We start from the raw sequence: 288,358 nt of genomic DNA on the forward strand, positions 1-288,358 counted from the left end.
AGAGGGGAAAGCGAAAGAGAGAGGACCTCTGGGATTACGCCTTTATTAAGACCCGTGGACATCATCCCTTAGGGTTTCCCGTGGGGTTGCGGATTGGCTAATTTAAAAAAACGCTGTTGGGCACAGTGACTCATGCCTCTAATCCCAGCACTTTGCGAGACAGAGGCTCGTGGATCACTTGAGGTCAGGAGTTTGAGATCAGCCTGGCTAAGAAAGCGAAACCCCGTCTCTACTAAAACTAAAAAAAAAAAAAAAAAAAAGCAGTGCCTGGTGGTGCACGCCTGTTATCCCAGCTACTTGGGAGGCTGAGGCAGGTGAATTGCTTGAACCTGGGAGGCGGAAGTTGCAGTGAGTCGAGATTGCAGCACTGCACTCCAGCCTGGGTGACAGAGCGAGACTCAAAAAACAAACAAATTAATTAATTAAATTTAAAAATGTGCAAAAGGGGGAACTTACATAACTTTGGTGTTGATCATTAGGTTTTATTGTGGTCAGCAGCTGTGGGGTGAAGAGCAGGCAGGCTGTATCACAAACAACCACACAGGGAGGGAACATTTTAACTAGACCAAAGGTGACAGGGTGCGACTGGGTTTCAATAACTTACGGCGGGCCCAAAATGGATGCCAAAGCAGCAACTACACTAGATAAATGTATGCTGCCCTGTTTTATTTTGTTTTTAACACTGGGCACTGCCTAATCTTATAATCCTGTATGTAGATCTTGTACTTATTTATTTATTGTACACTAACTGTCTCCCTCACTAGACTGTAAACCCCATGGGAACAAGGGCATTCTCTGGAACATTCCCACTGCTGGGAACATTTTTTGGCACATAGTAGGTACTCACTGTTGAATGAAATGAAAGTTTAGTTCACAGCCTGTGAGCAATGAAGAGACCCATCCTAGTTCTTAAAGAGGATTAGAACTTTGTGGTTTTTCTCCTATAAAATGTCTCAAATCTGTATTGTGAATATTAAAATAAAGTTAATAAGCTTTCTCTTCAAAAACAATTTTTATAATTGTTTTATGAACCTAGTTATAGTCTACATTAATTATCCCCAGGTGTACATTCTTAATCCCTTTCATTCCTGGACTTGTATTTTAAGATCTCTGTTGAATGCAGCATTCAACTTTATATGTTATCTAACCCCAAAGATCGTTTTCCTTCCCGTAACACTAGAAAACATAATCACAGGAAATTCCGAAGAATTTCAGTTCCTAAAGTGGGAGATTGTAAGAGCTGAAAGGAAAATGAGCTATAATAAGCCACAGAAGGTGAGAATCTATGGAAGTTTGGGTTGTCAGTTGATCTCTTCAGCATATGAAGCTCTTCTTCGTGTCATCATTTAATATACTTGGTGCTAAAATGACTCTCGTGGAGTAATGAAATCAAATCTGTATTTAATACAAGAAAACTTTCCAACTTCCCCTGCCATTCTCATGTTTAAGAACCATTTATCTTAATTTTTTTTTTCTTTTTTGAGACAATGTCTGTCTCCGTCACTTAGGCTGGAGTGCAGTGGTGCGATCTTGGCTCACTGCATCCTCCGCCTCCCAGGCTTAAGTGATTCTCCTGCCTCAGTCTCCCGAGTAGCTGGGATTACAGGCGCCTGCCACCATGCCCAGCTAATTTTTGTATTTTTAATAGAGACAGGGTTGCGCCATGTTGGCCAGGGTGGTCTCGAATTCTGCCCACCTTGGCCTCCCAAAGTGCTGGGATTACAGGCATGAGCCACCATGCTCAACTCATTTTTCTTATATTGAATATTGACAATGAAACAAAAAACAACCACTTTTCCTCTCATGGCCCTACTTGCAGGGCTGGAATCTGTGACACTACTGTGCGTCCCTTATTAACGTCCTAGTGGCAAGTACACTGAGGTGTGGCCTGATGGCCCATTCTGTGTAACTATCTCTGCTGTCTCCAGGAACTGAGCCATACCCATATACATGAGAGATCCAATACCAGATGTCAAAAAGTCAATGTTTATTTAGGAAAGGAAATATGTCGTTGAGTGATTAACTCCTAAAAGCAATAGCTAAACTTTTGAATCACTGGAATTTATTTTAAAGCACCATGTTTCTTCTTTGCTTTGTAGTCGGGATTATTTACTGGACACTTGGGTTTTCAATAAGAAAACCACATGGGCACTGTGAACATCAAGAGCTTCCTTTCTGTGACTAGTCTGCAAAATTAGCCTGGGAAATTAAGGAGTTAATAACTTCCTGCTCTGAGAGGAGCTTTTGAGCCTTTCCCGGGACCTACGGGGTGGATTCCACTCAGGTGTGAACTCCTGAAGGCAGGAGAAGCCTGTGCACATGGAAGGATGCTAAAATCTACAACTACGTGGTGGTGAATGGTGTAGGCTGCTTATAAGGAATGTTTCACTCAAGGAACATATGGTCCCCAAAACCATTCTCATTTAAAAAGGAGAAGCCAAGCGTGGTGGTTCATGCCTGTAATCCTAGCACTTTGAGACAGGTGGATCATCTAAGGTCAGGAGTTCAAGACCAGCCTGACCAATGTGGCGAAACCCCATCTCTACTAAAAATACAAAAATTAGCCGGGCATGGTGGCGGACGCCTGTAATCCCAGCTACTCAGGAGGGTGAGGCAGGAGAATCGCTTGAATCCGGGGGGCAGAGGTGGCAGTGAGCTGAGATCGCGCCATTGCACTCCAGCCTGGGTGACAGAGCAAAACTCCATCTCAAAAAAAAAAAAAAAAAAAAAATTAAAAAGATAAAAAGGAGAGTAAAAGGTGGCCCCATCCTTCTATTGTGGGCAAGTTGCAGGATATCTCATTGACCTGACACATAGTAGTCCTCAGTCACTGAGGCTGACGGGCACTGCTGAGCTTGCTTGGCTGGTTCAGTTGGTTACAGACTAAGGATACCCTGTCTGGTTCCTTTCAGGTCAGTTCTCGTGGTTCAGGGGAAACACTCTAACCCATGGTCACAAGCATTACCTTTGGCCAATTCACCCAAACCCAAAGCACTTAAACTTCTATTATACAATTATATTCTTGGTTCCATAGAAGAAGACAATGGTAAACAGCCCGTAGAAGCCACTTTCTAAACACTATCCTTTCCTCCCCCTCCAGGCTTATTGAGATATGATTGAAAAATAGAAGATGAAAGTGTAAAACATGATGTTTTGATGTAGCATGTCTTATGTAATGATTGCCACAAACAAGCATAGTTAACATACCCATCATCTGACATAGTTATTCTTTGTGTGTGTGGTGAAAACACTTTAGGTCAATCCCTTAGTGAATTTCAAGTACACAGTGCAGTATTACTGAGTGCAGTCACCATGCTGCACACTAGAGCTCTAGGACTTACTCATAACTGAAAGTTCGTACGCTTCCATCAACTTCTCCCCATTTACTCTGCCCTCCCCCAGCCCCTGGAAATGACCTTTCTCGGTTTTCCTAAGTTTGACTTTTTTTTAGATTCCACATAAAAGTGATATCTTGCAATATTTGTCTTTCTGTGTCTGGCTTATTTCACTTGGTATATCATCCTCCAAGTTTAGCCACGTTATTATAAATGGCAGGATTCTTTCCTTTTTTAAGGCTGAATAATATTCCATTATACAGTCTATCCTCTTGGTTTGTCCAAGTTACATGTTTTTTTTTTTTTTTTTTCTAGAGAGAAGTGTTTCTTAATGTAGATGAGGGTATTTTAATTGTAACGTAGTAGGAAAGTTAGATTGTCTGAAACGTATTTAAGGCTTTGTTAACATATTCATTTGATCAATATAGAGTATTTGTTTGGGACCAAGTTCTGAGAATATAAAAGCCAATAAGAAATAATTCTAGCCCTCAAAAAATTTGCAATGTGATTAATATGCAGTTTAGTTTGTTCAGAAGATACAGACTTTTTTGAGAGGAAAACAGTAATCTGATGCCACATGAAATTCAAATATTCTCACACAATTCTACAAGTAAGTTTTTTATTTTTTCCTTCTTAAAAATATCAAACTTATTTCAAACTTATTTATCTTGCCTTTGCAAGATAAACAGTAAATATCTATTCTGAAACTCTATTTCTAATAAACATTATAATTTATATATATTATATATCACTGTGTGAATATATGTGTACACACACACACACACACACACAGATATATATATAAATTATATCCAAGTACTTTTTTTTTTTTTTTGAGATGGAGTCTCTCTCTGTCACCCAGGCTGGAGTGCTGTGGCGTGATCTCGGCTCACTGCAACCTCCATCTACCTTGGGCTCAAGCGATTCTCCTGCTTCAGCCTCCTAAGTAGCTGGGACTAAAGGTGTGTGCCACCACACCCGGCTAATTTTTTGTATTTTTAGTAGAGACGGGGTTTCACCATGTTGTCCAGGCTGGTCTCGAATTCCTGACCTCAGGTGATCTGCCCACCTCGGCCTCCCAACGTGCTGGGATTACAGGCGTGAACCACCGTGCCCAGCCTCCAAGATTATTTTCATAGGATCAATGATTAGAAAGAGTTCTGATCACCAGGACTTGGGCAATTTTTAGTCTACTAATAGATATTGCAAGAGATATTCTTCTTGCATTCAGTGTTTATATGTCCACAAGAAAATGGATTTAATGATTATCTGGTATTTTTCAGTAGTGTAAACAATCAGTTAATTTAGTACACAGAGTGAATGACATCACTCATGGGCTGCCTCTGCAGCAGCCACAGATTCTGAGTTGCTGGGAACTCATCTGACTGGCAAAATTGTGGAACGCTTTATTGGGCTCATGATACCTACTTAAAACACTCGGGGAGGCTATGCGGTTGCCTTTTTTTCAGCTCAAAGGAATAATTCTATTAAGTTTTTATAGGCTTAAATGCCTAATGAACGTTTTTATAGTTTAAAACCCACACCGCAACATTTTTCTACATAGGCCCCTTCCTTCACCATAACCTCCAAGCTCTGAGACACGTGGCTAAGGAATCATCAAGAAAGATTAGGAGGAGAAGTAAGTCTAGCTGGCAGTGTGGGGGTATCTGAATGTGGAGTTCACATCTTGGGACCTTATGCCTCTGTGGGCTGTGGGCATCTTGAGACACACAGTATCCACTACCATCTCTGGAAAAGTCCCCAGAAGGTTCTGGATACTCTCAACATTGGCACCAAAGAGAGTGTGTAGATCCTCTATGTGTCCTTGCTGTCCAGCAACAATGGGTAAAATACCAAGATCACATGCAGTGTTCATATCAAGCAGTGAGGACATTAAAGAGGTTAATTCTAGGGCCAGGCATGGTGACTTATGCCTGTAATCCCAACACTTTGGGAGGTTGAGACACAGGATTGCATGAGCCCAGGAGTTTGAGGTTACAGTAAGCTATGATCACACCAATCCACTCCAATCTGGATGATGCAGCAAGACCCCATCTCTTTAAAAAAAAAAAAAAAAGTAAAATAAAAAACGAAAGAGGTCAACTCTAATATTCCCTTAACTCAAAAGAAGTTCATCTTTTAAGACCAAGGAAAATGAGTCTTGGGTAAATATGGAAGAAATGTAAAAATTCCATTTAGAGAGACAAAAGAAAGAATAGGAAGAATACTGGTCCAGGCAGATTTGACCTCAAGCCTCTGTATGACTCACGATTTCCAGTTCTCTCATAATGTGGATTGATTGATTGATTGGTTGGTTGATTTAGACAGGGGCTTGCTTTATCACCCAGGCTGGAGGACAGTGGCACCATCACGGTCTCAACTGCCTGGGCTCAAATAATCCTCCTAGCTCAGCCTCCCAAGCAGCTAGGACCACAAATGTGCGCCACCATGCCCAGCTAATTTTTTTATTATTTGTAGAGATGAGATCTCGCCATGTTGCCCAGGCTGGTCTCGAACTCCTGGGCTCAAAGGATCCTCCCGCCTCAGCCTCCCAAAGTGCTGGGATTACAGGTGCGAGCCGTAGCACCTGGTCTCATGATTTGGATTTTATTCTGAAATATGCTACCATATTTATGACTTTGTTTTGTCCCTTTGAGAAAATGATATAGTGTAATTGGAAACTTTAAAAGATTGCTTTCACAAAAATACCAAGAACGCAGGTTAAAAAAAAAAAACCTAACTAATTATAACTAAGTATTTGAGTGTCTTTCCTTAGCTTTTTAACAAACAATTAGACTCATTTATGGGTTCTTCGAAAAAGGAATTAACTGGTAGATGACTAGTAACAGTAGTTACTTTTTCTTTACAGAATCAAGCTGTAATAAAAAAAGATAAATATTATCTGCACATTGGCGAACTTATCTAAATTGAAATAATCATATTACCTCTGTTAGTTAAGAAGGTGGGAAAGGAGTTGCGTATTTACTTTGGTCTGCCTTGAATGCTAGCTGAGAGTCTCATTTTGTTCCACATCGTATTACTCACGAGTCATTTATAATGGGCTTCCTGAATTCATACTGGTACCTACACATTTAAAAAAAGCAATTAGAGTCGGCCAGGAATATTTTCTTAGGTAACAATCTTTTTAAGGCTTAAAAAACTAGTGCCATCAATGTATGGCATTCAATAAATGTCCTTTGACTGTGGTTTAAAAGCCTGTGGCTTAAAAATGATTTTTTTTTTTTTGCCTTGAGGTATAAATAAAATTGTGAATTTAATTTGAAGTAGGACACTTTTCCAGCTTCTGTAGATTTAGCTGGGCCCAGGGGAATATAATTCTTTGTAAAATATTTTAACTCTCAGTATTGTACATTGAGTTATAAATATTGATGTGGCTTTTCAAATAAGTTTTTCATTAAAAATGTAACTTTTCCCAATTTGTCTACTTCTTTACTATGATTTGTACTTCCCTAATTGTATGATATATTGGAATATACCTATAATTTTATAAAGAAAGTTAGTTATTGATGATAAAATAAGCATAAGCTTATTTTCTCACTAACTTTAAAAAAAAAAAGTGCTATTCCATTAAATGAACTATGACCTGGGTGGTGTGAACTATCAACATGTAATATAGATTAAGTGATTATATTTAATATTTAATAATATTTAGTAGTCCTAAACTTATTCTTACTGTTGTTTATAGCATATATATACCCCTCTATATAATACTGAAAACAATATTTTATTTATATATATTCAGCAAGAACATTTGTCAATCATGTGTCAAACACTTACTATATGCTACAAGTCCTTACAAAGAATTTTTTTCTGTTAAAGGATGATAGTAACTGGGAAAAAAGTCTTCCTTGTGCTCTTTTCAGTGGCAATCAAGCATTCAACTTTAAAACGGCAGTTCAAGTTGCTTTAGTTATTTATAATGCTTCCATGTTTAAAGCCATCTTTACTAGGCAGAGCGCGGTGACTCACGCCGGTAATCCGAGCACTTCAGGAGGCTGAAGTGGGAGGATCGCTTGAGTCCAAGAGTTCCAGACCAGCCATGGGCAACATGGCAAAACCCCATCTCTACAAAAAATTATAAAATCAGCCCAGTGTAGTGGCACATGCCTGGAGTCCCAGCTACTTGGGAGGCTGAGGTGGGAGGATTGATCGAGCCTGAGAGTTGGAGGTTGCAGTGAGCCACTATTGCGCCACTGCACTCCATTCTGGGAGACCCTGTCTCAAAAAAAAAAATCTTTATTAACAGTTTTCAAGATACACGGAAAAGGTAGATACAGGTTTCCCAAATTCTTATCATTTTTTACTAATATTTTTGGTGTTTGCCTTTCTTTCAGTTCCTTTAGGTTCCTATTGGGTGGCTGGAGGGTAGGAAATGTTATGCCTCCGAATATACCCAGTGCTGCTGCAAAGTGCCCCTGCCCGACAATTCTCCAGTCTCTGACGGATTTCGTTTCAGGGTCTCTCCCTAAAATATACCCATACTTGACTATATTATAACTAAGAGTTCCAGGAAACATTTGGGTAATTGAAAGAAGATAGAATTTTTAAATGGGAGTGGGTGAGCAGCTTCCTGAAACCTGGCTCTCCCTTGTGCATAGCCCTCCTTTGTGGCACATTCAGGTCCCATGTAAGGGCAGACGGGGTGGGCCACCTGCCTGCCCCTCACTGCTGTTTTTTAACAAGGAATAGGACAAGTAGTAAACTAGAAGCAGCTTTTCCACCCTCATGCAAGAGCCTTTTTCCCCTTGAAATGGAAGCAATGCCACCTCTGTCTTTAATTCACAAATCTTTATGGAGAGTGGCAGAATTGTGTTAGCCTTGGGGAAACAAAAATGAAAGGCCCGATGTGGTGGTTCATGCCTGTAATCCCAGAGCTTTGGGAGGCTGAGGCGGGAGGACCTCTTGAGCCCAGGAGTTCAAGACTAGCCTGGGCAACATCACTATGTGAGACCCCTGTCTCTACAAAAAATTTAAAAAATGGAGAAAACATAATCTATGCTATTTCTGAGCTTCCGCTGTCAGGAGGGAGATAGACAATCAACAGGTGACAATGAAATAAATAGTCTCCCAGTGGTGTGAAGAGGTAGCAAAAAAGCGTCTGCCCGACAGTGAGGCCAGAAGATCAAGGACCATTCCTGGAGGAAGTAAACAACTGAGTCCCACGGAAGGAGCTGGCCATACCAGAAAGGGGTATTGTAGACAGACAGCAGCCTGCAAAAAGAACTGGAAATGAGAGAAAACCCGTCCCGGCTCAGAGAACCTGGAGGACTTCATTATCTTGGGAGTGACAATGTATGGCTGGGAGTGGGAAGAGCCAAAAGAGGCAGAGGTTGGAGATTGGGAATTTGGGTTTTATTCTGGAGCAGTTGGGCCTTGATCAATTTTTAGCAATGCTGTGATGGTATGAAATTGGAATCGGAATTTAAAGGATTGGCAGTAGATAAGACTGAATGGTGGGAAATCAGTTAGGGGAAGGATGTAGCTGGAAAGTCAGGCAAGGGAAGCTGAAGGCCCCCAACCAAGGCCACGGATGCAGAGGATGGAGAGGAGAGAAGGAGCTCTGAGAATTAGTGAGGAGTTGGATGGATGGGCTCAGAGCTGACTGGACAAAACATTGCACCCTTCAGCTGTGGAACTAGGGACTCTCCAAGTCAGAGCGTCCACTCTCAGCTCCATCACTCAAGCCTCCCACACAACTTTCCTCTATCCTTTCGCTTCTCACTTGCCTTTTTCCTTTTCCCTCTTTCCCATCTTCCTGAGTAAAGCTAAGTTATTTATTCAAAGTGGCTTTCAATCTAGAAACTTCAGAATACTGCTTAGCCCCTTCCTTTCCCTCAACCTCACCTGGTCACTGTCATTTATTGATGTCACTTGGGAGTTTCCCAAATCTGGCTCCTTTCTGTCAAACCACCCCTGCTGTTCTGACCAGGCCTCAGTTTACCTCTTCAGACTTCCCTTCTTTCTACCATCTGCCATTTAAATCGTGGTTAGCCCTGCTTAGTGCCAAGAATGATCAGAGATAGCAGAAAGTGAAACCCATTCCTGTTTAAAGATGGGACTTAAGCAAAGAACTAACAATGCTTGGGAATATGTAAAAAAAAAATTTTCCCCATCATTTCTAGTTGAATAAGAGTTGGTCTAGTAATAGAATTATTACAATGTTTTCTAGAACACACCAAATTATATACAGTAGTGCTTTCTTCTAAAATTCCCAATGAGGCTGGGCATGGTGGCTCATACCTGTAATCCCAGCACTTTGGGAGTCCGAGGTGGGTGGATCACCTGAGGTCAGGAGTTTGAGAGCAGCCTGGCCAACATGGCGAAACCCTGTCTCCACTAAAAATACAAAAATTAGCCAGGCATGGTGCTGTGTACCTGTGATCCCAGCTACGAGGGGACTGGGGCAGGAGGATCGCTTGAACCTGGGAGGTAGAGATTGCAGTGAGCCGAGCTCGCACCACTGCACTCCAGCCTGGCAACAGAGCGAGACTCTGTCTCAAAACAAAATAAATAAATAAAATAAAATTGCCAGTGAAAAAGCTACTTGTCCTTTTCTATCCTTATCTCCCCCAAGAAAAAGCTAAAATATTTTAATGAGGAATAAAAGATTTTTTAAAAGTCACCCCTATTGTATAAGAAAGTGATTATCCATTCTAAAAAAAAGCAAAATGATTGCAAGGGGTTACTTTTGATGATGGCAAATAGCTTATTCAAATACTCTACACCATTGCACTTATTCTAAAATATAGATCATTAAAATGAGAAACCACTTCCTAAGAACACTATGGCTAATACTACTCTTTCTTTGCTTTTGTGTAGGTAGGACAAGTTCTTTAAGAGCTCTTGCCAAATAATGTGTTCTATTTAGGGCAGCCACTGATACCAGATTCACTTAATAAGTACTAATCTCTTTTTAACAGACTGTATGTGGTACCGGATTAATAAAATAAGCTCTCATCTCTCCTGATTACCCTTTGTTCCTGGGAACTTTCTCTACTTGCCTCAAGGATGTTATATTTGAAGACGTTTATGCTTCAGAATGTTTAGAAAACTTCTTTCCTGAATGGGAAAGGCCTTTCTATATTGCCAAGCAGATGTGTTTCTGGAATGGGAAAGCACAGACTATAAGCCATGGAAGCTTATGTAGCTTATCCGTAGCAGAAGAATAAGAGTGCCTCCTCCTTCTTCTTAGAATTCAGTTTAAAGACAGACAATATGTGAAAGTATCTGCCTTCTTTGTTGAAAGTCATAATACAAATATGATCCTGAGAAAGGTGATTTTGGAGAACCAAAATTGGTGAACGTCACACATTTGTGAGAATGCAAAGGCGACTTTAGCACTAACGGACTGTCCAGTTAAGGGGTGACTGTGGAATAGGATGGGATATTATTGAAATCTGGCAAATCTCTGTTGGTGAAGTGTTTCAGAACTCCCAGGAAATTGTGAAGCTGCCAGGCTAAATTGGGAAAGGGGTGGGGGAAGCAGGGAGGTCCCTAGCACACCTGTATAACTTGACCTACGTTGATCTGAGGAGACCCCCTTTGTATTAGCCTGTTTTTATGTGCTGATAAAGACATACCTGAGACTGGACAATTTACAAAAGAAAGAGGTTTAATTGGACTCACAGTTCCACGTGGCTGGGGAGGCCTCACAATCATGGTGGAAGGTGAGGAGGAGCGAAGTCACATCTTACGTGGATGGCAGCAGGCAAAGAGCGAGCTTGTGCAGAGAAACTCCTGTTTTTAAAACCATCAGATCTCATGAGACCCGTTCACTATCACGAGAACAGCGTAGGAAAAACCCACCCCTATGTTTCAATCATCTCCTACCGGGTCCCTCCCACAACATGTGGGAATTATGGGAGCTACAGGATGAGATTTGGGCAGGGACACAGAGCCAAACCATATCATCCTTCTAGATGAGAAGTTGTTTATACACCAGTGACCCCTGGCTATAGACATGGTATTGGGAATACACATAATAGCAGAATTTGGGTTGTGATGACAGAAAATGTAAAGAATGCTAAAGGTCAGAATATTTGGAAATAGAATATTTGGAAACAGAATATTTGGAAAAGTTCCTTCTTTTCCACTTGTTGGCACTATCACAGGAAGCAAGAATCTTGATGTGCTTAACTCTGATTTTTCTCATCTCTCAACACGGAGAATAATACAGCTTCCCTTATAGACCTCCAAGGAATGCAGTGAGAAGAGGTCATGGGGGGAAGATGGAGGTGAGGGTGCTTTGCAAGGGGACTTTAGAAAGACAAGGTGTTGCTCTGTGCCTTGGTGAGTGCCTGTGGAGCAACCAGGAGGCCAAGGGATTCCTGTGGAAAGAAAACTGAGGTGAAAAGGGGGGCCATCTAAGAGGACTTTGCTTTATCTCCATTGGTGGAATTTTAAGTAACGAGCATGTTTTAATAGATTACTTGTAATTTTAAAATGAAAGTGTACAGAAATAAAATAGGATTTTTTAAAAGGAATATTAAATCAGTTATAGAAGTTTAATGTAAAAGAAGTAACTCATTTTTTCTTCAACTGTAGTTCCACAATCCTTCATTATTCTGAATCCAAAAAGCTTTGAAAGCAAAGATTTTTTTTCATATGTTTTCAGCAAGCTTATTTGATCATAAAACATAATTTTCGCTACTGTGAGGCTAGTTTTTATTTCTGTACTTACACTTTTTGTAAATGTACACAGTGTTAACATGCTATGTAATATACAGGAACTAACTTTTGAAAAGCTGAAAATTCTGATATATCAGATTTTATATAAGGAATGGTGCCTACCTGAATATGTATATTAAGTTTATGAATAAAACACATGCTCTAGTAGTTTCATTCAGGGTAAATTTATGAGCCAGTAGATTTATTCAGGCTAAATCTATGAGCCTCAGATCCGGTAACATTTTTGAGAGCATAATTCAGTACAACAAACATTTACTGAGCACGTTCTGCTATGGTTTGCACGTTTGTCTCCTCTGTTGAGATTACGTTGAAACTTAATCTCTAAGGTGGCAGTGTTGAGAGGTGGGGCCTTTGAGAAGTGATTGGGTCATGAGGGCTCTGCCCTCATGAATGGATTAATCAATCAATGGGTTAATGGACTAATTGGGTTGTCATGGGAGCAGTACTGATGGCTTTATAAGAGGAAGAGAGATGTAAGCTAGCACACTCAGCCCCCTGACCACATGATGACTTGTGTTGCCTCGGGATTCTGCAGAGAGTCCCCACCAGCAAGAAGGCCCTCACCAGATGCAGCCCCTTGATCTTAGACCTCTTAGCTTTTATAACTGTAAGAAATAAATTCCTTTTCTCTATAAATTACCCAGTTTCAGGTATTCTGTTGTAAGCAACAGAAAATGGACTATGTTTCTTTGTATGGCAATATAAAGACTAGCAAGTGGTGATTGCTGCTCCCAAGGAATTTGCATTATAGTGGGGAAAACACTTCTTTTAAAATTTAACACAAGGTACATTGAGCTCACTGCTGTAACAGGATGATAATCAGATCACAAAGATGAGAGAGAGCCCAGGGCCGGGCCAGGAAGGTGACGGAATCCAGTCTGCAAGCAGCAAGGAGGGAGAGAAGATTGTTTAAAGGCTCAGTATTTTCAGTCCTTTTTCTTTCTAAGTAGTACGTTGTGTTGTTGACATGCTTGTGTTGTTGACACCCTTTCTGTGAGCACTAAGGGGTCCTATGGATTCAGCATTCCCCAAATGTTCCCCAGGGTGATGAGACACACTGAAGGTGTAAAGATTAGGGGAACGGCACTCAGTCATTCCAAACTATGGCGAGTAGTAGTCGATAGTCTTCCTTACCAAAGGTGGCGCTGTGGCAGAGAAGACAGTGCAGGGGTTCAGAAATGCCAGTTGCCCCTAAAAGGGTAATGGTAAAGCCCCATTTTGCGGGGGTGGTTGATATTGAAATACATTGGTCTTAAAGCCACCAGTAGAGTTGTGGATAGTGAAGACAGACACTGATGATTAAAATGTTATTAAAACCAGTTTTTCCACTAACCCTATATTGGCCAGACCAAGTGCTGAGATTTAATAAATGAGGGACCAGAGAATTCTTTTTTTTTTTTAAATCTCTTGGTGCCTTATTTATATCCAGGGTGGCTTATGGCTTTGGTGCTTCTATTATTGCCCCTTTTTCCTTATTTCCTTCTTTCCTTCCTTCCTTCCTTCCTTCCTTCTTTCCTTCCTTCCTTCCTTTCTTCCTTCCTTCCTTCCTTCTTTTCTTCCTTCCTTCTTTCTTTCATTCTTTCTCTCTCTTCCTTTCTTCTCTCTCCTTTTCTTTCTCTCTCTCTTTCTTCTTTCTTTTTTTCTTTTTGTTTTCTGTGGAATCTACCTCTTTTTCTTTTATTTCCACTTTTATGATTACTAGAAAGTCATAGCTCCATAATATGGATATAATAGCATATCTGGAATGACTGTGACTCCAGAGTTGCAGGTAGAAGCAGCTCCAGGTCATGTAAAGAAGCTGTGTGTCCTTTAATGGAAGATAATTTGAGCATTAAAAAAATATATATTTTCAGCCTTCCATCAAACACAGGAGAGCAGTTGCAGAATTAGCAGGCAGGAAACACTGTCTTTATGATCCATGACAACTTCAGTAGCTGTTTGACATGCATGAGCTCTGGTGGCCTAACTGAAAAGCCCTGGTGATTAGCAGTACAGCAGAGAAAAATTGCAAAGGACTAACAGCACAATAGCATAGGCACTGGTTTAAATCTTAGCCTCTAGAGTCCCAAGTTGTGAAAGCTCTAATGGGAAAGGGCTCCAAACTCACATCATTCCACGCAGAGGGAGCTGTGGCTCGTGGCTCTGGAGAAAGCTAATGGCTCCTTGTCATGACCATAATTTCATTGTAGTGTCAGTTGCCAAACCCGAAGAGAAAATGGAGAGGAGAATAACTTTTATGAAACGATTTCCTCTCAAACACACAAAACTTGTCCACTTAGTTGGAGCTGCACTCCTCCTAGGGGATGCCATCTTCTGGGCTGTCAAACCCATAACATTTGTGGGTGGCAAGATGATGTCATCCGTGTTCAGCAGCTTGCAGCAATTTCCACTGTGCGCCCTGCGCAGAAGTTGAGATGATTGCCATAAATGGGATCTAAGCTTACAGATGACAGCCTCACTTTTCGTTTCCATTGAGTTCACAATACTCTTTAGCAGGATGACAATTGTGCTGTCGTCAACGTTACATCATGCTATCTCCCTCGAAATGGCATCATTCAAGCGTGTGAGCACAGCTGTGAAAACAAAACAGATTTTGCTGTGAGCTTAGTACATCCTCAAGGCACATTCTAATTGGTTTGCTTGTTTCAAAATAATATCAAAAGTATAATGTAAAAAGTGTTGCTGTTGCAAGTGAGTCAGAGAGAAGTTCAGGAGCTCTGGAGGCCTCGAGAGATCAGGCGTGGGTGGCGCGGCTGGGCCCTGTCAGTAGAGCCCTTGTCATGAGTCTTGTTCCTGCATGGCGGCCCAGCGTGAGCTTGGGTAGAAGTGCTCCTGAACAGCCTATGGAGAAACCGCCGGCCCGCCATGCAAATTCCCCTTAGTCAACAAGGCTGGGGGGCACTTACATCACAGCTGATAACCATGGGGGACCAAGTGAGTATTTCCCAATCTGAAGACAACATTTCCTATAACCACTATCAAGATCTGCAAGGCTGAGCACCTTTGACAATGAATAATTCCACATCTGGAGAAACATCCCAACAAATAAATGTAACAACTGTATATGATAAGCAGATACTGTCAGCTCACAGTGCAATGCGGAAGAAGCTTCCTGATGTTGGAATAAGTGTCAGCTGACAAGATGTTTCCTAGATGAATAGGAAAGGCTGACATGACTGACTGTGGATTAAAATGTGAACCAAAGGAAGGTTTACTTCCTTTATTCTACAAATGGCAAAAACTGCCTAACTCACAGAAGATGCCTATTTTGTGGCTATCAGAAATGGCTTTACTATACTTTGTGTAAAAAGTGTGTCACTTGGACCCCTGGGACACACACTGGAGAGTCACCGGCAGAGAGTTCTGAGCAGTTTGGGACTTCAGGTTGTTGCCCGTCTGGACAGCGGGACAGTGCTGGAGCTCTCTTAGCTGCTCAGTCTTGTCTTGTGTTATATTTAAAAAGTGCAGAGAGGGAAAGAAAAAAAGGAAGTTCACCAGGACAGCAGAAAAAAGGTGCCTCCGTGCCACTGCACTCCAGCCTGGGGGACAGAGTGAGACTCCGTCTCAAACAAACAAACAAAATGGTGCCTCCCTCAAAGAGCTGTGTATCCCTAGGCAGAAGCCATCTAGTGGGAGCCAGCGATGATTCATTCCTGGGATTCACGTCTCCTTCCAAAATGGAAGGATATTCGGAGGCTCAGTATTGCCAAGCGGGGGAAGACTTAGAGGTAGTTTACGTTGCTGGGGCTGCCATAACAAAGTACCCCAGACTGGGTGGTTCAAACACCAGGGTTGGTTTCTCCTGAGGCCTCTCTCCTTGGCTTGTAGGTGACATCTTCTCCCCATGTCCCCAGGTGGTCTTCCCCGTGTGATTCTGTGTCCTAATCCCCTGCTTGTAAGGACACCAGTCACACTGGCTGAGGACCCACCTAACAGCCTCCCTTTAACTGAATTATCTCTGTGGAAAACCTGAGGTCCTGGGGGTTAGGACTTCTATGTTTGAATTTGGGAGGAGCACAACGTGGCCCATAGCAGAGAGCATCTTCAGAGTCCGTGTCTCCCGCAGCTAAAGTGAGCACGCTCTCGGCCTCACTGCACAGGACTGCCGTGGTGTGACTGGGAAGGACCACTAGAGAATCTCGGGCTGGGTGTGTGGCTCAGGCCTGTAATCCGGCAACTTTGGGAGGCTGAGACCAGCGGATGATTTGAGGTCAGGAGTTCGAGACCAGCCTGACCAACATGTTGAAACTCCGTCTCTACTAAAAATACAAAAATTAGCCCAGTGTGGTGGTGCGCACCTGTAGTTCCAGCTACTCTGGAAGCTGAGGCAGAAGAATCTCTTGAACCTGGGAGGCGGAGGTTGCAGTGAGCCGGGATTGTGCCACTGCACTCCAGCCTGGGCGACAGAGTGAGACTCTGTCTCAAAAAAAAAAAAAAAAAAAAAAAAGAGAGAATATCAAGGATGACACCATTTGGGTTTGTCTTTATAGCTCTACTGTAAAATTCCATCACTAGCCTTATTTGCATTTAAAAACCGCTTATCGTCCTACACAAGGGACAAAGTTTAGAACTGCTATGGAAAAATTTTTTTCCTAGGGGAAGAGTTAATTTCTCCCTTCACTTCTGCCAACAGAAGTTTCCAGGGTGGAGGGCACTCCTTAAAGTCCTTATGAGGCCCTCATTATTGTGTCTGTTTTGCAGACAAAAAACTTTGCCAGCAAGTCTTTGGCAGAGACAGCCCTGTAACTCAGAAATTCCAGACTCCTCCAGCCTCAGTGACACAGATGTGAGCTGCTACCACTGCCGACAAGTAGCTCTTTCTGGTGGGGTATCGTGGAGCTGCTCGGCTGCACATAGCAACACAACACACCTCAGAACCCCACCACTCTTCCTTTGATACAAAAGGGCGGTTGCCACTGTGGGTGTCAGGGTTTGGCTGGAGCAACAAACATCACATTTGTGTTTATGAAAAAATGCAGAGTTTTTTTAATTGAGCAGAAAAATTATACTTACATCACTAGGGTTTGTCCATCATTAAATGCATGTGGTGTATTTTATATTATGTCTGACCCATGTGTGTGAGGCTGTAGGTTCTTCTCTGTTTAAACACTGAGTGAGGAGGCACAACTGAGTAAATACTAGGTATCTAAGACCTAATTTTTATGTTGGCCAAAAAGTTCTTGGCTTCACAGTTCTCCCATTATTAATAAGTCTGAAGACTTAAGATACTACATTGATTTTGTTACCTGAATGCAATCAGTTCTTCAAATTTCTTAACCTTTTATGTTTACACATATGGACTGAAAAGAGAGGATAAAGAAGACAATGACATAGCCACAGGAGATGAAATATGGAATAAAGGCTGGGCGCAGTGGCTCACACCTATAATCCTAGGACTTTGGGAGACCGGTGGCGGATCATCTGAGGTCGGGAGTTCGAGACCAGCCTGGCCAACATGGTGGAACTCTGTCTCTACTAAAAATACAAAAATTAGCCAGGCGTGGTGGCATGCACCTGGAATCCCAGCTACTTGGGAAACTGAGGCAGGAGAATCGCTTGAACCCAGGAGACAGAGGTTGCAGTGAGCCAAGATTGTGCCATTGCACTCTAGCCTGGGCAACAAGAGAGAAACTCTGTCTCAAAAAAAAAAAAAAAAAAGAAAGAAAGAAAGAAAGAAAGAAAAGAAAAGAAATATGAACTAAAATTCTCTAAAATTTTTTTTTTATTTCTATGGAGTTATAACTTCACTAAATAGCAAAGAGAGAAGAAGAAAACTGTACTTGTTTTTAAAAATATTTTTCTAAGCTTTTCATAAGGGGTTCTGTTTATAAGTAACTTTGAAATTAATTTTATTGTCTTTGGTACCAGAAATTTTGACTCAAACAGAGAAAGTCTGGGTATGTGCATTCAGTGAAATAGATGTATTGAGTGATGCAGTATCCTTCGGAAGTTAAAAGGAATAAACATGCATCTTTAGACCATTGAATATCAAGCACTGAGAAACTTCTTTTTCAGAGACAGGTGGTAATTTACTCTGAATTAGTGTACACGTAATAAGTGGTAGGATATTTCTAAATCAGCTATTTATTAAATAAAATACAATGGGGACTGAGGAGTCTTTCATTGGTTAGTGAAGGTATTAAAGTTTGCTGAAACGTCTTAATTTAAAGCAAATAAATTTACAGATAGATTAATTGTGAAGGCAGTGTCCAATTTACAGTCCATACACTCTACAATGCAAAAAGTACAAAAAATCTAAATTTTCAGGTTTAGAATGTGCAATTTGGAAGGATCATATAGTTTAAGAGAAAAGGAAGGGAAAACAAAAACTGTTGTAATCACTACACCTAAGATAATTGTGCTTTTTTATATTCTATTTATTATTTTTTCATTTTGAGACAGAGTCTCGCTGTGTCACCCAGGCTGGAGTGCAGTGGCACAATCTTGGCTCACTGCAACCTCCACCCCTCTGGCTCAAGCAATTCCCCTGCCCCAGCCTCCCAAGTAGCTGGGATTACAGGTGCATGCCACCACGCCCAGCTAATTGTTTTGTATTTTTAGTAGAGATGGGGTTTCACCGTGTTGGCCAGACTGGTCTTGAACTCCTGACCTCAGGCAATCCACCTGCCTCGGCCTCCCAAAGTGCTGGGATTATAGGCGTCAGCCACTGCACCCGGTCTGTTCTTTCATTTGAAAAAGATGTTCTGGGTCTCTCAGGTAAAGGTGTCTGGGTTGGGGACACAATTTATTTCTAAACACTAATTCCCCACTCAATTCTACATAAATAACCTAAAAAATGTAAATTTAACAAAAGCCTGTACTTATACAGAAACCTAAGGAAGAAAGTCGTTAAAACGGCAGAAGTAAGTCCCACCTTGAGGGATGACACAGCCTCCTGGGAAGTGATGGGCAAAGTTCTGTTCCCTGTGAATCTCTAGGCTTAGAGGGTAGAGTTCTGGAGGAAAGAGTGGGCTGCGAGACTTACCTGGGGCTGTGGTGTGAATGTTTGTGTCCCTACCAAATTCAGATGTTGAAACCTAATCACCAATGTGCTGGTGTTTGGAGGTGAGCCTTTGAGAGGTGGTGAGGTCACGAGGGTGGAGTGCTTGTGAATGGCATTAGTGCCCTTATAATAGAGACCAGAGAGCTGCCTTCCCCTTTTCACTATGTGAGGATGCAGTAAGAAGGCACCATCTGTGAAACAGCAAGAAGCTCTCCCTAGAAACGGAATCTACCAGCACCTTGACCTTGGACTTCCCAGCGTCCAAACCTGTGAGCAGTAACTTTCTGTTGTTTCTAAGCCCCCCAGTCTGGTGGTATTGTTACAGCAGCCCGAATGAACTAAGATACCTGGAAAGCTCCAGGTGAAGGCAGTCTAGGTATCCTGCCAGGATCCGTGTTTTGGGAGGTCAATGCAGGAACTCAGAGGTCCAGATGACTGCAATTAGTGAAGAACTGTGGTTCTGTGCCTCTGGGGAGAGGATCTTATGCTTTTCCCAGTGTAAAGATGATCCTAATTGTGGTGATGAACAGTCTGGTAAAATTGCACTGGAGGCTGCAGAGCGAGGACCCCCAAGCCGAAACAAGAAGTTGCTGGTCCTGGTGGGAGCAGCATCCCTGGATGGGGGCTCACAGAAAGGCCAGTCTTTGTTGGCACAGTGAAAGCTATATAGAAAAACGAGACTGAACAGGTAGATACACGTGTGCCAGATTGGAGGCCTGGTCACAGCAAGCCTGCTATCAGTCAGAGTGGCTTCTCAGGCAGAGTGGCTTCTCTGTGAACAGAGGCGCAATGACACAGAGACAGAGTTCCCTGTGCAGCATAGCCTGTGGCTCACATGATGTCCTCTGTCCTCAAACAGATCGATGGATTAACGATAATCAGTAAGCAAGAACAAAATTAACATGGTGTCTAGGAAAAGATTCTTTATCATGACATCCCACCAGTAAGATTCAGAGATTCCAGACTCCTGGAATATTTTTGAAATATTTTTGAAATCTATTTTTAAAAAATATTGTTGGCAAAAAATAAATTTCAGACAGCATCTGCTTTTTACTCTCAATGGCATTCAAGAAATATGATCTCCCTAAAGTAAGATGAACCGTGAGAGGACATGTCAACAGAAGACTCAGCTGAGACGTAAGCAGAGCCATAAAGGGAAGTAAGGGGGCACTGAGGAAGTGTTTCAGAGCTGTACAGATAACATTAAAGTTTCAAAATGCATCAGAACCAGTAGAGCAGAATCAACCCTGCCAAGAACTATTTCAGTCATACAGAAGAGAGCCCAGAAAAAAAAATATATCTGCCATAATGCAAAAAACTAATGCCAAAAAAAGGAGAAAAGAATATGGGGGATTTCATGGCCATATGATGGAGATAAAACATGTGGATAATTGGTATTTATGAAGAAAACACCAGAACAAATGGAATGAAAAATTAATATTTAAAGACATATAAAAAGTCCTAGAAACCTAAATATTTCCATTAAAATAGCTCACTGGGCACTGGACAAAATGAAGAGAGTCAAACACTGAACATATCGTGGTGAAACTTGAAATTTACATATAAATAAAGAACATCTTGAAAAAGGTCATACACCAAATAAAGAGAGAGAGAGATTGGAAAGGGAAATATAGATTGGTCTCAAAATTATAATATAGATGCTAAAATCAGTGAAGCAACCAACATTTGTAGAGTTTTGAGGGAGAAACTTTGTGATCCAAAATTCCTTACATAACCAAGCTGGTTTTCACCTGTCAGGAATGGAAAGATTCAAGGGCTCATGAATAAACAATCCATGTATTCTTCATGGAGGGAAGAGCTCTCAGAGAAGTAGCCTCTTGCTGCTCAAACTATGGGCCATAGCCCAACAGCATCTCATCACCCGGGACCTTGTTAGAAAACCAGAAACTCAGGCTTCACACCAGACCAATGAATCAGAACCTGCAAGCTATCAAGATCTCCATGTGATTTATATGCATATTAAAGTTCAAGAAGGACTGCTGTATTAAACCAAGTAATTAATCAAACTGTAAAACCCTCAAAACAGTGAAGTCATAGTTGAGGACTGTAGTGAACATTTAAATAACCATAGACTCAAATATTAATAAATGTATATTGAAAGTCTACATATACGTTTATATAATTTCAGGGCAATTCTTCTGGTGGCTTACGATTAACCCAACCTTCTTCACTTTTTGCTTATGGTTCTCAAGAATAACTGTAGAATGTGCTGAGAATGAAGTACTCTGAGATGGAGGGAACTGCCTGAATCAGCGTGGGCCTTGCTCCTGTCCCGCCTAAGGACTGTAACACCTTGAGTTATGGAGGAACTGCCCAGGCTTTGTTCCTCTCTCCCTAGAAGCTGGATGTCTTGCAAAGCTTTAGCCTAGTGTGACACATTGCCCCTGAGATATATAATCCAGGGAGGGCTGCCTTTCAGGGTCCCTCAGCTGTGGTGCAAGTACAGCATGTACCTTCAAGACTCCATCTCTCCAAGCAGCTTTCTGAGCCTTGGGGGACCAGCTCATAAGGGAGTCCAGGCTTATGTTGCCTCTTGCTGCCTATCTGCATATAATAAACTCACTTCATGTAACTTGTTGCATGTGAGCATGTTCTGTCTCACTGGACTCAGGCAAGTTGGCAACCAGTACACAGTGAACCTACTTCACAATAACATAAAATAATAACTTGAAAATAAATGTTGTCCGAAATCTAACATAAACAGAGTGGAAGAAGGGGTAGGTGACAGGAAATAAAATGTGCCTATTGTGTCGTCTAGTTCAAACATATTCAATAGAAGTCTTAATCTTGAGATGTTGTATTCTTGGAATGGGTAGACATATATTCTTCTGAGCTATCATTATACACAAAGAATCATTGTAAACGTTCTGATGATCATCTTTCCAAAACAGACCAATTAGTTTTTACAAATGACACCATACTATTCATACATTTTTAAAACCTACCCATTGAATATGATGTGCCTAGGTATGTATTTTTTTGTTGTTGTTATGTGTGTGTGTGTGTGTGTTTACTTTACCATAAGCCTTTTTTCTTTTTAATGCTTTAAGTTCTAGGGTACATGTGCACAACGTGCAGGTTTGATACATAGGTATACATGTGCTATGTTGGTTTGCTGCACCCATCAACTCATCATTTACATTAGGTATTTCTCCCAGTGCTGTCCCTCCCCGCTCCCCCCTCCCTACAATAGGACCCGGTGTGTGATGTTCCCCTTCCTGTGTCCAAGTGATCTCATCATTCAGTTCCCACCTATGAGTGAGAACATGTGGTATTTGGTTTTCTGTTCTTGCAATAGTTTGCTGAGAATGATGGTTTCCAGCTGCATCCATGTCCCTACAAAGGATACAAACTCATCCTTTTTTATGGCTGCATAGTATTCCATTGTGTATATGTGCCACATTTTCTTAATGCAATCTGTCATTGATGGAAATTTGGGTTGATTCCAAGTCTTTGCTATGTGAATAGTGCTGCAATAAACATACGTGTGCATGTGTCTTTATAGCAGCATAATTTATAATCCTTTGGGTAATATCCCCAGTAATGGGATGGCTGAGTCAAATGGTATTTCTAGTTCTAGATCCTTGAGGAATCGCCACACTGTTTTCCACAATGGTTGAATTAGTTTACAGTCCCACCAACAGTGTAATAGTGTTCCTAATTCTCCACATCTTCTCCAGCACCTGTTGTTTCCTGATTTTTTAATGATTGCCATTCTAACTGGTGTGAGATGGTATCTCATTGTGGTTTTGATTTGCATTTCTCTGATGGTGAATGATGATGAGCATTTTTTCATGTGTCTGTTGGTTGTATGAATGTCTTCTTTTGAGAAGTATCTGTTCATATCCTTTGCCCACTTTTTCATAGGGTTGTTTGCTTTTTTCTTGTAAATTTGTTTGAGTTCTTTGTAGGTTCTGGATATTAGCCCTTTGTCAGATGAGTAGATTGCAAAAATTTTCTCCCATTCTGTAGGTTGCCTGTTCACTCTGATGGTAGTTTCTTTTGCTGTGCAGAAGCTCTTTAGTTTAATTAGGTCCCATTTGTCAATTTTGGCTTTTGTTGCCATTGCTTTGGTGTTTTAGACATGAAGTCCTTGCCCATGCCTATGTCCTGAATGGTATTACCAAAGTTTTCTTCTAGGGTTTTTATGGTTTTAGGTCTAACATTTAAGTCTCTAATCCATCTTGAATTAATTTTTGTATGAGGAGTAAGGAAAGGATCCAGTTTCAGCTTTCTACTTATGGCTAGCCAGTTTTCCCAGCACCATTTATTAAATAGGGAATCTTTTCCCCATTTCTTGTTTTTGTCAGGTTTGTCAAAGATTGGATGGCTGTAGATGTGTGGTATTATTTCTGAGCGCTCTGTTCTGTTCCATTGGTCTATATCTCTGTTTTGGTACCAGTACCATGCTGTTTTGGTTACTGTAGCCTCATAGTATAGTTTGAAGTCAGGTAGTGTGATGCCTCCAGCTTTGTTCTTTTGGCTTAGGATTGTCTTGGCAATGCGGGCTCTTTTTTGGTTCCATATGAACTTTAAAGCATTTTTTTCCAATTCTGTGAAGAAAGTCATTGGTAGCTTAATGGGGATGGCATTGAATCTACAAATTACCTTGGGCAGTATGGCCATTTTCACGATATTGATTCTTCCTATCCATGAGCATGGTATGTTCTTCCATTTGTTTGTGTCCTCTTTTATTTCACTGAGCAGTGATTTGTAGTTCTCCTTGAAGAGGTCCTTTACATCCCTTGTAAGTTGGATTCCTAGATATTTTATTCTCTTTGAAGCTATTGTGAATGGGAGTTTATTCATGATTTGGCTCTCTGTCTGTTACTGGTGTATAAGAATGCTTGTGATTTTTGCACATTGATTTTGTATCCTGAGACTCTGCTGAAGTTGCTTATCAGCTTAAGGAGATTTTGGGCTGAGACAATGGGGTTTTCTAAATATACAATCATGTCATCTGCACACAGGGACAATTTGATTTCTTCTTTTCCTAACTGAATACCCTTTATTTCTTTCCCTTGCCTGATTGCCCTAGCCAGAACTTCCAACACTATGTTGAATAGGAGTGGTGAGAGAGGGCATCCCTGTCTTGTGCCAGTTTTCAAAGGGAATGCTTCCAGTTTTTGCCCATTGAGTATGATATTGGCTGTGGGTTTATCATAAATAGCTCTTATTATTTTGAGATACGTTCCATCAATACCGAATTTATTGAGAGTTTTTAGCATGAAGGCTGTTGAATTTTGTCAAAGGCCTTTTCTGCATCTATTGAGATAATCATGTGGTTTTTGTCTTTGGTTCTGTTTATATGCTGGATTACGTTTATTGATTTGCGTATGTTGAACCAGCCTTGCATCCCAGGGATGAAGCCCATTTAATCATGGTAGATAAACTTTTTGATGTGCTGCTGGATTCAGTTTGCCAGTATTTTATTGAGGATTTTTGCATCGATGTTCATCCGGGATATTGGTCTAAAATTCTCTTTTTTTGTTGTATCTCTGTCAGGCTTTGGTATCAGGATGATGTTGGCCTCGTAAAATGAGTTAGGGAGGATTCCCTCTTTTTCTATTGATTGGAATAGTTTCAGAAGGAATGGTACCAACTCCTCCTTGTACCTCTGGTAGAGTTTGGCTGTGAATCCGTCTGGTCCTGGACTTTTTTTGGTTGGTAGGTTATTAATGATTCCCTCAATTTCAGAGCCTGCTATTGGTCTATTCAGGGATTCAACTTCTTCCTGGTTTAGTCTTGGAACAGTGTAAGTGTCCAGGAAATTATCCATTTCTTCTAGGTTTTCTAGTTTATTTATGTAGAGATGTTTATAGTATTTACTCTGATGGTAGTTTGTATTTCTGTGGGATCAGTGGTGATATCCCCTTTATCATTTTTTATTGTGTCTATTTGATTCTTCTCTCTTTTCATCTTTATTAGTCTTGCTAACACTCTATCAATTTTGTTGATCTTTTTAAAAAACCGGCTCCTGGATTCATTGATTTTTTTTTTTTTTTTTTTTTTGGAGTGTTTTTTGTGTCTCTATCTCTTTCAGTTCTGCTCTAATCTTAGTTATTTCTTGTCTTCTGCTAGCTTTTGAATTTGTTTGTTCTTGCTTCTCTAGTTCTTTTAATTGTGATGTTAGGGGGTTGATTTTAGATCTGTCCTGCTTTCTGTTGTGAGCATTTAGTGCTATAAATTTCCCTCTACACACTGCTTTAAATGTGTCCCAGAGATTCTGGTATGTTGTGTCTTTGTTCTCATTGGTTTCAAAGAACATCTTTATTTCTGCCTTTATTTTGTTATTTACCCAGTAATCATTAAGGAGCAAGTTGTTCAGTTTCCATGCAGTTGTGCGGTTTTGAGTGAGTTTCTTAGTCCTGAGTTCTAATTTGATTGCACTATGGTCTGAGAGACAGTTTGTTGTGATTTCTGTTGTTTTACATTTACTGAGGAGTGCTTTACTTCCAATTATGTGGTCAGTTTTAGAGTAAGTGTGATGTGGTGCTGAGAAGAATGTATATTCTGTTTATTTGGGGTGGATAGTTCTGTAGTTGTCTATTAGGACTATTTGTTGCAGAGCTGAGTTCAGGTCCTAGATATCCGTGTTAACCTTCTGTCTCATTGATCTGTCTAATATTGACAGTGGGGTGTTAAAGTCTCCTATTATTGTGTGGGAGTCTAAGGCTCTTTGTAGGTCTCTAAGGACTAGCTTTATGAATCTGGGTGCTCCTGTATGGGGTGCATATATATTTAGGATAGTCAGGTCTTCTTGTTGAATTGGTCCCTTTACCATTATGTAATGGCCTTCTTTGTCTCTTTTGAACTTTGTTGGTTTAAAGTCTGTTTTGTCAGAGACTAGGATTGCAACCCCTGCTTTTTTTTTTTGCTTTCCATTGGCTTGGTAGATCTTCCTTCATCCCTTTATTTTGAGTCTATGTGCGTGTTTGCACGTGAGATGGGTCTCCTGAATACAGCACAGTGATAGGTCTTAACTCTATCCAATTTGCCAGTCTGTGTCTTTTAACTGGGGTATTTAGCCCATTTACATTTAAGGTTAATATTGCTTTTTTTTTTTCATCTACAGGTTTTTTTTATTAGAAAAGAAATTAAGTGTTGTCACTAAAGACTGAAGAAGGAAATTAACAATCTTACAATTCTAGAACAGGCAAACTTCATAAGGGATTCTTAAGTTTTCAAAGTGTGGGGGCTCTTTCACAGATACACTCTTGGTGTAGGGGGCTGTAAGTTTTCTCAGATGTTTTACACTTCGTGCTTTAATCGTTGCTGGTAGTCTAAATCAAACAAATACACAGTGTTCAGGATTATCTGGATAGCCATCTTAAATAACAGAGTGTTCCGCATGACCACAGCCTCTGTCTGCACTTGTGCCTCTGATCCATGTGACGCCAAGACCAACTATGCTTTTCATATGATTTCTCCAATTGGGTCCTGTGACCTTTCACAGAATTGTTGAACATTTCCTATGAGATCTATGGAGGACAAGGTGGAGAACACTGGTTCGGAGCAGTGATTTTCAAGGTGGGATGGGATAGGGTGGGGTCGAGTGGAGAGATGCATGTAGTTTGAAAGAACACATCTCAAAAAACAAAACGAAACAAAACAAAAAAACCAAAATACCCACTGATTTCATAATACAAACTCCATAAAGTCAAGCAGCAAAATGATTTCAGCTAATGGACAGTAGCAGATAACCAACTATGGATTCATCATTGTGGAGAAGGAGTCTGGATAAACATAGTTGAAAAACACTGGCTTAGAGGTAGAGACATGCCGACACGTGGAGAACAGTAAGAAACGTGTGCCAAAGAGAACAGTTGAGCGTCAGTGAGGGAATCCTGGGCCAGAACTTGTCACAGTCTTCTGAAAACCAAAGAGCACATCCAGAAGAAAACCAAGATGGCCCGTCAACCTTCTTGGCCCTGTGGTTACTGCAGAGCTCCAATCTGCTTTAGCCGTGTCAGCAATTCCCCACTCTGTTGCGTAGGGACTAGATCACTGCATCTGCCTATACAATCTTTACCGATAAAGACTCGAGGAACCGTTCTTGCTCCCGTGAGCTATTGCAAATAATCTTGAATCTCGTTAGTGTGGTTGGTAGCTGTGATATCGACAAATTCCAGAAGCCCTTGTTTGATGGGCAATTGACTGAGGATCTCTTGGGCCCTCCTGCAGTATGGGCAGGTGGGCTTGATGAACACAACCACCTTCTCAGGCTGGATTTTGCTGTTCACAAATTCTTGAGCCATGCCAATGGGCTGCGGTCTCCCCAGGAAGAATCCTCAGTTGCAGGTATTGCTTGGGGTATTGAGCCTAATATTGTTATGTGTGAAGTTGATCCTGTCATTATGATGTTCGCTGGTTATTTTGCCCGTTAATTGATGCAGTTTCTTCATAGCATTGATGATCTTTACAATTTGGCATGTTTTTGCAGTGGCTGGTACCAGTTGTTTCTTTCCATGTTTAGTGCTTCCTTCAGGAGCTCTTGTAAGGCAGGCCTGGTGGTGACAAAAATCTCTCAGCATTTGCTTGTCTGTAAAGGATTTTATTTCTTCTTCACTTATGAAGCTTAGTTTGGCTAGATATGAAATTTTGGGTTGAAAATTCTTTTCTTTAAGAATGTTGAATACTGGCCCCCACTCTCTTCTGGCTTGTAGGGTTTCTGCTGAGAGATCCACTGTTAGTCTGATGGGCTTCCCTTTGTGGGTAACTCGACCTTTCTGGCTGCCCTTGACACTTTTTCCTTCATTTCAACCTTGGTGAATCTGACGATTATGTGTCTTGGGGTTGCTCTTGTCGAGGAGTATCTTTGTGGTGTTCTCTGTATTTCCTGAATTTGAATGTTGGCCTGCCTTGCTCAGTTGGGTAAGTTCTCCTGGATAATATACTGAAGAGTGTTTTCTAACTTGGTTCTATTCTCCCCGTCACTTTCAGGTACACCAATCAAACATAGATTTGGCCTTTTCACATAGTACCATATTTCTTGGAGGCTTTGTTTGTTTCTTTTTACTCTTTTTTCTCTAACCTTGTCTTCTCACTTTATTTCATTAATTTTATCTTCAATCACTGATACCCTTTTTTCCACTTGATCAAATCGGCTATTGAATCTTGTGCATGCGTCACGACATTCTCGTGCCATGGTTTTCAGCTTCAGGTCATTTAAGGTCTTCTCTGTACTGTTTATTCCAGTTAGCCATTCATCTAATCTTTTTTCAAGGTTTTTAGCTTCCTTGCGATGGGTTCGAACATCCTTCTTTAGCTCAGAGGAGTTTGTTATTACCGACCTTCTGAAGCCTACTTCTGTCAACTCGTCAAAGTCATTCTCCATCCAGCTTTGTTCCGTTGCTGGTGAGGAGCTGCAATCCTTTGGAGGAGAAGAGGTGATCTGATTTTTAGAATTTTCAGCTTTTCTGTTCTGGTTTCTCCCTATCTTTGTGGTTTTATCTACCTTTAGTCTTTGATGTTGGTGACCTACAGATGGGATTTTGGTGTAGATGACCTTTTTGTTGATTTTGATGCTATTCCTTTCTGTTTGTTAGTTTTCCTTCTAACAGTCAGGTCCCTCAGCTGCAGGTCTGTTGGAGTTTGTTGGAGCTCCACTCCAGACCCTGTTTGCCTGGGTATCACCAGTGAAGGTTGCAGAACAGCAAATATTGCTGCCTGATCCTTTCTCTGGAAGCTTTGTCCCAGAGGCTTAGCCACGTATATGAGGTATCTGTCGGCTCTTACTGGGAGGTATCTCCCAGTTAGGCTACACAGGTGTCAGGGACCCACTTGAGGAGGCAGTCTGTCTGTTCTCAGAACTCAAACGCCATGCTGGGAGAACCACTGCTCTCTTCAGAGCTGTCAGACAGGGACGTTTAAGTCTGCAGAAGTTGTCTGCTGCCTTTTGTTCAGCTATGCCCTGCCCACAGGAGTCTAGAGGCAGTAGGCCTTGTTGAGCTACGGTGGTCTCTGCCCAGTTCAAGCTTCCTGGCTGCTTTTCATTTGACTTTTTCTTACCTACTTTAGCCTCAGCAATGGTGGATGCCCCTCCCCCAGCCAGGCTACTGCCTCACAGTTCAATCTCAGACTGCTGCGCTAGCAGTGAGCAAGGCTCCACGGGCGTGGGGCCCAGCGAGCCAGGTGCAGGATATAATCTCCTGGTGTGCCGTTTGCTAAGACCATTGGAAAAGCGCAGTATTTGGGTAGGAGTGTCCCGTTTTTCCAGGTAGTCTGTCACAGCTTCCCTTGGCTAGGAAAGGGAAATCCCCTGACCCCTTGCACTTCCCAGGTGAGGCGACACCCTGCCCTGCTTCAGCTCACCCTCCTTGGGCTGCACCCACTGTCCAACCAGTCCCAGTGAGATGAACCAGGTACTTCAGTTGGAATTGCAGAAATCACCCGTCTTCTGCGTTGATCACACTGGGAGCTGCAGACTGGAGCTGTTCCTATCGGCCATCTTGCTGTTGTTGTTATTTGTTTGTTATTTTTATGCTTGGGATTTTCTGAGCTCCTTGGATCTGTGGTTTGATGTATTTTGTTAATTTTGAAAAATTCCTTGTAAATATTTCTCTGAACAATTATATCTCTCTTCTGGGATTGTAACCACTCATTGTTAGATCATTTGATATTGTTCCACAGCTCTTCAATGTTCTCTCTCTCTCTCTCTGTGTGTGTGTGTGTGGTGTGTTTTAACTCTTTTTCTCTTTGTGTTTTGGTTGGGTGATTTCTAATATCCTATCTCCAAGTTTATTGATTCTTTTCTTGGTTCTCTCAAGTCTACTGAAGAGTCAGCTAAGTCACAATGGTTTTCTTTCCCCTGGTATTTTCCTTTTTAAAAAAGTGTTTTTAATATATTTTTTAAATCCCCTAGTATTTTCATTTGACTTTTTCTTACCGTTTCCATCTTTTTGCTGAAAATGTTCATCTCTTAATGCATGCTGACACTTTCCCCCTAGAGCATCTAATATATGAATTATAATTATTTTAAATTCCTCATCTGGTAGCTTTAATGTCTGGGTTCTTCCTGAGTCTGGGTGTGTTGATTGCATTGTCTCTTGACTTTGGTTGTTTTTATCTTGTTTTCCATGTGTGTCTTCTAATTTTTGATTGAATATTGGGCATCAGGTACAGAATAACCAACACTATGGTAAATAGTATTTATTCCTGCAAGTGGGCATGCCTCCTGTGCTAGGCCATTAGTGTTGGCAATGCTATATTATGAGATATTACATTCTCCTGAGTAAATCTACTTAGGAGTTGAGGTGGGTTTGAGTTTTGTTGTTGCTATGGTGACCTTCAGTACATCACTGGCTTCAATTTTTCTAGCATTACCTTGTGCTTAGGGTGGAGGCTGGGGTTCCAGGAGTTTTGTTCTCAGAGCTCCTGCTTCACCCTCAATTTTCAGTCTTACCTGTTTGTGACAAAGATGGGGAGGCCTATCTCCATGCTCTTGCCCTCTCCACGGAAACAGATTGCTGTTGCTCATTACTTGTTGCTTGCTTGCTGGTGGAGAGAGGGAAGGGAGGTTCTCTCTTGTCCAGATCCAGCTTCAGTCTTAGGCAAGTCTGTCTGCCTAGGTCTTAGGAATGGGACTTTCTCAGTGATCCTGCTCTTCTTCCCAGTGACTCCCAAACTGCCTCATATCTGTGCTGGGTCTTGAATAGGACAGTTCCTCGCCCCTCCCCCACATGTTGCAGACCCCTATTCATATTGTCATATATATGACCCTGGACCCAGAACTCTTTCCTGTGCCTTCTACAGGGGTAGAGCATGTTACTTTTTTTCTTTTTACCCTTTTCCCAGCTCCCCCAAATTTGCCAGTGCCCTGGAAACCTAAAATATAATTACAGGAGAGGAGAGTCCTGTCAGGATTTTGTGACTTTCCTACAACAGCAACCACTCCCATTCTTCAGGTCTGCACCACCAAAGAAGGTTCCCTTGGTCTCATTGCTCTGCTTCCAGACTTTCTCATGAGCATCTAGTGGAGGCCCAGTAGAAGGTCCTGCATGTGAGTGCAAACTCCCTTTGTGTCTGGAGCTCTCAGGGGTGCTGTACTCTTGTGCCAGCCCACACTTGACCTTTGCTCTTAATCATAAAGTTTAGCCAGATTCTTCTTACCCACTTGTACAGTCCCAGCATCTCTTCCTCCTGGTCTCTGCTACAGAGAAATCAGTGAGGGTGCTCCATCTTTCCTTGGAGAAGCCTGACTTTCCTTGGATTTAAGGATATTTGGTTGCCCTCTGCCCTCAGCTCTTTGATGAGTTCATGAAAAGTTATCATGTTGTAGCAGATATGGTCTTTTTTGTTTTGTTTTGTTTTGTTTGTAGTTTATTTTTCTGTTATTAGGGTAGGGGAAAAATTTTTCCTGCTTTCTATACTCTAAGTGGAACCAGACATGGTTTCAAATAGTTGATCTCTTCTTTACAAAAAAAAAATCTCTGAAGTCTCTAACAGATGAAGAAATTTAAGCACAGAACATTTTAATCACCTGAAGTTATACAGCCAGGAGTAGTGCTGATATTCAAGCCTCTCAGTAGTCTGATGGCAGAGGCTGCACCACGAACCACTAAAATACACCACTGTGCACATCGCACATGGTCTAAATATGCCATTTTTAATTTACTCAATACTTTCCTGAAGGGTAGCAGTTTGCTTCCCATCGTTTGCTATTATAAACAATGCTGCAATGAAATTGTGAAGTTATCTCCCAAGGATAAGGTCCTGGACCTATTGCTGGGTCAAAAGGTATTCTTATCTAAATTTAAAATACCTACTGCCCAATATCAACTAGGAAGAGTCCTTTAAAAACTACATTGAAACTCTTTTCAATGACAAAATTACAGAAGTGGTATGAAGACAAACTTACTGCAGAAATTCAAATGCAAATGTTAGTTATATGCACATAACCTAGAAATACTTAACAATTAAGAAAAAACTAGGTATGTCATGATTACATAAAATATATGTAGATTCTATTTTATCATTTCTACCATAAAATATGCACAAAACTATTATAAAAAGTTAAAATGTATCAAAACTCATGCATGTAAACACTTACAGACCATACATGGCACCATTCTCAGTCAAGAGACATATAAACAAACATAAAGATGCAGTATTAAATCATAACTGCATTAAATTAACTGTAGCATGTACTGTACTACTATAATAATTTTGCAGCCACCTCCTATAGCTATTGCAGTGAGCTCAAGTGTTGTATCAGCTTCAAATGCTGTGTGATGTTTATCATCTCCCTTCAAGCAGTTCGTCTCTTTGGTAAATTGCGTATCACAGTAAAAAGTGATCTTGTGGTTCTCATGTATTTTTCATTGTGTTTGCTGCAATACCATAAACCTGGAATAACACCAGGGGACCCGTACAAAGCAGCACTAGGGATGCCGGAAGGGTTCCCAGGAAGCAGAGAAAAGTCATGACATTACAAGAAAAAAGTTGAATTGTTTGATATGCACTGAGGTCTGCAGCTGTGGTTGCCGCCATTTCAGACAGGTGAGGCATCTTGTAAACAGATGACATAAACTTACGGTATTGATAAATACAGCACAGTGGTGCAAATGTATTTTCCCTTCTGTATGATTTTCTCAATAATATTTTCTTTTCTCTGGCTTACTTTATTGGAGGAATACAGTATATAACACATATAACCTACAAAATGTGTGTTGTTTGTTTATGTTAACTGTAAGGCTTCTGATCAACAGTAGGCTATTAGTAGTTAAGTTTTGGGGAGTCAAAAGTTACACATGGATTTTCGACTGTGTGCGGGTCAGTGCCCCTAACTCCCACATTGTTCAGGAGTCAATGTGTGTGTATATATACATATATATATAAAATATATATAAACACACTGTGTGTGTACATATATACACACACACACACAGTGTATATATTATATATATATGTGTCTCTGTGTGTCTTTACTCCTGGCCCACTCCAGTCCTACCTCTCTTCCTGCACCAACCACTATTGCTGTCTGCCACGTATAGTGGATAGGATTTTGAAAGCAGAGAGGAGAGCATTTCAAGCAGAAAGCACAGCACGAGCAAACGAAGAGAGTTGGAAATGACACACATCTGGCAGGAACAATAGGAAAGCAAGCCTGTCTGAAGCAGAGTTATGCAATGTCAGAGACAAGTTTGCATAAGTAGAGGGAGCTACAGAAGCCAGGCAGAGGACTTGTGGTATGATATCATTGGAAATACAGAGCTATTCTTTATTTTGGGACAGAGCAGTGAGATGATAAAGCTGTTGTCTCAAGATGATCCTGGCCCAAACAATTGTACATTGTTTGGATGTTTGGATGGGAGCACATGGAATCAGGAGTCATGGCCAAGACACTGTGGAGATAATCCATGAAGGAGGTGGCAAAGGCCTGAGCCGCATGGTCATATTAGATATAGAGAGGAAGGCATAGAATATTACTTCTCAATAAATTAACTGACACGTGACCCACTGGAAGTTATCAACATGTCAAAGAGGTAACGAGCTTGTTTACTGTGTGTATACAAGGCTGAGTATTACAACTTCTTAAGATAAAGGTTTTATTAATTTTCCCTGCTTAAATTCCATAGTCAAGTATTATCATTTCTCCCCTACATACACTCTCCCTCTGTTGCCGCCCTCTGCCTTTGTTTCCTCACTTAGCTAAATCATAAGCCTGACTAAACCCAGCTGCCTGTTGTGTGACTGAACCACACAGCAGAACATACCTGGAGAAAATCCGGGTATGTCACACTGACATCAAGTGGAGCCTCAAGGCCACCAGGCATTAATACCAAACTGCCTGTTTCCTTCCCTCTCCCATTCTCACCGTGACCTCTATTTCAGACCTTTGCTGCCCTCCCCAAACCTCCAGCACTTCCCCTGTCTTCAGTGTCAGCTCATGATACTGCTTTCTACTACAGTGGAAAACAGAAGCCACTGGAGGGGACAGGTGCCAGCTCCTACCATTAGCCACCTGGACCCACCTCTCTGGATGTGTGCCCACCCACTGTACCTGCCCTCCTCTTATCACAGACAACCACTGGGGCTCCTTGGAAAGCCAACCTCTGCCACTACTCACTGGTGACATCCTCCTGCACTCCCTCAGGGCACTGCTCCAGAAATTCTCCCGTCTGTCTCCTGTGGAAGCCAATGTTTTCTTCATTTCTGGGTCATCTAACAATCAAACATGTTGACTCTTCTTTCATGTTAAAAAACAAAAACAAAAACACAAAACCCTCTGGGCCCCCTCTCTGCTTTAGTTACTATTGTATTCTTTTCCATTGCTTTATGAGAGAAGTTCTCCCAAAGAGTTATATTCATTGTTTCTAATTCCTTTCTTCTCCCTCTGGAAGCCACTCCAGTTGGATTTTTACTACCACCTGTCCACCAAAACTACTATTACCAAGGTCTCCACATCCAAAGGTGAGTGCTTAGAGCTCGTTACACGTGAACTGTCCGCAGGATGCCCTGTCAATGTACTATCCAAACTGGGACATGTGGGAGGGGGAATGGCTGGGAGTAACGACTAGACCATGTCAGTAGGTGTAAACCGGGATTGTCTGGGGGCAAACCAAGATGTATCAGCAGATTCGAAACAGCCTTTCCTTCCCTCTTTTGAAACATTTCTACTCTGGGCTTATGGACAACAGTAATCAGGTTTTCTTCCTGCCTTCCTGACTACTCCATGCCGGTCTCTATTTCCCATTCCTCCTAATCTCCTGGTCTTCAAAACAGTGAGGTGCCCCAGGACTCAGCCCTTGAACCTCTTCCCTCCTCTGTACTCACTCCCACAGGGATCTCCTCCTGTCTCAGTGCTTTAAATACCATCAAATGCTAATGACTCTCAAATTTATATCTGGCCCGCATCTCTGCCCTAGACTTGAATAGCCATCTGCCCACTCTGTGTATCTGCAGACTTCCCCAGTGTAATATGTTCAACATTGAGCAACTCTTTCCCAAAACCTGTTTCCCATCTCAGATTATAACAACTCAGTGCTCCTAGCTGCTCTGGCTGAACGCCTCAGTGTCATCCTTAACTCCTCTCTTTCTCTCACAACCCTCAGCCCACATCTGCTCAGTCAGCAAATCCTGTTGGCATGTACATCAAAAGAGACCCGGAACCTGCTTCTCATCACCCGCCTACCTCCGCCTTAGTATGAGTCACCAGTATCTTGTGCTGGGATGGTTGTAATTGCTCCCTGAGTGGTAGCCTCACTTCTGCCCTTGCCCCCTTCGCATTCCTCACTACAGCTCTCAGAGCCATGCTGTAGAAATAACTGGAAGCCAGATCCTCTCGTGTTTCTTCTGAAAACCCTCTGAGGACTTCCCTTCTCATTTGTAAAAACCATTGTTCTCATTCTGGACTGCCTTCTTATTCATTCGCTCTGTAAGTCCTTTATAGTTGCTGATCCCTCAGCTGGAACCAGCTATTCACATGTGTTACTCCCTCATATCTTTACTTGAAAGCCATGTCCCCAATAAGCCTATCCAAACCCTGCCATCCCATCTGAACCTTGACACGTCACACCTCCTTCCTTGCCTTGTTTTCTTCTGGGCACCTGCCACTGGCTAACATAGTATTTATCTTCTATATCTTATGTATTGGCTGTTTCCCTACCTACAATGGAAGTTCCATTAGGGCTAGGGTTTTTGTCTATTTCAGTTGTTGCTGATCCTCAGCACCTAAAATGGTGCCTGACACGGACTAGATCCAATAAATATTCGTTGAGTGAATTCTCTTGCAATTAAATGCACACAATGGAAGAGGAGATGTTGCAGCTATAATAAGCAAAGGAAACCAGACATTGATCATTCCATGTGAAATATGACTCAAACTTCTATATCTAACACTTCACAGAGTGTTTTACAGAGGATTATCAACACAAGAGACACCACAAATAAAAAGGAGTCCACAATCAAATAAGTTAAGAAACACTGCATAGGACACTTTTAGGGATTCAGATGGTGCCATCACAAATAAAAATGTCTGATAAATCATTTAGGAAATAAATTTGTATCTTTTTCTTTCTTCCTCCATTAGCACTTCATCCAACCAATTCTTAAGTAGTCTTCAAGACACGACACAGTGTATTGGCCAGGCGTGGTGGCTCATGTCTATAATCTCAGCACTTTGGGAGGCTGAGGTGGGCAGACCACCGGAGGCCAAGAGTTGGAGACCAGCCTGGCCAACATGGTGAAATCCTGTCTCTACTAAAAATACAAAAGTTAGCTTGGTGTGGTGGTGTGCGCCTATAATCCCAGCTACTCCAATGACAGGGGCACGAAAATCGCTTGGATCCAGGAGACAGAAGTTGCAGTGAGTCAGGGTTGCAGCACTGCACTCCAGCCAGAGAAACAGAGTGAAACTCTGTCTCAAAAAAAAAAAAAAAAAAGGAACTCAGTGTATCAACAGTTGACATTCTTTCAGGCTGGCCAGCTTCACTGGACACCTTTCCTGTGTTTGTGGAGCCTCTGACCTAACCCCCACAAGGATAGAGCATAGACCATTGAGCCCTACTGCAGTGAGGTTTCCATTGGAAGCTAGTTTTGCGAAGAAGCAGGAGTCATGCAAACTCCATCCTGCAGGATAGTGGTTGCAGAGGTTCCCGTGGTCACATATAGTGTCCTGTACCAGAGGTGGGACAGGAGGAATCTGCATGTCGAGGTGGTAGCAGTGGTGACAGTATTGTGATCCAATTTGAGCAGTATTGCAGTCTAATTTGGGCATTGTTCCTGGCTTCTCTATCTCCTAACCCTAACCCTAACCCTAACCCTAACCCTAACCCTAACCCTAACCCTAACCAAGTGTTCCTCAAACATGTCTCAGCCAGAGCTCTTCTCTTAAGAAAACACCTATTAACTTCCAGCAAACATGAGCATTCCTTTGGTGGTCTGCTCCACATCTGTGCTCTCAGAGCCCTGCTACAGTCCTCCACAGGAGCACCAGGGACTGAGATCCTGGCTGTGTCTCCTCCAATCCCCGTGCTTCTCAGCCCTAGGAAGTAGGACAGAGCCATCAGTATCGCTTTCAACACCTAGATGATTACAATATGCAGCCAGAATGGAGAACCCCCAGTAGGATAAACATTGTCCTGGATTCTGAACTTGGAATAGTGTTCTGGAATTCAGGCAGCTATGAAGAGCTGGCCCCTAAGTGCTGTGAGAGGCATATCCCCATGCCCGAGTGCAATGCCACAGACCCACGGCCAAGGCCATCACTGCAGGCCAGCACAGCTGAGAGAGGAGTGGAACGACTCAGTGAGCAACCTGCATCCTCAAGGAGAAGTCTTCTCTCCTGTTATTAAATCCAGGTGCTGGTGAGCACCAGCTTCTGGATCAGCCTATTGGCCCTGCACCTGGGGACTTTGGGAGAAAGAAGAACTCCTGTAATAGCATCTAGCAGACAAAGAGCTGGGAGAATGACAGGGGCGTGAAGGAGAAGAGCCAGCACTTGCACAGACTGAATGAGCTCATGGGAGCTGGAGCGAGTGTTCTGTGCACTTTGAGAAACAGCACAGATCATTCAGCTTAGTGGTCATGATCCAGTCAACAAAGAAACTCTCTTTATTCTCCACCGCCCCTCACCCCCTGCCCCCGAGACCTCACAGATCCCATGTGGATTTTAAAAGCTTTTATCTGCCAAATACCTGAATCTATTATGTTATAATGTAATGTGGGTTTTTGGTGCTTATTAATTGTTTAGTAGGCTGTGTTGCCCAAGGAACTTGTGAGTAGTGAGTAAATATGAACTTTCCATTAACCATTTCAATACACTGAAAATAGCTCTACTCCCTGGGTCACTCCAGCCTGAGAATTTGCTTTGGTCTTTTTCTTTAGATTTTCTCTGATGAGAGCAATCCTCTAGCTTTTTCCCTGCTTCTCAACAATCACATTTGAATGGTCACATGAGCTTATCAAGAAAACACAGCTTTTCTTCTTCTTTAGAGGCACCTACCAGGGTGTTCTGACCAAATTAGAACAACAGGATGCAAATGCTTCAGTACCTGCCTAAAAGCAGTACTTTTAGCCCAATAATAACTCAGGATGCACCTGTTAAAGTGGTTCAAATGGTGGCATTTCAGTTTCTGAATGGCCTGGGGTTGTCTTGACAACGTTACATCACATTTGGGTCTTGTGTTATCCTCTGGAGGTGGAAAACAAAAGCTGTATTTTTCCCATTCAGTAGCCATTCCTCCCATGTCAGTTTTCATGTGCTCCCTGGGATGAGGACACCTTCCAACGAGAGGCTTTGCCAAGGCCTGTAGGGCCGCTGTGGGGAGGGAGTGCAGCTCCTCGAAGGCTGTAGATTTGCAATAAGAAGGCAGTGTAGGCTTGGTGTGGTGGCTCACGCCTGTAATCCCAGCACTTTGGGAGGCCGAGGCGAGTGGATCATGAGGTTAGGAGATTGAGACCAGCCTGGCCAACATAGTGAAACCCCGTCTCTACTAAAAATAAAAAAATTAGCCGGGTGTGGTGGCCGTGCCTGTAGTCCCAGCTACTCGGGAGGCTGAGGCAGGAGAATCACTTGAACCCAGGATGCAGAGGTTGCAGTAAGCCGAGACTATGCCATTGCACTCCAAGCTGGGTGACAGAGTAAGACTCTTATCTCAAAAAAAGAAAGCAGTGTAGCAATACTATTTTGCTAGAAGTAGTACTAACTTCTAACAATACAGACCGACATACCTATTGCCTCTTCTGCTTGGGAAAGGACATGATTTTGAGGGGGGACTCTCTCAAGCAAGCCATCCTCTGAGGGTAGACAGATGTGACTTTTCATCCATTCCTTCATGCATTCATTCAACAAACAGGTATTAGTCTGTTTTTGTGCTGCTGATAAAGACATACCTGAGATTTGGCAGTTTACAAAAGAAAGAGGTTTATTGGACTTACAGTTCCAGGTGGCCGGGGAGGCATCACAATCATGGCAGAAGGTGAAAGGCACGTCTCACATGGCAGCAGACAAGAGAAGAGAGCTTGTGCAGGAAAACTCCCCTTTTTAAAACCATCGGATCTCATGAGACTCATTCACTATCATGAGAACAGCACAGGAAAGATCTTGTCCCCATGATTCAATCACCTCCCACTGGGTTCCTCCCACAACACATGGGAATTGTGGGAGTTACAATTCAAGATGAAATTTGGGTGGGGACACAGCCAAACCGTATCAGGTATTAAATGCCTGCTGTGTACCAGACATCATGTTAACACCTCTCAGGCCATGGGGCTTACAGTTTAGAGGGAAAGTCCGAGGCTCAACAAAAAATTACACAACCAAATAATTACCCTTCTGTGAAGGGGTATGGGGAGAAAGGACAAGACATTAGTGCAGGAAGCCTAACCCCAGCTGGAGGTCAGGGAATTTTTCACTGAGAACATTGTATTACTTCATTGCTGTACAAATTCAGTTGTATCTTCACTTTTAGGCTTTCTGAGCTGGAAGCCAAGCTGCTCGGCGATGGGAATCTAAGCAGGACCATGTGTGGCTGCTACCATATGAAGCAGCATGTCAGTCCTTTGGGAGGGCTGGGAGTTCAGAGGAAGATGACGCTGAGCAGCTTGTGTGGAGTGGTGGTCGGGTCATGCAGGAAAGGCCGCATGTGAGAGAAGGTGCCAGGCACTGTTTGTTTTAGTGGAGTCTGGGAAAGAGATATGGTTAGAAAGAGGGGTTCCCTCATCCAACACTTGTTAAGCCTCGACTGTATCCAGGCATTTGGGTGCTAGGGAGAGAGCAGTGAATGTAGCCCCTGGCCTTCGGGGAGCTTACTGATGGAGAAGACGGCCACCTTAACTAGCTAAGTCTGCAACAAAATGGCATCAAATGATAAAAAGTGTTATATGCAAAAATTAAACTGTGGCACTGGCGAGAGCTCAGTGGGCAGAGGAAGGCTGCTGCAGAGAGGGGCTTGGAAAAGGCATCGCCAGGCACTGAGGAGGTGGCGTGGGGGCAGGAGACCTGAGCATGCAGGGAGTCCAGTCACAGAAAACAGGAAGGGAACAAGCACGGGGCACCACACACAAGGACCTGAGAAGGGGAATGCTGGGAGGGTATTTAGAATCATCCCAAATGGCTAGAATCTAGGCGAGCAGAGGGCAGAGTGGTATGGGATGAGATTGCATCTTTCCTGAAGGCCCCTGCAAGCCAAGGCAAAGAGCTGGAATTTCACTCTATGTGAAGGGAAGCCCCTGAAGGAAGTTAAGCAAAGGAGTGACATGATTCAATTCTAGCTGCTGGATGAAGGATGGATTGGAAGGACTTAAGGGTGGAAACAACATTCAGGAGGCTACTGTAGCAGACAGGAAGAGAAGGATATGGCAGCATTGGAGAGGAATCAGTCAGTGGGAGCTGTGGCTCAGAGATGGCAATGATTGGACTTGCTGATGGGGAGATGGAGTAGGAGGCGGGGATCAAGGCACTGCAATAAGGAAAAAGGGGAACAAAGTTTACAACTCAGAGGCCAGGTACGGTGGCTCACATCTGTAATCCTAGCACTCTGGGAGGCAGATCACTTGAGGCCAGGAGTTTGAGACAAAGTTTGCAACTCAGTTTTCTGGTTAGTGCAATAGCGAGGAAGCACCATTTACTGAGGAGGGGAAATCGGAGGACAAGCAGATTGCTTCGGGGAAGCACAAGGTCAGCTTCAGCACACCTGCAGGACAAACAAGAGGAGGTGTCCTGTAGACAGTGAGAGCTCAGAGAGAGGCCTCGACTGCAAATGTACACTTTGGCATCACCATATAGATGGTATTAAAGCCATGGCTATGGATGAGATCACCTAGGGAGTGAGTGTAGAGAGACAAAAGTGGGTTGGAGGCTAAGCGCTGAAAACTGACATCAAAGGTTGGGTTGAGGAGCCTGAGGAATGACGTGGGGATGGCAGGAGGTAGATCAGAGAAGCAGAAAGGATGGTGGATTCAGATGGGGCCAATGGCAATTTTACCAATGTGCTGAGAAGCCCAGGAAGATGAGGAACATAAAGTGTTCATTTGACTTGTCAATGTGGACATCTTCAGTGACTTTGAGAAGACTTGGTATGTGGCAGGTTTGAGAGTCAGAGTGGCATGAGCTGAAGGATGAATGGAAAGTGAAATACACATAATTCTTTTTTATTTTTATTTATTTATTTTTTTTAGATGGAGTCACACTCTGTTGCCTATGCTGGAGTGCAATGGCATGATCATGACTTACCGCAGCCTCTAACACTTGGGCTCAAATGATCCTCTTGCCTCAGCCTCTTGAGTAGCTCAGACTATAGGCATGTGCCACTGAGCCCTGCTAATTTTTAAAGATTTTTTTGTAGAGACAGGGTCTTGTTATTAATACATTGCTCAGGCTGGTCTCAAACTCCGCCCTCAAGCCATCCTCCAATCTTGGCCTCCCAAAGTGCTGCGATTACAGGCGTGAGCTACTGTGCCCAGCCTTCTAATTCTTTAAAGAAGTTTTGCTGTGAAGGAAAGTTAGGGAACTGGGATAGTAACTGGGGGTATGTGAGGACAAGGGAGTAAAAATTTTTAAATGTTTAAGTTGGGAGACACTAAAGCTTTCTTATACACTGATGAAAATGGTCCAGTAGGAAGGTGTGATGAGTAACTTGTGCAGGAGAGAAAGAGAGGAGCTGAAGAACAAAGCCTTTGAGCAGGGAGCAGGGAGGGCATATGAGATTTCTAGGGCTGCCATAACACCACACACTTGGTGGCATAAAACCACATACATTTATTCTCTTACAGTTTTGGAGGTCAGAAGTTCAAAACCAGTTGCACTGGACTATAAATTGTCCACAGGACTGCAGGTCCCTCCAGAGGCTCGTCGGGGAGTCTATTTCCTTGCTTTTTCCAGCATCTAGAGCTGCTTTTCCTGGCTCTTGGCCCCTTCATCTTCCGAGTCAGCAGTGTAACATCTTCAAATCTCTTTCTGCTTTTGTTACGTCGCCTCCTGCTGTGTAGTCAAATTTCCTTCTGCCCCTCTGTTATGAGGACACTTGTGATCACATTTAGGACCCACCGAGATAATCCAGGGTAATCTCTCCAGTTCACAACCCTTAATTTAATCACACCCGCAAAGTCGCTTCTGCCGTATAAAGAAACAATCAGATGTTTCAGGAACTAGGACCTGGATGTCTGTGAGGGGCATTATTCCGGAGGACTGGGCTTTGCCAGGCAGGGGTATACTGACTTGCTCCTTTGTAGCCAGAGAGACAGGCGCCTGTGCAGGGGTGTGTAGTTTTGGCGGGGGAGGAATAAGGGAGCTCGTGGTTTTGGCTTCATTTTTCTTAGAAACGTGAGATAAAGCTGGCAGCTGAGAGGATGGCGACTGACAGGGTGGGGTGGGGAGAGGAGAGGAGGGGCGGTGTCAGTGGAAATATGGAAGCATCTCAGAAAGGGGGGCAGCACACTGCCTAGGGAGATGTAGTCGGTTTTAGGGCAGGGGTGAGGAGGAATTTAAGGCTTATTTTTACAAATGTGAAGGAGTCGTGCTGCCTGACTGTGCGATTTTTCTCCAGCAGAGTTTGGCTACCTGGTTGAAGGCACAGGGAACCCAAAGAGACAAAGCTCACCAGCATCTGTGGGGAGAATGTGGCAGGACAGGAAGTGAAGGGTGAGACTCCATGGGCTGTAACTTGGCCAAAAGGCAAGGGAAGACATAGCAGTCTGTTGGGCTGCGAGGGGATTGTAGAAGATGGTGGGGTGGGTAGCTCAGAGGTCGTGATGAGGAAGAAGCATTGCAGAAATGGGTTTCTTGAGCAAGCAGATTGCCAGTTGAGGAGGTGCTGGGCAGAATGGATGCCTTCAGATTTTGGAGATGGCGCAGATGCTGGTGATGACAAGTGCTAGGGTCTCCCTTTTGGGTGGGAGTTACTGAGGGAAAGGTAGATGGAGCATCCACCTGGATGCTGAAGCTGCCAGGAATGAAAGACAGGAAAGGGGTAGCCAGAAACACTGTGAGCCAGGAACCAAAGTCTTCACTGAACCAGGAAGAGTGATGTGAAAGAACGACAGGAACTGGCAGGGCAGAGGGTGCCATGCCCAGTAGCATCCATTTAAGGAGAGCTGAGGGTTTTGTAGGATTTGGAAGGAGCGATGGGGAACCAGGAAGGCTTTACTTCCTGGCGCTGAGGGACTCCAGGTGTGAAAGAATGAGGAGCCAACACTTGAGGGAGCTCCTAGAACTGTGTTTCAGTTAAAAACGAAAGACGTTGATGCTGTAAGAGTGTATGGCGATGCTTGTGGGAAGGGTTTGGGAGGTATGAGGTGTTGGAGAACACAGGGATTAGAATTTGGCAATAACAATTATTGGAGAGAATCCCTGGATTTCTAGTGTTGAGTGAGTTTCACAGGGACACAAAGTATGATGCAACCACATCACGGAAGGCCTTGAATGGCTGCCCCAGGAATCAGTATTTCATCCCATAGGCCAAGGCCATGGGGACATTGGTGGTGTGTTGGTCCAAGTTTAAGCAGCAAACTGTCTTGGTCAAAGGCAGGCTTTAGGAAGATTAATTTTCCAGCCGTGTGAATGAAAGAGACTCTTAGAAAGCTATTGCAATAGGCCAGGCTTCAGATCTGTTCAGGGTATGAACACTGAGAATGCTGAAAGGAAGTCATGGTTACAAGAATTGCGGTTGGTTTGAATTTTGAGACACAGGGAAAAGAGCGAGCAATGCAAGATGCCTCCCATGTTTCAAGCTTAAGTGGCTGGGAGAACAGACTTAGGAGGGAGATTGATGGTTTTGGTGTTTGCCAACCCATGGTTAAAGGTTCACAAGTGGCTGGGCTTAAGGCAGGAGCAGAATGACGACAGGTGAGACAGCGGGCGTGTCCCATTGCCAAGCCAGGAGTTAACTACCTGGGGCTTCCTGGATTGAGGATAATCAAAGAGCAGGCAGGATCCCGGAGAGCAACCTGGTGATTCTCCCTAATTTAGCCTCAGATCCCCTGGGTAGGGCTGGAACTTTCGATTACCATCTGCTATAAGGTGTGTGTGCAGGTGCGAGTTACGAGGCGCCGGGCAGGGATGCCTTCCGGCCATTCCACAAGGCTGAGTTCAGCCAGAGCAGGCGTACTGTCATTCATTTTAGTAACCTGGATAAATTAGGGCACAGTAGGACCCCAGCCAGTCCTGTTGGGTGCCTTCTTGTCTAGAAGAGGCCGCTTTGACGTTCTTTCCTCTTCATCCCCGAGTTAAGGCCGGGCAGGGGTAACCAGCAAGGGGTTCACTTGGTAAGCGGGTTTCATCACCCCTCTGAGCCCAGGTCTAGAATCACAGTTGAGCGCTGGCCAAGAATCTGACTCATTCAGGTGCAAACCGCACCGTCTTTTGCCCGATTTCCTACATTCTGCTGCTGACAGCAGCTCTGTCCTTCCTTTGGCCTGAAATCCCGGAGCGCTTGTGTGAGCTGTGATTAGCCGAGGCTGACCGGCCCCTCTGTGGCTTCCCGCTGGCCTCATCGTTACTTTTGTGTGTTCACCGCCGCTCTGAGCGGAGCGGGCCACGGGGAAAGGGGTGAGGGCCTGGGTTGCGGAGGCGCAGGAGCCTCGCGGGATTGGGGCGAGCCGTCCCGTGGTGGGAAGCGCAGGAGGCCGGACTCGGAGGGCCCTCCCAGACTCGGTCCCTCGTTCCAGCCCTTCCCTCCCGGCGCGCGGACCCGGGCCTCGGGCGGGTAGCGAGCGCGCGCCGGCGCGGGCGGGCGGGCGGGGAGAGGAAGGGGCGCGGCCTCTCCGGGGCGGGGCGCAGGGCGGGCGCTGCGAGGGGACCGGCGGCCGCGGCGAGAGCGCGCCCAGCCCCGCCGCGATGCCCGCGCGCCCAGGACGCCTCCTCCCGCTGCTGGCCCGGCCGTCGGCCTTGACCGCGCTGCTGCTGCTGCTGCTGGGCCATGGCGGCGGCGGGGGCTGGGGCGCCCGGGCCCAGGAGGCGGCGGCGGCGGCGGACGGGTCCCCCGCGGCAGACGGCGGGGACGGGCAGGACCCGCACAGCAAGCACCTGTACACGGCCGACATGTTCACGCACGGGATCCAGAGCGCCGCGCACTTCGTCATGTTCTTCGCGCCCTGGTAACGCCGCGCAGGCCGGCGCCCTGCCCCGCACTTGCCGCTTCGGGGGGCGTGGGGCGCTTATGCCCGCGGGCGGGGGTTCCCGGGCCGGGGGCCACGTGGGCGCCGACGGCTCCGGTCAGCGGCGTGTGCGCTACGGGCGCGGGGCTCGGGGTTCAGGGCTGCGGGACGTGGGCACTGGGGGCGCGGGGACCCTGCGGGCTCGGGGCTCCGGCTGGGAGGTGTGGGGCGCGGGCGCCGCGGCTCGGGGCCGGGAGCCGGAGACTGCAGGGGACCGAGGGCTTGGGGCTCCGGGTTGGGGGGCGTGAGCGCAGCGGGCCGGGCGCTCGCGGCTGACGTGGCGCTTGGCGGCCGGGGCGGTGCGGGAGGAGGGGGCGGTCCCCGAGGGGACAGCCGGGAAAAGCCCGCCCTGTGTCGCGCTCCTGAATTCAACCCCCTCTTGGACCTCGGCACCGAGGGGAGGGGAATGTGGGGTCGTCGCCCTTTCGGGCAGCCGGGAGTCCAAATGTCACCCCGCGGTCCCTGCCCAGAGCCCCAAACTTCCTGTGCCGGCCGGACGCGCGGCCTGCCCGTGGGCCACGTGCGCTCACCGGAGCGGCCTTGCTGCTGCCGCGGCCACCGGGGTGGGCTGGGACACTTAGACGGCGGGCACGTCCCCTTCCAGAGGCTTTAATTGAAAAATAGAACTCAGGAAAGTGTCGCTTCCCACTTTGTGCGTGTTTTATGGGATAGGAAGGAGTGGTCCAGGCAGAGGAGGGTTGCCGAGCTACCCCGGAAAGACCAAGGTAGTGCGAATTCTGGACCCGCCCCCCCCCCCCCCCCCCCCCACCTCTCCGCAGCTCAGGGTGGGTGTGCTCTCTGACCGGAGCCCACTGGTCCTCAACTCCAGGCTGTCCTGTCATCTCCCCCCTGCTCTCTCGGGGCTAGGTCACTTGTTATGTGTAAGATCCGGAGAAGCCCCTCAGTTGAGCAGATGGTCCCTCCTGTTTTGCTTCTCTGGGCGGCGCTTTGGTGTGGGCCTCGCTGCTGACCTGAGAGACCCCTACCCTGGCACTCATCCCACGGAAGGGCTTCCTGTCATTCACACAAGCATGTGCACAGCTTTCCTGCCAGCGCTAGGATGCCCCGAGGAAGGGAAGTGATCACAGGCCAGGGCAGAAAAGCCATAATTTTAGGACACAAGACCTTTGAGAGGCTGGAATAGCCTACAGGTGCTTGTTGCAGAACTTGGTATTCTTCACCAGAGGTAAGCAGAGGCTCACTTGGGAAAGGGATGTAGGAAGGCATAGAGACAAGGTACCCTAAGAAAAATGGCCAGTTCAGAAATTGTACATTTCAAACTTGGAGAAACGTTTTTCTCTTAACCCTGTATTCAGGCTGTTACTGTGTTTCAGTCCATTTGGAGTTAAATCAACTTTTTGGACCGGTGTGGGTTTATTAACAATGTACCTATGAAGTACATTGTGTTTCGAATTCCCAAGAACCAACTGACTCGAATTTTTAGAACTACCAGTGGTACAGAAATTACTTTGTAACATAAAACAATCAGGCAATATTAACAGTTTCTCTCTGTACAGGAGTATTCTCAGCAACTATTGCAATTAAATATACTACTTAATTGGAGCCCATTTCAGTGGAATAAATCTGTCCATGGGTTTTCTTTTTTCTTTCTTCATTATTTGTTTATTTTAGAGATGGGATCTTGCTCTGTTACCCAGTCTGAAACACGGTGGTATGCAGTCACAGCTCACTGTAGCCTCTAACTCCTGGGCTCAAGTGATTCTCCTGCCTTAGCCTCTGGAGTAGCTGTGACTACAGGCACAGGTCACCACACCCAGCTTATGTTTTTGTTATTGTAGTTGGTAGGAACAGGGTCTCACTATGTTGCCCGGGCTGGTCTCAAACTCCTAGCCTCAATCAGTCCTTCTGCCCTAACCTCCCAAAGTACTGAGATTACAGGCATGAGTCATCACACCTCGTTCTTTCCTTTTTTTTTTTTTTTTTTTTTTAAGAAAAACTGACATGTAGATGTAATAAGTCCCTGCAGTGCCAAAGGAATTTTAAGTTAGAATCTCTGCAGTAAATACCAGCTAGTCCTGGGCTGAGTGAGAGAGAAAACTGGCACGTCTGGACACTTGGTATTAAGTAAATTCCTTTTCCATTATATGTGGCTTCTAGACATTTAGGTGGATGCTTCCCAAAAAATTAACTGTTTATGTTGTTATTTGTTGGCTTTTTTTTTTTTTTGAGGTGGAGTCTTGCTCTGTTGCCAGGCTGGAATAGTGCAAGTTCCGCTCACTGCAACCTCCATCTCCTGGGTTCAAGCAATTCTTCTGCCTCAGCCTCCTGAGTAGCTGGGACTACAAGGTGTGCGCCACCACACCCAGCTAATTTTTGTATTTTTAGTAGAGATGGGGTTTCACCATGTTGGCCAAGATGGTCTTGATCTCTTGACCTTGCGATCCACCTGCCTTGGTCTCCCAAAGTGCTGGGATTACAGGTGTGAGCCACTGCGCGCAGTCTATTTGTTGACTTCTTGATAGTCTACTACAAATATTTAAATAGAGACATGTGGGTTTCTATGACGGTGTTTAAGTTGGACTTTCAAGAGGGCCCTTTCAGAAAACTGCAGATGACTGCAGTAGGGCTCAGGAATAGGCTGCCAGGAAAGGAGGCAGAGTGGACAGAGAGGTCAAATGGGAGGTCAGGGGGGCCAGATCAAGTAGGACCAACAATACCTGGAACAACAGCTTAATAAGTGTAATGCTGAGAACAAGGTGGTGACTCTGGAGGGGCCTTTGCAGGGGAGGGAAGGAGGTCCTGGAGTGGTCAGCTGAGCCTTTAGACCTCAGATAGAATACTCAGTGGACTCCCCCTCAACACACATACCTTTTTCCAGTTTCTGCTGCCGTCAAATGGTGAAAGCCCACGTGTGATTAAGGGGCTGGAGCCCCTGTAACAAAAACATTGATCTGTGTATTTTTGCCCTGAGCTTGGCAGCTGCAGGGTTGTCCTACTGCTGTAGATTTTGTGCCAACATCCGGTCACAGCTTCTGTATGGCTAGTTTGTGAGTCACCCCGAACCTGGTGACAGTGAGGTCAAGATTTGGACCAGGTAGCTTTGCTCTACTTCTTGGCCACAGGCTTCTTTGTGAATGCAGCTGTCTGTCTCAGAGCTGGGTGCTGTAGCCACAGGGCCAACTAGATAGCACCTGTGGCCCCATCACCGCCAGGAGCAAGGGCACATCCAACTTGGTGATGGCCCAGAAAGGTCAGTTTTGATTTAGTGTAGCACAAACTTACTTATTGTTTATTCTCATTCTTAATCTAATCTTGTGTTTTCACACACACAAAAAAAACAAAAAACAAAACAAAACAAAACACGGTAACACAACAAAACCTCGTCAAGATTGCAGAGGAGTTCTAAAGTTCCAGAATGAGCATAACTGATCAAAGTCCCCTAGGGTCAGAACTGCCCTTGACAGTCCCTTAGGAAGGTACCTTGTTGGACACCGCCCCAGTCAGTCAGTAAGTCCTCACTGCCAGCGTTTCCTCCAGCATTAGAACTATCATGGCTGCTTGGTTAAACACCGATGGACTAGTTCTCAAACCTGTCTTTAGACGGCAGGTCACGCTTAATATAGTCAGAGAAATGCTTATGCCATGAGAAGCACGCAGGAACCAAGACCAGCTGAGGAACAAAAACCTCACATCTCCCAGCTTGCACACACGTTAGGGTTCTGTGGGAATTGCCTTTTTTTCTTGTTTCCTTCTCTCTGCCACACAAACTCACTTTGTTGAATCTACAGAAGTTAAATCTGTATGTATAGTTTCACTGTGCTTTTTTTTTTTTTTTTGTATCTGAGTGTCTCATAAAGCAGGGATTCTCTTAGTTGGCCAAGAAAGTGCTGTTTAGGGAAGAAACATTATCTTGAGGCAGACTTTTTCAGTGCTACTTTTAAATCCTTTTTTTTCTTTTCTTTTGTTTTTTTTTGAGACGGGAGTCTTGCTGTGTTGCCCAGGCTAGAGTGCAATGGCATGATCTCAGCTCACTGCAAACTTCCACCTCCCAGGTTCAAGCGATTCTTCTCCTGCCTCAGCTTCTTGAGTAGCTGGGATTATAGGTGCGTGCCACCACGCCCAGCTAATTTTTGTATTTTTAGTAGAGATGGGGTTTCACCATATTGGTCAGGCTAGTCTCAAACTCCTGACCTCGTGATCCACCAGCTTTGGCTTCCCAGAGTGCTGGGATTACAGGTGTGAGCCACCGCGCCTGGCTTGAATCCTTTTCTTCTTAAGAGACAAAATCTCACTCTGTCACCCAGGCTGGAGTGCAGTGGTGTGATCATAGCTCACTGCAGCCTCAAACTCCTGGCCTCAAGTGATCCTTCTGCCTCAGCCTCCCAAGTAGCTAGGACTGCAGGTGTGTGCCACCACACCAGGCTAATTTTTAAAAACTTTTTGTAGATGGGGGGGGTCTTGCTGTGTTGTCCAGGCCAGTCTTGAACCCCTGGGCTCAAGCAGTTCTCCTGTCTTAGCCTCCCAAAGTGCTGAGATTACAGGCATGAGCCACTGGATCCAACTTAAATGCTTATTTTTGAGGTAATCTGTCAGAAAATAAAAAAGATTTAACAGAGATTATTAAATTATTTTGAGGAAGAAGTCACAATTCTAAGCGTTGGGTGTTCTTATAAGCAAGTGTTTTTATTTAAAAAAAAAAAAAGCATTTAAAAAAGCGATACAGCAAAGTGGTTATATTGTAGGCATCAGTGTATACCTACCATATTAAATAACAAATCCATGTGTCATCATGCTATGGGATTGTAGTTGAAACTTGGGATAAAGTTTCTAGGGTTGTCTCATTAAAAATTCAGGTATGGCACTGTGGACATACTGTCCTGAGAATGCGGGAAGAGCTGTGGTCAGCTGTAGGACTCAAGATCTAGTGTTGGGAAAGATGCTGATATCCTCATGAAATGTGAAGCACGGAAGAAGCCTAATTAATATACTCTTTTAAATGATAGGTGATTTAAAACTATTTGTACATAACTGAATTCATACAATAAATACTATAGACGTTTGCTTACTTCAACCCTAGAAGTTTAGGTGGCCACAAATTTTTTTTTCCTCCTCATTGGAGAAAATTGCAATTGAGTAAATTTTGAGATTGCCTTGTATTTGTCACTGTTTGGTTTGTGAGTAAAAGTAGCAGATACGGCAGGAGGTGCTAAGCTACTGTCAAGGGAGGAGTAGAGGGGCTTTCCAGAAGGGCAGGAGAAGAGAACGGGCACTGAATGGCCCAGGGAGTCAGGGCAGACTTGCTGGAGGAGGTGACACCCAATCTACCTGAAGGGCGGGTAGATTTAGTTAGGTGGAGTTTACAGAGGAAGTGTCAGAGAACGTGTCCCAGGGCCAAACCAAGCAATAGCCCTTTGGGAACACTGCAGATGCTGCAGTAGGGCTCAGGACTAGGCCGCAAGGGAAGGAGGGTGGACTCTGGAATAGAAGTCAAGTGGGAAGTCAGCAGGGCCAGAACAAGTAGGATCCAGAACAACACTCTGCTAGGTTTAATGCTGGCACAAGGCCGAGGTTTCATGCTGAGAACAGGGCAGCGACTCTGGAGGGGAGGGAGCAGGGGAGAGAGGTCCTGGAGTACTGGTCCTGGAGCTGCCATCTGCAGTGGTGTAAAGAAAGGACTGAGAGCCCCATTGCCTCCTGGACAGGGCTGAAATTGTGGGCCAGCTGCCCTGTGAGCTGGTACTCAGTGCACTTGTGCTCTTGCTTTGTTCCAGGTGTGGACACTGCCAGCGGCTGCAGCCAACTTGGAATGACCTGGGAGACAAATATAACAGCATGGAAGATGCCAAAGTCTATGTGGCTAAAGTGGACTGCACGGCCCACTCCGATGTGTGCTCCGCCCAGGGAGTGCGAGGATACCCCACGTAAGTCGGAAGAAAGGGGGCACACTTCCCAGGTGGTTCCTGGTTACAAAGAAGGTCCTAAACTTTTGGTAAAGGAGTGAAGAGATACTAAATTTAAGGAGGCAGTCCCTGTCATTAGGGAGAAATTGCATTTAACGCTGTGTCTATTTCAGATGCCTTTCGTACTCTGGATAACCTTTAATTCATCAGTGTTGGGTTTTCGTGTTTATAAGAGAATGTGTTTGCAAGACGAAAATGGTGGCCCCGCCATGCTAGATGTTCACTGGTACATTTTACACAGTGTGCGTAGACTGTCATCAATTTTGGCTTGCTTTTTCTAGTGACTCTTATTCGCAAACACCCTTCCTGTAGTTCCTTCCCGTGTGACTCCCACAGGGCTGTTTCTGTTGGAAAGAAGTATAGAGTCTGACAGACGATGATACTTACTTCCTTGACAGTGAAGAATTTTTTTGGTTATAGGAAATAGAAATTGAAACGTTCTCAATTCTAGAAATATAATTGTTCTCTTATTAAACAGAAAGAAAGGACTATTTAAAAGGCTGTGGAGGAACCTCTGAGACCCAGCTTCAGGGGTCGGGGGTCTGTTTCTGCTGCGCCTCCCTTGAGATGATGGCTCTCCAGGCCTGTATCTGTTTGCACAGAAGGGCTCACCACTCACTGGCCCTGCTTGGCTGGAGTGTTCGTTCCAGGAATAGTCACTGTGGCCAGGGAAATAGGAGCTTATAGCAAGACACATGCCCATTCACACCATGTGCCAAGTGTTGGAGGGAAAAGCAGTTCTTCAAAAGAGAGAAGAAGCTGTTTCTGAAGGAGGTGGAGGGATTGCCACGGTCACTTCCTTGCTGTTTGTTTCAATTGAGGAATGAAGTCAATTCTATACAATTTATTGCTTAATTGGGTATTATAGGGGGCCATCAATAAAGCATAAAATTGGAGCTTATATTCAAACCTGGGAGGCAGAAAAGTGGAGGGAGCTCTAGGCATGAACCTAGAAGTCATAGTCAAATCCCAGCTCTCCCATTTACTTACCACCCAGCTCTGGCCTCATCATTTAACCCGTAAGTAAGGTGATCCCCCAAACATTGTTATGGGACTTACGTGGAATGTGTGCAGACACCAATTTGAGCACACCCGATACATGGTAGGGTTTACCCTCCCGTCTGGAAATGTGGGCATTTCCACAAAGGACTCTGGAATTCTTGGTCTTTGGTGACTACTTGCTAATGTAAGTGCCATAATTTGGGTTTACTTTAAATCAGATCAATGGAGATAAAATTGCCTACTATCTGTATCTACATAAAAGCATTAACTCGGCCGGGCGTGGTGGCTCAAGCCTGTAATCCCAGCACTTTGGGAGGCCGAGACAGGTGGATCACGAGGTCAGGAGATCGAGACCATCCTGGCTAACACGGTGAAACCCCATCTCTACTAAAAAATACAAAAAACTAGCCGGGCGAGGTGGCGGGCGCCTGTAGTCCCAGCTACTCGGGAGGCTGAGGCAGGAGAATGGCGCGAACCCGGGAGGCGGAGCTTGCAGTGAGCCGAGATCACGCCACTGCACTCCAGTCTGGGCGACAGAGCGAGACTCAGTCTCAAAAAAAAAAAAAAAAAAAAAAGCATTAACTCTTCTGTGCTTTATAGTATTGCTTTTAAAGTATGGATCAAGAGCCTCCCAAAGCAGCAGGTAGTGAGCAGAGATGAGGGCGAGGAGGTGAATGCTTACCTGTGGAGAGCCTGCTGCTGTCAAAGTTCAGGGGCAGCCGGGGTGGGCTGGCTGTGGTGTCTTTCCTCTTAACCTGCTGACCATCTGTGGCCTGAGACTGTGTGCACCACACACCATGCCACAGGGAAGGTGGCACAGGACCTGTAATGGAGCTGAGAGTGGTATGTGTTAATGGGGCGTCAGAGAAGGAAGCGAAGGCTTCCGCCTAAGCCTGGCCATAACAGCTATCAGCTGCAATATCAGCTACTCCATAGTTGGTATTCACCAACAACCATCACAAATTTAAAAAGTCACAAATTTAAAAAGGCCCATATTGGATCATGTGTTTAGATTTTTAATGAGAAGATCTGGTCTCCCCAAGTAAACCATGGGCTGGTTTGTGTTATTAAAAAGAACAAAAACAAGCTTATATCACACTGAACACAGTTTGGGAAGGAACCTCTGTGACCATCACCGCCCTGCAGAAGCTCCCGAGAATGCAGAAGGTGGAATGTGCTGTATGAAATGTGGCTGTGTAGGGGCATCTGTAGATGGACTTGAGTGAGCTTTTACTCCTCCAAGAAAGTACCCATCCCATAGGGTGGTTGTGAGGCCTGAAGCAGATGTTGTACCTGCCTGAGTCCAGGCATGTGTCAGGACATGAGCTTTCATGTCATTCTTCCCTGGCAAGTGTAACTGGAGTAAAGGATTGGAGGGGCAGGGAGTTTGGGCTCCCATGCCCGCTAGAGATGGCTGGCTGTGCTCAGGAAAATGTTTTGAGGTCTTCCTGTTGGGCCAGTCGTGAATCATTACAGCAGGGCAGGACTGACGGGGGAAACCACCTGTGTTAGTTTCCTAGGCTGTGCATAACAAAATTCCACAAACTGGGTGGCCAGAAACAATAGAAATGTATTCTCCACGGTGCTGGAGGCCAGAGGTCCTAAATCAAGGCAGCAGCAGGGCCATGCTGCCTCTGAAACCTGTAGGGCTTCCTTGCCTCGTCCTGGCTCCTCTTGGTTTCCTGGTCATCTTTGGCATTCCTTGGCTTGTAGATGCATCACTGCCATCCTCTGTCCTCATGTGCCCTTCTCCCTGTGTGTGTGTGTGTCTCTCTCTCTCTGTGTCCAAATTAACCCTTCTTACAAGGACACCGGTCATGCTAGATTCGGGCCCATCCTAATGACCTCATTTTAACTTGAGTATCTCTGTAAAGACCTTATTCTAAATAAGGTCACCTTCTGAGATTGATGGTTATGACTTACACAGATCTGTTTTGCAGGACACAGTTCAACTCATAACACTCTCTACAGTAATAGAACTTTCATCATGCTGTTTGCCAAGGCAATACCTACATGGGGATTTTCTCCCTGCTGTCTCCTTGAAAGAGGAGACTCAGATGCCGGTGTGGAGGCGTGGTAATAGCAGAAATCTGGGGCAATACTTTGTTTGGGCTTGTACCCTGTGGCCCAGTCTCCATCGCCTTCCTCACCACCCTCGACAGTGAGAATTGAAGTCAGATGCCCCAAACTGACTGGAGGGTCTGGACCAGAAGTGCCCACTCTATCCCTGGGCTCTGTGAACTTACTGAGGAAGAATCTCAGACTTCTTGGGCAGGTTAGAACGATTTTCAGTCCAACAACAAGAAGAGATTTTTTTTTTTTAAATTTTTTGTTTTGCTCAAATGAATAGCAAATTACAAAAATCATAGGCTAGGTCTTACTGTATTTTACTTTTAGCAAAGACACAAGGAATGAGTGTGACAGTCCCTGTTCCTTTCTGATGTCTTGAGGATCCACCCATTTCCCTTCCTGAAGAGCGCTGGTGGGAGGCAGAGCCGTGCAGGAAGCAGTTTCTGTTTCCAGGTGTGGAACACACCTTGTGGGAGCCTGGGGAGGCGCCAGGCTAGGTGAGGGCAATCATCTTTGTCACCGCAGATGTTGCAGTTGCTTATCATGTTGAACTTCGTGAAGTAGCCAGTGTACTGGCCAAATCTAGTTAAGTTTTGGCTGTTTTTTTGTGATTATGAGACTGAGCTGCTGAGGAAGCTGGGTGTATGTTTTGCATTGGAGACACATTAGGGACCTTACCTATGCCCCATGGTACCATCTTAGGTTCTGGGTAAGGCCAGTATGCCTGTTTTCATTTCAAAGCCTAATCTAGCCATGTGACTTCATTTTAAGGAGAATTAGCCATTTTTTATGGACTGAATGTTGGTGTCCCCCAGCATTCATAAGTGAAACCCTGATCCCCAAGGCTGGCAATAGGAGGTGGGCCCTTAGAGAGGAGTAGGTCATTGGGGTGGAGCCCTCATGAATGGGGTTACATACCTCATGAAAGAGGCCCCGGAGAGTTCTGTTCCCCTTTTGCCCTGGGAGGACACAGCAAGAAGACGCCATCTGTGAACCAGAAAGCCCTCTCCAGACACTGGCTCTGCTGGCACCTCGATCTCAGACTTCCCAGTCTCTAGAACTAGGCGAAACAGATCCTGTTGTTTCTAAGACACCCAGTCTGTGGTCTTCTGTTATAGCTGTTGTTGAACTAAGACACTATTCAAACCTTCATGTCCGATTTTTACATATGTTGCCATCTTACAATTCTGATACTGTACGTTGGACATCTACTCACAAAATCCACATACGTGCTGTAGAAGTGGCAGGAGTGTTTTAGATGAGCAGGCTTGCCAACAAATGGTACTCGGTATTTTTTTTTTTCTATTAGTAGTCTGTGAGTTTTTATCTAGTGCATTAGAGCATGTTTCCCCATGACTGCTGGAGGGATGCAGGAACTGGGAGTGTTAATTTCATCCTCTGGTGATGGCTTTCGCTTATGGTTAAAGAGCCTGCTCCCATATCCTCTCTGCAGATTCCTTCAGAGGCCAACATTTGTAGGAAAAAGAAAAGATTCCTTCTCTATGGGGAGGTGAATGGACTGCATCAGTCAATGTCACGGATGTTCTTATAGCTGGAAACTTGAATTCTCACGGTAACTGGATATTCATGCTTTGCAAGAGTTGAATACCTGCCAGGGTGGCCTGGAAGAATACCTTGATTGCGAAACAACACTGTATCTACTCCGGTCCTAATTTGAACACATACACAACTGCTGAAGCCGGGAAAGCGTAACAGTAGCTTGCGGGGAAGGCCCGAGGCTGCTGCAGAGGAGCACTGAATACTTGCAGCTTTTAAGGCTTCACTCACAGCATTAGGCTGGAAGTTTTCACCTCATTTTAGTTTTCCTTGAATAAAATCAGAAACTTCTAAAAGTTTAGGATTAACTAAATGTATTACCTCCTGGAACATTAGTTTTGTTTCCTTTTTATCAGAGAAGAGCGGATGTGTGCCTGGCTTCAGCCCCTTGCCAGCCCATTTTCTAATTGTCTCACTAAATGAGTTTGCTCTCTGGTAACACAACTTTCTTTTTGCTCTGCCTAATCCTTTGCTATTCTTTCAGCTTAAAGCTTTTCAAGCCAGGCCAAGAAGCTGTGAAGTACCAGGGTCCTCGGGATTTCCAGACACTGGAAAACTGGATGCTGCAGACACTGAGCGAGGAGCCAGCGGTGAGTGCCTACCTGCTTCCCTCCCTCCCTTTCTCCCTGCCTGCGTCTTTGGGGTAATATGTAACGGGGCAGAGGCCAGTTGCAGTTAATGATTCAGGCTGCCATTTTAAAGCAACTCTACTTTTTTTTAGAGCTCATTGATATTATAGGTACAGATGAACTTTTACAAACATTTTTTTGGTATGGAAATACCGAAATGTGCACAAAAGTCAAGAGAAGACTAAACCCTCAGCTTCAACAGTTACCGCCATCTTGGTGTTTGTCTCTCCCGCCACCTGCACCTTGTTTGGCTGTAGTCAGTCTTCAGGGAAGTCACTTGTGTGGTCTCACGGATAAGCACTTACTCCTTGTTAACACTGCCAGCCTGCCACCGTCACAGGTAATACAGTTCACAACTGTTCCCCAGCATCTGAGACTAACTCTGGACCACCTGGGGTCAGGGCCGGGCCCAGCCTAGAATCTCCTATCCAAGCCAGCACTGGAGCCTCCTCCCATCCCCCCGACCTTTGCCCTCTACCACCTGCAGTCCTCTGGCTCAGGCCTAGCCCGCCAGCTGTACCCGTAGGGTGGATCCTTCCTTTTCTTCTCGGTGCTCAGTCCCTGAGTCCCTAATGGGCTTTGCTTATAACATCATTTTGTACCGTTAATACTCTGCGTCTTAATGCACTTCCCATACTAAGGCTAATATCAGGAGATTGTAGACTCTTAGAATATTACGTACTAAAAAGAATTTATAATCCTCCCCCTTCCCAGTTGATGTTGGAAGTCTTCACTTTGTTATAAATCATCATGATCATAAACCACTGGTTAAGTGTCCCTTTGTGGGTGGTTTCTTCTGATTAATGCCGAGCGCTCAGGCCCCGGGAGTCCGGGTAGACCTGGTGGGTCATGCTGGTGTGTTGGAGAGGGACTGGAAGAAGACCCGTGTTCCTACACTGTAGGATCCTGATGAGCTAGGAAGAGCATCTGAAGTCTTTGTACTTTCAATTTCAACAAAGACCTAGGACTACCTTCTTGAACCAGCTAGGCGCCCACTGATTTGAAGGTGGTCTGTGGTGGTCCTCTTGGAGCTTTGCCGCTTACTGATGCCATTTTCCAGTGTGTCTGTGCGGCTCTTCCGCTCTGCCCCATCTTCTCTCATGATCTAATCAGAAACTTGGCTGCTGATTCAGTACTTCCATCCCTCACCTGTAAAGACTCTGTCAACTCGGCTGGGCGCGGTGGCTCACGCCTGTAATCCTAGCACTTTGGGAGGCTGAGGTGGGTGGATCACCCAAGGTCAAGAGTTCAAGACCAGCCTGGCCAATGTGGTGAAACCTCATCTCTGCTAAAAAAGACAAAAATTAGTGAGGTATGGTGGTGGGCACCTGTAATCCCAGCTACTTGGGAGGCTGAGGCAGGAGAATCACTTGAACCCAGGAGGTTGCAGTGAGCCGAGATCACGCCACTGCACTCCAGCCTGTGCAACAGAGCAAAAACTCCGTCGCAAAAAAAAAAAAAGACTCTCTGAACTGTGTGGTGGAGACTGTTGGTGTGTGATGTATGTCACTGAACCAGAGACTTACCTAACTTTAGCTAAAAGGGAGAACCACAGACCTCTCAGGAAATTTGCGTCTTTGTCCTGGCAAGAAAGCTGAATAAGCAGGTGTGACTTTCATACAGATTTAAATTTGACATTGTTTCCTTTATGAAAATATTGTCTTTGTGGGGACACGTATATTGGATGGTAGGAAGCCAATTTGAAGGAGGAGTTAATAGCCTCAAATAAATTTCACCAAAAAAGCCAGTCTTCTGTGATGGCTTTATTCAAGAAACCGCCAGGCAGTATCAGGATGGCAGAAAGACCTCATCTCACAGCCCATTTCCCTTAGTGGAGGTGGTGGCCTCACCTGCAGTTTGGGAAGGGCTGAGAGGCCGAGTCCAGGCTCTGCAAGGGACTTTCTGTCTCCTCAGTGTGGGAGCAGGATGGCTGTGTGGAATCCCCCCATGCCACCCCAGAACCACAGTCACCTAACTTGCCATATTGTAGTGTCTCCCAGCAATAGGAGGTCCCAGATAATTGCTAGAAACAATGACCATATGCCTTATTGTGGAAAAGGTTAAGTGTGCGTACTTTATACTGCAAACCAGAATTCTCTTAGCTTTTTAAGTGAAAACTTTAAAGAAAGTTCTTTATCTGTATACCTAAGTAACTTAGTACCTACATTTTTAATATTCATGTGGGATAAATTTAGATTTTTTTAAAGTGTTGTGGCAATATTCAAGAAACTCAGAAGACAATTTGTCACTTTGTACATTCTACTGCAATTTTTATATTTCCATGTTTGCTTCTGTATTTTTTCTTGAACAGTTATAATCATACAAACATGTTTCATCTCATTAATGATTTTATATATTTATGTGGTCTTTATATTGACCATGTCTTACATTATTTTATCATGTGGATTTGCCATAATTCAACTCTGATTCTGTCTGGATATTTAGGTTATGTATACTTTTTCCATCATCAGTAATGCTGTAGGGAACAAGTTTATCGTTGTAAAGGACATTTCCCCCCTCTTCTTTTGAGTGATATTTTTAGAATATAGTCTTCCCAGACATAAAATTGTAAGGCCAAGAATAAAAAACAAGATCATTTTTATGGCTCTTGATGAATAGTGCCAGGTTGCTTTCTTAAGAACCATATCAGCGTATGCTGCCACTGCAAGGTGAGACGCCACCTGTTTCTGGGATGCACTGTGGTGTTCCCGGGCCGGGGGACTGCTCTGCAGTCTGCCAGGAACCCAGGAAGCAACTAGGGGCGCCCTGCACGTGCCATAAATGAACACTTCGTACTGAAAGGCCCTTGAACATCTCATGGAGAGTGGCACACAGTGTTTTATTTCACCTTATGTGAACTCACTGACTGTTCACGTAGCCATCCTTCCCTCGGGCATTCTTTCGTGTGGGTATTTAGCACTTTGAAAGTCTTGACACGCTCGCAGCAGAAGGGAAACTTTACGGTTCTTTATGATTCCAGCCCTGCACAGCTTTGAACTGTCAGCACTTTTAAAGCCTTTAACAACTTAGCTTGGATATTCTTTTTAACAGGGATATGAACCCCCAGATAAAAGCTGAGTAATACATACTCGTGTGTCTGCAGCAGAACAGTGATTCCATTATCTTTCCCTCATTTCTGGTTACTTTAGTTGGAAGCCACAGCTGTACCTGGTCTGAAAAGTCGAGAAGTGTAGGATTGTGACTAGACAGCTGCACGCATCGCTGTCTGCTTGGGTCCTGTCAGAAGCGTCTTTTGAAAAGCCCCTTTCCCCCTCTTTCTGTACAAGACTTAGTCACGTGAATCACCTTCTTTCTTGAAGGTGCAGCTTATGTTCATGCCATGGTTTTCTCTCTGTCGCCTTTCATTCACCTGCATTTTCCTTCTCATCACCTCCTTTTCTCTTTATCTGTCTTCCACAGTTGTGTCTTCCTCACAATTTTCCGTGTCATTTGTGTGAAGGAAGGATAACCCAGGCCCTCCTGGTCCCTGAGTTTCTCATTCTCAGCTTTGTCCATTTTGCTACGTTGGTATCTGTGGTTCTTTTGAGACAGAGTCTCACTCTGTTGTCCAGGCAGGAGTGCAGTGGCGCTTTCTCAGCTCACTGCAGCCTCCAGCCCTGGGATCAAGTGATCCTCCCACCTCAGCCTCCCGGGTAGCTGGGACTACAGGTGCACATCACCATGCTCAGGTAATTTAAAATTGTTTTTGTAGTGATGGGGTCTCACTCTGTTGCCTAGGCTGGTCTTGAACTGCTGGGCTCAAGCAGTCCTCTTGCCTCAGCCTCCCAAAATGCTAGGGTTATAGGCGTGAGCCACTGTGCTGGGCACCCTCGTGTCTGCAAGTGCTGTCCCCTTCAGAATATGTCCATCAGGCATTGTATTTTGTATTCTTTGTGAAGTATCCAAGCACGTTTCAAAGAAGAGGACAGGGTGTAGGGTAAGACTATCGTTTACGTTGTCTGCTTTGTTTGGTTGGGTTTTGGGATAGGGACAGCTATCACTTGGCTGCCCTGGAGCCTGAGACCTAGAGCTTTCACTGAGGGTGAGGCTGGTGGGAGGCTCTTTGCTGAAGCTTCCGGAGGGCTTGATGAGATCAGTTCCTGACTGCCCTTACTCAGCACAGCAGCATCATACAAAGGTTCCAGGTTGCTGAGTGAGGGAGGCCTCTGCAGGCGGTTCCCCACAGACACAGTCACCTCCTGGATGGTTTCCCTGTGTCTCCACTGACATACCCATGACTGTTTTATTTCCTCTTGTTAGACACCAGAGCCAGAAGTGGAACCGCCCAGAGCCCCTGAGCTCAAGCAGGGGCTGTATGAGCTCTCAGCGAGCAACTTTGAGCTGCACGTCGCACAAGGTAAGGGGGAGGTCCTGGTGCCAGCTTCAGAGAACCACTGACTATTACTCCTTGGCGTGCTGGGCTTTTCCTTCCTGCCACTCAAGGGCTCTTAGCAGCATCAGTGGCACTGACAAAGGGTCACTCTTGAGGAGCTGTTGGGACCGTTGTTCAGTGCACCTCCTCTTAAACATGAGTTCTCCTTTTGTCTGTGCCCTTATGGAAATGCCAAGTCTAATGCTAAGCACTCATTACCCACATGCTAGCTGGACAGTGCATCCTTGGCTAAGAGTGTTTATTGACAGGCTCGCCTCGCTTGATTGCTCTTTACTTTATTGCACTTTGGAGATACTGCATTTTTTACGGATTGAGGATTTTGGCAGCCCGGCATCTGGCAGGTCTAGCCATTTTTCCAGCAGCTTGTGCTTGCTTTGTATCCCTCTGTCAGCATCTTTTTAGCAATAAAATATTTTTTGATTAAGGTACATTGTTTTTAAAGAAATAATGCTGTTGCACATTTCATAGACTATGGTGTAAACATAACTTTGATATCCACTAGGGAACCCAAAAATTTGTGTGACTTGTTTTATTGTGATACTATCTTTATTGCAGTGGTCTGGAACCAAACCTACAGTATCTCGGAGGTATGCCTGTGTGTTAATGGTAATCATATGCTTAATGACCTCAGGCAGAAACAAAAGCTTCTCCCTATCTAAACGGAATTGAGATTGAGCATAGTGGCTCATGCCTGTAATCCCAGCACTTGGGGAAAACAAGGTGGAATGATTGCTTGAGCCCAGGAGTTCGAGATCGGCCTAAGCAAGACCTTGTCTCTACAGAAGATTTAAAAAAAAAAAAGCTGGGTATGGTGGCGTGTGCCTGTAGTCCCAGGCACTCCTGGAGCAGAGGTGGGAAGATCGCTTGAGCCTGGAAGGTCAAGGCTACAGTGAGCTGTGATCCCACCACTGTACTCCGGCCTTGGTGACAGAGCGAGACCCTATCTCAGAAAACAACCAAACAAAACCCAGAATTTAATGACACCATTATAACATGAATCAAATTAGTTACTCTTTCCACTTAAAAGATCTTTCTATACCACATCCCATTTTTTGAAAATGGTCTCCTAATATCAGAATGATCCCCATTAAATTTCCAATGTGAATATGTAAGCGTCCTTTATTCACCCGTAGATGTGTTTCAGAAAACTTGGCCCAACGCCGAATGACTTGAAAGCAAATTTGGCTTCCTGGCTGACTCCCATTACCAAATGCTACCATGGAGAGAAATCCCCTTAGAAGACTGGCTTGGAAACGTGAGAAAGGGCTTGGATTGCCTCTGGCCTTGTGACTTGTGCCTGCTGGGAGTCAGCAGCCCTCCCCCACCACACTTACTGTCCACAGTAACTGATCATAAGGCCTTCAGCCGTTTCCCATTTTGTTAAAAGTTGTTATTGCATCTGTACCGGTGCCCTGACAGTGGAACTTCAGCTGTTTTGCTACGGGAGTGCATTTGCAGCTGGAATTGGCTTGGGCTCTGAGCAGGATGTGTTTCCCGAATCACCTGTTACAGACCGGCTCTGGCAGGCCTGTAACAGGCCTCCTTTTATGGTTTCATCACTGAAGTGCGCATTCCTGAGCACTGTAGTTTCGTGTGTGTGTATATATCTTCTAAGGCTCTTTTAACCTGCGTGTTCTCCAGACATCTCTTTCTCTTTCTTGCTGAAGACATAGGTGGTTTCACCTGTAGAGCTCCCTGTGGTCCATACTTTGCTAATTGTGTCCCCGTAGTGTGGTCTACATGTTTCCCTGATTTCTCTGTTTCCTGTAAATTAGTAGTTGGGTCTGGGGACAGAATCAGTTTCAGTGTGATATTTTTTGGGGGCACAGGAAGACCTCATAGCTGGTGGGGGCACAGAGTGTCCAGTTGTCTCTCTTTGGGATGTGGGCGACCATGACAGGCAGGGCGTGGGTCCATTCATTCCTTAGGGGTGGCCAAGTGCCACTCGCCAGCGCCTCCCTGAGTGGGTCACTGCGACAGAGCTGTGTCGTGTAGGCACCATGGTGCCTTCCTGGCCTTGCTGGCTTCCCATCAGTACTCTGATTAGGTTCCCAGAGAGCCTGTCTCCATCTTACAGTGCAGGATCTACCGTGCACCTGCACACGGTTTCAGCCTTGCACATTTTTAAATGGAAGTTGTTAACTTTTAAAGGAAGTTTTGCACCATTTTCTTCAGGTGCATCGTTGCTGTGCTGATGAGGCAGTAGCTGTTAGCCTTAGCGTGGCACAGTCCTGCTCAGAGGCCAGGCCACATGCCACTGGTTCGTTCTCTCCCTGACCACAGCCTGATTTCAGTTTGGTATCAGCCCGATGTCAGGGTAGAACAGCTAAACACCTCCTGTGTCCAAAGAATGATGCTGTGAGGGCTTGTTTTTTCTGTGTGTGTGTGTGTCCCCTAGCCAAGGGGGTGATGTTTTACTTTTTAAACTTTTTGTTATGATAAAATGTAATACAGATCGAGAGAACAAATGTTGTAGGGCTTAATGAATTTTTATAGAGTGGTCACACTAACTACTGTCCGGTTCAAGAAATAAAACTGCCAGCCTCCCGTGTCCCATCCAGGGCTCAGCCCGCCCTCCCTTCTCCAAGAAGGCGCTTTCCTGACATTTGTGGAAACCACTTGTATTAGTCCGTTTTCAAACTGCCGAGGAAGATACACCCGAGACTGGGTAATTTACAAAGGAAAGAGGTTTAATGAAGAACTCACAGTTCCACGTGGCCAGGGGAGCCTCACAATCATGGTGGAAGGCAAGGAGGAGCAAGTCACATCTTACGTGGATATTGGCAGGCAAAAAGAGCTTGTGTAGGGAAACTCCCATTTTTAAAACCATCAGATCTCGTGAGACGTACTCACCATCACGAGAGCAGCACGGGAAAGACCTGTCCCCGTGACTCAGTTACCTCCTACCTGGTCCCTCCCACAATATGTGGGAGTTCAAGATGAGATTTGGGTGGGGACACAGACAAACCATATCACGACTCCTTTTATGGTTTCATCACTGAAGTGCGCATTCCTGAGCACTGTAGTTTCGTGTGTGTGTGTGTATATATCTTCTAAGGCTCTTTTAACCTGCGTGTTCTCCAGACATCTCTCTTTCTTGCTGAAGACATAGGTGGTTTCACCTGTAGAGCTCCCCGTGGTCCAGACTTTGCTAATTGTGTCCCCGTAGTGTGGTCTACATGTTTCCCTGATTTCTCTGTTTCCTGTAAATTGGTAGTTGGGTCTGGGGACAGAATCAGTTTCAGTGTGATATTTTTTGGGGGCACAGGAAGACCTCATAGCTGGTGGGGGCACAGAGTGTCCAGTTGTCTCTCTTTGGGATGTGGGCGACCATCACGGGCAGGGCCTGGGTCCATTCATTCCTTAGGGCTGCGAAGTGCCGAGACTCATTCAAGCGTCCCTTCATTTTTTAACCAAGAGAAACTCGCCCTCATTTATCACCTGGTTATTCAGTGGTGCAGTGCATATGGGAGAGGTGGGAGAAATGCCTCATTCTCTCCCTTTATTACAGTTTTCCAAATAATGAGTTGTTGCTGATTGTCCATCAAAGATGACAAATTTGGTTTTGAGTATTGTTATGAACTCATGAATAGAAACACATTTGATGGAGTCCCTTTGTACCAATTAAAGTGCTCATGCTGAACTGAGATTTGCTAAGCAGGACAAAGATCTGATTCTTCAATTAACTCTCTAGTGAGGTCTGACATAAATTACAGTTCTTCTTTCCCCCGTCTCTGCCTTGGCTCTCCACTCCAGGCGACCACTTTATCAAGTTCTTCGCTCCGTGGTGTGGTCACTGCAAAGCTCTGGCTCCAACCTGGGAGCAGCTGGCTCTGGGCCTTGAACATTCCGAAACTGTCAAGATTGGCAAGGTGAGTGAAAGCCCTTATTAAACTGGAAATGGACTGCTTTGGGCTGGATTAATTAGCAGAGTGGCCCATTATTCATTCTGTGTGCAAAGTCGCAAACTTGATTTATTAATTCCATTTAGTGTGCCACTTGATAATTCATTTCACCTTCACAGATGGCAGCCTGATTTTGAGTTTTGCTGACTTTTCCACAGCCCAGAGATAAATTATGGCCTCGGCTGCTTTGTTTATTTTGAAGAGATGGCCAAATCTGAATTGGCAGCCCCAGAGCCCGTTCTGCAAAGATACGGGGTCGAGCCTTGTAGAATGTTCACTGGACGAACTTGGAGACCATCCACGTTCGACCTCACCCAAGAGCCCTCTCTAAAAGGACCCTGGCCCTGTGCTCACCCAGGCACGTAGAAGACCCTCCCTCAGTTTGCACTGTGCCTGGGATTCTTTCCAGGGTTTCCCACTTTATACAGAGAAGCCAAGAGTGATGTCTGACAACTTCTGTGTAACTGGATTTTCTGGAAATATCCAGTGTAGCTCCAGGGATATCACTTTTATTCTTGTCCACTTTCCAGCACCCACCAGACACCATGCATAGATTTCCTTTTTTAAAAATCTTGTTTTTCTACCTTGCCACGGGGCTGATTTGTATACAAAAGTAACGCTGCGTGTCTAGGACTGGATGATGGTTAACAGGATGATCTACTTGGGATGGTGAGATGGTCAAAAGCGTAAACCTGGGGATTGGGTGGACCTGGCTGGCTGACCTTGGGCAAAACCTCTCCACGCCTGGTCTCCCCCTTTGCAAAACTGAGCTAAGATCTACTGTGTGGTGTCTGGGCAGGTGAAAGTACACTGCTTAGTGTGATGCTCAGCACGGGGCGGATGCTTAGTAAGTTGCAATCACTTTTGTTGTCAGTTAAATGGATTTTTCACTGTTGCCTCTTAAACGCTTATGATAATATATACTAATTATACATGTTATGATTATCAGTTTATATTTATTGAACATTGCGGGGAAGTAATTATAAAATAATCTTGTCTACTGTCTTACCCCATTCCTTGTATCCTTACTTAATGATTGTATGAAATTTTATGGGAGATTCTTTTGGTTTATGTCCATAGAGGATCCCAGCAGACACAAGCCTAGGTGACCATGCTGAAGCTCTTCATCCCTAGCACGTGTGGCTGGCTTCACCGGACCCTTAAAATGTTTGTCCTCTGCCGACCTTGGGCTGAGGCCTGCTCTTCATCCCTGGCACGTGTGGCTGGCTTACACCGGGCCCTTAAAATGTTTGCCCTCTGCCGACCTTGGGCTGAGGCCTGCTGTGCTTCAGTTCTGCACCTCAGCTGCTGTCTGATGGGTCTTAGGTGTCGAAATAGTACTTTTACCCCCGTTTGCTGACATAGTGAAAAACAACTTAGTCCTGCCGATTTTCGTGCTGGTAGAAAAGAAAAAAGAAAGCAATGACTTAGAACAAGATGTTTCATGAAAATGTTGGGCAAGCGGAATCTTTTTGAGATTGAAATGAAATAAAAAGCTTGAAGAGCTGTGCTTGTTGGTAAATTCAGTTTATAGAATTAAGGACGGATTATAATCTTGACATCTTTTCAGTCTTACCTTTATTATATACCAACTACTCCTGTTTAAAATTCACTTCTTGCTCCCTCTTGATTTTAAGACCCTCTAAGCCCGAGCATGAGAGGAAATTCTAAGCTGGCATGTGAACTGGTCTGGGTCCCAGACACCGACAGCCAGGCTAACCCCTCCCACCAGCACCACCACCAGCAAATGTCAAGCTAGGACCCTGACTCCAGCTCCCAGGTGCTGACTTGACTTGCTTGAGTTGAAGTGTTGCTTCCTAAAAATTGGCATGTTTAACTGAGCTATTAATACAATACATCTTACCTCTAAAGTAAATCTTTCCCTTACTCCCTTTAGCTCAGGTATGTTTTAGCGTAGCTTTTAGGAACATTCTCTTCAAAAACTGCACCTTGCTGGCAGAGTTGCTACAGAATCTGGATTTTGAAAAGAATATTTGTAAAGTACAAAGCATCCAGTAGTCCCATTAGCAAGAAGGTCCATGAAGAAACTGACTGGGAAGTTGATCTGCCTTTATTCTCAGGTTGATTGTACACAGCACTATGAACTCTGCTCCGGAAACCAGGTTCGTGGCTACCCCACTCTTCTCTGGTTCCGAGATGGGAAAAAGGTACGTCTGCCCTTCTAGGTGTTGAGAGTTCTTCATCTCTTAACCCCATCAGGCTGAGCTACTGAGTGGTTTAATGGGTACAGTGAATTGCCAGTCTTGATTGTTAGGGCACTGGTTTGGAGAAATATGTATAATGGAACAAATGTCTTTCTCTTAATTGATAAGATTCGGGTTGTGGAGATAAATTCATTTGTTACACTACCTTGAAACATTTCAGTGGCCCAAGTTATCACTAGAATAACCCAGATCTTACAGTCATAGGGTTAACTGTGCTCTGGTCATGAACACAAACCTTCAGGCCTTTGAACAGAGCTAAGGCTTGCACTTGGTCCGGTTCTGCCTCTCTCCCTCCTTCCCTGGCCGATGGTCAGCAGCTCAGAGTTCCCCATCAGCACAATAGCTCGCTGGCAGGCCTCCGCCCCAGACTTCCGTGATGTATAACCCCACGGAGGGAAGAGGGGCCTGTATAGTTCTCTCACCAAAGCCGAAGCGTTCAGTTATCCTCTCTACATTCACCGTCTAAATACGAACATGCAGACTTAGGACCACAGCTAAGACATCTGGGAGATCCGACCTGGGCAGGCAGGGGTTGGAGGAAGGCTTAAGTGATTGAGAACACCTAAGTGGACTCACTCAGCAGTGTGCCCGTGTCTTGGACAGGTGGATCAGTACAAGGGAAAGCGGGATTTGGAGTCACTGAGGGAGTACGTGGAGTTGCAGCTGCAGCGCACAGAGACCGGAGCCACGGAGACCGTCAAGCCCTCAGAGGCCCCGGTGCTGGCAGCCGGGCCCGAGGCTGACAAGGTGGGTGCCTACTGGGGTCGGGATCCATGCAGGCCCATGGCCCCCGGCCCCAACCACCCACCCTCAGAGGGCCTTCTCAAATGCTTTGGACAAAATGACAGTTTGGGGACAGAGTCATTCTGACGGTTGGCTATAGCTGCGTTTTCAACACGTATTTTGCGTCCACTTTTGCATGCTTTCAGGGGTAAATGTAAACAAAAGCTTCCCTTTTAAAAACATGAAATGGATGTGAGACAAATCCCAAGACAATATCTGGTGTCAAAAATCTCTAGAGAATCCTTCCTTTCCTCTTCATTTTAAAGGATGACTATGCTCGGCAGGTTTCTGCTGTGAAATCTTGGCTGCTGGCCCTGGGGCCCCAATTCTATTCCTTACCTTGTCCCGGGCATTTCCTTTCACCTCTGCTGTAAAGGCCCTAGAAGACCTGTAAGCAAGAGGGCATCCACAGGGATCAGGCTAGTGACTGTAGATGTAACCTGCTTAGGCCGTCCTGACACACTGAGGGGTTTCCTTCCTCCCCTCCGATAGCAGGAGGTTTTAGATTCGTTTGTTCTGCTTTATCAAGCCCTTGTTGTATCACAGGCACTATTCTAGGCCACCAGGAAATCAAAATAAGACCGGTTTCCTGCCTCTGAAGCATACAGGTCTCTGAGGCAAATGGTGAGAAGACACAGAAGCCAATGGCAGGGGGCTGGGGCAGAAATGTGTGCGGGGCTGGTTGCTAGAGTGAAGTGGGGGCAAATGGGCAAGAAGTGTTCCTGAGGAGCTGACTGATGGGATCTGTGCTGGACAGATAGGCTGGGCAGGGCTGCCGCTGAGGCGCCGCACCAGCAGAGATCAGCCGGCGTGTCCGCAGGGCCAGAGCTGGGGCTGGGGGAAGACAGTGGGAGACAGGTCGGGGTGTGGTGTAGGATCCCTGAGAGTGAGAGAGACGACCTGGAGTTGAGAGGATGTGGGCAGCTGGCCAAGGATTACGACCTGTATCCCATATTCACAGGCAGCCCACGGAAGTTCTGTGCAGAGTGGAGTTGTAGGATAGTGACTGGCATGCACACGTGCTGGGGGTGGGAAGCTGCTCTATTAGGCCATTAAAGATGATGCGTCTCATGGTGCGGCTGTGACTGTGGGATGGTGAGGAGGAGAAAGCCAGCATAAGGAGTCCGGCCTGCTGTGCAGCGGGGAGGAGAAGGAGGGAGAGTCCGAGACGAGTCTCCTTCCTGCATATCTGGTGGAGGACGGTACCTAGCACAGGGGCAGGGCCAGAGCTAGAGCTCGAGGAAAAGGGATGAGCTTGGTTTTCAAGGTGTTGATCTTCACGGCTGTCGGCTGCGTAGGTGGCAGTGTTCAATGGCAGTTCCATCCATGAGCCTGGGGCTACGGCAGGAGGTCTGCACTGGACGAGAGTGCCCGTGTCATCCTCTTCAGGTAGAAGCCACGCCTGAAGGCCAGGAGATGGGATTTGGAAAAACCAGTGGAGCCACCAACCCCCTTCTCACTGGGTGGGGCCATACAGGGCCTCCTCACCCCCACGGCCCCATCCCTAGTTGGACTCTTGTAGGTCAGGGATGGCCTGAGTGTTGTTTCAAAGTTGATGTTTTGGTTGAAGAAGCAAGCAGCTGGTTTTGTAGTTGTTAGGACCACATATGTTAGAGGAGTATGTGTGTCATGGTGGTTACAAAGGTCATCCCAAATTGAGTATAATTATATACCATGGATGTTTTCATCACAGCACCGTTTCTATTTATAATACAGTTTTCCACCATGAAGTGGGTCTTTTCAGTGCGTGCGGCGTCATGTTTCTGGACATAAAGATGGTAGTGTTCCACAATGGCCCCGCTTGGCCTCCGTCACTGACATGTTACTCGATGCCAGCTCAAATGGAGCAGCCCTGGTACACTTAGCCACATGATAAATCATCCCATTCCTGCTCTCAGGAGAGAATCGCAGGTCCATTTTTGGAGAAACACATAGACGTCATTCTGTAAAGAACTGTCAAGGGAGAATGGCTTTAAAGCAGACTGCCATGTAGCACCTTTCCCTTACATTCTCCAGCCAGAGCTTCCATCAACATTGTTTGCATTGACTTAGAACAGGCTGCTTTCCATTTTTATGTTCAATATAAACCACGTACCATTGCCTGTGCTATTGTAACTCAGTTCTTTCTGTTGCATAGAGAGGATGTCAAAAGGGTGCTAGGAGAACAGGGTGGCCAGTGAGAAAAGCAGCTGAGGATCAGACTTCAGTGGGTGTCCTAGAGACTCCAAGCCTAGAGGTGCAGACTCAAGCGTCGGACACCCAGGGCTGCCTGGTCCACACCACAGAGCCCTGGAGCATTGTCAGAACAATGGCCTGGGAGTTTTCAACCTGCCTCATCCCCAAAAGACAGCCCCTGCCCCCACCACCCCCGTACAGTGTCCAGCCACCTCCTCACCGCATCTCCCAGGCTTGGGACCCAGGGACTTGTACTGATCTCTCTGCCCTTCAGAGGCTGCCAGCCTCCCTTTGTACATAGCCTATGAAATGCAGGTTGTGTAGGTATTTCTTTGTGACTTTGGAGCCTGCATAACAGCATTTTTAAAAAATTACTGATTCGTGTATCTGCAATCCCAAAGCATGGCCCTGCTCAACTTTAAGGGATGTACTTGAACTGTGGCTTTTCCCTCCCTTGAAGGGCACTGTGTTGGCACTCACTGAAAATAACTTCGATGACACCATTGCAGAAGGAATAACCTTCATCAAGTTTTATGCTCCATGGTAAGTGGCTGTTTAATTAGAAACTACTTTGTTCATGTGTACTAAGTCACATCATGTTTTCCAGCTCATCTGCCACCCCTCCAGACTCAATGTTGGGCACATGTTGCATTTACATGTAGGTCATGTTGTAGGAAATAAGGAACCATTATCATTATTCAAATATGTTAAACTTCAGTGGCCTTAATTATATATGGAGAATGAGGCTAATGTAAAGTTCTATCAACTTGGGAGAAAACATAAAAATTGAGGCAAATTATGATGGCCATATTCAGTGTTGTGGTATCTGCACTTCTCCAAATAGATGGCTTTTTTTTTTTTTTTTTTTTTTTTGGTGAAACAATGAGTCTCATGATGTAGTTTTGCTCCTCGGTTCTTTTAAGTAGTCAGATTTCTTTTGTAGAGAAATCCAGTAGAGTCTGTTAGAGCCATTCAGTGTGCTACGCAGTTTCCTGGACCTGCGTGCCATACGGTCTTGGAGACCAGAGCAGAAATGAATTGCAGATAGTGTGAGATCCAGACAACCTTGGTTCTAAGACTTACCGTGAATGTCCTTTAATTCCTTTGAACCCCAGTTCCTTCAGCTGAAAAATAGGAGTAACTTTTTGTCTTCACAAATAAAACAATCCATTTGGAAAAGCAGAGTGTTTAGGACATTAAATTCTTTATCTAAACATGATAAAAAGGTGCCAGTTTTCTTTTTGTTATGCTCCACATATTCCTGAGAAACTAACTGTAGGGGTAAAAAGTTAATAAGCACAGGACTCAAACGAACCGTAGCGATGCCTTTCAAATCATTTTCAACTTTTAAAAACCTAAAGCTCCATAGATCAAGTATCAAGAAAGAGGATTCCCTTTGGCTGAAGGGGAGCCATCCATACGGCAGGAGGGGGTCAGAAGAGACAAGGGAACAGAGTCGGGTAGAAGGGAGGGTTTGAACCAAACTTCGTCATGGCCTTGATGCTCACCCCAAATCGCTGAAGTACCAAGGAGGCCTTAAAATGGTTTTGAACTTCTGAGACCCTAAGCGATCAAATCTAAAATGTCTTTGGCATTCAAGTGACTTTTTAAGAAATTGTGTGGCATCTGCTGTCTTCCCTGTTCCTCTGCTCCTGGTGCTTTCATAAACCAGTTAGTGCAGTTCACCATGGCATGGGAATGGTCTCAGAATCTCAACTTGTTTTCAGACTGGCTTGCTTCTGTCACGTTGTCTGAAAGTCTACCTTAGATCAACGTTTGGGTTCTTCATTTGGGATGGGAGGAGGAGGAAGAGTTAATGTGCACCCAGTGGGAGAATTTGGTATTTTACAAATTTCTAGGCACGTGTTTGTCCCATACAGAAGCAGCAGGGCTTGTCTTGGCAGCAAAGTGTAGGTGAATGATCTCAACCCAAGATTTCAACCAGCTGTCCTTTTTCTCTTCCTAGGTGCGGTCATTGTAAGAATCTGGCTCCTACTTGGGAGGAACTCTCTAGAAAGGAATTCCCTGGCCTGGCAGGCGTCAAGATCGCTGAAGTAGACTGCACTGCGGAACGGAGTATTTGCAGCAAGTACTCGGTGGGTGCTTGGATGGCTGCTTATGGGAGCAGATCCCGAGGGAACTGTGCCTTAACCACGATCACTCGCTCTGCCCTCATCTTCTCAACAATGTGGCTTTTATGTCCCCTTTGAGTTGTTTTGAGAAGCAAAAGAGATCCTCTCTCAAAGGAAAGGCATTCTTTTCCGCCCACTTTTTAGTTAGTATCCATGTTTCAGTGCAGGTTTTCAGGCCTTGCTGTCTGAGTATAAGGCCATGAAGTAACAGACCCCACACCATAGACTGGGGGGCTTCCCACACCGCTACTCTTGATTGACCAGTGATCTGTAGCCTTCGCCATAAATACCCGAGTCGCTCATTTTCCACACATAAGCCAGCATTCTAAAATGCAGGGGCTGAATCTCAGAATCATTTCAACATAACCTCCTTTCTGAAAGGGCCATGCCAGCAAGTCGGTCCTGTGCTTGGGTTAACTACTGCCTTCATTCCAAGCTGTTAGCACAATCTGATGGCCTGGAAGATTTGTCATTTTTATTTCTCCTTTTGTGTTATTCAAACACTTTTGGAGCCTTTTAGATGGAGAATAGACATAACCCAGACATAGTTTCCTTATCATTAAAAGATACCAGTTGTTTCTTGTGCCCTAAAATTCTTAGAAACGAGTTGCAACTGAAAAATGTATCCTCAAGAGGATCTTGCTCTCATGGTCTGGTCTGCGGACCACCAGGGCATTGCAAGGGAGGTCGTTGGAAATGCAGACTCCCAGGCCTGCTGAATCCAAATCTGCATCTTCACCAGATCCGCAGGTGATCGTGGGCACAGTAAAGACTGAAAGGGTCTACTTTAGGGTAAAATCGTTCCTTTGATGCTGATCTTTAATGATGTCATTTTGAATTCAGAAGTGCCCCACGGCTTTGCTTTCTAAATAGTCTGCTCCTTTTTTAATGGAATATATACCTTTAAAAATTAGCCACAGAATTTTCCAGCCACGACAGTAGGGGTGTATCTGGTTTTATTTAGGAAGCAATTTGTATGTGATCTGGACCGCTGGTTTGCAAACTTTTTTCTTTTTTGGTTTAAGGTACGAGGCTACCCCACATTGTTGCTTTTCCGAGGAGGGAAGAAAGTCAGCGAGCACAGTGGAGGCAGAGACCTTGACTCGTTACACCGCTTTGTCCTGGGCCAAGCGAAAGACGAACTCTAGAAACACAGTTGGAAGTCACCTCTCCTGCCCGGCTCCTGCACCCCGCATTTAGGAGTTCAGTCCCACAGAGGCCACTGGGTTCCCGGTGGTGGCTGTTCAGAAAGCAGAACATACTAAGCGTGTGGTATCTTCTTTGTGTGTGTGTGTGTTCCAAGCCAACACACTCTACAGATTCTTTATTAAGTTTCTCCAAGTAAATGTGTAACTCATGGTCACTGTGTAAACTAAGTATTTTCAGTGGCGATATATCCCCTTTGACCGTCTCTTGATGAAATTTAAATGGTTTCCTTTGAGACTGAAATAGAGTTGAGGGAAATCAAATTGCTGGACTATTTTTGGTTCCTGAGTTGAGTGATTTTGGTGAAAGAAAGCACATCCAAAGCATAGTTTAACTGCCTACGAATTCTGGAAAGGTGGCCTTGTGACAGTATTGCCGTTCCTCTGATCTTAAGGTCACAATTGACTCAGTACTGTGGTTGGTCTGTAGCATGGAGCAGATTTAAATGCAAAACCCCACACCTCTGGAAGATACCTTCACGGCCACTGCTGGAGCTTCTGTTTCTGTGAATACGTCTCTCAATGTGAGAGGTTAGCCATAATGAAAGCAGCGTTACTTCTGACTGTGCCTGAGTAAGACAATGCTGATGCCATAACTTTACGTGTCCATACTTGTCAAATTAGTTACTGTTCAGGGATCCTTCTTGTTTCTCATGGGGTGAAACGTTTCTTTAGTTCATCATGTAAACACGAAGCCAGTCTATGTGAACTTTAAGATTGGATGTCTTCCTTAGAAAGGGTAGGCATGGAAAATTCCACAAGGAGTTGTATTTGTCACCTGGGGCGACAAGACCAGACAGGCTTTCTCAGGCCTGGGTCCAGGGAGGCTCTGCAGCCCTGCTGGAGGGCCCTAACTAGAGTTCCAGATTCTGTTCCTCAGTAGTCCTTTTAGATGCTTGCTATACTTGGTCTGCTTCAAGGAGGTCGACCTTCTAATGTATGAAGAATGGGATGCATTTGAGCTCAAGACCAAAGACAGATGTCAGCGGGACTGCTCTGGCCCTGGTGTGCACGGCTGTGGCAGCTGTTGATGCCAGTGTCCTGTAACTCATGCTATCCTTGTGATTAAACACTTTTACTATCTCCTTCGGGAATAAGCACTTATAGGACTAAGCTCTAAGGTGTTTGTTCTTTTACCATCGAGCTATTTCCCGTAATAACCACTTTGCGTCCAACACCCTTCACCCACCTCCCACGCGCAAGGGGATGTGGATAACTTGGCCCAAAGTAACTGGTGGTAGCAATCTTACAAACAAGACCACTTATACTGTCTGAGGCAGAAGATAACAGCAGCATCTCAACCAACCTCTGCCTTAAAGGAAATCTTTATTAATCATGTGTGGTTCACAGATAATTCTTTTTTTAAAAAACCCAACCTCCTAGAGAAGCACAACTGTCAAGCGTGGCTTCAGCTTTGCATCACGAGTCTTGTATTCCAAGAAAATCAAAGTGGTACAATTTGTTTGTTTACACTATGATACTTTCTAAATAAACTCTTTTTTTAAAAAAAAGTCTGGTCTTTCCTTCAATGTTACAGCAAAACATATAAAATAGACAATAAATTATAGTTTATATTTACAAAAAAAGCTGTAAGTGCAAACGGTTGTAGATTATAAATGTATTATTTAATCAGTTTAGTATGAAATTGCCTTCCCAGTACATGATTGTGAAAAAGACATTTAGAAAATATTCTAAAATTTGATCTGAGCCTCACTTTCTACAAAGGAAATAATGATTTCAGTTCATAAACAGCACGCTTATCCCCCTATCGCTATTATAAGCTGGGCACCCTCATTTTATCTTCTTTGTTGGTTCTAACCTTGTGGCATGGTATGCTGTATAGTAAACAGGCAGAGAACTGCTTTACTGAAATAGATATTAGAGCTGGCAGTCCAGAAGTTAATGTGCTGGTCAAAGAACCGTTCTGATAAAGGAGAGGCGCAGCATTGCCTTCACCTTGCAGCCTCACCTCGGAGTGTACTCAGTCTACTTTTGGTACTAGCAAAGAGTACAGCAAATGGAGGACTGAGGTGTAGAAATGGTATTTTTGGCAGAAATAAGTATATATTCACACCAACAAAACTCCAGCATGAACATATAACAGCAATGACTGAGACAAAGGCGCCCCATGGAGCCCTGGCTGTGGCCTGGGCTGTGGGTCATGTATGAAATTGAACTTCCTGGGAATGAAATCTGAACAGAGGCGTTCCCCCAACTTCCCCAATTTTCTGTTCTCTGTAAAATCTACCTTTGATAGACAGTACTGAACAGGCTGATACTTTAACCAAGAATACATTTAACTCCTTTGAGATTATTTTCCCTACTTACTAACACCCCAAATAGCTTGATCTACAGCTAAAACTAATTTTGGCGGGTTTTTGGGGGAGGAGGGGGGGAAGAGCTTCACGGTGCTTTCTGCAGTTACCGGACCTGGCACTACAGACATCCAAACTCAGCTTGCTACAGACCAACAACTACTCACGTCATTTACCAAGTGAGCAAATTATTAATGAGGTCCTTTAAAATCTTCTTGGGTAATAAGGCACTGGCATGAGATAGTTTCCAAGTCTCATCGTCCCACCTCCAACTGTGCTTCTGTGTTTTTTAAGGCAGATGTAATCTAGGAATCCAAGGCAGAATGTGTGTCCCCAGCATCTGGTTTCGAGTTAGTGGCATCCACAAGCTCTTACAACCATATTCCTGTATTTTTTCAGAATGACATTGGAATTGTCATCAAAGTAAAGAACTGAGATGGCATTTAGTTTAGTTGGCGCACAGCACGGTTTGGGAACATACTCAGGGTTCATAAGGTGAACCTGTTACAAAACAGAAGGGGAGAAAGGTACCTTAGAAATGACACCTGGTCTCAGCTTACTCCCACTTAGAAAACAGAGTCTCCGAAAGCTCACCAAGGTCTGCACGATCGCGTGGTTGGTTGCATTCATGTGTGCGTTGAGTGGGAAGGAGCATTCCCCATCACAGTAATTGGCAGCGTAGCCCTTGGGTGCAATGATCCAGTCCTTGATTTAATGCAAAGGAAGCAAGAAAAGATTAGCATGCACTTCTCACACGATTTGTGCTTTTCAGGAATGCTGTGAAAAGGTATTTTTCACATTGGACAGGCAAGGAGACAGATGCAGGAAGGCTTAGGAATTTGATTGGCAATGCTGGGAAGTGAACCTGGTCGATCTGACCCCAGAACCCTCGCTCCTTGCAGAGGCCCACAGGGCCTCAGCTGCTACCTGGAAGCATGTAGGTTGCCAGCAATATGTGCTTGGACCCAAGAGAGCCCCTCCAGGAGCCCACGGTGCTCCTGTGGAAGTAGTGCCACCTGCATATGGAAGCTATCTTTTACTGCTCACCACCTATGATGAAATTTGCTGCCTTCCTTACAAACTAGTGATGGCTCTCAGGTATGGGGCAAACGTGTGTGCTTCTGCATCGTGTGGGTGAGCCAGTTTGTAGCCATTGGAGAAGTTAACCATCAGTTAATTTTTTTTCCAACCCTGTCTCAATTAAAATTCGTTTAAATGCCCAAATAAATATATGTCTTATGGGCTGTGAAAGGATGAGGTAAGAGTATTGGGAAATGTGGCTACTGATTTTTGAGGGATCACAGAGCTCAGGCACCCTAGGAAGGTGTTGGAGCACTTGGTCCCCACAGACTAAGCTTCCTCTGCCTCACTCCAGGAGCCTGAGCGTTGGGGAGGGCTCCTCAGGACTTCCATGGAAGGAAGCAGCTCAGCCTTCAAGCTCTGGGTGTTTGGTGATGGCTGCCACCATTCAGATGAGAGTAAACTGCTGAGAAAGGACCTTTGTCCTCCATGTCTGGAGAACTCACCTGCCATCCCAGGTCTTGGAAACTCACATACAGCTCATGCTTCCTGCAAGCTGTTTTTAATTCACTGCTGTTGTAATCTGTTGGAGGAGATCAAAAGACGCACCCATCAACTCATTAATTCCTTCACAGAGAGTCTGCCACATGCCAGGCGCCATACTGGGCTCAGGACAGCCTCCTAGACACAAGTGTGGCCACCCAACAGCTATATCAGGTTCCTGACTGTTGGCTTGAATGTCTTATGGAGTCTGTTTTGTCTCCCCTGGGGTCAGTACTGGGCACAGGGTGACTTGGACACCTTTGAGCAACAGAGGTATGTTGTGAGCCCTGCTGCATGCAAGGCCTATGGAAGACTGGGCCAACTTGCCCGGTACACCCCGGAGGCACCTGACTGGGAAGGCGTCACATTCACATGATCAGACAATGGTACTAGGCAGGATCTGCTGCCGTCCAAACAGGGACCATTTTGAAGCTGCACAGGGACTTTAAAGACAGCTGCCAGGCCAGGAGGGTATCCTGAAGGAAGAGTAATGATGGAGTGGGGCCTAACCAGGAGAAGAGGGAGAGGGAGATACCGTGCAGGGGCAATGCTCTCTCTGGCTGTACTCCCACCTGACTGCCAGGGTTGAGCCCTTGTGTGCTAATGCAATAATACTGAGCCAGTGGTTCCTCATGAGACTCTGCCGACGTGCACATGCCCACCCTGTGCAGCACAGGAACCGCTAGCCTGGCTTCACTCATTCACCAGCAAGAGCACTGGGAGGGCCCCGATTCACTGAGACCCACTGGAGCGATTCTTCTGTGACATGCCTTCTGCCTGGCACCACGGCAAATAGAAGGTAAGTCAGACATGGCTTCCCTCCTCCAAGAACTTAGTGAACAAAGGGGTGGTGTGAAACAGACACCAAATAACTCCAGTACAAACCAGAACAGGGATGCTACGGGCAAAGGCCATCGGCAAATATCACATAGGCAAGGGCCACAGGTAAATGTCCCTTCAGAGAAGGGACAGTTCAGAGTGGGAGTGAGAGGAAGAGAGAGGAGTTCTGCTGGAATGGATTTAAGGATGTGTCAAGCAGGGTCAGATGAGATAAAGCTGGAGAAATGAATGGCCTAGGCTGCCAACCACAATGCTTCGGACTTCCCACCAGCGGCTCAAAGTGAGCCTTTGCAGGCTTTTGAGCTGGAGAGCAACATTTCAAGCTGTGGTTCTAAAGGATTAATCAATCTGGAGTTGTGTTTGGGAGTTCTAGAGAGGATGGAAGGATAAAAGGCAAGGAGAAGGCTTTTAGAGAAAGGTCATCTAATGTGAGATGTCAGTGGGTATAAGAGCCTAGGTCATTTGCAGGCTATCCCTTCCCTTTTCAACTACATAAGCCAATAAGTCACCTAATTGTTGAAAGCCTGTTTGAACTTGATTTTCTAACTTCTAACTCCCAGTCTTCCTGGCTCTGAAGCAGGAGAGAACATGCAAATTTTTTTTTTTTTGGAAACAGAGTCTTGCTCTGTCACCTAGACTGAAGTGCAAGGGCACGATCTCGGCTCACTGCAACCTCTGCCTCTCTGACTCAAGCAATTCTCCTACCTCAGTCTCCTGAGTAGCTGGGACTACAGGTGTGAGCCACCATGCCCAGCTAATTTTTTGTATTTTTAGTAGAGATGGGGTTTCAACACCTTGGCCAGGCTGGTCTCGAACTACTGACCTTAAGTGATCGGCTCATCTCAGCCTCCCAAAGTGCTGAGATTACAGGTGTGAGCCACTGTGCCCCACCAGATTTCATGATTTTTTTAAGGAAAAGGGACAAACAGTAACTCAGGCCAGTGGCCTATACGGGGAGAAGAGATGGGCAACATTTTTAGGTGGTTTATAATTCCAAATTTATTCATCCTCTCCACCTGCCTATGTTACCCAATAGAACCACCCTGCCTGTAACTTCAAGGATCCCAGAGAAGCCCTGGAGGGAAATTTTCACAATGCAGGACAAGGACTCTCAGTAAAACACAATCAACCACTTATTACCATGAGACAGAAACTTCCTACTGAAAAGAACCCCTGAACAAAAATGAATCAACCACACAAAGTCTCGCAAGAGTATGGCTGGAATGCAAGGGAGGACCCAGAGGACCCCAGAGACTGTGGATAAGAGTCGTCTGAACTAAGCTCTAAAGGAAGAATACCAAAACAATAACAAAACTAAAAACCAACAAAAACTGGAGAAAAAAAGGAAGAATACCTAAAATAATGGAAGGAAGAAAAGAAGGATTAGAAACCTAAAGCAAAATTATAGGGAAAAAACATGAAAAAAGAACAGGTAGATGTAAAAGGAGTTAAATAGAGCTTTATAAAAACCATAATCATTGAAAATAACAATGAAATCAGATTAGATATAACTGAAAATCAGATTAAACAGGTTAAACATTAGTTGTCTAATTAACAGATTAAACAGATTACTTAACAGATTAGCTATACATTAAACAGATGAGCATCAAATTACACACAACTGAAGACAGAATTAAATAATCCCACAGTATATTTGAAGAAATCTCTTCAAATCTCTTCAAATATACCGCAGAGTCAAATAGCCAAAATATATGACTCTCTCTCTGTAAAGAGACATGGAAGAGAGAATGAAAAGTCCAACATATTTCTAATAGGAATTTCTGAAGACAGTAATAGGGGAGTAGTAGTATTTGAAGACATAATGACTGGGAATTTTCTAGAACTAAAGAAAGGCAAACATCTTTAAGTTGAAAAGGCCCTGTGAGTTCCAAGTAGATCAGATACATTCTTATCTAGCCATATCTAGTGAAACTATATCAAACACGTAAAATCTTAAAAGCAACCCAGAGATAAAAATTATTTACAAATAAACACAAATTGGATAGCAAACTTAACAAAAATACACATTAAAAAATAATATGAAAATGATGCCATCAATCTAGAATTCCATACCCAGCTGTAGTGGATATTTACTGCTTTTGCTACCCAGCTTTCAGGAACACTTCCCACGTGGGGGAATACCTAGATAGGAGGGGTTCAGAGCCCCATTTCCCATGACAGATGGCTCCCCTCTTTGTCCCCTAGCATCTGAAGTATGGACTCATGACTTCATCAAAGCCAATCAAATGTCTCCACCCTGCAGTATATAACCTGAGTGAGTGACTCAAAGGTGAAATCAAGAATGGGCAGAATGGCAGCCAGTATCTAGGGTGATGACCCCATTGGTGGGATCCAAAGCACATTGTCCCATGACTAGATCTGAGCCTTGATTTCCTGAATTTAAGTCTCCAGCCTTTTTGTTGATTGGTAAGTTCTCTGGTATCCTTGAGTTATTTTTCTCTTTCATTAGAGTCTGCTTCTACTGCGTGCAATCTAGAGCACTGTGATAGCTAATTTTGTATCAACTTGACTGGACTATGGAAAGACCACGTAGCTGATAAAACATCTTTTTCTGCAATAGGGTTTGCTAGGTCACCCAAGCTGGAGCACAGTGGCACCATCACGGCTCACTGCAGACTTGATCTCCTGGGCTCAAGTGATCCGCCCACTCAGCCTCCCAAGCAGCTGGGACTACAGGAACGGGTCACCATAACAAGCTAATTTGTCACGTAGAGATGGGGACTCACTATGTTGCCAAGGCTGGTCTCAAACTCCGGCCTCGGCCTCCCAAAGTGCTGAGATTACAGGTTTAAGCTACTGAGCATGGCAACTGGTAAGACATTATTTTTGGGTGTGTCTGTGAAGCTACTTTTGGAAGAAATAAGTATTTGAGTCAGTAGACTAAGTAGACCTGCCCTCACCAACACGGGTAGGTGTCATCTCCTCTGTTGAGGGCCCAGAGAGAACAAAAAGACAGAGGAAGGGCAAATTCTCTTTTACTGAGCTGGGTCATTGTCTTCTCTTGCCCTGGGACATCAGAGCTCCCAGTTCCCAGGGCTTTGGACTTCAGGACTTACACCAGCAGCCCTCCCCAGTACTCAGGGCTTTGACTTCCAACTAGGACTTACACCATTGGCTTGCCTGGTTCTCAAGCCTTTGGACTCAGATTGAATTACACCACCCACTTTCCTCATTCTCCAGCTTGCAGACAACAGCTCATGTGACTTCTTGGCCTCCATAATTGCCTGAGTCAATTCCCATAATAAATATCCTCCTATATATATCTCTCTATATATCCTATTGATTGTTTCTCTGGAAAATTCTGACTAGTAAAAACCCCAACTAGCTAAGTTATTACTCAATAGTTAGGGCATAGAGAGTGCAGAGTGGCAGTGTGCTATCTCACGTAGTGTTGACAAGTTTGTCTGGATTTTTTTTGTTTTTGTGGGTTTTAAACTTTTTGAGACAGGGTATCACTGTGTTGCCCAGGCTGGAGTGCAGTGGTGTGATCATGGCTCACTGCAGCCTCCACCTCCCGGGCTCAAGTGATGCTCCCACCTCAGCCTTCCGAGTAGCTGGGTGTACATCACACCCGGCCAATTCTTTAAATACTTTGTATAGATGGTGTTTCTCTATGTTGCCTAGGCTGGTCCTGAACTCCTGGGCTCAAGTGATCTTCCTGCTTTAGCCTCCCAAAGCGCTGGGATTAGAGGTGTAAGTCACTTCACCTGGCCTTGTCTTTCTGTTAAGGTATCTTCTAAGCAAAGGAGCAGCCTCGGAGTGAGGCACGAGGCCATCTGGGGTGAGAGAATTTCCTAGAGTGTGAATGACAATGTGGAGGCCCCGAGGAAGCAGCCGGCTTCACATATTCCAGGAACAACCATGTGGCAGCTGCGACGTGTTTATTGGCAACCCACATCCTCTATCAACCTCCTGAGCACACAGCCAGACGACATTTCCCACTGCAGTTAGGTGTGGCCATGTGCCTGGATTCTGCCCATGAATGTGGGGAAGAAGGCATGTGTGGTACTGCCAGGCCTGGCCCTCCTAACTACCCGCCCCCTCCTCCATCAGTCTTCCATTCACTCTTTCCTTTCCCGCCAGATGGGTGCAGCAGGGGGGTCTCCTGAAGACCCCAAGGTCCTAACATCCTGTGCTCTTAAAGGTGTCCTGGGTTAGATGATAAACTACATGACCACACTATTGACCATCTGAGTCTGGAATTTTCCCCATCCCACCTCATTCTGCTGGTGAAGTAAGCTTCCTCCAAAACAGCCTCTCTGTGCTAGGGACCAAAGTCTCCACGAAGCCCATCTTGGCACCATCTGGTCATGTAAAAAGCAAAGATTTCTACCAACAACTTTCTTTCCAAGGTCCAGCAGACATGGGCAGTGTGAAAATAATAAATATATCTGGTCTTTGTCCCCAGTTCCTGGCACCAAGCTTTGACAACCCTTGGACTTTCTTGAGTGTCTCTGTTATGCTCCTGAGGCTCTAGATTGCACACGGTGAGCCCCACACTCTCTCTAGGGCCTCACTGGCTTCAGGATGGGGGCTAGTTACCAAAAAAACCAAGCACAAGATTAGGGGGTTGGAACTTTGGCTTAGCCTGGCCTCTGGGGGGCTTGAGATAGAGTTCAATCATGTGGCCAATGATTCAGTTGTGCAGAGCAATTAACCCCACATAAAAACTCTAGACAGTGAGGCTCAGTGGAGCTTCCAGGTTGGTGAACATACTGATGTTTCAAGAGGACAGTGTACCCAAAAGGGTGTGGAAGCTCCACCTACCCATGCCTATCCCCTTGACCTTGCCTAAGAGTCTCTTCATTTGGCTGGTCCTGAGTCATACCCCTTATAATAAAACTATGAGAGTAAGTATAGCACTTTCTTGAGTTCTGTGAATTGTTCCAGCAAATTATCAAACGTGAAGGGCGGTCATATGAACTCCCAAATTTGTAGGCAAGACAGAAGCATGGCTGCCCTGTGGACCTCACTTGTGCCTGGTGTCTGAAATGAAAGCAGTCTTCTTGGGGACCTTGCTCTTTAACTTGGGTCTGTGGCTAAACTAACTCCAGGTGGCTATCATCAGAAGTAAACTGAGGCCAGATGTGGTGGCTCATCCCTGTAATCCCAGCACTATTGGAGGCTAAAGCAGGAAGATCGTTTGAACCCAGGAGTTTGAGATCAGCCTGGGCAATATAGACCCTGTCTCTACAAAATATAAAATTAGCTGGGCATGGTGGTGTGTGCCTGTGGTCCTGGCTCTTTGGGAGGCTAAGATGGGAGGACTGTTTGAGCTCTGGAGGTTGAAGCTGCAATGAGCCCTGATTATGCCATCATACTCCAGCCTGGGTGAGAGAGCAAGACCCTGTCTCCAAAAAAAAAAAAAAAAAAAAAAGAATTGGATTGAATTGTAGGACACTTAATCGGTGTTGAAGAATTGCTGGCAGAACACACGCAGAGACCACTTTATGTCTGGATTTCCAGTTTCTTTCTCTGCTGGATGGAACCAAGATGACATAGTCAAAGGGCTTTGCTTCTAACTTCACCAGCAGTTCTGGGTTTCTGTGAACCTGCTGTTGATCTGACTCTCTCAATGCTCAACAAAGAGAACCTTCTCTGTAAGAACAGCTATTTCTTTTAGAGCCAGACACTGGCATTGTTGTTGTTAAGTAAGGATCAGGGCCAGAGAGAGGAAAGGGAGGAATTCAACTCTCCTGTTTTTCTTCCTACAGATACTCTCAGGCCATGCTTAAATTTCCTTATAATTCCACGTTAAGTGCTGGCAAAGAACGTATAAATATTTGTGAAGGTTGACGCTCCTCGGAAGACTTGTGTCTGCAATTCAGGGTCGGTACCCTGGGTTCTGCATGGAATTACACTGACACACTTTTTTTTTTTTTTTTTTAACAGATTGACAGATTACAGAAAAATCTTTCCCCTCACTCCCACTGCCCTTGGTATTGGTTTTGATGAATGGGCTGAAGAGGGCCAGTGGAAATGTATGTGGTGACAATTCAACAGGAACATGGTCACTCCAGTGGGACAAAGGGAGGTAACACAGCTTTGCCCCAATGGGTTCACCAGTCAAGGGCAGGGCAGAGAAAGAAAGTGAGAGAGCTAGAGAGAGGCAACAAACCAAAAATCAGAGAAGCAGACCCAAGACACAGGAGCCTCCCCCGCTGCCAGGACAGGAGCTCTCAGTGTGTGACTTGTGGGTGGCCTATGCCGAATACTGGCGATCATCAGGGAGCTTCTCTAAAGTGCAGAGTTCTCAGCCCAATCCCAGACCCATGAGTCAAAGTCACCGAGATCAGGCCCCTGGCTGTCCACGTGCACCTGTGACACCAGAACTGGAACGGCTGCCCTCCAGACAAGAGGCTCACACACAGGTAGTGCTATTGCCCTGCTGAGACACCAAGTCTGTCTCGGGACAGCAAGGCTCTCCAGCAGCCCCAGACACAGCTGCAGTCAAGGCCCAGTATTGGTTCTGAGAGACATTTTCAAGGGATCTGGCTTTTTCAAAGTTGAACGCACAATGAAATTTGGTCCCCCTCGAGGGCAGGGGCACCAGCTGCCCAGAGGCGATTTTCCCCCTCAAGACAAGGCCCCAGGTGCTTATCCAGGGCAACTTGGACACGCAGGGCCCAGCCATAGGTGGGTTTGGGCAAAAAACTGTTGAGTGATCAGGTGACACAGATGACAAAATCCAACAATCATAAAAGCCCCCCAGGACGATTCCTTCCATAAGCAGAAGGTAACTCCCTGGCCTGCTCCTACGCAGGGAGCAGCACTCCCCTGGCCCAAGACTTTTGAGCTTTGAATATATCAGATGTTAATTGCCTTTAGCAGCACAGGTTTCTGTCCCTTTTAATAAACTGCTTCCATAGGGAAACCTTCAGGTACAATTAGTATTAAAAAGCCCAAATCCTTCCTCTCTTCTCCAAATGAACATTACAGATATTTGAACACGGGTTTTAAGTGGAAGTTTTTTTTCTTTTTCTAGCGCCAGAGTTGACTTTTAATTTGTCCTAAAGCCACTGAAGCAAAAACCATGATAAAACATTCTGCTTTCCTTTATAACCCCTCAACACACACACACACACACAAAGTATTTGTAGAAAAAAAAATGGCTTTGGACATGAGATTTAAATGAGTTTCATCTCACAGTGTGGGACAGGTAAGTGGGGCTCATCATACAGGAAGCTTCTAAAACTCCCTTCGGGGATGGAGATGAACTCCAAAGATCCAAGACAGGCCGAGCGTGGTGGCTCATGCCTGTAATCCCAGCACTTTGGGAGGCCGAGGCAGGTGGATCATTTGAGGTCAGGAGTTTGAGACCAGCCTGACCAACATGATGAAACCCTGTTTCTACTAAAAATACAAAAAATTAGATGGTCATGGTGGCACGTGCCTGTAGTCCCAGCTACTCGGGAGGCTGAGGTAGGAGAATCGCTTGAACCTGGGAGGCAGAGGTTGCAGTGAGCTGAGATCGTGCCACTGCACTCCAGCCTGGCAACAGAGCAAGACCTGTTTTGTTTTTTTGTTTTTTTGTTTTTTAAATGATCCAAGACAGACATGCCTGTTTTCCCTAAGGAAAGTTCTTCAGCAAGAATCTCCATGATCTGTAGTGGAAAAGAAGGTGGCAGAGACAGGCACCATCCCCCTCAGAAGGAGAACAGAGTTGGGCAGAGAGGTCCCAGCTGTGGTGCCCAAAGCATGTCCTTTATGAAGCCTTTATGTTTCCAATACTTAGCCTTCATTTTTCCAATACTTTGCCAAGGGAGGCTTGCATGTCATTCAGGCCTTCTGCACAATGAATTCAGTGGTAGAGAAATAGGCCTAAGTGTCCCATCCATTCCCAATGGCGGGACCGTGTGGAAGTACCTGCCATTTTCTACCATAAGAGACCGGGGTGTTCCAATGCAGAATTCATTTTGGAATAAAGCATCAGGTCCAGCCATGGCTCTGACATCCCTCTCCCAAGCCCCAGGTGTGTCTTTCATTATCTGTCATTCCTCCAGGTTACCTGGGGGCCAGTACACCTGGGAGGGGTTGGGGGCCAACTTGAAAGGAGCCATATGGAGGTGCATTTTTCTGGAGTCCAGCAGATGGATGGGAGAGAGGACACAGTGATGGAGTCTCCTTGTCCTTGAGACACAACTGAGCTTTCACATCTGAGAGTCCTGTTCTGAGGGTGGTGGTGGAGGGGCACAGCTCCCTTCCTGGGGGCCATCAGGGGTAAATACTGCAGCTCCCAGCACACACGCCTCTGGCTGATCCCCTTTCTCTGTCCGCTAGCATCTTCCTGCCCCTGTTCCTCCTGTTGCAGGTGCACGTTCCACACAGGCTCTGCTGAGCTCCTACAGTCCGCTCAGTTCTGGTGGGGAGTTCTCATCTCAGTTGCTGGGTCTTGGCCCTGACAATCAGCTTCCTTGCTGACAGCCTCTGCTCCCCAACCTTAAGTCCTTGGCTCCCCTGTGATGACTGAGGAGACATTCTACAGGAGAAAACAAACGGGAAGCTGTCTGGGCCCATGTGACTGTGATGGGGCAGGGCATCCTAATCGTCCCAAGGCAAACCGAAAACTGCAGAGCAGCTCTCTCATCCAGTGCAGTGAGGACAGGGCACCCTTGGCCCCAGTAGAAGGTGGCTAGCTGGGTTGGGACTTCCGCACAGAAGCCATGTCCCCAGGCAGCAGCACACGCACTGTACACATTGCCTATACCCCCAATGCAGGGGTCACACCCCACACTAAGGATAACACCTGGGTTACTTCCATCCAGCATCCTTTTTATCTGGCCCTCCTGAAAAGCCACGCACACAGCGAAGTGCAAAGGAGCCCACTGTTTGTTTAGCTCTGAAGCTCCATCTCTATAGGCCATGACCGGCCAGTGACAGGCAGGCTTCCCTGGCAATGGAGGCCAGGAGTCCCACAGGTATGAGACCCAGAGGAGAAGGCAAGGGCGCAGCCACTATCCTGACTCTCAGGCAGGCACTGTGCGGGGACATTGCACTGCGGGGCTGGAGGGCCACCACGCAGCTGCCGCTGTGAGCATGACAGGACGAGGGCGCTGCAGCAAGCCTGGGGCTCCCAGGGCGGGTGCGCTGAGTCACGGCAGCCAGAGCCAGCCTGGGTCCCAGTGACCCTGCGTGCTGTGCTTTGCAACTTCAGTAGAGGAGGAGAGAGAAACAAAGGGCAAGACAGGGAGAAGGGAAACAAAGGCAGAAGAGAGAGAATGTCAGGGACACCACAGAAAGCAGGTGAGAAGGAGGGAGAGGGAGAGAGGTGGGCGGGGAGCCGTCTCCTCACCAGGGCTTCTGCAGAGGGGCCACTCGGGTTGCCCTAGGCTGACCCCACAGGCCCTGCCAGCTCAGCCGGGTGTCCCCACTCAGCAGGTCACACACAGCCAAGAAAATACCAGCACGGCAGGGGGCTGGACAAAGCGGCATGCTCCACATGTATTTCCCAGCTTTCCCGAGCTCAGGCTGCAGACTCTTCCCAAAGGAAACTTGTTTTTCAGAGGGAATAATTCACTACTTTAATTTCCCTTCTCTCCTAGAATGACACGGGTGGGGGCCACATAGAGGCTGCTAAAGCGGCACCTCTGTCTTCGTGGGCCTGGCTGCTCTTTCCATATCTCTGGGCCTTATCGGCCCCATCTCATCCAAAGCAAGCCTCTCGCTCCCGCTTTCCCAGCAGAATCAATACAGCCATTGAGGAATGTGCGGCAGGTGCCAGCTCCTCGTGTCACCGACACTATGGGAGGCCCGGGACCACACTCGGGTTTTGATTTCTGGTGTCAATAATCTCCTAACAGTTGATGGGGTTGGGGTGGGGGTGGACAGTTTGATTTTCAGAGTCTAGATTTTGTTTATAACTTGGATGGTCAACATTGAGAAGCAAGAGCAGGGCCCTAATTTTTGGTTGCTCCGGGAGATTTTAGGATCTCAAAAGGCCCCATTTAATCTGGGCGGGACTCTGGTCTCTTTTCAGCCTTTGTCTTGATTCTAAAAGAATATGGAACTGTCCTACAAATAGACAAAGGTTTCCTTTGAAGACCTAGTTCTAACACCCTCTGTGCTCTAAGCACCTTCTATACTCTCTGCCACTTCCTAGACTGAGTCTCCTGGCCCCAGTGCCCTCCCAGGGTTGGCAATGATTGGGAACGACTTAGGCATCTCACGGTACCTGCATAAGCCTCTTCTTAATGCCTTTCAGAATTGTTGCCATTTGCACATCTGCAAGGAGTGAACCTTGGGAGGAGGTAGGAGGGAACTTTCCAGTCTGTTTCACTCTTTGATAGCCATTATCCTCGAACGAGAGTTGAGCATGATATAAGTGAAGCTTTTGATTCTTTTTTTTTTTTTTTTTTTTTTGGTGATTCTAACTTTTAGATCACTATTTGCCATGCCTGTCCTCCATGTCTATGGAGAAGTAAGGTTTGATTTCATATAGGAAGCCCTGAACCAAGCCCTACTTAACCAAGACATCTGCAAGCCAAGCTGCAGGCCCTAAAACTTTAAGATCACGATGACAAATTACAATTCCCAACTTTCCTGGAGAACGACAAACTGTTAGTTTATAGTCCTGAGCCGTGTCTATTCCTCCCAAGCTTTGAATGTTTGTGATGGACCAACCCAGTCAGCTCTGGCTATCCCCAACCCATGGAAGCCAATGGTGAAAGAGCGAGGACACTGTAACAATAAGACTCCCGGTCTGGGCTGGATTTTCCTTGAAATGTACAGCAAAAGATTGCACAGTTATAATAAACTACTCAAACAGTTGTTTTGCAAGAGATGAATCCTAGTTACTTTATGCTGAAAGCCTACTGAATGGTTCTAACCGGGAAGCTTAGAGGACAGAAGATGTAAACTATCAAGAAGAAGGTCAGCAGAATCTCTGAATGTACTAGAGCCACATTTTCCCCCAAGGTCCTTAAAGATACATGTTTGGGTGGGTGGGAAAAGGAGGGAAGGAGAACTTACTCTAAGAAATGCTGGCCAGGCGTGGTGGCTCATACCTGTAATCTCAACAGTTTGGGAGGACGAGGCAAGTGGATCACTTGAGGTCAGGAGTTCAAGACAGCCTGGCCAACATGGTGAAACTCCGTCTCTACTAAAAATACAAAATTAGCCAGGAGTGGTGGTGCACGCCTGTGATCCCAGCTACTTGGGAGGCTAAGGCAGGAGAATCACTGGAACCTGGGAGGAGGTTGCAGTGAGTTGAGATGACACCATTGCACTCCAGCCTGGCCAATACGAATGAAACTCTGTCTCAAAAACAAACAAAAAAGAAATGCTAACAGGTGGCATTAGTGCAATGGCAGACTCATTCTAAAGGACAGACAGGGTCTCAAGAGGCTGCTGAGTCATAGACAGTTGGCAGAGCTGGTAGTGACAACATAAACATCAAGACTGAAAGCAACTACTCCAATTTCACAGGAATCATTAAAGTGCAGATGTTTCCAAACTGTCATCTATCAAAACAAAGACCAATTCTGCATCACAGCAGCAGCAGCAGAGCAGACTTCAGACTTACTGGCTGACTTGAAATTGCGTTAGCTACACTGTCTCAAGAGAGGTCTTGGAAAGATCCTGGAAAATTACCCAAATGAAAATTTAGAATCACCCAGTGGAACTTCAAGGCCATTTGTTCATGGACCTTGTCATGGATTGGCCACATGGTATCACAGCCCCCCAGAAGATAAAATAGTGAACCCCAAGTGAGAGCTACCATAAAAGAGGGTGAATGACAGCAAGTAGAGGAGACCACCAAACTGGAACTACAGAACCTGAGGACAGGTGCTATAAGAGCAGCAGGCTGGTAAGAAATGGAGGCTGAAAAAGAATTGGTAGATTGGTTGAAATCCCCAATGAGGCAAGGACGGCTAGGACCAGGACTAGTCAAACATGTGTTAAAAACAATAAATGATACCATGCAGAGGCTATCCAAGCCCCCGGAGAAGTGTAACAGAGCCAACATCCAGCCTTCATTTAGAGCAGCCAGCTGCAGAGAAGCAAGGGCGAGTAAAAGCCATCCAGGGAGACGTCGATCCAAACCACTATCCAGTGCACATGTTTGGAAAGTCCAGCTTGAAAGCCAAGTACAAATGTTCGAGTAGATTTTGGTGGGCGGTGGGGCTCCTGGACTCTCCCCTGTTGTGCACTAGTCTTGCTGTCTCAGACATAGACAGCTCAATTCCAAAAATAGCCTCTTATTTCCTTGCCACGTTTCACCCTGATGACAGGCAATTTGATGAATGAATGCTAACTTCTTTACCCAGATGCAGGACGATCCCTGGTGGGCTGCTTCTGGTGGCGGTTGTTTTGGAGGAGAACTATCAATTCCCTGGGAGCACGCCATGGAAGAAGGGGGCAGCAGAGACAAAGAAATCTTTTCCTTCCACCTTCCAAAAGATTGACAAGCAGAAAGTCTGCCTGCAGTCACACCAGAGGACACCACTTTTCTGTTACTGTAACATCTCTCCCTGGTTCATGAAGGCCCAGCAACATCTGGCCTCACAGAGACCCCGAGGGAGAGGAAAACCAGACAGCCCCTCTCTCCAGGTAGCAGGCCATCTCTCTGGAAATCTTTTCTGGCAGATGAATCTCTTCCTCAGCATGTCCACTCCCATTAATGGAAGAATAAATAAGGAGGCAAGAGCCAAAAACATAAAGAAGCGCTTCGGTGGGGCAGACATGAGCAATTTCCAGATCACTTAGAGGATCTTCGAAGAGAATGAGAAGGAGGGAGCATCCTTCGTCGTCATTCTTTCTTGGGGGCCTTTCAATAGGTGAGGCCAGAGAGATTTGGTATGAACCCTTTTGCCTTTGTATTGTTGAAAGGGACAAAGCAAATTTGGAAGTACTGGCTTGGGAGGTGGGCAGTCGGGGAGACCAAGAGAAAAACAGAGACACTTGCACCTATTACCAATTAGATCAACTTGAATATCCATATTTAATTTAAACTCATCAAATTGAAAAAAAAGTTGAAAGGGACTTGGAAAATAATAATTGGTTGATATTGCTAAAATCAAAATCAGACACAACATCTTTTCTCAATTTAAAAACATTAGTGTGTGCATTGGGTGGGGGGATGCTGAATAAAATCAAGTGAAATTTTGATTTTAAAAAGCAATCAACATTTCAAGAGATGCCTCTATGTCTGAGGTCCCAGTACCAAACTGACCACAGTTCATTAATAAATTGAAGCCTACCATTGGCAGACTTCATCATCATAGCCCGAAGGCAAACACTGAGATTATTAACTCTATTCAGCAGGCTGCCTATGAAGTGAATAAAGGAAAGCAAGCATTTCTTCTTTTTTTTCAAAAACCCCAACCCTGACTGTTTCTAGTGGTGAATACAGGAACACCCGTGCTGTGAGCGATGCTTCCAAGAAACACCAGGATGACAAGAAGCAAAATGTCACATCACACTGGGTGGTGGATCCTCAAGCTCCACATCCAAGTTACTGGTGAAAGAGACAGTTTATTTAAGTCAGAACCCAAGATGGAGACACTGCTTCCCAAAGAAGAAATCGGTGCTTTGGGAAGCTGCATTAACTCTGGCCACCAAAAATGACATTTCTGTACAATTACCTGGAAGAATTAATGTATCCTCCAGAATTGTTTTACTTCTTTTCCAGGGATCCCAACATGTGCCCTGAGAACCTCCTTCCTACAATGGCATATAAATAATCTTTGAGTGCTATTATGAGCCAGATTTTGATGCTTTTAATTCCAGCAAATCTGCAAGGCATTCATCACCCCCATCTTACAGGTGAGTGAACGGAAGCTGAAACAGATCAAATGTGTCCAAAATCACAGGGTAGCAACGAGGGAAACAAGTTCTCTGACTGCAAATCCCACTGCCAATCTTCACCTTTATGGTTGATTCTCAAGCTATTTAAACAGCCAAAGGACCCCAGAACTCAGAACTTGCAAGCACCCGCACTAGACTCAGAAGTGTCAGGTTTCCGTTCGATCCTCACTAGCTATGGGATTGGTTGTGGGGAGGGAACATCCACTCTCCCTTCTTCTGGGCTTCCATGGGTGGACTTCCATGCCACTTCCTAAAAATGCATTGGGGAGAACTTTTTTTTTTTTTTTTTTTTTTTTGCAATGGAGTCTTGCTCTGTCGCTCAGGCTGGAGTGCAGTGGCAAGATCTTGACTCACTGCAACCTCCGCCTCCTGGGTTCAAGTGATTCTCCTGCTTCAGCCTCCTGAGTAGCTGGGATTACAGGTGCATGCCACCACGCCCAGCTAATCTTTTTAGTAGAGATGGGTTTCGCCATGTTGGCCAGGCTGGTCTCGAACTCCCAACCTCAAGTGATCTGCCTGCCTCAGCCTCCCAAAGTGCAAGGATGATAGGCATAAGTCACTGCACCCAGCCAGGGAGAACATTTCTGAAGGACCACTCAGCTGACACTCAGGCAGTAGAGCTGGTTTCTCTCTCTTGCCCTTTGAATGTGTCTGTTCTGAGCAGAACTCATCTTATTCCTTAGCTCCAGGATGAGCACACAGTTCAGGTCTGGCCAATCAGAGCACTCCCCACCCAGCAGTGTGCTTCAGGGTGAGGGACGCAACCCCAGCCAAGCCAACCGGATTGTGCCCCGGATTTCTACTGAAGAAGGGCTCTGTCTGAGGTTGAGGTTGCCAAGGGTAACAAAATCTTGGAACCACTGGTTGCCTTCCTGGCCACCATATAGAGATAGTTTTACTAAGAATTCCACCAACAAAGAAAAATAGAAAAACAGAAAAAGAGAGAGATTCCTGATATTATCTGAGCCCATGGATCCAGCCATGCCTAAAGACAGAACCCCCGGCCAGGCACGGTGGCTCACGCCTGTAATCCCAGCACTTTGGAAGGCTTAGACGGGTGGATCACGAGGTCAGGAGATCGAGACCATCCTGGTCAACATGGTGAAACCCCGCCTCTATTAAAAACACAAAAAATTAGCCAGGCATGGTGGCAGGCGCCTGTAGTCCCAGCTACTCGAGAGGCTGAGGCAGGAGAATGGTGTGAACCCGGGAGGTGGAGCTTGCAGTGAGCTGAGATCATGCCACTGCACTCCAGCCTGGGTGACAGAGCGAGAATCCATCTCAAAAAAAAAAAAAAAAAAAAAAAAAAAAAAAAAAAAAAAAGATAGAACCCCTGAACCTCTCTGTTAAATGAGCCAATGAAATCCATCCTAGGGGGCTGAGTTGACCTTCCTTCCCTTCTAGCCAAGAGCACTGACACATACAAGTTCATATTACACAAGTGTACCAAGTTTGCTTGTACATCATAACCACCCAGCATAACGCAACTAGAAAAAAGAAACTAGGTGCTCCCAGGGTTTTGATAGGAATTTTAAAAAGAGTTGGAGAAATGTAACCAAACAGAAAGATGCTTGTCTGGATCAACAGGCAGTCATGATGCCTGCAGCCTGGGTCTTCAGGTAACAAGTGTTCCACACTGAGGGCCCTCACAAACCCACGTAGATGTTCTGTGACTGTACAAGGTACCATCATGCATATGACGCCTACCTGCCTTTGGATTTGCTGTGCAGAAGCTGCTCAGCATCTGAAACTGTGGACACAACTTTTGTTCTGAGGCCAAGAAGGCTTTCTGGAAATGCAGGCTCCCCACAAACCCACCTGAAGCACTGGAGACCCGCGCCACGTCCTGGGACTGGGTAGAGCGATTACGACTCTGTTGTCGGCGCCGGCCAGAGGCTGACCTGGTGGTGCGCACGTGGACCTCACTCACTTTGAAGAAAGCCACCATGAAGGGCTGCTTGTCGTAAGGGCCGTCTCTGCCCACCAGGCCCGCGGCTCGGGGGTGGATGTGGACTCCTTTAAGGCAAATCAAAGCATGCATCTCTTTATTCCACAGAAACTTATTCCTGTAGCTACAACAGTTAAGGGATACTTCCTAGTTTCCCAAGTGCTAATAATTAAGAATGAGTGTGAAGAAGAAATCACGTATCCCCAAACCTTGGTTGGCACTCCTGGGATGGCACCTTTTGGCAGAATCAAAGCACTCCTTTCAAAGTTTCGGAATCACATGAAGGAGTGGTGTGAACTCCTGGGCTCTCCTGTTTCTGCTAGATTATGAATCCGCCCTCCCTGCTGGACGGATCAGCAGTGGGGACCTCAGGCTGCTGGCTCTGATGCTGCAGGAGGAGCGGGTACTGCAAACCTGTTCATCCGTCAGGATTTCAACAGATGCGCCTGCCTCTCTCTTACTCGCTGCATCCCCCGCAACCTGCCTCTGCCTAGGAAAGCTGTCGTCCCATCGCCATCCTCTTGGAAACATTACCACTCTCCTTTCTCCAAGTGGCCCAAGCCTGTTTTCAATTCCTGTCTAGGCAGCCTCCGGGAACGGTTTTGGTTCTCAATGTAAGTCATGGCGGAATCAGTAAATGAGGCCATCCTGAAGTTGAGGACTTGACTATAGCCCACGGTTCTATCACAGCTGCTGTAAGGGAAATGCGTGAAACTGATGACCTGCTGGATGTTGGGGGCTTGTGGATAATAACTTACCATCCCGCGTCACCACACTCAGCTGAAGCCCCATGTTATGCTGCGGGGTCACAACCCACAGATTGCTAGTGGCCGTGATGTCAAATTCCAGCCAGCCTTCTTCTGAGGCCCACACTACGCGGGTGTCCAGCAAAAAAAGGTCAGAGTCTCTGAAAGAAAGAAAAAATGGCCCGGTGAAGAGCGCACTGCCTGAAGCTCCTTCCCACTCTGTCCTGTCTCAGTGTCAGGATAAAAAATGCCCGAGTCAGATCACATCCACTGGTGAGGCACAAGCACAGTGACCTGCCGTAGCTCTGAGAGGTGTGGTGCCACCCAGGACACAGGCATGACACAATTAGGAGAGACAGGTACACCTGATAAGGTGCTTCCTAGAAATCAGCTTTCGCCTGGACACGGGCAGACCCTCTCAACTTTACCAAAAATCTTGCTGGTGCTGCTTATGACAGATCTTTTTGTGAATTAGGATAAATTACAAATAAATGATTTTTTTAAAAAACTTTATTTTTTGAGACTGGGTCTCACTTTGTCACCTAGGCTATAGTGCAGTGGCATTTAAATTTTCCTACTTCTACTGTATTTTAAACATTTATGATACTATTTATTAGTGACTAGCTTACTTTATGGCTAATAAGCTCTAAAAGCAGGGAAAGTAGGAGACAGCAAGAAACAGGATTAATAAAAGATAAAAATCAGGATCCATATGAGCATTTACAAATTGGGCTTTGCTCATTTTTTCTTTTTTTGAAATTGGGACTGAAAATCTTCACGTTTGTTCCTGTGAAATAAGGAGAAACAAGAAGTCACATCACATGCCTAAGTAATCATCTACTATTTTAATTAAGGCCTCTTATGGTCTGCAGTGAGTATCCAGTCCTTCCCCATATGGACGGTGTAGCTGGGGGTGGATGCTGAGTGATGATAAAGTTCATTCCAGCACCGCTGTGAGCTACGGCTGGGATTCTTTGAGGCGAAGTCATAGAATCCATTCCTTCCATCAGGCTCCTCAGGGAAGACTATGACATTTCTCACAGTTTTAAACTAACATAATCCAGGGGCTGTGGGATGATGGCGTGAGGGTCTCCTTCCGTTCACCCGTGGTTTTTGATAGGTCAGTGCCAGGGACGGTCATTTTTGTGTGTTTTAGGGACAACCTGAATCTGTGTATCCATCCCACGGCCACTAGAATGAGATGGCCTGGGACTCCCATGACAGGGAGGGCTATATTTTGGCCATGGAAAGACTCAAAGCTCCTGGTATTGGAAATATTTTGCTGCAATATCTTAGAGATAGAAAAATGACTAAAATTAAATACTAAGTTTAAGATGAGTATACATTTACGTAAGTTACAAAATGCTTTCATCTGCTTCTCTTTGCTTGGTCCTTACACCAATCCTAAAAGCTAGGCAAAGTGTCACTGTCTCCACCTTACAGCTGGGGAACCTGAGACTCAGCCACGAGGCTACCATCATGTGGTCAAGATCTCAAGCTAGTAAGTGAAAAAACAGGACTTAGTTTTGGATTCAAAGAGCTTTCCATAATAACATACTGTCTCATTGAGGTGATTACCAAAGACAGCCTGTGATGAATGAATGAACTTCATCTCTAATCCATCAGATACTTATGAGGCCACTGAAACATCAAGTTCAAATGGTTAGATTTCTCAGAGGAGGAGCAAACAGTTTCTCCTGCCTCCATGGCCACTTAGAGTGAGAAGGGAACTCTACTGACGTCTTTTCCAAGTATAAACAGTAGGCACAGCTAAAAGTCGTTTACTCAGCTGCTTAACAGAGTCTGCGGGAGGCCACATTCTGGCCTGCCCGGTTGAAAGCTCCCTCCTATGTGGATGCGTCACACCCCCTGTTGACAAATTACCCCCCATCACTGAGGTAACAACTGTTAGCAGGGAGATGGGGGGGGGGCGGCGGTGTCCATGGAAAACAGCAAGCAGAGATTGGAAGGCCAAGGCTTTGAAGTTCAGATGTAAGAGGACATCAATTCTGTTCTGGAAGGTCACAGAAGACCCTTATCCAGCAATAACACAGACAGCACTGTGGGAAAGCAGCCCCAGCCCCAGAGGAAGCACAGCACACACAGGTGTCATGGGCAGAATGTGGCTGGCACTCTCCAGCGCCAAGACCCAGTAGGAACCTCGGGGGTAAGGGTGCCTTCAAGGCAGGGCCCATGAGCACATGCCGAGTTACCTCTGACGACTAGATTAGGCACCTACATTGTAAAGACTTATAATGAGGATACAGAGAAATACAGTTCAAAGTGTGAGGGTAGCACAGCTGGCAGAATGAGCTTTTATTTTTAAAGATCAGGGTTTGAGATAAAGAAAATGGCAGCCTTGTCCAAGAGAAAGTGGGGAATGCGACAGATGCACATCATCCAAGGAGGAGGAGGAAGACAGAGAAGGGCAGAAAGAGATGGAATGAATTAAAGAGGGAGAACATGAATCAAAAGTTAAACCTGGTGCAAAGGCAGAAGATGAGGATGACCCGTCATGACACAAAGCAATTGCAGTCAGTGTGGATTCTTGGATGTGGGGAGACCAGTTTCCATCCCGACTCTGCTACCGAGTCACTTTGGGGCCCCATGAGTTTGCGCTGTTCTGTGGCACACTTTTTCTAATCATACAATGAGAACACTGCCTGTTCTCACTGCTTAAGAGGCCTGTGAGGTCAACAAGTGCAGTCTAGTGGCTGAGCCTTGAAAGACAAAAACTCTCTGGGGTCTATGGCAGTGAGGAAGGCTTGGACTTCAATGTTTAGATCTAGAAAGCTCGGGGCCTTTGGAAGGGGAGTGAGGCAGAGCATGGACTTAAGATAACTGGGCCAAGTGGGATAGAGGAACAGGGAGTATTGACTGTGTCAACAGCCTTTATTCCTCAGGACAGCCAGAAAAGGCAGGACCTATGATGCCTCTTGTACAGCTGAGCCCCAGGGAAGCTCTCAAGCTCACATGGCTGTTACATGGGGCAAATGGAATTTCATCAGAGCCCAGGCCCTTAGCCGTCACATATCTAAAAGGTAGAGTCATGAAGCAGACAGGGCAGAGGCTGAAAGTACTGTCCAAGGGCTCAGAATAAAGTAAGGGACCAAAATCTACCGCATACAAATGCTAAAGTCAGCTGGATACAGAAAATACAATAAGATACACAGGACAGGCACAGGTTAAAAATCACCAGTTGGGAAGGCTGGGTGTAGTGGCTCATGCCTATAATACTAGAACTTTGGGAGGCTGAGGCGGGAGGACTGCTGGAGGCCAGGAATTTGAGACCAGCCTGGGCAACATGGTGAAACCCTTCCTCTACAAAAAAATACAAAACTTTGCCAGGCATGGTAGTGCACTCCTGTAGTCTCAACTACTTGGGAAGCTGAGGCGAGAGGGTCACCTGAGTCCGGGGAAGTGGAGGCTGCAGTGAGCCATGATCACACCTCTGCACTCCAGCCTGGTCAATCAATCAATCAATCAATCACCAGTAGGCCTCCTCCATCAGGGTCAGGTAGGTATGAGAGGTGCGTGCAGGAAGGTGCCCAAGATGGCTGGTGTCGGTTGCAGATGGTGGCATTGGGGTGGAGCCCCAGTGACCCCCCCCCAACCTTGCCCTGCTCCTTCCAAGCAGAATGCTGTGTCCAGCATGAGAACATCACTAACGTGCTCACATCACCAGGGAGAGGAACTTGAAAAAGGAATGAAGCTTTAAGACATAACTTCATGGGCTCACCCTCAAAGCTTCCAACAACTCAGATATTGAAGAGATGCTATTGATGGCAAATCACTAAAACAGTTCTGGTCTGACCCGCATCTACTAACATTGCCTCAGGGATACATGGCCTTCCGAGTCTGCGGACTGTAAAAGTGTAGCCTCGAAGAAGATGCATCTGAGTCTGCCACGTGACAAACAAGCTTTCCCTTCTAAATCTCACTTCGGCAGAGTTGAGAAGAGATGTTCTCACCTAAAATGTGTGTCACTAATAAAGAATCCTGGAGACTGGCCAAAATCATCACCATGCCTAGATTATTTGGACCTTCCTTTTGAGGTGGCATCCTCTCAAGTTGGCAAACCATGAAAGAAAATCTTGAAACAAGGGAAGATAATTTTGAATGCAGTTATTAGCTCTTTTGTTCTCAACTAACTCAGACCCTATATTTGCATGATGAATACGCTTCCGATCTTCAAGGATGTAACAGTGTTATTCTTCTCAATGTTATTCCAACCTTAGAGCATGATATTCCTCATATTGTGGTCATCCCAGGCAAATGAGGTTCTTAACAAATTAATACAGCTAATAAGAGATTTCTGGAAAATTTCAAAAATTCACCCTGGCATTAGAGTTGATGAATGAGAAAGCCACTCACAAAGGCTTGTAGAATTGGTGTTTGTGGGCAAGATTTATCCCTGCGTATCCCTCCCATCACACAGCCTCCAAGGCGCATGCCCACATCAGTGATACGCCTCCAAGGCGCATGCCCACATCAGTGATACGCCTCCAAGGCGCATGCCCACATCAGTGATACGCCTCCAAGGCGCATGCCCACATCAGTGATACACCACCGGGCCGACAGACCGAGAGCACCATTGCCAACACACAGCAGGCCTTTCTCTCCTTTGCCCTCGGAGAAGGGCAGGAGGTGCCTGAGCTCCTGGTGGATAGGCTTTGACCCTTTCTTGACAAACCACACACCCATCAGGTCACAATGTCCGGGTCAAAGTACAACACTGTTTACTACTAACCATTTTGCTAGAAAAATGCTTTTGATAAAGTGGCATTTATATATTCAAAATGAGCAGATTTACAAAATACTCAATAAGGTGACTCTGTGGTCTTGTTCTTTATTTCTTCGTAACACATTCCTTTGCATTTGTGCATCTGGACTTGATGTTAAATTAAAATGCAAAACAACTTTCAGACACAGAGGAACCGACTTTCTGCAATAAGAAAAATTCAATTTTCAAATAGAATGAAAGTAAAAAAAATCCATTTTCATTTTAGAAAATTAAAGAGTCAAGCTCATGCTTTTTACTTTTTCCTTACATAAGGTACAGTATAGATTATGTTTAAACTTTTACCATTAGAAAGATAGAAAAGGCATCATGTGTTTGAAAATAGAGTACTACAAACAGGAGCAAACTGCTGCATACATGTACACATACACATTTGAGTAATGAAGATGAATGAACATTATTATTATTTGGTTACCCTTGCATTTTTTTACAGTCTTTGATATTATTCAATTTTCACTCAATGGCTAGCATGATATGAAGAGATGTTTCAAATATCAAATGCACCTTGATTCTGTAGGGGCTATTTCATCTTTAACAAACCAATATAAATCACATTGCTGTCAGAATATTAACATAGCAAACCTTAACGTGGTGTTTACTATGTGACTGTTCTAAGTGCTCTTACATATATTAATGCCTCACAACAATCTTAAGAGGTAAATACTATTAATGCTGTTACAGGTTTATAGATGAAGAAACTGAGGCACAAAGAGATTAAGTGGGCAGGGCATGGTGGCTCACAACTGTAATCCCAGCACTTTGGGAGGCTGAGGCAGGCAGATCACTTGAGCCCAGGGGTTCGAGGCCAACCTGGGCAACATGGCAAAACCCTGTCTCTACAAAAAATAAAAAAATTAGCTGGGCATCAGCTGAGGTGGGAGGATCTCTTGAACCTGGGGGGTGCAGGTTGCAGTGAGCTGAGATTGTGCCACTGCACTCCAGCCTGAGTGACAGAGCACAACTCATCTCAAAAAAAAAAAAAAAAAAAAAGAGAGCGAGATTAAGCGGCTTGCATGTGGTCACACAGCCAGCAAGTGCAGAGCTGGAATTTGAACCCAGGCAGTTTGGCTCACGTGTTGTACGTGCTCTTTTACCAGCAGTTCTCAAGTGTAGCCTGCATCAGAATCCTCTGGGAGGCTTAACACACAGATTGCTGCCCCTTACCCCTGGGGCTTCTGACTCAGGAAGCTTGGGGAGAGGCCTGAGAATCTGCATTTCTAACAGGTTCCTACGTGATGCTGATGCTGCTGGTCTAAGAACCACACTTTGTGAGCCCAGGACCTAAAGCCAGACTACCTCTCCATGAAATATGAGCAGTATTACCTGTGCCTGTTTTTGTGAACTTAGGGTTGAAAGCTATCTGCCCTCAACATTTCTTGCTCCTCTCCCCAAAACAGTGCAAACCAAATGTAGGCTGCTCCACAAGTCAGTGTGTCTTATGGATTGGCTTAATGCTCAGGGAGTCATCGAATTAGGCTAATAAGCAGAACTGCAGGTAAGATCGAGTCCAAAGTATCAGTGTTATTAGAAGTCTTGGTTCTATGTGCCCAAGGCAGGGGAAGAGCGGGAAAGAGGATGGTAACTTTATACAAATTCACGGCTACCCAGTGTGTTCTCTTTGGCCACATAAACACAACAATGCTTCCATACACTGGGGTATACTCTAACCTTCACTAGTGATCAAGTGTGGAGTTTGCCACCTGTTATTTTTATTTAGTTTATTTATTTATTTTTGAGAGGGAGTCTTGCTCTTTCACCCAGGCTGGAGTGCAGTGGCGTGATCTTGGCTCACTACAACTTCTGCCTCTTGGGTTCAAGTGATTCTCCTGCCTCAGCCTCCTAAGTAGCTGAGATTACAGGTGCATGACACCACACCTGACTCAGTTTTGTATTTTAGTAGAGACGGGGGTTCTCCATGTTGGTCAGGCTGGTCTTAAGCCTCTGACCTCAAATGACCTGCTTGCCTTGGCCTCCCCAAGTGCTGGGATCACAGGCATAAGCCACTGCGCCCAGCCCCCACTACTTTTTAAACATGTGACATGCAAATCTTACATGTTTTAGTTCTCATCACCAACATTTCCACATTCCTGTCCAAGGTGGAGAAATGAAATAGTAAAAGTGCTACTGATTTTTTTTTAAAAGATGTTTTAAAAGATTACAAAGTAATCTTTTACAAACGTTTTTTATTTTTAGTTTTTATGAGTACATAGTAGATGTACCTATTTATGGGGTTACAAAGTAATCTTAACCACTGGCATGGCCTGCCTCCCACAAAGCTGGACAACATAGTATGGAGACGTACGTAACCAAAGCGATCTGTTTCTGGACATGAATGATAAATATAAGGCATAGTTTCCAAAATAAAAATCCATTTTCTTTTCTCTTCACGTTTACCAAGTAGATAAGCAGTTTCCAAAGAACAGCATCTCCTGCCCACCACCCACTGCCTCTCCCCGCCAGCATAAAATGTTTTAGCATTGAGTGTATATGATTCTTTATAACTTTAATTCCTCTCCATAACATTCTCTTCTACCCTGTGCCTTACGAAGAACAGAACATAGGCTGAGGAACAAGAAGGTCTGATAGCTCCTTGAACTGTCTTTTTTTTTTTTTTTCCCAAGTAGACTGTTCTAGGTATAAGGCATATGCCCTTGACTAGGAAGATGAAACTAACCAGTTACATAACCTGAACCATGGGTCACTTGTATTATCCTTTTCAGGGGCAAAGGAACAAATACTGAAAAGCTCACTGCTTGCCTGAGGCCCACACAGAGGGAGCCGGAGATGATCAGGTCAGCAGTAAGATTTCAGGAGTCCCTAAGGATCATACCTGTGAAAGCCAGAGACAGAAAGAGAAAAAGGTGTGGCTGGGCACAGGGATAAAAGGCTTTGGTTTTCTTCTGCCCAAACTATAATAGTGTTCTCCCATCTTGGCTTTCTCAAATTTGCCCTTCTCTTCAAAAAAGAAACCCATCTCAGGTATCTAAAAAGGGTGAACTTTTGTCTTCATTTCAGCAGGCAACACTGAAAATCCAACAGATTTTACAGAGCAATCAGTCCATAGGTAATGCTTTTCTAAAGAAACTACTCTCCGCCATCCTGGCACTGGATCAACTACTGGGTTCAGATCTTGTTTCTAGGTCTATGCCATTTCATTACTGAACCAAATGTCAACATTTGTTAGGATTCATTAAAAAGATTTCCAAATGAAAATGATAAAACATACTATACTTCAAAGACTTAAGCTTCTGGTCATGATGTATCAAACTAACATTCCCACTAAAAAAACTGAATTAACTTAAAAACAAACTTGTTTGAAGTTCTCTTAGAGCAACCAAGCAAGGTAACACTCGATGGTTCAAGACCTCAGGGAGAAAGGAAATGCATTAAGGTGAGCCTTGTGTTTGCCGCTGCCTTTTCCTTTCAGGGCATTTGATAATTCTAGTATGAGGCACAGACATCAACCAGCAAGTGGTAACGGCTTAGAGCTTTATGCAATATCACTGGCTGGGGAGAAAATCAAAACTCAAGTCAGCTAGTGTGTGAGAAGAGCTCAAGTCTCAGAAAAAAAAGGGGTTGCATGGAAATGGGCTCATAAAAGTGAGCTCATAGAAGTTTGGTTCACTTCGATGTAGTCCCTTTCCTCTAGGACTTTGGCTCTTCAAGTCCTGGCCTCCTTGAACTCCAACATTTCCATCTGAGGTATTTGCCAGATACTAAGCTGTGTTTATATGGGATGAGGAGTTGAGAAAACAAGCAGAAAGAAACTGTTTAGAGGCTCAAAAGCAAAGCAGAGGGTTTGGCAATCTCACAGTGCTGAGGAGCTAAAAAATCGAGTGCAGAGTCCACCAAGGAAGGGGGGCTCTTGTAAACATTACAGACTTTTATGGGTTTTTTTGTTTGTTTTTTTTTTAAAGATTTTTAAAATTAAAAAAATGTTTTGAGACAAGTTCTTGCTTTGTCGCCCAGGATGGAGTGCAGTGGTGCAATCATAGCTCACTGCAGCCTTGACCTCCAAGGCTCAACAAATCCTCCCACCTTAGCCTCCTGAGTAGCTGGGATTAAAGGTACGAGCCACCATGCCTGGCTAATTTTTTTTTTTTTTTTTTTTGTAGAGACAGGGTCTCCTTAGGTTTCCCAGGCCAGTCTTGAACTCCTAGGCTCAGGCAATCCTCCTACCTCGGCCTCTCAAAGTGCTGAATTTATAGATGTGAGCCACTGTGCCCAGCATCTGAGACTTTTAGCTGAAAGGGATAAACTCTAGGAGAAAGGGACAACCAGAAACAGATAAGCCTTAATACATCCTTAAACCCTGCCTAAACTGGAACAAAAAGAAAAAGGTGATTTGACCATATTTTGTCTGCCTTACAGAAGAACATTGAATCTAGTCTGGAAGGAGAGAACAGCATCTAGAACTTTTTTTCCTAAATAATGTCCAGAATTTCATAAATGGAAAATTAGCAGGCTCGCCAGGAAATAAAACCAAATAAGGAAAAATTAAGGGAAAAAACAGATAATGGAAATAGACCCATAGGTGATCCAGATAGCAAAGTTATCAGATATGGTCTTTGAATCCAGCCTTATATAAAAAGAATGATAAATCACAAGCTGAACTTACTCCAGGGATGTGAGGTTAGTTTAACATTTAAAGTCATTTAATATGGCAGACACATAACATTATAAAGGAGAAAAATCATGATTGTCCCAAAATTCAGAAAAATACATTTGATAAATCCACGCCCATTCCTAATTTTAAAAAACTCTTAGAAAACTAGAAAGAGAAGAATTTCCTTTATCTACTAAAGAGTTATCTACAAAAATATTTAGAGTAATCATCATTCTTAATGATGAAATGCCCTGAGATTAAAATATCTGACAGAAATCTGAACAATTTCTTTTTTTTTTTTTTTTTTTTTGAGACGGAGTCTCGCTCTGTCGCCCAGGCTGGAGTGCAGTGGCCGGATCTCAGCTCACTGCAAGCTCCGCCTCCCGGGTTTATGCCATTCTCCTACCTCAGCCTCCCGAGTAGCTGGGACTACAGGCGCCCGCCACCTTGCCCGGCTAGTTTTTTGTATTTTTTAGTAGAGGCGGGGTTTCACCGTGTTAGCCAGGATCTCCTGACCTCGTGATCCGCCCGTCTCGGCCTCCCAAAGTGCTGGGATTACAGGCTTGAGCCACCGCGCCCGGCCAATCTGAACAATTTCAACATTGTACTGGACATCCTAGCCAGCACAATAAAACAAGAAAAAGAGAAATAAAAAATAGAATTGAAAAGGAAAAAATAAAATATTTATAGATTATATTCACAGAAATTCCAAAAGGCCATGCAGAAAAACTCTTTGAATTAACATGTAAATTTGCAAGGTTTCTGGATGCAAACAAAAATCAATGGTATGCTATATGTGAGCAAAAACCAATTAGGCACTGAATTTTAAAAAAAACTAATAATACCATTTATAATAGCATCAGAAACTTCAATACCTAAAATTAATCTAATAAAAATGTTCAAGACATACAAAAACTATAATATTGAGAGTTATTAAAGAAGGCCTGAGTAAATACCACATTCTTGAATTGAAACACTCATTATTGGTGAGATGTAAACCCTCCCCAAATTGATCTCTAGATTTAATGCAATTCCAATCAGAAGCCCAGCAAGTTTTTTGTTTTTATTTTTTGTGGAAACAAACTGATTTTAAAATTTATATGGGAATGTGAAGGGCCATTAACAGCCAAGAAAGTCTCAAGAACAATTTTGAGGTTACACATCAGATATCAAACCTTATTGTAAAACTGAAGGAATTGAAACAGTGGAGTATTGAAGAGAAAAATTAACCCATGGAACAGAATAAAGATCCAAAAAACAGACTCACACATATACAGTCACCTAATTTATGAGAAAGGTGCCACTAAACTACATGAGAAAAAGATAGTATTTTCAATAAATGGTACAGGGTCAATTAGGTTTTCTATTCTTACACATCTGGTCTATGTAATCTACTTCAGTGGCTCACCTATAGTCTCAAAAATCTCCTACCGTAGTTTAGCTCATTCTGCTGAGCTCAAAACTTCTACATCCCACATCATCTCGGGTACTCACACCATGACTCAAACGTGCAAATGTGAACTCATCTTCATTCCCCTGCTTATTCCTGTGTTCCCAATCTCTGTGAATGGTTCAGAGTGCGGTATCAAACTAAAAATTCTGGAAAATGTATTTTTACTCTTTTCTCTCCTGGGACAATTATATTCTATCTGTAAAATAGGTAAAATTTTGTGAATTCTGTCAAAAATTAAAGCAATAATTCAGTCGGGGATTGTTCCTGGAGACTCCAGCAGCAACCTTCTGTGCTGGCCTGAGGAAATCTTCCTGTTTTAGTGAGGAGGGAGGGATGAAGGGGGAAGAAAAGAATATAAATTTATTACCACTGAACTATACACTTAAAAATGGTAAAGATGGTAAATTTTATATGTAGCTTTAACTTCAATAAAAATGTATTAAAAACATGAAAACCAACTATAGAGCAGCATTTCCCTCCTTGATTTTAAGATGCATTTCTTCAGATCCTAAGGATTCTGAAGTTAAGATGAACATATAAACCAAACTCTAAAATCAAATGACAAAAAACATCCTTACCTATTTCTACACAGAGGAGTAAGTTGGAATATTGCTTAAATGGAACATAAATTTTAAATTTGGTAATTCTTCAAATGTCTCCCAAAAGACTGTACCATGATAGACCATGGAGAAGAAAAGTTATCATACGCACAGAAGATAGATCATCACTGCCAAGCAACACAAATGCCAAAACACAGAGAGCAGAACGCGGAATTTCAAAACTAGCAGAGATGAGTGTGGCCGATTCACGGATCAAACAGGACCATGATTCAGATATTGAACGTGTCTGTTACAATTTCTGGTTGGCTTTCAAGAGATGCTCTTTGACTTCTAGGTATACAAAATTCAATTACAACAGTAAAAGTATGCCTTTAACCAAATAAAAAATGTAGAAGAAAATGATATTCTCTAAAGACCTCAAAATGTCACTATTAATATAAAGGTGCTACAGAATGAAGGTCATGAGTGCATGTTGTGAAAAGCATGTACTCATGATGCTACCGTGCGTGACTATGAAAGGTCAGAAGTTATTCAGAGCAGTCTATACTCCCGGTGTGAAGTCAGCTTAGTAAGTATGCAATACAGAAAAAATAGTAAAGAAGTAAACTGACAAATATATCATACTTTTGTGTAAATTTATTCCAGTCTTTCTTCCCCTCTACTCCCTCCTCTAGAAAAGCTGTTAATAGACCAGTGGTTGATCAAGAGATCAACAAGGTTTTCTGTGGGAAGGCCTTAGACATCCAAGTACCAGAGTCTGAATTCTAACAGACACAGATCTTCACTACCTATGAAACTCTCTCATTTGCCATTCAAACAGAAGCGTCCTTGGGATGTCTGCTTCAAACCTAAGGAAATGGAGGTGTTAGGATGTGTCATAAGGAGGTTGCTTACCTCTTTCCAGTACTTCATCTTTATCTTGAGAATGTACCCACATCATCGAAGTGACTTTTAGGAAGCACAGCAGACAACAGTTTAGGAATTATTTGGTCTTGGCAAAATTCATATGTGCCATACTTTGTTCTCTCAAAGATAACATGCCTGCCCTGTCTATCTGATCGGGTCATGGTAAAACCCTAATGAGAAAACGTAAGAGAAGGCCTTTTCCAAACTATAACTACTATATAAATGCAATTTTTCACCTGCATCATCACAAGGACACAATGATTTATAACACCAAATTTTAACACCAAAGTCATCTTTTAACCACTATGCAGTACCATGGAGTAAACTTCTAAAAATAAAAACAGCACAAAGGCATCCTGTGCTACTCAAGCTTAAAGATGCAGAGTACTGTTGCAGCCTGATGGGTTCTTCTTGCCCGCTGCCTAGAAAAGCCAATGCATTGAAAACAGCAGGTATTACAGCAAAGAGCGGTTAATAATCATAGGGCCAGCCAACTAGTAGGACAGGAGGTATTTCTCAAATACGCCTCCCCAAGAATTTGGAGGCTAGGGTTTTTTAGGGTACTTTGGCAGGCAGGGAGCTGGGGAACTGAAATCACTGATTGACCGAGGATGAAATCACAGCGGTGTCTAAAACTGTCTTCACACAGCTGAGTCAGTTCCTGGGAAGGAATCTCGGGACCAGGTGGCATCTCGTGGACTGCTAAAACACTAAATCTGAAAAATACCTCGAAGACCAGTTCTTTAGATTTCACAATAGTGATGTTATCTATAGGTGTAGTTGGGGAAGTTACACACTTTGTGAGCCCCAGTTACATGATTCTGGGGCAGTCAGCAACTTATGGACAAGCAAGCTAGTCAATGGCAGGTCACTGTTTAACTCTGCCTATTCTTTAGCAAAGCCCAACCCCCTACCATAATTCTAACCTTGTGACCTCTTTACAAATACAGTTTCAATTTTTAAACATGGAGGGGATCCATTCCAGGAAAGGACCACTATGGCCTCTGCACAAGAATGATCAAGAGCAGTTTAGCCAAGTAGAAGCAACATGGAGTCAGTTAAGTCAGATTCCCGTTGCCACTACAATTTTTGCAAAAACTGTTTCACTATTAGGTTGCTGATTCCATTCTAATCTATGAGTTGCTTCAAATCGTCCATGACTTAGACTCCATCTAAGGGCTTATTCTCAACTTTTGAGTGAAGTATCAAGTGTTTACTTGTTCTTACTAAAAGCACCGTCTATTCAAGTATCCACCTTTTTTTTCTTTTTAAACTTACTTGGTCCAGTGATTTCTTTTCAGTCAAAGGAACATGTTTGTGCAGAGTTCACAGCAAAAGCCCATCTTGCAAGAATCTTCCCTGACCCTCCCTGGGTCAGGCTTCGTAACTGCCTTTAATATCAGAAGGCCCGACACGTAACTTCTGCCACCCCAGCTGAGTGTGTGACTCAGCATTTAAAACCCCGACTGTTTTTTCTTTTTCAAGGAGGCCAACTATTTTGCAACACAAACACTTGTTAAATGGAGTTAATCCATCAACTACTACAAATTTCACTTAAACACAGATTGGACAAATATGTTTCTTCACAAGCCTGGAGAATTGTTTTCAGCCAAGACACCCCAAGACGGTACAGATGGGGAGATCAAACCTTCCCCCGAAGGAGTCCTGCAGCTGAATCTGGAAGTCTCTGGAAGATCGCTAGGAGGCGGCAGGAGGCCTGGGCTCCTGGCCCACAGATAAGAAAAGAAAATCTCTTCCTGGCCAAACTAGAGCCCTTCAAAAGCATGAAACTCTCCCAATTCTCCCAGAATTTCCCCTCTCCTATGCACAACAACAACACACACAGGTGCCAAATGCTCCCATCCTAGAAGGCAAAGAAATGACAATCCTCTGCTTTGATAAAGAGTCATCCAAGGTTGGGACCATTCAGGGTTTTATTTTCCAAACTCACTGCTGGCCTCAAGGAAGTATGACACCACCATCCTAAGCACAGGGCAGCTGTTCTTTTTTGGCTGGAGTTCAGTATAAACCTTACAAATGTTCTGCTAACTTTCTCTCTCTCTTTTTTAAAACAAATAACAATTTTTTTAAATGCCATAGTCACTTAACTCCCAGCCTAAGGTTTTCACCATAAAGGTTTTCCTGCAGGACGGAGAAAAACATGTATTCCTAATATATTTCTGACCCAAAAAGATGCTAGTAGGTTATTCTAACCAGAGAAATATAATGGAATAAATAATTAGGCAGATTGAAAATCAATGGCTAAAACAGTTCCAAAGAGTCAGTGAATTCCAATGATCTCTGAAGTATTAACAGACAAAAATCTAGCAACAAAAAAATGTACTTTTCAACAGAGGCCTTCAGTAGTATAGCCACTGAATATACTTTTATTTAGGAGTGAGAATCAGATATCAGAAGACTTCCCTTTCATTCCAAAATTGTGGCCCATTATAAAGATACCACAATGGCTATATTTTACTCATTATTCAGCTGTCCTAGCTATAAATTACCTATAACCAGCAGCATGTACGTTCACACCGTGAAATGTCCCAAAGCGTGGCATCTGTCTTTCCTCCCGTGTTTCCCCATTACAGATTGAAATATGCGCAAGGGTTGGATGCTGGCAGTGCTTTCAAAACGAAAATGAACCTTTCACAGGGCAAATTAATGTTCCTTATGAGTTCAGTGTGTGTATTTGTGACAGACCCACACACAGATCAATACATTCAGGAAAAACTAAAGTCATTCTTAAGCCTTTGGAAATTCTTGGGAAATCAATAGACTCATAAGACCAAGAGCGGGAACCTAGACTTGGTTTATCAAACCAAAGCTGACAAATCCCTTACGGAGTCTGGAAGCGTGGAGTTCCCTCCCTCTACATGTTCACTTCCCTTCATTTTTACCCTTGTAGCTGCCATATGATTGCCAGACCATCACATCACCTGCTTAATTTCCACCTTGTACACACTAAGAACTACATGGTAATCCTAATCTACTGTGCATAAAGGCCTTGATTCTCACTGACTTACTAAACTGACCCCTAAATACTAAGCAAAATTCGAGGTCACTGGCTTCTGTGTATTGACTTCTTCTATACTAACTACTCTAAAACTTCATCCCTCAGCCCTTGCAGTCCTCCAGCAATCATTCCATGGAAGTTTTTCTGTATTGCTAGGCAGCTCCATGCACATGCTTCACTGCAGTTCTTTTGTAAAATGGTCTGGCCTTGTTTCAGGAAACAAGAATAATACAGACATGGAAAAAGTCTATTGCTCCCTTGTATCCAAATGATAAAAAAAAAATCCATCACACACAAGCTTATTCAAAGATACACGTGTGTATGTGTACCTTATGTGCACAAATACAAAGCCTGTATTCACTGGAATTATTACCACTTACAAGCATCATATGATTTTAATGTATGAATTTACTTTAGCCACCCTCACCTGTCATTCCAAATGAGGACTAAACAATAGTGAAAACATTTTATCCCTAATAAATGATGGAGTTATCTGATCACAAAGGATGCTTATAATAAATACATTCACCAGCTTTCTTAGGAAAAGATAGCCATTTGGAGAATCAAATAGCAAAAGATCTCACCACCTAAACACTCCCATTTAGAACACCCACCTCATCGTACTCACACGCTGCCTCTGAGCTCCAAGTCACCCCGCACAGACACAGTCGGGGTTATTGTCATGACAAAAGGTGGGAAACGGGGGCCAGCCCCACCTTTGGGGCTTTCTCGAGCCTTCATACCTGTGCTGATGCTCCTGTAAGACTTGATAAATGCTGATAAGAAAAGTTTGGTTTTTAAAACTCCCCATAACACAGTCCTTGTAGATGCGGAATTCTGCAGCCGTCACCGCCTCACCCTCAGGAATCTGGGATAAGTTGAACTTGAACTCTTTGTGGTGTCGCTGACGAGGGGAGAACTCCTTGTCGTACTCCACTATAAGATTAAACAAGAGAGAGTGACAACTATTGTTACTTGACTAAGTGCCACGGGCTCACCTCACCAGTTTCCCCGTTTGACTTCACACCTGGATTACCAGTTACCCACAGCTTATTCGGGGGATCGGCTAGTGAACAGATCACTGGTTGGCCCATGAGGAGGAGATGAAAATCCTTCATGCTACCCGAGATTAAGCAAAATTCTTAGATTTTATTTAAATACTTCCGCTTGTATACTTATTTGAATGAATTTGCATAGAGAGAGTTATGAAAATTCTTGGCTTAAAAAGTTTTCTCATCTGCAAAAATGGGAAGAATATGACTTCACAGGAAAAGGTGTGAGAATTAATGAAGCAATGAAGAAGAACCCGTCTGCCCATCCTGGCCCCGTTATGCCCTCCTGGCCCCCTTTCCTCCCAGCTACTCTTCCCTCCTCAGGCTGGTTCACGTGTCACCATCAGCAGTCAACATAACCAGGGACAGCCCTGAGCTGAATGTTGGTGGGGATGGCTGAGGGTGGGGAATGGGGGTAGGCAAAGCATTGTGCCTCGGCCTGAAGTGTAAAGGGTCTTCACATTTTGCTTGTTCAGTGGGAATGTTTATGCCTTCCTCCTACTGGTAGATCCTGAAGGCCTCATGCCTCTGAGCGGGGGGGACTCTCCACACCGAGAAGTTGCTGGAACCCCCATTTAATCTGCATGTAGATGCCACGAAGATGTGGAAGGAAATCACCAACAGAGCCACTGCCATTTTCTCACAGTTTACGTTGAAAGAAAGAAAAAACTGCAGGGAAAGGATAGACTCTAAAAGGTTTTTTCATATGGAATCAACCTATTGTGCAGTGAAGGATGAATGAAGAAAATGTGGTATGTGCATAAATGCATTTGTATTTGGTCTTAAAAAAGAGGGAGATTCTGCCACTTGCAACATGGATGAACCTGGAGGATGTTATGTGATGTGAAATAAGCAAAGCACAGAAAGACAATCACTGCACGATCTCACTTATATGCAGAATCTGAAAAAGTGGAACTCACAGAAGCAGAAAATAGAACGGAGGTTACCAGCAGCTGGGAGAGGGGAGGAGTACCGGGGAAAGGGTCAAATAGTACAAAGGTTCAGTTATGCATAACGAGTGAAGTCTGGAGACCTAACGTACGGCATGATGACAAGAGTTAATAATGCTGTATTGTATACTTAAAATTTCTAAAAGAGCAGATCTTAACATTCTCACCACAAAAAAATAAAGCCGTGTCTCTGTGAGGTGATAAACACATTAATTAGCTTGATAGTGGTAATCACTTCCTAATGTATAATCAGTATATCAAATCACATTGTACCCCTTAAATACATACAATATTTGTCAATTACATCACAATGAAGCTAGAAAAAATACGTTTTTAAAATAAAATCTTTTTCTTGCATGAAGACAAATGAGAAATTGCAATTATTGATGATTTTTCAGTCAGCTTTTAGATGTCTATACAAAGTCCTGTGTGAGAAACGTGATATCAAACTTCAGATGCCTCACTTATAATTGCTGTAAAAGGAAAAAAGGAGTGCTCTGCTTCCCACCATAAACCCTTGACTCTTCTCCCCAGAGTCAGGAACACTTTTGCCTTGCTGTTCTGTTCGTTTTTCCTTAATGGCAACCAAAGTGAAATCTCATGAGCAAATTAATCCTTTTAGCAGAGTTTTCCCAAGGTTTGTGGGTAGAAAAAATAATTATTAGCTACCTCCAACTTCCCACCTTCTCTTACACATGTTGTTTTTCATAATTACCAGAGAAAAGCTTTGGAGATTTAGCTTCTTTAAGAAAAAAAAAAAAAAAAAGGAAAGAAAGAAAGAAAAGAAAAGCTAGTAACTCCCCAGAAGAATCTAAGTCCTCAATGGCATTTGCAGAAGCTAAGTTAAGCCATCTATAGGTACAAGATTTTTTAAAAAGAATTTCTGAAACTGCCATTAATTACACAACACATTTTTTAGATTCGAGACCTTTTTTTTATTTTGAGGTTAGAAAAGAATAAGCTTTGGCTTCTGTAAAAGCTTGAATATAAGCAAAAAGACGTCCAGCCAGAAAAGTAAACCACAGTTTAGCCCCAACAAGAGAGCAGGTTTTCTAATTAGTGGCTACGCATGAAAAGCAATATTGTTGGGAAGTTCACCCAAGGACACCCACACATGACGGTGTATCACTTTTCCCTAAAACTGATCTGCCTTTTAAGTTTGATATGTTATCATCGTTGGTTAAAAAGTGAATCAAATCTGATTTTCCAAAGAGACTTTCTAAAAACAGTCACACAGCTTTTCTTCAAAGAGCCTTTTGGAGGCCTAATTGTAATATTACTAAATGAAAATAATATTTTAAAATTTGCTGGAGAGCATGTATAAGAATTCCTCGGCTGGGCGCGGTGGCTCAAGCCTGTAATCCCAGCACTTTGGGAGGCCGAGACGGGCGGATCACGAGGTCAGGAGATCGAGACCATCCTGGCTAACCCGGTGAAACCCCGTCTCTAATAAAAAATACAAAAAACTAGCCGGGCGAAGTGGCGGGCGCCTGTAGTCCCAGTTACTCGGGAGGCTGAGGCAGGAGAATGGCGTAAACCCGGGAGGCGGAGCTTGCAGTGAGCTGAGATCCGGCCACCGCACTCCAGCCTGGGCGACAGAGCCAGACTCAGTCTCAAAAAAAAAAAAAAAAAAAAAAAAAAAAAGAATTCCTCAAAGAAGTCTTTCAATAAACTTCCTTACTATAAACCTTGAGAAAAAATATAAGAAATAAGATGTAAGACAGTAACTTTAAGATATTTCAGTTATAAGGAGCAGAGAAAGGGGCAGACATTTTTAATAAAGGAGAAATGTGGTAGCTGGTCTTTTGAGAGGTATGCCATCCCCTGTAAACCACTCCTCCCAGCATCCGTGCCCATGGGTGGTCTGCTCCCTCCGGTGACTCTAAGCTGGCTCTGTGGCTGGCTCTATGACCTGTTTTGGACCCACAGAACGAAAGTCTTCAACAGTGGTGCTGAATGACTTCCAAGGCTGGGTCATAAGCTTTGAACTTCCTTCCACTTAGGCTTCTTGGAATGCTTGTCTGAGGAAAGACAGCTGTCATATAAGAAGTGTGACTACTCTGAAACTTCCATGTTGTGAGGAAGCCCAAGTTAGCCATGTAGCAAAGCTACACAGAGGGGTGGAAGAGGCGAACAGAGATGGGGGGTGGGTGGGAGAAGAGAGAGACAGAACACACAAGCTGTCCTGCCTGTCCCCAGGCACCTCAGCTGAGGCACCAGAAGTGTTATGAAGACGCCATCTTGGATGCCCTTTGCCTGACTCAGCCCCAACCACCACCTGGCTGCAGCTGCACAAGAGACCTTGAAGAACCACCTAGTTGAACCTGGTCATTCCACAAGACTGTGAGAGACGGTAACTTGCTGTTGTTTTAAACCGCTATGTTTTGGGTGACTTGTCACACATTAATAGGCAACTAACACAACAAGGGAAAGGGGGACTGGAGGACAAGAGGAGGGAGGAGAGAGAAGGGAAGTCTAACCCTGCCAGGAAGGGGATAAATTGCATGCAACTCTTAAGGATAACGATTGTGCAATGCTGGGAGGCAATATGTACGACTAAGGAAGAATCTTGGCAAAAGCTCACAGATTTGAAGATGTGAGGAGATAAAGAATCTAAAAATGAGAAAACAGAAGCACAGTTCAAAGCATTCATTTTATTAGAACGTAAAATAGAACCCATTGCCTCATATGTGGATTTTCCAATTTTTCCTCTACCAAAACAATGTTATCGTGAAGCACTCTGAACTTTCTTTTCCTTTATCCTTCTTGGAAAAAAATGCATGGCTTCCTTAGTGCCATCCAAGAGACTCTGATTGCCACCCATCCCATTACTCTCTGGTCTTCTAAGCTGCTCCTGTGCCTCTTGCCTCAAAGCTATACCACCTTCCTCACTCTGCTCATGAAGTTTGCTCAGAACTCCTCCCTTCCCCTCACTTTTTTGCCTGCGTTTGAATTTACACAGCGCGTTTGCTAATGTCTCATAGGGATATAAGAAATAAATACAATTAGGTTACTGCCTATATATGCACTTGAACACCACAATGGTAAAACAGTAATGTTTCTAATGAGCTCAGCAATTCAAGCTATATGAGTCAAGACTCCTCAAATGCCAGACAGTTCAAGAAATATCAATGGGAGAGAAAGGGAGAGGGCTGCGTTCCAAATTCAGCCCTCAGTACCTACTTTATACCCATTAGCATTTGGCTTACTGATGATGGGGTCAGATGTAGTCACAATTAAGTCGTAGTCAAGAGTGTTGGTGACATGTCAAACTGTGACACTGGTGTTGAATTCTAGCTTTTCTTTTTCTTACCTATATGATGCTGAGTTAAAATTATATTAACATTTCAGTACCAGTTAAATGGAAATAATAACACTTCTAAAGATTAGGTGAGACAATCTATACTAAATAGCCAATGCCATGGTGTCAATGCCCAGTCAATGTTAGCCATGATCATCACTGGCTGTTATTTGAGAATCCAGGTTCTCGGAGCTTGGAGTATGTCTTTGCTGAGTAATCCAAATGTATTCACGAGTCTACAGATAGGGCTGACGGCTGCTCCCTCTAAATTAGCTTTTTCAATCAGAGTGAGGCATTCTGTGAAAGTGCAGTCAGTGAAATCTCACTGAGCATCAGCCTTGGTGGGTGGCTCCTGAATGCAGTGCTGTGTTCTCTGAGGCAATAATTCCTAGAATTTTTAAATTTCAAGGACCAGTCAAGACAGTTTTTGAAATGGTAATCACCTTACACAAGGTTATCTGCTTCTTGTTTGCTGTTTTTAAGGACAATAAAAACAAAACAACATATTGCATGCTCTAACTCTACCACTGCATTTCTAAAAGTCCTCTCAATACTAAATAAAATAGGGAGGACATAATGCACAAATGCGGCTTTATAAAACCCACTTCCTTCTCTCTTTTCTGCCTCAGACTAGACCAGTGGAAATTTCTGATCTGTCCTAGACCTTTGGCCAACATGTAGGAACAAAAGCCTTAAGGAATAAGAATCGCTGGTTTAAGATTTAAAATGTAAATTATATAATTATACATACAAAAGGATGTATGCAATTTATGGAGGTAATGAAGCATAATAATAAAGCATCAAGGAAACCATCACCCAACTTGAAAACCAGAGAGTGACTGAGACTGTTGTATTCTTTCCTGATCCTCTCCAACTGCTTCTCTCCAAAGGCACCTCACACCAGGAATAATGTTTATCCTTCCCTTGCCCTTTAAAACCTAACAATTCTACTACCATGTGTGTATCACTAAATCATACAGTGTTCCATTCTCCTCCTTTCCATTTCCTTTTTAGAGACATGCTGGAAGTTGTACAGGCAGACTCACATGGAAAACCTAGGCCTAGTTATGGTTAAGAGCAAGGCAGCCTGTGCGGAGGGTCGTCTGCCTGTCAGTGGGTGAATGGCTTATGTGTCATAGGCGGGCATGGCTGCTGTGCAGGCAATGGTGACCAGTAACTCCTCTCCTTCTTCAGCCATACTTCATAGAGATCTATTAAAAATATGGGCATTTTCTGACAAGTGTTGATAAGGATTTAGAGAAACTAGAACCCTTGTGCTTTGCTCATGGGAATGTAAAATGGCGCAGCACGGTAGCAAATAGTGTAGCAATTCCTCAAACAAACATAAAATTAGCATTGACCCAGCAATTATCTTTCTGGATATATACGCAAAGGCATTAAAAGCAGGGCCTTGAACAGATATTTGTATACCCATGTTCATGGCAGAATTATTCATAATAGCCAAAAGCTGGAAGTAACCCCACATGTCCATTGACGGATGAATGGATAAACACAATGTGGTACAGACTTATGATGGAATATTCTTCAACCTTAAAACGGAAGGAAATTCTGACACATGGCACCACATGGATGAACCTCGAGGACATTATGTGAAGTGAAATATGCCACCCACAAAAGGACAAATACTGTATAATTCCACGTATATGAGGTACCAAGCCTAGTCAAATCCATAGAGATAGAAAGGAGAATGGTAGTTACCAGGGGCTGGGGGAGAGGGGAATGGGAAGTTCATGTTTAATAAGTACATAGTTTCAGTTTGGGAAGAGGAAAAAGTTCTGGAGAGGAAGTGGTGATAGTGGCACAACCAGTGTGAATGTCCTTAATGCCACTGAACGGTACACTTAAAAATTGCTAAAGCAGCCAGGTGCAGTGGCATTGCCCGTAGTCTCAGCCACTTGGGAGGCCGAGGCAAAAGGACTGCTTGAGCCCAGGAGTGCGAGGCTGTAGTGAGCTATGATTACACCACTGCACTCCAGCCTGGGCAACAGAGTGAGACCCTGTCTCCGTAAAATAATAATAATAAAATTGTTAAAGTGATCAATTTCCTCAAATATCTAAACAACTGTCTAAATTTTGTTTGTTGAAATCAGGAGCCAGTGTTCACTCATGACACTTCATTATTCTATTTCTTAAGCCTCTTTTATGGCAAACTAGGAATAGAAAGAACTCCATTAGCCTGATAATGAGTCTATATTAAAAAAAAAATAAGGACATTCTTAATGATGATACATTCACATCACTGCCTTTGCAATCAGGAGAGCGGCAAGGACTCTGACTTTCAGTCTGATGTTAGAGTCCAGTTCAGTACTGTTAAGATTAAATAATAGGAAAACAAGAGACATATTGCAAAGCATTGGACCTAATGAGAAAGTTTAGAGGGTTGCTTTCATATGTACTATTTGGAATTTTTATGTTTGAGTTCGTAAGTGAGACTGGTGATGTTCTCATCTCCTACGGCATTGCGTGGTTTCAAGTTATACAATTTTCCCCTCTTATCTGAGGGAGATACCTTCCAAGGCCCCCAGTGGATGCCTGAAATCGTGAATAGTGCCAACCCTATATATACTATGTTTCCTCCTATACATGCATGCCTAGGAAAATAAATGTAAAATTTACATTAATTAATTAATAATAAAACAAATACAACAATATACTGTAATAAAAGTTATATGAAGATGGTCTCTCTCTCTCTCAAAATATCCTACTGTACTATACTCAACTGTTTTCAAACCCCAAGAACATACTGTGGAAACCGAAACTATGGATACTGAAACCGTGGATAAGGGGGAACTACTGCACTTTCTCTTAGAATAATTTGGGGAGCCTTTCTGCTCCTTCTTTTCAAGAATATACTTCCCGAAAATCTGGCAGACTTCTCTCTAGAATCATTTGATTCTGGTGTTTTCTATTGGGGGACATTTTAAATTACTCATTTTCCTTTCAACACAGAAATATTGAATCTGTTTCTTTTTAAGTCAGTGTCTGTTTTCTAGAGGTTTTATTTAATTTTTCAAGTTTGTTGCCAAAATTTGTTTTAAATTTTATTTTATTTCAATAGTTTTGGGGGAACAAGTGGGGTTTGGTTATATGGATAAGGTTTTTAGTGGTGGTTTCTGAGATTTTGGTTCATCACCCAAGCAGCACACACTGAACCCAGTATGTTCTTTTATGCCTAAGCCCCCCTCAGTCTTCCCCCTGAGTCCCCGAAGTCCATCGTGTCATTCTTTTGCCTTTGCATCCTCATAGCTTAGCTCCCACTTATAAGTGAGAACATACAACATTTGGTTTTCCATTCCTGAGTCACTTCACTTAGAATAATGGTCTCCAACTCCATCCAGGTTGCTGCGAACTAGTACCATAAACTTTTTCGTAGAATCCTCTCATTATTTAATCTCTGCTCTATCTATGGTTGTTTCTCCTTTTCCATCCTAATATTAATTTGTACGTTCACTTTTCCTTGGTCAAAAGATTTTTCTTTTTCTCACTACTGCTTTGTTTGATGCTAATAAAGATATTTTAATATAGATATTTCCTGAATGGTATCTGACTAAGTCTGAATTATTTCAATTACAATTGTCCAGAGAAAAACAAAGACACTGCCTATCTCAAACTACAAACATAAAAGAGAAAATAAAAAGGAGAACAACAGAGAGGGAAAAGAACAGAACAATCGATTTAATACATTTACTTTAAAAGTAATCACATATTCATTATTCTCTCACTAACTGGACTTACTCTCTGGTTTAGTCTAGATTAGTTAAGACATTTACAGTAATTTCCAATAAATCCTACATTTTCCAAATATTTCACATTTCCATTTACAGTTATACACCAAACTTGAAATTATTTTGAAACATGGTCATTCCACTGACTAATGTAAGCAATTTTTCATGCTATGGCACAAGCTTATTTAATTTTAAGCAACAAGGACATTTCTGGCTGGTCTTCCAAGGGTTGTAATGACAGCGGCCTTTTGACTTTTATGTTGCAAGCATATAACCTTGAATAGTAATACTGACACTGAGCTGAACTTTCCAAATCACTTTTGACCAAGGTGAAATGAAAGACTTTACCTTCCAGGGTTCATCAAATATTTCTAAGTATTTGTATTCACGTTCTATAAGAATCACAAATATCAAGAAGAATTTATTTTTTCTGGCTGCCATGCTACAAATGACATTTTTAAACTTTAGTTTTTTATTGTAAATAATTATAGTCCCACAAGTAGTTGAAAAAACAGTAGAGAAGCCCCATGCACCCTTCACCCAGTTTCACTCCATAGTAACATCTTACATGACTGAAGTACAAGATCAAAACCAGGAAACTACATTGGCTCAATACATTCACTAGACCACACCCACTCTGATTTCACCAGCTTTCACAAGGACTTTTTGACTATGTATGTGTATTATTCTATGACTCCTTATCCCGTGTATAGATCCATATTACCACCACCCAAATCCAGATCCAGAACAACAAAACTCTCTGGGGCTACCCTTTTATTCCAAATGACTTTTTAAGAAGATATCCAGTGCACGTATTGTAAAGAGCTTTAGGACATTAAGCACCTATATATCATTAGTAGAAAGGGTTAATAATCATTTATTATTATTATATATTTTTTTTATTTTTTTGAGATGGAGTCTCGCTCTGTCGCCCAGACTGGAGCGTAGTGGCCCGTGGTCTCTGCTAACTGCAAGCTCCGCCTCCGCCTCCAGGTTCACGCCATTCTCCTGCCTCAGCCTCCCAAGGAGCTAGGACTACAGGTGCCCACCACAACGCCCGGCTAAGTTTTTGTTTTTTTTTTTTAGTAGAGATGGGGTTTCACCATGTTAGCCAGGATGGTCTCTATCTCCTGACCTTGTGATCCGCCCGCCTCGTCCTCCCAAAGTGCTGGGATTACAGGTGTGAACCAGGTATATATTATTTTTTAAAAATCAAGTTAAAACCATTTTCATACCCAAATATAGGTACTAATGTCACTTTAAATTGAGGAGATAGGCTGGGCACAGTGGCTCACACAGGTAATCCCAGCACTTTGGGAGGCCGAGGCGGGCAGATCACCTGAGCTCAGGAGTTTCAGACCAGCCTGGCCAACATGGAGAAACTTTGTCTCTATTAAAAATACAAAAGTTAGCCAGAAGCACTTGGTGGTACAGGCCTGTGGTCCCAACTACTCCGGAGGCTGAGGCAGGAGAAGCGCTTGAACCCGGGAGGCAGAGGTTGCAATGAGCCGAGATCACGCCACTGCACTCCAGCCTGGGTGACAGAGCGAGACTCCATCTCGGGAAAAAAAAAAAAAAAAAGAAAGAAAAACAACTGGGGTGATGCTCATAGCTACCACTATACACGTCTCATTATGGAAATTAGTAGTAGACCTTGGCTTCTATGAGGGAGCACACTCAGGCACTGAAGTCAATAAACATGCGTCAGGAAGAAAGATTTCAAATGAATAATCGCGGCCTTGATAGAGTTCCATTAATGTCAAATAACCACATTTTTGCCCCCTTACAAGGGCTGCCTTCAAGAAGCAATCAGACCGCATTTAGTAAAAATCAGTCTATACAACATGCCTTTTTTCAAATTTGAGAAAAACTGCTACCTCTCCAGTCAAAACACAGATGGGCCAGCCTAAAGAGAAAAAGAAAGATCCTCCCACACCACTGCCGAGGAACAACCGGCACAATATCCTCCACGACTAAGAGAAGAACTCTCAGCCTGTATTCATCCCTTCAGGCTCAGCATTCCCTCCTGGGGGATCTGGGTTCTGTGGTCCCACTGACAATGGCACTGTCTTCTGGTAGGCTGCATTTGCTACAGTGTTTTGTGCCTATTTGTGTGTTTCTTTTTATTCATCCTGCCCTGCTCAGATGCCGTCGTAGTTCATCTGTCTGTGGGTTCCTAGCTCCTATCGGTCCTGGAAAACTCTCAACCAGTCACTCATCAATTATGGCCTCTCTGCCATCTGTTTTAGAGTTTCCTTCAAAAATGACAATTAGATATACATTAGACTTTCTAATGTTCACATCTCTTAGCTACTGATTTTACACCATTTATCTCCTGATCTCTGGACTAGATTTAGATAATATCTTCTATTTATACGTTTACAAATTCTCTCCTTCACTGTTTAATGTGTAGTTCAAATCATCTATTAGTGAGTTTTGTTCATTTGTTCTTATTTTTTTTTTGAGTCGGCGCCTTGCTATTTTGCCCAGGCTGGTCTCAAACTCCTGGGCTCGTGATCCTACCTCAGCCTCCCAAGTAGCTGGGACTACAGGTGCATGTCACCACACTCTAGTTTTTCCACCTTAATGATTAAAAAAAAAAAAATTCAAATTGCTCCCTTTTTCTTTGGTTTGCGCTGTCATTTTCAATGGTAAATTGTCATATATTTACTATTATTTATTATACTATCATTTTTTCTGTATTTCTATATTATTGTCTTGCATTTTCTAACTTGGTGCCTGTTCTCCCATATGTGAAGTTCTTCGTGGACTGAAATTACTCTCCCATCACTCTGAGGATATATATGTTGGTGGTACATTTCCTTGTGTGTTTTAAGATTTTTGATTTTTTTGGTAGTTTTTAATTGAAATTCATCCTGAATGTTTAAATTGGGCTACTTTTTTTTCTTTCCTGAAAAAAAAAAAAAAGATATGCATTTATTTTTGTGAGGAACACCACCAGCCAGAACCACTTTATCTCCCTTTGACAGTCCCAGCTTAATGTGGGAACCTCAGGGACAGCTCCCCCTACCCTGTCCCAGCCTCCAAGCTGGTCTCAGGATCAGCGGTAGTGTTGGTCTTTGCATTCACAGAAACCTAACTTTTATGTTTGTTTGCTCATGGAAACCCCCACAGGGGAGTCCTGAAAGCTGTCCCTGAGCCCGTGACACTCATACTTTAGGCAAGTTTGCTTTTATCCTGGATCTTGTCGTTTTTTAGCAGGAGGCCCTGCAGATGATCTACTCTGCAATACTTCCAGAATTTGAAGTCTTTGTTTTATCTTTCATGTTTGGAAAATAACATGTGGGACACATTCCTCTCCACTCCTAAAGATGCTGTAAACTCTGCCTAATGTCTGAAGAGTTTACAAAGCATTTTCATGCACGTAATCTCATCTGAATTTTTCAGAATAGTCCCAGAAGGTAGACAGAGCAAATATTATGACCGCCATCAAATCAACAGGAACCTGAGGCCAAAAGTAATGAAGTGGCTGCCCTGTGCTACTCACTTTTATGATCTCACCTCTCATATTTAACACTGAAAGCTCTCAAAGTTCTAACTCCAGCCCAGCATTCTCCAAAGAGGCTTTTCTTACTGCTGGGCATACTTCTTCCCCCAGGTATCTCTTGCACTTGGAGCCAACATGCACACAGTGGTACTCATCATTCCCCGTGAATTAACCTGCCTCTCTGTCTCCAGCTCGGTCTACCCTGCCACCCTCAATTGCCCAATTAATCATCAACTCTTGGTGCTTTTACCTTCTAGAACTACACTGTCCAATATAGAAGCTACAGCCACGGGGAGCTATTTAAATACATTAAAATGTAAAATTTGGTTCCTGTCACATCAGTCACGTTGAAGGTGTTCAAGAGTCGCACGTGGCTGGTGGCTCCGGTATTGGAGAGCACATCGTTGGATGCTTCCATCAGCTCAGAGAGTTCTACTGGACAGCACCATTCTAGAAGTATCTCAAATCCAGTGGGTCCCACTACCTTCACTACCACTGCCCTTATGCAGAGCCTTGGTCCCACTGCCTTGCGTTTTGCCCCATGTCCATCCACTCTCCACACTGCAGCTAGTACCAGGGTCACAAGTCTGACTTGCAACAGGCCTGCCTGCCTACAGCCCTTCAGCCTGTATCCCACAGCCACCTCCCAGCCTTGTTCCTCACCTTTTCCCACCTTAAACTCTACCTTTGAAGGTCTTAAATTGCTCTATTTGTCCCGCCACACTGCCCAGGACCTCATGACTGCGCCTTCCTCATACAATATCCTTGCCCTTGAAGTGACCTTTCCTTCTCACTTCCTGGATTGAGACTGTCACAGAACCCAAATTCTGAAAAGGCTTGGTGCCCCTATGTCATCCTAAATAATTAAAGCCATAAAACAAGGGTAGGTACATCAGTGTTCTTACTTCTCTTATAATTATTCATGCTTTGGTGCAAAATACCAAACTGAAACTCTTCGTAAGCATGTTTTCATTCAGTTTTAACAGTTCCTGTTTTGCTACTACTCTAACCACCTACTTGCAATACATAATAGGTAACTGTCTTAGTCCATTTGGGCTGCTGTAACAAAATATAGACTAGGTGCCTCACAAACAACAGAAATGTATTTCTCACAGTTCTAGGGGCTGGAAGTCTAAGATCAAGGTGCTGGTGAGGGCCTCTTCCCTGGTTCATAGACGGCTGTCTTCTCGCTGTGCCCTCACGTGGTGGAAGCAGTGAGGCAGCTCTCTGGGGCCTCTTTAATAAGGGCACTAATCTCATTAATGAGGGCTTAATCACCCCCCAAAGGCCCCACCTCCTAATACCACCACCTTGGGGGTTAGGTTTCAAGATACGAATTTGCAGGGGAGTGGAAACTAACATTTGGTTTATTGCAGTAATTCAGCAATATTTTAAATCTTTCTTTAAGACTGAATCCAGGAAGCCTTCCTTAGTTACCTTCTTCCAGCAAACCTCAGCCCCAGGTAGTTTTAGTACCCTCAACTCTAGACTTCTATAAGTTCCCATGGAGATCTTCAGCATCAAACCCCTACCTTATACCAGAATGATCAGCTGTCTGCGTGTCTACCTTACCTGCTGGGCTGCAAGTCTCTCAAAGGCAGGGTCCATGTCATGTTCACCTTCACACACCCCATAGAGGGCTTAGTACATGGTGCCCAAGAATGTGTGTTGAACACATGTATGAGCTGGGACTGGGTCCTGCTTCGTGCTTTTTCCTGAGCTCTGCAGTATCCCCCATGGGCATAAGGAGGCAGAACAGAATTCAGGCTTCTGACCCCAGCCCTAGTGATCTTTCCCCAGGACCCAGGAACAGTTCTCCAAGATGCAAACAGCTAAGCTGGAGAACCTGCTCAACACATCTGTCCGGGTTTGTTTTTTTAAGCAGCAGCACTATTGGCCCAGAATACTAATCCACATACTGCTTTGCATTCTAAATTCAGGATGCCAACTTCAAGCATGTTAAATTTTAAGAAGCCAAGGAAGGAAATTAATCCACTCAAATTACTTCAATTATACTCAAGCCACATCGTAAGGTCACCATGCATAGGAAAGTCAGGCCAGATTTCTAAATTGCATCCTTAATTCAAAGCAATAGACCTCTAACACATTCCTTCCTTTATCTTTCATTCTTTTCAATGAGGTAAAATTGACATAACATAAAATTAACCATTTTGAAGTGGACAATTCAGTGGCATTTTAGTACATTCATAATGTTGTGCATCCAGTACCTCTAAATGGTTCCAAAACATTTTCATCGCCTCCACAGAAAGCCCGTGAAGCAAAAGCTCCCCACTTCCTCCTCCCCTGCGGCCTTGGTAACAACCATCATTCTGTGTTCTGCCTCTCTGGATCTGTCTGTTCTGAATATTTCACATGAATACAATCATACAACATGTGATCCTTTGTGACTGGCTTCATTTAGCATCATGTTTTCAAGGCGCATCCATGTTATAGCATGTATCAGCATTCCATCCTTATTTATGGCTGAGTGACATTCCATTGTGTGGATACACACCACATTTTGTTTATCTGTTCATCCATTGATGGACATTTGGACTCTTTCCACCTTTTGGCTATTGTGAATAGTGCTTCTATGAACATGCATGTACTTGTATGTGAGTACGTGTTTTCAGTTCTTTGGGGGCATATACCTCTTCCATTCTCTTCTGCTCTTCCTCTTTGATATGGTTTGGCTGTGTCCCCACCCAAATCTCATCTTGAACTGTAGCTCCCATAATCCCCATGTGCTGTGGGAGGTACCTGGTGGGGGGCAGTTGAATCGTGGGGGTGGGTTTTCCCGTGCTGTTCTTGTGAGAGTGAGTCTCATGAGATCTGACGGTTTCATAAAGAGCAGTTCCCCTGCACATGCTCTCTCTTGCCTGCCGCCATATAAGGTGTACCTTTGCTCCTCCTTTGCCTTCCGTCATGATTGTGAGCCCTCCCCAGTCATGTGGAACTGTGAGTCCATTAAACCTCTTTTTCTTTGTAAATTATCCAGTCTTGGATATTTCTTCACAGCGATTTGAAAATGGATTAATACACTCTCCGTCTCTCCTTCTCAGCCACTGATTCCTCAGAGGTCATTCTGGAGGGGCTGAAGATGGTCCATCAGAGCTCATGTACAGCCCACCCCAAACACAAGGGGATTAGCTAAACACCCTCACTCCAGGGCTAACTATGTAGGACCTCCGAGCAGACGGAGGCTGGAGAATCAGTGAATACTGAGTGATAAGCCCAGCACAGCACCTGGCACATAGTAGGCTCACAATGAATATTTGCTGAGTCTGAGCAGAAACAAGGCTTAATCCAGGGGAGTCACAGAGAGACTAAGAGAAGGAGAAATAGACAGTCTGTAGACTGAGGATAGTCAAAAGAAAAAAGGATACCTCAGAGGCAACACTGTAGGAAGAGGGGCAGGGGGAGGAATATTGAACACGGATATGAGAGAGAGTGGAGAGAGTGAGCTCACGTGAGACAGAGAGAGGGTATGCTCTTGCCAAAAGAATCCTGGAAAAGTTGAAAAGTGATAAGCCCTAGTCAAATGGTGACTGTCTCTTTTTTGAAAGTCGGGAGTCTAATATGAAGAGAAGAACACAGGACCATCAGGCTCAGTATGTCTCAAAAGGCAGCAATGTCTCTTTTTAACTGCATCAAATGACTTAACTGTTTTCAGTACCTTGAAGCTTCTATAGAGTGACCATAAAATCTGGAAACAAAGACGACAGTATCTTACTGTATGATGGAATGTAATATCAATAACCCATTTACTATGGATTTGCCCATGTTTACTGATTTGGTGACCAATCTCCCTCTACTTGTGGGGTAGTAACATCTATATACGAAGAGGTGGGAGAGAAACAAGACCCTATGACCAAAATGCTCTGCAGACACCCAACAGTGCTACATGACACCAGATGGTGCATTTTTATTTAAGACAGGGTCTCCCTCAGTTGCCGAGGCTGGAGTGCAGTGGTGCAATCACAGATCACTGCAGCCTCGACCTCCTGGACCCAAGCGATCTTCCCGCATTGGCCTCCTGAGTAGCTGAGACTACAGGCTAATACCACCATGCACAGCTAATGTTTTCCTTTTTATTTTTTTGTGGAGATGGGGTCTCACTATATTGCCCAGGCTGGTCTTGAACTCCCAGCCTCAAGCAACCCTCCTGACTTAGCCTCCCGAAGTGCTGGGGTTACAGGTGTGAGCCACTGTGCCTGGCTAACTGCATTCTTTTTAAGAGCCTTACTTATCAGGATCCCTACCATCAAGGTTTTTCTTCATATACACCCTTACCTGGCCAATATATTTTCCTGCTCCCATCAAAATTTCTGGAGGGAGGTAGGGAAGGAAGGAAGGAAAGACAGAGAGAAGACATGCATAAAAAATCCACAAGATGGAAGATCATCCCTTGAAAAATTGAGAGTCAAACTCCACTGGGCAACAGTTTCTCCCATTGGGTGGCAGCTTAAATAAACACTAAATCCTGCCTTTCTCCACAGTGGACTTCTGACCATGACAATGGAGCTATTTGGTTTAAGGAAACGTTCAAGTTTTGAAAGTTAAAAGTAACTGAGAGGCCAATTCCTTGCTTTGGTTCCCAGGGTTACTGGGGATTCATATTCCTATTAAGTTACACCACATCAGACGGCCTATTATTCGCAGCGCAGCACCACCGTGCCAAGCCCTGGGACACGGGGAGAGTCCTTTCTCATGGTTCTGTCCAACCTCTGGTCCGCGTGACGGGCCCAGGCTGGCCTGAGCCCTGGGCAGCCGTGGCCAGACGTCCCTAATCGGGGGCATCTGCACATGGCTGTTCCTCTTTACCTCAACAACACCGAAACGGTAGCCAGTGAGACAGAAAACAGGCATGCTCCTGCTGAGGGTTAAACTCCCCTCCAATGTATGCCCCACAACGGAAGGCAGGGAATTTTGTTCTGTTTCGTCATGCAGTCCAAGTGCCCGAAACAGTACCTGCACAAAGCAGTGGCCAGTACGTATTTGTTGAATGAATGACCTGAAGGAGCCACACTTCTCAAGAGCTGGCTGGCCTGGCCTGGAAGCAGCAAGGGACAGACACTTGACTCTTTCCTTAGTTTAGAACCAAGACCTCAGTTCTAAACCACCATGTGATCGCAGATGCTGAGCTGTGTGCAGGACATGTGTCTAAATGCCCAGGGGTTCGAAACAAGAGGATGGAAAAATACCACCGCGGGGGGCATGAACGTCTCCGAGCACAGCCGTGCGCTCTGAACACACAAACAGAACGGGCCATTCCTTTCCTTTAATAGACAAAACTTGGATCCCCACGTCCTTGCAAAAACACAACAAAATGCTTCTCCCAGGACCGTTCTTGGAGAATATCTTTCCTTTTCTGGGGCAACCAGGCCTCCTGGTCCCTTTTGAGCAACAGCTGTGCTGGTGTGTTCAGCCCTATTTGATTGTAAATGTCTATCTGAATAGGCAATGTTTCCTAACTGACCAAAAACAAGCAAGCAAACAAAAAATTCACCAGGCTCGAGCATTTGAATATATGATTTAGAAAAAAAAAACAAAAACAGAAAACACCTGTAAGAAACTTAAAAGAGTGGGAAAATATAGTGCCTTATCACTCCCGTCTTTCTGTTCTTACAAAATACAAATCATTTAACTTCTGAGTTAACTAAATAATCTCCACCTGAATCCTGTCATTTCTCAGGCAGTTTTATTTATAAGACCCAAATTGACTCCACTCTACCAAGGTGCTTTCGGGTGCTTTTACTCACAGATGACGAGAATGATGGATAAGATAAAGTCAGAAAGACAGAAATAAACTGGGAAACATTCAAGTATGACAGATTCGTGGCATGCGCTTATTTGCATTTTTCATTTGGTTTTGATTTACTAATTAACAAGTGGGGCAAGAAAAACATATTTGGGTTGAGTTGGAGGCTTGCACTCTCACAGTTCTTCATCTCCACTTCCTGGGGCCTTTGGTGAAATAACAATCTTGGATTTGTTGCTCTGCAATAATTTCCATGTCTAACACGGCCTTGTCATTTTACTGCAGGATTGAGTTTAGGAAATACTGCGCTGGAGAAGAAAATTCTTATCCAAGCATGTATCTGAGAGAAGGGAAGGGGGAGCTACAAGGAATAACAAAGTGACCAGCCAAAGGTTTCTCAGTTACTCTCTCTCCCTCCTCTAATTCAAAACATTGTACTTTATTATTGGTGTAGCACCAGAGAGCACATTCTTCGCTCCGGTGATTCACTTCATCTTCCTGGGAACACAATGGATAGAGTATCTAAAGTTACTTGATTTGCCTCCGGATTAAGTCCAAGCTAAACTGTCCACTTAACATTCTGTTTTCCCCTGAAGCGCAGCAGGTCCGCGCAGGGGGCTACGGGGGTGGGGCGGGCACAGGGTGGGGCTACATGGCGGGTTGCTCCCCCTGCCGAGTCACAAGATCTTGGTTCTTTCAAGATCTCAAATCACAGATTGATGAGATCAGCAAACAGGCCTTTCCGCAGGTTGGGGAGAAAGTGAAGAAAGCTGTAGACATGGGCAGGAAGCCCCCAAGAAGAGCTGCCTTGGTTTCCAGGTTGATGCAGGGCTGTGGTGGATTCGTACCAACATTCCAGCCTCACTGAAGCATGGAAATTCTAAAACATCATGGCTCATAGGGCAAAAAGAAGACAAGAGATAGGAGAGGAGCGGAGAGGGGTCTGTCTGGAGATGCCAAGGAGTACCTCCCCCACAAAAGACAGGAAGCATATATCAAGAAAGGAATCAGCCATGCAGCGTGGACAGACAAACACACAGGACTGTGCTCCCACGAGAGGTGACTGTGTGGCTGTGCATATTTCGGACAAGATCCTGCTACATCTTGATTCACCTGCAGCAAACGCTTTGCTCTGCCTTTTGCTCTTCCTATCTGGTGTTGGCAATAAGCAGTCAAAAGAAAAATCGGAATGAGGTAAGTCACAGGTGATTATTCAACCCACCTTTGACTATTAGCGTCTTTCCCACAAAATCTCCCACCAAAGGGATTAGTAATCAGTGCAATTGATGGTCTGAGTTTTGATTTTTCTCTTTTTATAACCTTCAAATGCCCAGAAGTTGGCAGTAAGGAGCCCAGTGCAACGTAAGTCTTGAATAACATAACTAGCCTGCAGGTCATTCAAACCTGGGCTAACAGAAGGCACTTCCTCAGGCCCCTCCAGGTGCATGGTCACACTGCTCCTCTGACCTCTGCTGCATCCTGAGGATTAGGAAGCCACCTGGGAGATCAGTACATCAAAGGTGTATGCCACAGAGGACAGTAAGAACAGGAAGAAGTGAACGTGAAACCTACAGCGGAAGAAACTTGACTAGAAGCAACCTGTAAGAGAACAGGAAGCTGATTCCTGAGAGCTTTTTGAACCAAGTAGAAAGTCCACCCAACCAGACTCGCAGACAGAGAGAGAATGACACATAACACCGCCGGCCATCACTGCCAACCGCCCGCAGGCACCAATGCATGCTTCTGGGGGACCATGGTCTCAACTCACAAGGTACCTGGAGCCCACTTCATCCCTGGGGGTCCTCTGGCTGCAGAGCTGGCATATGTGACCAGGCAGGGCCAAGGCAGGAAAAGGAAATATTGGCCACTGTGGTGGACAGAGGAGTTATTTTACATCAGGGTCTGGAGTGACTTTGCTGTCGTGTGTCCCTGCCTTAAAATGCGGATAGGGAAGAAGGCTGGGAATATTCTCTCAGACAGGCTGCCTTTCGGTCACAGTGGAGTTGCTGATGCCCATGTGGCTGGAAGAAGTGGTGTGTACTTCAAATGACAACTTGGGGAAACACTTTGTCTCTGAAAACCACTAAAGTTTTTTTTTTTTTTTTTTTTTTTTGAGACTGAGTTTCACTCTTGTTGCCCAGGCTGGATCTCCGCTCACTGCAACCTCCGCCTCCCGGGTGCAAGCAACTCTCCTGCCTCAGCCTCCCGAGTAGCTGGGGTTACAGGCACGCACCACCATGCCCAGCTAATTTTGTATTTTTAGTAGAGATGGGGTTTCTCCATGTTGGTCAAGCTAGTCTCGAATTCCTGACCTCAGGTGATCCGCCCGCCTTGGCCTCCCAAAGTGCTGGGATTACAGGCATGAGCCGCTGCACCTGGCCTAAAAACCACGGAAGTTTTATAAGTTCTCAGAGATGGCCAGATTTTGTTGTGACATAACAATGTCAATAAAGGCCAACCAAAGAAAAACTTAGAAGGTCAGTGTGAATTAAAGTCTATACATTTTCATTCATTCTTTCTTTCTCTTTTTCTTTCCTTTTAGAGATGGGGTCTTGCTCTGTTGTGCAGACTGGAGCACAGTGATGCAATTACAGCTCACTGTAAGCTTGAACTCCTGGGACTACAGGTGTGGGCCACCACACCCAGCTAGTTTTCAAAATATTTTTTGTAGAAATGGGGTCTCACAATGTTGCCGAGACTGGTCTCGAACTCCTGGCCTCAAGCAACCCTCTGGCCTCGGCCTCTCAAAGTGCTGGGATTGCAGGTATGAGCCACCTCATCCAGCTGAAGTCTACGCATTTTTCACTGATACAGCAGGGTGTGAATCCTGATAGTGAATGCCTGGGATATAGCAGGAAGATTCTTCTGCCTGTTTGATCGACAATGAGCCAGTGGTGTGAAGTGCCTTGGTTAAATGCCTTTTCCCCCTTTTCCCATCTCACTTTCCTCATCTGGAAAATACTGGAAACACTGACACTCATCCCACCCGTGACTCTAACCACAAATATAGGGCAGAGAATTGAATACAAGGTTCCAGAAAATAGCAACACTCCATATTCAACCACAAATCACTAAATGCAACAAATACTAACTGGATATCTATTATCTACAAGGTATGTTAATAAGCTTTTAGGATAATCAGATTACCCTTTTGGGATTATCAGATTACCTTTGTGTAGTTCACAGTTGCACATGAAACAGACTTTAAAATATACTACAAATAGACGGAATGGTATCTTCCTATTTAGCTGGATATTCAATTAGGGCTTCCCCTCCCCTTTGATATCCTTGAGATAAATTAAAAGATCACACAACCTCCTCCTCTATTGTTTATCAATCAGAAAGGATCAGTAAACGTCTGTGGTCAAAGGTGGGTTGACAGAGACAGAGTCCCTTCTTAGAGGACTCACAGTAGCCTCCAGGAGAAGGTGCCAAGCCAGACGGAGACCCCTGCTACTCACTGCCCTTGCTCAAAGTGGCTCTGGAAAGATCGCCAGGAGATCTGGGCCAATCAGGAAGTCTAGATCTGTCTTCAGCCAACCACAACATGACTATACGACTTCTTGAATTCTTCTGAGCTCAGGGTCCCCCTGACTCCTGTCTTTCTTGGACACCTGCCTCCACGACACCAGCAAATCCTGACTGCCCTATCTTCAAATTCTATGCAAACCCAATCTGCTCACCACCTCCACCACTACCACTGTGGACTAAACCATCATCATCTGTTATCCAAACCACTGCAATAGCCACCTAACATGTCTTTCTGGTTCTACTTTGCCCCTCCAGCCTATTCTCTACACAGTGGCCAGAATGATCCTTTTGAAATATAAACCAGATGATACCATTCCCAGCAGGTAACCCTCAAAAGTCCTCCTCAGAGTAAAAACCTTTTCAGGATATTTTTTGCAATCATTAGGGTGGTGCACAAAGCCTAATCCAACGCAGGGCCCTGGTTTGCTCTCTGACCTAGCTTCATTCTACTGATGCAGCTTCTCAGCAGGGAAATGCTGAAGGCCCCAGCCAGGCGCCTGCCACAGGACCTTTGCAAGTGCTATTTCCTCAGTGCAGATGCTCTTACCCTAGACAGCCACACAGCGTTCTCTCTCCCCTTCTCACATCTCTGCTCACATATCATCTCCTCGCAGAGACCTTCCCTGCCCACCTAACACAGTGTGTCTGGTCATACTCCATCCTCTTAAAACGCCTGCTTTTTAAAATACACATCTCCACAGCATTGGTCACTATCTGGCATTATATTGAATTTATTAATTTATTGTTACCTCTTCCACTAGAATGCACATTTCATGAGTGCAAGAAGTTTGTGTGGTGCCTTTTAATATCCCATGTGTATGCAACATAGCTGATAGTCAATAATTCTTTAAGAAACCTTCTCAAATTTATTTTCACCATTGGCTAAAGGGAGGTGATAACGACTCATCTGCCTCAAGGAGCTGTCCAACGCTAAGATAAAGTAATAAACGTGCCAGCATTTCAAGAAGTATCAAGTACAATGTTTTGTAAGTGGAAGGTGTGATTTGTTTGTCCACTGCCTTGGAACAAAGCAGAGTCCACAATTCGGTCAGCCTCATCATCATCTACAGGAGATGCTCAGGAAATGTTGCTTGGGATGTGTTGTGGTGGTAACAGCAATCCCCCAACTCAGAACATTTTCCATGGAAAAAGAAAGTGAGGGGTCTGGGAGAATATAAGACAGAAAAACTTGGGGTTCAGAATGTTACAAGAACGTTAAGCAGGCCTGCTATAATGTGTCATTCTAAATTCGGAAACTTCAAAATAGACCAGGGCTAGAAATAAAGGAGCCCTATTTACCGGCACATACACACACACACACACCCCCCAGCACCAATCCTACTATAGCATGGGGGGGTCCTGCTGAGGTTTCCACAAGGGAATGGCCTGGAGGAACTAGCTACTATGGCTTAAGATCCAAAACCAATGCTGGCACTGGTGCTTTCTGGAATTCGGGTTTTTGAAAGTCTCATCACCCTTTTGGTCACTTGTACCATTTTGGCTCATTTTGTACTGCTGTTCTCAACAATTAAGATGGAGAATCTAAAAGGTAGTGAGAAAAAGGAGAGCGTCTGGGTTTCGACAGCACCGTAAGAAGAGGATGGAGACCTCAGAGCCAGGGTGGGCTTGAGGGAGGGGAAGAAGGTGTTTGTACATACACTCCCAGGATAGAAATAAAACCCACAGAAATAGAACAGTGAGGTGGCACCACTGCTGGCTGCAATCAGAGCCAGACAAGGTGGTTCAGGAACTGGGCTGCAGGCATGAGGAGGGAAGAGAAGCAAGAAGATTTCAGGGACCTGATCCAGTGCACAAAGGCAACTGCACGAAGACGACAGAGAAAAGAATGCACCCTGTTTCTGCGGACCACATTCCATTTCAAATGCTGGGGCTGCTTAAAAGTCCTCCCCGGGTGCGGTGGCTCATGTCTGTAATCCCAAAACTTTGGGAGGCCGAGGCGGGCAGATCACCTGAGGTCAGGAGTTCAAGACCAGCCTCACCAACATGGTGAAACCCCATCTCTACTAAAAATACAAAATTAGCTGGGCATAGTGGTGCATGCCTGTAATCCCAGCTACTCGGGAGGCTGAGGCAGGAGAATCGCTTGAACCTGGGAGGTGGGGGTTGCAGTGAGCCGAGATCACGTCATTGCACTCCAGCCTGGGCAACAAGAGCGAAACTCTGTCTCAAAAAAAAAAAAAAAGACAAAGGTCCTTCCCGCAGTCCATGGCAATGTGCAGTCAGTTGATGGTTTCACTGGGTAGAGGGAACGTGGATAGTTAAAATTCATAACCGTTAAGCCCTATTTTAGGTTAAATCTCATTCCCTGCAACTTTCCCCTTCACATTCCAAACAGCCAAATCCTTTTGTATAGACTTTTTCAACGTGCCTTGTGTTGAACAGTCTTAGATGGTGGAGAATGTCTTAAGAATGAATATATTGACTCCTGACAGTATGCCAAATGGTTTGCAAAGTGGCACACATGCACTGTCTTCCTGCATCTTTATAATCACCACACATGGTAGTCACCATTACTACATCCATTGCAGTTTGGGAGAAAACTGACTCTCAAAGAAGAAAGTAAACTTCTCAAGGTCATGTGATTGATGAGGGCAGAACTGGGACATGACCCCAAACTCATACAGTCATCATTACACTACGATGCCTACAGGTAACTACAGGAGTCATTCTTTAATATTTCTTTTATGATTTTTTCAGTTTTTTGTAGAGATGGGGTCTCACTATTCTGCCCTCCTGACCTCAAGTGATCCTCCCCCCTCAGCCTCCCAAAGTGTGGGGATTACAGGTATGAGCAACCGTGACCAGCTCACTTGAGTAATTCTGAGAGCAGAGATGACAAAAGAGTTGGCCCAAGGCTCAGCAGTGATAGGCACAATGCAAGAACCCAGAAGCAAACATCAGTTCTGCCACTCGGCCTAGGTGAAGCCACCCCTGCGTGGGGACAGGAGGGTCCTTTAGGGCCCCAATTCCCACCGTCCTTGGGTCAAACTGCCAGACCTGGATAGAAGAACAAGGTGGAAAGCTTTTAAAAGGCTGGTGTCATGTTCAGCTCAAGAAGGCTGAAGTTGCCCTGGAAGAAAGGGACCACTGGAGAAACAGCCCACAAGAGTCAGAATGATGTCCCATAGAAGAGGGGTCCCCAAACCCCCCGCCGCGGGCTGCAGACCGGAGGCACTGGTCTGTGGCCGGTTAGGCATTGGGCCGCGCAGTAGGAGGTGCATGGCTGGTGATGAGCATTTCCGCCTGAGCTCCACCTCCTGTCCGATTAGCCTGGGCACTAGCTTCTCATAGGAGCACAAACCCTACTGTGAACCAGGCACGCAAGGGATCTAGATTGTGTGCTCCTTATGAGAATCGAATGCCTAGTGATCTGAGGTGGAACAGTTTCATCCCAAACCATCCCTCTCCCCACCTGGTCCGTGGAAAAATGATCTTCCACAAAACTGGTCTCTCGTGTCAAAAAGGTTGGGACTGCTGCCTAAGACACACGTGCTAGGGGATAAGGGAAAGATGAAGAACGAGCAACTCAGCTCCTAGAAAAACGCGCTGCAGGCTTCCACCCAGGGCATGCTCACCTGCCTCGGGGAATGAGCAGCTGGGCCAGGCTCTGGTTCACTGTCCCCACCTGACTCCCTCCAGACCGGGAAACAGAAAGATGCTGAGGGCTCCCAGGCCACAAGGCAACTGGAGCGCTAGAAAGACCACCAAGCAGAGCTCCCTTTGTTGGGGACAGAAGGGGTCACGTGAAGCAAAAAGAGCTTATGCACAGTCATCAGCACGTCCTGAGAGCCAGAAAAACACTTTTCTCAGAGCTTTCGATTTACGAGGTCTGTGGAGTTTTGGTCAGAGCTTCCCAGCAGCTTCCTAAACCACTACCAACACACCTGGGATGGAATCTATCATCTTGAGGTGAAAGCTTTAGTCCTGTATTAGGAATGCTGCGATACCCAAAGCAATCTCAAAACAAGAGAACAAACCTTTAAAAATTTACTTACAAAACCACATGTATGGGGTGATGCCATTTGTATATGCACACACATTTTAAAAGGTACATACACACACTTTTTAAAAGGCTGAAACAAAATTGTAGTTAGCTGGATGATGGAGTATGAATAATTTGTATTATCTTATTTGTGGTTATCTCTATTTTATCAATTCTTCATAATAAATACATTCTATTTGTAATAAAACACACTTACATTATTTATAACAAAACGTTTAAAAGTGTATCACTTAAACAGACCACCAATATCCCCACTTTCACCAACTCTTAACTTTATTCCTTAAAGAAGTTGTTAAATACTCTCAGATGACTAGAAACATATTTGGAATGCCTCTTTCCATCTGATTAAAAGATTACTCACTGTAGTCCAATTTATGGTAATGCCACTAGAAAAAAAAACCCCAAAAATGCAGCTTCTGTTTCTGTTTGAATATCACAGTATTACCTCAACTCCAGCTGGAAGATGGAAAAACAACATTTGGGATTTAAAGACCATCTTCACTTACATGCTGAATTTTGGAAGAAAATGGTAACTGGAGGGAAAAAACTTAAATACAACTAAACAGGATTTCTAGAGCAGATTCTTGGTTCCTGTGGTTGGGCTCATGTTGGTTCAGTGACATTACCAGGACCTTCCCAATGGGGCTTAGAGGCCTTTTCCCCTTCCCTTTCTTCCTTTCTTTCACCTTACCATCCCTTTTTTACTTCTCCTTCTCCCTGTGTATTTCAGTTTGCCAAATTCAAATTCAACTGTTTTTTGGATCTGATAGTAAAAAAAAAAAAAAAAAAAATACAGTTATCAGCCATGCAGTCCCTAAAACATTAGCACATAAATTGACCAGCCAGCAATTTGTGTAACCTACAAGTTATACAAATTCATTGTGGAGACAAAGAAATATATATGCAATTATACCCGGTACACTCAGGTTTGAGTTTCATCTGATCATCCTCTCCAGCTGCTAAAGCTGGGACAGACTGGTAAGACTAGGACAAATTGGTCACCCTACTGTCATAGAACATGTCTTCAACAAAGCCTCACATGATATGGTAGACTAGAGGTCGCACATGTGCGCATGAACACACACACTCACTCACATATGTACTCACACACAAAGACACCACACGCCTGTATGTGTGCCTAAATCTCACATTGCAGCTTGTCTTTTTCCCCCTTTCTGCTCCAGCCAATTTTCACATTCCACCTTGTCATTATGAACAATGTTTCTCCTTCTAATTACTCATGTCTTACCCTGGTTGGACATGGGATATCCCTCTCTGAAATCTGGAAAGAATGTCTTGCCAATTTCACGTGTTTACAAAATGCAATCATTGGCTCAAAAAGATCTCCTTTCCCCAGATCCTGACGGTCTTTTCCTTTGATAGTATCAACGTGTCTAAAAGTGATGTGCCTCTGACCTAGGCATCAGGCATGTGACCTGACAGTTGTATGGGGTGTCAGATCATAAGTGGCTACACATCCCCTGTTCGCTTGGAAAGCAAGGGCTACAAGGCAAGGCTCCAGGGCCTCAGGCCCTGGAGGAGGCCCCTTGGTTTGAGCAGATGTGCTGCCTTTGTTTGTGATGGAGACAGCTAGAGGCACTTCCCTCTAGGGGCTGGTTCATGATTAAACACCGTCTAGCAGGAAGAAAAGCCTCTAAAAGTGCCAGGCCACTCTAAAGAACTTGTCCAGTTATCTGTGTCGACAACGTGCAACTTATATAAAGACGTCAGTTACTGCCTACAGCTGCTAGCAAGTTGGAAGGAGAAAACAAAAACACTTTCCAAATCAGAATTACAAGTGCTGAAATATTCCACAAGTTGTGGCCGTAAGATAAATAACATGCTTCTACAGGGAGTATTAAAGATTCCAAAATCTTTTCTATTTTTTCACCCCAAGTCCCCTTTAGCAGAGTGGAATATAAAATGTCCCAAAAGTATAAAACAAACACGAGGTTGCCACGCTCATCTTGACATTAAAAAAAGAAATGTTTAGAAACGCGTTTTCACACTTGCAGGGCAATGAGATCAGAAAATCTGGAAAGCTTCTCGGGCTCTAATTCGTCTGTGTTTGCTTATTTTTGATCTGCTGCAATCCTTTGTATTTTGTAAATTCTGAGAAAAATCGGCAGAACAAAACAGTCTAAGGCACGGATTTGGTCTATTTTATGCTTTTTAGAAGTTTTCAAGTATCCAGTCCATTTATAAATGTGTTTTTAAAAATGTGTGACCTGATCTAAATTTACCCACCTGTTGGGCCTGCAACATGATGACCCAGACACGCTGACTGATGGCTTGCCATCCACAAACCTCAAGTTTCTCACTTTGCAATGTGAGGCGTTTGTACAAGATGATTCCCAAAGCCCATCACAACACCACGTTTCTATAATTACAGGAGACGTTCTAGATAATCGAATATCCTGGTTAGCAAAAGGCTAAATCTAATTCAGCTTTAAAACATCAGGCAGTTTTTGACCTTAATATATAAGCACCTCATTTTTTAATAATTGAGCATCCTGCACCACCTCCACATAAGGATCCACTGAAAAGGTAAGAAGTCCAGTGTTGTTTAGTTGACAGAACTTTGAACACCAGAAGACCTGGGAAGAACAGCATATGCCTATTTTTTCTCTCATACAAACAATGTGAGAATCAAAGGAGCTCATTAACACGCTTAAAAGCATGTTGCAAATTGTAAAGTTAAAAAGCAAGGCATTTAAAAAATAGACTGAACTATCTGAAAGTTGGTTTCTCTCGAGTGGACTGGTGATGAGAAGGTGAGGGCGTGCATCTTTGTTTGCCTTTGTTTCTGAGTTTATTGATCTCTCTCTTTTCCGAGTAGAGTTCAGAACAACAGACAATCCTGGTTAACTGAAGGAGCTGGTCTTAGTAATTGAAATATTGCCACAATAAAAAAGAACGACCAGCTAATACACCGTATTAAAGACAGTAGAGTAATAACTTCTGCTTACATAGCATTCTACACTATTTTCCCCTAATGTCATAGTGTTGTTGTTTTTGAATCTAATATTATTCTCGCAAGGGAAAACTGACATTAAGGGGTTAAAAAATAAAAGAAGAGGCCGGGCGGGGTGGCTCACGCCTGTAATCCCAGCACTTTGGGAGGCCAAGATGGGGGGATCACGAGGTCAGGAGATCGAGACCATCCTGGCTCACACGGTGAAACCCCGTCTCTACTAAAAAAAATACAAAAAACTAGCCGGGCGAGGTGGCGGGCAACTGTAGTCCCAGCTACTCGGGAGGCTGAGGCAGGAGAATGGCGTAAACCCGGGAGGCGGAGCTTGCAGTGAGCTGAGATCCGGCCACTGCACTCCAGCCTGGGCGACAGAGCGAGACTCCGTCTCAAAAAAAAAAAAAAAAAAAAAGAAAAAGAAGAATAAAAGAAAAAACAATCACTACCAAAACAAAGTATACTCTGCTGTGTAATCCAGTAAAACTAGTTTTCACAGTTTAATAAACAAACCATTAGTCTACAATAAAGGTCAACATGAACAGAAAGCAATTATGGATGGGGATTTAACTGACAGCCCTTCCACCGGAAGGGATTATCTCAAATTTTGCTTTAACTTCATCTCCCCCACCAGCGATGCCATGGCTGACTGTACTGATACTTTCCCAATTTTACTTCAGCTTCATATCTAAAGTCAAATTAGTGGAAAATGCATGGGATTTGTGGTCACACAGACCTGGGTTTATATTCCAGCTCTACCACTTATCAATGAGTGTGACCTTGAAGAGTTTTTTTTGACCTCCAAGTTGCTTACCTTTAAAATGGGGAGGATATCCATTCTGTGGGTTATGGAGGGGATTAAATGAAGAACCTACAAGTTACATAAATGTAAACTCCATTCTCTTCAACTACTTCTATGTATTTCTCTGTTTCCACTATTTCCTGCTCCCTTCTTAATCCATTTGTCAGAATACATCCTCAATTAATGCTGAACAATGGTGTAAAAGTGCGCACACAAGTCTCTCCAGCAATTTTCTAACCTACTAACTGATGGCTTTGCAACCTAGGAGGCCAGACTTCCTTAGTCCTTTACTGTGTGAAATATTCTAAAATAAAATCGCAATCCCATCCTGAAGAGTCACCAAGTCAGACTGTAACAATTTTGCCAACAAGCACAGCTTAAGCCATATCAATACACCAGTGATTAGTAAAATGCCCCTGCCAACCATTTGGTTTCCAGCCAGAACTACTATTTATTTCTACAATGCTACTATGTTCTATTTCCTCTTGCTCTATTTTTGGATAAATGGGTTGTATGAGGAAGTCCAGCAACTGGAGACAAAGGAAAATGTTAACACGAAGCACATCTTTACTGTTAAACGCCCACTGTTAATTATAACAGGAATGAATTAAGCCATTTTCTTCCCTTCTTAGGGGTCTAATTACAGTGTGTGTTCTCTATTTTTAAAAATTTGGTATTTTGTATTTTTAAATTTTAGTATTTAAAACTTTTTGAATTTACAATTCAACTGTGTGATCCTTCTATGATCATTTTAACCTCCAAAATGTTTCATAATACTGTAATTTCAACCAAGACTAAGGTTTTGCCACTGCCATGTTAATTCTTAGCAGCAAAAGTAACAGTAGGTACTATTTATTAAACATTTATTATGTGCCAAGCATAGTGATAAGCTCTTTATAAACATCTGATTTATTTCTCTCAATTCCCATTATTATCCTAATTTACTGACGTGAAACTTGCTCCAATTCTTAAAGCTTATCAGTGGCAGAGCCAAGATTCAAGCCCAGATATTTTTTCTTCAGTTCTTGCTCTTAGTCACCCTGCTAGTCTGCACCCATAGAGGCAGTTGCTGCACATCCAAAAATACCTCCAAGTTCATCAGTGTTTAGGTGCCACAGCACTTGGCAGAGGTCTGGAGTCCTCAGCTTCCAGGAGGTATTTTGAGTAATGACTAATAGCTTGGTAAGAGAAACCAAGGCTGATCCTTTGATTAAGTCCCAGGAATTCTTGGGCATATCATGAGAGAAGGGATCCCAGAAAAGGAAGAATAATCTGACAAGAGGTGATTTAGGAACTTAGCATCACATAATTTGAATATTTTAAAAGACATTTAAATAGGCTCATTTTATACTCTAAACAGAGAAAATTATTATTTTACTTTAAGTTCTGGGATACATGTGCAGAACGTGCAGGTTACATAGGTAAATATGTGCCATGGTGGTTTGCTGCACCTAACAACCTGTCATCTAGGCTTTAAGCCCTGCAGGCATTAGGTATTTGTACTAATGCTCTCCCTCCCCTGCCCTACCCTCACAGGCCCCAGTGTGTGATGTGCCGCTCCTTGTGTCCACGTGTTTTCATTTAAACAGAGAGAATTATTAGTCACTACTGATTGAAGAGACCAAGACACTAAGATCAAGCTACATACTCAATGTAGGGACAGAACAGGAACTGGAGTATGGGTCTCCTGACTCTCACATCATTACATTTCTCCTGCCAATGGCTTGAAGAAAGAGAATGAGAGGAAGAGAAAGGTAGAGAGAGATACTTACTACAGTTACTAGTGAAGAATTCAGAGACTGTAACAAAGGATAAGATTTAAAAGGATATTGTACACTGTATGTGAAAGAAGAAAAAAAACTCCAAAACTGAAGCAAAAGTTTGCAAACAACAGGAAGACAGAAATGAAGGAGTACAAGAAATACAACCTTATGAATGAAGAGAAGCTAAGAGTTTTTGACATCTGGCTGTTTTAGGCAAATGCCTGAAATAGACTCCTAAGATTTCTTGCCCTAATTCCCAGGACTATAAACATGACGAGATGTCATGTCCTGATTATGTGACATGGCAATAGGGATTCTGCAGATATAATTAAGGTTACTAATCAGTTGACTTTGAGTACAATCAAAAGGGAGATTGCCCATGTGGACCTAATTGAATCTCAGCAGCTCTTTAAAAGCACACAGTTTCTCTAGCTGGTAACAGAAGAGAGAGGCAGAGGGACCCCAGGCATAATAAGCTGTCACTGGCTATGAAGATGGAAAGGGCCACTTGGTGAGAAATACAGTCAGCTTCTAGGATCTGAGAGCAGCTCTGGCTGACAGTCAGCAAGAAAAGGGGGACCTCGGTCCTATGACCGCAATAACTGAATTCTTCCAACAACCTGAGGAAGGACTGGACTAGCTAGATGCCCCCAAGCTGGCCACTGGTGGTCGCAACATCTAAGAACAGCTGGGCTTTTCCCTCCATGGAAGAAATCAGAAAAGGGAGTGACTGATGGGGTAGTAGGGTTGAGGGGCGTCACCCCTCAAGTGACTGTTTCCAACTCAAGTATTCAGAATCAAGGGAATTACCAAGATAAATTGCAGGGAGATGCTATGGAGTAGCTATAGAAATTTTCAAATATGTATTTTCTATACTGGGTTTTGTTGGCTTTTTTTTTTTTTTTTTTTTTTTTGAAACAGGGTCTCACTCTGTCACCTGGGCTGGAGTGCAGTGGTGTGATCACAGCTCACTGCACCCTTGAACTCCTGAGCTCAAATGATTCTCCCACCTCAGTCTCTCTAGTAGCTGAGACTACAGGCATATGCCACCATGCCCGGCTAGTTTTTTAAACAGTTGGTTTTGTTTTTGTTTTTATTTTTTTTGTAGAGACCGGGGTCTCACTATGTTGCCCCAGGCTGGTCTCAGACTCCTAGGGTGAAGGAACCTCTTGTCTTGGCCTCCAAAAGTGCTGGGATTACAGGTATATGCCATCACGACTGGCCTCAAATGTATTTTTATGTAATGATTTACTTAAAACCCATGTCATTCCACAAAGTATTGAAGGTGTTTCATAAAAATCAAATAATATATCATCATAAAAATAATGAGAAACTAGAGAAGAGAGAAGAGAAATACAATCAGAGATATACAAATTATGTGTCATGAAGATCCCTTATCTACCACCATACCCGCTAATTTTTTATATTTTTTTGTAGAGACAGTACTTTACCATGTTGCTCAGGCTGGTCTTGAACTCCTGGCCTCAAGTGATCCGCCTGCCTCAGCCTCCAGTGCTGGAATTACAGGCGTGAGCCACCACACCTGACCCAGCATGTTTTTTTTTACCTTTGCGGAAATCACTGAAAACACAGATACGTAGCCAGTTACAGAACTCAGAGAAAGGTAGCCCAGGAAAAGCCCAGACCTGAGGGAAATCCTGGTGTGGGTCCTCACAAATGGGACATCATATCAATAGTGTGGGTGAGGTCCCCACGGCACTTTCAGAAACACAATAATGAAATTCACAGAGCCATTGAAAATACACCACAGGCATTTATAATTCTTTCTCCATTTCTTTTTCATGTGTTCTACATATTTTAAATTCAACTTTTCTTCTTGATTTTCTTCTTGATTTATGTGGGCTTTTTATATAAGAATAGGTCTTTGTCATATTTATTGTCTATCATATTTGCAACAAATATATCAAAGGGTTAATGTGTATATGTTTAATTTTGTTTATATTTTGACGTGAGTTTGAAAATTTTATGTCACCTAATATCTAGGTATTTATGTATACTGTATGTGTAAGAAACATATCTACATGTGTACACGTACATTATACAGTCTATTACTTATAGCCAGAACGCTTTTCCCCATTGAGAGACCAGTGAAAACCATCACCTTTATTTTCTTCTAGTTTGTAGTAGTTTAATTGTGTAAATTTCTGTTGCCCAAAGTCTACTGAATTTCAAATGTGTCTAGGCCAATGTTCACAAAAACTGGAATGGATAGTGTTCATCAAGCAAACCAAAGGAACCTTTTTCTAAGATTGAAAATTTAAAATAGTTACTATGTGGAATTAATTCACTGAGTTCTGAGAACACGCAGATGGATTCACTGATTACTCCCTCTCCCTAAAGTCCTTCCATTTTTCTCAATCCAATTATAACACAATTCTGTCAAAGTATATAAAATGTACAAGCCTTGATCTAACTCAACCCTAACCCAAAACAGCTAAATGTTGAATTTGGAAACTCAGTCTCCTCGGTTTGGGCCCCCCACCCTGTTCTCTCCATTTGAACACCTGCCTATGTTGATACAAAGCTCTGAGCAGAGGCACTACCCTGTTCTAACTATTTACAGAGCAGTAATTTTCATATATACATTTTTCATTTGGTTAAGAATCCCAGTTTTTTTAAGTAAATATTTTCATCACCAGAGGCTTTTTATCACCCAAAAAGAAAATTAAGTGCTCCATTACTGAAGTTATCTGCAGAAAGCATTCTCATCTCTGCAAGAGTTTAACTGGAAGTTTAACCAAGGGAAATGTGAACTGATGTGAATTTAATAAAGAAGGGAGGAAGATGTTAGAGAGACAATGAAGATGCCTGGAATCAATTAGGTCAAATTATACCTGTGTTAGTTGTGTAACTCCCGTTACAGTCAAATGAAACAGCAGAAAAGAAGACTGTCCTGAACTTAGGCCCCATTTCAGAGCGGAGAGTGCTTCATAAACAGTATCCGAATCAAGTCGTTTCAAAGGGTGGGTCAGAAATTGCCGACTGAAAACGCTTTTCTCCGGGAACACACATTTGCCTGAACAGGGGCTCATCCCCATAGCAACCAGTGGAAAGGAGGACATAGCAACTAGTTACCGCGCCAGCGCTAGATCCCTCCGAATCAGACCTTCCTTCCAGATAGCCTCCCATTTTCTCCCTCAGTCAAGTATTTCCCAACCCAAGACCCCCAGAGGAGCTTGGGAAGCCGTGCACCTAGGAGAGGTGTCCTGGACTTCTGGGGCCAGGAGCAAGGGGGCCTGGGGGAGCAGCTTTGTTCACCTGGGAATCATTGCTACGGTCATTGAGAATGTAGGCTGACGGGTGTCAGCAGCCTGTCACATACTGACAGGTGGATGCCTTCTCAAGATGAGAATAGCCCCATTTACACACTGGCCTTTGATGCCCTTGAGCATGAGCCTTGAGATTTACTAAGTGGGACTGATCAGTAACGAAGCATGAGCTGTCCTGAGGTAACGGGGCACCTATCAGGCCCTGGTGGGGGCCCTGGGGGCCACATGGGGGCACTTATCAGGCCCTACACATTGAACATACTTCAATGAGGGCCCAGTTTCAGACTCAGGCTTCAAAGTATGGCTGTGGTAGGGTCTGAATCACAGCCCCACCTGACTCCACTGTTGACATACCCACAGGATCGTGTAGCTAAGGACAGTTCCTCTCAGAGACCCCATTGCCAAGAATCAGTGTTGGCCTAGGTAGTGGAGAAGCAAGATAAGAAAGAGCCAAATCTAGCATATACTTTGAATGTTCCCTTCTCTCAAGAACAAATGTATTGTCATGCTTTATAAACATTCTTTTAGTAAAATACAATGAATACGATTAAGTATAATGAATGACTCAGAACATAATCTGAAGGATTCTAAGATCCTTTGGTTAATTTTCACACTTCATAAGCTTCCAGTTCGTAATATCCGAGGAAGAAAGATCTAAGACAAATATGAATACTGTGAGCTACCCAAGGACAGGGACTTCCCATGCACCTGTCTGGAACCAAGTCAGTGCCTCGGTAAGAGTTTAGTGCACGCAGAAGACCTGGCAGGAAACACAAGAAAAGACCAACCACGGCTCCTGGGATTGGCTCTGCCACCGCCTGCCTCTGGAGTCTTGGGGAAGTCACTTGAGCTATGATTACTGGGCCTCGGTGAGCTCTTCTGCAAATTCAAGATATTGAACTGATGTCTTCTAATACCCCTTGGAGCTTTAAGAATTCCATAATGATATCTATGTAGCTGTTTTCTTAAAGTTTGAGGGTGGGTTGGGGGTTATCCCACAACTTGAGTGACACTGTTTTGCTGTTTATGGATAAGATGAACAGTTGGCCTGGAGCAAATGTCCAATTCTTATCCTCCAGTGAATCAAAGAAACCTATTTGAATATAATGACTTTAAAAAATTTTCCCCATCAATACATACAATTAACCAAGAAAATAAGATCCAACTTTAGGAATTTGTAGAGGATATATAAACATATTTGTTTTAAAAAAATGGTTTGAAAACTTTGGACTAACATTCTCTAGCTATGCATAATAGGTAACAATGAATATTTGCTCAGTGAACAAATATATGAATAAGTGGTCTCTGTACAGGATTTAATGATCTTACTCAGTTTCCCTTAATTTTGCTGTTTTTGATAATGTTTTGTTCCCTAGAAAAATTCCTAAGCATTCAAACCGATGAGGTTACTTTGTACGTAGCAAGTCTTTTTTGCAAGTTGAACGCAGTATGAATTCGTACTCAATCATGCACTGTTCACCCATTGGGCTGTCAACCCTGAAAAATCAACAAATAGCATTTGCAGTAATAACCACGTCAGCCTAGTTTACAGAGTCTGAAGCTTCCGACTGAATGGTGGTGGGTGGAATGTGGTCAATGGTCAGGAGTATCTCCTGGATTAAATGTTTTCTGGCATTCTTCGGAGGAGGAAAGCAGTTAGTCTGCATTTAATTTTTAAACCGCATTTCATCCTTTTCCGCCTCTACATAGCCACACACAGGAAAAAAAAAATCCTGTTGCTCATGCTACGCATTCTTTTTACAATTCTTCTGGGCTGTTCTTCCATTTCTGTTTAGAACAGCTAATCTTCCACAAACCTAGATTGAGTGCAAGAGGCACATTTTGCACATCCCTAATCACACAAATATAAATAAGGTTTGGACACCATTAACCCCTTGAAAAGCAGCTTTTTTCCTGGCCACGGATCCAAGGAAGGCTCAGGAAACATATGATATCTATTTCCCACTCATTCCGATGAGTTTATTACAGGTTGCGAAAAGCTACCAGAAAGTTCCACTGAAATAAACTCAAGCCAAAAGTTTTTAAAGGATGAATGTTTAAGTTATCACTTTTACATTTTTCAGTCAACATATTTTATAAGGGTTTTTTTGGGGGGGGGGGGTACTATACACCCATTGGAAGAAATGGAGCCCTCACCAAACCCATATATTTTTAAAAATTAGCCCTAAATTTTCCTCATGATCACATCTGCTCAGAATTCTCACGTCACAGAAATGCTAATGGGAAGTGGATGCCTCTGATCAGAGTAGCTGAACATTCACCTAGTTTGCTTTTTTTTTTTTTTTTTTTTTAAAGAGACAGGGTCTTGTTCTGTTGCCCAGGCTGGAATGCAGTGTCACTATCATAGCTCACTGCAGCCTCCACCTCCTGGGCTTAAGCAATCCTTCTGCTTCAGCCTCCTGAGTAGCTAGGATCACAAAAGCATGCCATTACACGGGCTAATTTTTAAATTTTTTGTTTGAGACATGATCTTATCATGTTACCCAGGCTGGTCTCAAACTCCTGTACTCAAGCAATCCTCACACCTTGGCCTCCCAAAGCACTGGGATTATAGGCATGAGCCACTGTGCCCAGCCTACACTTTGAAGGTAAATAAAATTGGACAAAAGTTTGGTGCTAGTTGGAAATGAAGAAGGAAAGCGTTTCCGGGAACATCCAAATCTTCTTTAGACTTCCCATGTCCTAAGAATAAATGCAAAGTTTAAAATTGACAATTCAGAACTGGCAATCTGAAGAAGTTATCTGTAATGCAGAAATTTCAGGCAATTGGTTTTGTTAAGTTTGCAATGGTCCCCCCAAGAGGCTCTGAGTAGTTTCTGGTAAATGAAATGCGTGATTAATAGATTTCAGAAATACTTCCTCATCCACCTATCAGTAAATCTTCAGATTTTGCAGAACTTCGTTTTCTACCAACCAAAGTCCAAGCTGACTAATTTTAAGTGCAATCACTTTATATGCATATTTTCTTTTAACATTTAAAGACTTTCCCTTAGTAATACAAAAAGAACTGTGATCAATTGCAGGCATAGGCATTCGCAGACTTATGTCTGCATTCTTCGGTTGTCGTCAAGATGTACCTGAAGTACAATGGAAGGTGAAGACTGTCCATTCCTCTTAGGGTAGTTGAATTGTTGTCTTCGTTCTGACTGATTCTCTCTAACCTCCAATATAACAAGGGTTTTCAAACTTAGCATGCATTAGAACCACCTGCAGGGCCAGTAAAAACACAAATTGGTGGGACCCACTCCTGGAGTTTCTGAATTGGTAGGTCTGGGATTGGGCCTCAAAATGTGCATGTTAAACAAGGTCCCGGCCCGGCACAGTGGCTCATGCCTGTAATCCCAGCACTTTGGGATGCCGAGGCAGGCGGATCATGAGGTCACGAGTTGGAGACCAGTCTGGCCAACATGGTGAAACCCCATCTCTACTAAAAATGCAAAAATTAACCGAGCGTGGTGGCCTGTGGTCCCAGCGACTCTGGAGGCTGAGGCAGGAGAATCACTTGAAACTGGAAGATGGAGGTTCCAGTAAGCCAAGAGTACGTCACTGCAGTCCAGCCTGGGCAACAAGAACAAAACTCTGTCTCAAAAAACAAAACGAAAACAAACAAAAAAACAAGGTCCCAGGAGATGCTGATGCTGCTGGTCTGTGGACCACACTTTGAGACCACACTTTGAGAACCCTGTGTGTATTGAAAGGATGGAGATGGAACAGGAGGTCTAAGATTCCTGTGGGGCACCATTCTCTTCCCCAACCACAATCATAAGGAGAGTATTACATAAGAGAAGGACCCTCTGTTTCCTAACAATAACAGAAAAATTGACAAGCTGAAGCAAGAGATGCTTAGACTTCTAGAAAGTTGTTAAATATTGAAATGGGATAGCAGAGAAACAGTGGAATCCTCTTGTCAGGAGGTTATTAAAACTAGGGACAACTTTCAATTCAGTGGTATGATTTAAATGGAAGACAGGGAATGTCAACCAACCCATTCCTACCTTGTGATAGGTGAAGTTTTTCTTTCCTACCTGCCTCGCTGTGCTACATTAATTGGCCTCTTGACAAGGCATGAAACTTTCATCTTAAACTATATTTTTCTTTTAAAAATTAGTTAGCAATCCAATCACAGTTCAACAAAATGAGCTATTTTAAAGTGGAAAATATTAATTTCATTAGGATGTATAAAATATTTAAAATTGTCCAACCCAAGAAAAGAAAGATAACTAAGAATAGTCCATAGCAAAAAAAAAAAAAAAAAATCTCTGTAATGACTTTGTACTTGCTTTGTTTAAACACCTTTTTTTTTTTTTTTTTTCTGGTTGTCAGGATCAGAAGTATATGTTTCTTAGAATCACAGAAACCATCAATAGCCAATAGAATACATTCATACGATTACAAAAGCCATACGCATGTAAGTCAAAATTTCAGGTAGGGGAAGAAAAAGTTTAGCAATTTACACATGAGAAGAGCTACATAAATTCTCACCAGAAGAATGCAAATAGTTATAAAGATGTCTTCACACAGGCAATAAGCTGGTTAGTAATCCTAAAAATGGGACATAGGAAATGTAACTTATAGATTGCCTATTCACATGTAGAAGTGATAGGTACTAAGAAATCAATTTCATCAAGTTGAGGTGGATCACAACGTATGTGTCGCCTGCACTTGAAGACCCTGATCCGCTATGTGTGAGGGTGAGGGAAAGACTCAGGATGCTGGAAATCCCCAGAGCAGTGCTTGCCCCATGTCCCCTGGGCCCCCAGGAGGCTGGCACCAAGTGGTTAACTTGTTGAGCAGGCTTTGTAGAAAATATGTTCGATGTTAATCTCCTAAAAAACATCCAACCACATTGCTGACCCCACATCTCAGAATGCAGCAATCTTTATGTGTGAAAGAATGCATTCTTTCAAAGTGGACACTTCACACTTCAGCAGTAATGAGCCTGAATGTGGCTGCAGTCATGTGTCATTCCAACCCGAGATAAACAGATTCAAATGTGCCTTCTACGATGACCTCGCTTAGTGTGGGAAGCCTCACTGGGACATTTTTTCAAATCATGGCATATTTAAGAGTTTAATGGTCTTTTGATTTCTGTGCTAGAATATTTTATGATATCTACTGACCCTCAAAATTCTCTTTGTGGGGTTTTATTTTGCTGTACATGGCCCTTACACGGTGCTCTTTTAAAACGGAAAAGCTCTTGTACCAAATATTGACACTGTTTGTTTTCCCCCAGTCATAACGAAATAGGCGCTGGTTGATTCACATTCATTGCTGTTACTTGAAACCTCCACAAAACTCTAATGGGGGTAGATCTGGTTTCCTTCCAAAGGATCTGCTGCATCTACACAATTAAAATTCCATCCTCCTAAACCATTAAAATAAGACAGCAGGACCGGCTTGCTTCTTTAAATGAACCTGATAGAAAGCCACAAAGAATAGCAGTATCTCAGTGTCTCTCATTAAAATAACACAAATTTCATTCTACTTTTTAAGGTGACTACAACCAAGATAATAATCGTGTGTGTGTTGAATAGATACAGATCTCTTCACATACCTGTGTGTCAGTGTGCAGCTCTGTAATCCAAAAGATAACATTTATGAAGTCCATATTGTATAAGATATGGACAGTGAGCTCAGCGATTATTCTGGCTCCACTGAAAAGATGACAGATGAGCAACCAACAAAGCTCTTTTACACGGGAAAGACCTCAGGGAGGATTCATAATCCTTCATGTCACTCCTTGTCTATTGGATCTAACAGAATCTGTAGACTAGGCACAAAACATTGAAATGGGCACAGAAAATTTACATCACATCAACAACAGTATTATACAAATAAGGTTAAACTTTCAACAATAAAATTGCTTAGGATTTAATAGTAATTTGTTTTCTATAAAATAGTTCATCCCTCTGGTGTGACCTGACAGGGCGTTTACAAGCATTAGGTTGATTGGAAAGTGGGAGATTATTTCTGTGCAATGGCTGTGTTTTTTAATACACTAAGAAAAAAAAAGTCAGTTGTACAAAGAGTTGGAAGATATTCTTAAAATCCTCTAGTCCCATCATGGAAATCATCTAATTTAAACCAATCCAGTACAGAAGGTAGTCTATATACATCTATACATGACACTGTATAAATAATCCAGTAACAAACTCTCTTTGTGTTTAGAATAGAAGCTGTGTGAAGGGACCGAGCATATTTTTATCTGTGTATTCTTCAAGCCCAGCACAGTGACTGGCATGTAAAAGACACCAGATGTTTGCTAAATGAATGAATGAATTTTCCATTCATAGGGAAAGAGAAAAAGACTTCCAGCATTCCCCATGTGTCTTCGGGTTCTAAAATCTTCATCCCCATTGAAGTCCAGACTGAATGTGAAATTGGTCATTTAAATGAAGGACTTTGGCGACTGGTCCCAATAGTCATCGAGCTGCCTGAAAACTCTGTTCTGACAATCACTATGCATAAAACCAGCACCTCTACTGAATAATAAAGAAAAAAGCAAAGGAAAGAAAGAAAGGAGTGTTGAAAGCCAGTTTGCATGGCCAGATGGCTAATGAGAAGAGGAGGTAATTTTTTAAAATATGTAAGTTTTAAGTGAGAGTTAAAAAAAAAAAAAGTTACTTTAACCTCTGCTTTAATTTCCTACCCAATGGCTTTGCCTGTAATTTACAGTCTGGGATAATCCTTGAGAGATCAGAATTCCTTAGCTTGACATTTGGGCTCACTACTAAACAGGTCACCCACCCCTCTCTAGATGTTTCCATATCTTATAATGCTCCAATTTAGTGTGTCGGATCCAGCTGGAACAAATCCCTTATTGTTTCCTGCACATTTTCCTCTCATTTAGCATTTTATATTCATTGGAGGGCACCAACTTTGCATGTCAAAAAGTGTGCTTACCTTGGGATACAGAAAGGGGGACCATGTGGTCCCATGCTCAGAGATCTGATTTCAAGAGGGGAAAATGCAATTATATTGATTACTGTAGTACTTGGTAAAAATTAATTACCATATTTCATCCAATCTAAGATGCCAGTGATGGTAAAATGCAGCATTCATTTATGTCACTGCTAAGAGAAGAAAAGCATGGCCAATTAAACGACAATACACTAGCAATTGTTAGGCCCGACCTGATTTCGGGAGTTAAATGTGGAAAAAAAAAATGTGCATCTTGAAATCAATGAAATATAGTGGTATTCATAAGTTACAAAGGGCTGGTAGAGAAGAGCAATCACATCTGGGCCGAGAAAACTACAAAAGAGAGGCACGGTGAAGGGGAAGCCACGTGAACCGGGCCTTGCAGGGTGGGGAGTTTTCTGTAGGTAGAGACAGTGGCATGGACAAAGGCTTGAAGTAGAATGTGTGTAGGGAGCAGAGGCTGCCATTAGGTTGGAGCTTAAGGGGCAGGATAGGAAGAAATGAAAGATTAAGACAAGCTGATGCCAATGAGAAGGCAGTGGGGAACCCCCTAAGATTCGAGTGTTGAATCATCACCCACAGAAACCATTAACGTGGTAGTAGTATCTAGGATGATATCGCAGCTATACTCCAACCCTTCAGTGGATTCGAGTTGGACCAAATCCGGACTCTTTTTCAAGAAAGCTAAAACTCTCAGTGATCTGGTGGTCACCTCCCTCTGCAACCTATCCCACCTCTCTTGACCACGGATGGTCTAGCCACGCTTGAGCCAGTCACGGTCTCTCTACCTTGAGATGGATGTACGCTGCTCCTTCTGCCTGCGCCACTCTTCCTTGGGAAGAAGGGACCCGCCCTGGCCAACCCCATCCCAAGTCTACTATCTTCCCACCAAGGCCTTTGCAGGCTTCCTTCCTAGCACCCATCACAGCTTGAAGTGCTTTTCTCCCCAGGTCGACTTGCTTTTGTCTCCCTCCTTGGAATGAAAGGTTCATCGGTATAGTGACCACATCTCTCTTAGCATCTGTTGTATCCCATAGCACCTGCAGGGAGCAGGCATTCTCTGAGCATTTGGTGGATGAATAAGTGACTGTCTGACCCCCTCCTCCCCTACCGCATATTCAGCTCTAAGCCAGAAGGCCAGATGGGCCCCAGACCTACTCAGTCTCACCATCTGGAAAGAAGGCAATTGCCTAAGAATGTCTCTCTGGGATGAGGAAACCGTTCACTGTCAGGTGACAATCCAAGGACTAGTTTCAGTCCATCCGAGGACACTGCCACCTCCCTCTCCTTTCAGTGACCTGCTCAGAATGTGCACAGGTTGTTGTTGATGGCAACACCCTTCCCTCCTCATCAAGTGACTGCCCTGTCTTCCTTCCTCCCTGATGCAAGCCCATCAAATAGTGTTGTCCTCACTCAACCCTGCCACAAATCCAGTGTTGTGCTGAGCACTGTGCCTATTCCATTCATTTTGACTGCTTTATTAAAGAGCCCTTACTTGTGAGGATTACAACCTCTGGGAAACAGTTTAAGAGAGAACAGCTATTGGGCCCATCATCGGTTTCTGAATGCTACTCCATCATATGACTGAATGGGCCTCAAGGGAGGGGTGAGGGACCACACCTGTTTCATTACCATCATAGCTGGTGCTGAGAACACAGAGGTCCTCAATTAACATTTACTGACTGAATGACGAAAAACATCAAATAAGACACTCTTCCCATTGGGCTCCGTTATATAATCAATCATCCTTTTCTCTTAAATCCAAAATCTCTGTAAGCAATAGAGCTTTTTCTTTAATAACAGACACAAAGAGATGAACTGAGTTAGGTAGCAAATTAAATGGCTCACATAAGGTTCTCATCCAGGCTGCATTTCTCTTGAGCATTCCACCAAATGCCTTCTAAATGGCCTGTTGGCAGGTCCTCTGTGTTCAGGAAGCAGATTTGGAATGTACCCTCTGGATCTCTGTCTGGTTGGGGGCACTCCACATCTCCCTGACAGAAGGGGCCTTCTATGAATTTCTGGGCAGTGCCTACGTCTCCCTGACCTAGAGCAAGCTGACCAGATTCATCAGTGGTAGTATAGGACCATCTGCACCCCAAATTGCTTGATATCAGTCAGGCTGTTGCTTCTGCCAACAAGAACAACATCTGTTGTGTCTACTGTGGCTCAGAAGCCCACTAAATCATGAGCAGCACCTCCATGTCTCAGTTCTCCATAAACCTTGCAAAGATGCAGAAGGCATCTGTGTTCATGCTGTGTTTTGCGAGCCACTTCAGCTTCCCACCCACCCCAGTTTGGCACACATCTCCCAGACGGGGAGGGAAAAGTGGTGGGGAAATTTTCCTCTGACACTACTCGATTATCTGGACACACTTCTTCAGCCCCTGAGCTATTTCACAGAACCCCCTGAGGTCACAGGTGATGCCAAGCCTGTGGATGAAACGTGACTTGGCAGCACCCAATTGTCCTGGGCCTCCGCATTTGATCACTATGGATCTCAGAGCTCAGTGTTGACCAGAAGGAAATGATTTCCTGTTCACCTGGGTTTGCTCTTAAGGATTTATTCAGATCCAGCCTGGCAGAGTCCACCCAAGCGTCACTCACTGCAGGTGCTTCTCTATCGAGTTTCTCAGTGCGTCACTGCTCAGCGATGAAGCACTGGATTGAGGTCCAATAGTATCAGCCAATGCCAAAACACAAGAGGACTGGTCTTCAAGAAAACAGTAAACAGAGCAGTTTGGAAATTATGCAAGAAAATTTTTAAGAGGATTTGGTTCAAGTTAATAAATGCTGTCTTAAAAAGTTGATGCCAAGCCACCCAAAGTGAACGAATACTATTCATTGTGCAGGAGAGATCATCAATTTAGAAATATTTTGCTTCATTTTTGCCTTTGTTACTGGATTCTGGAACTGAGATACATATCTTCCTCCAAATTAAGCGGCCAGATGAGAACAGTCTCAGTTCTGAAAAGCTTAGGTACCTGCGGCAAGCTGTCACAGAAGTACACATGGTGGCACTGACCAACTTGACTGACTGGAGCCAAAGTCAAGGACATGCGGCCCCCCTCTGCTTTATTTTATGACCACAGCCTGAATACCTAACCCTGGCCAGTTCAAATGACAAATCACTGGCCCTAGAATCCTAGAAAATGTGGGTTAAATATAATTTCTTTAAATTAATGAAGTTTTATCGAATCAATTTATTGGTTGGTTTGTAAAACAAAGTCCAATAAATACTTCTATCGTGCTCCTGCATATGGAAATAAGATGGAACAATAAAAGGAACCCCAGGATAACTAGAAGTAAATATATAAATCCATCCCCTAACCCTAGAGGAAAAGAAAGCTGCTTTTATAGTAGGGGAGAGCTACAATCAACCCCCCAGAGCTTAATAAGAAGAGAACAAAGACCTTGCCACCCAGACTGGTTTAGACTGGGCCTCCCAGACACCACAGGCAGGGGAGGGACAGAAGAAGAGCTTTTTCAGGATATAAATGTTAGAAGTTTTGTGAGACACTCAGGCTATAGAGACAAAGGCCATTCAGTGAAGGAGATGTGAGATCTAATGTAACATTTTATGGACATTATTGATTATCTACAAAATTTTCCACTAGAGTTATCTCTTTTTTAAAGTCTGTATATAAAAGCTCTCTCCCTAAGAGTTCAAGGAATGTTCCTATTTACTATCTCATTTGTCTCCACTACTCACTGTGAAGTAGGAAAGATAAGGATTATCCCATTTTATAGTACAGGCATCTGAGATAAAGGATTGCAGTAAATCTGACATGTTTGGAAGTGGGTATGTGAGGAGGGAAGAAATCATATGCCAGGGTGGCTTCTTTTAGATTACACACACACACACACACACACACACACACACACACACACCCCTACCTTTATCGTAATAACACTCATCTCTTTTGGATGAGAGAAGATATCCTGATAAAGTTAATATAAACAACTCCAAAAGAACCATGCAGAGCTTCATCAATTCAGGACTTCGTGATTTGGGAATGTATGCTTATTGATGACACCTGACCCTTCAACATTTGCACCTATCAATAAGTGATCGGTTCCTTAAGCAAATGCAGATGACACCTAGGTCAGGGCACAGGCTCAACTGTGAATGAGAGTTGGGAATAAAATCAAGATCCTTTCAAGTTTTAAAGACTCTATGATAATATGCTTTTAAGCACCAGAGACATTATCTCTCTCTTTTTTTTTTTTAATATATAAACAGTGTGACTACGATATAAGTCAAGGAGAATAGTTTTTGGCTGGTGCTCTTGTCAACTATAAATCACGGCTGCTTATTTATTAAAGTAAGCTGAGTGGTGAGGACGACTCTGCCAGCTCATTACCAGTTGCTGTAGGTATTTCAAAGTAATAGCTATATTCTTATAGGATGTCTGCCTGGAAGAGACCTTAAATTTGATCATGGTCTATACTCCTTATTCATAAGGAAGGCCCAGGAGAATTCAATAACTGGCACACTAACATTCAGTTGGAATCAAATAGCCCCTCTTTGAAAAAAGAAATCATAACTTTGATCTTTTCAATAATCTGAACAGGACTTCCCTGAATTAATCCAAGTGACTAGCAGTTTTCTGAATTCTACTTTATAGAGAATTACTGATTTAGCACCTGACCCTGTCCCCTACTTTGATTGGCTGAGATGTGGCGACCATCGCAAATCTACAACATAAATAAACCTTGAGATGGATAATTGAGAATGGAGTGTAGTAATTTCAACAAATTAGCTTGGCACTCCGGCCTTAAAATGAGGTTATTCCGTTGAACAAGCTGCTCTCTCCTCTCTCCCTCCTTTGGAGTCATTGCCAGATTTTTGCCATCCAAAACCTTAGAATTTGCAGTAGCCAAAGTTTTCATGCTCTATGTTGGAAAGTTCGAGTAAGCTTGTTACTCTTCAGCTACTGACCAATTAAAACCACTACATGATATGTTGAGAGAAAGTGAGTGAGGTCAAGAGGTAATAATTTAAAATGATGTCATGAGATGATCCAATCTCCCTAGGCCTGCCAGAAGGCCCACTGGTGACCACGTTCCGAGTTTCTCTGGATCACTCTGGCGTCTGGCCATGGAATCTGTGAAATAAAGTTACCTCTAACCCTAGCAGGGGTTTCTCTGGTTCCTGAGCTGGTTATTACAAAGTCTAAGTCTAAGGGAATTACTTTATAATTTTCCTTATGCTACATGTGGTGTGGTGGCAAGGATTATTTTGAAATGGTTTTTATGAACAGGTGGAGGTCTGTCTTTGTTCCTGCAACCTGAGCACAGTGTGTGGCATGCAGCAGTGCCTAGTGAGTGTGGAAGGAACATCTGAGGATTGTCCCCAAGATGAATGGGACTGGCGAAATGTCACTGGCATTGGGAGTAGGAAGCAGACTGTGGGGAACAGGTAGAACATGAACCCTAAATTAGTGTGGTTTTGCTCATTTGCAAAAATGATGTGAGATATTTGCTGAGATGCCCATGCACACCGTACCAGAAACAGTGTTGGACTGGAAAGGTGGTCACCCAGAACCAACTCTAAGGGACTGCATGACTATGAACAGGGACTTGACCTCTTTTGGCTTCAGTGCAACATCCGGAAGGTGAGGAAAGTGGTCCAGACCATCCCTGTGGTCCCCGCTGGGCTCAAAGTCCTCACCCTCTGGTCTTACATCTGGTTCTACTTTGTGACTCATGGCAAGAACTTGGCTGAGTGGCCTAAAAGTATACCCTGTGGCCTTCAAATACAGGAAGCCTGATGGACTCTGCAGAGATATGGACATATGTGGAATATAGGTTGACTTTTGTCATCATCAAGTCCAAGACTTGGTTTCCTTGGTACTTCACCCCACCAAACAAGTCGACTAGTTAACAGACTGTAATATTAGACTCATAGAGAGTACTAGAGCATATTTAGCTTAAGGGAAAGAATGACAGAAGCACAAGATCTACAACACAATGGCAGTGGAAGTCACCACATCTTAGGGGAAGGACAAACCAATGTATACATCTGATCTTTTCAATAACCAGTTTCTACATTTCTCAAAGCATCATGATGGAACAAATTACCAGAGAAGATTGTTTAGTAAAAGAAAAATACACATAAAACAAAAAAGTAGGATCTAGAATAAATTTGCTTTTCATTTTGAGGTTCTCTAAAACTTGCATCCATCTCTTCTTTTTGTTGCTGTTATTAATAAAGTTAAGGTCTAAGAGATGAACCAAGCCATCTCCTGGCACATGGAACTTACTACTCATGCAATTTGCACTCCAAGAAAGAGATTTACAGACCCACTGAGAAAAATAAATCAAAAGTATGCTCGTGAATAATGTCCAATGAGAACAGTGGTGTGATGAAATGTCGCCATTTACAGTTGGATGGTTTATTACTCCCTCTCAGCACCCACTCTTGTTTCTCACCTCAAACACAATTTCACATTGGTATAATTTATAAGCATCAGTTTGCCAAGGTTGATTGCTAACCTTAACTTTTCACTCAATGAATTCTTAGGTGCTTATTAGGATTAAAATACATCACCTCTTAGAATATTTGCTCCTTAGCCTCAGATGCCAAGAGAAAGTTGAAACGACTATACACTTCATTGCTTGGGATGTGTAACAGCTCATGTTTTGTGTGGCGGATGGGAGGGGGGTGCTGCCCGTGCTAGATTTATTTTGGAGACTGAGAACTTAGGGACACATTAAATAGAGCATACATTTAAAAATAAGCACCACCTGAAATTTCCAGCGTGTCATCTCCACAAAGAGTATGATGACGTATATTTGTTGTAGTTACTGCAAAGTTTCCTATTGCTTTACCAAATACTCATTATTGGGTTGGTTAGTCTACATTGAAACATATTACAAATAGGTAGTACTTTATAATAAAGTATTCTTTCAAGAAGACACTGAGATCCAGATTCTTACAATTTAAATTGACAAAAAATAAACCCTAAGTCACACGACAAAGAGAAACAGAAACAACTCGTGGGAGTTCTGTTTATGAACCTACGACTGTGCCGATATCTGGGAAACAGAACGAATTATCCAGAAAAATTTGAATAGCTATGGATAAGATGATTATTTCACAGAACTAGTTCACTGATTTGGAAATCTAAAGATTTGATTCAATGGTGAATATAGCAATCTTCTTTTGTTTAAAAAAAAAAGTCACTTTAATTTGCTTACAGAGTAAACATTGTATGAAATGAAACTAAAATTCCATTATCTATTGGTTCTACTAAGTAGTAAAAGAGAAAACAACATTTATTTTATAAGTATCACCTTTTCTGGCAAAATAGAAACTTCTTCACTATGAAGATACCCTCAGAGTTAAGGTTTAGGACATACGGATGTTTTTTTCTCATTAGAATGTCCATTAGGTACCTGATAAGAACTTAGGAAAAATTAGTTAAAATATTGTGACAGCAAGACAAAGCCTAAGATTAGTATTTCTATAGATGAGGAAGGGGGTGATGCTATTTAGCATGCTTAATGCAACAGTGTGGGGAACAGGGTGAAAAACAATATTTTTCTACCAAGCACAGAAGGGACTTTCCTGCAACAGGATCAAGGCCATCTTGGCCATGAGGGTGGCAGTTTGGCTTCATTCTCATAAAATCTGCCAAAACATTCCTCCCTTGGGCCACCAATGTGTTCCCTCTGGCAATCCAGATGGCACTCTTCTTTTTAAGGACTTATCTGCAGAATTTGACATTACTGATCCCACTGGCCTCCTCCCTTTTTGAGATTCCATAAATGTCTGATTGTGTCCAACCTCCTCCCCAGGATCCTCTTCACTGCTTGCTTCTTTGTCTATCTCAAGAACTATTTCATTTTCACCCTGGGTGCTCTCCCTGGGCAATCTCATCTGCCCTTATGGTGTTAACTCTTACTCCAGGCTATAGACTTCCAATCCTACATCTCTATCACCTTTCTTACAAATGATAGACTGACTCCAATTGTACTTGCCATCTCCCAAGGACACCTGAAATTCAACATACGTCAAACTAAACTCATCGTATTTTCCCCAAAATCTACTTCTGCTCCTCACTCTCTAACTCATTTAGAGGCGCCTCCATCCACCCATACACTCAAGATGGGTGCCCAGGAGTCATCTTCAACACCTCATTCTCTACCATCGTTCTCCCCTTTCCAATCAGCACTATGTCCCACTCACTTGACTTCCCAGGGGTTTTCTGGCTTTGTCTTCTGCTCTCCATTGGTTCCATCTCTACCTTAGCCCAGGCCCTCATCTCTCTGTTGGACAATGTGATGGCCTTCCTTTTCCAAGTTCTATCCCATGCACTCTCTTCGTTGCCACCCAGCAGTGTCCCTAAAAACACAAGTCTGGTCACATCACTCCTGATTAAACTCCCTCAATGGCTTGTCATCAGCTGTGGGGTTGAATCTAAGTGGCTTCATGACAAACTAGCCCTTTGTAGCCAGGACCTTGCCTCTCTGTCCAGCCACATCCCTCTGCCTTGGGGATCCATGAAATCCATGAACTAACAAGGCTATTTTACCACTGCCTTGCTTTGTTTCTCCATCCTCTCAGCCTGGAGCACTCCCCAGTCACACTCTAGATCATCTTCCTAGGCCAATTCCTTCTTCTTCTTAGGACTTGACTCTGTCCTTCAAGAACCCACACTGACCATCTCAGACCAGGCCAGGGTCCTTCCTTGGGGTTCTGGCTGTCCTTGCGCATGCCTCTTTCAAAATCTCAGAGTGGGGATGAATGAAAATTGCCTGCCTCTGTGTTTTTCCCCATGAAAGGTTACAGACACGGGGACTATGCTTCATTTCCTTTATGTCTGCAAAACCCAGCGCACAGCAGGAGCTTTATCTCCAGTGCCTGGCAAAGAGATGGTCAACATGCTTTCCTTCCTTAACTGGGTGGCTGTTATTTTGCAGTTTAATAAACACTGGAAAAACATAAATGTTTCCTGTCAAGGACTCCTGTGTTCCCATGGATAGTATTAGAATCCTGAGGTCTTGGAAAATTTCTCTGTAGAATAGCGAGAGCCTTTCTAGGATTCAGAAATACTATAAATGGGTCTTTTCACAGAGTTGGGTGTCCCTTAGAAAGTGATCGTTCCTCCACGTTCTCTTCTTATGAGCAGTATGGCACAGTGAAGTCAGACCAATGTGTGTCCAAATCCCTGTCCTATCACTTATGACCCTGGACAAGTGAAGGCTCTTCCAACTCCCTGCGTCACATTTCCTCACCTTCAACCTAGGGCTGAGAATACGATCTCCTAAGGTTGTAAATGTGGCAAATTTATTGTAAGGTATCAACTAACATATTACTTTCCCACATCCTTTACATTCTTCTTCTTCTTCTTTTTTTTTTTTTTCTTTTGTGACAGGATTTCATTCTGTCACCCAGGCTGGAGTGCCATGGCACGATCATACCTCACTGCAACCTGGAACTTCTGGGCTCAGGCAATCCTTCTGCCTCAGCCTCTGTGGCATGAGCCGCCACACCCAGCTATTTTTAAAAATTTTTGTAGTAGAGACGCTATGTTGCCAGGCTGGTCTAGAACCCCTGGGCTCAAGGGATCCTCCTGCCTTGGCCTCCCAAAGTGTACACTCTTGTTTTTACCCCATGACACTTTCCCATTTGGGCTAGTAGACATGAAGCAACCCATTATTCCAGAGAGAAATCCTTACAGCAGAACAAGAGAACCAAAGAGCCCAACTTTTGGCTTTCTAGTTTCAAAACTCAAGACCCTTGATAAGTAATAGGTTTGCCAGAATGCGCTGAGCCAGGTGTACCTCCCTCCACTCCTTCCCAGACACAGAAAGAATCTCCAAGGCAAGGGACCATAAGGAGCAAGAGTGAAGAGCATCAGTGCCACGGGCCTCTAAGTATGAGCCTTACCCATGGACAGAGATTGCGAATGAGAGCAACAGAACTCCCAGATAGGTCTGTGGATCCTGTGCTGGGGAATAGGCAGCTGGCAGCTCCGAAAATGCCATGCAGTATGATGGCAGCAGATGCGAGCCTGGACTAGGTGGCTGGGGCTCAGGCAGAAACACAGACACATCAGCAGGCATCAGGGTGGAGGGAAGGCGGTGCCTGGGGACAAGATGAGAAGACTGACAGCCCGTGGATATCTGGAATGATGGTCACTGAGGATGGTCACACGCCTCTCACTTCTTTGAATCCATGTGAACTCCTCATAAATGAAATACAACCCCAGTGAGGACTAATAATACTTTGTTTTTTAATAGACTTTATCTTTTAGAGCACTTTTGAGTTCACAGCTATATTGAGTTCTCATATGCTCCCTGTCCACCTCCCACCAAGCACAGCCTCCCGCATATCAACATCCTGCACCGGAGTGGTACATTAGTTATCATCGGTGGACCTACACGGACACATCATTATCACCCAAAGTCCACAGTTGACAGTGGAGTTCACTCTCGGTGTTGTACAGTCTATGGGTTTGGGCAACCGTATAATGACATGCATCTACCATTGCAGTATCATACAGCGTTTTCACTGTGCTAAAAATCATGTGGGCTGCATCTGTTCAGCCCTCCTTCCCCCAAACCCTTGGCCACCACTAATGTTTTTAACTGTCCCTACAGTTTTGCCTTTTCCAGAATGTTGTCCAGTTGGAACTATATAGTATGTAGCCTTTTCAGTTTGGCTTCTTTAGTTAATAATATGTAGAGCAAACTCTATATCCCTCTGTAGCTTGAAAGCTCATTTCTTTTCAGTGCTGAATAACAGCCCATTATCTAGATGTGCAGTTTATCCATTCATCTACAGGAGTATTAAGACTTAACTGAAAAAAACTTAATCAACTGAGTTTTCCTGGCATTAACTACATTAAGTTTCTCCCATCAGGCAGAAGTGGGGCATGTAAGACAAACCAATTTGTAAGATGATAAAGAAATTCTATTTCTTGCAAGTTTGTGACACGAAAATGCATAGTTGCTACACAAGGAAAAAATCATGTAAGGATATTTGTCCATCTGATACATGGTGGTCAATAGTTAGTTTATGTTACTAGACCCTTGAATGTGAAACATTCAGCTGCAAAGGGGCTCATCTTTCCTTTGGTTTCCCTCTTGCAGTTTGTCTGCTATGGCTGAATCCAGACCTAGGCTACAGTAAGCTTTGACATGTTGGTTGTAGGGCCCATTGAAACATTGTTCATATCTGACAACCATTCCCTGCCATCAAATGTCCTCTGTTACTGGCTTGGCATTACTAGAATGTTGCTTCCTACAGACCATCCATGAAAAAATAGAAGGCTAAGAACATGCATTCATTCATCCACTTTCAGATATGTACACGCATCTGGGTATGCCTGTGTGCCTGTCTATGTGTTTGCATCTGTTTGAGTCTGTGTACATCTGTGTGTATTCTTATTTTACGCAGCCATTAGGTGGACAAGACATAATACCTGTCTGCAGTCCCGTGGGGGACACAGGTGAGTACACAGCCCACTTCAATAGAGTAAAATACTTGTTAGAAGATGTGTGGTGTGGAAACATCCACCCAGAGGGAGAACTGTGAGGGTCAGTTTTACGTGTCAACTGAGCAAGGCTACAGTCCCCAGGTATGTAATCAAACACTAATCTATGTGTTGCTGTGAAGGTGTTTTATGGATGAGGTTAACATCCTCAATCAGTTAACTTTAAGCAAAGGAGACCACCCTTGATAATGAGTAGGGGTTATCCACCCAGTTGAAGGCTTTCAGAGCAAAAACGGAGGTTTCCCAGATAAGAAGAAATTCCACCTCGACACTTAAGCATCACCTCCTGTCTGAGTTTACAGCCTGTCCTACAGATTCAGAAATATTAGCACCCTCCTCCCACAATTATGGATTTTGAACTGTCAGCCTCACGATTCATTCCTTAAAATAAGTTTCCATCCATCCATCCATCCATCCATCCATCCATCCATCCATCCATCCATCCATCCATCCAATTGGTCCTGTTTCTCTGACTGATAAAAGAATCTAACCTGTTCTTATGAGGTCAAGGAAGTCTTCCAGGGTTTTGATTCTTAAGTAGGAGGCACAGGGTGGGAAAGGATAAAAATAAGTAGACAGACAGAAAATATATTGAGGTAGAAAGGATGTGATTTGGCCATTGCAACTAGGAATGAGACAACAGATAGGAAGGAATCTAATATAAAGCCCTTTTTGCTGACTTAGGAAGCTGAGTACATGGCAATGTCATTCGCTGGAGAGGGAACACAGAAAGAGTGGTAGGCATGAGGGTCACAAGGAAATAAGTTTCCTACATGCTGAATTTGAGGGGCTTCTGGGACTCCCAGGTAGTGATGTTCAGAGCTCCATTAGGAGAGTCAAAAGTTCCAGAGACAGAATTCTGGGTTAAGGGGCAGCAGCAGCTCAAGGACCAACTGAAGTGCTGGGAGGAGGTGAGGTTGCCATGAAGATGGAGAAGCAGAGAGGGCCAAGGGCAGTGCCTGAAAAACACTAACATTTAAGGGGCCAGAGGCAGTGACTGTAGAGGTGACAGACAGAGATGGGGTGGCACAGAAGCTAGGGGAAGATGCTGCTCCCAACAGGAAGAAGATGTAGCAATGAGAGGGTCACTGAGCCATCTCACCAAAGCAGTGGGAGTGGATGCAAACACAAAGGAGGGACTCACGGGTCTACTGAAAATGCTTTAGGATCGTCCACAGTCATTGACGTTAGTTAAGTAAGTAGTGGAACAGGATATGATTTGCTCTGGGATGATGTAGAAGTCACATATTTTAAGAAAGAAGGAACTTTGCCATCCTCTCACGCAAGTGACCATGCCCCCTCCACCCTCTGGTGGGGTAAACCAGAGGCAAAGGAGTCGAGGGCAGCAGAAGAGAAGAGAAAAGGAAGGGAAGTATGAGTGTAGACAACACTTTTGGATTTTGTCTGAGGAGAGGGGAGAGAACACATGTGCTTTAGGGGGAAGAGGCCAAGGGAGATTTCTGTAAGACAGACTCAAGCGTGTATAAAGGCTTACGGGAAGGAGCCTGCAGAAAGGGTGGACTCGAACATGCAAATGGAAAGGGAGATCAGTGGATTTGTGAGGCTAGAAGAGCTGGGAGTAGAAATTGACCCAACAGAGTCAATCGTGTTAGAGTCCTCCGTGTGACAAGGACAGACCTGCAGGAAGGAGTATTGGGCCATGTGGTGGCATCCTGTGGAGTGAGAGAACTGGTAGTTGTGTGGTATTCTGTTTTGTTTATACTACAAAAGCCTCAAGGACCATGATGCCATGGACAAACTCTGCCAACACCATCAACCTGCTGTCCCTGCCAGGTGCTAGAAAAATTATCACCCAGTAGAAGGGCAGGAGGCAGAGAAGCTTACTTGAAAACAAACTTAATATATACACACACCCCAACAAGAACAGCTGTGTGTGTGTGTTTCTTTTTTTTTTTCTTTTTTTTTGAGGCAGGGTCTCACTGTGTCACCCTGGCTGGAATGCAGTGGGGTGTTCTCAGCTCACTGAAACCTCCACCTCTAGGGCCCAAGTCATCCCCCCACCTCAACCTCCCAAGTAGCTGGGACTACAGAAGTGCGCCACTATGCCCGGGTAATTTCTGTATTTTTTGGTAGAGATGGAGTTTCACCACGATGCCCAGGCTGGTCTCAAACTCCCGGGCTAAAGAGATCCACCTGCTGCCACATCCCAAAGTGCGGGGATTACAGGCATGAGCCACTGCACCCAGCCTTGGGTGTGTGTTCTCAAGCTAGCATCAAAATAAGCAGCCCAGGTTCAGAAAGCTGACTGTAGCAATCAGTAAAATACAAGTGATTTCTGGAAAGGAGCAGGGGGCATGTATTGCTTAAAGAAAATGGACAGAGGGAACAGCCGTAGACAACACCTCCACAGACACCGAACAGCGCCAAGCAGCACTGGCAACCCTGAGGAGCAGCAACAGAGCAGAGCCAGGTCTTCGGAGAGAGAACTCAGCCAGCCTGCTCCTGCAGCAGACCCAGTTCTATCAGGCTGAGGTGATCATTTCATCAAAGTGACTTGCTCTTATTTTTTTTAAAAATCAGTCTACCATAATCAGCAATCCAGAAGGTGTGAAAAGCTGCCTGTCTCCAGGTCCCACAGGCTCAGCGTGGGCTGGCAAGGGGCATCAGAGGGCCCAAAGAGCCTGCTTCATCTTGAAAGGATAGGAGGGTCATACATTTTTAAAAGGCCAGCCAGGGAGAGTCTCAGAAATCCCATAAGCTGGGAAATGACTACTAACCAGCCCAGACTACTTCCAGAAACGAAGCTGTCACGACACTTTGGAACTGGTTGCTGGGGAGCAAGCGACCTCTTCTCCATGAGACTCCAGGAGCACCTGCCAGCCTGACTGTCCATCTCTCTGCCCCTCAATATCATCCACATATTTTCACATCAACGATCCACGTGAATTACCATCTCATGGGTCTCATTCTTCTTTCCATTTTTCTACCCGTTTAAACTTCCCCAGTTATACCTTTTAGAATTCTATGATAAAATACAATTTTATTTCTCACAGTATCTTCGGAAATGTTTTTCTTTGACCTTTTCCTCCACATATATGCCTGGTAAGAGTCACACACTACAAAGATTTTCTGGAGGAGGCACAGGTATGGTTGATTCTTAAAAGTAGATTACATTTCCAGAACCTCTGTTTCCATATGAACTCTTTCCTGAAACCGATTAGCCTGAGATTGCTTGTTCAGTTCTCCTTTCCTCTTCCCCTTCCAAATCTTGGAGCTCGCTGACCAGTGTAGTAAAGCCTTGCGGGGGACCTAGGGCTAGGGGTACAGAATCCCTGCTGTGCAAGATGAACGAGTTCCGAAGGTCTAGCATACAGCATGCTGACTATGGTTAACAACACCGAGGTGATGGATATGTTACTTGATTGTACTGGATATTTTACAATGTATACATACAACAAATCATCAACTTGTATACCTTAAACATGTACAATTAGTTGTCAACTATACTTCAATAAAGCTGGAGGAAAAAGCTCCTTGGGTTGCCAAATACAAGGAGTAATTTGAGAATGCATTCCTGAGAAAGAGCCGTGAAGAGCAAAGCACAGAACACTTTAAACAAACAAAAAAAAAGGCCGGGCGCGGTGGCTCAAGCCTGTAATCCCAGCACTTTGGGAGGCCGAGACGGGCAGATCACGAGGTCAGGAGATCGAGACCAGCCTGGCTAACACGGTGAAACCCCGTCTCTACTGAAAAAAACACAAAAAACTAGCTGGGCGAGGTGGCGGGCACCTGTAGTCCCACCTACTCGGGAACCTGAGGCAGGAGAATGGTGTAAACCCGGGAGGCGGAGCTTGCAGTGAGCTGAGATCCGGCCACTGCACTCCAGCCTGGGCGACAGAGCGAGACTCCATCTCAAAAAAAAAAAAAAAAAAAAAAAAAAGAGATAGGATGGAATAAGGGGTGAGGAGGGATCTTATTTCTACCAGGTGACAAACTCACTGCAAAGCCCTTGCCTTTTCTATCTACATATCTTAGGAATCTAAATTCAGAAGCAAGATGATTATTTGAAAAGACATGTTAACATATTTACTTAAATTTTAAAAACAAAGTCACCTTTCTGATTTGCTTCATCATAAGGACTGCTTTTGCTGCCATTTGTTTTACAATGATGAACATTTTCCAAGTATGGAGAAAAGTCCATAACTTTGACTCTTTGATGATAATACACTTAAAGCTTACATACAGTGTTACAATTCATAGAATATTATACCTTTTAAAACTACCCAAGTTTATTTTTAAAATTCTTTAGTTCTTGGCATAAAAACATATGAAGGGGTTCACCGTTGTTGAGCCTAGACACAGAAGACAGTATTTGAAGGCAGCCAGTCATTTTCCCCATTGTATACCAGCACACAATAGCATACACTGTTTTTCCTAAGTTAGTGATGGTACACACATAGTTTGGCTGGAAAGACTGAAGTATGATCCCCAGTTCTTTCCATATTGGATGCTTATGATGACTCCTGGTTTGAGCTACAGCCTTAACATGTGGTCAATCACTAATGCTCTCAAATAATTACTACACAGACTTTGGCCAAGAACACTTACAGATGGAAAGGTAATTGATTGAACCCCTGGCAAGGTGTTTCCAAGGACTCCATCTTCTTTCAGTGATTCGAGAAATATACTCCAGAGTTGTGCAAAGACTGCCCATATCTGAGAGTCTAAACTACTCTTATAAGTAAACATTCATCATCAGTTTCTAGTATCTCTAAAGGGTCACATTTATTACATGTGGTGTGAAATTATACTTAAAGTTATATCAGGCTGGGTTGATCATTTCACCAAAATGACTTGCTTTTCTTTAAAAGAAAAAAATCAATCTACCATAGTCAGCAATCCAGAAGGTGAAAAAATCATGCCAAAAATAAATGTGAACCCACCAATCAGCAAAAAGGAAGGATGGTTCTAGCAAGAAAGTGCCAAGATCGAGTGAGTTTTTGTGCAAGAAATCTTGTTATTAATATAATGAAAGCCGCAAACATTCCATAGGAGTTGAGAGGCAGGAATTCAGGGAAGTTATACTAGGGTCTAGTATTTACTAAATTGAGAATCTTCATTCCAACCTAACATGCAAATATGCTAGAGCTGAATGAGAACATGACTCTTTCAGACAGAGCAGCCATGGCTAAGAAAAAGTGGCCAAGTAGCACACCACACAAAGCAAATGGCACCTTGGTTTGCTAACAGAATTGCGAGCAAATAGATCCCTGCTCTGAGTGAGGAATCTAACAGATTCCTCTTAGAGCTTTTTTTGCAGCCTGCAACAATTCATCTGTCAAAAAAGTACATGAATGGGAAAAATCCAGTGTCCGAGCCAAGGACTGTGTTGCAACTGTCTAAGATTTTTGAGAGCTGGCCAAACACGCCTTGAAGGATTGTTTTCACTCTCTTGGCTTTGCAGCACCTCATCCCTAAATACTTGATAACTGTTTTAGAGGTGTAGCTTCTTTTCAGACACTGACTCACTCAGGCACTTCCAGAGAAATTCATGCACATTTTTCAGTACAGATGGTGTATCTGCATATGTACAACTGGCCAGAAGACAAATCAACACATTTTCCTAAGAGCCGATCAACACTTAGTTATTCAAGGAATGATCTCCCAAACTCTATTTCTGTTCCCTCCCTGATATTACCCTCTTCGATGGGACTTTCACTTCTTCCTAATATCTTTATCAGAGGATTATTGGGAAAGAAACAAAAGGAGGCTGAACTTAAACTCGTCACTTTAGTTTGGAGAAAAAGCAGCTCTCGGGGAAAGGATCATGAGAAAGAAGGATATGAAAATCACTGCCACGATTTGGGGATCATCTGTGGATCTTCATTATTCCTGCTCTTCCTACCTCTGAAGGTCAAAGATATTATTGACAGCTGGCTGCTGGGGAAGTTTGAAATGGGACAAACGTGTCAAATTGCTGTGCCCTCAGGGAAACCCTCCCTGCTTTGACCCTGGATTGAATCACCTGCCTGGGACGTTTCTACCTGATGTTCCGAGTGAGACTCATACATTATAAGTCAAGTTTTCCCTTCTACTTTCTGTGTATTCTCGCGAAATGCTAGGGAGGGCTTGCTTGTCACTGGGGGCTGTCTGTTCTAGGCTGATTGAATCTTCAGTTCTGATCCACATACACAATATTACTTCTAACTCACAGAACAGCAACCTGCTAAATCGACGACCTGCCTATAGTAACAGGTGCTGGTTGGGAGAATGTCATGGCATAGAATGCAAGGACTTTTACTAAGGAAGCATTGCCAAGGATGTGAGCTGAAAGGTTTCCAGAGGGATTTTATTTTTAAAAAACATACACACACACACACACACAAAAACAGACTAAAGAAGGGAAAAGCAGCTGTTTGGAAATAAACTGTAAAACATCTGTAGCACACGACCAGAATTCTCTAAGTGTGAGTATGAGGTTTTAAAGGGACCTCATCTTTCACAAACAACACTCCAAGCACAGAGCATATGCCACAGGCAGTCAGTCCTCTCCAGTGTTCCCAGTAGTGTGAAGAAGAGGTATGGTGTGCCCAGATGTGCCATCATGATGGGACATCCAGCTTTTCTGGAAGCCACTGAGCACAACTGTCCTTCACCACAGCAAGTCACAAAGAAGGAAAAAAAAATCCAGAGAAAACTTTGCCATCAGGCAATCTTTCCTTATTGCAGATGGAGCTTAGAGACCAAAGACGCGTGTACCTGCTCTCCCTCTACTAGGAGGCCGGGGCTTCGGCCTCCTGCATTTTCAGGACTCTTTAGGGGCACATTCGTTAATAAAAGGGCAAAGAAATATTCTGCAGTTTCTCTGGCTTCCTTTGCATCACTGCAATAGAATTCAGAGATTTTTTTTTTTAAATAAAGGTTCAAGGGTCTAAGTAGCTCAATTTATTTTTCAGTAACTAAGTTACCAGAAACTTGTAGCGTGGCTGTATTTATTTTCTGAGGGAGGCTCCAAGTTGGCAAAAGGGTCCTCGGAAGGACATATTTCTTCACGTTCTCTTGATCTCAGTGTGTGGAGATTCGCTTAACAGCTGTTTTATGTACAAGTGTTTTTTCAGCCATGTCCTCCCCCTCCATAAACAGACTTTTTTTTTTTTAAGGCAAAAGAAGTCTGCAAGACACAACAAAATACTAAGCTGCTCCTCACTCTCCTTCCAGCAGCAGACATGGGAAGAGTCTAAAGTCATCATGTTGCACGACCTCCATTTATTCCTTTAATAGCTTCAGAACAAATTGGAGTTGAAAACAAAAGTGCCTCCTTCTCTTACTGTAAGTGAAGGACACCTTCCCCAGTTTCTCATCACTCAGAATGACAGGCTTGACATTAAATCCTATAATATAACACAACTAATAAAACACAACTAATCTTACTGTGTCTGACAATTCTGAGTTTCTAACACCAAATAACTCTTCTGATTTACAAAGGAAGCTACAAACAAGCACTCAGTTATGACACATGAAAAGAAATTAAGAGAAACAAGCAAATTAGCCACCACACTCCCAGCTGTATTGATTAATTACAGCAACAATTCCTTGCATTTTTAAACATCATCTATTTGAAGAACACCCAACTTAGTAGACCTGCTATCTTCTTTACTTCTTATGACACTAGTGGGTAGAAGACAAGTACTAGTCACTTTTTATAAAGTGCTAAAAGCAGACCACCATAAAAGCTATCTGGTGTACTTCCACACACCTTCAACCTTGGGGGCCCCCCTGCCTCTAGCTACCTGGAACAGGTGCTTGGGGCTGGGAGATCAGAATTCATCTAAACTTTCTTATCTCCATGACTACACTTCTCGGTTTGCAAGCGTTGGTTACCCTTTGCTACATGGGAAAAGTTCTAGGGGCTTCCCCTTCCTGGAGTGAAAAGTGCACCTCAAACTGTAATAAACACGAAACCTTCTTTCACTTCCTCAACATAAACTCTGCAGCCCCAGCAAGGAGGAGGTGACTGTGTAATCCCAAGGTAGAAAGCTGCCAAGCTCCATGGGGACAACTGGTCCCTCCTTCCCTCAGCTGCTCCTATTAGCTGTAGGTTAGCATCCTACTGAGAAAACAGACCACTTCAAAGTATGGTCCAAGATCAACTTACTACACTTCCTTCTCTTTTGTGTTTGATCTTCCCCCTTGCTCATATAAAACATTGTCATTTAAAGTTCAAAGGAGTTTGCAAGAAAAAGTGAATTTTGCCAAATGTGTTTTTTTTTTTTTTTAAAGCAACTCTGGAAAACATATCTGAATTGAGACATGAATTTTTAAAAAATTTATCCTGGCATAGAGAAGCTTTATTTTGCAATAACACTTGTGATAACACTCTGAACTCTTTATTATCACATGATCCGAACACACACTCAGACACATACACACATTCAGACGCACACACAGTCCCATCGAGCACTTTGAAAAGACAGTCAATTCATTTGGAAAGAACTGGCACTAACGATGACTTTCATACTTTCACATTCCTTAAAAATAGATAGGATGGACTTAGATAATAAGCAGGGCAGAGGTACAAGAAGATAAGTCATAAATTTAATGATGAAATGTAAAAAAATGTCAACAAGCACAAAAGGAAACTGGGAGGAAGGAAAGACTATTTTTGGTTCCTATGTGAAATACAGAGTAAGCAGGCTAGAAATAAATGCATCTAACACTTCTATATAATATACAAGATGATTTAAGCAAATTGCTAATGTTTAGATCCATTTAGATTATTTAAAAAATTGAACTTAAGACATTCATACAGCCAACAGACACATGAAAAAATGCTCATCATCACTCGCCATCAGAGAAATGCAAATCAAAACCACAATGAGATACCATCTCACACCAGTTAGAATAGCAATCATTAAAAAGTCAGGAAACAACAGGTGCTGGAGAGGATGTGGAGAAATAGGAACACTTTTACACTGTTGGTGGGAGTGTAAACTAGTTCAACCATTGTGGAAAACAGTATGGCAATTTCTAGTTCTAGAGATCTCAAGGATCTAGAACTAGAAATACCATATGACCCAGTGATCCCATTACTGGGTATATACCCAAAGGATTATAAATCATGCTGCTATAAAGACACATGCACACGTATGTTTATTGCGGCACTATTCACAATAGCAAAGACTTGGAATCAACCCAAATGTCCATCAGTGACAGACTGGATTAAGAAAATGTGGCACATAAACACCATGGAATACTATGCAGCCATAAAACAAGGATGAGTTCATGTCCTTTGTAGGGACATGGATGCAGCTGGAAACCATCATTCTCAGCAAACTATCACAAGAACGGAAAACCAAACACCACATGTTCTCACTCATAGGTGGGAATTGAATAATGAGATCACTTGGACACGGGAAGGGGAACATCACACACCAAGGCCTATTGTGGGGAGGGGGTAAGAGGGAGGGATGGTATTGGGAGTTATACCTGATGTAAATGACGAGTTGATGGGTGCTGACAAGTTGATAGGTACAGCACACCAACATGGCACATGTATACATATGTAACAAACCTGCATGTTGTGCACATGTACCCTAGAACTTAAAGTATAATAAAAAAAATTGAACTTAAAAAGATTAACAAAAATAGAAATAGAAAGCATGTTGGGGGAAATCAGCCATGGCTTTAGCCTCATTCCCAAATACACATCTTCTTATCCACAAGGATGAAACTCTGTAGGGCTCATCCTGAGGGCTCGTGTGTGGCATTCGGAGGGCAACAGTGACCAGAATTCCACAAGGCCTGCAAGATGTTTTGAATGAGGGAATATTTAATGTCATTTGTTAGGAGACAGAAACCAAATAATAAAGGACAAGGACCATGCTCATTCCATGAAGAAAAGGTGAACTCCCTCTGCTGACTATTTGCAATGGACTGAATGAGGAGGTCTCCCCAGTCAGAAGGAGTATTGAGGTCATCAGGCCTCAGAAAACAATATGTACATAATCTCAGGCTGTGAACAAGAGAAAGGAGGGGGAAAACATGACAGTTAATCTTAACAATTTTTGCAATGCCTCTTATTTGCAGACCGTTGGATTTATGTTATTGCACCCTTGCACCTTGATTTATTGTATGTGTCTAATAGTTTTTATGAATTGTTTTGAGTTGTAAACTCCTATACCCTTTATTAAAATGGACCTAATTAAATGAAAAGAAATAAAAACCATGTTTCTATATAAAGAAATTAAGTGGCAAAGAGGAATAAAAAATAATTAAGACTTTTCAGACCCAGAAAGATGGAACCTTAGAAAGGACCCAGTAAAAATATATAGCGTCATAGAGGACAGGAACAGCAACTGCTCTGGACACTTTACATGGCATCTCATTTCATTTTCACAACAGTCTTATGAAGAAGATAGTTCCATTTTACATTTTCAATCATCCATTCTCTCTCCTGGAGAGTGAGCTCCTCTGTCTCCACTGGATCCTTCCCGGAGAATATTTACATACACTCAGATCTCTCCTTCTCTAATCATACGAATGCCACAAATGCTTCTTTGCTGTGCATCCTCTCCAGTGCAGACCTTTTCTCTCTCCTCCCCTTCACAGCCAGATTTCCTAAAAGCTGTCTTGACCCTATGTCTGCATTTCCCTATCTCTTATTTTTACTCTGACCCATTCCTATTTGACTCTTGCCTAGATCTCTCTATCAAATGGATCTCGATGGTCAGTGACCACCACGTTGCAAAGTTCAATGGCCAAGTTCAAGTTCTCATATTTTAGGATCTCATTTACCGAGATCTCAGCAGCAGTATTTTAAACTGTTAATTGCCTTTCCTCTTGACATGGCCTTTCTCAGAACTCCTCATTTTCCTCTTACCTCCCTGGCTACTCCCTTTTAGTTTCTTCTGAAAACTCAGTCCTGGGCTGTCTCATCTACTCTCTACTCCTTTCCTGGGCAAGTTCATCTATGCCCACTGCTTCAGTTACTTTGGGTTTTTTTTTTCTTTTTTTTTTCTTTTTTTTTCTTTTTGAGATGGAATCTTGTTCTGTCACCCAGGCTAGAGTATAGTGGCGCAATCTTAGCTCACTACAACCTCTGCCTCCTGGTTCAAGCGATTCTCCTGCCTCAGCCTCCCAGGTAGCTGGGACTACAGGCATGTGCCACCTCACCTGGCGTGTTTTGTATTGCTAGTAAAGACAGAGTTTCACCATGTTGACCAGGCAGATCTCAAACTTCTAACCTCAGGTAATCTGCCCGCCTCAGCCTTCCAAAGTGCTGGGATTACAGGCGTGTGCCACCGTGCCTGGCCTGCTTCAGTTACTTTGTACATACACAGCACCAAGTCCTATCCCTACCCCACCTCTCTTTCCACCTCCAAAACTCTATCAACCAAAGTGTACTCAACAATCCCCCTGATGTCTCAAAAACACCTCAAACTCAACACGAGCATGCCCCAATTACAATCTCCCTCCACCAACCTGTGGGGGCCTTCCTAGATCTAGTTCTCTACCTCAATGAAGAAGGTGCCTTCCTTCTAGGTTGGCGAGCTGGAAGCCTGTGCATCTTGCCTCCCTCTGGCACTCCTTCACATCTTATCCATCACCATGTCTTGTTGGCAGTTAGCCCCGTGAACCTCTCAAGTTCATCTGCTTCTCTCCACCTCCTCTGCCATTCAAGCCACCACCATTTCTCAACCCAGCTACTAAAAAGCTTCCTAATTGGCCCCCTGTCCACTCCATCCCTTCCAAATGTGACCAAGGCAGCTCCTACCATCCTCACTACAGTTGCTTAAAACACTTTCATGACTACTCACAGCTCTTGGAAAGAAGGTGGAGACCCCGAATATGGCCTGAAAGACCTCGCACTTCCCACCCATCTTTTCAGTTCTCCAAGAGTTTCATATTCCCCCACTGACATGGGGCCTCTGACCAAGTGCCATTTGTTCCAGAAAACCTTCCCAGACCTCTCAGTCTTCCTTAATGGCTTTTGCTCATTCAGGGAACTTCACTCAGTTTGTCATTATACTCAGTACTACAATTACTCGATTGATAACCATGTCTGTTTTTTATTTAACTGTATCACTGGGCATAGTTCCTGACACTCAATAGGCACTCAGTGAACACTGAGATGAATGAATGAATGAACGAATGAATGAATGAATGGAGAGACTCAGTTAAATAATGTGGTGAGGCGGTGGGTGACAGAGTACAATCCAGAGCCAGATCTAACAAATGCTAAAGGCCATACTCTTCACTCTAAACCACACTGCCTCCCACAGTCAGGCCTGCTGTGTGCTTATTAAGGCTGAATCTGTACAAATACAGCAAAAACAGACGAGCTCACTAAGCCTCAGCCCACATCCCCAAGGAGCACACCTTGAAGCTGACAGAGACAGTGGTATGGTACGTGTGAAGGAGCATGGGTTTTGCCATTTACTGGCCATGTGAACTTTAGCACATTACTCAATCTTTCTGTGCCTCAGCTTCCTCATCTGTAAAGTGGTAATAAAAGTAATGATACTACTTATTTTGCAGACATTTGGTGAGGATTAAGCAGAATGTAAACAGTCTCTTGACTACTGAATACTAAATATTCCATAAGAGGGGACAAGAAGTAACCATGGACATAGCTTTAATGATAGTGTTAGGGCAAATAAAAGACAGTAACATGATGCACTGTACTGTTCGGACTAGGAAGTTGTTAAGAGGTACAGATTGAAAAAAGAGTTGTTGGCCGGGCGCGGTGGCTCACACCTGTAATCCCAGCACTTTGGGAGGCCAAGGTGTGGTGGGGCGTGCCTGTAGTCCCAGCTAGTTGGGAGGCTGAGCGGGGAGGATGGCTTGAGCCCTGGAGATCCATTCTGGGCAACAGAGTGAGACTGTCTCAAAATAATAATGATAAATAATAATAATAAACAATAAAATAAAAGTAGAATTATCTATGTCACATTTAACAAATATATATTGATCCCTTACTGAATTAGAAGCTGTCTGGGGGACATTAAAAAAAAAAGTATATTAAGTCAAGGATTAAAAGAAACTAAGTTTGAAGAGTCTCCCTTGCTTTTTTTTTTTTGAGAAGGGATTTCACTTTTGTTGCCCAGGCTGGAGTGCAATGGCGCAATCTCAGCTCACTACAACCTCCGCCTCCCTCCCGGGTTCAAGCAATTCTTGTGCCTCAGCCTTCCGAGTAGCTGGGATTACGGGGGCCAGCCACCACATCCGGCTAATTTTTTGTATTTTCAGTAGAGATGGGGTTTCACCATATTGGCCAGGCTGGTCTTGAACTCCTGACCTCAGGCAATACACCTGCCTTGGCCTTCCAAAGTTCCGGGATTACATGCATGAGCCACCATGCCTGGCCTCCCTCGCTCTTTTAAAAGAATTAGAAGTGCCACTGTGGTGGGTGAACAGTCTAACACCCACTAGGAGATGCAGAATTAAACTGGTCACAGAAACACAACACAAATGCAAGAACAGTTATTCCCACTTCCCTAGAATAAGCCTGGACAAATGAGCACTACAGTGAAGCGAAGGAAGCACAGAAATAAATGAGTGTGTGTGCTATCTAGAGCCTACTTAACTCAAACACATGCTCAACCACACAGCCCATGAAGTAAGGTAGAGTGAGGTGAACCAGAGCTGTAAATTGGTTTCCCAAAGGTGGCCTGTGGTTTCAGGGAAGAAAGCCCATACACACCCAAACACACTCACCAGACACCACAAAAAGACATAGCAAGCCCCAAGGAGGTACCAGGAAAAGGCTGTTTCTCATCAATCCCTTCCTGACCTCGGATGGCATCTCTTTGCTATTTGAGTACCCCTCTCCCTCTTCACTGGTTTTCTTGTCTCTAAAATAAGGATAATGGCCTCATGAGAGCTCAGTACAGATGAAATGAAATAGTGCACCTGAAAACACTTGGGCAAAGAGAACATTCTATGTAAGAGTAATGGCATTTTATTATCGTTCTTAGTAAGTGCATTATTGGTTGGGCGCAGTGGCTCACGCCTGTAATCCCAGCACTTTGGGAGACCGAGGCATGCAGATCATGTGAGGCCAGGAGTTCGAGACCAATCTGGCCAATGTGGTGAAACTCCATCTCTACCAAAAATATAAAAATTAGCCAGGCATGGTGGTGGGCGCCTGTAATCCCAGCTACTCAGGAGGCTGAGGTAGGAGAATGACTTGAACCTAGGAGGCAGAGGTTGCAGTGAGCCAAGATCACGCCACTGCATTCCAGCCTGGGCAGTATAGACAGAGCGAGACTCCATCTCAATAAATAAAAATTAAAAAAAAATAAGTACACTATTTACAAATTAAAATCTTACTAGAGCTTAAATCCACCCAGGTGTAGAGTGGAGGTAATAACTTGAGCAGCCCCCAGAGGGCACCATGGTTGCCTGGCACTGGGGACACTTCAATAAAATATTGTGGGCACTCACCACAAATATTTGCTGGGCTATAGCCTGGGCCACAGGGCAAGAATGGGTCCTCCTACTCAGCTCCTTAGGGAGACCCTCAGGATCCAGAGCTGAGTCTGGAAACACTGCTTCCCGAAAGACACGGTTGTATGGCACACCTAATGCAACACTAAAATCACCGTATTTGAGTGCCTACCTGTTTGAGGCAGTGGACTATGAGCCTGGAGAAAAAGAAGTTGCACAGCACCTGTCGTCAGTGTATAATCTTGTTGGAGAAATAAGATAGGAATACAGGAGAAAATAATCAGCGAGGCCAGAAGATGAGTAAACACCGAATGATGAAAAGAGGTAACAGAAATGACCGACAGTGCCCTCCTGGAACGGGAAGCATGAAGGCCAAATGGCAGAAAGGTGGAGTCTGGTGTCCAGACGCGATTCAAGTTCTGCCGCTGACTCATTTAGCGACTTTGCAGAAGTCACTTCACACAGACTCCAGCAGAAACAGTGAATGGTGAAGACAAGATAATCCCAAACTCTTTTCTAGGTCTGAAACCCTAAAATTATGACACAGTTCCAATTTCTCCTTCAAGTTTACCCTGTGCCTCAGTTTATGAAACTTAAAAGTTTACCGCCACAGAAACAATGTCTGGGAAGCGGCTCCCCACATGTGCTCAGTTACAAAGAGGCCGAATCCTCTTGTGACCAAGGGATGGGATTTGGAGTCAGACACATGTGGACTCTGCCACTGCTGGTTGTGTGACTTTGGGCAAGGCACTGAACTTTTTTAAAGCCTCAGTCTCCTGATCTCTAAAATAGGAATAACAGCAACTACCTCAAGGATTGAGGAAATTCAATGAGAAAGCACTTTTAAAGAACAGAGTACGATGTTTGGAACAGAGTACACTCAATACATGTGAGCTGTTAGTAATATTTGTGTTTTAAAGTTCTGCACCCATACACACTTCTTTCTCTACAACGTGCATTTATCCTGTGTACTCCCACTGCTTTGAGAGGAGGGTGTCTAAAAGATATGTCACCCCTTTTATTACACACCTCTCCCTACAAAGTTTCCTACTGTGCTCTGATGGTCGCCGACAGTCAGTAAACAGTAATTTAAAATAATTTCCAAATGGCACAGTCTCCCTCTCCAGGGAGATGCACTTCTGCCTGGGAGAATGTAACCAGACTTCTGAGCTAACAGGTAATGTTCCTTATATAAAAGTTATTAGCACTCATTTTGGGAAAGGGGGAAAAACAGAAGGGCAATGCCATCACTATTTCACATTCCTTAAGCCAAAGAAAACATGAACTAATGTATACAGTGGTGTCCCGGACGGGGGCTCTAAAGAGTGTTTGTCACTTGGGAGAGTCCCACTGCCGCCCAAGCCAGCAACCTCCGAGAAAGGTCACTCCCAAAGTGGTTCCAGCTCTAAATATAAAGGTGTGTTTGTGCAGAGGACTAATTTGGTAGTTCTGATGTGTTTACTGGGGTTTTGTGCTTTACTTTCAGCTTCTTCTCCCCCCGTTTTTAAACTAGTGATGCTGGAAAGACAGAGATCTTCATCTGGTTTATGTGTTTATATTCACCTAAGGTCCTCTCCCACCTCCCTTCTCAAATCTGCAAACACCAGAAGTCTTCTAAGAAACATGGCACTTCCTTCTTACCCAACTGGCCTCCGGGGAGTTCAATTTCCTCTGTACCTGCGATTCCCCAGTCCCCATACTGGAACCAGAGCGGGGGCATTCCATTGACACAGATGCACTCTGAGGGAGCTTTAGAACACTTGGAAGAAAGTATTCATGTATTACTTGTATCATTTTCAAAACCACAGCACATAAAATTGCATCCAGTCCCCTCTCCCTTGCCTTGAAGGCTGCCTGTTTAAAGTATGTGCATGTCTGGCAGCTGAAACACACATGAAGGCCACCTGCCACCACTAGGGCTAATCCGAGTGACTCAGCCAGCACCTCTGACCTCCTTCCCCTCACCACATGCACAGATCCAGAAGGCACCTGCCAGTTCCAAGGATGACCTTCTCAGGCAGGAGATATCCTTCCTAGATCATGGCATATGAACTCTACTTCCCCATGGGAGCCCTAAAGGCTGTGATTTAGAAGGCTTAGGAGCCATTCTCAGCTCTATACCACAAAGTTTCTCATTATGTCCTCCCCATATTGTAGTAATGTAGGTGGCTTGATCTTCAAAGAAAACATTTGGGTGTAGATAGTTGAGTTGTAGCCACACTGAGCAGTATTTCTAAGAATCCAATTCTCACCCTACTATATGCCTTCTTTTATATCTTCTCCCCTTCTCTTCATTGCTATTATTGTAAGGTAAACTGGGGTACAGACCTAAGTGGCTTCCAATATCAATAAAAATGTTAAAATATACTACCTGCCTGTGATCCCAGCTGGTTGGGGCACTGAGGTGGGAAAATTGCTTGAGCCCAGGAGTTCAAGGTTGCAGTGAACCATGATTGTACCACTGCACTCAAGCCTAGGTGATAGAGCAAGACCTTGTCTCTAAAATACATACACACACACACGCGCACACACACACACACACACACACACAGTATTTGTACCTAATACTCTAATTTGACAACTACCAATAGTAAAGTTGGGGAATGACACATAGGAACAAGTTTTAGAGAAGCAGTGACTCTGAGGAAGTCATACTAATGACTAGATGGTTGACACCATGAGGTTCTTCCTCCTGGAAGACTGGAAACGGGCACATGACTTGCCAACTAAATAAAGGTTTGTTGGGCACCATCATTTTTACTGGGGACCCATGAAAAAAGCTATACATCTAAGCCAGACAACTTTGCTTCATGTTACTGTTGATTCATCTTTTATTATATCAAAGTCTCTATAAAATCCCCTTTAAATGTTCCAGTCCAGGATCAGCTAGATAAAGCCCTCGGACCAAAGTGAGAAAATGAGGGAAGGGAGGCAGTGGTGGAAGTTCTGAGCTCAATGTCTGCATGTATAACTTGGGCAACTATCTCAGTGACTAAATTCTTTAACTCAGCTCTAACTTCTGCTTCAACTTACGTAACTGCCCCTAAGAAGTCAAACAACTTCCAAGCATTGCAAAATTTACCTTCTATTCTCTCTCTTGCTTATATGACAAACATCATCTAGTGTTTTAGTTAATTGTTTTAATTAAAGAAAAGCACAGAAAACATACTTGAAGTGCTGTTTCATTCTAATGAGATCGGGTGCGTTCAGGGTTGTATGGACGTAGATGAAGTGCTGTTTCATTCTAATGTAAGTAGAACGAGTGCAAAGTAAAGTTATTTGAAAAAACTATATAATTTCTTCTTAAAAGACAGAGAATGGGCCGGGCGCAGTGGCTCACGCCTGTAATCCCAGCACTTTGGGAGGCCAAGGCAGGTGATCACGAGATCAGGAGATCGAGACCATCCTGGTGAACACGGTGAAACCCCGTCTCTACTAAAAATACAAAAAAATTAGCTGGGCGTGGTGGCGGGCACCTGTAGTCCCAGCTACTTGGGAGGCTGAGGCAGGAGAATGGCATGAACCCGGGAGGCGGTGGAGCTTGCAGTGAGCGGAGATCGCGCCACTGCACTCCAGCCTGGGCGACAGAGTGAGACTCCGTCTCAAAAAAAAAAAAAAAGAAAAGGAAAGAAAAGACAGAGAATGGTATATTCTTTGCTACCCCAAATGTTTAGTTTTGGAATCACAGAAAACAGATTATAAATACTGAACTAAGTCATTGGAGTTGATGAAGAACATTAGCAAATTTATCTCCAACAATCAAGAAGAACCCGACCCCAGATGCCAAGTAGATAAAGAAATTTTTGACTTGGGGAGCGAGCAAGGGATAGGGTAACAGAGTCAGAGAGCTGACCTTGCCACATTCCTACAACTGGGGACATGAACCTGGTCCCTTGATTACTTGACAACAGGCAGGCAGACACAGACTAATGAGCCCATCTTCCTCCTATTTTAATCACTAGGAGATAATCCACAAACATTTTTACATTACAATAAACAGGGATGTATTATGGATAAAAATCAAAATCTGCTTGATGCTTTGAGAGCACATGGGAGATTATTTTTTAAATCCCAAGCTCATGGGGAACACCATGGGTGTTCTGCATCTTTCCAGAATCAAAGTTTGGTCTCCACAGCCATTCAGGGCCACTTCAGCAGCTCTGAGACCCTCAACATTCACTACCAAGGTCATCATCCTTGGAGCAAGGGAGAGAGAACTTATATGTCCTAGAGATCTCCAGCTTAGCCTAAAGTCCACAAGTTTGTTAACACCTTGTGCCTTATCTCAAACTGGATTCATGTTAATTTCCATTGTATTCCTCCATATAGCTGCTATGGTTTGAAGGTGTCCCCCCAAAGTTCCTGTGTTGGAAACTGAATCCCCAACGCAACACTGTTGAGAGGTAGGACCTTTAAGAGGTGATAAGGTCACGAGGGATCTGCCCTCATGAATGGATTAATGCCATTATTGTGGGAGTAGGTTAGTGAACTCAGGAGTAGATTCTTGATAAAAGAGTAAGTTCAGCTCCCTTCCTCTGTTTCTCCTTTGAGTACTCTCTTGCCATTCCACCTTCTGCCATGAAATAACGCAACAAGAAGGCCCTCATCAGATGCCAAGCAGACGATGGTGCCATGCCCTTGAACATCCCAGCCTCCAGAATTGTAAGTCAAACAATTTTCTTTTCTTTATAATTGCCAAGCCTGTGGCATTCTGTTATAGCAACAAAAAAGGAACTAAGGCAATATGCATGTTTGTTTCAATAAGGAAAGAACACTGAGGGTCCAGGAAAATGTACTGTGTTGATCTTTTTTTTTTTTTTTTTGACGGAGTCTCACTCTGTCACCCAGGCTGGAGTGCAGTGGCACGATCTGGGCTCACCGCAACCTCCGCCTCTTGGGTTCAAAAGAGGCTTCAAGCTCTTTAGTAGCTGGGACTAAGGAATGTGCCACCACGCCTGGCTAATTTTTGTTTTGAAACAGAGTCTCCCTCTGTCACCCAGGCTGGAGTGCAATGGCACGATCTCAGCTCACTGCAACCTCTGCCTCCCAGGGGTTCAAGCAATTCTCCTGCCTCAGCCTTCTGAGTATCTGGGATTACAGGTGCCCGGCACCATGCCCAGCTACTTTTTGTATTTTTAGTAGAGACAGGGCTTCAACATGTTGGTCAGGATGGTTTCAAACACCTGATCTCAAGTGATCCACCCTCCTCAGCCTCCCAGAGTGCTGGGATTACAGGTGTGAGCCACCACACCAAGGCTAATTTTTCTATTTTTGGTAGAGATGGGGTTTCGCTGTGTTGGCCAGGCTGGTCTCAAACTCCTGACCTCAGGTGATCCGCCTGCCTCAGCCTCCCAAAGTGCTAGAATTACAGGTGTGAGCCACCACGCCCTGCCAAATGTACTATGTTGATCCCTTATGCCTTAGGAACCTCCCAAGGATATGTTCCCATGTGGCAGCAGGTGGAAAGAACCCTAGACTGGAAGTTGGAAGATCTGGGGTCTATCCCAGTTCCTACTACTAGCCAGCTGTGGACCTTAGGCCAGTCACTACCTCTTTGGACCTGATAAGCCCCAAATCTCTACCACTTCCAGAGTCGTATAATTAGACTGACACATTCAATGCTTCTTCTCTTTTTTTTTTTTTATTATACTGTAAGTTCTAGGGTACATGTGCATAACACGCAGGTTTGTTACATATGTATACTTGTGCCATGTTGGTGTGCTGCACCCATCAACTTGTCAGCACCCATCAACTTGTTCTTTACATCAAGTATAACTCCCAATGCAATCCCTTCCCCCTCCCCACAATAGGACCCGGTGTGTGATGTTCCCCTTCCCAAGTCCAAGTGATCTCATTGTTCAATTTCCACCTATGAGAACATGCGGTGTTTGGTTTTCTGTTCCTGTGACAGTTTGCTGAGATATTCAATGCTTCTTAGTGTCCCTCTCTCCTGCCCAAATTCTGAGAGTAACTGGCACTGACTTATTGCGCATATTTTGCTCCTTCTCTCTAGTTTTTATAACCCTAGAGCTATTGTTACGGGAGAAGGTGAGGGGCAGACTCCCACCTTATGATGGGAGAGATGGAAAGGAAGGTGGAGATTTCGGGTTTTGCTGTTGCAAAACATGTCTGTTGCCATAAAGTCTTTCATCCAAAGAGTTCAAACCATTTAACGACATGGCTTCTAAGCTTTTCTAAAAGTCGAAACTTATTTCAAAGTAAAAAGTTTTTAAAAAATAAAATAATAATGGAGGAAGGAGGAGAGGAGGGAGAGGGGAAGGGGAGATCCTCACAGGAGCACCAATGCCCTGCTCGCTTTGCGATCCAAGCAGGGAGAACATTTGGGCACCACCATGCAGCAGCATCTGTATTAGTCAGGGTTCAGTAGCAGATAAAACCCAACCTAGCAACTTGAAGCAAAATGAATCTTAATTTAGGCAATTAGGTGGCTACGAGATCAGAAGAAGGGCTGAAAGGGCAGACTCTAGGCTGGTCCTCCAGTTATAATGCTTAGAACCATTCAGGAACTGGCCTGCCAAAGGAATTGTTACCTGTACCCTCTGGAAGGCACTCCCCAGCACTGGTCCCAGAACCACACAGGGCACAACCAGGGAAATAGGCAGCCACTGCTGGACCTATTGGCCCCAGAGCCTCACTGGGCTTGCAAGATTAGCACCAACGAGTAAAAGCACCTGCCTCTCTCCGCCCCCAAGTTGGTTCCAACTTCAAATCTTCCACTAGTACATCTGATTGGGGAAATGCAAATCGAATCCAGAGCTGGGGCTGGCTGTGGCGGGGCATGGGGGATGGAGTTGTTAGCTCGCCACCTCTGCAGCACAGCAAGGCACACCAGGCCTACTGCACGTGCTGCCTCCAGCGACCAGAGGAAGTTCTGTCCACAAGGCAAACACCTTGGCAGGCAGGGAGCAGGAGCTCCAGTCTCCTTCTGAATCACCCTCATTCTACAGAATCCCAGGGCAAGCCCAAGAAGCCCTCTTCCCAGACACCCCAGCCTCCACAGAAATGATGGGCACAGCAGCAGTGTGCTGCTCAGCTGAGGACTGAAGGCCGGATGCCCATCTACCCCACTTCCTGCCCAGGGGAAGGCTGGTGACAGCACTAGCAAGCACTCTCTCCATGTCCTCTGGCCACGCCCACACCCTTCCAGAGACACGCCCCTCCCTGATATTGTTTTTGAGACAGATCCTCCTCTACTCTCCCTTTCCAGAACTCCTGGGAACCATCATTCTTCCTTCCTTTAGCTGGATTCCTGCCCCTGCCGCCAGGGAAGTAGGTAGCTCTGCTGTGACGGAAAGAATGCTGGAATTCCAGTCAAAAGGAATGGGTTTAAATCCCAGCTGGGCCATTGACAGCTGAATGAATCTACATGAGGTTTTTTAGCACACTGAGCTTTAGTTTTCTGCCATGTGCCCTGTTGATTCTAGTACCACCCAGGGATGTTACAGGATGAAATGAGAGGAGATGCCCTAGAGTGCCTGGTGGACCAGGTTCATGACAAGCACTCAAATATCCCTGCATCCTTTGACGGGGTCTTGTTGGCTGCTTGTTGCTTTCTCCCAGCCCCTCTTACTTGGTGATGCCCAGTGACCACCCTGACATCAACTGCCTCCCTCTCTGGGCTTCTGATTGCCTGCTACTGAGCAATGGCCCAGCTCACAGTCCCTTCTGAGGGCCTCTTTTGAGCCTGGTGGTTTTCAACTACGGTGAGTCATAACCAGGTGGAATAAAACACTGGAGTTTGCAAAAGACTTACTTTTTTTTTTTTTTTTTTTTTAAGAAATGAGATGAATTCAAGGCTGATTCTGTGTTAGCACCAGTCTTACTCACCTACTTGCATTTTGCTATGCTTTCGTTTTTTGTTTGTTTTGTTTTTTTTGAGACGAAGTCTTGCTCTATCTCCCAGGCTGGAGTGCAGTGGTGGAATTTCAGCTCATTGCAACCTCAGACTCTCGGGTTCCAGAGTTTCTCTTGCCTCAACCTCCCGATTAGCTGGGATTACAGGTGCCTGCCACCACATCTGGCCTATTTTTTGTATTTTTAGTAGAGATGGGGTTTCACCATGTTGGCCAGGCTGGTCTGGAACTCCTGACCCCAGATGATCTGCCCGCTTTGGCCTCCCAAAGTGCTGGGATACAGGTGTGAGCCACCGCACCCAGCCTGCTATGCTCTCTTGGGTGGAAGGTAGAGAGCTGGAATGAGAGCAAGCAAGCTGAGAATTTTCTCTGCCCCCAGGCTGAGGGAGCCACCCAAATCCTGCCGTGGATTGAGCACCATGTGTCTCTCTTCATCAAAAAATACCTTGTTCTAGCCTCTAAGACCCATTCCATGAAGTCCAGGTGCCACTGCTAACTGCAGTCCACTCCCACCTTGGCCCAGGACTCTACCTCCTCCAACAGGTGAGGCTGGAATGACCACATCTCCCTGGAAATAACAGAGGTGATGTTCAAAGAATGTACATTTCATACATTCCCAAGGAACAACGACCAACTGGATAAAATGCCATTATCTAAAAACTCCAAACAGCCTAGGAAAACAGTATCGCCCAGAAGAGAAAGAAATGAAGGGGAGAACCTGTCCCATTAACCCTAGCCTACACAAGATGACCAAAAGTCAGGTAGTAAATGCGTGGAAATCCCAAGCAATCTAGTGAACTGCTTCTGAAAAGGTCCCATGAATATAGTTCAGTTAAACTAGAAGGCTTCCCTTAGAATATTTAAATGTTTAACTCCTATGCTTAAATTTAACCATTGTTCAAATGTCTCTTTATTGCTATTCCTTTTAAAACTTTTGGATGCTTTTTCCGAAAGAAAATACACTGAATGGAAACAGAGCTGCTGTGCACATTCTGCTATTGTATGAGTCATTTGCATATCCTTTCTGAGCCTATGTTTACGCATGATGTAGATTGGCTTACTCATCCCTTCCCCTATTTCTGATCTGGTCTGTAGGATACTCTCCACAGTGACCTCTGCCTTCCAGTCTCTCCCTAGAACCCTGCCTAACCACCTTCACTAGGAAAATGCACCATGGCGAATAAACACTTAACAACAGGTCTTCTCTGCTCTTCCGGCCCTTCCCTAATTCCTTTTGGAACATGGGAACTCATCTGGCTTTGCCTAAAATGGCGTAATCTACAGAACTAGTTCTCCTGGGCTGTATACATGTGTGTACATGGAGATGAAGGGCAGAGGGAGGGTCACACTGGGGTGTTAGGTGCACCATTTGGGAGCAGGTACAAGAAACAGCACCACAGAAACAGCATCAGGCATCAGTTGGGCAAAATTTCATAACAGAGCATCTGCTACGTTCATCTAAGCATTTTTCTTCTGCCATTTTCCTGATTGTTAATGGCACACAGGGCCCTTGGAGGGCCTTGGAAGAGTCCCCTCCAAGACTCTGGAAATAAGAGAAAATTGCCTTCAGAAAACTGCATTTTAAAATCAACCCATAATGAATTCAATTAAGACAAATTAAACCACCACAAGGAGATAGAGTGGTTCCCAGGCCTGTCAATCAGATCAAATGTTCAGTAAAATAGCTAAAGAAGAAATGTGAGAATGGGAACACCAACTAGGGAAGGGGAATCTGTCACCTGCCAGCCATGGGACCTTAGATAGAAGGGTCCAGAGACAAAGACAGGACACGTTCTCCCCAAGCAGTGTCCAGAGGGAGAGGAGACTTAGCCTCATGGATTCTGAGAAGAAATCCAAATTTTGGAAGTCTCATTGCTTCTCGCATCCTGGTTCTGGTTTTGCCTAACCAGTTCTTGGTTATAATTTTAGCCCCGTGGCACTGGCCCGGAGGGAGAGGACGCACTGGCAGAAAGGCATGGTGCTCGGTCCCATTGGCAGTTGTCATCCTCATTGTAAATCAACAAACTGGCACTGAGTTTGGGAGTTGGCTTGCTTTGGCCCCATCTACAGGGAGAGAATGTTCTGGCTGTTTGACTAGAGTGGTCTGGTCCCCTCAGTCCTTATAATTTCATCATAAATAAATTCATTACTGACAGATTGGGCTGTGGGCCTTTAAGGCAGGCTCTAAAGTCACCAAGGAAAAGATCCCAACAGGTACAGTTCTGTATGTGAGAAAGACAAGTAACGAACAGGACCATGCCTTCACTGTGAACAATGACAAGACGATACAGGGTGTCTCATTAACTGGAGGTCACTCTGTTGGCTGAGGACCTGGATGAGTTTGGTTATCCACATTGAGAGCAGAGTGGTCTGTAAAATAGAGGGAGGGGAGTGTGGGGTTCCCAGGGGTGACCCTAAGAGGGTGAGGCATGACAGCTAAAAAGTGTTTTTTTGAGACAGAGTCTCGCTCTGTCGCCCAGGCTGGAGTGCCATGGTGCAGTCTCGGCTCACTCCAACCTCCACCTCCCAGATTCAAGCAATTCTCTCTGCCTCAGCCTCCCAAGTAGCTGGGATTACAGGCACCCACCACCAAGCCCAGCTAATGTTTGTATTTTTAGTAGAGACAGGGTTTCGCCATGTTGGCCAGGCTGGTCTCGAACTCCTGACCTCAGGTGATCCACCCGCCTCGGCCTCCCAAAGCGCTGGGATTACAGGCATGAGCCACCGCGTCTGACCTAAAAGGACTTGAGGAAAGGAACGACTGGTGTGCAGTTTTGGGTTTCTGCTGTACAGCCTGCCCTCCACCACTCTCTGTGGAACGCCCCTCCATGCCCTGCCAAAGTCTTCGGTAGAATGCTGCTGAGAGGCCAGCAAACATGACGACAAAACCTCAACACAGGCTGTGGGGCCAAGATGCCTGGGCTCAATGTCCGCTCCACCACACACTTACTGAATAATCTAGGAAAATGTTATGTAACTTCTCTGCCTCAGTTTCCTCATCTGCAAAGTGGGGATGACAGCAGTTACCTGATGTGGGTGCTATATACATATGGTATTATTATGAGGGTTTTGTGTGAAGGAGGGGTGATTTCACACCTGGGTCAACTCAGTGCAGAACTGTGGGCACAGCAGCAGACACACCACGGCAGAGGCCAGTGGAGTCCCACAAACCCAACTTAGCAGATGTTCTGAGGACATGGACTGGAGATTCAATGCAATCAGCTTAAGGAGCTGGACAAGCCCAGCTGACATCTGGATTCCAGTAACAGTAAGTAACGTTTATCACACATTTACTATGTGTCAGGTACACATCTGTTTTTCTGCAGCAGCTTAACTGGGTGACCAGTATGATTTTAAGCAGAATTAAATTCAAGAGAGACGAGGAGGTAAAAAATAAAAATCAGAGCAGAAAGAGAATCTCAGTCTCATTTCTGTTATGCAAAAACACAGAGTCTACTCAGTTATACCCAGTCTTGAATTTCCAACGAGCCAAAGAATTGACAATGATCTCAAATAATACCACTCAGTTCCTAAGAATGCTGAAACTTAATGACTCTCAATGCTGGCAGAATGTTTACAAAATCCTGATGCCCAGGCCCCACCTACAGAGATGGATTCACTCAATAAGGGAGGCCTGGGCATCAAGATTCTTAATGCTCCACAGAGATTGTAATGCAAGGCAAGGTTAGGAGTCACTGCTGTGATGAATTTCAAATAATAGGGATCACCTGGTATAACTGCTGACTGCACAGATTTCCCCAGCCCCCTTCCCTAGAACTTCTGAGTTAGTAAATCTGGAAAGGAGCTCAGGAAGCCTTACGGGCACCCCAGGTGATGTACAGAATCAAAAAGATTCAGAAAACAAGGAGCACTTTTAGGACAGGGTGTGGGTAATACGATAAAACCAACAGGGATGTTAAATTGACAGCAATGGCTCCAAGTACACACATTCACATCCATTAATCCAGAATCCCTCCCTCTGAGGTTTTGTTCCAGTCCCAACCTATGTCTAGGACTCAGATGAAGACAAAGCGTGAAAAAAATTCCCAGTTCCGAGACTATGCAATCTTTACCGAGTAGGTCACAAGGCCCAGAGACAGAACCAATTGTTACATGTGGTTCCAGTCATTCCTTAAGGGATTTTTCTTTCACTATTATTTGAACCAAACCACCAGGACCTAGTAGTTAACAATGATGTAAGCTGTAGTCACATCACTGAAGAAGCATTTAGATATCAATTCTCTTGAAAGTATGTTCAACCGCTTAAAAACAGGATGTGGCTTATTTTCCTATTTAAATAAATCTTATACTGTATTATTTAAACTGCTCCGCAGCATTTTTTTTAAAAAAGGAAAAAGGCAGTTTCCAAGCTCACTCTTGAAGTTTACAAGTGGTTATATAACTGTGATACGAAAACCCGACAAGCAGCATTTAAAAAGGGGGTGGAGGGATGTCAGAGGAGGGGACATAGGCAACCTCATTTGACTACATCCAAAGATGCTAAAATAGTAGTCTATTAAAATAATCATATATGATGACTAAGGGTTTATTGATGCAAGAATGATTCAACATTAGAAAATCTGTTTACACAAGTCACTGGTTTTCAAGGATGCCTGTTGTCATTATGATCTATTTGACAAGGTCCTAGACAGTGAAAGACAAGAGTTATGAATAATGGAAAGAAAAACTATCTGCATTTGCAAATATGCGCTAGGACTCAAAAATTCAAGATCAACCTCTTTGCATCATAGACTGTCTTGTTTGACTTTTAAAAGTAATTGTGAAATTACAATTTTTACACATTGTAACAAGAATTGTTTTTCTAAACGGTTTCTTCCCCCTGAAATTCCAAAACCCTAAGGCAACTACCATAAGGGTTTTTCCATGCTTGATTTACCCGTGATCCTTCCAGTTAAGTCTTTCAAGTTTTAAATCCAAAGGCCAGAAAATGCTGAAAAACAAAAACCCTGCAGAGGTCTTGTTAACAAGGGTGTAAGGTGAAATACACCTGTACAGAACTTGACCCCCACTCAATGCATCTGATGCAAAAGTCAGGCGACAGCAAACTCTGCTGCATGCTAGAATCACCTGGGGAGCTTTTTAAACGTGCTGATGCCAAGCTCCCACCCCCTAGGCATCCTGATTTGGATGGGGTGCAACCTGGGCATCAGGCTTTTAAAAACTCTCCAGGTGATTCTAACATAAAGTTTGGGAGCCACTAGCGGAAACAATTCTCAGGTTGCTCATCATTCCGGCAAGTCTGGGCTCTGAAGAGCTGATCAGTGCAGTTCCGCTTTGTCCTTCTCAACAGCTCGCTCAATTCCCCTACCTTTAGCCAGTCTCATTTAGAAATTACCTGGGACATTTGCAAAACTTGTTTGGTTTGGGTTTTGTTTTTCCTACCTGCATTAGCATATTAACACGTCACATACGCAATGAATATGTTTAGTTTTGGGGAGAAGTGTATATTCCTTTTGAACTGTTGTATCTAGTCAGTACAGTAAAGCTGTTATGCAATATTTATTGACTGCAATATATCATTTCTGGCACTGGAAGTAACAGCAATTGGTTAAGGTTCAGTCTCTGGCCTCTTGGTTTTATAGTTTATAAAGTGGCAGAAAAGGACACAAATAACTATAATATATGAGAGATCATGGTAAGCTGTGATGAGCACAAGAAAGCCACAAAGTATTAGAGGAATTCAAGAGAGGGAGAAATATTCCTTTACCGCTCAAAATAATGAGGCAGGATTAAATCGGCACTCTTAGAAAGCTGTTGAAATAAACAGAAACCCCTCACATCCCTGTGAGACTGGGCAGAAGTGACAAAAAGATGCCAGGCTGGGTGGAATGACTTTTTTCAGAGGAACCACTACTAGAATCAGTAAGAACGGGGGGAAAAGAATGGTGAGCACATACGTTGAGGAAGCTGAGGTGAGGCCATTTCGAGGCTCGAGACCCATGCTCAGAAGCAGGTGGCAAATACCAGAAGACAGCCTTGGGACATAGATGCAAAGAGACCAGAACCCATGGCCTGGAAACACCCAGAGGACCCAGCTCTGCCCAGGGCCGAACAGAGACGCAAACTTACCAGAGTAGAAACCTCCATAGGAACCAACGCCAGGGAAACCCCGAATCCTAAGTGACGAATTGCTGGAGGCTCAGCGTGGACAAGTCTGAGAGTGAAAAACTCCAGGGCACCCAGTCATGGGAGGGGCATGCTTTCACAGGTTTTACTTCCAAGAGCTGGACCAGGTCCTCAGAGTCAATGTGGGAGAAAAATCCTTTCATACTTCACAACGGGAGAGGAAAAGGAATGGTTTGCAACATGCCAGAATGCTCCGTTCTTCTTAACAAGGCCTGCCCTCAGGAGAAACTAATAAACCGGAGCCCAAACCACCTGGGGGAAGGGACATGCGCACTTCCTGCCTGCTCTTGCCTCCCCGGAAGAGAAGGAAAATACTTACCTCCAGCCATCCTGTCCCACCCAAGACCCACTGAGCATGAGCTGTTATGCAACATTTATTGACTGTACTATATCATTTCTGGCACTGGAAGTAACAGCAGTTGGTTAAGGTTCAGTCTCTGGCACAGGCTCATTAAAGAAAAAACCTGAGCCCAGGGCACAGGCTCATTAAAGAGGCCCAGACCTAATCATAGACCACAGAGGGCTTCCCCTCCCCAACACATTACCTCCACTTGACCAAAGGCCTAGCTACAGCCATTCCTTTCACCGAGGACATCATGTCCAGCTCTCAACAAAAATTACAAGGCACACTAAAAGCAAAAAACACAAGAGACAGAGCAAGCACCAAAAGCAGACTCAGATGTAGTGGGGCTGTTGGAATGATCAAATCAGGAAATTAAAATAAGTAGGACTAAATAAGTAGGAAATTAAAATAAGCAGGTACAAAAGATTTGCCAACTGGTTCCTGGATAAGAAATTATCTCTGGCTTGAATGAGCTCACAGTATGAAATCTTCACCCTAAGATAAATACAAAACGTTACAGATTTGTATCTGGAGAAAAACAGCTGAGAACTAGGCTTCCTGAGAAGCTTCATGCTCCCCCCGCACCTCCACAACCTACTGCATTCCGCATTCAAAACTCTGTGGTGGGGCTCAGACCTACACTTTACAAAACACCTTAGGTGCTCCGATGATCATGCAGGGTGAGAATACTGCTCTATGCCAAAAGAAACTCAAAGAGACCAATCCAGAGACACACATTCTAACTGTACCAACAGAAATGAACGACTTCATTGGAAGACTGTTGCTATCTTTTATAAAAAGCACAATAAGCATAAAACATCTTAAAAATGTTACACTATTCCATATCCATTTGATTTATACCTTACTGGGCCAATCCTAAGTCTGAAGGTATTTGATGCTTTTTTATTTTGTTTGACTTTTTAAAAAATAGTCTTTGAAATGGAGCAATAAAATCACCAATAGGATAGGGATGATAGCTAAAATGTCTTCACATGTACCATGAAGACATAAAAGATATGCCTTCAAAATATATAACTGATTTTATTTAATTATGTAGGCTATTCTTTAAAACAAGTCTACACTTAGGAGCAAGGAAATAGTCTATGAATTATATACCTTCTAATTAGTGATTTCTTTTTATTTATTTATTTTATTTTTTATGAGACAAGATCTCACTCTGTTGCCCAGGCTGGAGTGCAGTGGTGCGATCTTGGCTCACTGCAGCCTTGATCTTCCAGGCTCAAGTGATTCTCCTGCCTCAGCCTCCCAAGTAGCTAGGACTACAGGTGTGCACCACCACATCTGACTAATTTTTTTAAAACATTTTTTGTAGAGACAGGGTCCCACTATGTTGCCCAGGCTGGTTTTCAAACTCCTGGTCTCAAGCAATCCTTCCACTTCAGCCTCCCAAAATGTTGGGTTTACAGGTGTGAGCCACCACACCCAGCCTAGTGATGTATTTTAATCCACTTTATTTAGCTCATTATTAGAGGTAGATTGCAAAGCCACTCAGAAAATCAGAAGACAAGATACAGTCCTCAACATTCATAGGATCTTTCTTCCATCTGCCAAATAAAAAACAAACAAACAAAAAACAACCAGAAGCACACACTAAATGCAGAAAGAATCTCCCATTTAAAAATTGTGAGTCATTGTAAAGACATTACGTTTATTGTGGCCAATGGAAAAATGCCATTTCCCCACCCCTCAAAAAAAGACGTCCTCATCCTAATCCCTGGAAGCTGTGACTATGTTCCAGGAATGCTTAAGGTAAGAATTTTGAGATGAAGAAAGGATCCTGAATTATCCAGATGGGCCCAAAAAGGGAACACGGGAGGCAGGAGAGTCAGAGAAGGAAATGTGGTGATGGAAGTGGGAGTAACCGAGAGAAATCTGAACTTGAAGGAGGGTGTCACAAGCCAAGGAATGCAAGCGGTTCCTAGGAACTGGAAACAGCCAGGAAATTGATTCTCCCCTAGAGCCTCCAGAAAGAACACAGCCCTGCCAGCACCTTGATCTTAATCCAGTGAGGCTCATGCTGGACCTCTGCTCTACAGAGCTGTGCGAGAGTAACTGCGCATTGTTGTAAGCCACTAGGTTTGTGGTAATTCATGACAGCAGCCACAGGAAACATGCTTGCCGTCTAGCAGCATGTGCTAAAAGAGGGTCAAGCCCATGAGTGATAATCAGAGGAGGACTCGGGGTGGTCCCTCCCCCTGGGAGATGATGCTGCTGACATGGTGAGAAATGTACCTTGGTTAATGTGTGTTCTTGATGCACTTACACACCCCTTATTAATATCAGGTGTGGTCACGGGGCAAGGTAACCTAACTGCACTAAGCAATAATTGACCCAGCTTTGTATTGCTTTGTTTTTGAGGGGAGTCTTTTTTTCTTTACCTGTACTGCTGAGAGTTGCTCCAATTATTAGATTATTACATTATTACATTGTCCCTCCTATAATCCTGAGGCAGCAAATAAAATAATAAATGTGGTCAAACTGGGGTTTCCCCCTCTCTGGGAAACTAATTTAAACTTTTGGGGGAATAAATCCACAATCCTGGGCTCATTAGCATCCCTGCACCAGCCAACTCACCCAACCAATCAGAAGGCAGAAGTATCAACCAATCATGGGGAAACTCGAGGCCTATAAGTCTCGGGAATGGTCCATGCCTGGGCAGTGATTTATTGAACACGACACTGCAAGTGGGAGCAGGGAGGAATACAACTGCAAATAAGCCAGAGTTCAAACTTACGACCAGTCTCCCACTATCAAGAAAAAATTTGGCCAGGAAGTCAATGAATTACCTGCACCCCGTAAGTATTTAGTAAATGTCTACTATATAAATGAAGGCATGAAGGAAACCCTCAAGCCATCAACTGCCAAGCCAAGAAGATCTCCATGCATAGAGTAAATCCCTCCTTGACTCACTCCCCTACTCTCCCTTGGGCCTCCTCCTGCATCAGCTACTGCTGAGGGACCTGCACTTCCGGCAATAAAAATGTGAAGGGCAGCCGGGCGTGGGGGCTCATACCTGTGTCCCAGCTACTCCAGAGGCTGAGATGGGAAGATGTCTTGAGTCCAACAGTTTGAATCCAGCATGGGCAACATAGTGAGACCCTGCCTCTAAAAAAATTTTTTTAATAAAAAGAATCGGGGACTCGGAGGCAACCAAAAGCTGGAGGTCCATCATGGTGCAGAAATCTGACCTCCATATGGCACCATCAGAACGAACATCTGATGTGCAAATGGCAGGTCCATCGCAATAGCACGTTCTCTACACAATATAGATACTACCTAAGTTTTAGCTGTAGAGAGTGAAAAGAGACAGGAGTGAGGCCTAAGACTTCATCTTAGCAGTAATTGATATAAATTAGCAGTAATTTATATAAATACAAGCTGCTGGACCCATGAGTTTCCAATGTCTTTTACTCCAAGTTGCAGATTATTTTAAAATTAGTCGAGAAAAAGATACAAGTTCCCTTCCACCACCTCCAGAAGAAGGCAGCCAAGGTCTTGTATGTTAAACAAAGGTTTCATTTGAGGAAAGCAGATGAAATTTCAGAATCCTCTTCCCTCCCAACCTTCCCACGCTCATCATTCTCCATGCTCCACCAGCCTCAGCTGAAAACACAGAATGGCCTCTCCTGGAATACGGAGGAGACACACGGTCCCAGCCCTGCTGCGCCCCGCCTGCTCCTCCCAAGCCCTGGAACAACTCTCCCCTGCTGCGCTCTCACTGGCAGGGCATGGCTGTTTTTTCACCATTTCTGAAGACAGATCCTTCACTCAACAGCTGTGTTTGTTTACAGACCTAGAAATGAACGCAGGACACATACGCTTGATCCAACAGAGTTTTTCTTTTGGCATTTTCCCCTCTAGACTACACAATATATTGGTCCTTGTAGTCCAATTATAACTTGCCATCGGTGTGAGCCAAGAGGGTGGGTAGAGAGAAGGTCACCATGGAGGGCAAACTTGTATTATTTGCTCCACATTCTATAGACAGATTTTTTTTCTTTCCTTTTAGCGGGGCCAAGGACCACACCTGCATTCACCATCTGAGCCTGCCATTTCCTTAAAATGGAGGGACAGTGTCCCCACTTCTCAGAGGGGTCAGCCCAGTAAATAGCCCAGTGGAATCCATCAGAGGTTCTGCCCAGCCGTGATAGGACAAACCTGAATGTCAACACCCACAAACCACACTTTCATATCTGGCAAATTGTCCCCTGTAGCAAATAGCTTTTAGCATGAAACCCGCCAGCCTCTTTCTTTTTAATTGGTGTTTTAAAAGAATAGGATAAAAGGCTAGGATATAAAAGGCAATGGGATGTTTTCTTGAAGTTTTCCTGTTTAGAAAAACACTTTTTCTTCTTGTTTTGTTTTTGGTGTCTTTTTATTCCCATAAGAGTGCCTCCCCATAACTTTTAAAGTAAGAGGATCATCATTCTGTAAGAACACAGAATTTTACCAAGACTTTTTACATGAGTACTTACAGGCCTCTTGTTTCAAAGTAAAGGGGTGTCTTGTGCTTTCGTTTCTTTGAGTTCTCTTTTATATTATTCCTCCCCTGGGGTTGGCTGCAGACAGTGGAGGCTGAAAACACTGGAGAACTTTCTCCAAGTTCTAAACTCACTTCTGAGATGCATGCTTTGTACTTTAAAACACGGGTTTCTAAAAGCTAACCTATTTACCAAGACTTGCAGAATTCATAGGAGTGTCTGCAAAGAAGAGTGTGAGGATGCAAAGGCGCATAGGAGTTTAGAGGTCAGGTGTAAAGCTGGGCCCCTGCCGCACGGCCACGTTTTATGGGCTGGGGCTACATCTCACAGTCGTTAAGAGGCTTCTCCTCCAGACTCCCAGGATACCGTCATTGCAAAACGGACTTCAGCTGGCTGCACATCTGCATCGCCCAGCAGCTTAAACATCAAGCCAACTATTAAGATCCCCTCTAGCAACATACTCCTATCCCCTGGAGAAGAACTGCGAGAATATGGATAGAAAAACAATGTGTTGATAAGACATATTATGGCCACTGGAAAAACACTTAAAATGTTTGGAGACACACTCAGACATGCACACTGAGTTGCATCTTTTTACTAAATCAGAATATAAGCATTGTTACAGATGCAATCATGTTCAGAGCTAGAAAGAATATTTAGTAAGCTGGGGATGAAGCTTATATTTCTATAGAATTTATTTGCTGTTTTATTCAGCTAGCACTTAGGACATATGTATATATGTTATATATATATATTTCTATAATGTCATAAACTCCAAGAGGGCAAGGCTGACTGCAAAAAAGTTTTGAATTCCCCCACGTCATGCCTTAGCAAAAGTCAGTCTATTGTGAAAGACTATTAAAGCAAACCTTCAAGATCATTAAAGCAGACCTTCAAGTGTCAACCCAGGAAGTTACTGGCTGAATTTGGATGTGTCCTTTGAAAAATAACATATAATAACTGCATTGACACTTGACCACTCACACTTTAATCAAGATACAACTCCTTCCTTTTAGGAAATCCAAGGTGGGCCAGGTGAGGTGGCTCAGACCTGTAATCCCAGCACTTTGGGAGGCTGAGGTAGGTGGATCATTTGAGGTCAGGAGTTCGAGACCAGCCTGGCCACCATGGTGAAACCCCATTTCTACTAAAAATACAAAAATTAGCCAGACATGGTGGTGGGTGCCTGTAATCCCATCTACTCGGGAGGCTGAGGCAGGAGAATTGCTTGAGCCCAGGAGGTGAAGGTTGCAGTGAGCTGAGATCATGCCACTGCACTCCAGCCTGGGCAACAGAGCCAGACTCCATCTCAAAAATAAATAAATAAATAAATAAATAAATAAATAAATAAATAAAATAAATCCAAGAGGAGTAACAAGAAGTGGCGGCAATGAGACGATAACAAATGACAAATGACAACTGAGCGATCAGAAAGTACAAAGAAAATGCTATGAAGACTTTGAGGAAAGGGAGTCTCTGAGTCTACTCTGAAGATGTCAACGAAGCTTTTTTGAAGGAGCCACCATTTAAGATGGGCCTTAAAGGTTGGCCAAGAGCAAGTAAAGAACAGCCAGTGCCAGCAGGTGCCTGAGATACTGACTAACACAGACAGGCAGTGCTGTGTCAGTGGCCACATCTGTGTCTTGTGTTGCGGCCAGTCCATCCTTCCATCCACCCCTGTTGGCTCCAGGGCTGCACTTGGTAATGCCCCAGCTGCACTGGAATTTTTCTATGCTATTAATTGATCACCCTGAGTCTATTACAGAATATTATGTGTCCTTCCCAATCTTACAAGAAGAGAAATGCACTTGGAATTCTATGTTAAAATAATATACTGTGCTCCTTCTGTCTACTGCCCAATTATATTATGCTGGAACACTCTACTGGAAAACTTACTATCATAACCAGCCAAGTGCTGAAGGGCATAATGTTTTGATTGTCAAACAGGTTGTACATGATGCAAATATATGACTTAAGAAGTGATTTCACAAACATTTTGGTAACAGTAATCTGACTCATAAGCTCCAACAGAGTCTCATAAAACAGCTGTGTGTATAAGTAATCCAAAGATAGTCTTGGAAAACTGTGACATAGAAAAGCATAAAATAAGAGAAAAAAGCTTGAATCTTGAAGAGGATATTGTATTGCATTGTAACGATAATGCCGAATATAAGGCAAAGGCCAAATTGACCCTCGTTCAAATAACATGTGCTACTGCCATTCAGATCTGCTGGAGTTGTTAATCCAGGGAGAAAGAACAATGTCTGCAATGGCTTATATTTTACAAAATTAACTGGAGACTTTCTACTCACTAATTACAGCACGAGGTGAAGAAAACTCACTTTGGAGGCCCCGCGTGATAACAACACTTATTTCACAGAGACGTTTGTGATGCATTCAAAACTTTCCTTTGACTTTTATTCACCAGACATCTACTTTTCACACGTTAAAACACTATGGTCTGGCCAGGCACAGTGGCTCATGCCTGTAATCCCAGCACTTTGGGAGGCCAAGGCGGGCAGATCACCTGAGGTCAGGAGTTTGAGACCAGCCTGGCCAACATGGCAAAACCCCGTCTCTACTAAAAATACAAAAATTAGCCGGGCGTGGTGGCAGGCATCTGTAATCCCAGTTACTTGGGAGGCTGAGGCAGGAGAATCACTTGAACCCGGGAGGCAAAGGTTGCAGAGAGCTGAGATTGCACCACTGCATTCCAGCCTAGGTGACAGAGTGAGACTCTGTCTCAAACAAACAAATAAATGAATAAATAAATAAAACTATGGTCCAAGAGAGTTAAACTACTTGCCCAAAGTCACCCAGAGCAGCAAAGTCAAGGTGGAGAGATGGTATTCCTCGCTCTACTCTGATTTATTTACTTTAATTCACATGCGGACTGACAAAGATACTCAGGAAAAGGAACAAATAAATTATAATTTCATATTTCCTGTTTCAATTTCACTAGTCTATCATACCACCTCAAAAAATATATTTGAAGGCCAGGTACACTGGCTCATTCCTGCAATCCCAGCACTTTGGGAGACTGGGGTGGGAGGATTACTTGAAGTCAGGAGTTCAAGGCTACAGTAAGCTATAATCACTACACTCTAGCCTGGGTGACAGCAAGATCCTGTATCTTAAAAAAAAAAAAGTTAAAAAATAAAAATTAAGATGTGAAGTTCTGGTTTCTTAGATAAAATTGAGAAAGAGGCCAGGCATGGTGGCTCACGCCTATAATCCCAGCTCTTTGGGAGGCCGAGGTGGGCAGATCACCTGAGGTCAGGAGTTCCAGACCAGAGGTCAGGAGTTTGAGACTAGCCTGGCCAACATGGTGAAATGCCATCTCTACTAAAAATACAAAAATTAGCCAGGTATGGTGGCTGGCACCTGTAATCCCAGCTACTTGGGAGGCTGAGGTGGGAGAATTGCTTGAACCTGGGAGGCAGAGGCTGCAGTGAACCGAGATTGCACCACTGCACTCCAGCCTGGGTGACAGAGCGAGACTCTGTCTCAAAAGAAAAAGAGGAAAAAAAAGAAAGAAATCAGTCTTTAATATTCACTTCCTTTTTTAAAAAAATTTTTATTTTATTTCACTTAAGCTTTTAAAATCTGATTTGTTTAGTCTCATGTGTTCATTACTTAAAACTCAAAGCAGGTTCAAGGCAAGAGTTTAGAGTTATAAGGGCTTTAAAGAGCATGTGTTTTGCTGATGAGGCAAAACTAGGGTCTGCAAAAGGTTAAGTGAATCGAAGGTCACCAGCGCATTAGAACCAGGACTAGAACCAAAGTGTTCTGAATTTCAGCAGCTGGGTGGTGGCTGAGGACCTCAAGGGAAAAAAAAGCTGAGTTCTAACTTTCAACAGCATTGCTTGCATTTTTTATCCACTCATGTGTGCAGAGGTCCCTTCCACCTAGAACTGCTCAAGGAACCATTTGGCAAGATTCTGTGGCAATGTATGACCTTCCTGGGGACACCAGGTTCCTGGTAAGATTACTAGTATCAAGCATACATACTTATACATGGTAATGAGGAACTTAAAGGATATGAAACTTCAAGAATCATCTCCTGATTCACTGCATGTCAAATCCCAAAGACAGTAGCAAGACATTCTTTAAGGGAAGCCTTCCTTGTACCATGTAACCATTCAGGGGATCATTCAATGGCTGTCCTGAGCAGGCACTGTGCTGGACACTGAAGATATAAAGAAGAATAAGACAATCTCTGCTCTTAGGAGCTCTTGGTCTAGTGGGAAGCACAGATGAGTAAACAGACCACTCATGTTAGTCTTACATGAGGACCTGTATTCTCCCACGGCCGCACTGATTCCCCTTCAACCACAAATGCATCCGTGGACAAGGGAGCACACAGAGAAGGGGACAGTGGCTCCACCTCGTGTGCATGTGAGCATGTGGAAGGGGGTGGAGAGAGGGTGAAGGGGTTTGTGGTTGGGTCAGAGAAAAGACTGGATGCCAGAATTGCGAGGCACAGCTGGACCCAAGGGCTGCGTTTTTCTTCGGTGTCAGGCTTGGCAAGCCGCCTTCTATGACTGACCCTCTAAGGCATCTTGAAGCTTCACCCTTTAGCCACTGCCACCACAGCTATTCAAAAGAAGTCAAAATTAACACTCAAATACCACAAGGTACTGTAGGGAAGAGAGGGGTTTTGTTGATCTTGTTTTAAATAGGCTTGGTTGCAAACCGTAGTTGTTGGTATGGCAATTTTCCAAACACAAATCTAGTAAGGTCCTGCAAGGACCCAACAGAAACCCCGATGGATTTCTTTGTCTTGAAAAAAAAAAAATGCCTGGCGGTGAGTTTTGAGCCAAAACTCACTAAATCTATTCCTGATTCTGCCAGTTATTTCTAACCTTGAGTGACCATCATCGTCTCTTTATCCAGCTCCTTGCCTGGATAGCTGGGAGATCACTTGTCTAAGTCTGGTGGCTACTCAGTCTGCATTCACATTCTCAGTACGAATTCACAAAGATGCTGGGGGCTGCATGGACTGTCATCTTTCCAGAAAGAAGCTGGGCTATAACATAAGGCAATATGCAAAACGTTTGCGGAAAATGTTATATTTGATTGGCATCTTCCCCATGCAGGGGCATTCTTCTCTACCAGCAAGAGTAATCTACTGTAATTCTGTTTCTCATCTGCAGAACTTCGATCTGGAAAAGGAGCCACTTCTAGGGAAATGCACCACGAAGGAAACTTGTGAAGATAATTAGAGGCAGGATTCTAAAATACGCAAACTCTCAGAGTGGTCATTTTAGCAGGGTCAGAGAGTGATGATGAGCAGTTATGACTGAAGCTACGAAGGGCATTCAGAGGCACACGGGATGGAATTTTCTCACCGCCCTGCAGTTCAGAAATAGACAGGGAACCTGCAAGGACACGGGCATTCCTGATCTATGAAGATGAAGCTGTGGATACATTGTATAATTATGAAAGAACACTGACAGATTACCAGGTAGGGTGCAGAGACGTAGACAGAGCAGTCTGGAAGTGATGCGGGCAGCATATCTGAAACTAGTCTTATCTCAGCATAAAGAATTTCCTTATCAAGGGATCAAAGCAACTTTGGGACTCACAGTTGTCATACATACTAGGTTGAATAGTGTCCCCCCAAAATTCATGTCCTTCTCAGAACCTCAGAATGTGACATTATTTGGAAACAGCATCCTTGTGGATATAATTAAGATGAGGTCATACTGGAGTAGGGTGGGCCCTTAATCCAATCTGACTGATGTCCTTACAAGGGAAGAAAAAGAGACACATAAGCAGGCATAGAGAGAATGTCCTACCGAGGTAGAGATGGAAGTGATGCTTCTACAAGACAAGGAATGCCAAGGATTGCCAGCAACACCAGAAGCTAAGAGAAAGGCATGAACAAAATCCTTCCTGGAGTCTTCAGGGGGAGCACAGCCTGCTGACACCTTGATTTCAGACTTCTAGCCTCCCGAACTATGAGAGAGTAAACTTCGTTGTTTAAAGTCATCCACTTGTGGCAGATTTAGGAAACTAACACACCATGCTATGTATTTCACAAATGGAAGGATACTTATATGTTTATGTGGCAGCCCAGGGAGAGGGCTACCAAATAGGGTCCAATAATCTCATCGATTTTAGAAGACAGAGATTGGAGTTTGGGGAGGTCAAGTCATCTAAATTTTCAGGGCTAACTACTGGAAAAGAGAGTGCTACATAGAGAGGGAGCTCCAAAGATCTACAGAGGGGTCTTCTCTAACCTTTGGCTGAGTTCTGAACTGCTTGTGTACAAAGAAAACCTCCAAGGCAGGGAAAGAACTATGGGAAAACAGTAGGAAAAAAAATTACCAGAGTTTACAGAAGGCTGGGGAAAGTTTGTGTGCTGGAGAACCAGAATGTAGCCACCTCATAATATATGGAGTATTAGGTAGAGTTCTTAAAAGAATGTCTCTTAGGAGGGGATAAATTAATCCTAAAATAACGGCCTGTCTGAATCCACCACAACAAAGCTTAAGAGCAAAGTTCAAAAGGATCGAATTGATCTGCAAGTTACTTCGTTGCACAAAAGAATAAAATCTGACTTTTTAAAAAGGAATATAACAAAATCCAGCACACAGCATCTTTGCATGCTCAAAAATTAGTGAGCATTTGAAGATATAGGAAAATAGCTCATAACTAAAAGAAAAATCAATCAATAAAAACAGATTCAGAAATAAGAGGTAATAGAATGAGTAAGGCAAGGACCTTACAATTGCTATTATAAATCACAAATATATGCTCAAGAATACAAAGAAAAACATGAACATGAGAAGGAAATACAAGACATACAAAACAAGCAAATGAAACTTTTAGTCAAATGAAAAATGCATTAGGTGGGATTAACAGCAGTTTAGATACTGAAAAAGAAAATATTAGTGAACTTGATGTCATAGCAATAGAAACTTGCCCAAATGAGACAACACAGAGAGGAAACAAAACAAAACAAAATAAAACACTGAAGCGTGAGATATAAAGGAGTCCAGCATACAGGTAATTTGAAACCCAGAAGGAGGTGACAAAAGGGGAAAGCCAAAAAGTGACTTGAAGAAGTAATAACCAAATTTTTCTGAATTTAAATAAAACTATAAACTCACAGATAGAAACTCAAAGAGCCTCAAGCAGAATAAACCTAAATAAAACAACACCAAGGCACATGATAAAACCATTTCTGAAAACCAGTATAAAGAGAAAATCTTAAAAATCAGCCAGATACCAGAAGACAATTTATGTACAGAGGAACCAAGATGTCATCAGGCCATCCAGGGTGGAAGTCAGTAAAACACTATCTTTAAAGTGCTGAAAGGAAAATAAATACTGTCAATCTCGAACTATAGACCCAGTGAAAATCTTTCCACGATACAGACAGAGAATTTTTTCAGATAAATAAAAGCTGAGGGGATTTATCACCAGTAGACCAGTCTTACATGAAAAGTTAACAGAAGTTCTTCAAGCAGAAGGAGCATGATTCTAGATTTTAAAAATGTTGATCTACAAAAAGGAATAAAGAGTGTGAGAAATGATAAACAGGTGGTTAGACGTAAGAGGTTTTTTTTTTTCATTTTTAATTTATTTAAAATGTGATTGACTACTTGATATAATATGAGGTTTGTAACATAAACAGAAATAAAATATATGAAAACAGTAGTACAAAGAACAGAAGAAGGAAATTGAAGTATACTGTTGTAAAATTCTTACATTATACACGAAGTGGTAAAATATTTACAAACAGACTGTGGTAAGTTAAGCACATATACTATAAACCTTAGAGCAACTACTAAAAATAAATAAAACATAAAGGTATAAACCAGCAGTGGAAATAAAATAAAATCATAAAAAATACACAATCAAAAGAAGGCAGAAAAAGGTGGGGGAAGGGAACAAAGAACAGATGGGACAAACAGAAAACAAATAGCAAGATGGTCGATTTACACACAGATACATCAATAATCACGTTAAATGTAAATATTCTAAACACACCAATTAAAAGGCAGAAATTATTAGATTGCTTCAAGAAATAAACAAGACCTAACTCTATGTTATTTATGAGAAACCCACTTTATAAAGACTAAAGACACAGATAAGTTAAAAAGGTTAGAAAATTATGCCATGTGCACACAAATCAAAAGAAGGCTAGAGTAGTCATATTAATTTCAGACAAAGATGACTACTGAACAAAGACTATTATCAAGGACAAAGAGGGACACTATGTAGTGCTGAATAATCAAGTTCATCCAGAGACATAACAGGCCTAAATGTGGATTGTTTTGAAGCCCTATTCATGGGCTTAAACTTTGAAGTTTAAGCCCATGAATAGGGCTTCAAAACACAGGAAGGAAAAAAAAGTGATAGAGCTGAAGAGAGTAGACAAATCCTGAATTATAGTTGGAGATTTCAACATTCAGTAATTGATAGAGCAAGTACAAAGAAAGCCAATACAGACTTGGGCTGGGCATGGTGGCTCATGCTTCTAATCCCAGCGGTTTGGGAGGCCGAGGAGGGTAGATCACTTGAGCTCAGGAGTTTGAGACCTAGGCAACATAGAGAGATCCGATCTTTCCAAAGACACAAAAATTAATCGGGCATGGTGGCACATACCTGTAGTCCCAGCTACTTGGGAGGCTGAGGTGGGAGGATCACTTGAGCCCAGGAGGGAGAAACTGCAGTAAGCCATGAGTGCACCACTGCACTGCAGCCTGGGTGACACATTAAGACGCTGAGAAAGAACAGAAAAGAGAAAAAAGAAAAGAAAGGAAAAGGAAGGAAGGAAGGAAGGAAGGAAGGAAGGAAGGAAGGAAGGAAGGAAGGAAGGAAGGAAAGAAGGAAGGAAGGAAGAAAGGAAGGCAGGCAATCAAGAACAACACTATCAACTAACTTGACCTAACTGCCATTTATTGAACACTCTACCCAATGACAATAGAGCACATATTCTTTTGACGGGCACAGGAAACATCCACCAAGATCAACCATATTGTGGCCTTAAAATAAGACTGAAATTTAAAATGATTGATGTCATACAGTGTTCTCTCACTACAACAGAATTAAACCAGAAATCAGTAAATCCCCAAATATTTCGAAATTAAACAGCATACTTCTAAATAATCCACAGGTCAAAGAAGAAATCACGAGGGGAATTTAAAAAATATTTTGAACTCAATGCAAATAGAAAGCACAACATATCAAAAAAATTGATGTTAGACGAAAATGTATATCCTTTAATGCTTACTTAGAAAAGTCTGTATAGCAGAGTGATGAAAGTACTTACAGTTCTAGCACTCAGAATAATTTCATTTTGTAGATTTCTGGGCAAAGTTTCACAGTCATTGGAAGTACGACATCTCTCCTTTACCTTATCTCCCCAAAATAACTCAAGCTCTTTGTAATATGGGTGCTTCTGAAACAAAGATGGCCCTGCTGGGTTACCTCTGTGCAGGAGGAAGGCTGTGGGGTTGGATCAGTGTTTCTCGAACCTTACTGTGCCTATGAATCACCTAGGGGTCTTGTAAATGCAGGTCTCCGATCTAAAGGTGCCTGGGATGCTGCATTTCTGACACATTCCCTAGTGAGGCAGCTGCTGCTGGTCCACAGACCACATATGAGTAGCAGGGATACACACATTTCATTTTAACCAGGAACAACAATTCCCACCAAATCTAGTTTTTCATTTCACTCTCCCCTCTCTGGAGAAAGTGCTGAGCAAAGGTCAGTGGGTGACTGGGGTGAAGTCACTATAGAAGAGACAGGGCTCACCAGTGACCATTTGATCAATTTAAGTAGCAGGTGCTTGATTGAGGTCAGGGCTAGCTTTAATACACATGACTTAAAATGTTCTGAAACCTTTCTTTAATGTCTAAAATTACTTTGGACTCCAACCAGTTTTTTTTTTTTTTTTTTAACATCAGCAGGGCTCTTACCATATATAATGTAAAATCTTAAAATGAGGCTGGTTCTGGGCTTAATATTACCAGCTTCTGCAGCATGATAGGCTGACTCCTGGCTGACCCAGTTTCTTCATCCCTGGAGCTAGGTGTAGGTGTTTATTATGCCCAGCAGATAATATGCTGGCACTACCACAGCCCTATAGAAGAGCCAAGAGAAAAGGGGGGAAACACATGGGCAATGCTTCAGGTAGCTATTCTGTGCAGACATCTAAATGATAATCCACAGCTCTGAAAGGAGGGTTGCATTCAGAACCATAAAAATAGTCTACACTTTTAGAGCAAAGATTTTTGTTCACCTGTATCTTTCTCACCTCCAAATGGCCACCTCCCACCCAGAAAGCTCAATGATGGAACACTAAAAGCACCTTCCTGAAGGCATGGCTTTCTGGCACACACACACAAAATTACATACACAAAAAATGACCTCCTTTTAAAAAGCAAAACAAACAAACAAAAAATTGAACTCCATAATAATATGTGCATATTTAGAACCGCAGATAATTCCAGTTACAAATTCATTTCTATAGGACTTTAAAAACTTTGATAAGATTAGTTGAATGGCATTAGATAAACTTTCTTAGTTCACTCATCAGGCCCATACAAAGGGAGAGCAAATGCCTCTTAAATGTCAGGGAACCAACCTGGAATTAAGAGTTTGAGTAATTCATTTTCAGGACCTAGATTACACAGGTCTAAAATGAGAGTCACCAAGCTACATACAGCTCATGCGCCAGTCACCTAGTTTTATAAATAAAGTTTCAATAGAATACAGCCATGTCTGTCTGTTGAAGTATTGCTTCCGCACTGCCACGACACAGTTGAGTAGCTGAGACAAAGATCACACCTGCAAAGCTGAAAATATTTACCATTTGGCCCTTTAAGAAAAATGTTCCAACCCTTGCTCTAGAAGGATAACCAAGGACTAAGAAGTTTTAAGGAGGTAGAAAATTATTCCACTGAACAGAAAGCTATCAATGATCACCAGTACAAAATTCAAATGAAGTGTCTTTGTGAAGTAGTGAGTTTCCTGTAGCTGGAAGTGTTTAAGCAGCTCTGAAAGGACCCCCGGCTTAGAACTGTGCTGAAGGAGATGTATGCACCATTCAAAGGTACACCATTAAATCACTTCTGAGATTCTGCAGCATTTTATGTCATCAATTACTCAGAGGTCCAGATTAGACTTCTTGAAAAATAGTCACTTGACTAACAAAGAAAACATCTTACAATCTAACTAAGAAAATTAGGCTCGCTAAGGAGATCCCTAGGTATCTTCTAATTGCCAGTTCATCTGTAATTGGCCCAATGCAGTGACTCCACTGGACAGCAGCCATGTCTAATTCTGTGGCCATTATAAGTCTTAACTTGCTATGGTTGTTCCACAGAGATCTGTAAATATAATTTAATGATGTTTCTGTGTAATCCAGATTGCCAGATCTTTCTGCAACCTTACAGAGAATGCCGAGGCAGAAAATATATGTGTCAACCCAATTATATACTCTGAAATATCTGCTGCACGGTTAGATATTGTATGCTAGAAATTCAGGTGGATGGGCTAGTGGAAGAATAAAGTAAGGCTTAAAAAGATGTCAAAGATTCATCCTTGTTATTCATTTCTTAACAAAATTGCTTTTAAAATAAACTAAGGTTTGGGATGGGTATTTTTTGGAAGTTTCCAATTAAAGTGTTTGACATGTCTACTACATTTTAGTTAGGGAGCCCCATGAGATTGATGTGAGCTCCATTTCTTTGCCAGAGGAACACACTTTGCAATTCTCAAGCCAGTTCTTTCTTTGACCAATTTGGCAGAGCAACTGGCTGGGTTTGCAGGTAGTAGAGCGAGCACTCTTAGTAAAATGTTCATTTTTATGGTGTTGGCTTCCACCTAAATATCAGCGGGAGGCAATACCACTTGGTCAAGTCTGCCTTCAAGCTACATCAAAGGCTCTGAGCTTAATATGGCCGGGAAGAGAGTAATCCAACAACATTTGAAGCTTTGGGTTGTAGCCAAGGATAAGTAGGTTGAGAATTTTAGCTCTCACTCTAAATTAGTCACTTAAGCTGTATCCTGAGATGGATCCATCCAACATCACTGCCAATACAGTTCAGGACAAGAAGCGAGGTGGGCAGAATTACAGCTCAAACATCTCAGAATGGGCAGAAGTGGACAAGTGTGAGGAGGTTAGCTTATATTTAGTCATAAAGTGTTTGATGACCATGGAAACCTGACTTAAAAAGAAATGAAAAATAGCCAAGTTATTTAAAATCTTACCATTTTAAGTCTTTCAAATAAAGGTCATTTTGTTTTTTAAGAATAGGGAATAAAAAGTCAAAGAGGACTTTAAATTTTTTTTAAAAAATTTCAAGTTCCAAAACCAGCTGGAAAAATCTCAAGATACACCTAGTCATGGCTGCTACATTTATGTAGGTCATTTAATTAAGCAGCCAAAAGACAGGTAAAACACAAGCAAACCATCCAATAAAAATAAAAGTTATTGTTATGGCAAAAGTCACTGTGAGAATGTCAAGCTAAAACACTGCACTGCACAATTTCAGAAACTCCAAAGAACAAAAATATCTGCTCAACTTTCAGTTTCAGATCTCCTCTGCTTCCTCATCCTGCCCTTATCATTTCCTCATTGATATTCTCCCAAACATATCTCTATCATAGTACCTCTGTAGTTCGGAAGTTCCACGTATCTACACATCAGCCTCTCCTTCGGAACAGCATGCTCTTAGACGAATGTGGCCTTAGTATTTCAGGATCCTTGGCACCTGGCAAATCAGCCAGCACACAGTAGGCACCCAGATGTTCAAGGGCACACAGCATGTAAAACGTTTGAGCTAGCACACTCAAATGTTGACGCTGAATGTTTCAATGTTGATGTAGATCTACAAATGGCATTGACAGTGAGTAAAAGAACCCTCAGTGTTCACGGCACCCACCCTTAAGCATCCTGTCTCACCCCCTGTGCACATGGCCAGAATCTGTGCCTCTGTTTCCACCAGTTCCATCCTCTGAAGTGCATACCCCTTTCTCTTTAAATCCTACCCACCCTTTAAGGCAGTACTTCTCAAACTCTGGCCCATGAACCACTTGATTAAAAACCATGTGGGATGCTTCTTAAAATGCAGATTCCTTGGTCCCAGATCAGACAAACTGAATTGAAATCTCTGGGAGTAAGCCCCTCCATTGATTCTGATGCCCATTATCCACAAACCATACTTTAAGAAAGTTTAAAGTCAAGTCAAACCTGGTAGTGATGCCTTCACAATGAATCAACCAGGCAATGTCACGGTGTCCCATCTGCACTCAGGGCTGTGCATGACACATAACCACTTGGCAAAAGACTCCAGTCCCACACACATGGTGACATAATACAGGGTGTAGGCTCATCCTCAGAGGAGATCCCAAAGGCACGACCATAGAGATAGGTGTGGGACCTACTGGATCCCATGACAACAGGCTATAGTTCCTTTGACCATTTATTATTGATTTGGAGCAGTAATTTGTTTTGCCCCTGCCTCGTTCTGAAAATAGATCTAAGACAACTTATAGAAATACCATTTTATGGAATAAACATTGAACATATGTGGAAATAGGAATGAAGGGAAAATGGGGCAAGAAAATAAGATACTGTTAATATAGGATAATAAATATCATATGATAAAGAGAGGTTGCTCTGAGTTTCATAGTGGCCAAAGAATATAGAAACATGATCATTTACAAGAGTCTCAATATTCATAAGATAAAACAACAGTTGGTTAGAAAAATGCTGAATTTTCCTGATACTGGCCATCTGAGCTAAGCACAGCTTCATACTCTGCAAAGCATATTGGTGACGTGGAATCCTGATCTCCATCCCTCCCCCAGTGGAGGTACAAGGGTTCATCAGTGATTGCCTTTTGTAGATGAAACACACTGTGGACAATGGAAATCTGCAGGAAAGTGCTAAGCTCTTGTCCTGAAGGGTAGAATACCAGTAGCATCAATGTGGAAGATCAAAATGGTGATACTACAGATCTTGCCTCTTTTACCAAGACACCTCATGTAGCTAAATAATACAGGATTTCCAGATTTTTTGCTTTGACAGATTCATCCTCTACTGATTCCAGGATTAGGACATCATCATAACACAGCAGGAAATTCACAATCCTAGAGATGGGGGTATCGTGAGATGCAAGAACATTAGAGGACTCTGGAAATTATGGGAGTATGAAATTCTGAAATTGCACGACTAAGGAATTGGAAATGTTTCTCAGGACATGATGATTATCTGGACATTGTCAATGAATCTTGATCTTTCACCTTGGTAAGCCTAATAACTGGAAACATCTCCACCCCAGTCAGAAGCTGACTGTAGGAACTGAGCTTATTCATGGGGTATTTGTGGTCCTCCAAACTGGTATAGCCCCCAAGGGTCCTACTTCATTTTACCCCGCATTGACATAATGCTTCACCTTCATACGTTTCTCTCATAAGCATGATCTGCTCAAATGCCAGAGGGTCCATCATATATAAGTGCTTTCTAGAACTTAGAAACCCAATAAGTGCTGCCTAAAGTGTTCCAGTTTTCTTTTTGATGGTTTCCTGCTCTTAGCATAAGAGGATGATGTCTGAAATAGTGTGACAGGTATGGAACATGAAGATCTTTTTAATGGCCCCTTATTGCAAACAATTCTAATAAAAGCTTATAACTACTGAGTACTTAAGAGGTACCAACCACTGGGCTAGGCTCTTTACATGTATCATCTCAATCCTCCCAACCACCCTGAGAACTCAATGCAGTTATTATTTCCATTTCACAGTGCTAAACTGGAGCGCAGAGAGGAAAACTCACCTAAAACCAAACACTCTCCAAGGGGTAAGGCCCATATTCAAACACAGTCTGACTCCAACACCTGCCAATCAACTGCCAGCATCCCAGATCACTCCAATTTAAAAGGTTCCAAGGGAACAAAGCCCTGCATGAATAACACTGTACTCATTTCTTATTGCTGCCTTCAGAAACTGAGCAGCTCGGAACAACACAAATGTATTCTCTCACAGGCCCGCAGGTTAGAAGTCCATAGCCTGGCACAGTGGCTCATGCCTGTAATCCCAGCACTTTGGGAGGCTGAGGCAGGAGGATCGCTTGAGGCCAGGAGTTCATGACCAACCTGGACAACATGGAGAAACTCCATCTCTAAAAAAATAATAATAATAAAATAAAATAAAATAAAATAAAATAAAATAAAATTAGCTAGGCAAGGTAGTGCATGCCTGTACTCTCAGCTACTGGGGAGGCTGAGGATCGCTTGAGCCCAGGGCGCTGAGGCTACAGTGAGCCGTTATTGTACCACTGCACTTCGGTCTGGGCAAAAGAGCAAGACCTTGTCTGAAAAAGAAAAAAACGTCCAACAGGGTTCTCCCTGTGCTAAAATCCAGGTGTCAGCAGGACTGTGCTCCATTCTGGAGGGAAGAGGGAGGATATGTTTCCTTTGCTCATTCAGGTTGTTGGCAGAATCCAGCTCCTCACAAGTACACAGCTGGGCTCCCCATTTCTTTGCTGGCTGTCAGCTCAGGGCCATTCCCAGCTTCCAGAGGTCACTGCATTCCTCAGCCTGGGACCCCTTCCTCCATCTTCAAAGGTGCTCATGTTTCAGGTCCCTCTTGCCTCTTCTTCCATCAAATCCCTCTGATTCTTCTGCCTTCCTCTTCTCCGTTTATAAGGGGCTATGTGATTAATAATCCAGGATAATCTCCCTATTTTAAGGCCAGCTGCTCAGCAACCATAATTCCCTTTTGCTATATATGGTGGTATATTCACGGATGCAACACCAGGAGGCAAAGCCCACAGGGCTGGAATCCCGCCTACCGCAAACACTGACATCGAACATCTAAACTTCTCTAAATCATCTCCCATATACAGGGCTGCCCTTGTTTTTGGGAACCGAGGTAATGAAGTTTTGTGGATTGTACTTGGTAAATAAAACTTCTTAAGAGTCAGGACTTATGGGATTCATTCAAGAGGTAGAAAGGAGGAGAGTGTCACCGGTTTGAACTGGCACTGACTAATCCCCACCCCCAGGAGATGACAGCGCTCTCGCATGCTACCTGGAACAGGTGTGAGTGGCCAACAGAGTAGAGACAAACCAGGTGGAAAATGAAGCTGGATTTCAATCTGGTCATTTCAAGTGGCTGAGCACCTGTGAACAAGGCCCAGCTCGCTGACGAAATTTCCCCGTGGGCCAACTAGCTTCAAAGACGGGAATACTGTCTGCACCCTGACGGCAGATGACGCTCCTAATTCTAAGCAACCAGCTCACAAATGTGTGTTTTTAACTGTAAGGAGGAATGAGGAAAAGAGTTCCAGGAGGACCAGGTTAAGTCTATTTAAATGTCTATTTAAATTGTAACCTCTCCGATTTTAGTTACTGGAATTAGTACTTTTTCCACAAGTTTTAATCTCTTGGGTGCAATTCACGAATTTGTCACCTAATTGCCCCTTTTGATTAAACAGTCTACATTTAATTGCAGGAAGGAAAAAAAATGTAAACTATTTTAAAATTTCAAAAAGACCCTCAAATGCTATAAATACAGATTAAATGGCCGGAGGGGGGGGTTGTTACCTAGACAATTGCAAAAAATGCCCCAGTTGGTCTCCCATTTCAGGCCTTTTCCACACTGCAGCCAGGAATATCTCCCAAAGCACACATCAGTCATTCAACAGTCTTACTAAAAAGTTGTAAATAGTTCCTCATTGCCTACAAAATAAAGTCCAAACTCCTTAGACTGGCTTCATTATCCCTCACCATCTGGCGTCAGCCTACCTTTGCAATCTCTTCCCCTGCCGAGTCCTGTGCCACCACCAGTAGCCACTCACGCTTGGATCCAGGCACCTCAGACCTCTCACGGCTCCCAGAGCACCATCGAATCAACCCTGCCCCTGGTGCATTCCTCGGGCGGGAAAGGCTTTGCCTCTATACCTACCAAGGGAAATCCAATTTCTCTTTCCACACTCAGCCTGAATGTCACGTACCCTGAACTTAACCATACCTTCCTTGGTGCTCCGTCAATATTCTTTCTCTCTCTCTTTTTTTTTTCTTAAGACAGTTTCACTCTTGTCACCTAGGCTGGAGGGTAGTGACACAATCTCGGCTCACTGCAACCTCCGCCTCCCGGGTTCAAGTGATTCTCCTGCCTCAGCCTCCCAAGTAGCTGGGATTACAGGTGTGCACCACCGCACCTGGCCTCTTTTGTTTTTTACCTCTATCATAGACACAATCATGCTCTGTTTGGGCCAGCCATCTGTGCATCTCCTTCCCTCAAGTCAGCTGCAACATCTTCCTGTTATTTGTATCCTCATCCTGCCCCCTCCCTACTACAGTCAGTGCTCAATGCAGTGCCTTGAAAGGGATCAATAAACACTGGACAACCAAATTAACTCTGTCATGTCTAACACTGAAGACACTCCCTGAGTTTAAAAAACCTTTTATTTAAGCCTGGGCATGGTGGCTCACGCCTGTAATCTCAGTGCCTTGGAAAGACAAGGTAGGAGGATCACTTGAGGCCAGGAATCTGACACCAGCCTGGGCAACAGAGTGAGACCCCATGTCTATATAAAAAAAAAAGAAACAGCTGAGTGTGGTAGTATATGCCTGTAGTCCCAGCTACTCGGGAGGCTAGGGTGGGAGGATCGCTTGAGCCCGGGAGTTTGAGGCTTCCTTGAGCCATGATTGCAGCACTGCACTCCAGCCTGGGTGACAGATGGAGACTCTGACTCCAAACAAAACAAAACAAAAACCCTTTCGTTCAGGGAGTCCTCAGATGCCATTTGGTTAGAGACACACTGTCACTGCATCTCTCAGAACATAACACAATGCAGCAACAGGACCTATACACTTTTTCCTCCATAGGCTATTTGAAATCCTTTTATAAATAGATCTTTTGGGCATTCCACACACAAAACATTATTAAAACCATGAACAGAGTTCCATGTCTGGCAATGGCCAATAAGATCCTATTGGACTGACCTGCCCACAGATTAGAAACATAAACTCTGGCAAAAACGATTTTTAAAAAATAACACCCGGCTACCTGAAGATGCTGGAGATTGACCAAAACCAGGCACATCTGGGCACTGACACTGGAAGCAGGAAACAGCACGGGATATATTTCCCAATTTCATGACTTCTGGCTTAAAGGGAGGGCCTGGTCTGCACCAGGCTGGCCAGCAGGAATGCCAACAGGAAACCAGCAGTCTTTCTGCCTGGAGAATCAGAGAACAGATTTGGGGCATCCCAGAAAGGAAGGGAACCTCGGAAAGGAAAGATGAAGAGAGGCATGGTCCTACGTTCTGGGTGACTCCTGGACCACCCATGCTTAGGGCAGATAACAAGCAGCCTGAGGGAACTTTCTAGTAATGTTCTGTATCTTGACAGAGGTGTGGGTTACACTGGTGTATACACACATCAAAACTCATCAAATGGTATGCTTAAGAAATGTACATTTCATTGTATAGAAATTTTACCTCAAAAAACTGTAAACATTGAACTTTAATGGCAGGCAAGCAGAATTATTTAGAAAGCAGTGTACTGATGTATGCAACTTTTTTTTTTTTTTTTTTTTTTTTTTTGAGATGGAGTCTCACTCTGTTGCCCAGAGTGAAGTGCAGTGGTGCAATCTCGGCTCACTGCAACCTTAGCCTCCTGGGTTCAAGTTATTCTCCTGCCTCGGCCTCCTGAGTAGCTGGGACTACAGGCATACGTCACCACACCAGGCTAATTTTTGTATTTTTAGTAGAGACAGGGCTTCACATTTGACACCAAACTCCTGACCTCAGGTGATCCGCCCACCTTGGCCTCCCAAAGTGCTGGGATTACAAGCATGAGCAAACGTGTCCGGTGATGTCTGCAACTTTACTTTGAATTGTATCAAAAAAAAAAAAAAAAAAAAAGATGGACAGCTGAATGGGAAAATGGATGGATAAACAGAATAGATACCTGATAAAGCAGATACAGTAAATGTTAATCACAGAATCTAAGTGGAGGATACAGATATTTGCTATACAATCTTCCCCTTTTTCCATATGTTGAAATTTTGTTCACAATAAAATGCTGGTAAAAGTTAAAAGATGCATCACAACTTGGAATTTGCTTCCTCAAAAAGGTGTGGAAGTAAATCACCATATTTGTAGAAATCAACATGAAGGAAGCCAGGAATTCATTGTGGAATTGTAAACAGAAAGCACTTAGGTAAGAGTTTAGTAAAACATGTTTGCTGCCCAGTAGGAAAAAGCAGCATGTACTACAGTTGAACCTTAGAGAATCATGGAAAGAAATTCCTCATCTCAGTGAAATGTTCTGGTGACATATTTTATTTGTGTAGTGTTAACGGGGCCACCCCGGTCATCTCTGGGGTTAGCGATGCTAGGTGGCACCTCAGGAGAAGTTTTGATTCTGAGTTCAGCTTCCTATGAGCCAGGTCTCAAGCACCAAGCGGCCACGAAAACATCACACTCAATGAGAGAGGGAGGGAGAGCATGCATGCATGAGAATAAACAAGCATTTATCCTGCCCTGAAAACAAACTCCTCTAGGTGAACAAGAAATCAGAGATGCCCAATCCATTGGCTTCAGAAAAGAGCATCTCATGTCATCCAACAATGAGAGGAGAATAGCAGTGCCCTAGTTAGATTGCATCCTACAGGCACAAGATAAATGATTCTCACAGAAGCCAGCCAAATGGAAAAAGAGGGCACAGATATTTCAATTGTCAAAACGCATTAACCTTGTCAATCCTGAATAATGCAACATTACATACCATCTCTTGTTCCTAAATACAGCCCCCCAAAATAAAAAGCAAAACAACAATAAACTACTTATTTGGGAGGGGGGGAGGGAGTATACACTATAGAATACACTTTCCTCTATATCTACAAATATTTTGGAAGTGTAAAAATACAGAAGATTACCACTTGATAGGACAGATGCATCTGAAATTATTTTCATTTTCCCCTTGCTACGTCCTTGAAGTTCATGGACTAAAACGTGAAACATATTTGCTACTTCTGTGGTCTGTGTCAAGCCATCTCTCTCTCCCTTTGCTCCATCCTAAGACTCCACTATATCCTGGAAATGAAAGTGTTTATATCTCACATACTCTGGTAGGGAGTGCAAAATTTAAGTGGGATAAGAAGAGGGAGGGAAAGGTCTCTGTTCCAGGACCTACCTGTCTCATTATACATAATTTAAGTACTGAAGAGTTGTTTAATTTTAAACAACTTTTATAGCAGTCTATAAAAAGAGAAACATCACATCTTGTATGTGCCTACTCTGATTTGACATTTTTTCCAACCTATTTGGACGCACTTGTGCCCACTTCAGCAGGCTCTCCGGATTGGCCACTCAGGGTTTAATTCTGCCTGATTCATTTCACCAATAGTCTGGAAATACAGTGAGGCAATAATGCACATCTGTTTCGGGCAACGAACCAAGAGACCACCCGCCCCCTGGGTAAAGGTATCTCAATCCTGCCCACAGCTTTGATCAGTTTTCAGTTTTTAAATGCTCCCTGTTGCCTAGTGGGGAGCTAAGTGACTTTGCTTCAATAGACATTATGTCACCCCTCAGTCCTTATGTAAACGGAATGTCTAACACCTTCACAATGTATGCCAAGCCTGCCAGCCCGAAGTGGAGGTTGACAAGATAAGTGTTTTGTAGCGGCACCTGCGCGAAGAGTCGTGCCTCTTCGCATGCACGAAAGCGCGAAGCTTTCTGCCTGGCACAGCCAGGAAATTTAAATTTAGACTCAGTAGCATGTCTTTCTGACTTGTATTCATGCTTATTAAAGTCACAATGACATCAGATAGAAGGAAAATAATATTTCTTCTTCCCGAAGCCTTTTAAAAAATGTTAGAAAGTCACAGAACATACACCCTGCGAGAGGAAGGTAACTTCTCTTTTCCCTTTTTATAACCACTGCCGCATACGGAACTTAATGAGCATTTCTTATAACGGCACACATGCTTCACAGTGTATAATTCTCTCATTCAAATGCTTGATGTTATTTGTAATGAGAGAATGGAAGGAGATGGCATACACCGGTTTTATTTTTGAGAAACTGACCTACATTTACCCAGTGTGCACCTATCGAGTATCAACTAAGGAAAGGCACCACGTTAGGCACTTGGGGGGAGGGGGGATGTGTCAAAGATAAATAAAACGTTTTAATAGGATAGGAATCAGAGAAGTCAGTGTTGAAGGTGATTCAACGAATCCCACAGTTGAGGGGTAGCAGAGCCAACACTGGAACTTCAGGCTCCCAACTCCTTCGTTGAAGCCACATGGAGCTCAGCTGCAAACAGACATCAGAAATCAGAATGCTGCTCTAGGCTGGGTCTGGGGGTTCATGCCTGTAAGCCCAGCACGTTTGGAGGCCAAAGCAGGAGGATCGCTTGAGCCCAGGAGTTTGAGACTAGCCTGGGCAACATAATGAGACCCGTCTCTACAAAAAATTAAAACAACTAGCCAGGCATGGTGGTACATGCCTAGTAGCCCAGCTACTCAAGAGGCTGAGGTGGGAGAATCACTTGAGCCCAAGAGTTCAAGGTTGCAGTGACCTATAATTGCACCACTGCATCCCACCCTGGGTGAGAGACAGACCGTCTCTACTAAAAATAAAAATAAAATAGAATGCTGCTCTATGCCTCTCTGCATAGGACAAGTCCCCTGTCATTTGGCCCCAAATGTTCTTCCAAGGAGTCATGGCACGAGGGTAAGCAAATTTCAGAAAGCCTTTCTTGACGAGATGGCATTTGAGCTGGGGCTTAAAAAACAAAATTGAGAACATGGCAATGGGTAGTTTCACTAGGTAAACAGGCAAAATCACAGAGCAGAGTGTGCTGGCTAGATAACAGTATATGAAAAGATGAGTAGAGGAGACGGACAGGGTGGACCTGAGACATCAGCTTAAGCTAGCGGCCACAGGAGCCAGAGAAGGTGATGGAGGAGGACTAAGAGATCACACCTGCACCACAGAAAAGCCAACCTAGCAGGGATGCAGGGTTGGATTCGCAGCAGAGAGATCACTGCAACAGTCAAGGCCAACGATTATAAAGACCTTGTGCAGGGAACTTAGAGATAGATGGAAAAGAAGATGGGAAGGCAGGAGTAAGAGATTTCAAAAGCAGGATCACTGAGCCTGGCAACTGACTTGATGTGGGCATGAGGGCAAAGATTGAAGTTAAGCCTGAGTAACTAGCACTGTGGTTCCCAAACCTCAGCCACTGCTTGTTAAAATGCAGATTCCCACACCCAAATCCCCCAAGTCAGGGGTGGGGTCCAAGAAGCTGTTTGTTAATAGATCTGTGCTGATCCACAAACTTTGTTACCAGCTTGCAACGAGAGTACAGAAATGGAGTGTTTAGACAGTTTAATAGCAAGTTGACTGACAACTTTCTACAAATGGAACCTAATGATTAAAAGTCGAGGCTTGATTTTGAACATATTTCGGGGTTTTTTCATGTCATTTTTCTAGCAAAAGTATGGGTCCACAAAATTTAAATTAAAACAAAAATTTGAAAATTTGAAAAACCAAGTGGTTCTTGCACAAAGTTTGAGAAAAGCTGCGCTGCATGGGTCTGGGATGGGACCACACTTGGGGCATGCTCTGAACAGATGGGTCATAAGAGAGAAGGCAGACACATGAGGAGGCACTCACAGCTGGGGGACATCTCTGCAGCTGTATCCATCTCACTTTCTGAACACAACGGCTACCACCAGGCCACCGAGCCTCGGTGGCAGGTCACCTGGGAGCCTGGTACATGCCCATCATCCTGACCTTTGGCCACATGTTATCTTTTTACTCCTGCAGCTGGGTGTGACCTCCTCCCTACGCCCAGCTCCCTGCCTGTGTCCTGTCTCAGCCCAGTGTGCAGGTCTCTGCCACATGCCAACCCTTCTGAACCTTTTGTTGTATTTCAGAAAATATCCCCAAATATAGCAGCATCTTCGAGACAGGAAAGGAACCAAGAGTGAGCAGGCTGTATTGTAGAAACTAAGGAGAGGATTTTTTAGAAGAGCTAAAGATTAGCCCAGTAGGGAAAAATGCATAGTCAACATGATCAAGGCTTTTGGAAAGGAGGATGAGGACTCAGGACACAGTCATTAGCTGCCTTCAATGAAACACTTGCAGCCGAGGGATGGGGATGGAAGTCAGACCACAAGAGCAGAGGAGACAGTGGGAAGGAAAGAGTAACATCCCCAAATGGTGGGCCGGTAGGGGACAGTTAAGTTATTTCCCAAAACTGTTCTATTGCGTGACTGGGTGCTATTTGGAATATTCAGTTAACATTACTCTAAATATCAATTTTCTCCAAAAACCTCCAAATTCTCCCCTATCTTACTATTTACTAGTTCTTACTGCATATTTGCAGCCATACAAGTGTATTTGCCTTGCTGAGATAATAAGATAACAAGTGACATCAGCCATTCTTTAAGGCAAAAGGCCATAAAGAAATACAATACTTGTATTTTTGTGCAGAAAAAAAATTGCAATTTCTATTTAAGCTTCCAGAACATTTGCAGAAGGATGAGGATAGGGAAAATGTCAGGGGTAAATTGGAGTCTACTTTCCTAGAGTTCTTGGATTTGTGCCCTACCCAAATTGCCCAAATTTAAAACAGAAACAGAGAAACACAGGGAAGCATCTTTGTGTTGTGTTCCGGCAGGATCAAATCTTTTAAATTTCAGTCTTTAGAGACAAAATGCTGACAGCATCACCACAACACAAAACTACTCCCAGACACTTGCTTTCAAAATTAGAAAAGAGGTCTGCCTATTTGTATTATTATTTCCCAAAATCAATGTGGAAAGTGAGATACAGGGTAAAGGCCAGCTGCCAAGAACAGACTTGACCCTAAGAAGATTTGACCCCATGGTTCTCTGATCCAAGAACACAAGCCATGAGGATCTTTAGGAAATTCCATTCTTAAGGATGTTCAAAGCCCATAGGAGAAAAGCAAGAAGAGCCATAATGTCAATGAAAGAAGGGACTTTGCACAGCACTTCCTGTGTATTAGGAGTGATGATTTCATTCCCTAGCATAGGAGATTCTTTCAAGTGTAGCTCAGAATGTATTCACTATTTTCCCTGCAGTGACAGTTGCAGCCGTGCCTACCTATGTCTAAGTTTATCGAACTGTACACTTTAAGCAGTTCCTTGTATGTCAATGTGTCAAATTAAGGTGTATTACCAAAAATTTTTTAAAGTATCATCTGGGGAATTACCTAGTCTGGGATTTCTCAACTGTGATCCAGGGAATGAAGAGCCCTTAGCTCTTAGAGTACAACCAGGAACAGAACCTTCTGCAAGAGTTTACAACAGAGGGGATTTAACACGGGGATCTGGTGGCACAGAAGTGGGAGTGCTACGCGGCCAAGCAGGTCATGGTGAGGCAGCCCATGGATTGTCAACTGCAGGAAGCCACGTTCCCTCTCATGAAGGAGAGAGGGGAGCCCAGGGGTCCCTAGCATAAGGTGGAAAAAGGAGACCCATCCAGAGAGAGCTGGAGCCACAGAAGAGCAAAGCAGCTGGAAACACAGTCTCCTGGGGTCCCTCCCCTGATCTATGAGGACAACAGGAGAAGGTTCAGGAGTGGGTGTAGGGGCACAGAGGCCTGGGTCTGACTCAAGGGGGTTTCAGCCAAAAGGGATTAAACAGTAAAAGTCAGTTCAAACAAAACTCTGTTGAACCAAGTTAGCAGGCGTCTTTACTTCTGGCCTTGTCAGGGCATTAACAGGAGAAACATTTGTAAACCTCAAAGAGAGGAATAGAATAGAAAGTGCTTCTACAGTCTTTTCTTGCAGAACATTTTGGAAAGGTAGTAACTTTTTGGAAAATGCAGATCTAGCCAATACAGTTTCCAGACAAGGAAAGAGACGTAGAAATTTGATTAAGTGGTTTGAACAAGATATTACAAAAAAGAAAAAAGAAGAAGAAGAAGAAGATATTACCAAAAAAGAATAATACTGAGAACTAGAGGCCAAAATCAAGCCTCCTGGATCTTAATCCAGTTCTCATTCCTCTATAACAAACCAATCACAAGCATGTTCCAGGACCGTCAAGGAAACCAGCTACTTAACCATTGTAGTGGGCGAAAACGAGTCATTTCTGTGGTAGAAAACTCCCAGACTCCGTGCACGTGTATAATCTGCTCTGCTAGATCCATAATAAAGGCTCCAAAACTATGGGTAAGAGCACATATGAAAGTGGAAATGAGTGCAATGGAGTTGCCAATTTTATTAACGGGAGGAAAAGAAGAGAAGGCAAAAAAAAAGGGAAAGCAAGACCGAAAGGGACGCTAACATCCTCTGGGTACCACCTTCACCCCTGCAGCCCTGTGGGATCATCTACAATGATGACAGGAATGTGCACGCATAACGACAGGGTCAAACGATCTCCACTAACCAGAGTTGGTGTTAGGAGGCTCTGCCCTAAACAGACCCCATAAAAATGCAAAGGCCGGCTCCGTGGCCCTTGGGGAGAAAGGCAACTCTCCAGATATCTTTGGCTCCAGGCACCTATGGCCTTCTTACTCTTCCCTTCATATCTTAGTCCTGCCCATAGATATCACCTCTATTTCTGCTCCATTAAACTCCCACAGAGAAGTATTAAACCACAGCACATCCTAAGTCAGATGTTATGAGACAAGGCTGAATTTCTCAAGCCCATTGACATTGCCACGGCCCCAAGCTCTTACCTTTTTTTTTTTTTTTTTTTTTTTTGAGATGGAGTCTCGCTTTGTCACCCAGGCTAGAGTGCAGTGGTGCCATCTTCGTTCCCTGCAACCTCTGCCTCCTGGGTTCGAGCGATTCTCCCGCCTCAGCCTCCCAAGTAGCTGGGATTACAGGTGTGCGCCCACACCTGGCTAATTTTTGTATTTTTAGTAGAGACAGGGTTTTGCCATGTTAGCTAGACTGGTCTTGAACTCCTGACCTCAAGTGATCTACCTGCCTTGGCCTCCCAAAGTGCTGGGATTACAGGTGTGAGCCACCGTGCCTGGCCCTCTTCCCTATTTTTAAGAGGTTTCCTCTGTAAGGGAGCAGACTAGGGTGGGAGATAAGGGGTGGGCAATATAGCTAGAATTCAGTAATACCCCACTACAATGCGTAACTGACGTGAAGAGAGATGGAGAGAATTCACTAAATGTCTCACCTGCACAATATTTGTAAAGGAATAAACACAAACCCCTAATCGCCCTCAAATGAATTGCTCCTCATTTACCACATTTCTTGTTTCCATTATTGTCTTCTCGTATTTATTTACCATTAACCTGTAGCTCTTTTTCGTAGAAAACAGTCTAAAGGCAAATAAGCCTATTCGATATATCACTTACAAAGACCTCTGAATCGATGGCGTCTCTATTAATTTAGTTTTACTCTGATCTAAATAGCCTCTCCTGAGGAAGCCTTTTAAAGTCCCCTGATCCTGCCTCTGGGGCCAGGAAGAGATTTTTGTCAGTTTCTCAATTCTAAAGTCATATTAAGTTTTAATATAAGTTTTCAGAAAGGAAGGAAAAATATTTAACCTCTCCCCTAATAACCCCCCAAATTTTAATAATTCACAAGCACAGAATTCCTGTAATTCTTGTTCATTCTTCAGCCTTCTTTATTTTACTCCCCCAAATCCTGCCTAGCATGGATCAAACAGGGCACAAGCCAGGGAGAAATTTAATCACTCATATCTCTGCCTGAGGGATTGTCTAGGTACTATGGTGACAGACACCTCAGTGAAACTATGTGGAGGAAAAAAGATTTTTAAACTCCTAGACTTAAAAAGAAAGAAAGAAAAGAAGAAAGATTTCTGATGGATTTGTTGTCAACACATAGAAGCACTATAAAATAAATCCCACATGGTCATAGACAATCAAAATTACTTCTTTAGGGACCCCTTTAGTAAAACCCCAGAAACAAACTATTCTTCAACTGAGGTATTTTATAATTCTTTCTCCAAACTCTGCGTATTTTGAATTTTTATACTTTCATTGACTTGTTTTTCCTTGCTTCATGTACAGCTTCTCCACAGAGGATTTGTAGGGCAGAGGAGTTTCCTCGGCATGGTACTGTAGTGGTGGATAATGTCATTACACATTTGTCCCAATCCACAGTATCTGCAACACTAAGAGTGAACTTGGATATAACTATAGACTTTAGGTGACAATGATGTGTCCACATAAGTTCATCCAATTGCAACAAAGATACCAAACTCTGCTGGGCGATAACGGGAGAGCCTGTACACCTGTGGGGCAGGGGGTACATGGGACATCTCTGCAAAATTTTGCTCAATTTTGCTGTGAACCTCAAACCGATCTTTAAAAAAAAAACCCTCTCTTTATAAAAAGTGTACAGCTTCTCCGTTGGTAACTTATTCTGATACGGGAGTCTACAAATAAAATCTGAATAAAAATCAAAGTCAAGTAAAAACTTTTAGTCCTTAATTTTGTAGTTTACAAAACTCCGTCTTTGGACTATTTAAATGTAATTCATAGATTTAAAAGGAGGGACGGAAAATAACTGGTCTCAGAGAATAAGCAAGGCTAATATTATAAAACATCGCCTGGCCTAATCAGCACTTAAAACAACTCTCACCAATGATATGGTTCACTCAGGCTCTGCTGAGACACAAATCAGAATTTTTTTTCCAGCCCATGTTCATGTACAGGAAACCAACAGGACTGTAAACACAGGAACAACAATCAACAAACGCAGATGTTCTGGACGGTGAAAGGGCAAGTGGCAGGAGAGTGATAATAAGGCCTGTGGCGGATATCGGAGGTCAGGGCGGAGCGGGCTCCTGGACTCTGCCTCTGAGGGGCGCTGTTTTCCGCCCGCTGTGAATCCACTCCACTCCACTCCTCCTGGTCGCCAACTGAGCTCTTTAGTGATGAGAAAACAATCTGAACATATAATCGGCACTATGTGGCAAGGACGGTTCAGGCCTAGGACAATCCTGACCTGGCCAGCAGGAGGATCAGTCATCAAGGGCGTATGCCTATGAATCTGAGAGTCAGGAAGGCTCTCCCACTTGGAACCAGAACCTTATCCTGCAAAAATGTTTGAAGGAGATTCTTCGACCCAGTCATCTGGGACTGTGTTTGAGATAACGAGACCGTGGGGACCCATCAAGGAATTACCTCATATAATTTAGATATCATCTCTATTATGGACCTGATCTCTTTAATAATGGAGATGGGAAGGGCAGGAAGAGAATCAGTGGATATCAGTGGAACAATGCCGCTCAAAGCAACGTGGTTTTCAACTCAATTTCAGAGCAGAAAACAATTCTTTGGGGTCAACAGTCCTTTGGCATACCAAACAAGAGGATATTTATAGATATGCATAGCATTTTCTTTTCTAAAAGTAGAGTTCTTGGAGAAGATGCTATCCACTAAGAGAAAACCCCAACAATTCCAGATTTGGGCTTCCTCGGGTCTTGCCTGCTTTTGTAATTTCTCCTTCATTATCCACTCCGGCCTGGCCAACAGCCCTATTGCTCTGATGCACTAGGATCTCTGTGTGTTTCCATGGATTGTCCCTCAACCTTAAGAGGTAACAGCAGTAAAGAGAAAATGGTGAAAACATCTAACAGATTTAACTGCAAACAAACAGATTAGATGATATCCAAGAACTTTTTAAGCTTTAAATTCTATGATCTATGGTGAACATGCATTCACCAGTCATCCCAAACTCATTTAACCAATAAACCCCAAATGGGTTTTCTGTTGCTGGGGCATCTGTGTCCCCAGAAAAACCATGTTAGGGATGGTAGCTGTGTTCCCAGCCTGGCTTCAGACTCTAACTTTATGCATAGGGTGTGGAAATACTATATAGTCACATTGGAAAAAAAGTATAGAGAACAAAATCTTCAAAACACTAGTGACTGAACAAAAAATCTGATAAACTTCAGTGACCCACAATGTGTTACTGATTTCTAATGCTTGTAGCAAAAGGTGAACAGGGGGAATGCAGGTTCTGAGAACTTCTGGTACTCTCAAAATTTCAGAGGTTAATGGCACTGAGGTTAATGGCACTGAAAAATTAGAGTTAACTCTAATTTTCACTAAAGTGGTGATGGCTTTCCTTCCCCTTCATGCAACTATCACCACTTTCATATATTCCAGGAGAGACTGGTGCTGTTTTCTGACTCACACGTTTCCAGTGGGTAAAAGCTGGATCAGAGATGGGAGTGAGGGTGTTGAAGAGAAGGTAAGAGTATGATCAGAAAAGAAAGTGTATTTGAGCAAAGTTAACTCCACTGTCATGATGAAAACAGGGAAATAAGAACAACACAACGCACTGGTTCCTTGTGGGGAAGACAAGAGAAGATGCCAGCCATCCCCTATATCTACCCCCCAGGTGACAGCCTACGGCTGGAGCAGCCCAGCTGCTGGGCACGTGGCTGCGTTGTGCTGTGGGCCTCGGGAGGGTGGGACAGGATGGTTAATGTGTAACAGCTGTTTGCATGAATGCGGACTTGGTAAATTGTCTACTCCTACCTTAGGGAGTTTCTGTAGTGATTTCTATTCCTTTTAGTCAGATATTTATTAAAACTCCTAGCAAAAAACAAAATTGTCTAATTAAAATATTGTCTACTTTTCTTCCCACTACTAGAAGAACCAAAGATGGCAAAATGACTAAAATTCTGATCAGAAGAGAAAGAAAAATAGGATAAAGATCAAAGTAGAAAAATTAAAACTATAATGACGTTGTGCTAAGTTAAACAATAGTCATTCCTGGCCGGACGCAGTGGCATAAGCCTGTAATCCCAGCACTTTGGGTGGCCGAGGCAGGCAGATCACTTGATGTCAGGAGTTTGAGACCAGCCTGGCCATCATGGTGAAACCCCAGCTCCATTAAAAATACAAAAAAAAAAAAAAAAAAAATTAGCCAGGTGTGGTGGCAGACACCTGTAATCCCAGCTACTTGGGAGGCTAAGCAGGAGAATTGATTGAGCCCAGGAGACAGTGAGGTTGCAGTGAGCCAAGATCTCGCCACTGCACTCCAGCCTGGGTGACAGAACAAGACTCTGTCTCAAAAATTAAAAAAAAAAAAAAAGTCATTCCCTAGAATAATTCATTTTTGATATAAGATGGGAGGCAGAAAGTGAAGGACTGGTTTGTGAAAAAGTTACAGAAAGCTGCTTAATGATGCAAGACATTGTACCCTCTTCATTCTCCTTGTCTAACTCACCTTCATAAATAGACAAGAATGAGGCAAAGATAGCAGACCTGCTATCTTTTAGTTTGCTATACTATACTACATTTGATAGCCAATATTCACAGTCAAGTAAAATATCAATTTGAAATCCAACATATAAAGTAGTTAACTCTCCGAAGACACAGGGAGACAACAAATTATTACATGCTAAATAAAGCGCTGAACATTGTTTTTGTACTTAAACAGATTCTTATCCCAGGGTAGCCCTCCTCCAAGCTGATCAGAGGTAAGCTCTCAAATAGAGGAACAAACCATGATTCAGCACATTTAAAAAGGATTTATACCCATTCTTAGAAGGACACCCAGAGGAAACACCATCTGAGGTCTGAACAATGGTATCTGCTTGCCCTTTGATCTTAGTTTAAGAACACTTTGTACAACTTTTTTTTTTGTTGAAATGCCACTGAATTTCAGATTTACTCTTTGTAATCTCTTTAGAAGAACATCCACTGCTTCTTTGAATCACACTCTTGCAACCAAATTCTCCAAACTGTTTTTGCTGTGAGTAGCTTGCAGGCATGGATTTATTTTCTGCTAACAAAAATCTTCATAAGTACAGGTAGCTTAAACGAAAAACAGTACTACTGATGCTATGTTTAGGAGAAAGAGATAGTGCAGCATATCTAGTTACAAATACAAGTAGGGAGTATTCCATTTTTCTTCTCATTTATGTTTCCCAAGAGTAATTTTGTTCAGAAGATTGCCACTACTTTTAGCACAAATTTCTTGCTGCTTGTACTAATATATACTGATTCCCTTTTCTGAGCATCATTTGAGTTTTTTAAAATTTCCATTTAATCCTAGCATTTGGAGATCAATACCTCGTGAATTCAAATAAAGAAGTGAAATCTGAAATGCAGATATTTAATTAAATGTTTTTACTACTCTCAAATGTAATGCATATTACAAATTAACATACTTATAGGTGACTAATAAAAAAGGTATATTAATAAAGCATGATGATTTACCTCAAATACTGTGAAACTTCCTGTCCTAAATGTCTTCACTTTAAACTTTTTCCTCAACAAAAATCAGGTATACCTTTCTAAATAATCAAATCTTCCAGATCAGTGAAATATGAATTTGAAGTATGGGCTATGTCTATATTTTCACTAATTCAGTCTTTTCAAAGCACCTTCCATGGGGTCAGCATTATGTTAGGCACTTGGGCTACTGTGGTAGGTTAGAATGGTTTCCGCCTTTAGAGGCTGACATCCTATGGGGGAGACAAACAAATGAGTAAGCAAATTTAACAAGAAAAAAAAAAAAAAAAACGTGTGATAAGTACAAGGAAGGAAATAAGCAGAGCACTGTCATGGTACAGAAGTGGGTGGGATGGAGGCATGACCAGTTTAAAAATACAGAGTGGCAGAGAAGGTCTCTCTTAGGTGAATTTTAAGCTAAGACCTGAAGGATACCTCTCCAAGGTCACCAAATTGGCAGGGATGCTGACTAGGCTGCCAAGACATTTTTAGCATTAGAAAACAAATAGAAAATGGCATCTGTGGCCCTGAGTGAATGCAAGTTCACGAGCTCACCCAGGCACTCTGCACACCAGCAACCCAGGCAGCAGACGGTTAGTATTTAGAAGGTGACACATCCCAGTCTATTCACCCAGAAAGAGTTTGAAACAGTCAACATAAACAACAATGAGCTGGTTGGATGACCAGCACTTGCGCTATGAGAGAGAAATTTATCCTGTTGATTCATACTTCCTGATTGGCTGGCTGGCTTACAAGGCTCAGGGTGTTTCAAATGTATTTCATGAGTAAATTATTCCCCCAGTCCCAGGGAAGTCGGATGTTTACAACTATGTAATACTTTCCCTTGTACTTCCAGTTTGTAATTTACTTAACCTAGTAGGTATAAGAGTACTTTAAAACACAGTGCTGTAATGTTTATCTTTCTGTAGATTCTTTAATAGATGAGTCAGGTAATATGGCAGTTAACATGGCATTGACACCAATTAGGAAATCTGTAATTCTCCAGTATCCCTATATAGAGAATCCAACATTGGTACGCAATAACTTTTTTCAAATGAACTGTCCTTCTTATGTTCAGAGTCATGGCAATCAGATTTTACCCCATTCTAGCCTCTCATCATGAAATACCCCTTTCCTACTGCTAAATGGATTAAGAGGAAATAGAATTGCTTCATTGGCAGGTGGCATGGCTTGCTGCTTGGATTCTACTTACCTGCAAAAGGTCTTCTCTTCATACTATCAGTATAGAGTCCAGAACTGGACCTACAGTAGCTATAACTTGTACAAGGAGCCCAGTGATGGGATATGAGGGGCTTGGGGTAGAATTCCCATCCTAGAACTCTTTCAGTTCCATGTCAGCCTGTCCTGGGGCCCGGAATTGCACTACTGGGTGAGTTCTCTTGAAATTTTTCAGGAGATATTTTTTATATCTTTCAAAATCCTTTATGAAAAATGTTAATATCCCTAAGGAGATAATATGTTAAAACATCACCCTAGCAGGATTAGTTGACAGCCAGCTTTAAGCAGTGTGACTCAGAGGCAGTGTGTCAGAGAAGCAAAGGAATAAGGGGAATTTGGGGGTCACTAAATACAGTAAATGTGACTGTACTTTACAAACTCGCCTTTGGCCCAGCTCTTGAAATTTCAAATACCATCTAAGGCAGTGGTTTCCAAACACTGACATCACCTGAGATCTTGACAAAACACTGACACTGCTGGGCATGGTGGCACACTCCTATCTTCCCAGCAACTCAGGAGGCTGAGGAAGGGGGATTGCTCGAGGCCAGGAGTTTGAATCCAGCCTGGGCAACGTTAGGAGATACTCTTTATTTTTGTACAAAAAATACTGCTACCTGGTTTCCACCTCCACACATTCTGATTTGATATGGAGTGACACCTGGGCATCTGGATTTTTTTAAGGTGTTCCCCCCCACCTCCCACGTAACACCCAGGTGATTCTAATGTGTAGCAATGTTTGAAAGTTTTGCTCTTCATCTCTTACTGGGATAATGTATCCATTTCCTTCAGACACGAGGATCTCCCGTGCCAGTGTTTCTTGACGATGGTAGCATGTTAGAAAAACCTAAGGTACTTTAAAAAAAATGATGCCTGTGCCCCATCCTCAAAAGATTCTGACGTAACTGATCTGGGTCTACGTAGTGACCCTAATAACCCTAGATCTCTAAGTCCCCTGGGTGATGCTACAGGGCAGCTAATCCTGAGAACCTCGGTCCAAGCCCAGGAATTGTTTTCCCAGGGACTGTAACACGATTCTCTGTGAAGTAGCCAGGAGTGCCAGTCTTCCTCCCCGTTGTCCAGGTTAGGACTACCCCCAAAAGGCAATAAAACATTTCCCCAAAGCTGCCAGGAAACCTGGGGGCGGGGGAGGGGGGTGGAAGGAGAGGAGAGGAGAGGAAGAGGGCAAGGGGAGGAATTTACTGAGTCAGAAGCAGCAGAAAAGTTAGAATAAGGAACAGCGCTGGTCCTCTGCCACCCTGGCCCCCACCCACTACAAATTTTATTGACTGGCATGAGAATTTCCTTAGAATGCTTCCTGGAGGTGGCTCAACCTTGGATTTGGTTCCAATAAATTGTGAAAATTCTTGTCCAATCAGAACCTCGGGCAGTGCAAGCTGCCAGATTGGCAGGCCCTGAGCCTGGACTCCCTGTGAGATTCTGTTTCACGAATTTCCCAGGAGGATTTCTGCACCACTTGGATGCCAATCGTCCTGCCTCCACATCCTCCCCTCCCCCCCTTGGCTCTTACCCCCCACGTTCTCTCCCTCAAAGCTCAGCGGAGTTGGGAATCATAGATAGGCTGGTAAAGAAATCACCCAGATAGTCTAAGCGGGAATCATTCCGGTAAGTAATGCCGTTAAAAGACGAGCGTCTTTGACGTGGCTGGGAGACGCGTGTGCTCCTTTGGCGAGTGTCTGCTCACCCACTCCAGGGCCTGGGCACAGCCACTGTCTCACATGGGAAGGAGGCCCGCGAATACCCACCCCGCCACGCAGCTGCACCCATCCCGGGCGTAGCCACTGCACACCTGGTCTGCCCGCCGACAGCGCGTCCCTCCATCCTATGTCTGCGCTAAATTAAGTCAGCTTATGAATGAAAAGCAGTGCAAACCGGAGGCGCTGACTCCGAAGAAAAGAGTCTTCTTCGCACCCTTCTGATTTACAGATGAGAAAACTCAAGGGGATGGGAGGGGGGAGAAAGGGCGATGTGACTCGGTCCGGGTTTGCCACAGAACATTTGTGGCGGAGCTCGATTTAGCCGCCCTTGAATTTCCATTCTGTTGCCTGGCAACCGGTTCAGAGGAGCTCAGCGCCCAACCCCGGCCCCTACCCCGCACCCTTTCTCTGCCCGTGCAGCTTGGGCTGCATCGATCAAAGGTTCAGCCTTTGGGGACAATGGCCAAGGGCATGTGAGCGGGGGCACAGGATGGATTACCCGAGCTGAGCTTTCATCCCGCCCCAAATAGGAGCGAGCCCCGCCCGGGCGGGATCCGAGCGCCTTCTGCGGTGCTTTCGGGACTTTCCTCTGCAACCTCTCCCAGTGCCGTGGATACCTCTAAACATACTCATGCCAAGTTTTCAAAGTTCCCAACCGCTGTCGGATTCCCTAAAAGTCTCGGTGGGAAAACTGCACTCTGAGGTAAGGGGCAAAAGAAGTCAATTTAGAGGGAATAATGGTACTGAAGAGCCCTCTTACCAGGATGGCCACACTCAGGCTGGACTTTTCTGCTGCAGTTGAGTTAACCTGATCAGAGCTGGGCAAGAGTGAAAAAAAAAAAGCGCGGAACGTGCTCAGGGAGTCCGCAAAGACACGCCCGCTGGGGACAGCGCTCCCGGAGTCCCGTGTCCCGGCCGGCCAGCCGCCTCTCGGGGCCTCGGCGTGCAGCCCTGCCCGCTGCGCGGGGGAGCGCATGTGCAGCCCACCGCCGCGCAGGTGGCGAGAGCACAGCCTGCCTGTCCCCGCGTCCTCTAGAGCTCCAGGCGGGACCCGCGCGCCGGGAGCTCCTCCACTCCCTCACTCCACCCCCTGGGCCCGGGACTGAAAAGGGGGAAATGTTCTCGTCATTAGGTTACCCCAAATCCTTACCCAGGTTCACAAAGCTCATGACCATGTCTGCGTCGTTGAGGAAGGCGCTGTCCTGCGCGCTGGTCAGTGGGGACGCGCCGCCGCTGCCAGGTCCGGGGGCCAGGAGGCTCTTGCGGTTGAGCGGGTGCGCGGCGCCCGGGGCCGGCTGCCGAGGCTGGGACGAGCTGGCTCCTTCGTGGGGCCAGGGCTGCTGCCTCTCCCCCTCCGACGCCCCGTCCTCCTCGTCGTCGGCGGACAGGGCGTTGTACAGATCCAGCATGAAGAGGGGCGCGGACTTCAGCCGCCCGGGAGGGGGCTCTCCGCGAGGCGGCTGCTGCTGCTGCTGCTGCTGCTGCTGCTGCTGCTGCGGGAGCGCCGGGGGCTGCGGCTGTTGGAGGCCGTGCAGGGGCCGGGGCCGGTGTGGGAGCCCCAGCACCGACAAGATCTCCTTCTGCATCTCCCGCTTCTCGTGCGTCTTGAGCCGCCGGTAGAGGAAGCCCGAGGAGGATTGCGGCGACGGCGGCGGCTGCTCCGTGCGGCCGGGGCTCCCGCCGTCCCCCAGCAGCTGGCCCCCGGCGGCGGCGGCCGCGGCAGCGGGCAGGGGCGGCCGCAGCGGCGGGGGCCCGCAGCAGCTGCACAACAGCCCCCACCACCAGCACAGCCACTGCGCCCTCCGCCCCAGCCCCGGCATCCCCGCCCGGCCGGGCTGCCCCCGCGGATCCCGCGAGGCGTGGAGCGGCGGAGCGAGGCTGGAGCACGGCCGCTGTGGCCCTTGGCGTGAGCAGCCCCCGCCACCTCTCGGCGGGCTCGCTTCCCCTTCCTGGCCCTCAGTCCTTATCTCTCATGGTCGTCCGGGGCGACCCCAGTTGCCCAGGATAGAGGGGTGGCGAAGGGGCGATCACCGGGAGAACCGCTTGGAGGGGAGGAAGGGGAGCCCCACAGCCCCGCGCAGGTCTCTAGAGGCGCGCGGTACAGGCCAGGTGCGTCCGAGTCCGGGCTGCGCTGCAGTCTGCGCCCTGGCTCCTGGGCGGGTCGCGGCGCGGTCACTCTGGGCCTCGCTGGCCGCTCACGTGCGCTGCCCCGCGCCCTCCCTGGCGGCTGAGTGGGACCCGGGGCGGCGGGGTAGCGGGGCGGCTCACGAGCTGCGGGAGATGCCCGGCATCACCGTGGCGCACGCCCCTCCCTGGATTGCAGGGCCACTGTGAAGTTTACCCCGGCGCAGGGCCCACGCTGCGGCGACAAGGCGTCCCCAAATGCCAGTCTATTCCGTGAGGTTTAACTTCGTTCTTGCTCACGAACTCCGCGCCCCTGAGCCCTCGGTCACCGTCGCTCCCCCTCAAAATCTCCGCGCGCCGCACGCCTCAAGTGGAGGCGGCGAGGATCTTGCTTTCCGTTCGGCGCTCGCCCGGCTGCCCAGCAAACCCGCTCGCAGAAGGGATGGGAAGGAAGGGGGCCAGTGCACCCAGCAGCAGCCGCGGCGGAGGCGCTGGAATTCGCAGTCTCCAGCTTCTCCACGCCGCGCTTCCCGCAGCGGCCAACGTGGGCTTTCTGCGGCGCGCCGGGCTCAGGTACCGCACTCCAGCCCCGGGACTCCCCGCCCCGCGGTAACCGACAGGCTAGCAGCCAATCGGGACCCGAAGCTCGCGGGCTATTTAAATAGCCCCGCCCCTTCTTTCACCCTCCCTCTCCCGAGAGGCGTCGCCTCCGCCGCGCGTAGGTTTCAAGACCCGGGAATTCTTGGAGGCAAGCGGAGAGCCGCGAGGTGTCAAAGGCTAAGAGGTCGTCGCTAGTAAGAATGATCTGACCAATACCCCCCGATCTGAAACTTTCTCTTTTACCATCGTTTAAAAGGCCTAAGTTGATGCTTTAACTAAATAAAAATAATAACAGCGATTAAATCACCATACTGCCAGAATTGAGGAAGAAAAGAAAAATGATAGCTTTTCCATCCCTTCCTTAGTTTCTCTTATTGATGTAATGTAGGCGTTTAGCGGACACGTGGCTTTCCACGGCAGCTGCTGGAAGTTGGGACACCCCCTCTGGGAAGGCTACTCACAAACTGACCACAGAGAGGGCCACATGTAACCCAAGCCAGCGTCCTGAGGGTTTGGGGTCGCATGTGTTGACTTATCTGTTCATTTGGGCTTTGGTTTGGCTTCTTAAGCTACACCCAAGAGAAAGAGGGTGTATTCAGACAATATATTAGAAAAATCGTCCCCTGTCTTCTTGGAAATGACTCAGTGCTTCTCCAGCTTATCTATTAATGTTGCATTTTAATATTGAAATACAATGTGACTTATATGGTGCAAGATAAAACTTGAGGAGAGGTGATAAAGATAACTCCAGGAAGAGCAGGGGCTTGGCATGCACTCTGAATGGTCAGGACAATAGATAGGGTCCTGAAACACAGGTTGCTGCGGACTTTAGGCAAGATAACACCACCAACAACACCATTTGCCAGTGAGGACGCAAATTCATTTGCCTTTACCCGCCCAAGAACATCCAGCCGTCTATGGATCGTGGAAGCAAATTCACATAAAACATTAAGGTTTTTTACCTGGTGAAAATCGTGTGGCGTAGAAAATAAAAACTGCAGTTTTCTGACTTGCCAGACTTAGTCCAAATGGTCCTAGGCATTTGAGAGTGAAGTCAAATAGATTATAGACTGTGGGATTCATGAATTTATGACATCATAGGCTTTCTGCTGGTCCAAATCTTATAAGCATTCCTATCCTATTTCCAAGAATCTATTTCTTATGGGTAAAAGTCTTTACCTCCAACCACCCACTGAGTCCTTCTTTCTAGTTCTGTCTTGGCCCAGACACAAGTGGTCATTTAGAAGAGTCTTTATTTCTACAAATATCTGATGGCTATTAATTTCAGGCCACAAAACTGAGCACCCCTGAATGCCAGTCTTTAACCACCTCTACAGGGATTTCTTCCATCTGAAAAGATAATACGATACTTCGTCTGGGATGTCAGGATCCTCAGAATTCAAGAGCCCTGTCACTTCTTTTTTCTGTATGGAACATGTTAGGGACATAAATTCACTGCAGTGCCCCACAGCAGCCAAGAGCTCTGCTCAGAAGGTCTGAAATTCCAGCAAATACACCTAGGCTTCCTGCCAAGAGCCTCCTTTTTTAAAACCTAGTTGCACCTTCTTCATAAGACTTCTGGTGAGATGCAGGCTGAGTAAAAGACTTTCCACCTATGAGGGCAGTGGGGAACACAGGAAACTCAACATTTCAGACATGGATGAGGGCACCTTGGTGGGGCTGTGTCATTTAAAACACAAAATCAAGGTGTGACCGACCTATTGTAGAGGTTGAGCATCCGTAACCCAAAAATCTGACATCCGAAATGCTCCATAATCTAAAGATTTATGAGAGCTGACATGATGCCTCAGATGGAAAATTCCACACCTGACCTCATAGGATGGGACGTGGTCAAAACACAGTCAAAATTTTCATCCACAAAATTATTTGAAATATTGTATTAAATTACCTTCAGGCCATGTATATGAGATATATATGGAACATAAATGAATTTCATGTTTAGACTTGGATCCCATCCCTAAGGTGTCTCATTATGTATATGCAAATATTCCAAAATCTAAAAATCTGAAATTTGAAATACTTCTGGTCCCACGCATTTTGGATAAGGGATACTCAACTTGTATATGCATCTATGGGGTGGACCTAGTGCAGAACACACACACACACACACACACACACACACACACACACACACGCAATCTCTCCCTTTCCTTAGACACTTAGAAGTAGATGGGTTCGTATGACGTGAGTCTAAAGTGACTATCAACTAAACATCTGAGCAGCAACTCTGATTCAGGTCTGTCGCAGGCTTCCTACCCCACCAAGATGGACCCTCAGTTTCTGTCGAATAGGGCTAGAATGAGGAGGTGTTGAGGGTGCTTCCAGGTGATGAACATGAGAACACACATCTCCCTTAAGAGCCAGAAGAAGCCCCCAAAAAAGATGTGTAGTGAGACATTATAATGATCACAAGGACAGCGACATCCAACTAAGGATGTGCTCCTCTTCTCTCCACTATGACTCGCAACATGTGCACATCATGTTTGCGGAACACATGCAGGCAAGCCCTTGTATCCATTGGGAAAAAGGGGACAGGAAAAGAGATATAGTTCTAGGATTTTAATAGCCTCAAAATTGGGACTACTGTTTCTCCAAGCCAATTAGATCTCCAGGTGGATAAAAATCCCCTAAAGTACACCTTGTCTACTCCCTGCTTCTGAGACCCTTCCCCATTAGACACCCCCAGTGCTCCCCTGGAAGCCTCAGGACAGGGAGCTAGACAACGTCCACACGTGATTCAAGAGGAGGAGACGTGGTGGGTGGAGTTGGAGGGACAGAAACAGATCTGGCTTTGAAGTCCGCTGGAATGTATGAACCGACTTGTTAAAATTAGAGGTAACTTCGCCCCCTGCAGGACACCAAAATATTACCGCCCCTTCCTCTGTGGGCCTGGGACAAGCTTCATTAAGTTCTCTGTGAGTGTTTCTAAAACATCTGGGTGGAAAGAGGAGGAATTCGATCAAGAAGCCGGATGTGGGAGCCAATCCACATCAAACATCTGGTTGCTTGGCTGACATTTCATGCAGATGGCCTTCAGTTTTCTGGCAATAGGTTTCCTGTCCCATCTCCCTGCCCCACTTAATGAAGAAATGAGGAACCCTCACCGAAAAGCACAGGTTCATCCCATACTTCCAGTGATAGCGGGAATAGGATGGGAATTTTGTCTTCAAGTGTTTATTAAGGCACCATGTAATTCACACAACAAATCCTTTAAACCTGTAGTTGTCCTTGTTCCTTATATATTATGAGGGTTTCTGTTATACATTTATAACACACTTGACCAAATAGTTTCTATTTTGTAAACATGCTGTTTATTAATTTGACATATTAAACACATATTCTATATTATAGTATTAGCAATAAACTGCAACTTCAGTCTTGGGTTTTATATTAAATTTTACATTGGCCCCTTTCAACTGCACTTCCTGAAGATGTAAGTTGCTCCTTTCAGAATTAACTTAATAAAAATATCTTGGCCAGGCATGGTGCCTCATGCCTGTAATAGCAACACTTTAGGAGGCTGAGGTGAGCAGATCACTTGAGCCCAGGAGTTCAAGATCAGCCTGGGAACATAGTAAGACGTCGTTTCTACCAAAAAAAAAAAAATTAGCCGGGTATGGTGGTGCACGCCTGTAGTCCCAGCTCCTCAGGAGGTTGAGGTGGAAGGATCGCTTGAGCCAGGGGGGTGGAGGTTACAGTGAGCCCAGATCACCAGATCACGCCACTGCACTCCAGCCTGGGTGATAGAGCGAGACCCTGTCTCAAAAAAAAAAAAAATCATTTAAACTGTGTGGCTGTCATGTTTACAAGACTGAGGTCAAGCCTCCTTGAATTCTTGAGAAGTTCCACTCAAAAGACCAACTTTTTATCTTTACTATTAGCATAAGGACCTGAATACTTCTTAATGTTAATTTCAAAATATAATAATTTGATCAAATTTTTAAAATATTGATTTAGTTTTGAGTGGAAATAGGTAAATGGTTGCAGAGTACGAGAAATGAAAATTTGCGAGTGAAATAAGTATTGCTTCTGAAAGCTACACCTGTAAGACAGCCTTCAAAAGCCATGTCTCATCCAAAAGTCTGTGGTAACATTTACATTCAGTCACACTCCGCTTTCACTGTCTACTCAAAAATGCTGGGCATTCACACTTCAAAATATCATTCAAGTCATCATATTTTCCTACTCATGAAGGACATCTGGTGGCAAAGTGAAAAACTAATACATAAATCTGTTTCCAGAGATTTTTTTCCACACTGTAACACAAATAGCAAATCTGTTACTTGTACGTGTTTCAAACTTTTCACACAAGCTCAGATCTCTATGATCCTAGGATTTAGGCTGTCTACACAATATTAAGCAATGGAATATTTTGAGACATCCAGATGATTAAATCATTTGTGAAATTTTCATTGAGTAATTAACATGTGCAGACTAAGTCTTCATTTTTTTTTTTTCTGAGCAAAACAATGCTTAACACATTTCCATGACTAGTTTTACTGTCCCTGAAGAGCTTTATTCCAAGAAATGATTGGACACTTAGGTCAACTGGGGTGCATAAGGCTCCCTGGCCTGTGCTGGCCTCAGAGCTTCAGTCCATCTTGTGACCCCACTCTGTACCTCCTGTCGTGGATGTGTCTCTGTGTCACTAGGAGGTAACCTGAAAATATAACATTATCCTGTTAGCAATCCCCTTAACTAGCAAAGCCATAACCTGTGGCACATGGAGCCAGGGAAAACCACACTGGTGGTAAAATCAGGTTAAAATGAAAGTCACTGACAGCTTTTTGAAAAGAAGAGAAAGGCTAATTACCCAATCTTCATTCAACACATCTTTCCATGCCTATGTGCCAGGCAGGGGTCTAGGTTTTGGGATACCAAACAGAAATCCTTGCGCACATAGATTCTAGATGGCGAAATGGATAGTAAACAAAGTAACTAGGAAAGTATACTGTGGTAGGCAGGATGTTGGTCCTTATGATTTTTGAACCTGGTTTTGAAGGGGAAGAGGCCATACGCCAGGGAATTCAGGCAACCTCTAGAAGCCAGCAAGAAAACAGCAACCCCAATCTTAATTCTGAATTCTCTCAACAACCTGAATAAGCCTAGAAGCAGATTCGTACTCAGAGCCTCCAGTTAAGAGCCAGGGCAGGTGACACCTTGATGTCAGCCTGGTGAGACCCAGAATGAAGAAGGGAGCCTAGCCTACTGGACTTCCAATCTGTGGGACCCTGTGACAATGAACTTGTGTTGTTTTAAGCCACTAAATGTGTGATATTTTGTTTTGGCAACAATGGGAAACTAACACAAATATAGTAGGGTGAGAAGTGCTGCGGAGAAAATTCAAAGAGGGGAGGGGGCTAGGGAGTGTGTGGATGGTCAGGTAAGGCGTCACTTCCTGACAGAGAAGACGGTTCTTGAGCAGAGACCTGACAAGGTCAGTGGAGCCAGCCATGGGGATCCCTGCAGACAGAGCTCTCTCGGCAGTAGAAATGGTAAGTGCAAAGGCTCTGGCAGGGTCATGCCTGGTGAGTTTGAGAAGAACAAGAAGGCCAGTGAGGCTAAAACAGAGGACATGAGCGGGAATAACAGTAGGAAATTGGATCAGAAAGCCAAGGAGGGTGGGAATTGGGGCCAAGGTGCTGCAGGGTTCTGGACACTGGACACCTTGGAGAAGGTTTGAGCTTTTAAATAAACGTGAGATGGCACAACATGGAAAAATCTCACAAACATAACGGTGAGGAAAAGAAGCCAGATAAGAAAAAACACATACTGTAATTCTGTTTGCATAAAATTCAAAAACAGGCTTACCTAATCTAGAAGAGAGTGTAGTTGTTCCCTTTGGAGAGAAGAGTGGGAGAATTGATCGAATGACAGCACGTGGGGTTTCCCAACAGTTGGTCTATTTCCTTACCTGGGTGGTGGTTAGACAGGTGTAGTCCATTGTAATCATTTCGTGAGTGCTACACGGAGACTCTGTATGCTTTCTATACGTGTGTTACTTTGCAATAAAAACTTTGGTTTAAAAAAGTCAGTATGAGAACAACAACAAACAAGCGTGAGATGGGAGGGCTGTTAGATGGTTTCAAGCGAGAAGTGACAGGAGCCAACTTAAATTTTAAGAGTCTCTCAGGCCACCATGTTGAGAACAGACTATGGAGTTGCCAGGGCAGAATCAGGGACACTAGTCAGGAAACTGTTTATGCTCAGACAAAAAATGATAACGGCTCGTAGGGGACCTCATATGGAAACAGTGAAGGTAGAGAAAAGTAGTTGGATTCTGGACACATTTGAAGGCAAACCCAGATGATATGAGGATGTGCACGTTGCATGGAAAAACAAGCCATGCAACAAATTCTCCCTCTGTGTAGGTCCCTCCCACTGCACAAAGCCGGGGGTAGTAGTGTGAATTTACTATGGCTGAGGAAGATCGTGTTCATGCCCTAATGTTTGTGGGTTAATATGCTGACCATGCCAAAAAAGTGGCCTGGAAAAACTTTGGCATCAGCACCACACTACAAAACCCTCTCATAATACTCATAATAAACATTCAGAGGGCTTGCTGGGAAAGAACAGCTTCAAGACAAGTCTCCTAATAGCCTTCCCACAAGGTTCCCTATGTAGTAACATAATAGCTCCATCTCTGAATATAAAATTTCTTCCAAGATAGGAAGTTTAGCCATTAAGTATTCATTTTCAAAGGACTCCTATAAATACGGTATCCTGGATGAGTTATTGAAGCAAAAATAAGAACTTTAAGAAAAAGCTTATAGAATTGAAATAAAGTATGGAGTTTACTTAGTAATAATATGTTAATGTTGATTCATTAATTATGACGTAAAATGTCGTGTTATAATAATAGGAGACACTGGGTGTAAGACATACAGGAACTGTCTGTACTATCTTTGCAATTTCTCTGTAGATTTAAAATTATGCTAAAATTAAAGCTACTTTTTAAAAAAGCATTCTTGTAGCTTTAATCTTAGGATGTAATAATTAAAGCTCAGTTACCTTCTTTGCTGTAGAAAGTAATACATGCCTGGGCCAGGCGTGGTGGCTCACGCCTGTAATACCAGCACTTTGGGAGGCTGAGGCGGGCAGATCACCTGAGATCAGGAATTCAAGACCAGCCTGGCCAACATGGTGAAACCCCATCTCTACTAAAATTTAAAAAATTAGCCAGGTGTGGTGGTGGGCACCTATAATCCCAGCTACCTGGGAGGCTGAGGCAGGAGAATTGCTGAAACCTGGGAGGTGGAGGTTACAGTGAGCTGAGATCGCACCATTGCACTCCAGCCTGGGCAACAAGAGTGAGATTCTGTCTCAAAAAAACAAAACAAAAAAAAATTAATACATGCCTTTATTCCAATTAGATTAGTAAGGACAAAATTATATCACTAAGTTTTTACTCAGGATTTAATTTATTAATCTATATTACATCAATTATTACCAAAGACAAGCTTCTTAGCTCCCAATTTACTATTTCCTTACACATTGTCTCATGCCACTTAGTGTTGAGTTTTTCCATAACTCATTTTTAACTCAAAATTATGGGATTACATAAAGATGTTAAATTTAGTGTCAACTTTTCTTGCCTTCCTGTAGGTTACTTGCACGTTGTTTTTAGGATTCCACCTTGATTGATTGATTGATTGATAGCATTTTTTAGTTATCTTTTTGTATAGCTTTCATACTGGTTGCTCAGGTTACTAAAATATACATTTGTGACTTATCACAGTCTATTGGTATCAACATATTTCTACTTCAGTTGAGGTTCAATTCACTTAGTTCCCTTTACTTTCCCACTATTAAATATTATTATCTCATTGTCTTACATATAAGATGGTATTATATTTTTGTTTCAACCATCAAATATGAGTTTTTTTTGTTTTTTTTTTTTGAGACAGGGTCTCTCTCTGTTGCTCAGGCTGCAGTGCAGTGGCATGCTCATGGCTCACTGCAGCCTCAACCTCCCAGGCTCAAGCTATCCTCCCACCTCAGCCTCCCTACTAGCTGAGACTACAGGCATGCACCGCCACACCTGTCTAATTTTTGTATTTGTTGTAGAGATGGGGTTTTGCCATGTTGCCCAGGCTGGTTTCAAACTCCTGGGCTCAGGTGATTTGCCCAAACTTGGCTTCCTAAAGTACTGGGATTACAGGCATGAGCCATCATACCTGGCCTAAATATGATTTCTAAAACTCATGAGGAAATTCATATTCGATTGTATGTACCAATATTTCTGCTCTTTAAATTCTTCCTCCTTCCTTCCTGATGCTCCAAGAGTCTTTCTTTTATCATTTTCTTTCTGGTTGAAGAACTCCCTTTAGTCATTCTTTAAGCATAGGTACACTAGCAACAACGTCTTTTAATTTTCTTTTGTCTAAGAATTAGTTTATTTCTCTTCATTCTTGAAGGATAGCTTCACTGGATATAGAATTTGCAGTTGACAGTTCTTTTCTTTCAGTTCTTGAAAATGTTGTGCCACTTTGTTTGGCCTCCATGGTTTCAGATGAGAAATCTACCATCATTCTAATTGTTTTTCCCCAGGGAAGTAATGAATTGTTTCTCCCTGGCTGCTTTCAAGACTTCTTTACTTTTAGTTCCCAGAAGTTTAATTACTTCATGTCTTCACATGGATTTCTTTGGGTGTATTTTGTTTGGGATTTGCTTAGCTTCCTGAACATATACGTGTGTTTTTTTCAAAAAATGTGGAGAGTTTTCAGTCATTATTTCTTCAAACATTTTTTGAGTCTGATTCTCTTGCTCCTCTCCTCCTGAGATTCTGATGGTAAATTGTTACATCTTGTGTTATTGTTCTACATTCCTGAGTTTCTATTGATTCCCCTCAACACACACTGCGCCTACCATCTATTTTCTCTGTGTTTTTCGGAATGGACGAATTCTATTGATATGTTCTGAAGTGCACTGATTATGTTCTTTGTTGTCCCACTCTACGGTTCAGCCTATCCAGAAGATTTTTTTCCTTCTGTAATTATATGTTTTTCAGTTCTATAATTTCCATTTGTTTTTTAATCGCTTCTGTTTCTTTGCTGAGATTTTCTCCTTTTTCATTTGTTTGAAGACAATTTGTAATTAAATGTGGAAGCATTTTTATGACAGCTGCATTAAAATTCCTGATGATTTGGATAATGTGGGATAATGCCTACATCTGATTGTTCTTGGTGTTGCTGTCAGTTGATTGTCTTTTTTTAAACTGTATTCTTTAGAGCATTTATGTTTATAGAAAAACTGAGAGGAAGTGCAGAGAGTTCCCACATACTGCCTGCCTCCCCTACATGTATACCCTCTTCCATTATCAACATCCTGCACCAGAATGGCACATTTGTTACAACTGATTAACCTACACTGACACATCATAATCATCTAATGGCCATAGTTTACATTAGGGTTTATTCTTGGTGTTGGACATTCTATGGATTTGGACAAATGTGTAATGATATGTATCCACCACCGTAGTATAACACAGAGTAGTTTCACTGCTCTAAAAATTCTCTGTTCTCCACCCATTCACCCTTCCCTCCTCTCCACCATCTGGCAACCACTGATCTTTTTATTGTCTCCATAATTTTGCCTTTCCAGAAGGTCATCTAGTTGGAACAATACAGTGTGTATTCTTTTCAGATTGGCTTCTTTCACTTAGTAATATGCATTTAAGTTTCCTCCATGTCTTTTCATGGCTTGATAGCTCATTTTTTTTAGCACTGAATAATATTTCATTGTTTGGATGTACCATAGTTTATTTATTCATTTATCTAGTGAAGGACATCTTGATTGACTCCAAGTTTTGTCAGTTATGAATAAAGCTGCTATAAACATCTGTGTGCAAGTTTTTGTGTGGATATAAATTTTCAGCACCTTTGGATAAATACCAAGAAGTGTGATTGCTAGATCATATGGTAGGAGAATGTTTAGTTTTGTAAGAAACCATCAAACTGTCTGCCAAAGCGGTTGACAGCAATAAGTAAGAGTTCCTGTTGCTCCGTGTCCTCACCAGCTTTTGGCGTTGTCATTGTTTGAATTTTGGCCATTCTAACAGGGATGTAGTAGTGTCTCACTGTTGTTTTAATTCGCATTTCCTCGATGACTTAATGATGTGGACAGTTGATTGTCTTTACTCATTTAAGTTGGGAAGTTTTGGTTCTTGGTAAGAAGGTGATGTTTTATTGTATCCTGGATGTTTTGTCTATTATGCTAACAGTCTCTGAGTTCTATTTACATATTGTATTTTATCAGGAAGTTGTCCTGTTTAGGTTCAGCATGCAGGTCCTGGCCTAATTTTGTGGGTGATGGTTCCAAAGGCAAGTTAATTTCCAGAGGCTTTGTGTGGTTATCTTGGTCTGCTTGGTTTTTCTGCTGCAGTTGGGGTTCCCGCTGATTCCTGCTGGTGCTGCCTGAAGAGACAGAAGGGCCTTCCCCAGGTCCCCAGGTGTCTTTTGGTGGGAGAGGGGAGTCAGGCCCTCAGGGATGAGAGGGCTTCCCTGGAGTCAACTTCTAAATACCCAGATAATTTACTGTCTAGGGAGAATTTACTATCTACAGATCATATTATTAATTGCAGTAAAATTTTAGCTCCAGGACAGTTTTGTCTAATGACTATGTAATGAATGCAGTCACTATTTCTCTGCACTGATGAGTACATGCTGATTTTTCCTTTTACTTGATTCAAATGCATTAAATATGCCAAATCTACTCCAATAAGATCCATATGGTATATTCCATATAAATAGAAACTACTGTTTGGGCTCTTAGATGGTATTATTTCCCCAAATTTCCTATAGAGGCTTGTGAGTTTACTCTATAAACAAGTGAATGGGGTAGAACAGGTAACACATAGCTAACTTTTAAGTCACTCCCCAGATATCCAGTCTGATTTGCACAGGTGAGAATCCACCACACCCCACTTTCCACCTAGCCAAAAATCCAGACTGTAAGCTCTGTTGTATCCCAGCACATAGCACAGTGCCTGGCACACGAAAAGGTGCTAAACAAATATTTGTTTAATGATGGAATTTTATTCATTAAGCCTTGAGTAGAGAAACAGAACACATAGGCCATCTTTCTGATGGCATACTTTCTCTACCACGAGAAGGCTGAGAAACATAGGAAAGTATGTGCATTTTTAATGATTAAACTACATTGTATCCAATGATAATAAATAGTAAATTATCCACTAAACATAATGAAAATGTCAGGACTTTAAAATTATATTATTCTCTTCCTATACGGACATTAGCATGGGATGACAGAAGCTAATTTTAGCAATCACCTCTGCTGCTTAAATGTGTATAAATCACACTCCCAAAAATGAGACTCTCATACCGAAATAAAACTAAAATTTGCCAATACACCTCAGAGTAAAATGTTATTTAAGGATTAGTAAAACATTTATTTTCCTAGCATGTGAATAGGACACTTGTTCTCATAATTTTCCTTCACGTCCTTCTCCAGAACTGAATCTTCTGGCATCTGGAAGAGATTCTTTCAAATGCATTCATACACCTGCTTCAAATTCAGACTCCCCAGCGTTGGTAAAAAGGAGCTCTTCCAGACGATGCCAGAAGGATGGGGCTGCCGTCACCAGGGCACACTTTGCTAAGGAAAGAGTGGGGTCTGTCCCTGTCATCTGAAATGAACCAAAGGGAAAGAAAGATGCTGCTTGAATCCAATTAATAAAGTGATGTTATTATCACTTACAAGGTTAGTAAAGTGTGTGCTCCATGTTAACCATTTGCAATAATTACCTTTGCCCTAGGTCATTTTCTCTTATCTTTTAGCAGAGGCACTCAAGAAACATTCTTTGCAAGATTATGTTCTTTCCTACTGTAAGTATGTTTCACTCAGCAAAATCTCAGGGCCTCAAAGGGGCACTTCCCAGAGAAGCTCGGACTTGGCTTCAGGTTGCTGCAGGTTCCAGAGGGAGGCAGCTGGCAGCAGTCAGGGGCCTGGGTTTCATGACTGAGCCAGGAAAAAAGTTTCCTTCTTCTCATCCAAGGGCCAGAAGAGGGCTGCTGTCAAGGACCCTCAGAACACCATTAGGCAAACGTGCGTGGAGCACCTGCTGGGTGGACCCCAGGCACTATAAAGCAGGCTTGGGGTTTTAGAGATGAAAAGATAAGGTCCCTGACCTCAATGAGTTTATGGGCTATCATGGAGATGGACGTGCAAGGAACTCTCAACACCACAGCAACTGCTCCAGTGAAGGCACGTAAAATACATAAATAACATATAGGAGAGGGGAATCCGCGGGTCAGTCTGAAGGAATCTGGGAAGGCTTCCTGGGCTGGGAAGGTTGTTAAAGAGGCAGATTTGAATTGAGACCTGGAGCATGAATGTGAGACTGTGAGATTGTTTGTTTACCAAAATATTTTTTGAATACTTTTTAAGTGCTTGTTGCTGGGTATACAAGTGTGAACAGAGCAGGCTTGGTCTCTGTCTTTATGGGCTTTACAGTCTAATGAGGTAAGCAATAAATGGACAATGAGTAAATCTATCATTACTTATTTTGGTAAACGCATGAGCCAGCCATGGGGAAATAATGAGGCAACGCATTTCAAGCTGAAGGAATAGCATGTGCAAAGGCCTGGAAATGACAGAGATTTGGTGGGCTTCAGAACAGCTGAAAGCTAACATAGCTAGCACGTAGTAAGTGCACGGTGAATGGGGTGATCTGAGGCTGGGATGATCAGCAAGAGACATATCATATGTGACCTTGAGAAATTTAGATTTTCAAAGGATAGAGGGATAGCACCCAAGGGTTTTCACCAAGTGAAATATAAGTCAATAGATTATTTTAATTGGCTTCTTTGCAGAGGAATGTCAATGGAGAGCTACTCTAGTGAGCCAGGTGACAGAAGATGGCTTAGATTAGGATGGAAATAGTGGAATATACTGGACATATATTTAGAAAATAGGGAAATTACAGGACTTGGTGGATAGATTGGAAAGGAAGATTGAGGAAGAGGAGGAACCAAAGATTTATACTTGAGCAAACAGGTTGGCTGCTAGCTCCATTTATGGAGGCAGGGAATTCTAGAGAGAAACAAGTTAGGGAGAGGGAAGTTAGAAAACCCAGAAGTTCTATTATACACATTCAGCCTGAGGTCCCTTTCAGATATCCAAATGGAGTTATCAAGTAAATGGTTAAAGAACCCATTCTATAGTTCAGAGGATGTATTGGCTGAATAAGTTAACTTCAGGTTCACCCACAGCTAAGTGGTTCTTATAACCCCAGAAATGAATGAGGTCACTTGTGGAAAAAGGGAAGACACAGGCTGAGCCCTGGAAAATACCAACATTTAGAACCTGGATAGAAGGGAAGCCAACAAAAGAGCCTAGAAGGGAGTGACCAGAGTGGTTAGAAAAAAAATATGTAACCACATAAGTGTGGTGTCATGGAAACCAAGAGAGAAGGAAAGAAATGGCCAACCATGTTGAATGTCATCAAGGACAGAGGAATGCTCTTTGGATATAGCAACATAGAAATCGTTGGTGATCTTGAAAAAAACAATTTCAATAAAGTAATGAGGCAGAAGCATGTTTAAGGCCAATGAGTGAATGAGAATTGAGGTGTTGAGAGAACATGTAAAGGCAACTTGTTCAAAGAGGTTTACGTACAAGAGAGCAGAATAATGAGATGATAGCTTACGGAGAACAAGGAGGCCTAGGGACATTTTTATTTGTGACAGGGGAGGGCAAGAAGAAGAGCGATTTGTCAGTGATAACAGCAGGAAAGAAGATAATGGCTGAAGATGAAGAAGATTTGAGACTTAGTTGGAAAAAGATAAAAGAAAACCTTACCATCTATTTTCTTAAAGAATAGGAAGCCAGGTCACTGGGTGAGACTGGGAGTTATGGAGAAAAAAGTAGAGGGAAAGGAGTGGTATGGGAGAGAGGATTTAGTAGCCACTAGGATGACCTGCAGTGATCCCCACCTCCTGTTATTCATGAATTTGTGCAATCTCCTCCCCATGAGTGTGGGTTGGATGTACTAACTCACTTCTAATGAACAGAACATGGTAGGAGTGATGGGATGTCCTTTTTGAGATTAGATTATAAAAAAATGTGACTTCTCTCTTTAACACTTTCTCACTCACTCATTCTGAAGGAAGCTAGCCACAATGTTGTGAGCTGCCCTGTAGAGAGGCCCACTTATTATAGAGGGAGACCTTTAGCCAACAGTCAGCTTGGAGCTGAGGCCCTCAGCCCAACAACCCATGAGGAACTGAATCCTGCCAACAACCACATGAGGGAGCCTGGAAGAGATCGCCCTTCACTTGAGTCTTCAGATAAGACTGCAGCCCAAGCTGGCACTTTGACCATAAACTCATGCAAGGCCTGGAATCCTAGAATCTCAGCTGAGCTGCATCCAAATTCTTGACTCTCAGAAACCATGAGATAATAATGTTGTTTTAAACTGCCAAATTTTGGGTGATTAGTTACACAGCGATAGAAAACTAATATAAAGGAAAAAGCAAAGAACAGAAATCTTGAACAACAAGAAATTCAGTTAACTAAAAAACTACTGAAAAACAGTGTTAAATAACTGGTTTGTTTAGAAGTATTAACTTGGGGGGTGGTCAAAATGTAAATCATTTTATATTTTTCTCCAATCTATGGATTCAACTGTACTCTCTCTCAAATCCCTATTTTCCATCTCTTAACACATTGGAGAAGATTTAGTAAGTTGCTACTCACTTTCAGTTTAAAAGTCCATACTATTTAATATTTAACTCTCTGATTTCTTCATTAAAACATCTGACTAAGATTTTGAAGCAACATCCCAAACCCATTGTTTGGACCACAATGTGGGTAATCAGTGCTCTAAACCACACAATGGTTCACAGAGGGTATCTCACAGAATAGTACAGCTCCTTATTTTTCAAAATTCCACCAAAACAAAGCAAAAATCTTATGCTATTTTTATTTTCTCTAGAAGGCATTTAAAGTATAAGTATAAGAAAAATATTTAACTGCATTATAAAGTTGGTGTTTCTTAATTCTTGACAGCCTGGCTTTAAAAAACGCTGTGATTCATCAGAAAATACTGGGAATCACTGAGAGTGACTGGCTCATGCACGAATCCATGGCTTTCCATCTGCTTACTGATGAATATAAATGTTTCTTAATTTACTATTGCCTTGAGGTACATCTTGATTTTGATTTGATGATCATTGATTCATATTAGATATCTTGTTCAAAATTTCAACCATTTTGATAGGTTATTCTTCCTTTAATATCTCTTATGTTTAAATGGATATTGCTACGGTCTGAATGTTCATGTTCCCCCCAAATTTTTATGTTAAAATCCTAACCTCCAAGGTAATTGGGAGAGAGGCCTTTTGGGAGGTGATCAGTTATGAAAGCAGAGTCCTCATAAATGGGATTAGTAGCCTTGTAAGATAGGCCCGAGGGAGCTCATTCACTCCTTGGACCAATTTAGGACACAGCTAGATGGTGTTGTCTATCATCCTCATTAGATAAACGCAAGCCCTCATTAGACAAGAATCTGCTGGTGCCTTGATCTTGGAATTCCCAGTCCCAAGAACTCTGAGAAATATATTTCTCTTGTTTATAAGCTGCCCAGTTTATGGTATTCTATCATAGCAGCCTGAAAGAACTAACATAAATATGAATACATTTGGAATGATTTCTTAGAGGAATTAACTAGTCAGTGAGCCAATATTTCACTACATTAGTCTAAGTTTGCAAAATATCCTGTGTGTCCTTGCCAATTTTGTATCATTTTATCATATCAGTATGTTCTGATTTAAGAAAACCTAAGACAGGTTGGCCTATAGAGACTCTCAAGCACCGGAATCATTTAATTTTATTTTTCCAAGTCCTTTCTTGATGCCTAAAACTCTCTATGTGTGTTTGTATGGGTGTAGGGCACACGCACACATGTGCAATTTAAATCTCTCCTTCCATTCTGTACCCTCCCATGCCAGCACCTTGACTTGGACCGAAGAGTGTGATCTAGTCCTGGAACACCTGCTTCTCCTCCCTCTCCTGAGTCTGCCTCTGGCAGGAATGAAGACTGGAGGAAACATACAGGAAACCTGAGGCTATGCTGAGCATCCATTGTCCCACTAGTGATGGTGATGGGATGCACCTCTGGTCCACTCTGGTTCAATCTGACGCTGGTGCCCTCTACTGATATGGTGGTCTCTACAAACGCAGCATGTGTGGTTTTAGGGGGTGAGTTCAGGCTCACCTCTGCCTCCCCCATCCTTGATGACCCCTTCAGAAAGGGGCAGCCATGTGTCTAGTTCTGACAGTGGCCCATGCTCTCAATCTCCTCTTGAAGTTGGGCCTGCTTTTGCCTCAGATGTCTCCTAATTACTCTCTGTTTCTCACCTAACTTCTCTGCTCAATACCCACAGAAGTCACTGAAGTCCTTTTCCACATACCCCGAGGAAAAAGAGAATTGAAATGAGATCACCTCTTCATTTAAAGCAGGGGTGTCCAATCTTTTGACTTCCCTGGGCCACATTGGAAGAAATTGTCTTGGGCCACACATAAGATATGCTAACACTAACGATAGATGATGAGCAAATCTCATAATGTTTTAAGAGAATTTATGAATTTGTGTTGGGCTACATGCAAACCTGTCCTAGTCCACATGTGGCCCATGGGTTGGACAAGCTTGATAAAGCACACTAAACTGTGTGTTTCTTACTCCCTCTCCTGGCAAGGGGTATTCCAGAAAGGCTCTTGCCCTAGAGTTCCAGGCAGAGGAGGCATCCATTTCTACTTACATACATGTGTACTCCTAAACTCCCAGGACGCATGTCAGGCTCCCCCTGGAATCCCTTCCCCAGGTTCTCCTCTGCTCTTTGGCAGCACAAGGGTGGACCAATAGGTTTCCAGCTTCATGGGCGTGCAGTCAGGGAATGTGACACCAGCCTTCCCTTTTTGTGATTCATCTCTACAGGTGATTCTCTTGCTGCTCACCACACACACTTGGCTTTAAGGGAAACAGCCCTCCTTACCCCATGGTGAGGAAGTGGAAAAGCCATGCATTCCCTCACCAGGCCAGTGACTACTGACTCCAATGATTCCCTCTCTCTACCATCCTTGGGAACACAGGGAAAGATAAGAGTCATGGCTGAGGGTTGTAAGGAAATTGTGCAGACTCTTTAGTAATCCTTGATGGAGTGTCTGGCTCTAAATGTAGGCAGTTTCTGGTACTTATTGTTTCTCTAGCCTCCATTTTGGACCTCCAGGTACTGAGCCAGGAAAATGGCACATGTTTCACCTAATGTGACAGACAAGCATGGGAGGATATGCTGGGGGAAGGGAACAGCATATGCAGAGACCAAGAGGCATGCAAGATCGTGGTTATTGAGAAGTAGATCCAAATGCTTCATTGGCAAGGGCTCCAAGACCTATGTCTAAAGTGTAGGCCTGGTTGTAAAGATTCCTCTGTGTCCTTCTAAAAGGGTAAAAATTATATGCTGTAGGTGAGACAGAGTCACCGAAGAATTCCTTGCAAAGAGGTGACAAGACAATTTGCATGCTAGAAAGGTGATTCTATTGACACTGTTGTGGGTAGATTATGTAGAGGTATCTAGAAACGGGAGGGAAGGAAAGGAGAGTGTTACTAATGTTTCAGGTGAGAGGTAGAAGCCCCTGTACTAGAATGATGGCAGTTGTGTTGTGGGAAGCAAACAGAGAGCGGTGTTTAAGATATACACTGGATGAGGCTTTGTGATTAATTAGAGGTACAGGAAAACATAAAAGGAGAAGTTGACAATGATCCATTGGTTTCTGACTTGAGGAACCTGGTGAACAGCAGTGACATTTGCAAAAACAGTTCAGCAGAAGATGATGAGGTCAACTTTGAACATATGAAGTTTGAGGCCTTTATAGAACACAGACACATGGAGCTGCCTAGTTGGACAGGAATAGCCCTCAGTGTCAGCCTGGCTGGAGACATCAATTTGACTCAGGACAAAGTTTTGAGGGACCTATGATGTTTTAGGAGTGAGAGGAGGAAGAGGAACCCACAAAAGAGACCAAGAAGAATTTGCCATTGAGATAGGTGGGAAACTAAGGGGAGAATAAGCCCATAGAATTCACTAAGCAGGAGACAGCACAGTGGAAATAATACAGGACAAATCAAGTAAGATGGCAGTTGGAGAGTTTCCACCGGCTGTAGCCACCAGAAGGTCATTTGAGAGCCTGGGGAGTGCAGCTGCAGAGAGGTAGATGCTGGCATTTAAGGCGCCGAAGAGTTCACGGAGAGGGAAGAAAGAGAGAGGCAGAAGAAGTAGAAGGCCTGCTGTGAAGGAAAGAAAGAGATAAGAAAACCGGAGGGGTGCAGGGTTAAGGAAGGAAGGTGTGTGTGGGCAAGGGGTGGGCAGGTGGTTCCACTTTAACTCCGAGAAGTGACCTGAGAGTGACTCCGTGAGCTTCCTGCAGCTCTGTGCTCTGAGACGACGGTGAGTTCCAGAGAGGTACACTTCTAAACTGGTCATGGGACTCACTGTACTTTACTTACCAGCCTTCTGAACCATGTAACACTGCACTGGAATGTAGCAGCCAGAAACGAAATCTCCAATGTCTAAATTCCAGTTCTTTGTCTCCATCTCTGCCTTTGCTCCCAACAAAAGAAATACAGAAGCTGGGAAGGCCGTGTCAGTGCTGTGGAAGTGCCATGGATTTCAGGGGTTCCCCTTGTGGCATCATATTCACTTTGAATATTTTGATAGAAATCGTAAGCATTTTGGAAAGCATGCCCAACTCAGTTATTAATCATCTGAATCAACCAAGAACTCTTCCAACAGTCTTCCAAAACTAGATGAACCCCACACACTGCACAGCTAAATGCTACTGAGGAAAAATACCCAGCACGGGGACTCGTGTCAAGATCATCCTCACCCATTTCCAAGGACACTGCCTAGCAAGCTTTCTCTTCATCTCCACACTAAGGCCATATCATCTCTCCAGACAGCCTCAGTCTGCCCAACCCCAGCTCTCCTCTTGCCCTTCACTCTGACCCCACTTCATGCTTCCTAAAGGAGGAGAAAAAACCACCAATTGGAATGAAACGTCTTCATCCTCCCAAACCAAATCTGTAAACCCATCTTCTCTGCCTTTCCCTCTTGTTACCACAACGGAAGTGTCTCTCTTATCCCAGGAGCAGCATGAAACAGTATAAAATGCTCCACATGCATTCTGGCCACATGTTCTTGTGACTGCCCACGGCTTTCCTTCTTTGATTAGCTGACAGTGTATGTCTGTGAGATTCTTTCTCTTACCTACCACCACCATCATCAATCTCTCTTTCACTGATGAATGACTTTCATTAGTGTGCGCAGATACTTTAGTATGCTCCACTTTCAAGATCGTCCCTTCAGGCCAAGCATGGTGGCTCAGGCCTGTAATCCCAACACGTTAGGAGGCTGAGGTGGGAGGACAGCTTAAGCCCAGGAGTTCAAAGTCAGGCTGGGCACCACAGGGAGACCCCGTCTCTACAAAAAATAAATAAGACCAAAAACTTAGCCAGGTGTGGTGGCACACACCTGTGTTCCCAGCTACTCGGGAGGCTAAGGTGGGAGAATCACATGAGTCCTGGAGGTTGAGGCTGCAGTGAGCCATGATGGTGCCATTGCACTCCAGTCTGAGCAACAGAGCAAGACCTCATCTCAAAACAAAAACAAAAACAATGACAAAACACTTTCCTTCAATTCCCTGCCCTATGTACACCCCATCTTTAGTCTGTTCAGGCTGCTATAACAAAATATCCCAAAGCCGGGTGTGGTGGCTCACACCTGTAATCTCAGTACTTTGGGAGGCTGAGGCGGGTGGATCGCCTGAGGTCAGGAGTTTGAGACCAGCCTGGCCAACATGGTGAAACCCTGTCTCTACTCAAAGTACAAAAAAAAAAAAAAAAAATTAGCTAGGCGTGGTGGTGGGCACCTATAATCCCAGCTACTGGGGAGGCTGAGGCAGGAGAATTGCTTGAACCCAAGGGGTGGAAGTTGCAGTGAGCGGAGATTGTGCCATTACACTCCAGCCTGGGCAACAAGAGGGAAACTCCATCTCAAAACAAACAAACAAACAAAAATCAAAATATCCTAGACTTGGGTGGCTTATAAACAACAGAAACTCACAGTTCTGGAGGGTGGGAGGTCCAAGATCAGGGCACAGGCAGATGCCTCGGTGTCTGGCGAGGACCTGCTTCCTGGTTCACAGACCGCCATCTTCTCACTGCCAGCACACAGGGTGGAATGGACGAACAAGTTGCCTTGGGCCTATTTTATAAGGTTACTAGTCCCACTCAAGGGCTTTCCCTTGCGACCTAAGCACCTCCCAAAGACCCCACCTTTTAATATTATCACCTTGGGGGTTAGGATTTCTACAAATGAGTTAAGGAGGCACACAAACATTCAGACCATACAACACCCTCTCCATCTTTCCCATTCCCTTGACAACTGCATTCTTATTAAGCAGGTCTGCAAGTAAGGTCTCCATGTCAACTCTCCCCAACTAGTTTCCATCCCAAACCCTGTGGGGTCATCACTGGCCCCACGTTGTCAGGTTCAAGAGCTGCTTTGGAAGCTTCTTATGGCAATTAACACACTCAACCTCTCCCTTGTTCTTAAAATACCCTCATGGCATGGTTTTGAGAGAGTCCTCCCCTTCCAGGTCCACCCTAACCCTTCTTCCAACTCCTTGCCCCTCCTTTTTCCAGCAGCAGCCATGATGGTCTTAAAATATACACCGTACCCCTCCTCAAAAGATGTTAATGGCCTCCCCACATTCAGCAGCCTCAAAAACCATACATTATCCGCTGTGCTCTTTTCACATCTGGGCTGCTCCCATCTCCTAGAGGTCCCAATGTCTCTGCCTCAGGCACTTGGCACACACTTTGTTGGCTCCATCTAGAATGCTCTTCCCTCCCCTCCCCAACCTTTCACCCAGCTGTATCCTACATCAAGGCTTAAATGCCACTCCCTTCAAGAGGCCTTCCCAGTCTAAACTGAGTTCCCAGGTAATCTCTCATAGCTCCCTCTAAAGTTTTAGTATGTACCATCGATTTAAACATTTATCCATTTGTGTGTGATTGTTTAATGGGCGTCTTGCTGAGAACTCCATGACCTTCAAGAGGGCAGATGATACCTTTCGTACAACTTCTACCATGTGCATTTTCACCCCACAACCCAGAATTATTTGTGGCTCCCAGGAGTTACTGAACAAATACCTGTCGAATAAAAGAAACTATTATTTTGAAATAAAATTAATTTGCTGAATAAAATGAATAATTTTTTTGAAAAACTTTGTCTAATTTGAAAATAATATTCTCTGTATATCAATTATATTCTGTCATATCATTTGCAAAAATTGTTTTTTTTCAGAAAAAAAAGTTAGAAAAAATTCTTCCCCTTTCTGGTCACAAGTCCGTATGATGTCGTGGAAAGGATGGAACCCAGCTAAACACACAGGCAGACAGCCCTGGCTCTGCCCTCTGAGTCAGAGTTTTCTCATTTGTAAAACGGGAGTAACAATCATACCTAACTAGTACTAATGGAATTATTGTGAGTATTGAATAACGAAAAAAATAGGAAACATGCTTTGCAAACTGGAAAGCGCTAAGTAAACATAATGATGATGCTAAGTAAACATAATATGATTATGGTGCTAAGTTTAATTCTTTAGAAAAGGATGTTTTCCTCATTAGTTTTTCTTAAAAAGAAATAAGCCAATTAGTTGCCTAAGTACTGCAAAAATATGTAGCAGCCACCTGCTTCTAACTGACATCTATTTTTTCAATTTATTTAGAAATACACACTGCACGTTCCATTGAGAAGAAATTGAAACAGGTCTCTATTTTTTAAAAGGAGCATTTTTGATGCAATAATTGGATCAGCTTATTGAGAACATCATGCTGGGATATGCGTTCACATAGAACGCATGTTAACGCTTGTTAACTCTTGTTGACAAAAGCAAGAAATATCAAAAGTCAAATGAACAAACATCTTAAACAAAAGGATTCCTTTGTTACAGTTAGACTAAGAAGCTATCTAGCCCCAAAGTTCAGGGTATTTGGGAGAAAAAATAGGGCCTATTTCCTTGCAGGAGTCTTTTGAAATTGTAAACTTTTTAAGCCCTAATAGATGGTTACATAAATATACATCAGCCTCTCTTGGAGAAGAACTTAGTTATGAAACTGGTGAAAGGTCTAAATAAGTGAATTTTTTAGTTCAGCCACTGATTATCCAAGCAAGTTTCACTTGAGGAAACTGTCCACACCCTTTTTACTCACAATCCCTGCTTCTCTTCCCTTAAATGCCTCATAGAATATTCCTGCTTCAACCAAAGAGGGGAGCATTTGGAACTCAGATTATTTCTAGTCTTATGTAAGCTTTAAAGGGTATCAGTTGTTTCTTTCAAAAACTATGTTTTATACATGTTAGTATGCCTAACATTATATTTCTTCTAAAATAGGGTATTTATTTAGACGTGCTTTTTAAAAAATAACTTACTAATTCAGAAAGATTATCCTTCAACACTATATATTCATTCCTTTATAAAGCTGACAAAGTCATTCAATAGACCAGCATAACAGTTTATTTCTGCTGACATTTTTCCTGTTTTACATGACCATGGGTATATAAGTCCTACCACCATCTCCATGTATCCTCTTGATGTCTAAAACATGCTTTGTAACTGTTAAATATGAGATTAAACTGTCAAAAGTATATGGAGGCAGCTGCATAAATTTTGAAACCAAAGTCAAAGTTCTATTTGTTCTGTGACTGTGTGAGTGTTGCAAACTTTACAGCATTATGGAAAGTTAAAAACCCCACCCCAACATCTTTTTTTAAAACGTATGCTATAGTAATTTCTTCCAAAAACTAGTCACTTATTAACACGTTCTGTTTCTAAGATGAAATGATATACATATTTTTAAAACATTTTATTGAATGTATTTAATTGAACATATATTTATATATGTTCAGAAAAATTCATAGGTAGTAATGCACAATTTGATAAACTTTCACAAACTGAACATACATATGTAACCAGAACTTAAATCAAGAAACATGATCAGCCCCTCACACCCAATTCCAGCAATTTCCAGGAGCCCATCCCAAGCACAGCCACCATCCTGACTTGTAACAGTCTAAATTGGTTTTGCCCATTGTTAGGGTTGGGATATTTGTGTCCCTGCCCAAATCTCATGTTGAATTGTAATCCCCAGTGTTGAAGGAGGAGCCTGGAGGGAGGTGATTGCATCAAAGGGGCAGATTTCCCCATTTGCTGTTCTCGTGACAGTGTGTTCTCAGGAGATCTGGTGGTTTAAAAGTGGGTAGCACATCCCACCTCACTCCCTTCCTCCTTCTCTGTCGATGTAAGATGAGCCTGCATCCCCTTCACCTTCCCCCATGACTGTAAGTTTCCTGAGGCTTCCTTAGCCGTGCTTCCTGTACAGGCTACAAAACTGTGAGCCAATTAAACCTTTTTTCTTTATAAATTATCCATGTTCAGGTATCTGTTTACAGCCATGTGAGAACGGACTAATACACCCATTTTTGCATTTCATATGAATGGAATCACACAATATGCTGATTTATGTCTGTTTTGTTCAATACTATATTTTACACATCATACTAATATGTTAACCTCCAGTGCTAACCTCTATAGCATTGTAATTTTTATTTTATTACAACACAATATTTCAGTGTGTTCCAGGAACAAAAGAATATTCATTATTATAGATAACATTTCAGTGTTCATTTGTTTATAGAAAATCAGTAAATAAAACTTCAGTGTATTAACATGTGTTTCAAAGTTCATTGCTTTGCCAAACTGAATTTTGGCAATTTAGAAAATAATCTAAAAATCATTATACACATAACGACAGGAAAGATTTCCTTTTTCTTGAAATAGGTACAACTTCAATTTGTTCTAATATTCTCAACATTTCTCAATATTCTCAGTGTTTTCTCTCATGACATTTTGTGATCTACATGATTTTTAGATTTATAAACCTGAATTCTTTGCAACAGTCAATTCTTTAGATCAATTCTCCAAAGCACGTTATGGCGTGATTCAAACGACATACTAAACCTGGATGTGAATCCCATTTTTGCCACAAATTAGCTGTGTAACTTCAGGTAAGTTCCTTAACCTCTCTGTGCTACCTTCTGCATCCATAAATAAGATGTTTTCTGCAGGTTCTCCTAGCTCAAAACATTCTAGTTCAAAAATAGTTTCAAATAAGAATTTGCCAAAAACAAGAGAATCAGGCAAAAGGAAACAGAACTTCCATCAGTTTACATTAAAAAGGAATAGCTGCTACCATGTGCTGAACTGGTTCCTGGACCAATCCACAGTGAGACACTCATTCCGCAGAGCATCTTCCATTTTCCCTGTACAGTAAATGCTTGAAGGCAGCTCCCAAGAATGTTATACACTTTCCTTATGGAGGTGTATAAAATTCCCTGCAACACCCAAAGGGTACCATAGAAATATATTTCCTTTTGGGCAACATCTTTACTATTGAAAGAAAACCTCCAAAATGGTGTTTCCACCTTTTTTTGTTGTTTTTTTGAGATGAATTCTCGCTCTGTCACCCAGGCTGGAGTGCAATGGCATGATCTCGGCTCACTGCAACCTCCGACTCCCAGGTTCAAGTGATTCTCCTGCCTCAGTCTGCTGAGTAGCTGGAATTACAGGTGCCTGCCACCACGTCCGGCTAATTTTTGTATTTTTGGTAGAAATGGGTTTTCACCACGTTGGCCAGGCTGGTCTTGAACTCCTGACCTCAGGTTATCCACCCACCTCAGCCTCCCAAAGTGCTGGGATTACAGGCATGAGCCACCACGTCCAGCCTGTTTCCACATTTTAAACTTACCTTTAAGCACTCAAATGAAGAGCTGTGTCTATGAATGGCATTTTCTATATGGCAAGCCTAAGCAATGGGTATAATTATGGGACACAAAAACTTGTCATCCAAAAGACCACCAGGATGACTAAATAGTAGAAAGAAGAGCTTTATTGGTGATATCAGTTGCAAGCTTAAAAAGAAAGTCTCCAGCATGGACCAAAGATGCTCTCTCTTCAAACAGGGGAAGGACAGGTTGGGTTTCATTCCTCTCAGTCTGTATTACACAATAGAGTCATACATATTCAGCAGGTTTGGGGGAGAAGCTATACATATTTATGAGGAGAGCTGAGCACAGGCACAATGAATAAACAAATATGTAATATACATCCCATATTCACTTTGGGGCAAAAGGTGAACTATAGGACACAAAGACAGTATATGTGCAGCCTCTCTATAAGCTGGCTGAAACTGGCTTAAGGTCTGCAATTGCTCATCAGAAAAGAATGTTTGTAAGGCCTGTCCTCTGTCCAATCAGAATAGTAGTGGTCTGGATTGCAAATTGGAGTTAGGATAATTTGCCCAATAGCTCCTATTGTTAGGGAGTTTAGCAAGAGTGTGGATTTTCTTATAGGAATTTAGAAATTTGCAATGCCAGCTGGGCCCCAAGCTCTCAATCCATAGGTCTTTTTTTTTTTTTTTTTTTTTTTTTTTTTGAGACAGAGTCTTGCTCCATGACACAGGCTGGAGTGCAGTGGCACGGTCTTGGCTTACTGCAACCTCTGCCTCCTAGGTACAAGTGATTTTCCTGTCTCAGCCTCCTGAGTAGCTAGGATTGCAGGTATGTGCCACTGTACCTGGCTAATTTTGTATTTTTAGTAGAGACGGGGTTTCACCATGTTGGCCGGGCTTGTCTTAAACTCCTGACCTCATGATCCGCCCACCTCGGCTTCCCAAAGTGCTGGGATTACAGGCGTGAGCCACCGCACCCGGCCAACTTTTTGTTTCTTTAACCTTAAGGTCCTTCTTAATTGATAAAGGAATGTCTACTTTGGTCTCCCAGATCACAATCTCAATCTATTTTCCCAAAGAGAAAACTAATCAGGTAAAACAGTTGATTAATGATTAGCAAATAACAACAAAAAAAAACCTTAATACTTTAGTCCTTAGAATTCTTAAGTCTAACCATAATGCTTTAAAAAACAGCACTTCATATTGATGATAATGTAGCTCTTCAGGTAATAAAAAAAATTTTTAAATAAAAGCACTTCATAGATAAGGGACAAATATGATTTTTCTCATCTCCATTTCTTATGTTCCCACAAATGGGAAAACTGGGGTTGTCTTCAAGTTTACATGGTAATTTAAAAAATGAAAGCAAAAATCTAAAGGATGTTGATAAATATGCCCATATACTGCCTGCTGAAGTCCATGCCTGTCTTCCATTCGGTGAGCTCTAAGCTTATGGCTTCATTTTGTGAATATAAATTGGTGAAAAACAAAAACAAAAGCAGAACCAGTCAATACGGGCTTTCTGTCATCTTCAAATGGGGAACTGCAAACGTTTACATCAATCCCCCAATCCTATTTTTGGTTTATTTGTGGGAGACATATATCAACACAGATTTTTTTTTTTTAACCTCTGAAAAGTAAGTCACTACTTACGTAAAACAAACACCCCAGAAAGGAAAGCCTCATCGCCCTCCGCCTGCAGTGGGATTTGGGGAAGTGTGCTGACGCAACTCAGATTTTCATTTGCCAAACAACGACTGAGCTCATCTGTACGGAGCTGGTAAATTAGAAAAGGTAAACTGCAAGAAATGTTGCGTAATGACACCATAAGAAAAAAAAAAGTCATTTCTGAGTTTGCTGTTCTTTAAACTCTTTGAATTCTTGCTTCAGTGGCTCTGTTGAGTCACAGCTGTGATCCATGTTGGCATGAACCAAAAATAACATGACTAACTGCAAAGGTTACAGGGTTTTGGCCGGCTTTTTACGGCCACACAGCAGTACCTTTCTGTTGAGTGGAAATGTAACATTTAGCTTGTAAGGCAAATCTTTCTCAAGCAGGTTCTTATTCAAAGTTGTTTTAAGTCTTCCCAAAGCATTGTTTCTGCTCTGCTGAAAGTTGGAGTCAGCAGACTGCTAAGGTCTGAAAGATACAGTATGTAAAGGACACACTTATCTTACTGCAACTTCCTCTAAACATCCTATACCGGACAAGACCACTAATGGAGAAAATGAAGCACGTTACTTAAGTAACATAAAATGAGTACTACATCTGACTTCCATTAGCAAACATAAACCCTTTTCAGACTCTTTTCCCCTTCTTCCCCCTCCTTCCCCCAAAATGGCACTACGGACTGCTTCACTTTTTCCAATCATACAGTGATATTTGGAAAGTTCCATTTGCTTCCGTTAAGAAAAATACAGAGAAGGAAAAAATACATAATAGCCATCTATCATCTTGTATGTGAGGCTGCTTCGTTATGGGATTCTCCCCTCCCCCCTAGAAAACTCTGTGTTCTATGAATAATTTAGGTATCATAGTGCTAACCCTATTTTTCTCTAAATAAATAACTTGTATATTCAAGTAATTTTTTGTTTTGTAATCTCTCACTGAGGGTTTGGTTTGCCCTAATCGATCTTTCATTCATTTTTGTCATTTGTTCATTTTGTCATTTTGTCACTTATTGGACAAATATTGATTAAATGCCTATCATCCTATAGGATGACAGTAGTCAGTGGCACCAGACATAGTCCTTGCCCTTGTGGCAGGGGATTTAGTAGGAAAGACTGACATGAATCAAAGAATCACAAAATAAGTTTGAAAAACAATTGGGATAAACACTCCAATTTTGTTTTGACAAAACAATTGGGATAAAAGTTCCAATAAAGGGGAACAACATACTTTAATAGAATATAAGGGGCCTGGCGCAGTGGCTTATGCCTGTAATCCCAGCACTATGGGAGGCCGAGACCGGTGGATCACCTGAGGTCAGGATTTCAAGACCAGCCTGGCCAACATGGTGAAACCCCGTCTCTACTAAAAATATAAAATTAGCTGAGTATGGTGGCACGCACCTGTGATCCCAGCTACTCAGGAAGCTGAGGCAGGAGAATCGCTTGATCCTGGGAGGTGGAGGTTGCAGTGAGTCGAGATCACACCATTGCACTCCAGCCTGGGTGACAGAGCAAGACTCCATCTCAAAAGAAAAAATAAAAAGAAAATAAGGTTAAGAGCGTGGAACCTAACCATCTAACCGAGGAGGTTAAGAAAGGCATCTCCAAACAAGGAATATCTGAGCAGAGATTTAAAGAGTGAGACAGAGTTAATTGGGAGTGAAGACGGAGGAAGAGCCATCTAGGTGGAGGACTGCTCTTTTCTGATGGGAAGACCCTGCACAGGAGAGCATGGGCACATTTGCGGAACTAGAAGACCTGGGTAGTCCAGGGGGCAAAGCAGAAGCCAGAATGGGTACAGAGCCAGAAGTGAGGCTGGAAAGCTGGCTAGGACAGAGACCACCTAGGGACTAGGGGTCACTAATCAATATTTTAAGCCTTTCTCTTAAAGAAAGCAGGAAGTCATTAAAGGTGTTTTAAGTAGTGGGTGACTACCAGATTTCAGTTTTATATTTGCCACACAAGCTAACGGTTGAGTTACAAAAAGAAAGAGAAAAGAAAAGAAAAACCCAACAAAGACCCAAAAATGAATTCTGGGCTTAATTATTCATTATTGGTAGGAATATCCCCAGCAACATTACAAATAAACTTGGCATATGTGAGGCTCCCAGCAGGGACAGACAATGATTCTTCTTTTCATGGTCAGAGAAAGTTGACCCGAACCCTGGTAATGTTGCCATTAGTCATGTCAGTTTTGGTCAATCCCAACCCACATGTTTCCAAAACACTGTGGAGGTGCTCTGGCAAGACAGACCCAAGGCCATCAATAGGCCAATGAACCCAAGTGGCCTCAGGTCTTGGGCGTCTCTGAATGGAACACCTGCAAGGAAATGCAAGCATGAGAGCAAGTCCACAGAGCCCAGGCTAGTGGGTGCTCATCAGGACGAAGGCATTCAGGTGCTTCGTTTTGTCTTGTGTGAAAGAGTCTTCAGATGTTCTAAAGTGAGACGGTAGGCTCGCTATGGCAGACCTCTAAGTTCTCCCCTTCCCAAGTGGACTTCCTCAGGAACCTCCACAATCAACCTGTGCAGGCCCCATCATCCAGATTATCATCAATACTTGGGAAGTCTTTGCTTTGAGTGCCTTTCCCTCTCTTCCTTGCCCAACTCCTACAAGCTAAAGCCTCCAAGACATGCCCATAAGACATCCTGCCACAGAGAAAAATAATAATAAAAACTGTGAGTAGAGTTCTTACAAGCAAAAGGTGCTTTTTAAGATTTTAAAAAATATTTTAAGAATGAGAAGGAGGCTGGGCGTGGTTGCTCATGCCTATAATCCCAGCACTTTGGAAGGCTGGGGTAGGAGGATTGCCTGAGCCCAAGAGTTCAAGACCAGCTTGGGCAACATGGTGAAATCCTGTTTCTAATGAAAAACGTATATATATATATATATATTTGTTTCTAATGAAAAACATAAATATATATATATTTGTATATATTGTCATCTGATTCTATGCATACATAAACAAATATCTATATTTGTATGTATTGTCATCTGATTCTATATAAAGATTTATATTTATTATATAAACAAATATAGTTATAGTCATCTGGTTCTCTCTATATTATATATACTATATATACATATCCTCTCTATATAGAGTATATATACTATATCTCTATATATACCCTATATTATTATCAGATGACAATAGGTATGCCAGGCTCTCCTTCTCAACCCCCATGCACAAAACCAGGCCCTGCAGTAGAGCCCATTGCAGCTGTGAAATATTATGAAAACACCGAAACCTAGCAAGTGCTGAAAAGATAATGACTAGAACGCTCTCAGCGCAGTGCCTAGCACTTGGTATGGAGCTACCATCATTACCATCATTGTTGCTATTAAAAATTGCTCTCGGCTAGGTGTGGTGGCTCATGCCTATAATCCTAGCACTTTGGGATACTGAGGCAGGAGGATCGCTTGAGCCCAGGAGTTCAAGAACAGCCTGGGCAACATGGCAAAACCCCGTCTCTACTAAAAATTCAAAAAATTAGCCAGGCATGGTGGTGCGCACCTGTGGTCCCAGCTACTCGGGAAGTTGAGGCGGGAGGATTCCTTGAGCCTGGGAGGTTCAGGCTGAAGTAAGCCAAGATAGCACCACTGTACTCCTGTGCTATACCCACTGGGTGCAGGAGGCACAGTGCTGAGGGCCCAGGGTACTTGGAGGAGTTCACAAAAGTGTTTTTATTTCTTTCAAAATCAGAAGAAAAAAGGTAAATTTTTAGGCCAAAGGCTTTGTCTTCCTATGTCAGCCTGGGTGATGCAGTGAGACTCTGTCTCAAAAAAAAAAAAAAAAAAAAAAAAAAAACAATTGCTCTCTGAGTGCTGCCTTTGCACTGCCCGAAGGTAAAGACCCTGATGAACCTGGAAGCTGGACTGAAGGAGCACGTAGCCCATGTCACCTGTCCCACAGCACAGAATGAAACCTGGTCCAGAATCCAGGCAAGAGCTATGCCTCCCAATAAATTACTATCATCGGGGGTGCGTTAGGACTCTAGCGGGCCATTGGGCATTTCTGTCTTCCTAGACCTTTCCTCCACCAAAAAAAGAAAATAATGTACATGTGTAAATTATAATTTGCAGCCACATTGGCGTAAAGACAAATATATGAATCTGACATATGAAGACCAAGCCTTTGGCCTAAAAATTTACTTTTTTTCTTCTGATTTTGAAAGAAAGTAAAACACTTTTGTGGATTCCTCCAAGAACTGTGGGCCCTCAGCACTGTGCCTCCTGCACCCAGTGTGCAAGCAGGCCCTGACTATGACACTGCCTTTGCCTCTCAGAAACACGCTTCCATGTAGCAGTGTGCCGGTGACCCCGGGCACCCAGGACTCCATACACACCACTGTCACACTTAGTGTGAATGTCACACAGTGTGACGGTTGCCGTGGCACTTCCCATCATTCTGAGAGCTCTAGGAGCACAGAAACATCTTCTGTGCAAATTTTCCTCCTTATCACTCAGCAACATGCCTAGCACTAAAGAGGAACTCAGTAAGTGTTCATTAAATGAGTATAATTCTGATAGGTGCAGTGGGAGGATCACTTGAGGCCAAGAGTTCAAGACCAGTCTGGGCAACAAAGCAAGCCCCCCTGTTTCTACAAAAAAAAACATTAAAACATTAACTGGGCCGGGCGCGGTGGCTCAAGCCTGTAATCCCAGCACTTTGGGAGGGCGAGACGGGCGGATCACAAGGTCAGGAGATCGAGACCATCCTGGCTAACACGGTGAAACCCCGTCTCTACTAAAAAATACAAAAAACTAGCCGGGCAAGGTGGCGGGCGCCTGTAGTCCCAGCTACTTGGGAGGCTGAGGCAGGAGAATGGCATAAACCCGGGAGGTGGAGCTTGCAGTGAGCAGAGATTCGGCCACTGCACTCCAGTTTGGGCGACAGAGCGAGACTCCGTCTCAAAAAAAAAAAAAAAAAAAATTAACTGAGCATGGTGGTGTGCACCTGTACTCTTAGCTACTCTGGAGGCTGACAAGTGAGGATGACTTGAGCCCAGGAGTTGGAGGCTGCAGTGAACTATGATTGCACCACTGCACTCTAGCTGAGGCAAATGAGCAAGGCCCTGTATATTTAAAAAAAAAAAAAAAAAAAAAAGAGTTTAATCCAATAAGCTGGATGTAGGAAGACTGGGAAACCTTGACTCAAGGCTCGGCACCATCCTGTGTAGACCTGACTTGGCAGACTGATGACCAATGGGACTGGAGTGAGAACTCAGGCTGCAACACTCCACAGCTGGGCAGCTTTGGGCAAATTTCCCAGCCTCTCAAGGCCTCAGGCTCCCCACCTTTAAAATGGAGGATCATGGAATTGTGGTAGGAGTCAAAGGAGATCATACTTGTGGAGAACTCAATGCACAGCCTGACACGTCGTAAGGAATAAGGAGTCAGTACATGGTAAATACCATTGCCGTTTAGCCAGAAGAGATACAAACATATCTGTGCTATTGTGTCGTGAAAATAGAGTGGGATAATGAAGGTTGAAGGGCTTTCTTAATTGTGATGAATGAGCGACTATTAGGATGGATAACGCATTAGAAGACCTGAATCTGTATACCAGCTCCAAAGCTGACCAGGTAGGAGACTTGAAACAAAGTACTTACCTTATCAAGCCTCATTTTATTCGTCCACAAGATGGAGATAATGCCTGCCTCAGAATGTGGCTTTGAGGATAAAATACTGTGAATGTGAAAAAAGAGTGTTGTAAAGTCCGAGGTACTATTAAAAGTTACCGCACAGCTGTTGCTCTTGGTATCCAATCCATAAATCTATAGTTTATGCTTAACAATGTCAGTCATCAATCCCATCTTTTTCCTTCTCTTCTGTCCTTTGGGTTTTAGCACTAAAACCCAATTCCTTAATAAAACCTCACCTTTAATGAGGTCTACCTTAGGGTTTTCCTGTTCTTAAGCCCTTAACTTTTAGCTAATCTGAATGGCTTCCCCTACATACTTTATTATTATTTTCTTTTTTGTTTTTTTCTTTTTGCCTTTCTTTTCCTCTCCTGTATATCGTTTGCTAGTCTCTCAAAATGATCCTATATACCTTTTGCTAGTCTCTCAAAATGATCCTGCTCCTGTGGGAAGTTTGAGGGCACTTGGAGTGAGACCGTCTTGAAATTTTCCAGTTTTCAAACCCACTAACCCCAGCCTGTATTAAATGACATAACCTAAAAGGCACCAACAATGCTCCCCACGCCCCCTTCCCTGGAGTGGACACGCATAGATTTCCTGCCCCTTTCTAAGTCCATTGTTCTAGGTTTAGGAGGAAGTTGTAAAACAGACAAAAGCTCTGATAGGTGTACCCTCAAGGACTCCTCGCTGCAATGGACAGTTTCAAGCCCCCAAAAGAGTCGTCTCTGACTTTGCTCTCAGACCTCAGACACTGCCGCCGCAGCACCGTGACTCACCTCCCGGAGGAAAGGGTGGGGCTGCAGAGAGTCAACAGAGAGCGGGCACCTGAGTCTGAGAAGCCTGGGAATGTGCTATCTCCTCGGGGGAGGCGGCGCCCTGGCTCCCGTGGAGATCATCGGCACGGAGATTTGGGTTTGAAAGAGATCATTGTGGACTAGTTCTCATTAACGTCCTTGCCTACCTTTAGCTTTAAACACCAGAAAAATGTGCCTGTGATTCAGCAAACACCTCCTTTCGGTTTTATGGCTGCAAATTTCCGTTGGAGCCATTTAGAAGTAAGAATTCTCTTCTTACCCATGTCATCTGCTTCTCCCCCTCCTGACATCCTTCCCTCCACACTCCACACCTGAGGACCACGGGAGGAGCGGGGGGTGGCACTGGCAACAGATGTCTCGCCCATGGGGGCATTTCCCCAGTCGGCTGCGCCCCAGAACCACGAGGCACCTTGGAGCACAATCATGACCCAGGGCTGAAAATCCCCTTTTCGCGGCGCCTTCGGGGGGTCCATCTTAGTCTCAATGCTCTAAAAACTACGGGCCGACCAGGCCCCCCATCTCACCCCACACCGCCACACGGAGGGGCCTGGCAGCCTTATCTGTGTTAGTGCATTCTGCTCCTCCCAAGGTGGACACCTGACCCAGGCTGGCCAAATAGGAATGAGGAATCAGAAATCTGAGACAGCGGCCAGGCGCGGTGGCTCATGACTGTAATCTCAGCACTTTGTGAGGCCGAGGCGGCGGATCACCTGAGGTCAGCAGTTCGAGACCAGCCTGACCAATATGGTGAAACCCCCTCTCTACTAAACATACAAAATCTTAGCCAGGGGTAGTGCTGGGTGCCTGTAGTCCCAGTTACTCAGAGCCTTAGGCAGGAGAATCACTTGAACCTGGGAGACAGAGGTTGCAGTGAGCCGAGATCGTGCCATTGCACTCCAGCCTGGGCAAAAAGAGTGAAACTCAGTCTCAAAAAAAAAAAAAAAATTCAAAGAAAGAAAAAAAGAATTCTGAGACAGCTAATCAGTGGAGAGAGGAAGGAGGGGAAGGGAGGAGAGGGAAGGGGAAAAGAGGAGCAGGGAGGGCAGGGCAGAGTGATAATCTAGGTTCCTGATGGATCTCTGGTTCTTGACTCCCACCCCGCTCCCCCATACCCTGCAGCTTCCCTGGCCTCGGGCTCCATGAGACACACCTGTATCTGTGTAATAAATTCACACCCTTGTTTAAGCTAGTTCGGGTTGATTTCTGATACTTACAACTATTGTGGACATTGAGTCGCCTCCTGACATGTATTTTCCCTTTCTTGGCAACTACCTTGATTTCATTGTTATCCACACTTCTTAGTGCCATTCACATGCTTCAGGGGAAGGGGACTGATTTCAGAACAACACATTTGCTCAGGCTTAAGTTAATCTGTATAACCTGATCCCCCGACTGCAGCTGAAGTTTCAGAAATGGGCCCATCTGCCACAGAAGCCAGTGGGATGTGGAGAAAGGTTTGATGAAGTCTTCTGGAAGCTTCCAGAATGACCCCTGCACTCACTTCCTGGGTCCTCATGAAGACACATGCAGACCAGAGAGTTGCTGACAGTTATATATTAATCACAAAGAGATGACACCACGAAGGCTAAATGGAAAGATGAAAGAGAAGCCTTGTCTTGGAAGATGTCATGAAGCTGCCAAATCAAACCATTCCCAAAGTTCACCCTCCCTCAGACTATTCAGTTACAGGATCCAATAATCCCTTTAACTAAACATCTTAACTAAAATCCCTGAGACACGACTCCAATGCACATGCTTCCAACTGCAACAATCCAACCCACCTAAGTACATTCTGGGAGAATGAAAAATAAAACAGGAAAAGAGTGCTTGACTGGAAAATTGGAGGCTTCCAAGATACTGGTCCTCCTCCACCACTAATTACCTATGGAACCTTAGGCGAGCCATGTACCTTCTTTGAGCCCAGTCACTCCTTTGCAGAATGAAACCGATTAGACTTCCAACACTAACATTCTATGACTTTATTTGTAGACTCTTAGTGCCAACTTGTATTGAGTCCCATAGGGGTGGTTTATAATTTCATCAGTGAATCTTGCAAGATCTCAATTTGGAAACTAACAACAATAAACAACAGCAAAAAAGAAAAATAAAAGTATTTGCATTAAAACTCTCCCCGTGAAGAGTGAGAAGTGTTAGAGTTGGAATTCTAACAATAAAAGGTGGAGAGAGGAAATGAGTGAATACAATGAAGAATCTTCTGGCTGAGCCCTGTTCACAAAGGCCAGTCTTTTGAGTATTTTTGAGTTATAATAACTAAGGAATCCATGGTTTGGTGGCCCCGCTGGTCACACCCAGCTTGAGGGCATCCTTCACTTGAGCTGTGTGGTTGGGGCTGACTCCAGTCCATCAGGCTTGTAAAAAGGATCCAAGGCTGTAATATTTAATTTAGGTTTTGAATTTGTTGATCTCTTAAAAGTTAGTATTTGTTACTGATATTATTTTTCAAGACATTTTTTGATTGTCAGAGGTTGTTTTTTGTTTTTCCCTTTTGTGGCTTGGTTACTGTTAAGAAAATAAAACCTGCCCCAACCCTGAAACTCAGAACTGATACTCCAGGTTCTCTCACTGGAAAGAATAACAAAAACAAAAACCAGCATAACTGACTTCCACCACAAAGAGCATATACAAGATTGTGCGCACACACTCACACAAGTTCATAAAGGATCTTGGACCCAATTATGCAGGAATCAGGCTGGGACCAGTCCTGCCATATGGATTTACTTTTACTGGAGGTTTCCAAATATTCAAGTTTACAGGAGGCTTCAGTACCATATTTTTCAAGAAGTCTCCTCTCCCCACAGCTTTAAATATAACCGAGCAAAAGTCAAGCCTGATCTCGAAAGAACAAAGCAGGAAAAGTTCATAGATCATCACCGGGTGAAGTACCAAGGATGTATCGTATGACAGGATCAGGGTGTCAGGCCAATTTTAAGACTGATGTCTACCCATACTACGAAAAATAATACTGGAGAAAAATATAATTCTGGAGATCATAAAGAAACAGTATGGTGTGCACTTCCCAAATGCCTTTAGATTAGCTTTAAACAACAACAACAAAAAAGGCTATTTGGTTGGCCAAAAATGTATTTCAAACAAAAAGTATGTCAGAGTTCTCTCAACTCTCAGACTTCCTTTCAGACCTAGAAGTAATCATGGTGCTTGACCAGTCTAGTCTCCTCATTGTTGTTTGACATATCTATGCTGCTTTACACACAAAACGAATCTGAAATATAAGTAAACCTATCAAGAGTGCAACATTCAATACTGTATGATTTTGTCTGCACAAAGCTCAAAAACAGACATAATCTCTAGTGTTAGAAGTCAGAATACTGGTTCTGGAAGATTAAGCGGGTAAGGGAGGGGCTTCTGGTAATGTCCTATTTTTTTTTTTTTTTTTTTTTTTTTGGCTTTTTTGGTTTGGTTTTTGAGACAGGGTCTTATTCTGTCACCCAGGCTGGAGTGCAGTGGCACAATCGCAGCTCACTGCAGCCTCGACCCCCCTGAGCTCAAGCAATCTTCCCATCTCAGCCCCCTGAGTAGCTGGGACCACACACATGTGCCACGATGCCCAGCTAATTTTTGTATTTTGTAGAGACAAGGTCTTTCTGTGTTGCCCAGGCTGGTCACAAACTCCTGGCCTCAAGTAAGCCTCCCACCGCCACCTCCCAAAGTGCTGGGATTCCAGGAGTGAGCCACTGTGCCCAGCCTGTCTCTTGATCTGGGTGGCAGTTGGTTAAACACATAACAGTTGTAATAGTTCATCAAGCTTTACAGGTATGATATGTGCACTTTTATATGTATGTTACACATCAATGTAGAAGTCTACTTCAGAAAATAAAAGAATGTAGATAATCAAATCTAAGTCAAAAAAAGGAGAAATAGTAACCTGTTTTGCTTTCAATCTAATACAATAATTTAGAAAGACATCAGCCTTTTATTCACTTAATTTATGTACAATACAATTAACTTCTTTGGTGTGTATTTCTATGAATCTGACAAGTGCGTGCAGTTAGACCACCATAATCAAGACAGAACAGTTCCATCAACCCCCAAACTTCCTCACACTGCCCTTTTGTAATCAACCCAAGCCCCCATGTTGAACTCCCGGCAACCACTGATCTGTTCCTATAATTTTCCAGGATGTCAGGTAAACGGAACTGTACAAAATATGTCTTTTGAGTTTGGCTTCTGTCACTTAGTATGAAATTTATCTATGTCATTGCATGAATCAGTAATCTGTTCCCTTTTATTCCTGAGCAGTATTCCATTGTTTGGACGTGCCATGGTTTGTTTACCCACTCAACAGTTGAAGATATTTGGATTGTTCCCAGTTTTTGATGATTATGAATAAATATGCTAGAAACATTCACGCACAATTTTTATATGAACAAAAGTTTCCAGTTCTCTTGGGTAAATACTTAGGAGTGGGATTGCTGCATTATGTGGTAAACGTGTGTTTAACTTCATGAGAAACTGCCAAAGTGTTTTCCAAAATGGCTGAGCTGTTTGCGTTCCCACCAGCAATGAAAGAGACTTCCAGTTGCTCTGCATCCTTGTGAACCTATAAGATCGTCTTTTCTCTTTTTTAGTCATTCTAATTGTTGAAGGGGCCATTTTCACAGAAATCGTTTCCTGAAGATTCTGCTAAAGGTATGCGTGGCAAGTTTAAAATTCAGGAAGAGATAAAATAATTCAGCTGGTTGATTGAAAGTATTACACTTTCTTGTAAATAATTAGCTGACTTTCAGAAGTAAAGCTTTAATCTGAATTTCTTTGATAATTGATACTGAGTATCTTATATTCATTGGCCATTTGTATTTCTTCATATGTGAATTACCTTTCCCATTTTTCTATTATTTTAAAAACAAATTTAAAAGAACTTTTTGTATAGTTTATGGAAATCAGACTGTTTATTGCCATTTGTTATAAATACATTTGTTTGTGCTTTTACTTTATGAAGATTCCTGCTACAACGAGATTTTTTTAAGTCTATAGTCAAATTTATGATTATTTTCCACTGTGGTTCTTGAGTTTGGTAGTACAGTAGAAAGCCATTTTCCATCCAAAGATTATTCAAAAGTTCTCACCAACATTTCCTTTTTTTTCTTATGACTTCACTTTCTTCTGTGTAAACACTGATCTATCTAGAATTAATTTAGGGTTCATAATTAATTAAAGTAAGAATCTCAACCTATCGAGATTAAAATTAAGAAAAAAAATTTGCAGGTAACAGCTGAAAACCATATTTTACAATTAATAAACATCTTTCCAAAAGGGCTATTTTAAATTTAGGTTTGTAAAATAACTTTCATTGGATGCCACATTCCAACTTTATAGTCTAAGATCTTTTGCTTTTTTCAGTTTTAATTAAAACTGAATGCAATAGAGACTTCCTGGGGAAATGTGATATCAATGCCTGCTCTTAACTTACATATTTGAATATAAATGTAAATTTATTTAAAAAAAATTTTTTTAGAGACAGGATCTTATATGTTGCCCAGGCTGGTCTCAAACTCCTGGCCTCAAAGGATCCTCAAGGCTTGGCTTCGCAAAGTGCCCGGATTACAGGTGTAAACCAGTGCTCCTGGCCTTAAATGTAAATGTCAGTGGCATAGTTTGATCTTTAATAGCTATAACAGTATCAACGCCATTTTTTTAAATTAGAAAAAACAAATAAATTCAAATGGCAACAAACTGATTCCAGAAAATATAAATTCCAATGCAGAGTGTTATTCTATAAAATAGATAAAAATATTCCCATAACCAGTTGTTAAATAATTCATATTTCTCTCCACTAACTTGAAATGCCACATATATACTAAGTTCCCATTTGTTCTTGGTTTATTTCTAGATTTTCTATGATTTTTCTATAATCAGCCTATGACATGAATACTTTTACAATTTCAACACATTATACTTTTAAAATTGGAAGAGACTGTCATTTTTATATTTTATTGTGAAAATTAACAGATACAGAAAAAGTGCATATGATATGTAAGAACATTTAAATAAATAGTTATAAAGTTGAACACCTGGGTAAATACCACCCAGGTCAAGCAATAGAACTAAAATTTATTTTTTTAAAGTTGTCTCTCACAGACTTCCTATTTAAAATAAGAGCTATCATCTAGTTCTGATGGTTAGGCAATCCTATTTTTAGTTATTTAGTAAAAGTTTGGATGTAAATTGATAATGAAACTACCAAAGCTCCAGTGAATAGAAAGTACTTGGTTAATTTTGTTACTTTTATAAGTAAATGGAGTTTAAACTTCCTTATCATTCCTTATTATACAAATACAAATAATTATTTCTTATTACACAAAAAGATTTTTCTGAATAAATCCATCATGTAAAGAACATTTGAGATTGAGAAGAAACCCCTTCCAGGTGTTCAGAAGCATTTGTTTATTTATAAACGGTGTAGGCCTGTGCTGTCCAACAGGGCAGCCACAGGTGGCTATTGAAACTTAAATTTCAGTTAATTAAAATTAAACAAATTTGAACATTTAGTTTCTCAGTCATACTAGCCACAATTTCAAGTGCTCAAGATCCACGTGTGGTGGTGGCCGCCATATTGGATGGCACAGATACAGTACATTTCCATCATGCACAAAGTTCCATTGGATAGCGCTGGTTTAGCACCTCCTTGGCGTCCACAAACCATTTGGGGTGTCTTAAAACACCCAAATATGAGATGTCTTGAAAACATACAAAATATGCCGTTTAAAAAAACATAGCAAAGAGAGATCAGAAATTATATGAGAGAGAACAAAGAAATGTGATATACAATTGAACACCACATCTTGTTCTAACCTTGTTTAGCCAAAGCTAAACAAACAAACATAATATTCAATGAATCACATAGCTCTCTTTAGGCAGAAGGAAGCATATACTTTTATTTGGTAAGACATACTCTTTTCTGGCAACACTATTTAGCAAAAAGATATTATGGTAGCCCTCTGTCAGTGTAACCCAAGGATGGTTGGACCATTTAGGTGGCCTCTGTTTAACTCGAGCATGCCTTGAGGTTGGCTCATCAAAAAAACACCAAAACTCACTGGTAAGTGGTGTCTTTTTGTGAGGAGATGAAGAGGGGGATAATGTCACATAGCGCATGGTAAAACCTCATCCAACTGCATAATAGGTATCTCTGTCCTTACCGATCTCAAGGCTTTTCCAGTGGCCCTTAACTAGGTTTCTTTCCCTCCTGTATCTCCACTCCTCACACAGCTTCCACAAATTCTCTTTATTGGTCCAAGCAATTCAGCTCAGCGCCCTCCCCTGCAGACCTCACTCAGCAAAACAAAAGCTCAGCAGGGAGCCAGATGGCCACCAAATAACTCCACCAGCATCCTTCACAGGAGCTTTCTGTTTATCTTGCCATGTAAGAAATACTGAGCAAACATTTTATTTGTTTGTTGTTTGTTTTTTGAGACAGGGTCTCCCTCTGTCACCCAGGCTGAAGTGCAGTGGCACGATCACGGCTCACTGCAGCCTCAACCTCCCCAGGCTCAGGTGATCCTCCTACATCAGCCTCCCAGTAGTTGGAACTACAGGCACATGCCACCATGCCCAGCTAATTTTTGTATTTTTTGTAGAGATGGAGTTTTGTCATGTTGCCCAGGCTGAACCATTTTGAAAAATGCCGTTGACTGCAATTTTGAAGACAGTATGGAGAAACACACACACACACACACACACACACACACACACACACTGAGATAACATTCAATTATAATTTAGTCAAAGCAATTCTTCAGAGAATTAAACTAACTTGTTCCAGATATTTTGCTTTCTGGTCAACTTACTAGCAGTCGAGGCAAAACAAAAAAACAAATAGACATACGGTGATATGTTTCTCCTCTGGAAGAGGGAAGCATCCACGTGTTTATGAGAGGACATTCTCTTTTCTAGCTCCACAGCCAGTGATATCTAAGGCTCAGGGGAAATGACTTGCCCAGTCACAAAGATCATCAACTTACAGACCTGGGATTCCAGCATATGTCTGTCTGAACAATTCCTTTGCCTCCCTTCTTGACCACAAGCATGGGAGAGAGAAAGGAAAACAGAAGTTGATCATGGTGGCTTCCAAACCTAGCTCTTTCTCAGAGTCCCGTGAGGCCAATATTAGTCACCATAATGAACTCCCCCAGTGACAGCCCTCTGTGGACACTGCACATTTCGAAGGAAGAAACATAAAAGATATGGTCCCATGCTTTTCACCCTTCTTGGCAGAAAGAAATTACTCAGCAGTCTCTTTGGACACTGAAATTATAACCAGAGAACTGGGAAAGACCCTAGAGCCCATGCCCTACAGTTTCCTGCCCCTTTCAGAGGTCACTGGGGTCAGAGATGTTAGGTGATTTGTGTAAGATCACTAGCAAGTTAGGGGTAGAACCAGAACAAGAACTGAAATTGGCCTGTAGCTCCAGTTATTTAAATCAGAAGACACAAACCATTGGCCCATACTAACTATATTTTTATTTGTTTAATTGTTTGCTGAAGTTTTTTAATTGGGAAATTTCATTCCCAGAAATCTGCATTTCTTTTATTTTTAAATTTATTTTAATTTTTATTTTTTAAGAGATGGGATCTTATTCTATCACCCAGGCTGCAGTGCAGTGGCGCGAACATAGCTCACTCCAGCCTCGAACTCCTGGGCTCAAGTGATCCTCCTGTCTCAGCCCAGTTGAGATTACAGGCATGAGCCACTGTGTCTGGCTTTTTCTTTTTTAAATTGAAAGATTTGCCAACATGGATAATGGCTGCCTCCCTTAAGTGAGCTATGAGCTATCCGGTTCACTACAGTTGCCAAACGTTTCCTCCTTATTCCACCTGCTGGCTTCATCCTTCCATGCCCCATCTGGCCCCTGCAGGCCTGTGGGTTTACAAGCTCTGGTTGAGATAACTAGTACATGGTCACCCTTATCAGTCAGTCAGTAAGCTGTCCATGCTTTGGAACCACATCTGATTTATTTATTTAAATGTATTTACTTCTTTTTTGAGACGGAGTTTCACTCTTGTAGCCCAGGCTGGAGTGCAATGGCGTGATCTCAGCTTACTGCAACCTCCACTTCCCAGGTCCAAGCGATTCTGCCTCTACTCCGTAGCTGGAACTACCCGGATAATTTTTTGTATTTTTAGTAGAGACAGAGTTCCATCATTTTGGCCAGGCTGGTCTTGAACCCCTGACCTCAGGTGATATGCCTGCCTTGGTCTCCCAAAGTGCTGTGGTTACAGACGTGAGCCACCATGAGCCACCACGCCTGGCCAGATTTATTTTTGTAACTTCAGCATGAACAATGCCATATGATCCACAATTAATGCACATTCATTTTTGCATGAATGTTGAATGAATGATGGATTGACAATGAGTTAAGGAAGGCAATGGGAAAAGGCACAGTGTTTGGCTCAGAGTTCTGCCCTCTACCCTGAGCTGCTAACATGATGGGTGACAGCAGCATCCACGTAGACCACCTAGAAGTCTGCCCACCTCATTGGTCCCTGATCGCCTCAGCTCCAGCCACCTTCACCTCCACTTCATTCCCTGCCAACTCTACCCACACTCAACGTCACTGTCACATACAGGACTTTGAGATTCCTCTGAAGCATTAAATAGCCAACATCTCCTCTCTCTGACCAACGTGCTCATCTTGTGAGCCCTGTCACCCCCTTGCTTCCATCTAGCTCAGTGTACAAACCTGCAGGGACATACCCTCAGTTCTCTGTCACCCTCTTGTCTCCCCGTCAACACTCTTGACTATACATCCTTCTTTGGCCAGCCCAGATGCCATGCACCATTCACCCAACTTCAAGATGTTTTTCAGACTCAGAAGGAGTATCGTGGTCTGATAATTTCAGAGCACTTTTCACAAACATTTTTAGGATCCAAAATGTGTAATTTAGCAACTTAAAACAAATACCCTACTTTGAGGAGGTTTTCGCTCTGCCTTTTATCTCTTCGGTTTTGTTTTCTTGTGCACCATAACTTTTTCTTTCTTGAGCATAAGGTTTGCGTTGTGGTGTGTGTGTGTGTGTGTGTGTGTGTGTGTGTGTGTGCATGAGACCCACCAGATAAAGCACTGCGTTAACCTTACTGAAAACTGTGGGTGTGCCATTCCTAGGGCAACTGTTTAGAAGACTGTAACTACCATAAACTGGGCTTTCCTGCCTACTGCAGAAGCATTACATTCAAGAATGCTGAAAACTTAGAAAGTCAGCTTTAGAGGCAAAGATATCAACCACAAGGGAATAACATATAATTCTACTAGGTAGTGAATATTGTATTTCCAAATAAGTAAAATGCCACAAGTGGGAAGGAGTGACAGTCGAAAAAAATCCAAATTTCATTAAAATAGCAGTTGCAAACAAAGCTGAAGTAACTTTGACAGTCATACTTGCATGAAAACATCTGTTCTCACATGTGTGTCAAGATATCCAAACATCTAAAACTTAAGTATGAATGATCCATTGTTTAATCGGCAAAAGGGCAAGCTCCTTTGTAATGTAAATGAAAATACAGTATGAAAAAAAGGCAGAAAAAAAGAAATCTTTGGATAAAAACTCACACATATACACAGAGACTTTGCCAAAGATCAACAAGAGAACAAAAATCCTGAGGAAGAAAGTGGCAAGACGAGGAAAGGCCATTCAGTGGGTCAATTGCCCAAAAACAAAAATAGAAAAGAAGGAGGGATCAGTTAAACAGATGGAGTTGGCAGGGAGCTCTGCATCCAGGAGTGAACAGGAGGACTGTAACCTTCCATAGTCTCCCTACCAGAGCCGCTCCCCAGTAGTATTCAGTGTGCTGCAGCGCTAGCCTCACTATCCGGGACTGTTGCCCTGTGTGAAGTTTGCTTGCTGTGTGAAATTTCTGGGGCTGCCATGTCAAAAAGGCATACAAAATGCTAGGAGTTGCTTCAAACAGACAAACAACAAATCAGGCAGGAGGCAGGTTAAAAAGAAATGAAGAAACCAGGAGATGAAATTCCCTGTAGTATTATCTTTCTGGTGTAATAGTAATGAACATTTCATTATCACCATTATAATAAACGACAAAGAATATATGTTTCAACTCCATTTGCCTCACCATCTAGGCTAGCCAAAGTATGAAAAAGCAATTAAGTTGACAATTAAAGCCAGAGATAATCCTGACTCTCCCATTTCCGACACTGCCTTATGATGTGGTATGTCCTGCTGGAGCAAAAAAACCAAAAACAAACAAACAAACAAAAAAAGCCAAATTTAAAAAAGGATCATCAACGGCCACTCCCTTCAGAGCCATTTCACCCAGACGTGTCCCAAACAGCTGCTGCATGGCCAAAATCCCAGCATGGGTCATCAGCCAGGAGGAGAGCTGAATTTCTCCACCACAGGCTGCGTCAATAACAGGCTTGGAAAACCTGTTACTCCAGGGGAGACAAAACGAGGAAACACCTTCAGAAGCACAGGGTCTGAGTAGCAGCGACGTCCCATCACCACCTTTGTCAGAGACATTCAGAACAGAGTGACTCTGGGTAAAATAATGTTGATACCTGCTAGGCCACATTCCCAGGCATACTTAGTCATGGGATGAGATAGGAGGTCAGCAGGACTGGTATCACAAGATACAGGGCACAAAGACCCTGCTGATAAAACAGCCGTGAAGAAGCAGGCCAAAACCCACTAAACCAAGATGGTGATAAAAGTGACCTCTGGTCATCCTCACTGCTCATTATATGCTAATTATAATGCATTAGCATTCTAAAAGACACTCCCGTCAGCACCATGACAATTTACAAATGCCATGGCAACATCCAGAAGTTACCCTATATGGTCTTAAAAGGGGAAGAACCCTCAGTTCCGAGGTTTGCCTGCTCCTTTCCCAGAAAACTCATAAATAACCCACCCCTCATTTAGTATATAATCAAGAAATAACCATAAACATAGTCAATCAGCCCTTAGTGCTGTTCTGTGTATGAAGCAGCCATTCTTTTGTCTCTTGATGTCTCTAATAAACTTGCTTTTGCTTTATTCTATAGACTCACCCCAAATTCTTTCTAGCATGACATTCAAGAACCCTTTCTTGGGGTCTGGGTCTGGACCCCTTTCCAGTAACACATTTGTCACCATTTGCCATTTTTACAGCATGACCCTGTGGCTGAACGAGGTCAAGCGTAAGGAAGCTGTCCTATCCCCAGCCATCCCCAAGTTCTGTCTAACTGAATGGATGTGTCCCTCATCCCCCTCTGTTTTCTGATTGATCTATCATGTAACATCCTCTTGTGCCCTTCCTGGGAAACGTTTACAGCTATTTAGTACAGTCTCTGTGTTCTGCATTTGTTCAAGACCCTCTGCAAATTGCCAACACTTCCCATTTCCATCTTCCCTTCCCTTCTCCACACACACCCTATAATTCTGCTCAAGAGTAACACTTGCTCTTTCCCGAACACACACGGAGCTTCCCTCTGTGGTGAAGCTCTGCTCCTGCTCTGGTGATAGGTGAATTCACTACCCTTTGAATGTTGTTCAACTTTCCTTTTTTCAGCTCACAGCCCCTCCCCCAGTTCTAAGAACATGACTGTCCCAATATGAAGGACACAGTGCTGCCCTGGAGAGTTCTGGAACGTTCTAGTACTCACTTCATGTCCTGTCTTTCACCCTTGCTGAGGGTAGGCTCCTTGAGGACAAGAGCAGACAGCAGCCTTCATCCTCACGTACCTCAGGCAGATAATGGGATATCTTGCACATAGGCGGTACTTAATAAATATTTGTTTAAATGTGTATGGTTGAACTGGATTGAATTGTAAAGTAGGATTTATGTTGTTTAAGCTTTGGGTAACCTGAAACGAGTTTCAGAGTCATAGAATGCTTATACCAGAGACAATATAAAGACCATCTAATTGACGCTTCTCATTGTGCAGATGAGGAAACTGAGGCCTGCAGAGATTACTGACTTGCCCAAGGATGCACAATTAGAGACAAAAACCTGAAACTGAGAACAAGTTCCCCAGGACTTAATTCTGACAATCCTATTGTGTATTAAGGCACAACCTTGATACGTTAATTTTAGAATATCTATTGAGGAATTGATTTCTCAGAAATATATGGAGAGCCTCCTGGGTCCCAGGCACTGTGCTAAATGCTCCAGGGGTGGGAACCCACAGGAAACTCTGGATATCTACTGCCTTACAAACATGTAAATTGAAACAGTTGGCCAGGCACAGTGGCTCACGCCCGTAATCCCAACACTTTGGGAGGCCAAGGCAGGCAGATCACCTGAGATTAGGAGTTCGACGCCAGTCTGGCCAACATGGTGAAACCCCATCTCTACTAAAAATATAAAAATTAGCTTTGTGTGCTGGTGTAGGCCTGTAGTTCCAGGTACTCAGGAGGCTGAAACAGGAGAATCACTTGAACCCGGGAGATGGAGGCTATAGTGAGCTGAGATCGCACCACTGCACTCCAGCCTGGGCAACAGAGCAAGACTCCATCTCAAAAAAAAAAAAAAAAATTGAAAAAGTTATCTCTAGGAAAGCAGAAAGTAGACTGTCATTCCCCCAAGATCCCGCACTGCAAGGCTGCATGGGACCTCAGAGATCCTCATTCCCTAATTCAGTGTCACTCAGTGTTTATGGTTTAACCATATTTCCTCTGTATAGACAAATTTCATTTTTATTCCCCCAATTGTTCTTTTCTATGCCTTCTGAAATTCAAGTCAGTGCCTACATTGCTGTCTGCTTTACTTTTAACTTCTCTAACACTGGCCCAAGTGACAGCTGCATACTCGATAGCTTTTGTCTTTAATGTGAATGATAAATAGGACTTGAATTTCTAACATTAAGAGGCTTATGATGGGCCATTTCAATTTAGAAGATATACACTATCTCCCCAGCTTCTAAAACAAGGAAAGAGAAGGAGTGGCAAGAATGATTTGAACTCCTAATCTGGCCTCCCCCACATCCCCTCATTTTTAATCTTCTCAGATTTATTGTCTTCCAACATAATAAGGAAAAGAATGGAACGCTTCCTAAAATGCATCCTAGACTGGACATCTGTAAGTTGACCTCTATTATGTGTAATTCTTCAGTGTTTCTTACTTTTGTTTCATTTGGACTCTTTCAACAGATATGAACACTTTTTGACACAGCACAAGGACAGCTACATGAGCAGCATTAGTTCTTCACAGGACATTATTCCTCCTATGTACCTCATGAGGAGGTAAGACCTCATGCAATACAAATCACCTTCAGAAAGCTGACATTTTATTCTTCATACAACCTTACTTGTTCAAATATCCAGCCATATCCCAAGTATGGAACATCACACAGAGCATCAGGAGTCCAGCCAAACCTGAGTGGAGAGGGGTAGGTCAGAGACAGTGTCAGTCATATTTTAAATTTTCATTTCTTCCATTGGCTTGTGTCCTAAATGCTATTTAATATTTGTTAGCACAAATTTCTTTTGTCTCTGGAAAGGTATTGAGTGTGTACCTAATGTGAATTGAATTCCTTATCAGAGGTGAAATAAGAGTTAGGAGGAAGTGAGAATAATCCTCTCCATAAATTTGAAAGTGAACAGTCCTAAATTCATTACTGCATTATGGGTTCTCCCATGGAAAAGTGTTTGCCTACTGGGCCCTCAAGCAAAGAATCCAGAAGTGGTGAGACCTCAGAAAGGACTTATAGAAAATAGGAGACGATGGAAGATGTCTGAAGACAAAGAAATAACAAATTCCATCATCAATTGGATTTGTGTTTCTCAAAGAACATTTTGTATGTAGATGTATAATTCTTAATATTTTTAGATGCAAATTAGTAAATATTGTCTGTTTTCCTTTGCTCTGAAAATATGTCTCTATTTTGATTCCCCGGAGAAACAAAACAAATAGAATGTAGGAAAATGATAGGTAGATAGGTGGATGGATGGATGGATAGATAGATAGATAGATAGACAGATAGATAGATAGATAGATTAGATAGATAGATAGACAGACAGACAGACAGATAATGGATAGGCAACTTTAAGGAACTGGCTCATGCCGTTTTAGGGGCTGGCAAGTCTGAAGCCTGCAGGGAAGGCCAACAGGCTGGAGATCCAGAAAGGAAATAACAGTGCAGCTTGAGTCTGAAGACAGCCTGGTGACAGAAATCCTTCTTCCTCGAGGAACCTCAGTCTTTTCTCTTAAGGACTTCAACTCATAGAATGAGGCCCACCCATGTTATGGACAGTCATCTGCTTTATTCAAACTCTACTGATTTAAATGTTAATCTATCTATGAAATACCTTCACAACAACATCTAGACTGCTGTCTGACCAACTATCTGGGTACCATGGCCTAGTCAAGTTGACACATAAAATTAACCATCACAATATTGCAATGCTCAATCTGAGGTTCTCTACAAAAAATGAGAACAGAATTGTCAAATTCAAAGCATTTTCCATTATTGTTTTGATCTTTGAAACATTGTAGCATGAAAATCTGCAATAAGAACCTCTTGGAAATTGGGGAAAAAAAAAAAAATAGAACCTTTTCCAAAAGTTTAAATTCTTTGTCTGGAACTTGTAATACAAATGCCACAGTTATTGTAACAAATGGTTTGATTTCACCTGCTTAATCCATCATGTGCCTGAAGACGATAAGACTTGTGGTTCTCTTTCAGGTACACCTAATCATTGTTCGTAACCCTATGTCTAAGGGGAAATACATTCTAAACCATGACTCAAAACACCAGTAATATCCTGCCTGTGCTGGCCTCCCCGTAAATGAGTCGTGACTGGGGAGATTCAAGACAAACAGACATGGGAAGGGTAATGATGCTTTTGGTCACCTGTAACTTGTTTGCTCTCTATATTTGCATAATTAGAAAAAGCAACCACTCTACATTTTCATCAGCTAATATTCTCTAATCCAAACAATCCCGGTAACTAGGCCCTCATCCCAGGGCACAAAGGAAAAGCGTTCTAGAAAGAGAAACGTGGGGCCAGGCGCAGTGGCTCACGCCTGTAATCCCAGCACTTTGGGAGGCTGAGATGAGCGGATCACTTGAGATGAGGAGTTCGAGACCAGCCTGGCCAACATGGTGAAACCCCGTCTCTACTTAAAATACGAAAATTAGCTGAGTGTGGTGGCACGCACCTGTAATCCCAGCTATTTGGAAGGCTGAGGCAAGAGGATCACTTGAACCCAGGAGGTGGAGGTTTCAATGAGCCAAGATCGCGCCACTTACTCCAGCCTGGGCGACAGAGCAAGACTCTGTCTCAATAAAAAAAGAAAAGAAAAGAAAAAAGAGAACCTTGAGCCATGTGTTTTCATATAAAGGTTCTTTGTTAAGCTAGGGCCACCTGTCTAGATGGAAGTAGAGGGGTAGTTTAAAATGGAAGAATAGAAGCATTCAGTTGTGATGTGAAAAATTAAAGTTATTTTTTGTCTTTGAATGCCTAAAAGCATGGAAATAAGGACAGAAGATCGAAATGGTGTGATGGAAAAGGAAGCCTACACATTTCAACTATGCACCAGCACAGTTACTCTTTTACTGGGATGGAGCCATAAAGAAAAGCTTCCCAAGTGATAATAGCGGCAGATACAATGCTATGTCTTTACCAAATCTCGTTTTATTTTCCTTTTCCCAGCCCACATTCCCCAGCCTGCTAGCAGTTAGGGATGGGTGACTGGGTGCTACTTGTGAGGACTTGTTGGAAGTTACAGAAGCCACACTCAGGCCCAGCGGTGACCCACCCCACCCCGACCAGCAAGATTGTCCACAATCTGCAATCTCATTTTCCCGGCAGTCCCAAAGGCCACACATTTAAGATTGCAATGCCGTGAGATAAAGGGAGCCTGGCGCCCCGAGACACTGCTTGATAAAGAGTCATCAAAGAAAAACATCTGCCCAGCATGACGTGAGGAAGACAAACCCTTTATCGTGAAACCACTGAAATAGGTGGTTTATTTATTAGACGGTATAACCTACCCTGTCCCGATAGAATGTATCACCTAATTCTTGTTATCTGGCTGTAGGAGGGAAACAATATTTTTAAAAGTACTGTATTCTAAAGTAAATTTGTCATGTGGAACATTATTCAGAGAACAGCAAATACCGTAACAGATCACATAAACTTCACAGCAGCATCGCCCCTCATATAGAAGCCTCCTTCATTTGGCTGTATCTTGCACTGGCTAAACGTTCACTATGCCATTCAATTCCTCCACGGCCCGGCCATTTCCTCCCTCTCTAGCCTCTTCTTGCTCTCCCTGCTTCTCATTCTGTTTCTAGAAATGCCAAGCCACCTGTGGTTCCCTGCATTAGCTCCACCATTCATAACTCTACTCATTCTACTCCTCCTGCCTAGACCTTTTTCCTCAGCTATTCTTAACTGGTCCATCCATCAAGATTCAACCAGAGGGCCAGGCGCAGTGGCTCACGCCTGTAATCCCAGCACTTCAGGAGGCCAAAACGGGTGAATCACCTGAAGTCAGGAGTTCGAGACCAGCCTGGCCAACATGGTGAAACCCTGTCTCTACTAAAAATACAAAAAGTAGCCAGGCGTGGTGGCAGGTGCCTGTAATCGCAGCTACTTGGGAGGCTGAGGCAGGAGAATCACTTGAACCTGGGAGGCAGAGGTTGCAGTGAGCTGAGATCATGCCATTGCACTCCAGCCTGGGTGACAAGAGCAAGACTCTGTCTTAAAAAAAAAAAAAAAAAAAAAGTATTAAACCAGAGAAGTAGAATCATTCGATGTGATCTCAAACAAGGGATTTATTACAGGATTTGACTCCCCACCCCCACCCATGCAATTGTAGGAACCGGTTCAACAGTTTACGCACACCTGTTGTTTCTGCATCTGACTCTGGGCCTGAAGTCAGCAGGGCAGGAAGTTGGGAAGGAAAGAGGCTTCAAGTGCGGAGAGCCAGGGCAAACCAGAACTCACCTGGGTAAGCTGGGAGCCTGGAAGGGTGAAGCAGATCCTGTGCAGGTCACTTACAAGGGAAGCTGGTACCTTCCATCGCTGAGTTGGACACACACCTGGCCTAGGAGTCAGAGACGTCGAAGGCGCTGCGTCATCTCAACGAGGGAAGTCTGTGGATCTGCAACAACAAGCGTGAGCTACCCGGCCCCACATTGACACAAGGAGCATCTACACAGCTGCTGCCTTCCTTCTACCCTCCAGACCTCATGCACGTTTCTCATGGGGTCAGTCTGAGCCTAGAGCCATATAAGGAAGAGAATTCTGGGAAATGCAGTTCCAGCTTAGTTCATTGGATAAGTCCCAGGTCACACCACCTTGGCTAACTTCTCCTGGTCCTTTAAGACTCAACTCAGACCATACCCTCCTGGGGACATTATCTTCAGTTCCAAGATTATGCTCATTGTCCTTCCTCTGTGCTGTCTTAGCATTCTGCACACACCATCATCACAGCATTTAATGCATAATATTTAAATTGCTTATTTGTGTGTCTATCTTTTCAGCTGGACTGTAAGGTTCTTGAGGGCAGGGCTATGTCATATTCATTTTTCTGTCCCCGGCAGTGTCTGCACGTAGTAGGTCTTTAGTAAACAAGGAGCAGAACGGTGGGCATGCATGCCTTCAAGGATTTACTGCTCCCACTCCACAAATGAGGATCATGTGTAAAAACCTAGGTGAAAAGTGGCAGGAAAATTCCCATATCCTCTCTCAAGTGTACCCTAGAGCATATCTGTAACGCACTCAAGAGGGTGACAATGGGGAACAGCCACCCTGACTGCGGGCTGAGGATGGGTGAATTTGGAATAGAAACTATTGTTGAACATTTCTTAAATGCCAGGCATTAAATATTTCACATGCTTGCACTCATTTTGATTCTCACAAGAATTGCATAAGGTGGGTATTATTACCTCCCAAAAGGATACAGAGCTGTTAAGTAATCTGCCACAGCTGGTCCAAATCACAGATGGATTTCAAAACCCACGCTCATTCTGCTGCCCTGCATTTCCACCCCAGCCCGGGCTGGGGACTGCAGGTGGCTGGAGTGACACTGACTCAGAGGGGCCTTACACTAGAAGTGAAGGAAGTGGCGCCATCAGCTGGTGTTTTAAAAAGGCCAGAGGTGCTTATAAACAACCCTCCCTTCACGGCCCCACCCTCCTCCCACAGGAGCAGTCAGCAGGGTGGGGCCAGGCCAGCCTCCAAAACACCACTCCCCGCTCCTGCACACCCCGAGGCTGCTCAGGCTTCAGGCGGGCATGCCCTCCCCTCCAACCTCTTCCTCCCTCCCACGGCTTTTCCTAACCCTGGCGTTCCCTGCAGTTCCACTGCTGAAGGCTGCCCGGGATAATCACGCTTTCACTAGAGCCCTCCAGGAATGCCAGGAGTGGACCCCAGAGACCCTAAATACCCTTGAGACTGCCTGACCTCTTCCCAAGCTCTTCTGCTGTGATCACATGGTCCTTCCAATTGACTGACTTTCTGAACAAGCCTGACCCCTTTGGGAAGACCATGGAGAGCAATGTGCTGGAATGGTTCTTGGACTCAGACAAGCTTGAGTGCAAGTTCTTGCCATGCTACTTACTGTGTGATCCCAAGCAAGCTGCTTAACCTTTCTGGGATACATTAACCTCATCCCCAAAACAGAGACACCACCCCCTCCTTGGGTGATTGGTAGGGTACATGCAAAGGAGGCATGGGAACCCCTCCGCACAGAGCCTGGCCCACTGTGGCCGCTGTCCCTGAATTCATGTTGTGGCCGCGGCTGCTGAGAGCACTGTCAGCGTGGTATAGAGTGGGCTCAGCCCGGTTATGATGCTCCTGCTCAATCACGTGGCACACAGAGGACTCAACAACGCAGCTACAGTACAACCACTCCCATTTCTCAATGTGAAAAACAAGCCCTGCTTCCTCTTTTGATCAAAAGTGATTCATTCATTCACTTGAACACCTACGGTGTACCAACCACCAGGACCCGCACTGGAAGTGGGGAAATATCTAAAGATATTGAAGACATGTTTCCTGGCCTCAAAGAGCTTTCGGTCTAAGTTTTCCTTAAAGGAAGGCATTTGGGCCGTGTGAATAAGGGGTTAACAGCAGCTCTCTCTGCGTTTATGCAGTTGCAGCTCAGCAGCAGTAAATTTCATCTGAACTGCAATTGACCCTGTGCACACAATCATGTTATTCATATTCTTATAAACAGAGGGTACAGTATGTATAATTTCCTAGATTTCTGGGAGGGGATGTATCATAACTAAACTCCAACTTTTCCTTTGGAGAAACGGTCCCATTTGTTTCTGGTTAGCTTCAAAGCAAAAACTAATTTTTTCCTTCTATGTGTCAGTAACTCGAGTGAAATTTGTCACTTGTTTTTATGAAAAATTCTTTGCCATTACCTTCATTGCTTGAAATAAAAAAAAAAAAAAATTGGAAAAAAAAAAAAAACCCACCCAGTACAACTCACACTCCCTGCGTGGTACAAGGCACTTGAAACGTAATGACAGAACGGTGGTGTCATTTCTAGTCATGGAAACTAACAGGAGTCCCCCGGAATGGCCTCAAATTCATCCGTCAAGAATCTGTTTTCTAGTACCTACTATGGGAGCAAGACCACTGGTGACATCTTGTTCCAATTTAAGCAAGGTTGAGCCGTGGGCCAGCTCCTTCAAATCGTAACCAGCACAGAAATTGCCTCCTACCAAAAAACCACAAGGGCTAGACTCTGTAAGAATGAATCCCAGAAAAGCTGGAACTCTCAATCCAAGCATATTTCTGAAGCAGTCCAGTCAAGAACAGCGTTTTCATTTTCTTTCTATGGGGCATTTCTTGTTTGTCCTAGGATGAAGTTGAAGTGTGGCTGGGGATGAAGGAAGAGCAGCTTTATTTTGCTCCGAGAGAACTAACAACTCCTTCACCACTTTACCTTGGGCCAGAGCTACTTAGAAAATGCTCAATCTATTTTTACCTTTCTATACGTGTATTTAATAGAGATACCATTTTATTCGAAAATTACCGAAAACATGAGCTGACGCTCTCTCAGCGGTGACTCACTGTGAACCGGACGTTTCCCTAGGGGCATAGCTGTCCCCAGGGAGAAACCTCCTCTGAGCTGTATGTTCTAATGTGGGGCATGCCTTACTATAGGACCAAAAGAATTGTGACAACATTCAGGGAGGTTCCCTGTCTACATCCTGAATTCCGAACATTATTACATGCACCATGGCTTTGAACTCTGTTTATTTGACCTCTTTAAGTTCAAGTAGCCAATGATCGAGGCAACAAATAGGAGTGGCCCTGAGATGATTCGAAGATGTCGGGTACACCCAGGATGAATGAGGAGCAGTCGATTCACATTTAGGATCCACAAGGGTAATGTGTGTGTCACTGTGGGGGATGACAGTAGAGACAGAGGAGGGAGGGAGGGTGCTGAAGGCAGTGGTCCGTGGCAGCCACCATGACCTGGGGCTACCTGCAGCGGCTCCTGTAATGGAGATGGGGAGCACTGGCTGTAGGGAACCAGCTGGCTCTACAGACCCCTGAGATGGTCACTAGTGCAATTGGCTGAATTATGCCCCCCCAAAATTCGTATGCTGAAATCCTAACCTTCAGTGCCTCCGAATTTGACTCTTAAAAGAGGTAATTAAGTGAAAATGAGGCCATTAGGATGGGACTTAATCTAATCTGACTGGTGTCCTTATCAGAAAAGGAAATGAGGACACAGAGACACACAGAGGGAGGACCAGGTGGGGACACAGGGAGAAGACGGCATCTACTGCTAACGAGAGTGGCCCCGGGTGGAACCAACCCTATCAGCACCTGGATCTCGGACTTCCAGCCTCCAGAATGGTGAATAAATACAGTCTTGTTTAATGCCCCCAGTCTGTGGCCCTGGCAAACTAGTACAATTAGCTACTGGGATTTGCAGAGCCAAATTCTCCTGGAATTGCTGCCAAACTTCAGATGTTTCCAAAATTGTCTTATGTAAAGCAATTTGAGAAAAGCCTTTCTTTGGGATTTTAAAATTAGGGAAAATGGTAGTATTTGAGAAGCTTTATGACCACTCATTTTTCTGTTTTTTTCCTCACCTCTTTCCTTGTCGAATGCTGGGCCTCCACCACCTCAGCAAGCCCTTTTGAATCCTGGTCACCTGGTGTCATCTCCCCATCATACCTCTGAACATGCCACAGGTGGCCAACAGCACCTCTGGGCCACCTGCAAATGCTTACAACATTTGACCAAGTTATTACCCCTTTTTTCCTAATTTGTTAAACAGAAGAAATACTTGAATTCTGCAAAAAATTTACACACTGCAAAAAACGTGGAGTTAAAAGTAA

The 288,358-nt window shown here is 43.6% G+C and overlaps 2 protein-coding genes and 1 pseudogene across 3 annotated transcripts; 1 reads left to right on the top strand and 2 right to left on the bottom strand.

Moving 5' to 3' along the window:
- Positions 1-26,670: 26,670 nt before the first annotated feature.
- On the bottom strand, positions 26,671-27,391 carry LOC107129635 (glutaredoxin-1 pseudogene; annotated as a pseudogene).
- Positions 27,392-44,833: 17,442 nt separating this feature from the next.
- On the top strand, positions 44,834-74,673 carry TXNDC5 (thioredoxin domain containing 5). Of its 2 annotated transcripts, XM_005554089.4 has the most exons (10): positions 44,834-45,105; positions 50,898-51,047; positions 56,200-56,305; positions 60,605-60,701; positions 64,494-64,609; positions 66,724-66,810; positions 67,471-67,614; positions 70,286-70,368; positions 71,792-71,921; positions 72,983-74,673. In XM_005554089.4, the coding sequence occupies exons 1-10, from the start codon at positions 44,846-44,848 to the stop codon at positions 73,103-73,105; spliced, it is 1,296 nt and encodes a 431-aa protein (XP_005554146.4). In that variant the 5' UTR covers positions 44,834-44,845; the 3' UTR covers positions 73,106-74,673. The 2 variants fall into 2 exon arrangements, with proteins under 2 accessions (XP_005554146.4, XP_073894993.1); XM_074038892.1 differs by lacking the exons at positions 66,724-66,810; positions 67,471-67,614; positions 70,286-70,368; positions 71,792-71,921; positions 72,983-74,673 and adding an exon at positions 65,723-65,875.
- On the bottom strand, positions 74,472-233,000 carry BMP6 (bone morphogenetic protein 6). The gene is made up of 7 exons (XM_015449914.4): positions 231,470-233,000; positions 110,490-110,682; positions 94,414-94,562; positions 93,526-93,723; positions 77,004-77,080; positions 76,072-76,182; positions 74,472-75,978 (listed from the first exon to the last, which is right to left on the bottom strand). Exons 1-7 carry the CDS (start codon positions 232,137-232,139, stop codon positions 75,829-75,831), a joined length of 1,548 nt encoding a protein of 515 aa, XP_015305400.3. The 5' UTR covers positions 232,140-233,000; the 3' UTR covers positions 74,472-75,828.
- Between the last annotated feature and the right edge of the window lie 55,358 nt (positions 233,001-288,358).

Source organism: Macaca fascicularis, chromosome 4, assembly GCF_037993035.2.
Source record: "Macaca fascicularis isolate 582-1 chromosome 4, T2T-MFA8v1.1".
NCBI classification, from domain to species: Eukaryota; Metazoa; Chordata; class Mammalia; order Primates; family Cercopithecidae; genus Macaca; species Macaca fascicularis.

Excerpts from the sequence above, each read along its gene's own strand:
- TXNDC5 (XM_005554089.4), top strand. The coding sequence starts at position 44,846 with ATGCCCGCGCGCCCAGGACGCCTCCTCCCGCTGCTGGCCCGGCCGTCG. Across the intron at positions 45,106-50,897 it reads GTCATGTTCTTCGCGCCCTG|GTGTGGACACTGCCAGCGGC; the intron begins GTAACGCCGCGC and ends GCTTTGTTCCAG. Across the intron at positions 70,369-71,791 it reads ATCAAGTTTTATGCTCCATG|GTGCGGTCATTGTAAGAATC; the intron begins GTAAGTGGCTGT and ends TTCTCTTCCTAG.
- BMP6 (XM_015449914.4), bottom strand. The coding sequence starts at position 232,139 with ATGCCGGGGCTGGGGCGGAGGGCGCAGTGGCTGTGCTGGTGGTGGGGG. Across the intron at positions 76,183-77,003 it reads TCCAAGACCTGGGATGGCAG|GACTGGATCATTGCACCCAA; the intron begins GTGAGTTCTCCA and ends CATTAAATCAAG. Across the intron at positions 75,979-76,071 it reads ACGCGATCGTGCAGACCTTG|GTTCACCTTATGAACCCTGA; the intron begins GTGAGCTTTCGG and ends GTTTTGTAACAG.